General features: G+C 40.7%; 3 protein-coding genes and 1 long non-coding RNA gene across 12 annotated transcripts; 1 reads left to right on the forward strand and 3 right to left on the reverse strand.

Moving 5' to 3' along the window:
• Nucleotides 1-2,042: 2,042 nt before the first annotated feature.
• On the reverse strand, nt 2,043-130,427 carry ZZZ3 (zinc finger ZZ-type containing 3). Of its 9 annotated transcripts, XM_070405407.1 has the most exons (15): nt 130,233-130,427; nt 104,124-104,211; nt 82,399-82,531; nt 80,669-80,822; nt 73,478-75,030; nt 29,530-29,668; nt 25,867-26,014; nt 25,665-25,780; nt 25,158-25,229; nt 24,087-24,188; nt 19,652-19,747; nt 15,469-15,621; nt 6,605-6,739; nt 3,844-3,944; nt 2,043-3,326 (listed from the first exon to the last, which is right to left on the reverse strand). In XM_070405407.1, the coding sequence occupies exons 5-15, from the start codon at nt 74,977-74,979 to the stop codon at nt 3,182-3,184; spliced, it is 2,709 nt and encodes a 902-aa protein (XP_070261508.1). In that variant the 5' UTR covers nt 74,980-75,030; nt 80,669-80,822; nt 82,399-82,531; nt 104,124-104,211; nt 130,233-130,427; the 3' UTR covers nt 2,043-3,181. The 9 variants fall into 9 exon arrangements, with proteins under 9 accessions (XP_070261508.1, XP_070261506.1, XP_070261510.1 ...); XM_070405405.1 differs by lacking the exon at nt 104,124-104,211; XM_070405409.1 differs by lacking the exons at nt 104,124-104,211; nt 130,233-130,427 and adding an exon at nt 129,591-129,657 and having other exon boundaries at nt 25,665-25,777.
• Nucleotides 130,036-136,616, forward strand: LOC139003485 (uncharacterized). The gene is made up of 3 exons (XR_011470250.1): nt 130,036-130,367; nt 132,277-132,483; nt 136,472-136,616. It is a non-coding gene; the product is annotated as an uncharacterized lncRNA (long non-coding RNA).
• A 5,985-nt stretch (nt 136,617-142,601) lies between these two features.
• Nucleotides 142,602-143,735, reverse strand: LOC139002417 (zinc finger and SCAN domain-containing protein 4-like). Its single transcript, XM_070403716.1, has one exon. The coding sequence runs from the start codon at nt 143,733-143,735 to the stop codon at nt 142,602-142,604; it is 1,134 nt and encodes a 377-aa protein (XP_070259817.1).
• Nucleotides 143,736-159,602: 15,867 nt separating this feature from the next.
• Nucleotides 159,603-226,575, reverse strand: USP33 (ubiquitin specific peptidase 33). The gene is made up of 24 exons (XM_070405413.1): nt 226,391-226,575; nt 206,309-206,440; nt 206,068-206,121; nt 205,410-205,472; nt 204,176-204,328; nt 201,215-201,317; nt 195,318-195,387; nt 193,155-193,268; nt 189,031-189,109; nt 186,657-187,074; nt 184,609-184,755; nt 181,313-181,434; nt 179,965-180,137; nt 179,768-179,862; nt 179,103-179,136; nt 175,943-175,988; nt 175,342-175,522; nt 174,589-174,715; nt 173,202-173,371; nt 171,524-171,605; nt 170,421-170,529; nt 163,037-163,139; nt 161,378-161,446; nt 159,603-160,768 (listed from the first exon to the last, which is right to left on the reverse strand). Exons 1-24 carry the CDS (start codon nt 226,427-226,429, stop codon nt 160,611-160,613), a joined length of 2,841 nt encoding a protein of 946 aa, XP_070261514.1. The 5' UTR covers nt 226,430-226,575; the 3' UTR covers nt 159,603-160,610.
• Between the last annotated feature and the right edge of the window lie 6,670 nt (nt 226,576-233,245).

The following is a 233,245-nucleotide window of genomic DNA, read 5'->3' on the forward strand; positions in this document are numbered from 1 at the left end:
CATCTCATCTCAGTGCTTCTGCCTCATCCACAGATAATGCTTCTACAATCTGTGCTATAAACCTAGATACGTGCTCAGGTTTGTACTGTACTCTAGGAACCATGACACACCAGGAAAAAGACTGAAAAGCAACCCCTGCACATCTCCACCTCCACCACCTCAGTGGCAAACAAAGCAATGAGGCAGACGCTGACTCTGGAGCAATCTGTTTATGTTAAAATCCAACCACCTCACTTTACTCACTGTATGATCTTGGGCAAATTATTTAAGCTCACTGGCTAGATTTCCTCATATGAAAACAGAATAAATGAACCTGCTTCATAAGGTTGTGAAAATTAAAACCGTTACTATATGCTTGCTTGGCACATAGTAAGCACTGTATCAGTGTTTGCTATTATTATTAGTGCACATCACACCAACCAAAACCTCCTCTGCCTAAACCATAATGCACTGGTTTTGGGTGTCACTAAAAGTTCCTTCTGTTCTTATCAAATACTTGAGCACATTATTTCAGGAAACACTACATCTAACCTACTGATTACTACTTAATAAGCAATGCTTTAACTAGTAGGTCTCTGTTGCCTCTTATAGCCAACACTTCTTTGTAGGAGACGGAAGGCCTATTTGCAAATATGACAGCTCTGCCCATTCTTGCAGTCCTCAAATTAAAGCAGTAACAGCACATTACCACTCCTACTACTGTTCCGGGCCTTTTAAAGCTAAGAGGACTATTTGCTTGGAGCTGAAAAAAATGCAAAACTAATACATCTTTGCTCAAGCAGAAAATAATCCTCTTTGTACTCAAAATTCTCAAAAATATTTCCCCTTGAAAAATACATTTAAGTAGCTTTTATTTGTCTACTAGAGGCCCGGTGCACAGGATTTGTGCACTGGTGGGGGGCATGGCCTGCAGGGATCAGCTCATTGTGGGAGCACTGCTCATCCCAGTCAGCTGAGCGGCTATGGACCCACCCTTTGAGCGGCTGCTCCCACTGTGGTAGCAGCTGCTCATCTCGGTCAGCTGAGCAGTGCTCCCACTGTGGGAGCGCACTGACCACCAGGGGGCAGCTCCTGCATTGAGCATCTGCCCCCTGGTGGTCAGTGCATATCATAGCAACTGGTCGACCAGTAGCTGGGCTTTTATTATATAGGATCTGTTGTTTATTCTGTGTACATAACAACTATACCATTCATAGCCCTCTTCCAAAGCATACTTCATACTTTATGGGATTTTTGAATGGTTCTCCAGAACTAATTGGCATTATTTCTATACAAATACAGAATTTACAGAGGTCACCACCCAGGGGTACTGTCTTGCTACAGGTTGATGATAGATCTTCTGGCATATTCACTTAACATCTAGTATCAAAATGCCGAGGAATCTAATGATCCCCCTTTTCTTCTCCCAACTAGTAATTCCAGGGTGAATGTTAAGCTCAACTCCATTTCCTCTCCAATACAATATATTTTATCAACATCATCAGTAATCTTTAATTAATATATTATGTTAAAATTCTCATATTTTTATATTTAAAATTATATTACTTTTCTGAATTAAAAACATTCAGGGTATGGTTTTAGTACCCTACAATGTGTTAAAAGAGGCCTAGTAAATAATGTTCCCTTGATTTAAAATTAGAAAAAACAGGAGACTCTCACAATTGGGTCAATATAATTCTTAATCTTAGAATATATATACTGTCTTTTCTAACAATCAATAATAATTTCCATGGAATACAGGGTTTTTCAAAAGCCACCTATTTAAATTAAATACATGGGGGCTTATTTTCATCAAAAAGAATGAGTAAAATTTTCCACCTGTTTAGTTTTCATATCTAAATAAAACTGCCTTTTTCCTTAGCCATAGTATGTGTTCTTTTGTACCTAGTTTATTATTTAGTGCTTCGGCACCATCTTTTACAGAGCTTCTCAAGTTCACTTTTGTTTCCATAATAAAGTCCTTACTCTTTTGAAAGGACAGGTAAAGCAAACTCTTGAGGAAAAAAAATCCAAAATCTAACCAAAGGAAGTCACAACAAGCATTCTATAATATAAACAGACAGCATCCACATAGTTTATTTCTCACAGTTCTCCTGACAAGTGAACATTATTCAAGAACATACTGTATACACAGATAAGAAGAAACATACAAAATGTCGTAAATGATGCACAACAAAATCCAGCAGTATAAAAGAATGCATGTGAACCCTTGCTCACTGCGCAGACTAAATTTAATCACTTGTTTAAATAGTAATAAAAATACAATCTTTTATGGATCTTGTGCAGACTACAAAAGAGGGAATTATTACCATATATATGATCTTTATATTAGGCAGTTTTCTTTGATGAGTTGTACTGACAACTCCAAATACAGAGGCAGAGGCTGTGTATTTTAAAGGAATTAATGTTGTGAATTAAAGACTTTACACAGTTACTACCACTGGCACTTTTCACCATAGTTTGTACACATCACATGATCATCTTATATAACATTACATTTAAAAAATATATCTGAGTGACCATTTTATAACATTCACACACCATGAGCTGGTTAAGGAAGCGATGTGGCAGCTGCCTCCTGTAGTGCTTCGTGTTGGTAAGGACAGTTCATTGTGGTTAAAAGAAATTAGACATCAATATGGTTAAGCAGCTCCAATTTACTAACGGCCGTCAGGGGCCACCACTGGGGCGGGGAGTTCTTTTAAAGTGTATATTCTAGAAGCAAACACCTTCATTGGTTAAAACTTTGTCTACAGAAGTCAGTTTCTGTGCTGAAGACTATTTTCACAAAACTGAAAGCTACTAAACTGTTTTAATATAAATACTTCGTCTTCTCATTACCGTATTTATGACCAAGTTCTTCGAAACCTTTGGAATTGACTCACGTTTTAATGTGTGCTCTCATTTCCATCTCACCTATTTAAGTGCCACCTCAGAGACTGGAAGGTGGGGGTGAGAGACTCACCAAGGAAACCCTTTGCTCACCAGGAATGTTCAGCTGCTGAGCAGCCATCTGGAGCCACACGGTGCAGAGCTGGACTGGACGAGAACACTCAGGAAGCTGTCATGCTGTGAGTGTCATTCAGGGAAAGCAGAGAACCTTTCCAAACTGTGCACATAACTCACAATGAGACCATTGCTATGTGTTGAAGAGGACTAGTATACGGTGTTCTCTCCCATGTCATCTGTTGGCTGGAAAGTAGTTTGGGTCAAGGTAATTATAACTGGTGCCCTGGGACACACAGTAGTCTCTGTCTAAAAATGTCTCTGACCTATACACAGGTTCTAACTGGTGATCTTCTTTGTGAATATCTGTTTCATGTAGGCTGTAAAGAAAAACACACACGCACACACATTATTACATGGCAGTGAATGCATTTTAATCTAGATATTACAGAACTTCCTCACAGCTTGACAGGGTTAAACCCATTAATCTATCCAAATCTCTAACGGAAAGTTATACTTGAGAAATATAATAATTAAGGGAAACTTCTTTATTGCCTTAGAACAATAAAATTTCATCCACCAGATGTGGTGACTTTCTAAGTCAGCGGTTCTCAACCTGTGGGTCGCGACCCCTTTGGTGGTTGAACAACCCTTTCACAGGGGTCGCCTAAGACCATCCTGCATATCAGATATTTACATTACGATTCATAACAGTAGCAACATTACAGTTATGAAGTAGCAACGAAAATAATTTTATGGTTGGGTCACAACATGAGGAACTGTATTTAAAAGGCCAGAAGGTTGAGAACCACTGTTCTAAGTAGTCTGGAAAGCAAATTCACTAGTTGCTGAAAGCTCTTGTCAAAATTGAAGATGTACAATGTAGAAAACACTTACCAGTCTGAACAAGAATCACAGAAATCCAAAGACATTTCTGAAGGACAATCCTGGCAATGCCACCGAACACCCTGGATAGGCTCTATGCCACAGTTATCACACTGTCAGAGATTCAGAGAGAAAAGGCATTAAACTACATTGTTCCAAAACCTTTTCTCTGCTGGAAAAACACATGGTATGCACACAGACATCTTCTCCCCTCTCCCCACGCACTGGACAGCGGTACAATTTCTAGCACTAACTGAAACCCCACCCATTTAAGACCAAGTATAGGTGGACAAGAGGAACATTATAAGAAACTAACTTTAATATGTTTTAATTTATTTTTTAAATTTTTAAGTAAACTACCTACAAACTTGGCTGTGTGATTAGTAATTATTCATCACCAGGGTACAATGACTGTGATCACGAACCACTCCCTTAACCATGCGGTTAAACTTTACAAATATGTTACAGAACTATTTAACACACTATCGGACCTAAATTACCAGGCAAACTCAAAATCCTCTCCGACTCTTATTTTACTGAATTCCTCTCCAAGCCCGAAGGCTTCTATGACCAATAACCATCTGAAGGGAAGGAAGACCAGGCTCCTTCTCCATGTGGTGCACATGGAAGCCCTCAGTGAGATATCAAAGTAAATCTCATTTCTACTTTCTTTGATCATCAGGCCACCCAGAATGGCTGACAGCCAACAAGCCACAACTGGGTCTTGCAGCAAAATTATGAGAAGTGAAAAGTTCTCTCTGAAAGGTTAGAACTGTCAATTTGGAAAATCCCTAAAAGAAAAAGCAGGGTCACTGAAGGATCAAGAGGAAAAGTCTTTTTACACAGCCTGGCTAATGGCCAGGCCAGAAACCCAGAGGTATAAAAATTTTGTTTTAAATTTCAGTGTGTCAGTCACAGCATACATCAGTATTTTCATGTAGACCACTACAGCAAGTCAATAGTTCATGGTCTCATCACTTCCTCCAATCCCATCAAGTACAGTCAATTCTAATGCCTCAAGTGTTCTCAAATCTGTCAATCTCTATTCCACAGCCACCAGGCAAATTCAAGAAATTCTCATCTTTTTTTTTTTTTTTTTTTTTTAATATATTTTATTGATTTTTCACAGAGAGGAAGGGAAAGGGATAGAGAGTTAGAAACATTGATGAGAGAGAAACATCGATCAGCTGCCTCCTGCACATCCCCCACTGGGGATGTGCCCGCAACCCAGGCACATGCCCTTGACCGGAATCGAACCTGGGACCCTTCAGTCCGCAGGCCGACGCTCTATCCACTGAGCCAAACCGGTCTCGGCGTGAAATTCTCATCTTTTGTCTAAATTACCAAAAGAAAAATCCCCAACCCAGTCCCCCTGCCTCCAGCCTTCCTTTCTTCATACCCATTCTCCATACTAAGAACAGAATGATCTTTTTCTCCTTCACTTAATTTTTTCCAATTACATAAATAGCATAGATAAATACATTATTGTTAAAAAATTAACAACATAGTATTCAGAAATTAAGAGTTATCCACTCTAAACCCGCCTTTGTAAAGATGATCAATACCAATGGTTTAAGAATGACCTTTCTGAAATGCAAATTTCATATTACTTTCTGCTGAAAATGCTTCAGTGGTTCCACAATCCTTTTGGACAATTTAAATTCCTTACCAAGATTTCCAAGGCACCTCAATAGCCTCTCACTGTTCTCCAATATACAACCTAGTCATACTCGACCATTTTACTTTTTTAACTTCTCTAAATTCCTCGAGATGAAAACAGAGTAAGGACAGAAACTGAGTCTATCTTATTTACTGTTGAATCTCCAGCACTTAGCCTAGTGCCTGAAACATAATTGGGTATTTCAAAATTCTGTGGAATGCTAAATGTATTTCTACTAGCTTCTGAAAAAATAGCAAAGATAATTAAATGTGAAAGAAAACAAATTTCTGATTCATGAACAGCAGCAAAAAAAGAGAAACAGTTCCATGGGTGCATGGATAAAGAAAACGTCACACACACACACACACACACACACACACTCACTCACTCACACTCACACACACACACACACACACACACACACTCTCACACATACACACACACACACACACACACACTGGAGTATTGTTCAGTCATAACGCAGAAGAAAATTCTGTCATTTGTGACAACATGGATTAAACATTATGCATACTGAAATAAGCCAGACAGTGAAAGACAAATGCTGTATGATCTCAATGATAGGTGGAAACTTAAAACAGTCAAACTCAGAGAAGAAGAGAGTAGAACAGGGATGGGGGATGGGAATAGGAAAAATGGTACAATGTTGGTGAAAGGGCACAAACTTTCAATTATAAGACAAGTAAGTTCTGAAAAGCTAATGTACAGCCTTGTGACTATAGTTAATAATTTTAAAATATGCAGTACTCAAAATTGCTAAGAGATTATATCTTGTGTGTCATCACCACACACAAAAAATGGTAACTGTGTGAGATGATATGACTTTCATTTATCAATTATATCTCAGTAAAACTGGAAGGTAAAAAAGAGAAATAGGTAGACAAAAACTTATTTCACATTTTACCTCAAAGTACAGAAACCTGTATGTTTGCCTTTGGCACACTACTTTGTGTAAATGAACAGGTTGAGAACTAAACTTACTAACTTTTACCTGTATGCTTGGAATTTGTGGCGTTTAAAACTCCGAAACCATCTTAAATATCTCTTATCACCCTTTCAAAAATTAAACAAATAGTAAGATTAAGTAGAATTTACCTTGAAGCCCAAGTGTTGTACAAATCCACTTTCGGCTTGCATTTGCTGAAGTTTCTGCTTCTTTAACTTTTTAAACTGTAATAGTTCCTTATATTCAGGTAAATTCCTATACATAATAGGAATACTTTCCTCATCCTATTGAAATCACAAAACATAAAACAAAAAAATGTTAGTCTGATAATTAAAATAATTGTAAGAAATAGTGATATATTTTCTATCAAGATTTTTCACTTTTAGGATACCTTTCCTTTTAGAAAACTAGCAGTACAGAAAATAGTGTTGCTATTAGCAATATTTCAGACTAAAACTTTCGGAGGGCTCCTTAATGCATACTACTGAACTGTAGTGTGCCGCCTCATATGTAGGTACCAGGGGAGCAGGGCATGACTACTACCCATCACACACTAATGCAGGCGCCACATCCCGACACATTGGTGGCTACTTGACAGCCCAGATAATCTACCTCTCCCTGATCAGCGGAAGCTCCTCTTCTTCAATCTAACAGATTTTAAGCTTCCTCTGGTAAATATGACATTTTCTTAACAGCAAGCAAACCAATCTCTGCTTTGCTTTCTGCTCTCTACTCCCAATGATCAAGGCAGCACATTCATCTCTTACTCAAGGGGATGAAATAAGGTACAAAGATGATTACTTAAAATAGAGTATAAAAGAAATGAGTAATAAAAACTATATAAAATATGAAGTTGAAGTTGATAAGTGAGTCAGTGCTTCTTATCTTCCCAATTTATTTGGGCTCTGTCACCCAGAGCCCATTTCTTTCCTTTGCTACCTCATGACTGATCCATGGTCACTAATTTCCACACGTGCCTAAAAGCATACCCAATTCACCAATACCCGCCATGTTTCATCAATTCCCGGTCCTGGACCAGGCAACCCTTGTCCCTCTCTTCTCTCCTTCTCTTCATGTTAGGAGGTATTATTAAACTACAATGTGTATTTTACAACAAGGAAATTGGCTTTTATAGAAATTATAACAGTAGCCCATGATCAAATAGCTTTGCAGAGTCTGATGAATTTGAACACGATTTGTCTGATTCTTTAATTCCCTACATATTCAGCAGCCAAAGCCTACATAAAAGAGTTACCCTTAATTTTTCACTGTCTCATATCTAATCTAACAAATCTTGTCACTACTTAACACTTTCTAATCTCTCTCTCAAATTGGTCCTCTATAGTACCCACTCCCTCCTCTATCCCCACCATTACTTAACATCTCTGAAATGGCTTCCTGACTGTCTACAGCATCAGGTCCAAAGTATGTAGCTGGATAAAAGATTCTCTACAGTCCCACACTTCATCTACCTTATCTCCCACTATCTTTCATTCATTTCAAATTCTTGTCAAAGATATTAAAATACCTACTGCCTTCCTATGTCACCACTAAGACAACAGAAGTAATCTACTAAATAAGTAACACTAATAAATATGATATGACCTAAATAATGTAGTGAGAAATTTTATGACAAAATTTATTGAATGCAGATGTTTTAAACAAATACAAAGAGTACAAACTCTGCTAAATATACGTGAGGGGGTGTGTGTGTGTTCGTGTGCATTATGGAATATTATTCAGCCTTAAAAAAGAAAATTATGACACATTAAAAGATAAATGAACCTTGAAGACATTATGCTAAGTGATATAAGATCTCCACCTGTGAAACTGTTCAATTTATGAATTAAACTTTATCACAGGTATGCACATACAAACAAACAGTGTTTATAGGGTTTGGAGCTATCCGTGGTTTCAGGCACCCACTGGGGGAAGAAGGGATGTCTTAGAATACAGTGGGGCCTTGACTTACGAGTGTCCCGACTAACGAGTTTTTCGAGATACGAGCCATCTCTCGGCCGATTTTTTGCTTTGAGTTGCAAGCTAAAATTCGGGTTACGAGCCAGCTTCAGATACCCCACCGCTAGTTGGCGCAGCGAACGTCATAGTGAACGCCACAACATCAGACCAGCATCATATGTCTCACTCATTCACTTTTTGATTTGACATACGAGTAATTTGAGTTACGATCTCTGTCACGGAACGAATTAAACTCGTAAGTCAAGGCACCACTGTATATCCTCTGAGGATAAGAGGGGACAGGGGATGCCTATTTTAAAATAATCAGGATGATTTGAACTGGTGCTCATATAAAAATAAATAAAATCAACCAAACAAAAGTTAAGCCTACTATAAAAATTTGTGCACTGGGGGAGGGGGGGGGGGCGAGGGGGGGCAGCAGCCCTCAGCCGGCCTGTGCCCTCTCACAGTCTGGGACCCCTCGGGAGATGACCACCTGCTGGCTTAGGCCCGCTCCCCGGGGGATTGGGCCTAAGCTGGCAATCAGACATCCCTCTGGCAGCCCGGCAGCCCTTGGGGGATGTCCACTTGCCTGCGGGGAGCAGGCCTAGCTGCAGTCGGACATCCTTAGCACTGCTGAGGAGGCGGGAAAGGCTCCCACCACCACCACTGTACTAGCAGCCGTCAGCCTGACTTGTGACTGAGCAGAGCTCCCCATGTGAGAGCACCCTGACCACCAGAGGGCAGCTCCTGCATTGAGCATCTGCCCCCTGGTGGTCAGTGTGTGTCATAGTGACCAGTCATTCCCAGTTGTTCTGCTGTTAGGGTCAGTTTGCATATTACCCTTTTATTATATAGGACAGAGGCCTGGTGCATGGGTGGGGGCCGGCTGGTTTGCTCTGAAGGGTGTCCCAGATCAGGGTGGGGGTCCCGCTGGGGTGCCTGGCCAGCCTGGGTGAAGGGCTGATGGCTGTTTGTAGGCTGGTCAAGCCCCCCCAGTGGAGACCCTCACCCCATGGAGGTTTGGCCAGCCTGGGTGAGGGGCTGATGGCTGTTTTTAGGCTGGCCACACCCCCTTTAGGGTGGGGGGTCTCCACTGGGTTGCCTGGCCAGTCTGGGTGAGGGGCTGAGGGCCGTTTTCAGGCTGGCCAAGCCCCCCTGACAACGGAAGCTCCCAGACTCTCCTTTTTTTTCTTTCTTTTTTTATTCTGGCATTTATTTACCTTCTATAATTGAAACTTTGTAGCCTTGAGAGGAGCTCAGAGCTGGCCAGGGCAGGCGGGAGGGAAGCTTGGCTTCCTCCATCGCCAGGGGCAACCCAAGCCTCCTGCTCGCTCCAGCTCCGTGGCCACGGCTGGCTGAAAGCAGGTATCTGGGGTTTATTTACCTTCTATAATTGAAACTTTGTTGCTTTGAGTGGAGTTCAGAGCCGGCTGCGGCAGGCGGGAAGCTTGGCTTCCTCCATCATTGGGGCAACTAAGCCTCCTGCTTGCTCCAGTTCCGTGGCTGCCGGCCACCATCTTGGTTGGGTTAATTTGCATATAGTCGCTCTGATTGGCTGGTGGGTGTGGCTTAAAGCATAGCGAAGGTACAGTCAATCTGCATGTTTGTCTTTTATTAGTGTCGATTTTGCCAATGTTCTCAAAATGTAATTCTTTTAAATATCCTGCCACTTCTCCTGGCCTAAATTTTATTCATCCTTCAACTGCCAGCTTGACTGTCACTTTCTTCCGTCTCCCACTTAAACTCCCAATCTAAATTAAGAACCTCTTAAATAATTATGCTAAGCAGCTATTTTTGAAGCAATTTTTAAAACTTGTAATTTATTGATGTGATTATACATTTATCTCCTCTCACAAAACTAAAGTTTATAAGAGCAAAGATCATAGATATTTTGTTTACAACTATTTAACTGAGCTTAGCAGAGCCTAACATATATTAAGTGTGAATAGTTATTTCTCAAATAAATAATTCTACTATTCACAAAGTACAAAATTACATACACCTTCCTCAAGATCTGGAACTAATAGCCCCAACCCCAACTGGGCCCAGCCAGGAGGGGCCTTGCCCACGTCCACACTACAGGCCAGGAGCTTTGGGACTGAGGCACCTGAGCCTCCCTTCCCTGGCCTTAGGGCAGGGGTGGGCAAACTTTTTGACTCGAGGGCCACAATGGGTTCTTAAACTGGACCGGAGGGCCGGAACAAAAGCATGGATGGAGTGTTTGTGTGAACTAATATAAATTCGAAGTAAACATCATTACATAAAAAGGTACGGTCTTTTTTTTTTTTTTTAGTTTTATTCATTTCAAACGGGCCGGATCCGGCCCTCGGGCCCTAGTTTGCCCACGGCTGCCTTAGGGTCTTGGGTCCCTGCTCCCCTACCCAGGTTTGGTTATTCTCAGGGGCCCCACTGTGGAAATAAAAATGGGAATAGAATGGGGGAAGAGGGCAGAAAACCTTCCTTCTTTAGCTGCCCTGAGGTCAGGGCCTCCTCCCCCTGGAGAGTCAGGGGTAGGAGGTAGGAACTCCAGGGGCTGGCTTTTTTAAAACTGGTTTTACTTTCATTTTTATTATAGTTTCAGATTTTCCATAAAGGAACCAATTCCATTTTAAATATTACAAATGGCATATCTTAAGATATGGCAGATATTAGCTGTTTTCAAAGGATAAGTTTAAAAAACATTTTGAAGAATAGGCATTTTGCCCAGCCAGTGTGGCTTAGTGGTTAAGTGTGGACCCATGAACCAAGAGGTCATTGGTTAGATTCCTGGTCAGGGTACATGCCTGGGTTTCGGGCTCAATCCCCAGTACAGGGTGTTCAGAAGGCAGCCGATTGATGTTTCTCTCATCATTGTTTTTATCTCTCTATCCCTCTCCTTTACTCTCTCTCTAAAAATCAATAAAAACATATTTTTTTAAAAAAAGAATAGGGCCCTAGCCGGTTTGGCTCAGTGGCTAGAGTGTCAGCCTACAGACTGAAGGGTCCCGGGTTTGATTCCGGTCAAGGGCACAAGCTCAGGTTTCGGGCTCGATCCCCAATAGGCGGCATGCAGGAGGCAGCTTATCGATGATTATCTTTTTATCATTGATGTTTCTATCTCTCCCTCTCTGAAATCAATAAAAATATATTTTTTAAAAATAGGCATTTTGTAATAGTTTGATACCAAAGTATACAATTGGTACTTAATCTAGAAACAGACCATATGGAGACTTACTTTTATTTGATGATTTTCATAAAATTATCCTTTTCCAATTATTACATATAATCAGAGTATTAAGAAAGATATAAGGTAATCTCTATGTCCTTTAGGCAAGAATTCAGAATCATGTTAATTACTCAGAAAATGAATTTCAGGATAATAAAATAAAAACAATTAATAGCAATAAAAGGGAATAGCTATGAATAGGAAGTGAAATGAAATGAATTAACCAAATTAGCATACAGATGATGAAACAGAGAGGAATTATTCCAAGAGGATTTTAAAAATGTAATTTGGCCCTGGCCAGCATTGTTTAGTGGTTAGAGCATCGGTCTGCAAATGGAAGGGTGGCAGGTTCGATTACTGGTCAAGGGCACTTAAAATCAATCAATCAATCAATTAACTTTTTAAAAAGTGTAATTTGACTTTACTTCTGTAGTAGGGTATATGCTGAGGCAAAAAAGGACTGAAAGAAAAAGATCTGTTTTCAGTAATCATATTATTAACTAGTGACCCGGTGCACGGATTCATGCACATTGAAATAAAATTAATTAGAAGGTGGCCAGCGGGGCAGGACTGGGCGAGATGGGCCGGACACGCCCTGAAGCCAACCTCCCAAGGTCCCTCCCTGGCACCTGTGGAGTGAACGGGGTCCCTCTGGCAGGTGGGGTCCTTCGGCCTGGCCTGCCAGGATTGAGCTGAAACCAGCTCTCCGACATCCCCCGAGGGGTCCCGGAGTACAAAAGGGCACTCTGCAAAGTTGCTGTCGCACAGGGTGTGGAACGCAAACATAAGCGTCCAGTAAACCAGATTCGGGGCGACAGTGCCCCAGCAACAACATAACCCACGGCTGAAGGTGGAATTGTGCGGCCCCGCAAAGAATCGGGCTCCCTCCTCTCTGGTTTTGGGGTGCGTCACACATGAACCGCTGCTGTCCGGCACAATTCACCATAGCTAAGACTTGGAAACAGCCTAAGTGCCCATCAACAGATGAGTGAATTAAAAAACTGTGGTACATCTACACAATGTAATACTACGCTGCGGTAATAAAGAAGGAATTCTTACCATTTGCAACAGCATGGATGGAACTGGAGAGCATTATGCTAAGTTAAATAAGCCAGTCAGAGAAAGATAAATATCACATGATCTCAATTATTTATGGAATATAATGAACAACATAAACTGATGAACAAAAACAGATCCACAGACAGAGAAGCATCAATTAAACCATCAAACCTCAGAGGGAAGGTAGGAGAGGGTGAGGGTAAGGGGGAGAGATCAACCAAAGGACTCGTATGCATGCATATAAGCCTAACCAATGGACACAGACACCAGGGGGGTGAGGGCATGAGTGGAGGAATGGGTGGGGGGGCCATGGGGGGATAAGGACACATATGTAATACCTTAATCAATAAAGAAATTTAAAAACAGAAACAAAAACTGCTGCTGCCAAGTCACTGCAGCTCAGCAGCTCTTGCATTGAGCGTCTTCCCCCTGGTGGTCAGTGCATGTCATAGCGACTGGTCGGATGGTCGGACACTTAGCATATTAGCTATATATATACTAGTTGCCTGGTGCATGAAATTCATGCATGGTGGTGGTGGGGGGGGGGGGGTGTACCTCAGCCTGTCCTGCACCCTCTCCAATCTGGGATCCCTCTCGCAATCCAGAACCACTGGCTCCTAAGCACTCCCCTGCCAGCCTGATGGCCCTAACTGCTCTCCCCTCCTGGCCTGATCCCCCTAACTGCCTATCTGCACTCCCCTCCTGGCCTAAAGCCCCTAACTGCTCATGTGCTCTCCCTTCCTCTCCATGCCTTCAGACCCCAGCACAGGAGTGCTGCGAGCTCTCCGCCGAGGCCCCGCCCCCGTCCTGACGCCCCCCTCTGGACTGGGTGGCGCTGTGGGCACGCGCTTCCACGGGGGGCGGCTGCCAGAGCCTGTCCTGATGCCCCCCTTTGGGCCGGGCGGCACCACGGGCCTGTGCGCACTTCCGCCGGGGGTGCCGCCCCCAACAGCAGCCTCATGTCCTGGTGGCACAAGTTCCAGCCCCTGTCTCCCCCCCCCCGCCCCCCGTTCCTGTGCTTGCACACCTTTGACTGGTCGTGACTTGGACACCGTTAGGACCAATTAGCATATTCCCTCTTTATTATATAGGATATAGATGGTAGTGTTAGTATTATATTCTGAGACTGTTGTAAGCAGTGTAAGACAAAGAAAGTGAATATTATTATGTTGATGTTACTGGTAAATGGGGTCTTCAAAACGGGAGAAAGAAGATATATATTAAGATTAACGAGGGAAAGTAAAATTCCCATAGTGAAGTTGTATTTGAAATAAAAATATAAACTTATGATGTGTTTTATCTTTGAACAAAAATATACTTCCCAGCTCTTGCCACTGAACAGGCCTAGAAACAATGATCAACCAAGTAGCAAATAACATTTCTGGAGTCAGGATATAGTTTACTAATACTATTTCCCAATAAAAGAAAGCAGGACTGATGCTAGGCCTGAGGTAGGAAATATACAAAAAGAGCCCAGAACTTCCTTATCATACCAGACAGTAAGGAAGCTATCAAAGACTACTGGAGTCTTGTCAAAAAGAATTCAAAATCCAACTTGAATAGGTTACAACTGTCAATGGACTAAAACATATTAAATATATTTAAATCCAACAGTTTTTAAGAATATAAACTTTTAAAATCTCATTCATTTTTGGAAGATAGTAGAGAATAAACTCAGTATTTTAAAAACAAAATAAAGGGAAGAACTAAGCAGTGGTCTGTGTTGTTCTAAAATTATCAAGTGTTCATGGTGGTGGCCAGGACTAGATTTATTTCAAAGTGGTTTTTTTTTTTTCAAATTGCTAAAGTAGTAAGTGCTCACTGTAATAAGCAAAGAGTAAAGGTATCCATACATTTTTTTTTTTTAAATTAACAATGCTCCTTCTAACCTACTCCCCTGCCCTCAAATAACCAGTGTGAACAGTTTTATTGTGTCTCTTTCTACTTCCTCTACTCTCCCTCAGCAGCTATACTGCCTTTTCCTGTATGTAGGGTAATCAAACAAATAAAGAAAAAAGAAAGAATATCACTATTTTGTAACATTTAATGAATTAATGGATCTAGGCAAAAAGCAATGGCTATGTCAAAAAGAAAAAAAGAGAGATGATCAAACAGATGAAAGTACAAATGAAATAGTCCTCCCCACCTTAACAAATTTTAGTCTGATCAACTAGCTAGACCTATAAATATACTGGAAATTCAGGGAACAGAGAAACAGGTTAAATGATACCAGGATGATGCAAACAATAATATCCACACAATGGTAAATTCTACAAGACAAATGACCCAGTTTTTCACTACCAACAACAACAACAAAAAAAGTAAGAGAGAAAAAAGAAGGGGAGAGGGGAGAACCTATTGCAATTTATGATTGGGGAAATGTGAACTGAATGTATATTTGATCATATAAAGAATTACCTTTACAAACATAATGAAACTGTGTAATGTCTAGGACTTTCTCTGAAATAATTTGTGACAAAGTTGGGATAGGTAGGAAATATAGATAAAAACAAGACTGCCATAGATTGATAATTGTTAAAGTTAGATGATGGGTGAATATGGATTTATTATCCTCTTCTATTTCAATTACTTAAAAAAATTAAACACAGTAATAAAAGACCCATAAATTTGACTTGTTAATTAAAAAAAGTCATTCATCACACTCCTATGCAGCTGCTTTACCTCCAAAGAGTAGGAATAATGAGAAAATCCTGGTGTGCTTATTTGGGCCCTAATGTGTACAATGCATAGACAAATATACATCTGTAGTAAAAACAGTTAACTTACTGATGCCTCCTCGATAGCAGTGCTCATGTGGCTATGAAAACAAGATCGGTCATCATCTTCATCCATATACACTGGTGGTTCGTGGGAAGTCATAAAAGTGGAAGGTTTAAAGAGATGCTTATTAAGAGGGTGCTGTCGTCTGCTTGTTGAAGACTAAATGAGAAAACAAATTTTTAATTGGAACAGTGGAAAATCATTAAAATAATCAAGACAATAAAAATATAAATGTTACTTCCTACAAGTCTATTAGAAGGATTTTACTTCTACTATTTTTTTTACTGTTGTTGTTAATCCTCACCTGAGGATGTTTTTCCACTGATTTTTAGAGAGAGTGGAAGGGAGAGGGAGAAACAGACAGAAAGAAACATCGATTGGTTGCCTCCCGCTGGTGCCTGGTCCAGGGCCAGGGATACAGCCTGCAACTGAGGTATGTGCCCTTGACTGGAATTGAACCTGGGACCCATCAGTCTGAGGGCCAATGCTCTATCCACTGAGCCAAACCAGCTAGGGCTCACTTCTATCATTCATCACACTCCTATGCAGCTGCTTTACCTACATTAACTGGATTTTTAAAGCACAATTAACCTTTAAAAAACAAAAAAAAGAGAGATGGAGGGGGAGTACCCAAACAACAGGACCACATGCTCATTATCTAGCTTATATTTGTATCACCAGTATTCATCACACTCTTAACACTCAAATGCTGAACTGAACTCCTCTTACAATCCTCCTAGAAGATCAGGGAAGATGAAGTAGCCTTAGCCAGATATAAAACTATCAAGTAGCCAAAACCGATTTGGCTCAGTGGATAGAGCATCGGCCTGCGGACTGAAAGGTCCCAGGTTCGATTCCGGTCAAGGGCATGTAGCTGGGTCGCGGGCACATCCGCAGTGGGAGGTGTGCAGGAGGCAGCTGATCAATGTTTCTCTCTCATTGATGTTTCTAACTCTCTATCTCTCTCCCTTCCTCTCTGTAAAAAATCAATAAAATATATTTTAAAAAAAAAACAAAAACTATCAAGTAAAAGGAAAATTTCCACAACATGGTGAATGTCTGAAAATGGAACCTAACACTGACTGACTGCTTACTCTATGCCAACCTCATTTAATCCTTACCTCAGTCCTATAAAGCCGTTATTACCACCTCTAATTTAAGATCAAGAAATGGAGGCACAAAGAGGTTAAGCTGCTGTGCAAGGTGTTGCAGGAGATAGTGGTAGAACCATTATCACAAACTAGGCCTGTGGGAGGCCAGAGCCCTCACTCTAAGCCACTACACAGAATGCCTCTTCACTGGTCACAAAGAATAATAGCCTCAGCTACACAGAGAACCATTATTTTATTTTTGAAAATTCAAAGTCTAATCATGGCAAGGAATCATTGTGTCTATGGCTGGGCTAGATCTCTACAGTAAAAATGTCTGATAACTTAAAATTCTTTGCACTCAGAGGAAGGAACACATTTAGGTTTCTCTAGTACTTCTTTTGTTATCACCATCTAGTCTTAGATGTGGGAAAAAAAGGTACAGAACACATCTAAGATTAACTTAGAAACTAGCCATAAAAATTAGAGCTGTTAATTTGAACGTTGGTTATCAAGGTTCCAACGCTCCAAAGTTATAGGGTAAATTCTACATATCTAATATAGGTAATGCTAATATTTAGGGGAAAACAAAACCCAGAATATTTTAAACAACTGATAAATTAAAATAAGCTTCCAAAACTTGGTAAAAAGAATAAAAACAAAACGTATAGCTTCAATAAAAAAAGAGCAACAGCATTAATATGCTCTTAGCTTCTCTTTATATGAAGAATGGCAGTAGTGGAGGAGAAGTACCAGGATGATTTACTAAGGAAATGAAATTAGGCCATTAGGTGCTTTATTTTTTGTAATTAAAGCAAAACAACAACCCTGGCTACAATCTGATGCAATGTGCTATGTAGGAAAGGGACAGTAGCTTTTTCACTGTGGAGACAACTAGAGAACAACAGTGGAAATGACTTGAGATCAGAATCAGAGGATCAGTGGTTCCCAGATTTAATAGTAATGTGAGTAGACAACCTACCCAACATATTGTAAGGCCTACTTGTCTCATCTATAAAAAGATTGTACAACAGTACCTGGCCCGAAGCATTCAATCATTCATGAGAATAACAGCTAGCTACTAACATCATTACCAGTAAAGTGAAGGTGATATTACTTACACTTCTAGAATAACAGTGAGGATCAAATAAAATATCTTAAACATTTCTATTCTTGGATTTAAGTAGCATATCTAAAAACTGGAAACTGCCGAAACCGGTTTGGCTCAGTGGATAGAGCGTCGGCCTGCGGACTGAAGGGTCCCAGGTTCGATTCCGGTCAAGGGCATGTACCTTGGTTGCAGGCACATCCCCAGTGGGAGATGTGCAGGAGGCACCTGATTGATGTTTCTCTCTCATCGATGTTTCTAACTCTCTATCTCTCTCCCTTTCTCTCTGTTATATATCAATAAAATATATTTTAAAAAAATAAAATAAAATAAAATAAATAAAATAAAATAAAGTAAAAACTGGAAACTGATAGTGTTTATTAAAGTGTCAAAATCTTAAAAACTTTAACATCACAAAGGCCTGACACATTCAATCTACACTAATAAAAGAGAAACATGGTAATTAGCGTACGACCGCTACCCTTTTCATTGGCTAATCAGTGAGTATATGCAAATTAACCATCAGCCAAGATGGCGGCCGGCAGCCAGGCAGCTGGAAGCAAACATGAGGCTTGCTTGCTGCAGTGAAGGAGGACTCCAACGTTCCCCGCCTGCCTTGCCGGCCTCTGAGCCAGCAGTTTGAAACTTTGTAACAAATATAGAAGCTAAACAAACGGCCGGGATCTCAGAGCTGGAGTTATACATTGTTTCGATTATAGAACGCTCAGCAGCGGAAGCCTGAGAGCTAGAGCCAGAGCTAAAGCTGGCCCAGAATAAAATTTTAAAAAGAGAAAAAAAAAGGAGCGGTTGGGAGCTTCAGTCAACAACCACCAGCCTGAAAGCAGCCCTCAGCCCCTCACTCCGACTGGCCAGGCACCCCAGTGGGGACCCCCACCCTGATCCAGGACACCCTTCAGGGCAAACCAGCCGGCCCCCAGGCCTCTATCCTATATAGTAAAAGGGTAATATGCCTCCCAGCACTGGGATCAGCGGAGCCGCGAGGCCTCCTGGCACCGGATCAGCGGGACAGGGGGCAGCGCCCAAACCCCCTGATCGCCCTGCGGCTCTGTGTGTGACAGGGGATGGGGCCACAACCTCCCTATCCGCCCTGCTCTGTTCATGACAGGGGAAGGTGCCCCAACCCCCTGATCAGCCCTGCTCTGTGCCTGATAGGGGGGAGCTCCCCAATCCCCTGATCCGCCCTGCTCTGTGTGTGACAGGGTACGGAGCCCCAACCCCACTGATGGGCCCTGCTCTGTGAGTGACAGGGGGCAGCGCCCCAACCCCCTGATTGGCCTGCTCTGTGAGTGACAGGGGGCAGCGCCCCAACCCCCTGATCAGCCCTGCTCTGTGCGTGACAGAGGGTGGCGCCGCAACCTCCCCATCGACCCTGCCTTGAGTGTGACAGGGGGCGGTGCCCCAACCCCCCAATCGGCCCTACCCTGAGCGTGACTGAGGGTGGCATCGCAACCTCCCAATCCGCCCTGCTCTGTGCATGACGGGGTGGCGCCCCAACTCCCCAATCGGCCCTGCTCTGAGCCTGACCAGGGGCTGCACCTAGGGATTGGGCCTGCCCTCTGCCACCCGGGAGCAGGCCTAAGCCAGCAGGTCGTTATCTCCCGAGGGGTTCCAGACTACGAGAGAGCACAGGCCGGGCTGGGGGACCCGCCACCCCCCACGAGTGCACAAATTTTTATGCACCGGGCCTCTAGTATAAAATAAAATATTTCGAGCAGCACTCATTCACATTAGTTAACCTACTCCAAAGAAAATAATGAACAAACATCATTAAAGTTCTCTCAATTAAACTGAGTAGCAATCATGAAATCCTGCCCTGTGTTTATGCTCAATATAACAAAATGCTTAGAGTAAGTGAAATTTTAAAAATAAAACAAGTTCATTCTAATAAATGTATACACCTTTACATAGCAATTCTGACTTTGATGAGTTTAATCTCTGATCTAAGATTTATTTTCACATATTTTCTTCTTACCTTTTTGGAGTATATATATAAGTTTGGTGTTCTGCCTGGGACTGGAATGCCAGCTTTAGTTAGTTTTATGAAATACTTCTGCACTCGGCTGGCAACCTAAGAAAACATGACAATCCATTAAACATAATGCCAATACATGCTATACCTGAATAGTTTTTGAGTTTTTGGTCCAATTTCAAATGTATTCATCTAAGTGTATATGCTTTCCATAAAAATTGAAGTCTCTCAAAAGCATGTTCAAGAGGTCCTGAAGGACTGTCAAATTGGGATTCACTAACAAATGTTCAACAGTTATTCATTCTATTGTACACCAACATTTATTCCTTTTCTACTGGATCATTCCCATCAGCAGACAAGCATGTAATACCTGAATAGCTTTTAAAAATTAAAATGTATACGTGTATCTAAATGAATGCTAACAATTTTAAATTTATCATAAATCTAGAAATAATTTTAAACTGCCACCAAAGGGACTTAACATCCTAAAAATGTTTGATTCCAAAGCTAAATACATACTTTCAACTTGTGACTACTCATGCTTATAATATAAAAATACATCTAATATCAATGAGAATGTGAAGGAGAAAACTGCTGGTATTTTAGAGACAAGCAGGAAATACTAACTAAGGCCATGTCACAAATCTATTACCACAGTCTAATCAAAAAGTATATAGTTGGGTTACCAAAGAGATCAAAGAAGAAATTAAAAACATCCTGGAAACAAATGACAATGAAAACACAACAATCCAAAATCTATGGGACACAGTGAAAACAGTCCTGAGAGGGAAGTGCATAGCATTATAGGCCTACCTCCAAAAACAAGAAACACTGGTAATAAATTATCTAACTCTTCAACTTAAAATACGAAATTAGAAAGAGAGCAACAAGAAAAGCCCAGAGTGAGCAGAAGGAAGGAAGGAGATAATAAAGATCAGAGCAGAAATAAATGACAGAAACCAAGAAAAAAATACAAAAAGATCAATAAAACCAAGAGCTGGTTCTCTGAAAGAATAACCAAGATTGATGAACCTCTAGCCAGGCTCACCAAGAAGCAAAGACAGAGGACCCAAATAAACAAAATCAGAAATGAAAGAGGCAAAATAACAACAGACCCCACAGAAATACAAAGGATTGTCAAAAAATAAATAAAAATACTATGAACAACTCTATTCCAACAAACTGGACAACCTAGAAGAAGTGGACATATTCCTAGAAAATATAACATTCCAAAACTCAATCAGGAAGAATAAAAAAACCTGAATAGGTTGATAACTAAAACTTCCAGCAAACAAAAGTCCTAGGCCAGATGTCTTCACAGGGGAGTTTTACCAAACATTCAAAGAACTAAAACCTATCCTACTCAGACTATTCCAAAAAATTCAAGAGGAAGGCACACTTCTAAGCTCTTTCTATGAAGCCAGCATTACCCTAATCCCAAAACCAGATAAAGACACTACAAAGAAAGAATTACAGGCCAACTCCCTGATGAACATAGATGCTAAAATCCTCAACAAAATTCTAGGAAATCAGATCCAGCATTACAGAAAGATCATACACCATGACAAAATGGGATTTATTCCGGGGAAGCAAGGATGGAACAATATCCGCAAATCAATAAACCTGATACACCACATAAAAATATTGAGAGATAAAAATCATAATCATATCAATTGATGCAGAAAAAGCATTTTACAATATCCAACACCCTTTCTTGATAGAAACCCTCAGCGAAGAGATAGAGGATAACACCTCAACATAATAATAACCTTACATGACAAACCTATAGCCAACATCATACTCAATGTGTAAAAACTAAAACCATTTCACCTAAGTACAGGAACAAGACAGGGATACCAACTCTTACCACTCCTGTTCAACATAGTACTGAAGTGCTAGCCATAGCAACTAGACAAGAAGAAAAAAATAAAAGGCGTCCAAATTGGAAAAGAAGTATAACTGTCATTATTCGCAGATGACATGATATTGTACATAGAAAACCCTAAAGACTCCACCAATAAACTACTAGACTTAATAAATGAATCCAGCAATTTAGCAGGATACAAAATTAACACCCACAAATCTAACACTTTTATATACACCAATAATGAATTACAGAAAGAGAAATTAAAAAAACAATCCCATCTACCATTGCAACAAAAATATTAAGATACCTAGGAATAAACTTAACTAAGGAGGTAAAAGACCTGTACTCAGAAAACTACAGGACATTGAAAAAAGAGATAGAGGAAGACATAAACAAATGGAAGCCTATGCCGTGTTCATGGACTGGTAGAATCAACATCATTAAAATGTCCATATTATACAAAGCAATCTATAGATTCAATGCAATCCCCATTAAAATACCAATGGCATATTTCACAGACCTAGAACAAACTCTCCAAAAATTCATATGGAATGAAAAAGACCCCGAATAGCTACAGCATTCCTGAGAAAGAACAAAGTAGGAGGGATCTCAATACCAGACATCAAGCTGTATTACAAAGCCACTGTTCTCCAAATTGCCTGTACTGGCACAAGAACAGACATATAGACCAATGGAACCAAATAGAGAACCCAGAAATCGACCCAAGCAATTATGCTCAATTAATATTTGACAGCGGAGGCAACAGCATACAATGGAATCAAGACAGTCTCTTCAATAAATGGTGCTGGGAAAATTGGACAGATACATGCAAAAATATGAAATTAGACCACCAGCTTACACCATACACAAAAATAAACTCAAAATGGATAAAGGACTTAAACATATGATGGGAAACCATAAAAATCTTAAGAGGAATCCATACGCAGCAAAATATCAGACATATATCATAGCAATATCTTTACCGATACAGCTCCTAGGAAAGTGATGGTGAACCTATGACACGTGTGTCAGAAGTAACATGCGAACTCATTTTTTTGGTTGATTTTTCTTTGTTAAATGGCATTTAAATATATAAAATAAATATCAAAAATATAAGTCTTTGTTTTACTATGGTTGCAAATATCAAAAAATTTCTATATGTGACACGGCACCAGAGTTAAGTTAGGGTTTTTCAAAATGCTGACACACCATGCTCAAAAGGTTCACCATCACTGTCCTAGGACAATGAAAACTAAGGAGAAAATAAATAAATGTGACTACATCAAAATAAAAAGCTTCTGCACAGCAAAAGAAACCATCAACAAAACAACAAGAAAGCCCACTGCATGGGAGAACATATTTGCCAATGTTATCTCCGATAACGGTTTAACCTCCAAAATTTACAGGGAACTCATACAACTTAACAAAAGGAAGATAAACAATCCAATCAAAAAATGGGCAAAGGACCTAAACAAACACTTTTCGAAAGAGGACATACAGAAGGCTGAGAGACATATGAAAACATGTTCAAAGTCACTAATCATCTGAGAGATGCAAATCAAAACAACGAGATACCACCTCACACCTGTCAGAATGGCTATCATCAACAAATCAACAAATGACAAGTGCTGGAGAGGATGCGGAGAAAAAGGAACTCTCATGCACTGCTGGTGGGAATGCAGACTGGTGCAGCCACGGTAGAAAACAGTATGGAGTTTCCTCAAAAAATTAAAAGTGGAACTCCCATTTGACCCAGTAATCCCACTTCTAGGAATATATCCCAAGAAATCAGAAACAACAATCAGAAAAGATATATGCACCCCTATGTTCATAGCAGCACAACTTACAATAGCTAAGATTTGGAAACAGCCTAAGTGCCCATCAGCAGATGAGTGGATTAAAAAACTGTGGTACATCTACACAATGGAATACCCACTGCTGTAAAAAAGATGGAAGTCTTACCATTCACAACAGCATGGATAGACATGGAGAGCATTATGCTAAGTGAAATAAGCCAGTCAGAGAAAGATAAGTATCACATGATCTCACTCATTTGTGGAATATAATGAACAACATAAACTGATAAACAAAAATAGATCCAGAGACAGAAAAGCATCGAACAGACTGTCAAACCTCAGAAGGAAGGCAGGGGAGGAGGGTAAGAGATTAACCAAAGGACTTGTATGCATGCATATACACAAAACCAATGAACACAGACACTAGGGGGTTGAGGGCATGTGCTGGGGCATCGGAGTGGTCGGGGAGAGGTCAAAGGGAAAAAAGAGACATATGTAATACTTTAATCAATAAAGAATTTTTTTTAAAGTATATCACTGGTGCATCATCAAGCATGCAACAAACACTAAGTCCATTACATTTTTATTTTTTAGTATTATCACAAGTTTTCTCTGAAAGCAACACAAAAATATACAATGCTAATTTTTAAATCCTACGTATCATTGTACTCTGTAGCTAAAATGATGCTGCAGTCTGCTGATGTCAGTGACACTATCCTTCATAAAATAAACTATCAAAAACATACCAACAATATGGGACTGTCTCCTCAATTACCTGTTTTGCTGTCCTATTGCCCAGCTCATCTGCTATCTTCTGCCAGCGTCGAGATTCCACTTCTTCAGGAGGGTATTTCAGGAGTAGCTGTTCAAGCTTTTTCTAAGCCAAATCCAAGATCACATTTAAGAAAGTTTAATACTGAACTTCTAAATAAATACAACCACATTTTCATTTCAAATTATAATATTCCCTCCTCAACTTTGGGGGTTAGGCACTAGAAATCATCATGATAAAAAAAGTTCCCATAAACAACTTAAAGAATTCACGGGGAAAACGAAATTAGAGAATAAACCTATAGAAGCCCTTATAAAGATTTTCTGTTCACTTCAGTAAAAAGATAGCATGCAAAAATTAATTAATTGATATTTTACACATCTTCGTGATTTCCATTGACCATCTTTTTTTGTAGACTACATTTAGGTTCACCCTTATACATTTGACATAAACATATAAATTCATTTGGATTTGGACAGAAAAAGAGACGTTCCTTCCTTTGTGTGGTCCTCCATTCAAAGATTTGATTTTAATATTCTGACCTATTCCTAAGTTCTCCCATAGTAATAAATAATAAAGATGCAGAATAATCTCAATGCTTGAAGTCAAGATTCTTAAGCTTTTAATAAACTGTGAAGTTAATCCTCTTATGAGACAGAAATGTGACTCCAACCTTACCCACAAACAGTCCTAGCTGCATGCCAAAATGAAACAGAACCCTCTCTGACTGGCTTCGTCAGCTCCCCTCCACAACAAAACAAGAGCTCAGAGGCACACTTGAGTTGGCCCCAAGTTTTTCTCTCCCAAAACTGCACTACAAAAGCTTTATTCCATCCATTTCACTACCTTTTTCACTCTTCCTCCCCAAACCCAGGTTCCTTCTTTAAAAATCATCCCCAAACAGAATTTCATGTTTTCTCAAAATCCAAAATTCTTGAAGATTGCAGAAAAGTACAGAAATAAGTTTAAATATGTTAAATTCACTGTGAAGAGAGATTATAAACAATAATAAACACTTTATTCATATCTAATTTTAACTCCTTTTAACCTACCCAATTTAGAAATATCTATTACCTGTTCTTCAACAGTCCACAACTGGTTAAAGGTTTCAGGTTTGGTGTCATCACACAGACGTCCTCTTATCATCTGCATATAAAACAAGGCCTTTGTCAAGCAGAAAATAACAAAGACCACCCTCTGATATAGCCAAATAACAAATTATGGAACTTTTTTATTAATTCCAAATGTTTTAGTAAATTTATTTTTTAAACATATATAATGTAATATTACACATATTACTCATTTAATCCTCACAACAACTCTAGAACATAGGCAATATTAATAATGTTCTATATAAATGGAAACTGCAGCTTGGAGACCTTAATAAATGACATCTGAAGTCCCACAGCTAGTAAGTGTTAGAGTTGGGTATGCAATCCAGGTTTCTCTTAACTTCAAGTTCATGTCTCTGCTATCTTCAGTGAAAAGACTGCTTGAATTTTTAGAATACAAATCAGCAAAATGTCAGAATATTTTGTCTACAATTCAAATTTTCCTACTCCAATACTGTGTAGTGCTTACTTGAGGACGACTGCTTGAGCCTTCTGGGCCATCACTCAAAGGCAACATAGAGTATGAAAGGGACTCTCCATCCTTCTTAGGATCTGAAGGACTTTTTGGTCTAGCAGGTAAACCTACTAAATAAAAGACCATGTATAGGATTATTAAAGCAAGAATTTGCCAGGTATTTCTCTACTCAAAATCTTATCATGTCATTTCTTACCTTTATCAAAAACTAGCTTAACTCTCCTAGTATGTCTTTTACGATTTTTAAATTCTCTTTCAAAGTTCCCAAGACTATTGGTATATTGGTCCCATACAATCTCGGGCAATTGAACAACTCTCTGTGGATATGGAAGCCCTATATCAGCCTGGAAAAAAATAAAATAAAACAGTCTAAATTTAATTCAAGAAATTATCAACTATAGCCAAACTTCAGATGACACCAAATCCAAATAATCATCAACTGGGCATTTCCAGTCACTGTTGAAATCCAATAGCCAATGAAGTTAAGATAATGCAGTCTAAACATTGAATGGTAAAGATGATAACAAGGAAAGGACGAATCAATTTAACAAAACATAAGCACTATTTTTAGAGCTCTAAAGCTGAACTCTATAGACATATTGTACATTATCACTAACAGACTTTAAACATAAACAGCAAAGCAAAAATAAGTTGTTTATTTTAAATGCAGTCCATGTTCACCACTTATCCATAAAACAATGAATTATTTTCACAATATATACTCTTACAACATGTAAGAAAATTATGGTATCTTGAGAATCAAAATTATACCTTTAATTTACTTGAAATTCAGTTACTTTACCAACCACCTTTCGAGAAGTCATTTGTTGTTATAATTACTATAATCAGGTGACTATGATCAATGTCTTTTAAGGGGTTTGGGACAAACATAGGTCGATGCATTTGTTGAACTCATAGAATGCTACAATTAGGAAATTTTAAATTTCATTGTATGAAAAATTCACCTTTAAAAAAGTCTAAGAATTCTAGTTAATAATATGCATTTGAAGTGTTTTGGTAAGTTACTATATGTCTACAACCTTGAAATGCATCAAAAGCATTCTATCTTATAATAATAAGATGGAATGATGGATGGAAGACTGATAGATATGTGATAAAGCAAAAGTAGTAAAATGATAATTGGATATGAGTGTGTTACTTATACAATACCTTCAACGTTTAAAACGATGAGGAAAACAATCAGGTCATAAATTATAAAACTGGAAGGGCAAAATCCACTTTGTGACACAGAATTCTTAATTTTTATTTTGCTTATGACATATTACATTGTCATAAATGTACCTATAAGTCTAAGATTCAACTTTTTGCAAAATTAGAGCATCTTTTAAAGTAATAATGGTAATATTAAAGAAAGCTAACAGCCATAAATGTTCCCTGCATTCTATATATTAATACATACTACAAATTTCCTAATTTCAATGAGGAATTTCTAGATGTCCACTAAAACAAACAGATCACATGTCAACAGCTTAATGCGGTAAACCTAAAGAGAATAGGCAAATTAAGTATACATGAGTAAACACAGAAAAACAAAAGTCAAACACCTAAAGTAAATCCAGTATAAACATTTCTCTCCAAGGAACATACATTTTCCATGATTATTATAGTATCTGGATTTACTATACACCTGTACATTAAAATTGGTCTATATCACACCTGTTTCTGAGATAAAATGAAAAGAAATTCAGTTCTAAACTAAACCTGAAAATGGAGAACCAGCAAATACTCAGCTGCATACAACTTTAATAAATGTGCCTAACTCTATGTTCTGTCCACCTGGAAACATGAATAAAATAAAATTAAGGTTAACAAATGTTTTATCAATATTTACAACACCATCTATTTTAGCTGGATCCATTTTAAGTAATCGTTGTAAGTACTATATCTTCTTGCAACAGCAAATCCTATATAATAAAAGCTTAATAATTGTGCTAAGAGTCCTACCATTCGTTCGACCGTTCAATCAGTTCCTATGACGTGCACTGACCACCAGAGGGCAGACACTCCAACCAGTAGGTTAGCTTGCTGCTGGGATCCGGCTGATTGGGACTGGGAGAGAAGGGCCAGATACACCCTGGAGCCCTCCCGCAATCTCTCCCCGGCCCTGATGGTGCACCAGTGGGGTCCTTCGGCCTGGCCTGCGCCCTCTCACAATCTGGGACCTCTCAGGGGAGGTTGGGGAGCTGATTTCGGCCCAATCCCCGCAGGCCAGGCCGAGGGACCCACTGGTGCACAGATTGTACCGGGTCTCTAGTTGTTTAAGTGCAGAATCAATAGACATCTAAGTGGACACGCTATAACAGGGAGAATGCAATAGGGTTCTAGAAAATTTAAAAGTTCTAACAAATCAATATATAGATTCCATATCCATTAAGATATTCAGTGTTCTTAAAGCACATAAAGAAATGTTTGTCAAGTAAATATTACAGCTGGAAAAATCAAAATAATAAATTAATACATCTAAATGAAACAAAGTCCTCAGGGCCATTCCCTTAATACTTGGTAGATCACTTTTGTGATTCAATAAAAACGGGGAACTAATAACTACACTAAAATTGTCATACTCGTTTGGCTCAGTGGATAGAGCATCGGCCGGCAGACTTAAGGGTTGAAGGTTCGATTCTGGCCAAGGGCACATGCCCAGGTTGCAGGCTTGATCCCCAGTAGGGGGCGTGCAGGAGGCAGCCAATCAATTATTCTCTTTCATCATTGATGTTTCTATCTTTCTCCCCCTCTCCTTTCCTCTCTGAAATCAATAAAGAAATATATTTAAACCAAGAGTAGTTCAAAACTTTGGAAAACATAAAAAAATATTGTCATACTATACCTACACAAGCTAGGTTTTTGTTTAAGGTGAAGAAGCAGATTCTTTTTGATAGTTTTTCAGTTTTAATCTTGTCACACAATGCTAATTAATATTATTGAACAATTACTGATCCCTAATTTAAGACACATACTATGTCATAAACGCACATCTAGATTATCTCCACATTTTTATATTATAGCCCTGGTCAGTGCTGCTCAGTAGTTAAGAGTGTTTATCCACACACCAAAGCATCATGGGTTCGATTTCCGGTCAAAGGCAGTACCTGGGTTGCAGGTTCACTCCCCAGGACCTGCTCAGGGGCAACCAATCGATGTGTCTCTCTCACTTCAATGTTTCTCCCCACCCACTTCCACCCTCTCTAAAATTCAACAGAAAAACTATCCTCCGATAAGGATTAAAATAATAATAATAAAATAAAAATTAAAAGGTTATTATAAAAATTTGAATCACTTTCATATGGTTAACTGTTAAATACGAAAGTTCAGTTTTAAGGAAAACAGAAAATTATAAAAAATTCTATACTAAAATAAAGGACACTTCAAAATTAAGTAAAATTTATACCTCTACTTCACTGACTTGGCAATCATAATATTAAAGACATTTAAAAGAGAGTTTTTGTTTTTATCACCATTGTTTTCTATCTCACTATCTTGAGTTACAAAAGTAAACTGAAACTAAAGGCATTAATAAATCCTGAAGGTTTTTTAGTGTTTTGGTTTTTTTGGTGTTGTTGTTTTTTTAGCTAATCCTGAAATCAGGAAAGCAGAAGAAGGAAAACACTCTAAATGGGGAAAGTAACAGGAAAAGATTATAAAACTGGCTAGGGTACAGGACAACAAGTTCCTATATGAACATTATAATAAAGTTCCTAGCTATTTTCAGAAAGGCAATGCCCTGCCTTCTAGTATAGTTAATTACAGAAAGAGAAATAATTAAACATTTTTAAAGTATATACCGTATAAAAAACACAAGCTTTTACCAAATAAATCTTAAAAAGTGCTCAATATATACCTTCTTCTGGAGTTTCTCCACAAATCCAATGGGATTTTTTAGTGCTTCTTTCTGGTGTCTGCTTAAACTTTCAAGATCCTGGACTGCTTGAGAACGCTGAGCCTCGAGTACAGCAATCGTCTGCAATAGTCTCTGATAACTATAGAGACAAAGAAAAATACCTCACTAAAACTTTCTAATAACAACAATAAACAAAAACTGAGTTCAAGCCATAATCTACTATTAAGTCACAGTCTTTTTAAAGTTACCTGAAAGAGTTTAGTAAAACATATTACTGGGAATAAATGAGGTCTTCCTGAGTTACGAAGTACCTAGTCAGAAAATATCAGAGAAAGCAAAGCCTTATTCCTCCCTTAAAAAACGTATTTGATTGATTTTGAGAGAGAGAGCGAGGGAGAGAGGAAAGGAGGAGAGACAGACATCCATTTGCTGTTCCACATATCCATGCATTCACTGGTTGATTCTTGTACGTGCCCTGACCGGGGATTGAACCTGTAACTTTGGCCTTTGGTGTATGAGAACATGCTCTAACAGAGCTACCGGCTGGGGTCTCCCCCATGTTTTAATTCTTGAAGCTGAACAAGTACAGACAATAAGAAAGTATCTTGACTTTCCAACAATCAAAGTCATCAAGAAACTGCTAAACTAAAAAAAATTAAAACCATAAAATTTCAGCATTAGGAAGGATCACCAAATTTAGCCCCTCTGTTGTACTCTGTTGGAATAAGGAATCTGAGGTACACTTTCTTGCTCAAAATTACAGAAAACTATCACATAATTCAACATGATCTTGTGTGTCATGCTTCTCATTTGCTCTACTACACTGTTCTACAGGAAGTTAACTTTAATCTCGATTTTTAAGTACTGAATATTTTTAAAGAAAGTAGGCCATTAAGATTTTTTTTTACTTCCCTGCCTACAAAAGTCCATTTAGCACAGCTAACAAATGTACCCACACAAATCTACTTACTACCTGTCATTATCCTGAAATCTCACTATGGTACATGTATACTAATTAATTTCCTCCCTCCCCCTCTCTCTCCCTCTAGTTCAAATTGTCTTGCTTTTCTGATTAAGGTCTAATTTCACATATAAATACACATATGTAAACATTTTGACCCAAAAACCTGAATACTCAAATACATTTTGCAAAAAGAATCAAGAACGGGGGGGTAGAGGAGGCCGGGGGAAGGTCAATTGGGGGGAAGGGTGAAGGAGACATATGTACTACTATCTGTAATACTTTAAACAATAAAATAAAATTTAAGAAAATAAACATCAACTCTGTAGAGCTTGCAGAGGTTTTGATTAAAAAAAAAAAAAAAAAAGAATCAAGAACAAGTCACTCTAAGTTTGCTTCAAAATAAGTGGTTAAGACCTAGCTGGTTTGGCTCAGTGGATAGAGCGACGGCCTTCAGACTGACCGTCCCGGGTTCGATTAGGGTCAAGGGCACATGCGCGAGTTGCAGGCTCAAGGCAGTAGGGGGCATGCAGGAGGCAGCCGATCAATTATTCTCTATCATTGATGTTTCTATCTCTCTCTCTCTCTCCCTTCCTCTCTGAAATCAATAAAAATATATTTAAAAAATAATAAGTGGTTAAGTCCTTAAAGCATTAATGACGCACAATTTTTTAAATTAAATCTTTATTGTTCAGATTATTACAGTTGTTCCTCTTTTTTCCCCCATAGCTCCTCTTCACCCAGTTCCCGCCCCACCCTCTGCCCTTACCCCCCTCAATGTCCTCATCCATAGGTGTACGATTTTTGTCCAGTCTCTTCCTGCACCCCCCACAACCCTTTCCCCCCGAGAATTGTCAGTCCACTCCCTTTCTATGCCCCTGATTCTATTATATTCACCAGTTTATTCTGTTCATCAGATTTATTCACTTGATTTTTAGATTCACTTGTTGATTGATATGTACTTGTTGTTCATAATTTTTATCTTTACCTTTTTCTTCTTCTTCCTCTTCTTAAAGAATACCTTTCAGCATTTCATATAATACTGGTTTGGTGGTGATGAACTCCTTTAGCTTTTTCTTATCTGTGAAGCTCTTTATCTGACCTTCAATTTTGAATGATAGCTTTGCTGGGTAAAGTAATCTTGGTTGTAGGTTCTTGCTATTCATCACTTTGAATATTTCTTGCCACTCCCTTCTGGCCTGCATAGTTTCTGTTGAGAAATCAGCTGACAATTGTATGGGTACTCCCTTGTAGGTAACTGACTTTTTTTCCTCTTGCTGCTTTTAAGATTCTATCTTTGTCTTTTGCTCTTGGCATTTTAATTATGATGTGTCTTGGTGTGGTCCTCTTTGGATTCCTTTTGTTTGGGGTTCTCTGCACTTCCTGGACTTTAAGTCTATTTCTTTCACCAGGTAAGGCAAGTTTTCTGTCACTATTTCTTCAAATAGGTTTTCAATATCTTGCTCTCTCTCTTCTTCTGGGACCCCTATAATTTGGATATTGGTTCCCTTAAAGTTGTCCCAGAGGCTGCTTACACTATCTTCATATTTTTGGATTTTTTCTTTTTTCTTTTCCGATTGGGTGTTTTCTACTTCTTCGTATTTTAAATCTTGACTTGATTCTTGCAATCCTCTGGTCTGCTGTTGGATCTCTGCATAATATCCTTTATTTCAGTCAGCGTATGCTTAATTTCTCTTTGGTCCTTTTTCATATCCTTGAGGGTCTCACTAGATTTATTGAGGGTCTCACTAAATTATCGGCAGTTTCTAGAAAATTCTTGAAAGACCTTATAGCCATGGTATTGTACTCTATATCCATTAGTTTGCTTTCCTCCATTTCTGTCATTTGTGACCTGTTTCTTTGTCTCTGCATTTTTTATGCTTCCCTGTGTTGATACAGTGGCTTTCTGTGCTAGGTGTCCTATAGGGTCCAGTAGCTCAGCCTCCCCAATTACCTGAGGTGGACACTCTTGGTGCACCCCTTTGTGGGCTGTGTGCACAGTCTTGTAGTAGTTAAGCCTTGATTGTAGTTGGTATCACTGGGAGGAATTGACCTCCTCCAGGCCAATTGGCTGTGAGAATCAGCTGTGCCTATGGTGGGAGAACTTCTGTGGTGGAGACACCCTTATGGGGCAAGACTTGCTTCAGTGGGGCTTTGGTGCTCACTAAGTCTGCCCCCTGAGTGTGTCCCTTATGGATCTGAGGAGTTGTAATCTGGATGGTCCCACTCTGACTACTGGTTACACTGGCACTTGGATCTCTAAAGAGGTGCTAATTTAGCCTCTGCCTGAGGCTACCCAGCAGGAGCTATGGAGAGATCTGCATATTCTTCTTCTTTGTTTGGAGTTTGGAGGTGCACACAAGAGGCCCAGATGTGAAGCAATGCAAACTGCTGTGGGGCCTTGGGCCTTTTTTTGGATGTTCTGGGTCTCTCTGACCCAGCTGCAGTTTGTTAGGTAATTTTAGATTGCAAAGGGCCAGGCCATTCATATGCAAAAGCCTCTGCACACAGCTTGGGTGGGGCGGGGTCTCAGGGAATCAAAGGGTGGAGCAAGCAGCTAAGGTTGATCCTCAGCCCTGCCCTAAGCGGCCCCGGGTCTCAGTGTCCCTCAGTAATCGCTGCAAGCGCCTCTGAGAGAAAGCCACCCTCGAGTTCCGACCAATGCCACACAGTCCAGTTTCTCCTCGTATGAGTCTGGGTCCCCAGAGACTAGCCCGGAACTGGAGTTCAGAGCAGGAGCGTGTGTCTCCCTCCCGATTGAAAAAGACAGCCGCATCCTCAGTTGCCAGCCCTTTCCGCGTGCACCTCCATACCTCTGCACTTTACTTCCGCACCTCCTCTAAGTCTCAGTGTGCTTTTCTCTCTCCTTCTAGTTGTAGAATTTCCACTCAGCCAGCCTTCCTGTGGTTCTGGATGATGTCCGTTTTGTCCTTTAGTTGTATTTTTGAAGTGGTTGTGCAAGGCAGCAATTTCAGGTATTTACCTATGCCGCCATCTTGGTTTCTCAATGATGCACAATTTTTTATGGCCTCAACTAAATTTCATTCTGTTTCCCACTACTATAAACTTCATAATGGCAAACACATCTTAAAAGTCCACTAATTGTTAATCCAGTGTGCAGCACACTCCCCAGCATATAGATTTGCAATAAATGTTTTTTTAAACATTTCATGCACGAGGGGGTGGGGGTCCCTCAGCCTGGACTGAACCCTCTCCAATCAGGGACCCCTTGGGGGATGTCCACAGGGATCAGGCCTAAACCGACAATCAGACATCCCTCTCACAATCCGGGACCACTGGCTCCTAACCGCTCGCCTGCCTGCCTGCCTGCTCACCCCTAACCGCCTCTGCCTGCCAGCCTGATCACCCCCTACCTGCTACCCTGCTGGACTGATTGCCCCCAACTACCCTCCCCTGCCAGCCTGATCGCCCCTAACTGCCCTCCCCTGCCGGCCTGATCACCCTTAACCACCTCTGCCTCAGCCCCTGCCACTGTGGCTTTGTCTTGAAGGACGTCTGGAAGATGTCCAGTATAATTAGCATATCACCCTTTTATTAGTATAGATCTGTGGTCGGCAAATTGTGGCTCATGAGCCACATGCGGCTCTTTGGCCCCTTGAGTGTGGCTCTTCCACAAAATACCACAAAATACCACATGCAGGCGTGAACGTACAGTGTGATTAAAACTTTGTGGCCCATGCGCAGAAGTCGGTATTTTGTGGAAGAGCCACACTCAAGGGGCCAAAGAGCCGCATGTGGCTAGCGAGCCGCAATTTGCCGAGCCACAGTTTGCCGACCACTGGTATATATATATACGAGAGGCCCAGTGCACAAAATTCATGCACTCACATGGGGGTCCCTCAGCCTGGATTGCTAGAGGGCACACGCCAGGCTGAGGGACCCCACTGGTGTAGGATTGGGGCCGGGGAGAGACGCAGGAGGTTGGACAGCCGGGGAAGGATCACAAGAGGGCTTCAGGGCATGTCTGGCCCAGCTCGCTTAGTCCTGATTGGCCAGACCCCAGCAGCAAGCTAACCTTCCAGTCAGAGGATCTGCCCCCTGATGGTCAGTGCACATCACAGCAAGCAGTTGAGTGGCCTTAGCATATCATTAGCATATTACGCTTTGATTTGTTGAATGGCCGAGCAGACACTTAGCATATTAGGTTTTTATTATATAAGCTTTTTAAATTGATTTCAGAGAGGAAGAGAGAGGGAGAGAGACAGAGAAACCTCAATGATGAGAGGGAATCATTGATCGGCTGCCTCCTGCATGCCCCCTACTGGGAATTGAATCCCCAACCTGGGCATATGCCTGGACTGGGAATGGAACTGTGACCTCCTGGTTCACGGGTCCATGCTCAGCCACTGAGCCGTACCAGGCAATATTTTTTGAATGAACAAATGAGTGAACAGACATTCAATGCAGGCAAAAATATACTGAATCTTTTAAGTTCTGAAGTCAGAAAACTAGCAAAAATTTCAAGGATTAAAAAAAAAAGAGGATGCAATTCACAAACATAGCACAATTGCAGTATTATATCAGAACTCTTTCTCAGCTCCCTGCCTAAAATATATCTTATTCTTGTTCTGAAGTCCCCTGTTAACTAATCCTTGGTGAAGTATTGAACAATTAAGGTTATAAATTGCTAGCACTGAAGGATAAGACTCCTCTCAAGCTAGAGATATTTCATTTAAAAGTTGGAAGTGAGTTGGCTGTACCAAGTCACTCCTAGGTAAGTTACAGAGGTTATCTAAACTCACTTTTCACTAAGTCTCTGTTTGCTTTGAGATGTGTGGAGCATACAAATCTGCCTGTGCTGGCTGTTTTGTTTCTACCAAGCAGGCTCACCCAGGCTCAATCTTAGGGTGACGATAGTGAGCTGAGTACGAGAACCGATCCTCTCCATCATATTCTTAACTGCCATATTTCACCTCTAGAATTCCCACCCTACTAGCTGAATAACCATAGACTTGTCATAGCATCTCTATAATATGACTCCTGTTTTACATAGGAGTTACACATTTCTGTATCATCAATATAAAAATGACTGTGACCGTGGGGGGGGGGGGGGGGACGGCAGGGGGGTAGGGGCTAGGTAGAGGGGATAAAGGGGGTGGGGATGGGAGACATCTGTAATACTCTCTACAATAAAAACATAAAATGATTGTAAGTGTATAAAATTTCAGCAACGGCTGAAAGCACAGTAACCATCAGTAAGGAATAAGAATAGAGTTACGGAAAAAATAAGTGGAGGCTTGAAAAAAGTGCTAGTCAGTTATTGACACTGGGAAGAAAGGCCTCTATCTGAATCAAATAAATTTTAACAATTTTAATTGTATGTAAATTATTGTAAAATAATTTTGACTTTAAAGAAATAATTCCAACCAAGATGAAAAAGAAAGTGTAACTTTTCAACTCTTATTTTGCTTCTCTTTAATCAAGATAAAATGATTATCAGGTTGAAAGGCCTAAGATAGACACTGGTAAAGACGTGAAGTCCAGAATAAGTAAGAAGACTAATAAAACAGTGAATTCAAGTCTTCTGGCCGAACTAATTTAATTACTTCCTAGAGGAATCAAGAGATTTTATCAGTAACATTACAGTGGGGCCTTAACTTACGAGTTTAATTCGTTCCGAGACCGAGCTCGTTAAGGAGCTCGTTAACTCAAATTACTCTATCAACTCAATGCAAAAAATCGGCCAAGAGACAGCTGGTATCTCAAAAAACTCATTAGTCAGGACACTCGTAAGTCAAGGCCCCACTGTACCATATACATCGCTATATAGAAATGGAAGGAATCATTAAAAACTGGGGTGACATCTAAAAAAAGTGATACAGCCCTAACCGGTTTGGCTCAATGGATAGAGTGTCAGCCTGTGGACTGAAGGGTCCCAGGTTCAATTCCGATCAAGGGCATGTACCTTGGTTGCGAGCACATCCCCAGTAGGGGGTGTGCAGAAGGCAGCTGATCAATGTTTCTCTCTTATAGATGTTTCTAACTCTCGATCCCTCTCCCTTCCTCTCTGTAAAAAATCAATAAAATATATATATATTTTTTTAAAAAGTGATACATACATCGCCAAAACCGGTTTGGCTCAGTGGATAGAGCGTCGGCCTGCGGACTGAAAGGTCCCGGGTTCGATTCCGGTCAAGGGCATGTACCTGGGTTGTGGGCACATCCCCCGTAGGAGATGTGCAGGAGGCAGCTGATCGATGTTTCTCTCTCATCAATGTTTCTAACTCTCTACCTCTCTCCTTTCCTCTCTGTAAAAAATCAATAAAATATAAAAAAAATAAAAAAATAAAAAGTGATACATACAAATGTATTTTTAATCCCACCCACTCACCCACTTTACCTCCTAAGCAAACTACTGGAAGCTGATCCAGGCATCAATGAAGACAAGATTAATTTATTCAATAATTATTTACCAAGAGAATAAGACAATATCCTAAAAGGTGTAGTTATTATCAAGGTAAAGGAGGCATAGAGCTTAGGTATAATGGGGAGCTACATTGAGAGGGAGAAAAGGAATCTAAACTGATAAAAGAGAAACATGCAAATTGACCGTACCTTCGCTATGCCCCAAGCCATGCCGACCAGCCAAACAGAGCGACTATATGCAAATTAACCCAACAAAGATGGCGGCCGGCAGCCACAAGGCTGGAGCAAGCAGGAAGCTTGGTTGCCCCGGCGATGGAGGAAGTCAAGCTTCCCGCCTGGGCTCTGGCCTTCGCTGAAGGCAACAAAGTTTCAATTATAGAAGATAAATAAATCCCAGACACCTGCTTCCAGACAGCCTCCACTGGGAGCTTGGGTGGCTGGGGGCTGTGGCCAGCCTGCAAACAGCCATCAGCTCCTCAGCCAGACTGGCCACACCCTCATGGGGTGAGGGTCCCCGCTGGGGGCTTGGCCAGCCTTGAAACAGCCACCAGCCCCTCACCCAGACTGGCCAGGGCCCCAGCAGGACCTCCCACCCTGAAGGGGCTGTGGCCAGCCTGAAAACGGCCCTCAGCCCCTCACCCAGGCTGGCCAGGCACACCAGTGGGGACCCCCACGCTGAAGGGGCTGTGGCCAGCCTGCAAACAGCCATCAGACATGCACCCAAGCTGGCCAGGCACCCCAGCGGGTACCCCCAACCTGAAGGGGCTGTTACCAGCCTGAAAACGGCCCTCAACCCCTCACCTAGGCTGGCTAGGCACCCCAGTGGGGACCCCCACGCTGAAGGGGCTGTGGCCAGCCTGCAAACAGCCATCATCCACTCACCCAGACTGGCCAGGCACCCCAGGAGAACCCCCCTTCCTGAAGGGGGTGTGGCCATCCTGAAAACGGCCATCAGCCCCTCACCGAGGCTGGCCAGGCACCCCAGAAGGACCCCCCTTCCTGAAGGGGGTGTGGCCAGTCTGAAAACGACCCACAACCCCTCACCCACGCTGGCCAGGCACCCCAGCGGGACTCCCACCCTGATCCGGGACACCCTTCAGAGCAAACCAGCCGGCCCGGACCTATGCTCCAGGCCTCTATCCTATATAATAAAACGGTAATATGCAAATTGACCCTAACAGCAGAACGACTGATCACTATGACACACACTGACCACCAGGGGGCTCACGCTCAATGCAGGAGCTGCCCCCGGGTGGTCAGTGCGCTCTCACAGGGGGAGCTCTGCTCAGTCACAAGCCAGGCTGACAGCTGCCAGTACAGCAATGGTGGTGGGAGCCTATCCCACACCCTCATCAGCACTAAGGATGTCCAACTGCAGCTTAGGCCTGCTCCCTGCTGGCAAGTGAGCATCCCCAAGGGCTGCCGGGCTGCCAGAGGGATGACTTTCTGCCAGCTTAGGCCCATTCCTCTGGGAAGCAGGCCTAAGCCAGCAGGTGGTCATCCCCCGAGGGGTCCCAGACTGCAAGAGGACACAGGCCAAGCTGAGGGACCCCGCCCCCAAGTGCACAAATTTTTGTGCACAGGACCTCTAATCTAATTTTTTTTAAAAAGCCAGAATTATGCAAATTAACTGTACCTCCGCTGCACTCACAAAGCCAATAAGGATCATATATGCAAATTAACCCAACTAAGATGGCGGAGTTCATGGAGCTGGAGCAAGCAGGAGGCTTGGGTTGCCCCGTGCAATAGAGGAAGACAAGCTTCCTGCCTGCCCTGCTGGCCCTGAGCTCCGCTCAAGGCTACAAAGTTTCAATTATAGAAGATAAATAAATCCCAGATACCTGCTTCCGGCCCATGGCTGTGGCCAGCCTGAAAATGGCCCTCAGCCCCTCACCCAGGCTGACCAGGCATCCCAGTGGGGACCCCCCAGCCTGAAGGAGCTGTGGCAAGCCTGCAAACACCCATCAGCCCCTCACCCAGGCTGGCCAGGCACCCCAGAGGGACCCCCACCCTGATCTGGGACACCCTTCAGGGCAAACCAGCCGGCCTCCACCCGTGCACCAGGCCTCTATCCTATATAATAAAAGGGTAATATGCAAATTGACCCTAACAGCAGAATGACTGGGAATGACTGGTCACTATGACACACACTGACCACCAGGGGGCAGATGCTCAATGCAGGAGCTACCCCCAGGTGGTCAGTGTACTCCCACAGGGGGAGCTCTGCTCAGCCAAAAGCCACGCTGACTGCTGCCAGCACAGCGGTGATGGTGGGAGCCTCTCCTGCCTCCTCAGCAGTGCTAAGGATGTCCAACTGCAGCTTAGGCCTGCTCCCCGCCGGCAAGTGGACATCGCCTGAGGGCTCCCGGATTGCCAGAGGGATGTCTGACTGCCAGCTTAGCCCAATCCCCTGGGGAGCGAGCCTAAGCCAGCAGGTGGACATCCCCTGAGGGGTCCCAGACTGTGAGAGGGCACAGGCCGGGCTGAGGGACTGCCCCCCCTGAGTGCACAGGCCTCTAGTTAGATAAAAGTGAATGGGACAGCATTGGCCATGCTGTTGGACTTGGAGGGTGGGTATGAAGAGTCCATCATAGTAGTCTGTCTATTTTATGTATAATATAAATTCTCCACAACAAATTAAAAAGATAACTCCAACTGTAGTCCATATTAATGGGTGATGTGCCCACTCTACTCTTCCTAAACTGGTCAGATCACACCTGCTACTATACACAGCTCTGCTTTAAGACAAACAGGTACAAGAACAGATAAGACAGATGAGAAACAATGTAATAAGAACAAACAATAGTGTCTAACACATTTATCAGATGTGTACCATACAGGGTGGGGCAAAGGTAGGTTTATAGTTGCTCATATGGAAAATTGTAATTAATAAATTTTTTTGCATACTTATAACTATATACCTACTTTTGCCCCACCCTGTATTCCAGACATTGTTGTATTTTAAGTGTAATAACTCAACCCTCACAAATTTATAAGGTACCATTTCCTTTATTTTACAGATAAGGAAACCAAAGCACACATTAAGTAACTTGTCAAAAATCAGACCAGCCATTTATTGTGCAGATGTGATGTGAGGAATGGTTAAAGTCTCTGAGAATATTTAGCCAAAAAATGAAAACCTCCAATAGAAAATTATTTCAATCTTTACTTAACATCCAGCGTTGTGGGTATAGAGGGTCAAACCAGAATCACATTGTGGTAACTGCACAATATTGGAAAAAGAGCTTGTCTCAGTCAAAACCAATAAAATTTGGCAGGATAGCACCCAATCATCCATACATATTTATACAGTCATTTAAAGGAACCTCAAAGACTAAAAATCCCAAAATTCTTTTTAATTATAGTATCATTTTTGACACTCATAGAACCAAGAAAATGAAATAATTATTTTAAATGTATACATTTTTACATGGATGCACGTATAGTTATAGTAAGCTTACCTGAGGCAGAGATTGTTCATTTTATTTTATTTCAAGTCTTAAAAATAAATTAAGACAAATTTAGCTTTTATATTATGGAATTATATTTGGCTAAAATATACTCAAATCTATGTCTGTTTTCACTACCTTTCATTATCCAAACCCTCTTGAATTCCTTATTCACTTCTATCAATATAAAAATATTTCTATGAAAAAGTATAGAAGAAAAAACCCTGATGTCTGGAAGAGAATTTTATTGTCCAATTTCTAGGCAGTATTACTACACACATGATGAGGGAGGGATAAGATTTGCCTTCCAACCCAACCAGAATCTTTTCAAGAGATGGGTTTAAACAACTCTTAAGTTTACACGGCATTGGTAATTTTTTTTTGTATATTTTTATTGATTTCAGAGAGGAAAAGAGGAGAGATAAAAACATCAATGATGAGAGAGAATCATTGATCAGCTGCCTCCTGCATGATACACTCTGGGGATTGAGCCCACAACCCGGGCATGTGCCCTGATTGGGCATCGAACTGGTGACCTCATGATTCATAGGTTGATATGCTCAACCACTGAGCAACACCAGCTGGGCACAGCATTGGTTCTTAAAAAAAATAATAATAAAGGAAACATTTTTAAAAATTCAGGCTGAGGGCCTTTCTGCCAAAAATTGGCCTGATTCTTCAAACAGTCATTAAATAGTGTCATTAAAGACAAAATAAAAAACAAAGCTCTTCTAGATAAGAGGTCTACAGCTTATGACTTGTCTATTTTTATAAATAAAGTTTTAATGAAATATACCACACTCATTTGTTTAATTACTGTCTATGGCTGTCTTTTAGCTACAATGAGTGACCAAAGTAGTTGCAAAGTGAAGTTGATCCCCAAAGCCTAAAGTATTACTCTCTGGCGCTTTAAGAAAAAAATATATTAGGCCCTGCTCCAGATGAAAGAATACTGAGACATAACAACCAAATGTAATGCATAATCTTGTACTACAGACCACAGGGGCAGAAGCAAACATTTTTGGGAATAAATGGAAAAATTCAGATTATGGATTATATCATTTTATTATATCAACTAGAGGCCCGGTGCACAAAAATTTGTGCACTGGGGGGGGGGGGGGGGTCCCTCAGCCCGGCCTATGCCCTCTTGCAGTCTGGGACCCCCCAGGGGATGTCCACCTGCTGGCTTAGGCCCGCTCCCTGGGAGATGGGCCCAAGCTGGCAGTCAGACATCCCTCTGGCAGCCCAGCAGCCCTCGGGGGATGTCCACTAGCCAGCGGGGAGCAGGCCTAAGCTGCAGTTGGACATTCTTAGCGCTGCTGAGGAGACAGGAGAGGCTCCCACCACCACTGCTGTACTGGCAACCATCAGCCTGGCTTGTGGCTGAGCAGAGCTCCCCCTGTGGGAGTGCACTGACCACCAGGGGGCAGCTCCTGCATTGAGCGTCTGCCCCCCGGGTGGTCAGTGTGTGTCATAGTGACCACTCATTCCCAGTCTTTCTGCTGTTAGGGTCAGTTTGCATACTACCCTTTTATTATATAGGATAGAGGCCTGGTGCACGGGTGGTGGCTGTCTGGTTTACCCTGAAGGGTGTCCCGGATCAGGGTGGGGTTTACCCTGAAGGGTGTACCAGATCAGGGTGCCTGGCCAGCCTGGGTGTGGAGCTGATGGGTGTTGGCAGGCTGGCCACAGCCCCTTTAGGGTGGGGGGTGGGTCCCCACTGGGGTGTCTGGCCAGTCTGGGTGAGGTGCAGAGGGCAGTTTTCAGGCTGGCCAAGCCCCCTGATGGTGGAAGCTCCCAGCCTCTCCTTTGTTTCTTTTTTTTTTTTTATTCTGGGATTTATTTACCTTCTATAATTGAAACTTTGTAGCCTTGAGAGGAGCTCAGACCTGGCCAGGGTGGGCGGGAGGGAAGCCTCCTGCTCGCTCCAACTCCGTGGCCACAGCTGGCTGAAAGCAGGTATCTGGGGTTTATTTATCTTCTATAATTGAAACTTTGTTGCTCTGAGTGGAGCTCAGAGCTGCCGCAGCAGGCGAGAAGCCTGGCTTCCTCCATCATTGGGGCAACCAAGCCTCCCGCTTGCTCCAGTTCCATGGCTGCCGGCCACCATCTTGGTTGGGTTAATTTGCATATAGTCACTCTGATTGGCTGGTGGGTGTGGCTTAAGGTGTAGCGAAGGTAGGGTCAATTTGCATGTTTGTCTTTTATTAATGTAGATGCCAAACTGGTGGGATAAAATAAGATATTTAAGGTTATGCAGGAGAATGTCCTTGTTTTTAGTAGATATAGATACTGAAGTATAAGGGTGATAAGTTTACAACATACTTTTAAATTATTCAACAAAACGTTTCAAAGTATATAAAGTGAGGAAGAGGATGAGGGAAAAGAAAATGAGAACAAATGTTGCAAAATGTTTAGCTGTTAACAATTGATGAATATAGCTGAAGGGCATATAAATACTTATCATGGTATTCTAGCTTTCCTAAAAACTGAGTAATGAAGAAGCTATTTACTACACTTTGCTACTGCAAATGAGCAGCTTGATTATCCTATAAATACTGATCTTGATTAAACACAGTGAAAAAACTAGAGGACATAAGGTAACATGAGCATAAATGTATTAGCTCAACTCCACTGTAAGAAAAGGGAAGTGAATATAGAAAAACTTACAATCATGTAGGTTAACCCATATGTTTTCACCTATGTGCATATGTGCACAAACGCATACATGTATGCAATGGTAAGCAGAAGCAAGAAAAAGAAAAACAAGACATACATTAGATTACATTTTCAGTAGGACAAAACTATGTAGTGAAATGGCTCCCAAGAATAACAATCAGGCCACAGATTTGTTTGTTATAACAAATTTCATCCTAGCAATTTACCAGTGTAAAATAATTTATGGACAAAATGCCTCAATCTAACTATGTCACCATAATCAAGTGTGATATTTCTCTTTTTTGCAAAATACTGAGTTCATTATATATACACTAGTTGCCCAGTACATGAAATTTGTGCACGAGGGGGTTGTCCCTCAGCCCGGCCTGCACCCTCTCCAATCTGGGACCCCATGGGGGATGTCCAACGGCTGGTTTAGACCCGATCCCTGTGGGAATGGGGCCTAAACCGGCAGTCGGACATCCCTCTCGCAATCTGGGACCACTGGCTCCTAAATGCTCACCTGCCTGCCTGCCTGATCGCCCCTAACCACTCTGCCTGCCGGCCTGCTCGCTCCCAACTGGCCCCCTGCCAGCCTGCTCGCCCCCAACTGTCCCTCCCCACTGGCCTGCTCAGCCCCAACTGCCCCCCCCCCCCAACCGGTCTGCTCGCCCCTAACCGCCTCTGCCTATCAGCCTGCTCACCCTCTACTGCCCCCCGCTGCCGGCCTGATTGCCCCCTACTGCCCCCGCACCCCCCCGCCGCCGGCCTGCTCACCCCCAACTGCCCCTCCCCCACTGGCCTGATCGCCTAACCGCCTCTGCCTCAGCCCTGCCTCCATGGCTTTGTCCAGAAGGATGTCTGGAGGGTCTCCCAGAAGGTCTCCCAGTCTAATTAGCATATTACCCTTTTATTAGTATAGATGATTGAACAATTTTGATGTGAGTAGCATACACATTTAAAAATGTATCTATTTGGTGAAATAGGAACTGTATAATTGATACTTTCTCTTTCTGCATGAAGGATTTCAAACACTGAAACTATGGGATCTATGAATTCAATAATTCACAAATGATTACTTGCTCTCTATGAAAATAAAGAACTCATTACAAGGTGATCAAAAAGCAGTTTATGATATTCTGTGTTAAGAGAAAAACTAGTATTTCAGCTTCTAATACTATGTCTTTCCAGGTATAAAGCTCAATGCTATTAAAAATAACTAAAAATGCTGAATTGAAAAAAAGGAAAAAAAAACATGTAGTTGTTCATTTTAAAAGTATGGAAGAACCAGTAGTAAACTAAGATATTTTGGGCATAAATTGGGATAGTCAAATGGAGCATAAAACGTTGGGCTTGAGGGCATGTACTGAACCATGCAAGCTTGAGCTCAACTGCCTGTATTTCACATGACCAGGGTACAGCAAAGAAAGCTACCAAGGTAGGTAGTCTAATAGGAGACCCTCTTCCATCAAGCTGCAACCCTACCTACTCTCACTTCCATCCATAGGAGAGCTGCTTTAGAACTGAGGAGAAAAGCAGATAAAAATTTAAACCATAAAAAGGCAGTCCTTGATGTATCTGCTGCCTAAATCTTATTATCTGGGTGGCCTAAAAATACTAAAGGTGGTCTAAAAAGACTAACGCCATGACTATTATAGTTTAAAGCAGTGCTTCTAGACTGGTTCAAACACTTCCATCCCCTGCCAAGACACTTACAGAAGGAAATGCAATTTTCTCTGGTCTTCCATTGTGTAGGCCTCAAAAATAACCCATAAATAATTTTCCAAAGAAAATGAACAGCTCACATTTTTAAATTACCAAAGCACACAAGAAAACAAGACACAAATAATAAAGAATAAAAATAAAAGACAAGCTTAAAAATAGCTATAGAGAATAAGAAGCAACAAAAACTGTAGGAAACTACAAAGAGTGAATATGTAGCCTTGAAAAGGAAGCAAATTCAAATTTTAAAAAGATAGTAATTAAAATGAAAAGCTCAATGGAAACAAATTTCCAGTTCCTAAAAATGGAGATGAGGTAAATTCTGAACAAAACCTTCATTGAAGACAAACTGAAAAAAAAAAAAAAAAAGATTTAAAAGCTCTTAAATGTATCAAGGAGCTAAGAGAATCATGAGGTATTACCAGGTCAAGAACCATGAGAAGATGATAACCAGAAAGTTAAAACACTTTTGGAGGCACTTTTGCCCTGGAGCAATTTACTGATCCAGAAGAGGTGGCTGAGAGGCTAGGGCCTAGGCCAGGGGTGGGCAAACTTTTTGACTCGAGGGCCACAATGGGTTCTTAAACTGGACCGGAGGGCCGGAACAAAAGCATGGATGGAGTGTTTGTGTGAACTAATATAAATTCAAAGTAAACATCATTACATAAAAGGGTATGGTCTTTTTTTTTTTTTTTTTTTTTTTTTAGTTTTATTCATTTCAAACGGGCCGGTCGTAGTTTGCCCACGGCTGGCCTAGGCAGTGCTTTAAATGGTAGAAGATCAAAGCTGGAGTCCAGGGCTAACCAAAGGTAGAGGCTCTGGGAAATCTGCCTATGCTTTGGCCTGGGATCCTGAAGAGCTACACCTGGGGAATAAAGTGAACAGGAAGTAAATAGCCCCCTTAGAGAAGACTAGGATACCTGTTTGTAATTAACTAAAAAAGGCTGAAGATGTCCATATGTAGACATCCCATACGTAGGTATGTAACCTCAAGAAACTCTTGAATATACACAACATACATTTTAATAGCCTCATTCATAAACCAAGCCCAGAAACAACCTAAATGTTGACCTAAGCAGAATGGATAAACTGTGGTATTTGTGCAGCAATGAAAATAAACAAACTACATCTATTTATATCAACACAGATGAATATGAAAAAAATAATGTATCACAACTGAGTACAAGCAGTATTGTGTAAAAACTGAACTAAAAACTTTATTTAAACACACACATAAGTGGTTTAACCACCTTATATTTATTTTATTTTTTTAATCCTCACCCGAGGATATTTTTTACATTGATTTCTAGGACAGCGGAAGGGAGGGTGGAAAGGGAGAGAGAGAAACATTGATGTGAGAGAGACACATCAATTGGCAGCCTCCAGCACATGCCCCCACCAGGCCAGGGTACCTGCAACCGTCTTACATGCCTTTCACCCACTGGAAGCGAATCCACAACCCTTTGGTTCCGGGGCGGATGCTCTAACCATTGCTCAATGAGAGCAAGCTAAGGAGGATTAACCTTATAAAATAGCAGAATAATTTTGAAACAGTAAGATAGTGGTTATCTTTGAGAAGAGGAAGAGGGAGTAACTGAGGAACTATTTACTAGGAACTTCTAGAGTGATGTCAGTATTTTATTTCATAACCTGGACTGTGGTTTAACAATTAAAAGCTATTTGATTTCATAATTACTCTATATCTGTATGTAAATATTTCATTACTGTCACATTCATAAGATATCACACAATTTTTTTAAGGGAAAAATTTTGAGGAAGTAAATACTACAGAGAGATCACTTCTACTCCTCTAGAACTTTATTTTAGTTTCACATAGAAGACCTGGCTCAAGCCTCAGCTCTACCAGTAACTATGGGACCTTATTCAAGTCATTAAACCTTGGGTCTTAGCTTTTTCAGCTTTAAAATGACAATGGACGAGATAAGTTACTGCCAAATGCTTTTTACCAGGTGAAACATTTTATTTTATTTATTTATTTTTTAAATCTATTTTATTGATTTTTTACAGAGAGGAAGGGAGAGGGATAGAGAGTCAGAAACATCGATCAGCTGCCTCCTGCACACCTCCCACTGGGGATGTGCCCGCAACCAAGGTACATGCCCCTGACCGGAATCGAACCTGGGACCTCTCAGTCCGCAGGCCCACGCTCCATCCACTGAGCCAAACCGGTCAGGGCAGGTGAAACATTTTAAAACTGTAAAACACTTGTTCAACCTTGGTCACTCACTATTATACATTCTTCCTGAGTTAAAAATGGATTCATCTTATATTATATACAGATATAAAGCATTAAATCACTGTTTTCTTTATATAGACTTATATCTAAGATCTGAGTTTATCAGCTCTGCCCATAGTGAGAATTATGCCAAGTAAATACTTTCAAGAGAGGAAAGTACTTAAAAAGATAGAAGGGATTAAGTCTCTCCTACTTTACGTCTACTCATGATACATTAGTGGCATTTCTCTCTGAGGTTACTACCAAAAAGAAATCACCTGGAATATAACAGCTGTGGTTATAGGGACTGGCTGTTCCCTAGTTCACTGAGTAGTATACTTCCTGAAAGCAGGAATTTTTAGGTACACCTAGCCCTCTAATTTTTAAAATGCATATCATTTATTGTTATTGCAATCTTTAAGAGGAAAGCCATTTTTCTACTTCTTTAATAGTGTCCCATAGCATATTAAGTTTCGAGACATAAAGTTAAAAACAAAAACTACAAAAGAAAATACGAGCTGAATAGTTATTTGGCTGGATGACTTTTCAGTGGTTAAGCAACTGTACATTGTTTTTGTTTTGTTTTCTTTATTGATTAAGGACAACTGTATACTGTTTTAATGGTATGGTTGTTCTTGTGAGTTCTTAGTTATGCTAAAGATACATATAGCCTCGATCTTTTTTTTTATATATTTTATTGATTTCTTACAGAGAGGAAGGGAGAGGGATAGAGAGTTAGTATATCTACATACTAGAGGCCCGGTGCACGAAATTTGTGCGGGGGGGGGGGGGGGCCCTCAGCCTGGCCTGCACCCTCTCCTACTGTCTAAACCGGCAGTCAGACATCCCTCTCATAATCCAGGACCACTGGCACCTAACCACTCACCTGCCTGCCTGCCTAATGAACCTAACTGTTCCCCTGCCTGCCTGATCACCCCTAACCACTTCTGCCTGCCTGCCTGGTCGCCCCTAACAGCCCTCCCCTGCTGGCCAGGTTGCCCCCAACGTGCATAAGGCTGGGGTCCCTCAGTCCGGAAGCCCCCAGGGGATGTCCTCAGGGGGGCAGGCCTAAGCCAACAGTCAGACATCCTTAGCTCTGCTACAGAGGCAGGAGAGGCTCCTGCCACCACTGCTGCGCTTACCAGCTGTGAGCCCAGCTCAGGGCTTCTGGTTGAGCGGCACTCCCCCTATGGGAGAGCACTGACCACCAGGGGGAAGCTCCTGCACTGAGCACCTGCCCCCTGGTGGTCAGTGTGTGTCATAGCGACTGATTGTTCTGCCATTTGATCAATTTGCTTATTCTCCTTTTATTATATAGGATGGGAGGTATTGACAGAGGTCAGAGGGGAGGAGGATGGACATAGACAAAAGTGTGGTGATGGCCAGAGGTGGGGGGCCTATGTGGAGGAGGGTAAAGGAGGGGGGGAAATGGGAGACATCTATAATAGTGTCAACAATAGAATAAAAACAATGATATACCACTACACTACGCACCTATTAGGGAAAAGATACATTATGAACTACGTATTTACTACTTTGATAAAATTAAAACAGAATTTTGTCCAGAAAGAAGTGTTGTTAAAATTTTTTTTTATTACTTTTTATTTTATGGTAAAGCTAAGGAAGCTTCAGAGGGCTGGATTTGTTCTGGGGGAGAGAGCAAGCAAGTTGCAAACAGCAGTATTTTGGATAACTTGCCTGAAATGATTTAAAAGAGAAAGGGACAGATTCCCCAAGCCTACAGTTATTTGTAATTTACTTTCGTATTCTAAATAAAGTTATTTTTGAACCTTATTAAACCACCACCCCCCTAAAATTAATCCTTCAGGTTCAGTAAATTTTAGGCCTCACAAACCTGTGTTAGTCCCTGATAGTTGGGCTCCCCAAAGCAGTTCAGATTCATTCATTATATTTATTTGCTCCTTTTAATTCTTGTGCTAGAGCAGTGATGGCAAACCTTTTTAGCTCGGCATGTCAGCATTTTGAAAAACCCTAACTTAACTCTGATGGCGTGTCACATATAGAAATTTTTTTATATGTGCAACCATAGTAAAACAAAGATTTACATTTTTGATATTTATTTTATATATTTAAATGCCGTTTAACAAAGAAAAATCAACCAAAAAAAATGAGTTCGCGTGTCACCTCTGACACGCGTGTCATAGATTCGAAATCACTGTTCTAGAGGGAGAGTGAGGACAGTTTTTACTCTGTAATTTTTATAACAAGAATTGTATTGGAACCTGCTCCTTCTTTGGCTATTTACAGGTTTACCTTACCGGGAACTCACAGAGACTTTAAGCCTTTTGAAGATAGGGACATAGCTGTATTGTGTTTCTATAATACAAGCACAAAGTTAATACAACTTTTATAAATATTTGTTGAAGAAATTGATAAATTTCACTGCCTTGAGGCATTACTTTCCCTTATGCTACATCTCTTTATTGAGACTTTTGTGCAAAGCATAAGGCAAAGGGGATGAGCAGGTACAGGGGAGTAAAGTTGCTTTTTCCAAACCCTAGATACCATACTTTGATTTTACACAGTAGATGCATTTCTGAATGACATTTTGAATTGGATATATTAGATTTTGCTAATATCAACTCCCTTTACTCACAGAGTTTATGTTTAATGCTGTTTAAACATTTCGTACTATGAGGTGCAAAATATTTTGCTTATTTCAAGAATCTTTGTGCATTCTTTCTATAATAAAGTGAATTATCAACATGGTAAGTCTATTCGGGGGACTGCTTAAAATGGGGCACACCAGTACTAAATTCAGTTCTAACAATGACTAATTCGCACATCACTGTGGAGTTAGATGGCTATTGGACATAACCATTTGGTTTTTGGTCCCTTTGCTCCCACAGCACTTGCATCAACCAGAGGCAGGGTCTTGACCCTACATGACCTCTTTGTCATGGCGACTGTGGGGCGTCTACTGCCTGAGGCCTTGGCAGTCAGCTGGGCGTTGACCTTCCCAAGTTGGTGGCAACCCAGACAAACGCGCATCAGGGGCCGGGTCCCGTTGGCAGAGGCAGGGCAGGGAGGCACACAGGGAAAGCTTTCTGGCAGGCCGGCTGAACCGGATAGAGTGGCATCAACATCTTCCCTCCTACTCTCCTCTCCTCCGTGGTGGGCTGATGGCTGAGGGGAGCGGCAGCCACTGGCAAGGGCGGGTGCGGGCTCGCGAGGGTGGGGAGCCTGAGGCGCCAGTCCCGGCAGGGCAGGCAGGCACTTCTTCCCAGGGTTTTGAAGGGTTTTGAAGGGTGTCGGGGGCTAGAAAGGAGGAAGGATGCCCACTCCCCCATTGCTGGGTGGGACGTTGCGAAGGAGGAGCGAGCCGCTGCCAAAAGCCACCCCGCCTCGCAGCTGGGTGCCGGGAGCTACGAGTTGCCCGACTTTTCAGAGCAGTACCTCCAGTCAGCACTGAGGTGAGGACATTGGGCAAGCTGGAGGAGGAACACATGATGATCGTTCTAGTGACAAAAACTGCCTAGCCCGGACCGCTTTTCCAGCTCCACATTTGTGTCACAAAAGCAGTTATTTTAAAATCTGATCCACTACCTCAGTCCTACCCCCTTGATTTCAATTTTCTTCGCTGGGAGACTGGAGCCGCGAGCCACCCCGCCCCCCGCCCCCAACGCTGGGGGCCACAAACCACCCCGCCCTGCCACTGGGAGCCACCCTGCCCTGCATTGCACCCCCCCCCCCACCCCGTGTGCGGGGGAGGGGGGGAAAACAACGACGACCAAGAAATACTCAATGCATGGTGACTGATCATCCTTCTGGTCATTAGGTACACTGGGCTTTTATAATGTAGACTAGAGGCCCGGTGCATGAAATTCGTGCACAGGGTGAGGGGTCCCTCAGCCCAACCTGCATCCTCTCCAACCTGGGATCCCTCTCACAATCCCGGACCTCTGGATCCTAACTGCTCACCTGCCTGCCTGCCCTAACCACTCCGCCTGCTGGCCTGATCACCCTAACTGCCCTCCCCTGCCAGCCTGGTCCCCCTATTAACTTTTTTTTAAAAATCTTATCCCCTTCACACACAATTGTATTTGACTTCCTTATTGGCTTCTCCCTCTCACACAATTTTTCTCTCTCCTTTATGTAACACTTTTTCCTACTGACTCATCATTTATGACAGTGGTTCTCAACCTTCCTAATGCCACGACCCTTTAATACAGTTCCTCATGTTGTGGTGACCCCCAACTATAAAATTATTTTTGTTGCTACTGTAATTTTGCTACTGTTATGAATTGTAATGTAAATATCTGATATGCAGGATGTATTTAGGCGACCCCTGTGAAAGGGTCGTTTGACCCCCCAAAGGGCTCTCGACCCCCAGATTGAGAACCGCTAATTTATAACTTTTCTTTCCTCCTTATTTCCTATTTCTGTTCCATCATCCTTCTTCCCATCTTTCTCCTACCCTCCCTCCCCACATTCCTTCTTTCCATTATCTTTACTACTGCCCTCCCTTCCCTTTTCCTTCAATCCCACCTTTTTTCCTCATTTCTTCCCTCGGACCTGCTTTGCTCCCTCCCCTATTTCTTCCCATTCTCCTTTTAAGCTCTACTGGCCCCCCTTTAAAACTTTTCTACCCTCCCTCTTTTTCTCTCATCCACATTCTTCTCTACTTAGTTCCACTGTTTAAATATCTACCTGCCTAATTATTCACTATCATTTATCTTTTTTCTTTTCTGACTCCTACTTTTAAAATCTGTCCCCAGTACACAACTATACTTGATTTTCATTATAGTTCCTACACATTCACTCACACATTATAATTCACTCACACATCCTCATTCCCTCTTTAACTCTGCTCTCTACTGAGTCCTTTATAAAGTTCTCCCCTCCCTCCTTTCCTTTTTAAAGCTTCCATGCGGGGGGGGGGGGCCTTAACCCCCAGTCCAGGGCTCAGCCCCGGCCAGGTGTTCACCACACCCCTTTTCCCAGCCTCCCCGCCACTGTCCTGCTCCCATTCCCTGCCTGGGATGCCCAGCCCAGCGAGGGTAGCCAAGGCCTATGCGGCCCAGGCACTGCTGCCGCAAAGCAGGAGCACCTTTGCCCAGAAGGCCTCAGACCATCCTCCACTCCATCCTGGACCAATGGGTGCCTCCCCACCAATGGCCGCCACCACCCTCCTCCCGCATCTGGGTGGGGCTCCCCGCTCTGCGCCGCCTGTGCCCAGCCCCTTGCCAGGCGCATCTGCTCTGCCCCACCACAGTTGCCACTTGCTTCAGCATGAAGTTTCCTTCTCTTTTCCATTCCTGCGTCTTTTTCTTGTTCCCTTTCTGTATTTCTGTTTCTCCTCTCGGCCTCTCTGCATATAAGCCTGCCTTCATCTCCCTCTCCTTTCTTATCCCCTCCTATTGTATCCTATCCTACCCCGGGCCTAGCAGCTGCCTGAGCAAAGGGCAGGGACTCAGCCTGATGATCTGGTCATGACGTGATGCTGCAACGGACAAATTTGCATATTCCTCTATTATTAGATTAGATAGACTAGAGGCTCAGTGCACAAAATTTGTGCGCTCAGGGGTGGTCCTTCAGCCCAGCCAGTGCACTCTCACAATCCAGGAGTATTCGGGGGATGTCCACCTGACAGGTCCATGGGGAGCAGGCCTAAGCCATCAGTTGGACATCCTTAGCACTGCCACGGAGGCGGGAGAGGCTCCTGCCACTGCTGCTGCACTGGCCAGCTGTGAGCCCAGCTTCTGGCTGAGTGGTGCTCCCCCTGTGGGAGTGCACTGACCACCAGGGGGCATCTCCTATATTGAGCATCAGAGCGACCGGTCGTTCAGCCATTCAGTCGATTTGCATATTACCCTTTTATTATATAGGATATTAGTTAATTAGGACATATATACCAGTTTATTAATTATAGTAAATGTATTAACATAAGATGGTAATAGAAAAAACTGGGTAGAGGGTATATGGAAATTCTCTGGACTCCTTAATTTTTCTGTAAACCTAAAAGTATATTAAAAAATAAAGTCCATTAAAAAAAAGTTTTATAATTTCTTCACTGGGGTAATGAAATTTTACTAACAAACCTTGAAGACTGATATGTGAAAACAATACGAATGATTTAAAATTCTTATAAGGAGTCAAGGATAGAAAATTCTGACCTGAGAGTCAGGACACATGGAACAAATGGCAACCCTGACATGAGCTTTGAAATCTTGAGCATACTCATCTTTTCTGGTCTGGGTTTTTACACCTATCAATTGAGAGGGATAAAAACAGCCTCCGAAACCATTATCTTAACATCAATTGTAAAGTGTCAGAATACATTACTTTAGTAGATCATAATAATTAACAAAAAAACTTTGCTGTACTGTCAATTTCTAAGAGAAAGATAAAAGTCAGGTTAAATTACATGGACAATTAGCAAAATAGCTCTGCCACTACTACTCCTAGGAGATGACTCCCACTATTGAACCCTAAATCTATCCTAGTAACCCATTAATTAAATGATTTTTTAACTACTGTATCTTTATCCTAAATTAGAAGCAGGTACCGCATTATGACAGGAAAGACTGGGAGGAAATGCCTTGGATGTGCCTGCCTTAAAGTTCCAAACCCCACACAATATTTACATTTATCCATTTTCAATTCAAAACATAATATCAGATTCTAACCATGGCCAAAGTTATAATCCACTTCTAGTATCAGCAAGTCAAATGTAAAAAGAATAGTAATTCTACAGAGCAGCATTAATGTACAGGATGACAGGAATGAAGACTACACAGCATGGCAGCAAAGGTAGAGCCAGCCACAGCCAGCATAGCCTCCATAGGTGCGTTCCCCAGTTGCTCCCTCTTCATTTTCTCTCTGCATTCACAACTGATGATCAGCAGACCAAATAACTCAAAGAAGCCTTCTTTCTAAGTTAACCAAAACACTGGCGATCCCACCACCACAGTAAATAAACTTGGAATAGTCAGGGGTCATTCAAAATTAAATAGATGCAGAACTGCACAATATAATTAGTGAGGATGGTCTATAAACAGTATGATTTCACACAATTTCTTACTATGATGATTAGAAAAATGAGACAGAGGAAAAAAATCCATAAAATATTCTGAATCTTTAAAAAGTTTGGCAATGATTAAATCAATGTGGAGAAATATATCATGTACAACAAACTTGGTACCTAGTTTCAAGAAATTCACAGCCAAAATAAAACTAAAGAAAGAAATTCAGAGCCTAGGAAAGAAGATGGCATGAGTTATTCTGAAAATTTTCAGAGCCAAGTTCATGAATCACATTTAGTTCGGGTTAGTAAAAGATGAAAGAACATCAGTTTCTTTACTTATAACTAGGGGCCCGGTGCACAAATTCGTGCACAGGTGTGGTCCCTAGGCCTGGCTGGTGATCAGAGCCGATCAGGGCCGTCTCACCCAGTCCGAGGAGAGGGACCGCAGGAGGTTGGCAGGCCGGGGGGAGAGACCGTGGGAGGTTGGCTGACCACAGGAGGTTGGCTCTGGGAGCACACTGACCACCTGGGGATCAGTGCGTGTCATAGCGACCGGTCATTCAGTCAACCGGTCTTAACGGTCACTTGGGCTTTTATATATGTAGATTTCATTTTTGACACAAAGAATATATATTTCTCCATGTCATATTTCTACACCAAACTTGATTAAGAATCTTTTTTGCTTTTGGCCAGACTGTGGAGAGAGAGAGGGTTGCCTCCCATACATCCCCCAACTGGGATTAAACCTGAAACCTGGGTATGTGCCAGGGCTTGATTAAGAATCTTAGTAAAAAAGCAAATATCCTTCAAAAGGAATTGTCACTGAGGATATTCTGCAAATTGTTAAAAAAAAAATTTGAGTTCCAAAACATTTTTAAGCAATGATAGTTGAGTCCAGCAAAGTGAGGATCTAATATTAGGTGAAAAAATTCTACTTCTTTTTGTTTTTAAAATAAAGCTTAGTAAATCAATATTCGAATGCTACCTAATATAAACACTATGCAATACCTGCATGTCACAGGCCCCCTCAAATAAACTATTTCTTCTTAATCACATTTTAAAAAATAACCATAATAATATGAAAGCTTCCCAAGGGCTTTAAAGTCTACATACATTATACACTCTCAATTCTTTTTTTATTTTACTAACATTTACCTCTTAGAGAATTCTCATTAATTGGCAGGCACACTTCCTATCCCTGACCTTGAAAAACATCTAATTCCTTTCCTCAAAAAAGCTGATTTCTCTTTAAATACCCAGTATTTGTATTTATTATCATTAGTACTATTGGCTTCACAGCTTCCCAGTATGAAGAATAGTCACAAGTCCCTAATTCCCAAGAACCCTTTGATGTTCTTAGGAATAGTAGTCGTACTTAAGATGTCCAATCATAACACCACACAATTTAGCTAATCCAAGCTAGTTTCAAGACTGCTAAGCGAATGCCAGCTGAGCACTACAGTTTCTCTAAATATATTATTAGGTTTTGATAACCTGTCCACTTCAAGAGATAATCTGGTAATATCTTTAAAAACTCCCTCTAAACACTGAGGCAAAAAAGTAATGACTGCTCAGTAATCAGTTTTTCCTTGTTAAAAACATCAACTTCCATTTTTTTTTGCACAAACTACCTTTGCTATTAAAAAAAAAAAAACAACTAAAAATTGTGGCATGTGCTTCTCTGATATGCATGCTTATTTAAAATTATGCTTTACTACACTTACTATATACATTATAAACATATACAAAGAACCCCAGAAATTCCTAAGAATGAGGAAGAATCATTAAATAGTATTTCTTCCTATCTCCCAGTGGATTATCTCAAGCATCTCTGGTATGCATATCCCTCACCCATACATTTTTTTTGGCATTCGTTTTACTGTATTAAAATTCATATACCATTTATCCATTTTAAAGCATAAAATTAAATTAAGCGATGTTTAGTACTCACAATGTATACAACCATCTGTCCCTGGCAGCCTTTAATCTTTCTGTCTCTATAAATTTGCTTATTCTGGATATCCTATATAATAAAAGCCTAATATGCAAATCAACCAAACGGCAGAATGACCGGTCACTGTGATGTTCACTGACCACTAGGGGGCAGACGCTCAATGCAGGAGCTGCCCCCTGGTGGTCAATGCGCTCCCACAGGAGGAGCGCTGCTCAGCCAGACGCTGGGCTCACGGCTGGTGAGAGCCCTGGACTGTGAGAGAGATGTCTGATTGCCAGCTTAGGCCCGATTCCCCTAAGCCAGCAGGCAGACATCCCCTACAGACTGTGAGAGCCCTGGACTGTGAGAGGGATGTCTGATTGCCAGCTTAAGCCCGATCCCCCTAATCCAGCAGGACATCCCCCAGGGGTGCCAGGCTGAGGGACCCCCTCCCTCCAGTGCATGAATCTCATGCACCAGGCCTCTGGTTTTATATAAATACCTGTCGTGTCTGGCATCTTTCACTTAGCATAATATTTCCAAGATTCATCTAAGTTGTAACATGTAGAAGTACTTCATTAGTTTTTACGGCTGAACTAGAGACCCAGTGCATGGATTCGACCAGGGCATGTCCAGCCTGTCTCACTCAGTCCCAATCGGCCGGACCCCAGCAGCAAGCTAATCTACCGGTTGGAGCGTCTGCTCCTTGGTGGTCAGTGAGTGTCACAGCTACCGGCCGAACAGTCGCTTAGACTTTTATTTATACAGACTAGAGGTCCAGTGCATGAAATTCGTGCACAGGGGTGGGGGAGTCCCTCAGCCCCGCCTGCACCCTCTGCAATTTGGGACCCCTACACCTTTTTCTTATCTAGCTAACCTCTTCACATTTAAAAAAATTAACAAATACCACCTACTCTAGGAAATCCTCTTTGAACAAATCTCTTTACAATCTGTATTAAGTATTTTCATAGTATATCATTCTTTTTCTTTAACAGCGACTTAGAGTGGATGCAGTGTGCTTCTCATTCTTGCATCTGAATTTTTTCTTCTTGCTCTTGTAATAGCAAAGCTTATCCAATTTAAATTTGCCCTTCAAGGGCTTATATTTGGTTCAGTTTCTAGTTGGCTCCCTGATTTTTTTTTTTAAGCAATAAATTTGGGTTGTGATAGCAAGCCTAACTTGTAATCAAGCCTGTAGGTCTCCCTATCTGAATATTTCTATAATACCTATCTACCACTTCAGCATACCAGAGATTGTGTTCATTTATAGAAAATAACAATAAATGTCACCTGATTATTTGCTCTTCTAGTAATATTTTATAGCAAGATGTATTATTCTAGTAATTTAACTATTACAAAACTGAGGAGTGCAGAAATAAATCACATTGAACAATAAAGAATGACTCAAATATCAAAGCATAGTACCCTTAGGGCCTCCCTTGTCCTGTGCCTCAGATATCATAGCATATTACACAGTTCACATGAAACTCAGTTTCCTTTAAAATAGGAAGGGATCCCATACTCATGAAGCAGCTACTTCCACACATATTTTTTTTATTTAATTCACAGCACATACTCTTTGTACTATTTGTTGGAAAATCATCCTAGCAATTTCTTCTGTTCCTCTCTGTATTATTGCCTTACATTCTGATGTCATTACTGCACTTTTATCAGCCACTTGCTCTAATAAGATTGTGAACTATTTAAGGGCAGAGATCATGACTTGAGCTTTTGTGTTCCCTGTCATGGTGCCTAGATAAATACTCAAATGCCATCCAGTCCAAATAACTATGATGAGAGCAGCCCAACGTTGCTGGAGACCTGATTTTTATTTAAGGGGCCTCACTTGTTCTGTGCCTTTACAGAGGGGTGAGTAGTGGCTGAGGGAATTTGAGGAAACCCAGACAGAATTCTCCTCCTAAAAGATTTTGCTAAGCTGGCGCCCGGGACCACCGGACCTTTGTTCAATTAAAACCTGGACACACAGCAATAACGAAGGCACTGGTCTCCTACTGCTAATGCCTAGGGATCAAACCCCCGCCTGCAGGAACTCACCCCAGCAATCAGGACCCTGCGCTGGGTGGACTGGGCTGGCTCTCCTAACTCTGGAAAGAGGGAGACTTCCCGTGGCTGCAGGCTAGAGGCCCCGGAATCTGCGCCACCCACCCAAACAGGTCCATAGCGCAGGCTGGTCAGCAGAACGGCTTCTTCGCCTGGGATCGCAGGGAGGCCTGTTCTGTTCGGTACACGATCGATACGGGGAGGCCTGGCCTGGCCTGTTCGCCCCCGTGATAGGTGCTGGGCTGGGGGGTGTGGATCCGGGCTGCCGCTTGGTGCCTGCACATGCACAAGCGGCCACAGGGCGTGAACATCTGCTTGGCGCCTGCGCCCATAGGCCCGGAGTGGCCGGGGTCGTTCTGGGACCCCAGATGCTCAGGGCCTATGCATGGGCCTACAGGCTAGGAACGGCCTGGGTCCCGAGGATGTTCCCGGGACCCAGGCCGCTCCCACCTACATGTGCAACCTAACCATCATCTTTGTTGGGTTAATTTGCATACTCTCCTGATTGGCTGGTTAGCGTAGCAAAGGTACAGTCAATTTACATGTTTGTCTATTATTAGGTAAGATAGTATTCCATTGTAACAATACTACCTCATTTATGAACATCTGAATTGTTCCTGCCTTTTGACTACTATGAAGAGGGCTACCAGGAACATGTGTGTGCAATTTTTTAGTTGAATACTTGTTTTTAATTCTCTTTAGTAGAACTGATGGATCATATGGTAATTTTATGTTTCACTCATCAAGGAACCAACAAATGAATTTCTACAATGGGTACACCATTTTATTTTACATTTCCACCAGCAATGTATAAGGGTTTCCGTTATCCATTTTATAGACAGGTGGTCAAGAATACAATTTGACCCAAAACACGAAATGGTCTGTAATGGGCATGTTTTGACAGTCCACCCATCTCTCGGGGAAGCCATCCTTGTGGAAAAAACATTCCAAGACAGACTTGACTTCTCCTCCCCTCCCCTCAACAACTCCACCTCTGACCATTTATAATTTTGCCGGGAAATGGAAACCTGATCCAGAGCGAGTCAATCCACAAAACAGCCAATAACTGGTTCACTTTACAGAATGTGAAGAGGCTCTGGAGAAGAAAGGTCATGTAGATTTGGGACCAGGATAAGCATAGTGGGAAGTCATTGCCAATTGCAAACTGAACTTAGGGAAAATGAAAAGTATGCAAAAAACATTAGTAAAAAGAGAAAAACCAGTCTACACTGCACAAAGAGAAGCTGAAGTAAGTGAACAGTGACAGATTGTTATCTTTTGAAGCCTGACTAGACTTTATTTCCTGACCTTGGATATTCATAAATTGTCTATTTAAAATAAATTTTAAAAAACATACTTTGAATGGGTTTCTAATTTCTGCAACCAACAAGCTCTTATTAAAACAAGCTCTGACTACCTCTATTTTATTTCCCTTGTAGGTTTTTAAAATAAACTAAAGAGGTTCCATACTAGTTTCTGGATTTTAACAGCTGTGTTTAAATTGAATACCTTTTGAAGTACCATACAAAGGCTTTCATAGCGAATTTTTTAAAGAATGTGTCAGTAATTTTTTTTAATCCATATTTCCTTCAAAAAATGGTTTGTTTTTCCAGATTTCTTGTGGTAATCAACCTTAAAAGATGACCTTTCAACTTTTTCCTAGTTTCTGTTTTTCTAAATCTATTCACAGACTTCTTGAGTTTTCCTTCATAAAAAAAGGAAGCTGAATGCAACTGCATTGTGGTTAATGTTATAAAAGTTAACAATCATCTAGAAAAAATCCTGACCACCAGTCAGCTCAAGAGTCACATATTTTCCCTACTCCAGAGTTTTAGATCACAAATTCTAAGAAACAATAACTGTAACATCTAAAAAGTTCACCTTCTATTCTGGAATTGCAAATACATAGAAGTTTAATATGGTAGAAACAAGCTAGTAATTTGTAGTTATAAACTAATACTCTAACAGACAACACACATCAAATATAGACAAGCTTCATATCTGTTAAGCTATCTGTATAATATGTAGTTTCAAAATAATTTCAAAGGCATAAGACATGTCTTATCATTTTTAAATTATTTCTAGCATCTATTCAAAAATATGTTTATACAGAGCAAGCTGAGCAATATCCTCTATTGAAAATCTTTAAATACTAGGACACACAAATAAATAAGGACACATATTTTCTTTCAAGCCTTGCAATTCAATAAAGACAATCTCAACCAAATTCTTATCATTCTGTTTGCTTTCTAAAGCATAACAGCAAAATTCTATATTGTAAAAATGTATTTGAAACCATATAAAAACATACTGATCATACCAAACTTGTACGCTTGTTTTTTTAATATAGTAACATTCTCTTTGGGATTTGATATTAACAACCAAGCTCTCATTTTATATCGCCAGTCAAAAACATCATTTTACTACCATTCCCGATCACGAAATACACTCTTCTATGCCCACCTCCATCCCCACTATAATCTCTCCCCAGTTCCTGAGTTTAGTGAACTATGTGAATGATGAGTATGTAGTTTATTCATTTCTTTCTCTTGAAAAACTAAAATCTAGAATTTTTTTTTAAAAGGAAATTACTAATACTCATTAAATCCAGAGTCTTAAAGTCAATCTAACGATATAAAAAATGTCTTCTATAAAAAGCATGCTAAATTTTTCTGACATTTTTAAAACATGATAAAAGCTTAACATTTCTCTGATTGTCTCAGCCACTGAGGTCCCCTTGAAGTTTGAGGTGTCCCAGCCCCACATCAGGCCCCCCAGATCAGGGTGCCAAGTGCCAAGAAGAGAAGTTCTCATAACTTCGGCTATGAAAACCAGCAGAGATTGTGGCTGAGTAAGACCAGCAGATCAGTGGAGTTCCAGGTGTTCCTCTTAAAGGGCCTGTGCACAGACTTACTCACTGACCAACTCACTATGAGCTCCAGCGCAGGGGTACCAGCTCAAAATGTAGCAAGGACATACAGTGAGAAACTAAATTGTAAGGCATCAGCAGCTTTATGTCAGACAGAAGTGGAGGCAGAAGCCATTGTTCCTTTGCTGGCCTCCCCACACAGCCAGCAAGTGAGTGCCATATCTGAGTCTCCATGCTAGTGATTCCCTGAGACCCCATCCCAGCCAACTTTTGGGCACATCCAAGCCATTTCCAGTGGCTTTTCCACACAGCCTGTCTTGGCTCATGCTTCAGGCTTTCCAAAAGTCTCTCAAAAAAGCAGCATTTGGTCTCAGTATGTCCCATACCTCTTGCTAAGTAACCCCAGGCCCAGCACTAGCGACAGCCAACCTTGGTTCACAGGTTGGCTTCCTTAAGCACCTTCAAATCCAGCACAAGCAGCAGCCATATGCAGATTGCTTTGTAGCTCATGCTAGGAGGCCCAGACAGGGCACAGGCAGCAACTGACTTTGGCCTGCACCTCCAAGAAGCCCCAAAGCCAGCACACCTGGTGGACAGCTTCACATGATGCTGCATGACCACCAACCCCCCTCTACAAGCAACACACTCAAGGAGTGGACTTAGCGGGCACCAGAGCCCCACTGAAGCAAGTCCTTCCCCATGGAGTCAGCCCATGTCATATCCTCCACAGTGGTCGCAGCCAGTGGTTGTAGCAGATCAGCCTGGAGGTAAATCCTTCCCACTGATATGCCAACAGCAATCAAGACTCAACTATATAACAGGAGGGTCCACACAGGGGGGACGAGGGGCACCCCTGGAGTGCCCACCTCGGGTGAACAAGGAAACCATGCCACTGGATTGCACAGGACACCTACTACAAAAGGCCACTCAAACAAGCCAGGAGATGTAGCAGCTCTAATAAATAGCAATAAACACAGGGAGGCTATCACAATGAGGAAACTAAGAAACATCTCCCAAATGAAAGAACAGAAGAAAACTCCAGGAAATGAACTAACAAAATGAACCAAGCAATCTACTAGATGTAGAGTTCAAAACACTGGTTGTAAGGATGTTCAATGAACTTAGGGGAAGAGTAGATAAACTTAGTGAGAACTTCAAAAAGGACATGAGAACCATAGAAAAGAACCAGTCAGAAATGAAGCATACACTAACTGAAATGAAGAACAATTTACAGGGAATCAACAGTTGAGTCAACGAAGCCAAGGACCAAACAGTGATTTGGAATACAAGGCAGCAAAAACATCCAATCAGAACAGCAAAAAAGAAAAAGAAAAAATTCCCCCCAAATGAGGCTTATACATCATAATTAAGACATCAAAGGTTAAATATAAAGAGAGAATCTTAAAAGCAGCAAGAGAAAAAGCAGTTAGCTACCTACAAGAGAGCTCCCAACTGTCAGCTGATTTCTCAACAGAAACTTTGCAGGCCAGAAAGGATTGACATGAAATATTCAGTGATAAAAAGCAAAGACCTACAACCAAGATCACTCTACCCAGCAAAGCTATCATTTAAAATATAAGGACAGATAAAGAGCTTCCCAGACAAGAAAAAGCTAAAGGAGTTCATTACCACCAAAGCAGTATTACAAGGTTAAAGGGTCTTCTTTAAGAAGAAGATAAAAAATGCAAATAATAGCCCAGCCAATGTGGCTCAATCATTGAGTGTCTATTCTTGCACCAGGAGGTCACTGGTTCAATTCCCAGTAATAGCACATACCCAGGTTTCGGGTTCCATCCCCAGTGTAGGGTATGCAGGAGGAGGCCAATCTATATTGATATTTTTCTCTCAATGATGTTTCTATCTCTCTCCTTCTCCCTTCCTCTTTAAAATCAATACAAGGGGGGGAGGGGAGGACAGCGGCAGGCTAAAGAGGGTCAATGGAGGAAAAAAAGGGGACATATGTAATACTTTCAACAATAAATAATTATTAAAAATAATAATAAATCAATAAAAATTTTAATTATGAATAAAATGGCAATAAACACTTATCAACAATCACTTTACATGCAAATAGGTTATATGCTCCAATCAAAAGACATACAGTGGCTGAAAGAATAACAAAACAAGACCCTTACATATGATATACATATGATATACATAAGAGACTCACTTCAGATAGACGCTCAGAGACTGAAAGTAAAGGACTGGAAAAAGTATTTCAAGAAAATAGGAAAAAAACAATACAAAAAAGCTAATAATACAGACATAAAACAAAGGCTATCACAAGTGACAAAGAAGGACAAAGCTATTCTACTTCTGGATATTTACCAAAAGGTACCCCAAAACTTGAAATTACAAAGACATATATACACCCATATGTTCACTGTAGCATTATTTACAAAAACCAAGATACGGAAGCAACCAAGGTGTCCATCAATAGATGAATGGATAAAGAAGAAGCAGTGCATATATACAATGGAATATGACTCAGCCATAAAAAAGAATAAAACCTTCCCTTCTGCAACAACATGGAGGGACCTAGAGGGCACTGTGCTGAATGAAATAAGTCAGAGAAAGACAAATGCCATATGATTTCATTTATATGTGGAATCTAAAAAAAAAAGAGAGAACACATAGCAGACCAGAAACAGACTCACAAATATTGTGAACATCTTTTAAAGATACATTTTTATTGATTTCAGAGAGAGAGGGAGGAGAGATACAAACATCAATGATGAGAATCATTGATCGCTGCCTCCTACATGGCTCACATGGGATTGAGCCCGCAACCCCGGCATGTGCCCTGACTGGGAATTGAACCATGACCTCCTAGTTCATAGGTCGACGCTCAACCACTGCACCACACCAGCTAGGCTAGGGATGACTTTTGTTTTGTTTTTTTGTTAATCCTCCTCCAAGGATATTTTTCCATTGATTTTTAGAGAGAGTGGAAGGGAGGGAGAGAGACAAAAAGAGAGAAACATTGATGTGAGAGCTATATCATCTGGCCGTCTCCCACACATGCCCTGACCAGAGCTGGAGATAGATCCTGCAACTGAGGTACATGCCCTTGACTGGAATTGAACCAGAGACCCTTCAGTCCATGGGCTGATGCTCTATACACTGAGCCATACCAGCTAGGCTGCTAGAGAAAATTTTGATAGTTGTCAGATGAGTGAAAAAGGTGAACAAATTTAGAAGTACAAATTGGTAGTTACAGAACAGTCGTGGGATGTAAAGTACAGCATTGAGACTATAGTCAATAATCTTCTATCTATACTAATAAAACGGTAATATGCTAATTAGACTGGACCTCTTCCGGGCGACCTTCTGGACAAAGCCATGGTGGCGGGGCCAAGGCAGAGGCAGTTAGGGGCAATCAGGCTGGCAGGGGAGAGAAGTTAGGGGGAATCAGGCCGGCAGGGGAGGGCAGTTGGGAGCAATCAGGCCAAAAGGGGAACAGTTAGGGGGTGATAAGGCCGGCAGGTAGAGGCAGTTAAGAGCAATCAGGCAGGCAGGCAGAGGTGGTTAGGGGCAATCAGGCAGGCAGGCAGGCAGGCAGGCAGGCAGGCAGGCAGGCAGGCAGGCGAGCGGTTAGGAGAGGGATGTGAGAGGGATGTCCAACTGCTGGGTTAGGCCCAATCCTGCAGGCAGTTGGACATCCCCCAAAGGGTCCCAGACTGGAGAGGGTGCAGGCCGGGCTGAGGGACATGACCCCCCACCCCCTTTGCATGAATTTCATGCACCAGGCCTCTAGTATTGTAATAACTAGGCATGGTGTCAGATAGGTACTAGATGTATCAGAGTGATCACTTTTGTATATAAATGTCTAATCTCTGGGTTATACACCTGAAACTAACAGAATATTGTGCATCAACTGTAATTGAAAAATTAAAAAGGAAAAATACAATAATTTCCATATTGTCAACCAGCAGACTGGAAATGAGTATGATACAGAAAACACACTTGATGCATATTAAAATCAAAATTAAAATCTTCCAGTCATGACACAATAACACCAAATACCCTCCTGTTATACACAACCAGAAAAGTGGAGAAAATAAAGAAACAATTATTATTAGACATTGCACAACAGGCAGTGCAAGGCTGTGATCTGTTAGAGGGGACAAACAAATAGGATATGCCCTATGATCACACTTACTTGCTACATGGAGGGTCCGTCCGTACTATGAAGCAGGTCTTGATGAGCAGAGATAGAAAAGAATTTGGTGAAGCTGAGATAGCTGGAGTCTGATGGGCAGAGCACCAAAGATAAAGCAGCAAACCAGAAAGAGACAGAAAACATAGAAATCTGCCTAGAGGTCCCCTTTGGTGAAAAACCTAGCAAAGAACAACTATCAAGTAGCTATACAAGGAACAACATCAATGTTCTCAGGAGGTCAGAGTCATTCAGGTTTCAACCAGGCAGAATGAAGACTTTTTTTAAAATATATTTTTATTGATTTGAGAGAGGAAGGAAGAGGGGGAGAGAGAAACATCAATGATGAGAGAGAATCATTGATTAGCTGCCTCCTGCACACCACCCATTAGGAATCAAGCCCGAAACCCGCATGTGCCCTTGACCAGAATCGAACCTGGGACCCTTCAGTCCGAGGCTGACGCTCTTTCCACCGAGAGAGTGCTAGGGCAGAATGAAGACCTTTTTAAATGAGGCACTAGAAAGGCCATGCTTGAGAAGTAAACTAAACTTAGAATACAGGCTACTCTGGACTTACCCCTAATACAGATAGAAGCAAAAGCCTTAAAAGGATCAAGCTTATTAGCATGTAAATTAACTACCTGTCAGAACAAATTTCAACACTTTTTAAAGAAAGAGAACAACAACAAAAAGAGAACTGAATGGTTAAAGTCAGTGGTGCATGAGCAGGGTAAATAGCGATCTCAGATGTTGATTTTTTAAAAATTGAATTTAAGGAAAAACGGGATGGGAGATGGGGATATTCAAAGGGAAGGGCTACACAGAGAAAAAAGAGCCTTGGAGACAGGTTCAGGGGGTCAGCCCGGGGTCCCTTAGAGGTTGGGGGGGGGGGGGGGGGGAGGGAATTTCAAGGGTGTGCTCCTTGGAGAGAGTGCACTGGGTACTTTGTCCTGAGCATATTTATCTCTTTCTTGCAGATGGAAATCTTAGGGGAGTTCTCAGGGGAGGGTCTTAATAGAATATTCATCATCTTTCCAGGTGTGCTCTTTCAGGGTCATGGTCTCCACTGATTGGTTGGTGTCAGGGCAGGGGATCATTAGTCAATGTAGCTCGTCTTGAGGCAGCCACATCACCCATCTGGTTTTGCTGCTTTTCTGGGAATGGAGTTGAAATACAACTGAGGCCTAGATGTTATCTTTAGGGAGGAAAAGATTCCAAAACCGCCTGACTAGAGAAATGAAAGATCAGGGGTCCAAATCACATGACCAGTGATTTGCTAGGGGAAAACAGGTTACCCTGGGGGTGAGGTTCTTATTTTCTCAGCTTTGCCCCTTGGTGAGTTTCTGTACCTGTCCCATCGTCCTTGCTCTGGGGATCTAACAAGAACAAAATCCAGATGTTCAACAATATATTTACAATATCCACCAGATAAATATTACTAGACATGTGAAAACTAAATCACAACACTACAGAGATTTCTGCCTCCCGAGAGAGCCCTGAACAAATTACTCTCTCTCCTCTCACTTTACAAATCTCCCTGTTAAAATCATAGATTAAAGAGACAAATAGGCCCTGGCCAATTTTGCTCAGTGGATAGAGCAATAGCCTTCAGACTGAAGGTCCCAGGTTCGATTCTGGTCCAGGGCATATGCCCGGATTGCAGGCTCGATCCCCAATAGGGGGCATGCAAGAGGGAGCCGATCAATGATTTTCTCTTATCATTGATGTTTCTCTCTCTCCTCCCTTCCTCTCCGAAATCAATAAATATACATTAAAATAAATAAATAAATAAAGAGCCCTACCTGGTTTGGCTCAGTGGATAGAGCGTCGTCGGCCTGCGGACTGAAAGGTCCCAGGTTTGATTCTGGTCAAAGGCATGTACCTGGGTTGCAGGCACATCCTCAATAGGGTGTGTGGGAGGCAGCTGATAGATGTTTCTCTCCCATTGATGTTTCTAACTCTCTATCCGTCTCCCTTCCGCTCTGTAAAAAATCAGTAAAATATATTTTTTTAAAATAAAAATTAAAAAATAAAGAGACAAATAGAAGCAGATAAAACAGGGATTAACAGACCCCCACAGGCAAGAGGGAGGGAAGGAGGAAAGGAAGAAATGAGGGAGGAAGGGAAGGAGGAGGGGAGGTAGGTAGGTAGGTAGGTAGGTCATGGTCTCCACTGATTGCTTGGTGTCAGGGCAGCGGGTCATTAGTCAATGTAGCTAGCTGGTCCTGACAACAGGGAGGGAAGGAGGGAGGGGTATAAAGGTCACAAGACAGATCTTCCCATTAATTACTATATATTAGATCTGATAACATGAATCATCACAGAAATAGTGGATGTGGTATACCGTCTGCTTCAGAAATGGGTAAAAATACATTTTGAGACTACTATAAAACTTATGAAATAAATTTCCTAATGCTAAAGCTTCCATTAAGTCTCAAATAAATGGTAATTGCTTTAGATGAGTTTTATTGTTAATGAATACTTATTATCTATCCTATATAATAAAAGGTTAATATGCAAATCGACCAAACGGCGGAACAACCAGTTGCTATGATGCGCACTGACCACCAGGAAGCAGAGACTCAATGCAGGAGCTGCCCCCTGGTGGTCAGTGCACTCCCAAAGGGGGAGCGCCGCTCAGCCAGAAGCTGGGCTCACGTCTAGCGATCGCAGCGGCAGTGGCAGGAGCCTCTCCCACCTCCGTGGCAGCACTAAAAATGTCCAACTGACAGCTTAGGCCCGCTCCCTGCAGTCAGACGTAACCCAAGAGTTCCAGACTGCGAGAGGACACAGGCCGGGCTGAGGGACGCCCCTCCCACCCCAAGTGCACAAATTCCATGCACCAGTCCTCTAGTCTATATATATAAAAGGCTAAGTGACCATCCGACCAGTAGCTATGATGTGCAATGGCCACCATGGGGCAGATGCTCTGACCGGTAGCTATGACATGTACTGACACCAGGGGGCAGACATTCAGTGCAGGAGCTGCCAAGCTGCAGTGACTTGGCAGTGGTGGTTCTCGGGTGACACACCCTGGAATCAGAGAGGAGGGAGCCCGATTCCAGAGTGCATCACCCAAGAACCACCCTCTCGCAATCCAGGACACCTTGGGGGATGTCAGAGAGCCTGTTTCGGCTCAATCCCCGCAGGCCAGGTCAAGGAACCCCACGTGCTGGAGGGACCCCGCTCACTCCACATGCACCCATCAAGCCACAGTGCCGCCTGAGGAGCGGCCAGGACGGGGAGGGACTGCAGGAGGTTGGCCCCAGGGCATGTCCAGCCCGTCTTACCCAGACCTGCCCCACCGGCCACCTTCTAATTAATTTCCTTTCAATGTGCACAAATCCATGCACCGGGGCATTAGTCATATATAAAGGAAAAGCTTTTATTTCTCTGTGGGGCACGGCTACAGTGTTTTGGCCTGGTTCAAGCCTCAGACTAATGAAAGGACAGGGTCCTCTCATTGCCACTGCAAGTCCCAGCTGGAGGGCAGGGCCCTCCCAGCACAATCATAGCCAACAGCTGTGGTTGTAAGCTTGAACCTATGGTCCAAACACGTGGCCCCACGTGCCTTGTGCTAGAGTTCAGGTGCATGTAGTTGAGTAGGGTTGGAACTCATGAGAATGCTGTAAACAACTTGATCACACCCCTACTTTGCCTCGTGGCATCTGCTATAAAATAAAGACACGGCTTGTGGGCGCTGGCGCTTTCTCCTAATCAGGGAGCAGCATCCCACCAAGACCCAGCTTTCATTCTCTTGTCTGTCTTTTCTCAATCCTTTCACCCCCCTACTCAGGATCACCTTGGGCCGTAACATTTCTCCATTCAGATTTAGATATCTGATAACTTATAGGAGACACAGCCTCCAAACCAGAAAGCAAGCGCACCCCCCCCCCCAAAAAAAGAGTCCTGGCCAGTTGCTCAATGGTTAGAGCACTGAAGGTTAGGGATTCAATTCCTGTTCAAGGATAGGTACCTAGGCAGCAGGTCTTGATCCCCGGCCCCAATTATCTCCCTCCTGGGGGAGATCTGGCTACAGGATTCCACAACTGTTAAGGGCCGTTAGAAAACACTCTGGCTTAATTTACCTCAGCTGAAATTCAGAGCTGAGGGCAAAGCAACGTCCTGAAGGCGGGACCAGTCAAGAGACTGGATGCCACTCAGTCTGACTCTCCCACCCAGTGTTAAAGGGATGGATCTCATGATGTCGAAGGCCCACCCAGATGTGATGTAACTTCCTATAATTCGAGGATATAATAAACAGCTTTCAGAGCTGGCTCTCTCTGTGCCTGTTCCTCCATCAGAAGGCAGGTTCTTTCTGTCCCTCAAGTCAGAGGGCAGAGACCACACCCAGCCCAAGCTTTTAATCTAATTTTATATCTGTCTTTCAATATTCTTAATCCCAAAAGCACCTCCTAACTTGCACAAACCGGTTCACATCTCCCCCTCCATGCGGGACACGGAGAAGAGACCACAGCCCCAGCGTGCCCGCCATACACAACTATTTCCAGTGAGTTGAAAAAGTACACCAAGCATAGTTTTTCCTAGTAATCTCTAACTTTAATACACCTAACCACACGCTACTCCACCCCCATGTATTTTTTGGAAATTACCCAAATCCTCTCTTTAAAGTCAAGCTTTCACTGTAGTTTTTATTCCCCAGTTTGTACATGCCAGTTATTCTTCACAGTCATACTAACAAAATGTTCTCTGCAATGAACATGAACGTATTTCATTCAATAAACAGAACAGATTACTTTTTTATAATGCTGCTTCTCTAACAGACAAAACCAGATAATCATGATGACAATTACAGTGTTTAAACTAGGGCTAAAGCATTTTGAAAACCCAATACCCAAGATCTGCTCCATGAGAGTTCTCAACCTAGAAAGCCAAAAGTCCATGGAATAAGTTCTTATTGGATGAGTTAACTACTTGTAGTTCAGACTATGAATTAGAAGCTCTAATCCCATTTCTACCAGCAACTTATCATGATTCTTTAAATAAACAACCTAAAAGCCTTAATCATGAGTTAGGAAATGTAAACTACACAATGCACCTATGTTGTCTACTTCTGAGTTGTTATGTCAAATACAAAAATGTTTTCTAAATTACAAAGCACAATACAAATGTAAAATTATTTTATCCAGGATGACTCCTTTAGTGCTTTGTAAGCAAAATCCATGCCTAGTCCTCGAGTTTTCTGGCTCCTTGACAGAATTTACTTTAACAAACATAGTCTCACAAGAAGTGAATCTGATGAGGACTTTCTCTATAGACTTCTGAAATTAATGAAGATATCAAATGATTCATCTTAAGCCTGGTTCACCCAAAAAACATAATTATTTAGTACATTAACATTTTCAGAGGACCAAACTTGAAACTACAATTCTTGTATATATTCTTTAATATGGCTTAAAAATAAGATCTTACCTGAAAACTATATGAATACCCTCAGATAAGCACTCTTACTCTTATACTTTCATTAAGTAGAAATTTAAAAATTGGTATAAACATTAGCAATGTTATCAATGAGTTAACCTTTTGCAAGACCTCAAGAATCTAGAAACCCTAAAGCTTTTTCACCCTCTATCTGGTTCATGAAAGGCTACAACATCATTAAATGAAGCTTTCCAAGGCCCTTCAAATATATATATTTAAAAATATTCTTGTGCCATGAGAATTCAGAGGCAACAGAGCAAATCACATTTTCATCTGAAAATTTCTTTTCCAGTGAGCATCTTCTGAATTGGAAGAAAAAACTCTGGATGTTAAAAACCAGGACCTATAAACTCTTCCACACCTGCTCTCCCTAGAGCCAGAACTTCAAACTTAAGAGATCAGTTTCAGTTCTTCTGATTCAAAAATCAGCAAGAACGTCAATTCCCAAACAGAAAGGGCAATCCACAGTCAGTCTGGCTATTTAGGCCCAGAAGGGAGTCACTAGGTATTATCTACCACTATAAGAGATTTCATCAACTTTGAGATCAAAGCGTTTGAGATAAAGTACATTTATTTTGATTCCCCATCCCTTAATCTTTGAGAAGGCACATCTGGTAAAATAATCTACAGCTGGACTCTTGCCAGAGAAAAAGATACTCATTAGTCCCTTGCTCACAGAGGAGTTTTCCATTTGGAAAAACAAATATATACAAGCACACTGTAGATTTATGTCCTGGAAAAGAGAAGAAACAGGGTACAATCACCTAAAACATTTGCAGATTAATTTCACTGGCCTATGGCCTAATTACCATGAATCCGGTCTAAGGATAAGATTCTACACACAGTATCTTTTCAATCATTTACAAGCGTTTAGATGACCCTATATGTGATATCCTTACAAACAAGATGGATAAATCTTAGCTAAATGCTAGAAGGTTGCTGATTAAATAGTCCATGTTAATTGAGAAGAGAGTTGCAACTGGAATAAAGAAGAGCTCTCTTCTGCTGGCTCCAGACAAAGAATTATGCCATGCTCATTGTTTTCTATTCATAACATATACATATTTTTTTAAACTGGCTACCAGGAAGTACTCATTCACTAGTGGTCGAGATATTTCTGTGTAGGCTGGGCAATGCCCATTTCCTAGTTTCAAAAGGCAATTATGTGCAGAAATTTTCCAGCATGAGAAGAAGAAAAATACTTGATAGGTGTATGTGCATCTGTGTGTACAGAACAGCAATCCATCTACCCAACTTGTCTTTTTTCCCCTTTACCTCAAGGGCCTTCTAACATTTTTAAACTGCCAGAAATATATTTGAGATTTAAAAGCACTTAAACGGGTAATATAATGCTATTTTTAACAATGACAATTTGGGTTAAAAAGAGCTAACATTATATCCAACCATCTCTTGGCTCTAGACAAAAAGCATAGAAATAGGGCTTTACTGAAACAGATTACATCTGACATGATCAAACACCTTCTCCCAATTTACCTTAAATTATCTCTAACCAAAATATTAATCAAGATGCTCCCTCTTCTCCCTTCTCATAATTTGTTTTCTTCGCAGGGGAGGGAGTTAAAAGTGAAATGTCAAAAGGTACTTTTTCAAAAGATTTGGAACAAGGCAAAAAAGCAAGAAGTGATTTCCTTTTGCCCAAAGTCACCCAATGAGGCATTAATTTGAGAACACTGTCCTAATAAAGCAACTGCTATGGAAATTCAAAGGACTTTGTATATCCTAAGGAACTCACGAAACTGTAACGCTGTCATTCTCAAGATTTAGGAATATGGAACATCAGTTTTTTAACAACTGTTGGATAGGAACATCATCCTTCAGACTCATCATGAGGGGAGATCTTACCAAAAAGTAACATTAATGAATTCATGGGAAAATATGTTTCATCATCAATAACCAGCTAAGCCTTAAAGAGAGTATCTCTTTTGCCAAAGGACCAATAAAAAGGAAAGAATAGAAATAACAGAATATTATTTTGTAAAAACGCACATTTCTTGAGTTTTGGTATTTCCTCAAAACACATGCTCTGCTTTCTTGCACTTGTAGTTAAACAACTCTACTTTTATGAGCTGTTTTTCTTTCTCAAATTGGACTTCAAACATTTCAAATATATGACAATGCTAAAGCATTCCACAAAATAATGAATAAGATGCTCAGATACAATGTTTCTATTAAACCCAATATTAAGATATTACTTACAAAAAAAAACAGAAAAAAATTTCAGAAGGGAGACCTATGCTAAAAGGACACCAAATTACCATATACAAATATGAATTATTTATAATGCATGGCAAAAAGATTATTATGTTCCACAAGCAAGATTTAATACTTTGGTCTGTTACATACCATGATCTGGCAACTGTCATAACAAAAAACATTACAAAGATTCCTCATATCAGTATTTTTGCGTAGCTTATATAATCTGATTGTGATATTAATTCAAAAGCCTACACTGTAAAAGTAAAGATGATTAACAAATATATGTCTTTTACTATTGCTGATCTATGATAAACACTGTTAATAGTTCCTTTCAGGATTATTAGCTCCAATTCTTCAAAGGAAATTTAAGAAAACTGTGATAAATTTGAACTCTGAATTCTTTATTTTAAAAAGTACCTTCATCACAAAAGTTAAGAATATTATTTTAAGATACAGTCTCCCCTTATAACTTAGAATTAGGAAAAAGCAATCTCAAATGCTCTATGTCAATTATTGAGCAGATTCTTTTCCCATTTTATAAATTAAGTCAAATGACATAAAACTTATTAAAAACAAAAACATCATCAACCAAGTTTCTACATGTCACTTCTAATTGAGACATGTTGAAATACCAAAACTAGAAAACCATATGGCCATTGAGAAAATATAAGCTGAGTTTTAAAGTCTTTCTTGTTTTGGCAGATTTTTTTTTTAATGAGATGAGAAAATTATGTTAAACTTAAAACTTCAGCTAAAGCATTAGTTTTTAGCTGTAATAAAAATGCTAAGAATAGACATTTACGAATACTGAAAACTTGGGGAATAATAAACAAAGCAGAATTCATGGTTACCATATTTACACATACTCTTTGTTGTGTTTCAGTGCCACATGATCTGATTCAAAGTAATAAACATCAGGATCATCATCTTCCTCTTCTGTAATGTGCGGATTGGCACTCTCTTTGGCAGATGGCAAATTTCCAATATTGAGTCTTGCCTCCAAGGGTGGCTTACTTTGTCCTTCACTCCCATAATTTTCAGAGTCACAACATATCCCTTTATCATTCTGAGAAACTTCATCAGGATTTGTGGGAGACTCACTTATATTATCACTAACAGTTACATCTGTTTCATTGGGACTCAGATTATTCTCCTCCAATTGTCCATTTTCTCTGCAAGGAGAACTGTTTTTCGTGGGACTACTTCTGGTAGGGGCCGCCCTTCGTGGTGAAGTTCTCAGAGTATATCGGTGTTCTTGAGGTTCTGATACAGACATCGTTTGAGCTGACACACAGTCTAGAACAGAAGATGGTTCCAGTTCTCCGGAGTCTGGCATACTCTCAAGTCTTGTGTCCAGGGCGTTGTTGGTATTTTCATTACACTGCTCTTTTGAGGCACTGCTATCTCCCACCACATCTACTTCCTCCTCAGAATCCCTTAAAGACGACTGAATTTCAGGAAATGGGCCTGTAGCTGGCTCAGTCGTCAGCTGATTAACACGCTCCACAGGCAGGCAGGCAGTTCCTCTTTTGTGGTCCTCCAACTTGACCTGCACTTCTGAATTCGTGCAAGGCACGTTATGGTCTATATAACTGTCCTCCTTCCTACTGTCAAGAAACACTGAAGTGTGGGTGTCCGAATCCCCATTTTCAGCTACTGATTTTTCCTGCAACGGGTAGGAACCAGTGCTGTTTTGTTTAGTGTTCCCATCAGGCTGACAGTCATCAGAGTTTACACCAGCTGAATCACTGTCATCAACACCATTGACAGCCAAATAGCCTGTGATTTCTTCAACTACTGCAGAATTAAGTGGGCCCTCCTCACTGACATTCACCTTTTTAATTTCCCTTTTCTCACAATCATCCAGTATAAGACATCGACAAGCTCGTTTAGTCCCTTGAAAATCTGCATCATTGTCCACTACTGTACTTCTCTGTTCTGCTGACTCCTTGTCTGATTTTACAGGTGAATCTTCTTCTGAACTGTTTGGTGCTTCAGATCTAAGACAACGCTTAATTCTTTTTAAAACTGGTGAAACAGGTTCTGTTTGCCTTTTCTCACAATTTTCTACAGACTGCCTTTCTATATTATCTTTTTCTGAAGAAAGTCTTCTTTTCCTAGGGCTTACCCATGACTCTCGAGTACTTTGCTGTTTTAAATCAGTAGTTCTCCCACTATTATTTCCCTTCTGAATTTGCACAGGCTCTGGTCTCTTCTTTGGTGATCTTGATCGTACTTGAGAATGAGAAGAGATTTCTTCAGGGTGAGCAATGCTACGATTTCTTAAAGTTCTACCACAAAAAGATTCATCCAAGCCGTTTAACCCCACTGTTGATCTTGTAACACGAGTAGATCGGGAAGCAGCCATACTATGGCAAGTCCCTACAATACGGTCATCATGATCCACTCATTGGGAAACCTTCAAAAATGTAAACAAAATAATGAGAAAAAGGTAATAGTTAATATACCTAAAACAAAGGTATAAAGCCACAATTTTTAATCCAAGTATTGCCAATATTAACAAATTACTTGACATAATTTATTAACATTTCCAAAAAATGCTGTTAATAATAACCATTCATTATATGACAGTTAATATGTTCCAGGAATCATTCTATATGCTCTTTATACATTAACTCACTTAAATCTCATAACAACTAGAATAGGTGCTATTATCATCCCTACTTTACAAATGAAGGGATTGAGCCACACACATTTTAATTTATCATCCAAAGCCACCCAGCTAAGTGGCAGGGCAGGGCAGGGCTCTAGAGACGAAGCTCTTAACCTGCCTCACTGTGTATCTGCCTCTCAGGCTTGGGCACAAAGGGCCCAGAAAGACCTCTCTCAAAGACAGGATTTCATCTTGGTTATTAAAATAATAACCTTGAATTTATGTAGAAGCTACCAAAAAACTATCCCAATCATTTCTTATTTTTTCTCAAAATATTTCTGGGAGGTAAAAAGGTAGAAACTGCTCTTTTTAATTCATTCTTACTACAAGGAGTTTCAGGTCAAATCCTTTGATAACAAACTATATGGCATCCAAAAAATTTTGATTGCAGTAGAATGTTTTTGTAAAGCAGACTGATAGAAATCACAATCCTAGCTTGCAGTGGGCTAAGGGCAAAACATAGAAAAGCCAAGCCTCCCTAGTTCCTAGAAGTAGAGCCATAATTAGCAAGTAAAACAAAGTATTCTAAAGAGGATTAGAAGACAAAGGAAAGAAGCCCCTGAAGCAAATACTGAAGAAATCAGGAGTATACTTATAACCCCATCCTTTCCTTCTTTGAACTCCTATATATGTGAGTATGCCACAGTTTTAAAGCTTATTGGGGAGATAAGCATTTTCTGGTGTGAATGCTTGGTATTCCTAAAATAAATATGTAAGGAAAACTGAAAAAACTTTAAGGGATTTAGTGGTTATTTCCCAAAGGCTCTCTCATGGAGCAGAATAAAGGAGCTGTTAACATTTTAAGTCTCCATTCTTCTGCTCCTCTGTTTAGTTTTCATAAGATACTTTGCCACTTCACTGTCTAACTTCTAACTGGGGTGCAGCATAGACAGAAAAAGAAGTAAAAAATGGCTGTGGTACAAAGTTTCTCAGCGTCTCTCTCCCCTCTCCCTCTTCCTTTCTGCCATCCTTCAGCCTTCCTCTAACCCCCCAAATGCCATTCTGCCCCTACCACCGCAAATCAAATACAATTTGTTCTTTGTCTCAATTGGAAGTATGTAACAGGAAAGGTTATGAAGGACCATAGAATACACAGTAACTTGTTATCACAAACAGAAAGAGAAACATTAAAAGCAACTGTCTTACTGTTCCTGCCTGTTGGCAAATGAACTGAGTGAGAAAGTACGCAGTAACATATTGAATGTAAGTTGGTTGAATGTAGTTTTGTTTCAGAGTATGGAATACTTTTAAATTTCTAATTAATTTTTAAAAATTTTACAACAATCATAAAACCAGTTCTGGGATTAAAGCATGAAAATTTGTTCTAGAGAATTTCATAGCAATCACATGAATAAGTGTGAGATGCCAATCAGAACTTAGAAATACATTCCTCACAGTAAACTTTTACTGTTTTGGGATTCATTAGAGGAACCTGACATGTAATTCTCTTTTGTTAAAATCATATTAAGATTACATTCTCTTATTTTTATTCACATGTAATAAACACTTATGACCCATAAATATCCACTTTTAATTACAAAAAATTTTAATTTTGAATGTTTCAAAAAAGCACAAACTAAAAAATTTAATATAATTTATTTTTCTCATATACCCAAACTTGGACCTCTCAATCTTAAAGGTGACTGATTTTTAAATATTAAATACCTATATAAATATGCAAAGAAAACAAATGAATTATAAAATCAAATGCAAATATCATTGATGCAAATTTGATTATACTCATGATTTATGGCTCAAATATAATATTGAAAATAGTAACATTTAACAAACACACAGAAAAAAACCTGGTAATCTTTACTTTTTAAAATGTGATGCCAAGTAAGGGCATATAAATCACAAATGATTCCAATGAACATTCTATGTTAACCTGAATAAGAGCAAAATCTCTGCATTGTCCTTATTAATAAAATAAGCATATTAGTAGTAGTAGTACCCAGAAGTACTATAAATATATATATATATAATTATAAAACACCACAGGTTAGGGCAGTGATGGCGAACCTATGACACGTGTGTCAGAGGTGACACTCGAACTCATTTTTTTGGTTGATTTTTCTTTGTTAAATGGCATTTAAATATATAAAATAAATATCAAAAATATAAATCTTTGTTTTACTATGGTTGCAAATATCAAAAAATTTCTATATGTGACACGGCACCAGAGTTAAGTTAGGGTTTTTCAAAATGCTGACACGCTGAGCTCAAAAGGTTCGCCATCACTGGGTTAGGGCCTATTTTATTTCCCCACCATCCAGTGATCAAAACACTGATTAATAGGAAAGATTAAACTTTTTTGTTTCTTTTACTAAAAATGTTTTTATTCCATTCAATAATTACAATGAAGTCCAAGTTTTACAGTTCTCAAATCCTGTGCTATTGGGCCATATTTAAAGTGAAACTGGTTTATAACAAGACCTTTTGGTATCTCAAATTTTTGCAATTCAAAGTGGAGCCTGAGGACCAGCATCATGGGCATCTCCTGCAAGCTTATTAGAAATGCATAATATCAGGCCCTGCCCCAGATTTACCAATTAATCAGATTCCCAGGTAATTTATATATCTCTAAGGGTTTGAGAAGCAGTGCCTTAAGACTACTACATCCAGACAGTATTATATTAAAATGACAGTGTCATCAAGTTTCAAACTAAATTAGACTTATTTATAATATATCCTCTGATTCCTTATTTGATACCAATAATAAAAAAAAATTTATAAAGCCATAATCTCTTTGGCAAAGGAAGCACCAAATAGAGGATTGTAAAAATCTCTTGCCTGAAATTAACATAAGGTAATAAATTGCTTAAAATTCTGAGGACTAGAGTTAAACAATAACTTTAATATTTTTATTTTATTTATTTTTAAAGATTTTTTAAAACATTTATTTTTAGAGAGAGAGGAAGGGAGAAGAAGAGTGAGAGAAGCATCAATGTGAGAGCAAAACATCAATTGGCTGCCTCCTGCACGTACCTCACTGGGGATTAAGCCCAAAACACAGGCATGTCCCCTGACTGGGAATTGAACCCGTGACCTTTGAATGCACAGGACAATACCCAACCGAGCCACACTGGCCAGTGCAAGTTAAATGATGTTATAATATTCTTCCCTCTCATGATCTTTCTTCTGTTCTACCTTTTTTCTTTACCTTTTTTACTTTGGACAGGCATTCATAAAGGCATACAATTTCTGTAGTTACCTGATAAACTGAGTACAAAATTCAGTGACAAGAAAGGGACAAAAGAAAGTCCTGATTCTCTCAACCAAACCTCAACATGATTTTGCCATGGTTAGCAAAGTATTATAGACTAAAGCAATTGTTTCCTTCATTTTAGCTGCATAATACAGTTACTGAAGAAATTCAGAGAATTTTTTTGGAGCACAAAATTGTATTTCTGACAAAATTTAAGTTGCTAAAGGAACAGAAAGAAACTCAGTTATAAAACAGTATCTCAGAAAAGACTCTTTGCTAGGTAATGAAATAGGAGGCACGAGATGAAATCCTTAGCCAGCACCCTACTGGAACTGAAAATTCAATCACTTTAGTTTTAGAATTAAAGGAAACAGTTAACATATTCATCTGAGCAAAACCCAATCTAGCAACTAGAACAAAGTTTTCCCTATATGTTATCCACCACTAATGAATATGATGACACTTTCTAGAATACAGAGAAAAGAATGTAATGAATCATTAGAATTAAATTGACTCCCTTCCTCTCTTTTGTACCATCATAAAGTTTTCAACCTATTGGAGGGGCTTATGTGAAAAGGGCAGCTATCAACCAAATTTCAGCCTCTCCTTTCATATTAAGCCCTAAATCCTACCCCAAATTCCACATATCTCACTCATTTATTTTCTGTTGGAACTACTCTTCCCCCAATTTGAATATACTTTTATCTAAAATTTAATAGGGTTCTAAAACAGTATTAGCTATGTTTCAGATCATAAATTTCTAGCCCCTGTGAACACCTCAGAAGTACATCAATAAGAACTGAAAGGAATAATAAAGATTAAACTAAAATGGTCCACCTAATGCAACACTACTCCAGCTATCACCTTTACTTAAGAAAAAGAAACCTCAAGATGATATTTCAAAGACACTGCCTGTAACTTTTTGTTCCTACTATAATTATCAAAGTAGAACAGTTCATTTTGGGGATTGAGGGACTGGTAATCAATTCTCCATTAATAACAATGTTCTAGCTGATATTTATTACAATAGTATTTAGTTTTTTGAATGAATAATGTTTAAGAAACTGGTCATGATACCAGGTAGACAAACCAAAGTGAAAATCAAAAAAGAGCAACTGAAAAATGTAATGAATATGGTTATTTTTCTTTCTGTCTTGAATAGCGATTTCCAGACAGACAGTTCTTAGGGGAGGAAAGGGGGTCAAGGGGGTAGAGAGAGTGAGAAAAAAAAAGAAAGAACTCATGGAGAGGGACAATTGTGCGGTGATTGCAGGAGGGAGGGATGGATGAAGGTGGAAAAGGGAGTGGAGGGGATAAATGGTGATGAAAAAATAAAATAAAGGAATTTTTAAAACACTCAAACCTGACTATTTAGTTAGGGGCACTGACCTCTTTAGATTGTCAAACTAAAAAATGAAAACAGCCAACAGGACAATAGCTGTTCATTATAGATGAATCAAAATTACACCTATTTTTTTGTCAGACTGCAAAAAAAAAAATAGTTTTTGGTATGCCACAGAATTTTAGTAATTAGTTTATGTGTGCCATGGGGTGAAAAGGGTTAAAAATCGCTGGTTTACAACATAAGAATGAACTGTTTAATAACAGTTCAGACTATCCTTGTCACACAATTCTTTTAAGACACATTTCTTCAGCCAAGCAATTACCACTATTTCTATCAGGTTAAAAGTATCTATAAGGTAAAAAGTAGGAGAGTGAAACCTGGGAACCACCTATGCAATTCAACTTATTCTTAATATTCACCTCCCTGAAGCTTGGTAACTCTGTTATGGATTGCCTTGCATAAAAGATCTCCTCTTTCCCATTAAGAGAAACAGATATATGATTGATAGATGATAGACGGATAGAGCTGAATGAATACCCACTTAAAGTGACAACAGGGAACAAAGAGAAGTAAAGAAATTTCATAATGCCCTTGAATCAAAAATACGTAGGGTGTCAAATATGCTCTAGAGATTGCAATGTATTCGTCACTTCATTTATGCTCCTGTTGGAAAAAAGAGTGAGAAAATATTTCATCCCCCATCCCATTCCCTATAGCTCCACATTCCTATGAACTGTATAATTTTCCATGCAGAGTACAAATAAGCTCCCCCCTCAAAAAAAAAAATCAATCTGTAGATATCTTCACTACTGCAAAACTAAATAACTTACCTGTACAACCAAAGATCTATCATTGTGGAAATATTATCTCTTTTCCTTATATCCTGAAGGAGTTGGAGCTATGATCTAGAATAGAGCTTAAGCATCAGGATTTCAGACTCTCAGCTTCAGCCATGGAGAATACTAGAACCTCCTAAATTCCTTTCTTTAAAATAAAATAATGAAAAAAATTAAAGAAGCAAATTAACTTATGCTAATAGATATACTCCTTCTACAATAAGAGGAAATAGCAAGTAACAGAATATCTGTTCACAGTAATATTGTTGGTACTTCTTGGTGACTTTGTAGCCTCAGAGATACTAAGAAACTAGAAAAAATCTTTAGGAACCAACAACAAAAACAGAAAAGCTTAACATATACTAAATCCTTGCAACAAATTTTGACTCAGTTCTTTTTCTGAGTCTCAGGCAGTATTTTTTGGAGATGACCTAAAGACTGCCCATGATACAAGTCCTCATACAGAATCTATAAACTCTTATTCTAAGAGCCTTTCCCAAATTTTAGCCTTCATATACAAAACTGGGAATTGAACAAGAAAAATAATTTAGGTTATGCACACCAACTAATCAACCAAGTCTTCTATATCTACATGATAACCTTGATGATTATTAAAGTTATACAAGACTATTATAAAAGGAAATTTCTATTATTTTGGCATATGGATTTTCAACAAGGACAAAACCAATAAGGATTTTCTGGTTTTAGTACCCAGTTGGCCAGATATTTTAATTACCTTAATTAAATTCCATTTCTTGGTCAGTTTGGCTAATTACAGTTTTATTTTATAATGATGTATTATGATATCTTTTTCAGAGAATCTGACTAAAATGAATTATTATGAATGTCCATTTGGAAACAAGGAGAAAGACCAGGAAAAAGACTAGTGATGTTTATGATGGAAATTGTCACTTTATTATAAACATAAAACTAAACATTCTAAAAGTTCCACTATTTTCGGTGAAGGTTTACTTTTTAAAACTAATGCAATTTATCAAGCTTTGTAAACCAGAGTCACTGCTTAGTAAAATTAGATAATGTTTTAGTCAGCTAGGAAGTGAACAGGGTTGATATCTAATTATCAGTAGACACAACCTCTCCCAAATATGCCTTGTAAATTATTAAAAAGTAAAAGGTAGGAAAATTAACTAAGTAAAATAACTTAATACTACATTTAAATAAAATGTTTGAAATTAACATGAGGAAGGTTAACCGTGAAATTAACAGTAAAAACATGGTCCTATAAAAAGTAACCCTTAACATGAAAATTCACTCTTCTTAAAGCAAAGATTCCAACTGCCAACTCCTTTGTACCCAACCCTGAAAACCTTTCACAAACATGGCAAAACATTACATTCTATAGTGCATGGTGGTGATGGCAATCATAAGAGACAAAGAGGATTCACAATATAAGATGTGTCTTAAGTATACACTGATACACCAAATCTAGCATTCTATCAAGTACTAGTCAGCCAGGTTACTACCTTTTTGTATAGGATTTGCTATAGGAACATCATCCATTATGATATTTACCAGGCAAGGACATCTGCAACTGTTATTTTCACAGAAGAACTGATACTTACAGCTGAGTTCTACAAGTATTAAAATAGGATCGTGCAGATGTGTTTCTAAATAGTCTCATACAATGAAAAACAAACTTTAGTCAATTACTTCTACTAATTCTACAGCCTGCTTAGCCTTAATTAAGATTACATTTTTCTTACCTTTTTGAAAGTGTTTCGCCTAGTATGTGATTCCCAAGCGTCTGCATTTATCTGTCATCACTGTTAATGTCCATGTTACATTTAGACTTCAGGTATTAATTATTTATATGGTTGTACTAGCACAACTTGGTATCTGTGAAGGAAAACCACAATATAGTCACTATGGATGTGTTACTGTTTACAGATTTGGGGATAAAACTGATAATTCTAAGCACAGAGCACAATGCATTTTCTAATAAATTACAAAAAATAATTCCTTATATTTAGCTACAAAATGTGTTATATTCAATGATAGATGATTTGCTAATAAAGGTCTTACAAATGCTTCTCAGAGTACCAACATAAAATACTTCAAAATTTAACTTGAAATTAAAATTCTTACAAATTTGAAAGCTCCTTAGATTCCTTTTGACTACCAACATAAATATACATCATTTTCCAGAAGTCTGTAACTTCTCAAACATTACTAGAAAAGTATTACTTTTTTGTTTTATAATAATATTAGGGAATAAACTTATAATACTTATTAATGAAGTAAAAAGGATCCCTTAAATGTGACTTTAATACTGTCAATGCCTTTTAAAGTAATATTTTTGCTTTCGTTAGATTATTCCTGTGACGAATTTGTCAACATTATTTTGAAAGTAAATAGAAAATAAATGTGACCAAATAAATTAAGAAGTAAACCAAGATGTAACTGTACAAAAAAAAAAATTCTTTAAAAGTAAGCTTCTTAAAAATACAGACTTGATTCTAGATCACAAGTCTGAAAAACACATTGATGTGCTTACAATGAAGAAAAGCATTATAAACTTATTCATCTATATCAAAGAGAGAAACCTATGAATGGCATTCTGGAATGATTCACTATGGTGTGCCATTCCAAAATTTTGTCTAATAAAAACAAAAAGTAAAAATCTACCAAGAAAATTCAGATAGCCTTAGGCTGTTTCGTGGATAAAATGTGTTACTGGAGTTGTCAAACTGCCAAAGTTTTCATTAACCATAGAGTAGAAACCAATATAATCCTATATAATAAAAGCCTAATATGCTTGCTAAGTGTCTGATTGACCGGTTGGCCATTCAACCATTCAAAGTGTCATATGCTAATGATACGCTAAGGCCATCAACCGCTCGCTATGATGTGCACTGACTACCAGGGGACAGACAGGTACCGGTCAACCAGTTGCTATGATGTGCACTGACCATCAGGGGGGCAGATGCTCTGACCGATGGGGTTAGCTTGCTGCTGGGGTCTGGCCAATCGGGACTGAGGGAGACGGGCTGGACACGCCCTGGGGCCCTCCCGCGGTCTCTCCCCAGCCCTGATCATGCACCAGTGGGGTCCCTCAGCCTGGCCTGTGCCCTCTCGCAATCCAGGACCCCTCAGGGGATGTCAGAGAGCCAGTTCTGGCCTGATCCCGCAGGCCAGGCTGAGGGACACCCACTAGTGCATGAATTCGTGCACCGGGCCTCTAGTATGTCAAATATAACTGGCTTTTTTTAAATCAGAGGAAGAAAACAGTAGAGAGTGATTAAGAAACACTGACATCTAATCCTCAAACATTTAAAACAATGCTCTATTTACTTTTTTCAAATGTTAAAAAAAGACTAAATAATACTATAAAAAATTAACAGAGTTTTAAGTATTCCTAAATTTGAAAGTTGCTATAAATTTTCTTTTAACAAGCAAGGAAGTTAAACTAGTCAAAACTCCTATATTCCCTACATTGTACTCTTCATTTCATTCACTTCACATTTCAAATATAAGCATTCTGCACAAATGCCATATGCTTTCTGGAGCAAATAAACTACTTTGAATTGTGAGAACCTACAACAATATTTATTTGAAATGTTTAACTATAGTAATACTTCCAAAGTTTTAAAAAAATTAACTATTTTGTGTTTTAAAAAGCATACAAAATGGGAAGCGAACCATTTAAATCCAATTCCTAAGGCCTCTTATTTATTCCTTGCCACAGAGCTTTGCTTGTTACCATGTACTAATAAAATTCATTGACTATTCAAGAATTCCAAAAGCAAATCCAAAAACCAATCTTGACTGAAAAGAATTACTTTTCCTACTGTTTGCAAGCTAAAACAAGTACTACTGCATCAAATAGATTACAGGACCTCAGATTCATGGCACGTATGAAATTACTTTAAAAGACTACAGAAAATCTCACTAGAAAATATTACCAGTTCTAGTGATATAGTAGTTGTAAGCCACACAATTTACTATAAAAATAAAACTGAAGTCTTAGTTAAATGCAACCTAAATTATAAAACACTGAAATTGTATTTAGTTTAATAAGACCTTAGAAAAAACTCAAAAGATTATACTGTACACTCATATTTGGTGCCCAATTCTTCAGTTGTTAAAAGTGAAAATATCAAATATGTGTATTACAATATGTCTTTAAATAATTTTAAAAGAACAAGAGAGGGATATTCAAAGTCAGTTGTAAAAAGTATTTAGGGTATTAGTCAAAGACAGAAACATTCTTCCCAGTTAAGCTTATCACCGTTACTTGCTACAGAGAGCTAAAACAAATACTTTTTAAGGAACTAGGAAAAAAATTTTTACTAAGGCAAGAGGACGCAAGCAATATAAAAATCAAAAATATATTTGGCATTAATTGGCTTTTTTTTTCCTCTTGTCAAATGGGGGTGGGATTTGACTTGCACATTTTCTAAGGGTCCAATCTGCTCATGAAACCCTTACACAAGGGGAAGGTGTGCGGGAGAGATTCCTTACCCAACCCATTGGGAGAACTCCTATAAGGGCAGAAGTAACTGCTCTGTGCTGCCTACCTCCTTCCCTTTTGCTTCACGTGTACTACAACATAGTCACTGCACTCAATGGTGAAGAACACTTGACTTGGGGTGGTGAACACACAATACAAAATACAGATGATTTATTTATGTATTATAGGATTGTGCACCTGAAACCTATATAATTTTATTAGCCAATGTCAGACCAATAAATGCACTAAGAAACTTCAAAAAAAAAAAAAGAACGTTTACAACTAAAAAAAAAAAAAATCTAATTTAAAACCAGGCAACAGGCTTGAACAGATATTTCTGTCAAGAAGATGTTCAAATAGCCCCCAAAAAAGCACATGAAAAGATGCTCAACATTATTAGCTATCAAGGAAATACAAATTAAAACCACAAAGAGATATCAATTCATACTCAGAAGGATGAATACAATAAAAAGATAAGCAGTAAGTGTTGGCAAGGATATGAAAAAATTCGTATCTTCATACATTGCAAGTGGAAATATAAAACAGTGTAGCTGCTATGGAAAAGTTTGGCAGTTCCTCAATAAGTGAAACATAGAATTACCATATGATCCAGGAATACCACTCCTAGATCTATACAGGCATACCTCATCTTATTGTGTATCTCTTTATTGTGCTTCACAGATGCTGCATTTTTTATAAATTAAAGGCAAGACCCTCCACCAGCAAAAAGATTATGACTTGCTTTATGTGATCCTTACTTTATTGCAATATATCTCCCTGGTATGCCTGTACCCAAGAAAAAGGAAATGTATTCACATGGAAACTTGTTCACAAATATTCATAGCAACATTATTCATAATAGGCAAAATGTGGAAACCCAAATGTCTATAAACTGCTGAATGGATAAACAAAATGTGATTTATAGTGGAATATTATTCAGCCATAAAAAGATGTTCATACATGCTACAACATGGATGAACCTTAAAAACGTTATGCTAAGTTAAAGTATCTACTCACAAAAGGTCACATGATTCCATATATATGAAATGTCCAGAACAACCAAATTCAGAGACAAAAAAATAGATTAGTGGTTGAAGAGATAAGAGCGGGAAGAGGACAGAAATTGATTGCTAATAGGTATGGGGTCTCTTTTCAGAGTGATAAAAGTATTCTGCAATTAAATACTGTTGATGGTTGCACAATGTTGTGAACATATGAAAAAAAGTGATTTTATGAAATCTCAATGTTTTATATTACATCTCAATTTTAAAAGATAAGAGAATATAAGTCACTTCAAATCAATAAATCAAATAATTTAGATGAAAGGACAAATATTCCTTGAAAGATCACTAACTCCAAAGCTCACCCAAGAAGAAATGGATACATAAAATATCTCTACAGAAATTAAAATTATAGTTAAAAAGTTACTAACAAATAAAAATCCCGGCCCAGGGAACTTCACTGGTGAATTCTAACTATACTAAGTATTATACATTCACCAATCTACTGAAACTTTTCCAGAATAGTGAAGAGGAATACTTCTCAACCATTCCAGCATTACTCTGATACCAATATACCTGACAAAGACATTACAAGAAAACAAAACAGGGATTAAAAATGTCAGAAGATTAAGTGGGTGCTGCACGGACATGCTCCCAGGAACAAACTGGAATTACAACTAAAATACAGAAAAAGTTCCTGAATAATCAACGAAAAACTCGCAGGAGAGAACCCTGATACCAGAGGACTGAAAGTGGAGGCTGCATAGAGATTGGTAGGAGAGGCGGAAGCACAAAAGGGCTGGGCGGGTGCCCATAGACAGCAACTGAAGACCCAGAGAGATATCTCAGCTGTGGTGGGTTTCCACTGAGAACTCTGGGATCTAACCCCAAAGCTGGGCTCCCCAGCAGAGAACACCAAACTGAGGAGGGTACCCATATAACATCTAGCTATTAAAAGCAGCGGGGTTCTGTCTGCCAGGGAATAACAGCCGAAAATTCAGGCATCCTATTAAATAGCCAACACACAAAATTAACTGTGGAGCCGCCCTCTGTGGAGTTGTGCTCCCTCAGAGGGAGGATGAAGTAGACTGGAGCTGTGAGAGCAGAAGCCAGGACAGGGGACACCGGGGATAAAGCTCAGAAAGCAGACACCCCAAGTATCCTGAGCTCAGTCATTCCCTCTCGCAACAGAGGACATCTTTCCCACATAGACATTTGCCTTGCCTGGGGGGAAGACAGTCTACACACCCTACTGGAAAACACCTTGCCCTGAGGCCACTTAAAATAACAATTAGCCTCCAGGCAGAAGCAACTGCCCTACTCTTAGAAAAAAACTCTTACCATGCCTGAGGATGACTGCCTGGGGGGCAATTCAAGTCGGAATCCTATCAGTCTGTAGGCAGAGACAGTCTCTGGAGGCTTTGAGTCTTTGACTGCTCTAATTAGTCAGAAACAGCCTTAAACACTATCCTGCACTAGAGATTGAGAGGTGTAGAGGATCTATGTAATATATAGCCACAAACCCAAAAAGCCAAAATGAGGAGACAAAAAAATAACCCCCAAATGAAACTAGAGAATCTCCAATAGAAGAGATAAATGAAGCAGAGATAAGAAATTTATCTGAAACAGAGTTCAGAGTAATGATGGTAAATATGCTCAACAGCATGAAAAAAGACATAGTAACTATGAAAAAAGGAACAGTCTGAGATAAAGAATGACATAACACACATAAAGAAAACATTGGAAAGAACACACAGCAGATTAGGGGAAGCTGAGGATCAAATCAGTGAATTAGAAGTCAAAGTTGAAAATATCAATCAGAGAATGAAAAAGAAAAAACAATTAAAAAACAGGAGGACAGCTTAGCAGAGTTGTGGAACAATGTGAAAAGTAATAATATTAGAATAGCAGGTGTGCTAGAAGAGGCAGAAAGGAAGAAAGGAACAGAGAAGTGTTTGAAGAAATAATGGCAGAAAACTTCCCTAGCCTGGTAAAGAAAAAAGTTATACAAGTTCAGGAGTCACAGAGACCCCCAAGCAAGAAGAACCCAAAGAGGCCCATACCCAGACACATCATAATTAAAATGCCGAAGATTAAAGACAAAGAGAGAATCTTAAAGGCAGTAAGAGAAAAGAAAACTGTTACCTACAAAGAAGTCCTCATAAGGCTGACACCTGACTTTTCATCAGAAACTCTACAAGCCAGAAAGACATGGCATGACGTACTTAAGGTAATGGAAAGCAAGGATCTGAGACCAAGATTACTATATCCAGCAAAGCTATTATTCAAAATAGATGGTCAAATAAAGAGCTTCCCATACAAAAAAACAGGCTAAAGGAGTTCATCATCACCAAGCCAGCATTACAAAGAAATGCTAATGGGACTGCTGTAATAATAAGAAAGAGAGAAAGAAACCTAGCCATATATAGTTAAAATGGCAATAAATAAGTACCTATTAGTCCATCCTAAATGTAAATCAGTGGTTCCCAAACTTATTTGGCCTACCGCCCCCTTTCCAGAAAAAATATTACTCAGCCCCTGGAAATTAATTTTTTTTAAATTTTAATAGCAGTTACTCATCACCCCCAAATGCACCTGTGGCCATCACCGCCTCCCTGGATCGCTGCAGCGCCCACCGGGGGGCAGTAGCACCCACTTTGGGAATCACTGATGTAAATGGATCAAATGCTCCAATCAAAAGGCCTAGGGAAGCTGTTGGGGTCCAACCCCAGTAAGTCCAGGGATTCCCAAAGGTGGGACAGAGTCGGCGAAGAAGGAATGACACGAGGCAGCGTTCAGTTGATTAGCAGCCTAGTCAGGTTCGCTAGCCAGGACCTCTAGCCAAGTTCTGTGTTTTATTGTCTTGTTACATCTGTATTTATACCAATTGATTTTAATCCTGTCAATTTCTATTCCAAAGGTTAGGGCGTTTCTTATCTCCATTCCAGAGAGTAAAGATTATGTAGCTTAAGAGTGATTGTTTGTAGTTAAAGTGATTAACTACCCACCTAGCACTTAGTTAAGGGGTTTTATTCCCTCCCTAACTTCAGGGAAAAATCTTCACCTGGGGAAACAACCTTTCTCGGGGAGGTGGTCCTGTTTAAAACACATAGCGTTAAGAGGGGGAGCAAACATATGCCATATACGCCAGGTCCCTTGAAACATAAGCTGTGCAGATGTTTCTTCCCTGCAGCAACTGTGTCAAGCATCAAGGATAGACTGGCTTCCGACACAAAAGGCCTAGGGTAGCTAAATGGATACAAAAGCATGACCCAACTATATGTTGTCTACAAGAGTCCCACCTCAAAACAAAACACACACAGAAGATGAGAGTGCAGAGATGGAAAAAAAATTTTCCATGTAAATGGAAAAGAAAAAAAAGCTGGAGTAGCAATACTCATATCCGACAAAACAGACTTTAAAATGAAAGCCATCACAAGAGACAACAAAGGTCACTACATAATACTAAAGGTATTGATCCAACAAGAGGATATAACCCTGGTAAACATATATGCACCCAATATAGCAGCACCTAAATATATAAGAAAATTTCTAGAGGACTTTAATGGAGAGATCGACAACAATACAGTCATAGTAGGGGTCTTTAACACCCCTCTGACTTCACTGGATAGATCTTCCAGACAAAAAATTAACAGAGAAACAGAAACTCTAAAGGACACACTGGATCAGATGCATTTAATTGACATTTATAGAACACTAGAGGCCTGGTGCATGAAATTCATACGGGGGGGGGGGGGGGTCCCTCAACCCGGCCTGCACCCTCTCCAATCTGGAACCCCTCAGGAAATGTCTGACTGCCGGTTTAGGCCCCTGCGGGATCGGGCCTAAACTGGCAGTCGGACATCCCTCTCGCAATCTGGGACCTCTGATTCCTAATCAATCACCTGCCTGCCTGATCACCCCTAACCACTCTGCCTGCCAACCTGATGCCCCTAACTGTTCCCGTTCCTGCCTGATCGCCCCTAACCTCTCTGCCTGCCTGCCTGCCTGGTCGCCCCTAACTGCACCCCCTTCCGGCCTGGTTGCCCCTAACTGCCCCCCTGCCAGCCGGGTCAACCCTAACTGCCCTCCCCTGGAGGCCTGGTTGCCCTTAACGGCCCTCCCCTGCCAGCCTGGTCACCCCTAACTGCCCTCCCCTGCCGGCCTGGTAACCCCTAACTGCCTTCCCCTGCCAACCTGGTCCCTCTAACTGCTCTCCCCTGCCGGCCCGATCACCCCTAACTGCATTAGCCTGGACCCCGCTACCATGGCTTTGTCCGGAAGGACATCCATAATGAGGTCCAGAAGATGTCTGTCTAATTAGCATATTACCCTTTTATTAGTATAGAAGATTTCACCACAACACAGCAGAATATACATTCTTCTCAAGTGCACATGGATCATTCACAAAGATAGACCACATGTTAGGATACAAAACAAGTTCAAGAAAATTTAAATCATAACAAGCATTTTCTCAGATCACAGTGGAATGAAATTAGAAATCAACTCCAGCCCTAACCGGTTTTGCTCAGTGAAGAGAGCATCGGCCTGCAGACTGAAGGGTCCCAGGTTCAATTCTGGTCAAGGGCATGTACCTTGGTTGCGGGCATATCCCCAGTAGGGGGTATGCAGGAGGCAGCTGTTCAATGTTTCTCTCTCATTGATGTTTCTAACTCTCTATCCCTCTCCCTTCCTCTCTGTAAAAAATCAATAAAATTTATATTTTTAAAAAATCAACTCCAGTAAAAACACCCAAAAAACATTCAAACACATGGAGGCTAAATAGCATGTTATTAAACAATGACTGGGTTACCAACAAGATCAAGAAAGAAATAAAAAACTTCCTGGAAACAAATGAAAATGAACACACAACATTCCAAACTCTCTGGGACACAGCAAAAGCAGTCCTGAGAGGGAAATTCATAGCACTACAGGTATACCGCAAAAAAAAAAAAAAAGACACACCAAGGAAAATCAGCAATAAACTATTTAACCCTACCACTTAAAGAACTAGAAAGAGAACAAGAAAAGCCCAGAATAAGTAGAAGGAAGGAAATAATGAAGATTAGAGCAGAAATAAATAACATACAGACTAAAAAAAGTACAAAAAAAAAAATCATCAATGAAACCAAGAGCTGGTTCTTTGAAAAGATAAACAAAATTGATAAACCGTTAGCCAGACTCATCAAGAAACAGAGGACAGGACCCAAATAAACAAAATCAGAAATGACAGAGGCGAAAAAAAAAAAAAAAGAAACAGAGGACACAAATAAATAAAATCAGAAACAAAAGTGGAGAAGTAACTACTGTAACCACAAAAATACAAAGGATTGTAAGAAAATACTATGAACAACTATATGCCAACAACCTGGACAATGTGGATGAAATAGACAAATTCCTAGAATAATATAATACCCCAAAACTGAGTCAGGAGGAATCAGAAAACTTGAATAGGCCAATAACAACTGATGAAATATAAGTAATAAAAACTCCCACCAAACAAAAGCCCAGGAGCAGACAGCTTCACAGGGGAGTTTTACCAAATATTCAAAGAAGAACATGTTAACACCTATACTCCTCAAACTATTTCAGGAAACCCAAGAAGAAGGAACACTTCCAAATTCTTTTTATGAGGCTAGCATTATCCTAATTTCCAAACTAGATAAAGACACTACAAAGAAAGAGAATTACAGGGCAAATCCCTGATGAACACAGATGCTAAAATCCTCAACAAAATTCTAGCAAATCGCATCCAGCAATATATTAAAAAGATCATACACATTGATCAAGTGGGATTTATTCCAGGGATGCAAGACTGGTACAATATTTACAAATCAATAAAGGTGACATGGCCCTAGCTGGTTTGGCTCAGTGGATAGAGCGTCAGCCTGTGGGTCCAGGTTTGATTCCGGGCAAGGGCACATGCCCCGGTTGCAGGCTCAATCCCCAGTAGGGGGCGTGGAGGAGGCAGCTGATCAATGATACTCTCTCATCATTGTTGTTTCCATCTCTCCCTCTCCCTTCCTCTCTGAAATCAATAAAAATATATTTTAAAAAATAAAATAAAATAAAAATAAACATGACACATCACATAAACAAATTGAAAGACAAAAATCACATGATCATATCAATAGACGCAGAAAAAGTATTCAACAAAATCCAACACCCATTTTTGATAAAAAAGTTCAGCAAATGGGAATAGAGGAAGCAAATCTCAACATGATAAAGGCCACCTACAGACAACATCATACTCAATGGGCAAAAACTAAAACCATTTCACCTAAGAACAGGAACAAGACAGGGATGCCCACTTTCACCACTCCTGTTTGACAAAGTACTGGAAGTGATAACAATAGTGATCAGACAAGAAGATGAAATTAAAGGCATCCAAATTGGAAAAGAAGAAATAAAACTGTAATTATTCACAGATGACATGATATTGTACATAGAAAACCCTAAAGACTCCAAAAACTACTAGACTTAATAAATGAATTCATCAATGTAGCAGGATACAAAATTAACACCCAGGAATCTATGGCTTTTTTATACACCAATAATTAACTCACAGAAAGAGAAACAACAACAAAAAATCCCATTTACCATTACAGCAAAATTAAGATACCTAGGAATAAATTTAACTAAGGAGGTAAAAAACCTGTACTCAGAAAACTACAGGACTTTGAAAAAAGAGATAGAGGAAGACATAAATAAATGGAAGAATATACCGTGTTCATGGATTGGTAGACTAAACATCATTAAAATGCCCATACTACCTAAAGCAATCTATAGATTCAATGCAATCCCCATTAAAATACCAATGGCATATTTCACAGACCTAGAACAAACTCTCCAAAAATTCATATGAAATAAAAAAGACCCAGAATAGCTGCAGCAACCCTGAGAAAGAAGAACAAAGTAGGAGGGATCTCAATACCAGATATCAAGCTATATTACAAAGCCACTGTTCTCAAAACTGCCTGTACTGGCACAAGAACAGACATACAGACCAATGGAACCACATAGAGAACCCAGAAATCGACCCAAGCCATTATGCTCAATTAATATTTGACAGAGAAGGCAAGAGCATTCAATGGAGTCAAGACAGTCTCTTCAATAAATGGTGTTGGGAAAACTGGAAAAGTACATGCAAAAAAATGAAACTAGACCACCAACTTACACCATACATAAAAATAAATTCAAAGTGGATAAAGGCTTAAACGTCAGATGGGGAAACCATAAAAATCTTAGAAGAATCCACAGGCACCAAATATCAAACATATGTCATAGCAATATCTTTACTGATACAGTTCCTGGGACAATGGAAACTAAGGAGAAAATAAACAAATGGGACTACATCAAAATAAAAAAAGCTTCTGCACAGCAAAATAAACCATCAACAAAACAAAAAGAAAGTCCACTGCATGGGAGAACATATTTGCCAATGTTATTTCCGATAAAGGTTTAATCTCCAAAATTTACAGGGAACTCATACAACTTAAAAGATAAACAATCCAATCAAAAAATGGGCAAAGAACCTAAATAGACACTCTCGAAAGAGGACATACAGAAGGCCCAGAGATATGAAAAAATGCTCAAAGTCACTAATCATCTGTGAGATGCAAATCAAAATGACAAACTATCATCTCACACTCATTTTCAGAATGGCTATCATCAACAAATCAACAAACAGCAAGTGCTGGAGAGGATGCGGAGAAAAAGAAACCCTCGTGCATGGCTGGTGGGAATGCAGACTGGTGCAGCCACTGTGGAAAACAGTATGGAGTTTCCTCAAAAAATTAAAAATGGAACTCCCATTTGACCCAGTAATCCCACATCTAGGAATATTAGTATATCCCAAGAAACTAGAAACACCAATCAGAAAGGATATATGCTCCCCTATGTTCATAGCAGCACAATTTACAATAGCTAAGATTTGGAAACAGTCTACATGCCCATCAGCAGAGGAGTGGATTAAGAAACTGTGGTACATTTACACAATGGAATACTACATTGCTGTAAAAAAGAAGGAACTCTTACCATTTGCAATAGCATGTATGCACCTGAAGAGCATTATGCTATGCGAAATAAACCAGTCAGAGAAAGATAAATATCACACCTGTGGTATATAATGAACAACATAAACTGATGAATAAAAAATAGAGCCAGAGAAAAAAAAATTTTAATATAATAAAAGTAATCCTGTTATTTGCAGATTTTTAATATCCCCTACAAGTTTTGTGATATTATACTGTTAGGGCAGTTCTGGTAATATTATATTTAAAATCGTTCTCTTCTTGAAATATTAGTTTATTGCATGTAATCTACACTAATAAAAGAGAAACATGGTAATTGGCGTACGACCGCTACCCTTCCCATTGGCTAATCAGCATATCCTTATGCAAATTAACTGTCAGCCAAGATGGCGGCCGGCAGCCATGCACTGAAGCGAGCAGGGAGGCTTGCTTCCTCCAGGAACTGCAGACTCCAACGTTCCCCGCCTCACTTGCCGGCCTCTCAACTGCAACTCTAAGCAACTATTACTATGTTGCAAATAAGAACCTAAACAAAACGGGCTTTCAGTCAGCCCCGGACCGCAACATTGTATCCATGTTTTCAGCAGCGAGGCCTCAGAGCTAAAGCTGGCCCAGAATAAAAAAAAAAAAGAAAAAAAAGAAAAGAAAACAAGGAGCGGTTGGGAGCTTTTAGTCACTCACCAGCAGGAAAACAGCCCACAGCCCCTCAGCCAGCCTGGCCAGGCACCCCAGTGGGGACCCCCACCCTGATCCAGGACACCCTTCAGGGCAAACCAGCCAGCCCCCAGCCGTGCACCAGGCCTCTATTCTATATAGTGAAAGGGTAATATGCCTCCCGGCACCGGGATCAGCGGAGCAGCGAGGCTCCCAGCATCGGGATCAGCGTGACAGGGGGCAGCGCCCAAACCCCCTGATCAGCCCTGAGCTGTGCCTGATAGGGGGGGAGCTCCCCAATCCCCCGATTGCCCTGCAGTTCTGTGTGTGACAGGGTGCAGCGCACCAACCCCCTGATCGGCCCTGCTCTGTGTGTGACAGGGTGAGGCGCCCCAACCCCCCGCCCCCACGGGCCCTGCTCTGTGTGTGACAGGGTAGAACCATAACCTCTCCATCGGCCCTGCCCTGAGTGTGACAGGGGGTGGTGCCCCAGCTCCCCTATCGGCCCTGCTCTGTGAGTGACAGGGAGCAGCGCCCCAACCCCCTGATCAGCCCTGCTCTGTGGGTGACAGGGGGTGGTGCCGAAACCTCCCCATTGACCCTGCCTTGAGTGTGACACGGGGTGGCGCCCCAACTCCCCAATCGGCCCTGCTCTGAGCCTGACCAGGGGCTGCACCTAGGAATTGGGCCTGCCCTCTGCCACCCGGGAGCAGGCCTAAGCCAGCAGGTCATTATCTCCCGAGGGGTCCCAGACTGTGAGAGGGCACAGGCCGGGCTGAGGGACACCCCCCCGAGTGCACAAATTTTTGTGCACCAGGCCTCTAGTCCTATGTAATAAAAGCCTAATATGCAAATCGACCAAACGGCAGAACGACTGTTGGGATAACCAGCCGCTATGACATGTACTGACCACCAGGGAACAGACACTCAACGCAGGAGCTGCCTCCAGGCCAGCCAAGGCGGGTGCCAGCGGCGGCCCCCCCGGGTTGCCCCGCCTGTCGCCCCGCAGAGGGAGGCGACCAGCAATGGGGGGACGGGACCGGCGAGCAGGCAGTGCCAGGCTGGCTAAAGTGGGTGCCAGCAGGTGCCCCCAGTCGCCTCACCAGTTACCTCACAAATCAGCCCTGATTGCGGCCAGGCCCAGGGACTCTACCCATGAACAAATTTTGTGCACCGGGCCTCTAGTATTATTATATTTAAACTTGTTTTTCTTGAAATATTAATGTTTCTTGTATATAAATAGCTACTTATTTTGTATATACAATCTGGTAATAGATTTATTTTGTCTATTGTAAAAAAAAACCACACAAAACAAAACACAGTCATTCTTTATGAACTTACAGGTGCAAAATTCTAAGTAAGTCAATTCCAACAATATATCGATAATACATCATGATCAAATGTTTTATCTCCAAAATGTAAAACCGCTTTATATGTACATACACATATTCCAATGCAATTTACCCTCTATTAAAAAACTAAAAAATAAAAACTTAAGGTTATCTGTACAAACACAGAAAAGACACTCAATGGCAATCCACATCCCCATCTATAGCGACCAAAAGGAGATCAGTGGTTGCCAGAGTTTGAGGGAGAAGGGAGCAATGGTAAGAAGAGATTACAAAAAGGCATGAAGAAACTTTGAGGGGTGATGAATATGTTCATTAACTTGATTGTAGTGAGTGATGTGTATATAAAGTATATAAACATCAAATTATATACTTTAAATTATTGTACAATGAAATATTCCTCAATAATATTCCAAAATAAACCCAAAAACAAAACACCCTTCCAGTTATTTTTAACTTTCTGTTAAAGTATACATACAGAGAAGTTCAAATTATTAGTGTACAGGTTGATGAATTATCACAAAGCATAAAGGTGTGTATCTTTTTTTTAATATATCTTATTTATTTCAGAGAGGAAGGGAGAGGGAGAGAGACAGAAACATCAATGATGAGAGAGAATCATTGATTGGCTGCAATGATGAGAGAGAATCATTGATCGGCTGCCTCCTGCATGCCCCCTACTGGGGATCGAGCCAAAACTCAGGCATGTGCCCTTGACCAAAATTGAACGCGGGACCCTACAGTCCGCAGGCTGACACTCTATCCACTGAGCCAAACCAGGTAGGGCAGGTGTATATCTTTTATGAGTTCCAAGGATGATTCTGATAAAGAGCCAAGAATTAAAACTATTATCTCTGCTACACTCATCTATAACTTACTTCCTTTGCTCAGCTAACATTTATCTTGCCCAAGTCATAGATCAGATGCATCTACCTCCTTCCTCCTAGAAGCCACCTCTTTTCAGGGAACTTCATACATAGATCTTATCATACTGCTGAGCACATGCGGTGTTTTTAAAACTATTTTTAAGGCAAGAACTCTTAAATTATATGCTGGAGAAACAGATGAAAGTGAAGCTACTCTACTTAAAGGCAAGGGTAAAGTAACTGCACTACAGTAAGCTAGCCCACCAACCCTCAAACTAACCCCCAGCAGTTAGAAAATTATTGCTTCCTATACTCATCTATTCATTCACTTATCTGTGTCATCCACCAAATTATTTTATAGCAAGGTCTCTCTCTCTCTATTTTTTTAACTGATTTTAGAGACGGGGGTATAGAGGGCAAAAGAGAGAGAATCATCGATTTGCTGTTCCACTTATTTATGCATGCATTGGTTGCTTCTGGTCAGGTATGTGTCCTGACCAGGGATCAAACCTGCAACCTTGGCATATAAGGAAAACGCTCTAACCAACTGAACTACCCAGCCAGGGCAGCAAGACCGCTCTTATTCTTCATTTCCCTGGTACCTAGAAAACATTCATTAAACATTATTATTGGGACAATATTAAAAGTAAATATGGAAGATAAACCCTTAAGGGAAAAAAAGTTTGAGAAAAAGAACAGTATCTATAAAAGCACTTAAATAGAAAAAGACTTGGCATATCAGAAGCTGAATGAAGCCAGTGAGGCTGGACCTTAGTAAGCAAAGGAGAAAACATCATGAAATAAGCTTTAAAGCAGACAGCTGCCAGGCCATGAGGGCTGTATAAGTTATAATAGGAATTTGACCTTTGTTTTGTTTTTATTTGCTTTTTAAATTTAAATTGGATTATTTGTTGTATTGAAGAATTTTAAAGAGAGGAATGGCACAATCTAATATACATTTTTTTGTTTCAATATAATTTTATAAACTATTTTATCAAAACTCACATTTACAGGATCCAAGGAAAATTCTAAAGAATGTCATAAGATTTTAACAATAAGACAGAACATATTCTCATTACAGCACAGTCCTTAAAAATGATATAGATTTTTTAAAGATCATTCTGAGTACTGTGTGAAATGTGAACTCAAAAGCATAATCAGGAAGGAATGCTCTAATGACCTAAGATGTAAATAGCAATTATATAGGACCTGGTAAGCCACAGTAACAACTTGGGATTTTTCTGGGTAAGATGAAAGCCATTTGAGAATTCTGATCAAGGGAGTAAACATGTACTTGACATTTATTTAAAAGGATCATCCCTCTAGAGACAGCTATGTACAGAACAGTCTGTAGATAGCAAAAGAGTAGAAACATGGAGGATGGTTTCAGAGGCTATTATTCCTCTAGAAGAAATAATAGTGCAGTATCAGTGAAAGGGGTAAGAAATTATCCACTTCAACATAGATTTTTGGAGACAGGCCCAACAGAATTCACTAATACACTGAATGTGGGGCTTTAAGAGAAAATAAAATAAAATCAAAATTTCTTAATCTACTCTCTCCTCTGCTTAGGGGTGGGTATTCCTCAAGGTTATGTCAAAGTCCCCATTCTATTACCACCTTCTTTTACTCCTGTATAACAAGCATGTCAAACTCAAAGGCCAGCCAAATAAACAAGGTTTAAGTTTATGTGGGTTGCAAAAAAACAAAAGCTTCAATTTTCATAGAAACGTAGGTTTATTTCGATAGAGACATGCTGAACACAAAGGGCTGAAATAAATGAGTAATTATTAACATAAAATAATAGAACATTTTAATAAAAATTAATATTTTTCATGAACATTAACTTACCAGACACTGAATAACTGCACAAATAAGCAAAATGCAAATAAACCTATTTTTCTTGTTCTCTGAAAGCAAAATATTTCCTGTTGTGCACACCAAACAAGTCAGTCCAAGACTAATGACATGGCAATCAGTTGCTAAAATATTCACTGCTAGTATTAATGGAGAGAAATAGTGCACCTGCGCGTAAGGCGCATAAGGGAAATGAATGCAACACGATTATAGTAATCAGTCACTAGCGAACGTTGTAGTTTGCTATTAATAATTATGTATGACAGGATATTGTAAAAATTAAGTTCCGAAATTTTTATTAAAACGTTTCTTACATACAATTATATTGGCTGGGCCACAAAAATATTTGTTGTGGGCCGCAAGTTTGACATGCTTGCTATACAATAACTTCAAATATTGAGCTTTGTCAGCTTCTACATTTCCCCTCGAGCTTCAGTTCCATAGGTCCAACTGCCTGCTGGATGCTACAAAAACTTCAAATTCTACTTTTTCAAAACTGAATTCCTCTTCCCTTTAGCCCCAATACCAATAACTGGTTCCTCTGTCAGAATTACTTCATCTAAATAAATGACACTATAAAATACCCTATTGTCCACAGAAAGAATATATGCATCCCTATGTTCATTGCAGCATTATTTACAATAGCTAAGATCTGGAAACAGCTCAAGTGCCCATCAGTAGTTGAATGGAAAAAACTGTGGTATATTTACACAATGGAATACTCTGCAGTTGAGAAAAGGATCTCTTAACCTTTGAGATAGAATGTAGGGACCTGGAGGGTTTTATGCTAAGCAAAGTAAGCCAGCCAGAGAAAGACAAGTATCACATGATCTCACTCATATGTAGAATCTAATAAACTGATAGACAAAATAGATTCAGAGACATGGAACAGACTGATCTTAGTAGGGAGGGAAGAGGGGGGAGGGGAGAAAAGGAAGAGATTAACCAAAGAACTGACATGCATATATGCATAACCCATGGACACAGACAATAGTGTATTGGTTTGGGGGAGGGCAGGGGTAGAAAGGGTCAGAGGGGGAGAAAAAGGAGACATGTAATATTTTGAATAATAAAATTGGAAAAAATACCCTATTGTCCAAAACAAAACCTCAAGAGTAATAAACTTTTAATTTTTTTCCCGTTATCATCCAAGTCACCCATCCACGCACATATTCAATCATTCATCATATCCTATATAATAAAAGCATAATATGCTAAGTGTCCAGATGACCATTCAACCAATCAAAGTGTAATATGCTGATGATATGCCCTAACCGGTTGGCTCAGTGGATAGAGCGTCAGCCTGCGGACTCAAGGGTCCAAGGTTTGATTCCGGTCAAGGGCATGTACCTTGGTTGCGGGCACATCCCCAGTAGGGTGTGTGCAGGAGGCAGCTGATCGATGTTTCTAATTCTCTATCCCTCTCCCTTCCTCTCTGTAAAAAAATCAATAAAATGCATTTAAAAAAATAAAAATCATCATTCTCAAAAAAAAAAATATATATGCTGATGATATGCTAAGGCCACTCAACCGCTTGCTATAATGAGCACTAACCACCAGGAAGCAGACAGTTGACCGGTTGACCAGTTGCTATGACGTGCACTGACCACCAGGGGGCAGATGCTCTGACCAGTGAATTAGCTTGCTGCTGGGGTCTGGCCGATCGAGACTGAGGGAGATGGGCCAGACACGCCCTGGAGCCCTCCTGCAGTCCCTGCCCAGCTGGCCAACCTCCCACGTCTGCCCCCAGCCCTGATTGTGCACCAGTGGGGTCCCTCAGACTGGCCTGCACCCTCTCACAAACCAGGACCCCTCGGGGGATTTTGGAGAGCCGGTTTCAGCCTGATCCCACAGGTCAGGCCGAGGGACCCCACTGGTGCACGATTTCGTGCATCAAGCCTCTAGCATATACATATATTCTTGGTACATAATTTCCTTTTTTTTGTTGTTGCTGTTAATCCTCACCTGAGGATACTTTTTCCATTGATTTTTAGAAAGAATGGGAGGGAGAGAGAGAAAAACATCAATGTGAGACACACTGATTGGTTGCCTCCTGCATGCGCCTGATCAAGCCTGCAACTGAGGTCTGAGCCCCTGACCAGAATGGAAGCCATGATGGGCTGACACTCTAACCACTGAGTAACGGGCTAGGGTTGCACCTTAATAATGTCACAGCACAATGGTAAGGAAGATCATTTAATTTGCTTTCTCTGACTTACAGGTAAGAAGGTGAGTAGTATGTAAATTAATGCTCTAATATTGGTTCAAAGAAAAATCTAAGAGAGTAAAATCTTCAACATAAGATTGTATTGCTCCGTTTACGAAGTAGAAAATCTCAGGCTAATTCCCAAAACATGAAAGGTCCACATGCATAATTTATGAATCAGAGCTTCAACTGTGAAAGCAAATTAACTCAACCAAGACAAATGAGAATAGAAGAGATTTTGGACAGAAACTCTAAAGCAGTGGTTCTCAACCTGTGGGTCGCGACCCTTTCACAGGGGTCGCCTAAATACATCCTGCAAATCAGATATTTACATTACCATTCATAACAGTAGCAAAATTACAGTTATGAAGTAGCAACGAAAATAATTTTATGGTTGGGGGTCACCACAACATGAGTATCTGTATTAAAGGGTCGCGGCATTAGGAAGGTTGAGAACCACTGCTCTAAAGGTACCATGTACTAGCGTAGGAAAAAAGAGACAACTCTAGAAACTGACAAAAATCATCAGAGAAGGCACAAAAAACTGAAAAGAGTAACATAATCAAACTATGCTTAGGCTATTGGGTCCCAAAAACTGGTCTTCAGTGAGGTGAGTAAAATACCAAAAAAATACTTCATTTTCCATAAGGCTAGATTTACTCAATAAGTGCAATATGACATTTCTGCAAATCTTCTACTTGTTTTTTAACAAAATTAAAAGTTGGCAACCCCACACTAATCCCAAAAGTTTTTTTGAAAATTATACTGAACTGGTATATACATTTTTATAATTTTTTGTTAATTAAATACAATAATTTGGAACCACTAAAGTTGTAATAAAACTAATATTATCTCATATACAAAATTAAGTATTAAAAAATAAAAACTATGAGGCTGTCGTTTCTAAATATTATTTAATAATTCCAATTCATATTAGCTGATCAAAGGGGTACTGAACAAAATGAAAACATAAAACAAGTAAATGTAAAGAGATAAGAGTTTTAAAAACCTATTTGGGAGCCATTTTTCTGTAAGTTACAGAATCATTAACCAAGAGACCAAGTCCTATGAACTTCATAATTATATGCTGATTTATATGCAATAATTCCATTAAATCCTTCTCAAATTTTATTATTCATTCCTATGCTGGCAATTTCAAGTAGTAAAATAATGAACTTTTATTTAGGTAGTGTTTACTTTCAGAAGTATTAAAAAAAAGGGTAACTAGTGCATCGAACCAATGATTTCATCAAAATTTTTTAAACTGATGCCAGGCAGGAAAGAGTTTAGTCAAAGAACAGTCTAAAGTAAAAAATTATACAGATTATATTCAGATACAGTAAAAATATAATTGTGAGAAGTAAAATTTGAGTAACAGTGTAATAATGACCTGCAAACACACAACAAATTATCTTTCATAAACACCTATATGTAATTCCACATAGAAGACAAATTCCAAGTTGATAAAATTCATAAATACTATTTTAGTATTTTTTTAATATATTTTATTGATTTTTTACAGAGAGGAAGGGAGAGGGTTAGAGAGTTAGAAACATCAATGAGAGAGAAACATTGATCACCTGCCTCCTGCACACCCCCCTACTGGGGATGTGCCCGCAACCAAGGTACATGCCCTTGACCGGAATCGAACCGGGGACCCTTCAGTCCGCAGGCCGATGCTCTCTATCCACTAAGCCAAACCGGTTAGGGCTTTAGTATTTTTTTAAAATATATTTTTATTAACTTCAGAAAGGAAGAGAGAGAGAGGGAGAGAAAGCAACATCCATGATAAAAGAGAATCATTGAGCCACACTGCCTCCTGCATGCCCCCTACTGGGAATCGAACCTACAACCTAGGCATGTACCCTTTATCGGAATCGAACCCAGGACCCTTCAGTCCGCAGGCCAATGCTATATCCACTGAGCCAAACCACCTAGGGCCATAAATACTATGTTATTTTTCCAATGACTTACAAATTCAACTTCACAGATGAACAGTCAACAGAAAATCTTCTAGTGCCAAATATACAAACCTTTCCACAATAACGATCTTTTTAAAATAAATTTTAAATAAATATATAGTGTCAAGTGAAGGAGTTTGCTTAACTATTGTCCATTTCACAGCAATGGAGTGAAATGGCAAAAGCCATCACATGTAGGAGGTACTTTGACTAAGAATACTTTAAAGGTATCCATTAGTTTTCCAAATTCAAAAAATGGACTGCATCATAAGGGTGGGGGAAGCCTCAATATAGTTATCCAAATTTCCTTTTAGTACAATAGCCATTTCTGTTTTCCCCGATTCAGCATTAAAAAACTTTACCCAGACCTGCTGCTGTTGCTCAGTGGTTGGGCATCGACCCATGAAACAGGAGACCATCCATGGTTTGATTCCTCTTCAAGGCACATGCCCAGGTTGCAGGCTCAATCTCCAGTAGGAGGCATGTAGGAGGCAGCCAATCAATGATTCTCTCTAATCATTGATGTTTCTATCCCTCTCTCCTTCTCCTTTCCTCTCTCTGGAATCAAAAAACATATTGTTCACTTGTGGGTCTTTTGACCTTTTCCTCTGAGTATAAAGTCATTACAGTTTTGTACTTTAACTTCAAGTAAGCTCCTTACAAATAGAGAATAAAATCAAAGAGTACTTTTCCCTTTCCAGAGGTGAAATCTAAAGTTACTCTTTAATATAGCTAACTCAGCCAGACTCAAGAAATCTAGTGGTTTGTAAACAAACCATTAACTGCTCTTAATTATATATTAACAAAGCATGTTTATTTCTGTAGTAGAAGCTCTGACCTTCTGAACAAATTAAAGAAAACTAGGGATGTCAGAAGATATTTGAAAACCATGGAAATACACAAAGTTCAGTCTTTGAATAATTCTGTAAACATACCAATCAAAGGTGATTTGTCTACATGTTATAAACACAACTACAGCATAAATTTTAAAGTCATCTGAGTATAATGGGAGGGAAAAGTTTTAGGTTCCAATCCAAACTAAACCACTTACTAGTTGTGTGACCTTGATCAATTGACTTCTGACACTAATTCCTCATTTGTGAATTGGGGGAAAAGACTTCATACCACATAGAATTATCCTGTGAATTAAATGAAAGAATTTAAGTATCCCCAGTACATAATATATAATCAATAGATGCATGTAATGTTGATTGTTAACACTTATTATGTTAATATGACAGGCACCGTACTTTGCACATATTATCTCATTTAAAACTCTCAGAAAAACTATGGAAGTAGGTATTATTCCCATTTTACACACGAGGCTTAAAAGTTAAATACTTTATTCAATACACAGCAAATTAAGTGGCACTCTTCTGATATTATGTGCTTTATTACAACAAAGAATTTTCTCATACCTTCACAATAATCTCAAAAATGGGCTAGGCATCGTCTTCATTTCCAGTATGTGGCAACAACTCAAGAAATGCCTATGATCATACAACTAATAGAACCAGAACTTAAACCTAGGTCTCCTGCCTAAACCAGAGTTCAATCCATAAGACTCTGGTTTTCTACATTATGCTAATCCTATCTAATAAAAGACAAAAAGGGTAATTAACCGTACCTCCACTACACTTCCCATAGGCAAATCAGCACCATGTGCAAATTAACCGCGATCCAAGATGGCGGCTAATTTGCATACTGCAGGCAGGGCTGGCCAGCACCAGATGCCATCCAGGCCGGGTGTGGGCCTGCTCCTGGGATGCCATGGCGATCCCAGAGCAGGAAAGTTCCCCACAGGCAGCACCGAGCAGGGCCTGCCCCCGGTCTCTGAAGTGATCCGGTGATCCATGAGCAGGAAAGTGCAGCCCACCCTGGCCACAGCTCAAGGGAGAGAAAAACACACAGTGGAGGTCAGGAGCCTGAGAGATCAACACAGAGGGGCGCCTGCTCCAAGCCTCCATGGTGTGGCTGGTGGCAGGCCCCCAGCAGACACACACACTCACACACAGTGCCTGCTCTGAGCCTCCAATGCGGCTGGGGGCAGGCCCCCAGCGGACACATACATACACACACACATATACACACACACACACAGGACGCCTGCTCTGAGCCTCTGCTGCTAGACTGTGGCCATTAGTAGGACATCCACTGAGGGCTCCCGAACTGTGAGAAGGGCAGGCTGGGTTGAGAGAACTCCACCCCCCAGTGCACGAATTTCGTGCACTGGGCCTCTAGTCTTATCTAATAATAGACAAAAAGGGTAATTAACCATACCTCCGACACGCTTCCCATTGACTAATCAGTGCCATATGCAAATTAACTGCCATCCAAGATGGCGGCTAATTTGCATACTGCAGGCAGGGCGGGACAGTGTGAGCCGCCATTGCCAGCCACCATCCAGGCCCCCATGTGCAGCCGCAGAAGCCGCCTGCCAACGCCTGTGTACAGCCAAAGAAGCCTCCTGCCCGCCGCCCGTGACCCGATCCGGTCCCGGGTTGCAGGCCGGCACCCGTGTGTTCCCGCAGAAGCCGCCTGCTCGCACCCGTGTGCGCCCACAGAAGCCGCCTGCCCGTGCCCGTGTGCAGCCGCTGAAGCCACCTGCCCACAGCGTGTGCAGCCACAGAAGCCGCCTGCTCACGCCTGTGTACAGCCACAGAAGCCACCTGCCCGCGCCCGTGTGCAGCCGCTGAAGCAGCCTGCCCACAGCGTGTGCAGCCACAGAAGCCGCCTGCTCACGCCTGTGTACAGCCACAGAAGCCACCTGCCCGCGCCCGTGTGCAGCCGCAGAAGCTGCCTGTCTGCCGCATCCCACTATGATCCACTGAGTTATGAGGCCAGAGAGCAAGGAGAACTTCCACCCGAGTCAAAGTGGGGAGCGGAGGACAGGGCCTCCCCTCCTAAAGTCGCCAAAGGACAGGACCTAACCTAAGCCACATCCTCCGAAACAGCCCGGCAGGCACCACTGACCCTCTCTGCAGGCCGGGCCCCCCTCCCCCTTCCCCTGTCCCTGCACAGCTCCCATAGCTCCCCACTGGCTGAGTCAGGCACAACAGGTTTGCAGCCACAGCAGCGATTTAGCAGCTAATGAAAAATGCAAGAACGAACAAATGAAGCAGCTACTGCAGTGGGGAAAAGATGTTCATCAAATTCGTTGTCTCTGAGAAACTGAGGCAGCCAGCACAGGCCCCTGCACAGGATGAGGCTTCTGCCTTTCCCCTCTTGGAGCTCTCGGAGGAGTCTGTGCTCCCCCTCCTGGTATTCTTAACACCCAGAGACCCCTCCCCAATCCAGGCAGGAATGTTCCACGCTGACCGCCTCCAGAAAGCAGAGAACAAAGAGGCACTTCTTGACTTCAAGCCTCTAAACCAGTGGTTCTCAACCTTGGCTGCACATTAGAATCACCTGGGAATCTTTTTAAAATCCTGATTTCTGGGCCTCATCCTCCAGAAATTCTGTTTCTTTGTTATGGGGTGGGGCCACAACATTAATAACAAAGAAACAGAATTTCTGGAGGATGAGGCCCAGAAATCAGGATTTTAAAAAGATTCCCAGGTGATTCTAATGTGCAGCCAAGGTTGAGAACCACTGCTCTAAACAGACTTGACCACTGCGGGCAAAGACCTGCAGCTGAGAGGGGACAGGTTCTGGGTGTCCTGAGGTCCAGAGCGTGGAAGACCTCCTGGGGGAGCAGTGGATCTGGAAGCCTGTGTGCTGGGTCAGAAACACACCTGCCTCCCACCCTCCCCTGCCCTGCACATAGATGTGCCTGGACTGGGGTGAGGAGGAGAAGGAGAACTAGAGGGAAGGAACACTGAGTGTTTGTTGGCGGCCATGTAAAAGGACTGTGACCCTCCCCTCCCACTGAGTCACTCCCTAAGGCAGCAGGAGACGGAGGGTCTGAGAGCAGCCACACAGCTTTGTGGCCGTGACCCAGGCACCCAGATGGTGTCCATGCAATGGGGCTGAGGAGGTGTCAGAGGACCTCACCCCAGAAAACCCAATAGCTCTTTGTGTGAGAGAGAGAACGTGGCAGGGAGGGAGGGAGAGAGCAAATTGGACTCAAGAAGCCTCAAGGCCCAGATAAGGAGAATATACCAGGGATCAGCATGGACTTGAGCTCTGAGGTGAGGGTCAAGGGCAGCTGGGTGGGGGCCAGCCCAGACAGAAGACTGAGGTCCACATGTTCTTGACCCTGCTCGGTTCTTTGGCACCTCTGCCTGAGATATAAACTGTCTGACATGGAAGTACAACTCCAGAGAAAGGGGTGGGGAACCTAAGTTAAATAATATTTTGTTTTTGTTTTTTCACTTGGCAGAATGGGGGCTGAAGTTGAAGTTAGGTATGGTTACTAAACAATAAAGAAAGCAACATTTCTTGCACACCCGACTGTGTGGTCTGAGTTTGCTGCTGCCTATAAACCGAGAAAAAGTTGTAAAATGAAGTACTAATCTCTAGGGTTTAGGTCAGACCGAGGAGTAGTGCCACTCAGCCAGAAGCTGGCTCATGGCTGGCCAGTGCAGAGGTGGTGACAGGACCCTCTCCCACCTCAGTGGCAGCACTAAGAATGTCCAACTAATAGTTTAGGCCTTATCCCTTGGGGGCCTAAGCCTTTAGTCGGACATCCCCCGAGGGCTCCCTGGCTGCCAGAAGGATGTCTGACTGCAAGCTTAAGCCTGATCCCCCAGGGAGTGGGCCTAAGTCAACAGGTGGACATCCCCCAAGGGGTCCTGGACTGCAAATGGGCGCAGGCCGGGCTGAGGGACGCACCCCCCCCCCCCCCCGCCCAGTGCACAAATTTTGTGCACCGGGCCTCTAGTCCTATATAATAAAAGAGAAACATGCAAATTAACTGTCCCTCTGCTACGCTCAAGCCACGCCTATAAGCCAATCAGAGTGACTATGCAAATTAACCCAACAAAGATGAAAGTTAATTTGCATATGCAGGTGTCAAGCGCCCCAGGAGGCGACGGCGTGGGCCAAAGGCGGCCACGGCTGCGGGCTCCTGGGACCATTGCTGGCCCTGGAGGCACGGCCAGGCGTGCCTAGCCACGCCCACGGGCTCCCGGGACCTTGCCAGCGGAGAGCAGAGTGGGAGAGGAGCAGGCAGAGAGCAGAGGTTTGGAGGACTTGGCAGAGCAGGAGACTGCTGGACATAGAGCAGAGCGAGAGAGAGGGGCGGCTTGGAGGGCGCGGCTCCCTCTGTCACCCCAGCTTCCTCATCACAGCTGTGGAAACTGACAGCAGGGAGGAGGAAGTCCCACCCCACAGAATCAGCCAGAATCAGCCTTTGGTCAGACAGCTCTCAACAGCCTGACAGCCACGACTCTCATTCACCTGCATCTCAGACCGTGACAGTAGAGAGGTGGGACTATGTCTAAAGAACAACTGTTGATACAATGTAGCTCTGCAGCTGAAAGATGCCAGCGTTATCGACAAAAAGTGTCTGCAGAGCAGTGTGCATCTGATCTTGAAAGAAGGCGGCGCCTGCAACAGGATGTATCTGAACACCAGCTACTGAAAAACGTCGCTCTGATGCCGAAAAACACTGGCGTTATCGACAGAAAATGTCTAAAGACCAACGTGCCTTTGAAGTTGAAGGAAGGCGGTGGTGACAACAGAGTATGTCGAGAGAACAGTCATCAACAAGTACTACCAATACTGGTAGGAACTGCCTTCTCAGCGAAAATGGAGTACATGAGGAGGCAATTCTCGAACACAGTTGTGGTGGAATGACTGTTTGATGTGAATTTTGCCTATCACTAAATTTCTCTGATGAAAAACCATCCAATGGGAAATTTACTCAATGTTGTAGCAAAGGGAAAGTCTGTCCAAATGATATACATTCTCCAGATTACCCAGCATATTTAAAAAGATTAATGACAAACCAAGATTCTGACAGTAAAAATATCATGGAAAATATTTGTTCCATAAATAGTTATTTTGCTTTTGCTTCCATGGGTGCAAATATTGCATCACCATCAGGATATGGGCCATACTGTTTCAGAATACACGGAAAGTTTATCACCGTACTGAAACTTTACATCCTTTGGATGGTGTTTCTCGGAAGTTTGCTCAACTCTATATTTTGGATACAGCTGAAGCTACAAGTAAAGGATTAGCAATGCCAGAAAACCAGGGCTGCTCAGAAAGACTCATGATCAACATCAACAACCTCATGCATGAAATAAATGAATTAACAAAATCGTACAAAATGCTACAGGAGGTAGAAAAGGAAGCCCAATCTGAAGCAGCAGCAAAAGGTATTGCTCCCACGGAGGTAACAATGGCGATTAAATACGATCGTAACAGTGACCCAGGTAGATATAATTCTCCCCGTGTAACCGAGGTTGCTGTCATATTCAGAAACGAAGATGGAGAACCTCCTTTTGAAAGGGACTTGCTCATTCATTGTAAACCAGATCCCAATAATCCAAATGCCACTAAAATGAAACAAATCAGTATCCTGTTTCCTACATTAGATGCAATGACATATCCTATTCTTTTTCTACATGGTGAAAAAGGCTGGGGAACAAATATTGCATTAAGATTCAGAGACAACAGTGTAATCGACAATAATACTAGACAAAATGTAAGGACACAAGTCACACAAATACAGTATTATGGATTTCATCTCTGTGCGGGACACGTTTAATCCTATTTTAAATTATTTTTTAAAATATATTTTATTGATTTTTTTACAGAGAAGAAGGGAGAGGGATAGAGAAGAAACATCTATGTGAGAGAAACATTGATCAGCTGCCTCCTGCACACCTCCCACTGGGGATGTGCCTGCAACCAAGGTACATGCCCCCTTGACCGGAATCGAACCTGGGACCTTTCAGTCCGCAGGCCGACGCTCTATCCACTGAGCCAAACTGGCCAGGGCTTAATCCTGTTTTAAATGCAGGAAAATTAACTCAACAGTTTATCGTGGATTCATATTCAAAAATGGAGGCAAATCAGATAAATTTCATCAAAGCAAACCAATCTAAGTTGAGAGTTGAAAAATATAGTGGTTTGATGGATTATCTCAAATCTAGATCTGAAAATGACAATGTGCCGAATGGTAAAATGATAATACTTCCATCATCTTCTGAGGGTAGTCCCAGAAATATGCAGCAGCAATAACAGGATGCTATGGCAATTGTAACGAAGTATGGCAAGCCTGATTTATTCATAACCATGACATGCAACCCCAAATGGGCAGATATTGCAAACAATTTACAAGGCTGGCAAAAAGTTGAAAACAGACCTGACTTGGTAGCCAGAGTTTTTAATATTAAGCTGAATGCTCTTTTAAATGATATCTGTAAATTCCATTTATTTGGCAAACTAATAGCTAAAATTCATGTCATTGAATTTCAGAAACGCGGACTGCCTCACACTCACATATTATTGATATTAGATAGTGAGTCCAAATTACGTTCCTCTAATTAATTCCCTTTCAATGTGCACAAATTTTGTGCACCGGGCTACTAGTAATTCTATAAACACTTGTGAATGAAGAAATTTCTAGCCCTAGCCACTTTGGCTCAGTGGATAGAAGGTCAGCCTGCAGACCAAAGAGTCCCAGGTTCAATTCCAGTCAAGAGCACATGCCCAGGTTGTGGGCTCAATCCCCAGTAAGGGGCGTGCAGAAGACAGTCAATCAACGATTCTCTCTCATCATTGATGTTTCTATTTCTTTCTCATTCTCCCTTCCTCTCTGAAATAAATAAAAAATAAATTAAAAAATATTTTAGCCCTAACCGGTTTGGTTCAGTGGATAGAGCGTCAGCCTGCAGACTGAAAGGTCCCAGGTTTGATTCCGGTCAAGGGCCTGTACCTTGATTGCAGCCACATCCCCAATAGGAGGTGTGTAGGAGGCAGCTGATCGATGTTTCTCTCTCATCGATGTTTCTAACTCTCTATCCCTCTCCCTTCTTCTCTGTAAAAAAAAAAAAAAAAAAAAAAATCAAAATATATTTTTTTAAAAAATATTTTAAAAATATAAAAAAATAAAAACAGAACTCCTTCCAGGAGAAAATAAGATAGGTTGTGTATGAAAAAAATAGATTGATACATGATCTATATTAGTTAATGCTTCTTCCCAATGGCTGTCAACATTCAAGTTGGACAGAACATGAAATACATATTTACTTGAGAATGTCACCAACTTTATACTTACACAAAATCTGTAAGAATAAAAAATAGCCCAGTGTTTATTAAAGGATAAGATATTTTGACAGTACTATTATTGTTTTCTGTAATATGTTTCTTGCATCACTGAACCGAACTATAGAAGTTTTATATTTCTTTGTAAGTCAGTGTTTCTCCTGCAAAGTCATTCCCTCTCTTTGTTCATAAAGAGGGAAAGGATATCCATCTATGGAGAGATATGAATCTATCTATGGAGAAATGTGAGACCCAAACACAAGGCAGTGCATAAGGCCTGATACCAAAAGTGCACATCATTTTATTTTTATTTGTCTTCTTTTTACCTCCTAGAACAGAAAACTTAAGAGAATCAAGCCAATTAAATAGTTAATACTGATACATGATTAAACAGGATTTTCATTATCAAAATTACAATTTTTTCATCTAGAATTACTTTTACTTTGGGTTTTAGTCTTGACAATATTTTTTAATATTTACAAGAAACAACTAGCCCAGGCAGTGTGACTCAGTAGTTGAGTGCTGACCCATGAACCAGGAGGTCACAATTCAATTCCCACTCAAGGCACATGCCTGGATTGCAGGATCAATCCCCGGTAGAGGGCTGCGGGAAGCAACCGATCAATGATTCTCTCTCATCATTGATGTTTCTATTTCTTTCCCTTCCTCTCTGAAATCAATAAAAAATATATTTTTAAAAATAAAAAATAAATCAATTTAAAAAAAAGGAATAACTACTTTTTTGTCCTGGCTGGTGTGACTCCGTTGGTTGGGCATTGTTCCGTGCACTGAAGGATTGCTGGTTTGATTCCCATCATGGCATATGGTCATGGCATATACTCGGGTGCAGGCTTGATCCCTGTTTGGGGGCATGCAGGAGGTAACTGAATCAATGCTCTCATATCAATGTTCCTCTCTCTCCCCCTCTTCCTTCCTCTCTAAAAAAATCAATGAAAATATTTTTTAAAATAATAATAAAAGGAACAACTACTTTTTTTAAACCAAAAGGTCACCTGATTTTTGTCAAAGATGAAACTACAGGAGAATAAAAAAGAAAGTTTCAATTTATTATGCTGGATTAACTAGATACCCACATGAATGTGTTTTAGACTACTATCAAATGTCATACACAAAAATCAATTCCGACAGACAATGGATCTGTATGTTAAGGGTAAAAAATAATGTTTTTTAGAAATGAAAAAAAATAGGAGAGCATCTCCATGATCTTGGAGTAGGCAAAGATTTCCTTATAAAACAATTCACATAAAACAGTTTTTTAAAAAATGGATCAGTTGGATTGTATTATAGTTTAAAACTTCCATCGAAGCAAAAAAACATCAACACTTAAGAAAATAAATATTAACCCACAGAGTGGAAGAAAATATTTGCAACTCATGCCTAAAATACATTTACTTCAAAAATTCATATAAACCATAATAACAAGACAGAGAACCCAATATTTTTTATCGCTTTTTTGTTGTTATTAATACTCACACGAGGATATTTTTCCATTGATTTTTAGAGAGTGGAAGAGAGAGAGAAAGACAGAGAGAAACATCAATGTGAGAGAAACATGTTGACTGGTTGCCTCCTGCACTTGCCCCGACTAGGGCCCAGGCCAGGGAGGAGCCTGCAACTGAGGTACGTGCCCTTGACCTCAATCAAACCCGGGACCTTTCAGTCAGCAGGCCGACACTATTCACTAAGCCAAACTGGCTAAGGCCCAATATTGTTTAAATGGGCAAAGACCAGGCATTTCATACACAATAGAGATACAATTAGCTAATAACATGAATTGATGATCTACTTCATCAGTCATCAAAGAAACAAAAACCAACAATAAGATTGTTTTTAAAAAGGCAAAACCAAATATTAACAAAAATGCAGAGCACCAGAACTCTGATATGCTACTGGCAGGAGTGTAAATTGATACAACCACTTTGAAAAACTATTTGGCATATCTACAGTTCAATAAATACACTCTGTCTGACCCAACCATTTCAATCCTAGGTATATACCCAATTTCTATTTCATGCATACATATGAAAAAAAAAAGGAAGTATATGTACATCTAAAGACATGTAGAGCAATGCTCATAGCAGCACTATTTGTGACTACCTAAATGCCCATCAACAAGATATATAACTTGCTGATTAGTCACACAATGAAATAGTATACAGCAATGAAAATAAGTTAAAAGTTCATGCAACAATATAAAACTCACAAGCATACTGTTTAGCCAAAAAAGACACAAAGGAGAGCCTACTGTATGTCTCTGTTTATGTAAAATTCAAGAACAGGTAAAACTAACATGTGGTGATACAGTTCATTTACTAGTAAGCATGGCTGACCCCATCTACATGTACACATGTATATGTATGCACGCATGCATGCACGTGTGCACACACACATACACAGCATACAATGAAAGCAGGACCAATCATAGTCCTTCCATGAGATGTTATATGACTAATGAGGCAGCCTAACACACAATTCTCTCTAGAAAGCAAAAAATAAGGCTGAAACTTCGTCAGTGACCAAGCCAACAGAAGGAGACAGTCCTAAAAGAATATCATTTAAACACTTAGGTTTAGTTTTATCTGAAGCCAGATAAACAATCCGAACTTTTCAATTTCATAAGTAAAAAAAATTTCCTTAGTTGACTGATGACTTATAGGAAATGAGATGAGGAAGCATCTGTGTATCATTCATAGGTCCAAACTAGCTTGGTTATTCCTGGAATAGAAGACTGATTCATTTCAAGATACATTAATTAAGCATGTTTTGTACTATGCACTTACCATAATTAAGATATCTCAGCTCTGCACAACCATTTATCTTTAATGGACAGTTGCAAGTTAAATATTAATAATTCAGCAAGGCCTATGTGAAATGTCTGATATAAAGATCCCTCTAGTATCTTCAATTTTTATAAATGTTTTCCTTTTATCAATTTGCAGTTTTCCTCACCAAAGCTATTTTTCAAAGCTGCCTAACCACAATACAGCATTTTTTAAGTATTTACAAAAAATTACAATTCTTTATTTTTTTCTTCAAAGAGGAAGGGAGAGGGAGAGAGATATATAGAAACATCAGTGATGAGAGAGAATCATTGATCAGCTGCCTTCTGCACACCCCACACTGGGGATCGAGCCCGCAACACAGGCATGTGCCCTGACCAGGGAATAGAACCATGACCACATGGTTCATAAATACAGAAATTAAGTATATCTAACCCATGATATTAATATTTCCATGTTAAGTTTAAAACTATACATATTCTTTCTTGAAGTTCTTGTAATATTTAAGAAAATTTTAATATTACAGAATCTGATAGCCTCATGATTTTAAATTTAAGGTAGTAACTGATCAGACTTGTATGTTTAAAGCTATAAGAGTATTTGGTTTGCCCTAGCTGGTTTAGCTCAATGGATAGAGCATCGGCCTGTGAACCAAAGGATCCCGGGTTCGATTCTGGGTTTGATTCCAGTCAAGGGCACATACCTCAGTTGCAGGCTCCTCCCAAGCCTAAGCCCTGGCCCTGGTCAGGGTTCATCCAGGAGGCAACCAATCGATGTGCTTCTCTTACATTGATATTTCTCTTTCCCTCTCTCATCCACTCTCTAAAAAACAAAGGAAAGCCCAGCCAGCGTGGTTCAGTGGTTGAGCATCAAACTATGAATTAGGAAGTCATGGTTCGATTCCCAGTCAAGGCACATGCCTGGGTTGCAGGCTCAATCCCCAGTAGAGGGCATGTAGGAGGCAGCGGGTCAATGATTCTCTCTCATCATTGATGTTTCCATCTCTCCCTCTCCCTTCCTCTCTGAAATCAATAAAAATATATAATAAAAAACTATGGAAAAATATCCTCAAGGGTGAAGATTAAAAAAAAAAAGAAATGGCTTACGTTAAAGTCATAATAATTCCTTTAGATGACTCATACATTTTTCTGCCCTCAATGGAAATCTTTGTAATTATAATGACAGGTTTCATTTTTAAGAGCCTTCTATCAATATTGATTGTTTATACCATCTGTGGTCATTACCAATCTTTCCTACTAAGTTTCTGAAACTGGCTTCTCTATGAGTTCCTACCTAATATGAACTCCAGGGTGACACATTCACTATCCTTTGATTCCCATGACTTCCATTTCTATCTGGGAAGCAAAGAATAGTGTTTTGGAAAAGCATGAGCTTTGAAATCAGGTATTTGTCACTAAGAGTGTTAACAAACTTCTCTAAGCCTCCATTTCTACATCAATAAAATAACAAATAGCATTTACTGAGCACCTATTTTATATCAAGTACCTTATATGTCCTATATGTGAGTAGAAAGTACTATCTATAATAATAAAAGCATAATAGGTTAATTAGACCAGACAGTGGAACAACCTTCCGGACATCCTTCTAGACGAAGCTGGGGCTGCAAGGGCCGAGGCAAGCCGCCACTGCTGCAAGGGATGAGCCCCTTGCACAAATTTCATACATCGGGTCTCTAGTATCCTATATAATAAAAGGTTAATATGCAAATTGACTGAATGGCAGAATGACCAGTCGCTATGACACTCACTGACCATCAGGGGGCAGACGCTCAAAGCAGGTGGTCAGTGTGCTCCCACAGGGGGAGCGCCGCTCAGCCAGAAGCTGGACTCATGGCTGGCGAGTGCAGTGGCGGTGATGGGAGCCTTTCCCGCCTCCACTGCAGTCGGACACACCACCGAGGGCTCCTGGACGGCAAGAAGGCGCAGGCTGGGCTGAGGGCTCCCCCACCTCCACCCCCAGTGCACAAATTTTGTGCACCAGGCCTCTAGTCATTTATAATAAGAAAAACAAGGCTTAGAGATAAATAACTTGCTTAGTTACAGAGCTCACAAATGCTAGAGCTAGGATTTATTAAATTCAGATCTGATTCCAAGCTCACATTCTTTTTTACCACACCACAAAGCAGTAACTATAAAATGAGTCTGTTTGCCCAAAAGAGATGTTCAGTAATGGTTATTTCCATATGCCCCTCACTGTTGTTCCATGTTGGTCAGAATCAATTTTACACCAGCAATTCTCTTCAACTTTTAGATTAAACTGCCAGCAAAGCATTTACCAAAAGATCTGATAGCCCTAGCCGGGTTTGCTCAGTGGATAGAGCAATGGCCTGCAGACCAAAGGGTCCCAGGTTCAAGGTCAAAAGCAAGTACCTTGGTTGCAGGCTCCTCCCCAGCCCAGGCCCTGCTTGGGTCTCGCACAGGATGCAACCAATCGATGTGTTTCTCTCACACTGACGTTGCTCTCTGTCTTTCCTCCTCTTCCACTCTCTCTAAAAATCAATGGAAAAATATCCTCAAGTGAGGATTTTTAAAAAAAGTGCTGATAATCTTTATTAGTGGATTATTTAATTAATCCACTAATTACAACCATATCACATTATGCCAAACATACTCAGGATTTTTTGTTGTTGTTAAAAGAGCCTACATACAATAAAAGCCCATGGTTAGAAAAACATAAAAAGTTAGGAAACCCAACTATCTTATTCAGCATACTGTGCTATTTATCCTCATAATTCTTTAAACACACCATGTGAAGAAAAGGCTTTTTTTAAAAAAAAGTCATTTGGGCTGGGAGGAGGGAGACACAGGGAAAGGGGATGGAGGACATCTGTAATACTGTCAACAATTTTTTTTAAAAAGTCATTCTGTGAGTTATTCAGATCAAGACAACAGGAATACTTACAAAGCAATCACCAAGCAGACAAGAACCCTACAGTTGTCAGTATCATCTGGAACTATAAATAGCAAGTTTCTCTTCATTATATTCTCATTTTCTTCATACATTAGATTGTGAGTAGCCAAGTAAGTGAAAGAATGTCTCCTAGGCCTAAACACTACCACTGATATCACTTTAGAGCCTACAAATCAGGTGTATTGATCTGAATTGACAGAAATAGCTAGAATAAAAATATATATTTCCAGTTTCTTAAAAGCAAAAAAAAAAAAGGATTGGTTTATAAGTAGGTTTCTACTGCTAACCTGTAGCATGTTACTATTCTGAAGAGCTTCTAAACACACCAGCTGATTTTTGGTTTTAACCTACAATAGGCTGAGGTGAAAATGGCTTAAAATAGGAAAAATAAATCTTTTTGGATTGATAAAAATGTTCTAAAACTGGACTGTGGGAATAGTTGCACAACACTGTAAATTCACTAAAAATCACTGAATTATACACTCAAAAAGAAATCCTCCCTCAAAAATTTCTAATTAATATGGTGACCAGAATGCTCAGCTCCTTCCTTACACTGCCTTGACAATAACACCAGTATTTAGATCTATTATGCAAATCTGCATGTGTTACTTGAATTGAACTCCAAATCCAGTAATTTTAGCATATTGGGGCCTCCTGGTACTGAATTACATTATAGTCCTCTTTACTAAACAAAAGTAGTTTGTTTATTTGACACCACAGTACACAACTTTATCTAAAACACTTTAAGAAATGCCCAGCACTGGTCGGTGTGGCTTAATTGGTTGGAGTGTGGTCCAATACTCTAAAAGGTGTCAGGTTCAGGGCACATACACAGGGTTCCATCCCCCATCAGGGCACATGCAGAAAGCAACAATCACAGAGATGTTTCTCTCTGTCTCCCTTTCTCTCTCTAAAATCAGTAAATAAAATAAAATAAAATAAAAGCCTTACTAAAATTACATGCAAAAACAAGATGTATAAAGCAGCATAAAAGTTTGGCTAAATAACACAATGAATAAACTTAAAAGCATTCTATTTTTAAAGATCAAAGTATTCAAATCATAGCTACTCCAGTTCTGATTATTTTTATGTTTAAAACAGTCCCTGAACAATAGATCTGGAAGAAAATTCAAGTATCACTGTAAAATGTGATAAAAGAAGTTCATTAAAATTGAATATATATACTACGGTGCTGGAACAAGGAAAGACAAATGTACATAAATGGCCATAACACCTCAAACTCCAAAAACAAAATCTGAATGCTTAGGTTCATATCCCAAACCCAGAATTGGGAACCTGTATAGCACTGAGCAAGATACTTAACCTCTCTGCTTCAACTTGCTCATATGCAGAAAAAGGGTAACAGTAGCCATCCTTAAAAGGTTGTTGTGAGAACTAATAATGAATACAGTATTTCTATATATGTAGCACACAGAAAACTTTCAATAAATTTTATTAGTATTATTTTAAAAAATTATCTAGAGCAACCCTAGCTGATTTGGCTTAGTGGATAGAGCATTGGGCTATGGACTGGAAGGTCCAGGATCGATTACAGTCAAGGGCACATGCTCAAGTTGCAGGCTCAATCCCCGGTAGGGGGTGTGCAGGATGCAGCCGATAAATGATACTTGTTCATCATTGATGTTTCTATCTCTCCCTCTCCCTTCCTCTCTGAAATCAATAAAAATATGTTTTTAAAAAAAATTATCCAGAGCAGTCCTTCACAATCTTCAATATACATTCAAACTGCCTGGGAAATTAGTTAAAATGAGATTCTGTTATTCGGGAAGATTTGGGTAGGTCCTAAAAGTTGCATTTTTTTGTTTTTGTTAACCCTCACCTGAGGATATTTTTCATTGATTTTTAGAGAGAGTGGAAGGGAGGAGGAGAGACACAGAGAGAGAGACATCAATGTAAGAGACACACATTGATTGGTGGCCTCCCAATCTGGAGCCCTGACCAGAGCCAGGGGTCAGGGATCAAGCCTGCAATGGAGGTACGAGGTATGTGCCCTTGACAAGAACTGAACCCAGGACCCTTCAGTCCACCAGCTGATGCTCTGTCCACTGTGCCAAACCACCTAGGGCTGAGATTTGCATTGCTAGTAAATGCCCAGAGAGTTACCAGGAAGGGCACTTTTGAGTTACGAGATGGTTCTCAAACTTCAGCACACGTCAGAATCATTTAGAGGACTAGTTTAAAACATAGATTTCTGGGTTCCAGCTGAGTTGGAGAGAATTTGTATTTGTAACAAGTTCCCAAGTAATGCTATGCTGCTGTTCCCAGGCTCATTTTATAAATATTTATGTGTTTTTTTTAATATATTTTATTGATCTTTCACAGAGAGGAGGGGAGAGAGATAGAGAGTTAGAAACATTGATGAGAGAGAAACATCGATCAGGTGCCTCTTGCACACCCCCTACTGGGGATGTGCCCGCAACCCAGGCACATGCCCTTGACCGGAATCGAACCCGGGACCCTTCAGTCCGCAGGCCGACGCTCTATCCACTGAGCCAAACTGGCTTCGGCTATTTATGTATTTTTTAAAATATTTTTCATTGATTTTAGAGAGGAAGAGATAGAAACATCAATGATGAGAGAGAATCATTGATTGAGCTCCCTCCTGCATGCCCCACACTGGGGATCGAGCCCGCAACCTGGGCATGTGCCCAGACTGGGAATCAACTGGTGACCTCCTGGTTCATAGGTTGACGCTCAACCACTGAGCTAAAGTTGGCTGGACCCAGGCTCATTTTTTTTAAAGATTTTTAAAATTGATTTTTAGAGAGAGAGGGAGAGGAAGAGAAACATTTATTCAAGAGTGGAACATCAATCAGATGCTTCCTGCATGCCCCCCACTAGGGATGGAGACTGAAATCCTGGCATGTGCCCTGACCAGGAATGGAACTGGCAACCTTTCAGGCCAGAACCCATATTTTGAGAACTACTGCTCTTAAGTTCTCAGTTAGGATGTACATCAGAATCAGTTCTGAGGTGTTTGTGTTTCTTCGATTAAATATAGGTGCCCTGACTATACCCTAGTATTAGTTCTCAAAGTGTGGTCTTATAACCTACTAGATCTGAAACTCTAGGGGTGGCGCCCAGCCATCCATTATTTTTAAGAAACAGAAACAAATAAACCTTCCACGTGATTATGATGCATGTTAAAGTTTGAGAACCAATGCTGTATAGTTACATATAAATCAGAATTTCCTTGGTGAAATTTTGCTAACTACAGAAAGAAAAGTATCTACCTATATATATGTGGCTTAGGTCCACCTGGAAAATATCTTGACTCATTAGCGAAGTAAAAACAGCATTTATTCAAATCTAGTGGAAACTCCATAACCATTACCTAAGTCAGTGGTCGGCAAACTCTTTAGTCAACAGAGCCAAATATCAACAGTACGACTGAAATTTCCTTTGAGAGCCAAATTTTTTAAACTTAAACTATATAGGTAGGTACATTGTTATTAACTTAATTAGGGTACTCCTAAGCTGGCCTTTGCTAAAAACGCCCTCAGTCTGATTGAGGTACGTTTGCTGAGGTCGACCCCTTCCAACTCTCCCATCCACACTCGTCTTATATACTTGTTTTGTCTCCTTTCCGAAAACCGACTTCTGCGCATGGGCCACGAAGTTTCAATCGCACTCTACGTGAGTGCCCACACGTGGTATTTTGTGGAAGAGCCATACTCAAGGGGCCAAAGAGCCGCATGTGGCTCCTGAGCCAAGGTTTGCCGACCACTGACCTAAGTCAATTATTCTTTACCTCATTCTTCATGAGATAATGTTCTCCTATAACACGGTGTCCCTCCCAAAGTCAGACATTTAAAAATCTCCAAACCAAAAAAAACCCCATAACTTCTTAAAGAAATGTTAGTCAAAACATTTGCCTAACATTTCCACAAAAGCTCAGCAAATACAAGATCACTAGAGTCTGAAATGTAGGTAGGTGTTAATCTTAAATTATTCTGAAACAAAATAGCTAATTCCAACAACTATAAGCTATTTATAATATTCTGGCTCTAAAGTAACAACTGACAGTAATCAAAATTTATTTATGAGGGAAATTAAGTCTATCTTCCAAGCTAATCATGAGACTTACCTGAAAGAAAAATTATGTGCATGAACATAGTAATAAATCTTTTACTATGCCTTTCTTTAAAATTAAGAAAGTAAAATGGGAGGCATAGAAAAGAAAATACAAAGGGAGGATTTCTGATAAGAAAATTGCACTTACACATGAAATCAGTCTGAAAGGAAATACTAAGTAAAGTCTCTCAGCTGATTCTCAACTTTTTAGTTAGCCTACAATTTGATTTTATAATCTGCATGCCACAATTTTGTCCTGATCATAAATATAAAATAAGTATTTTAAAAGTAAAATGGATGTAATAATCTGAACAATAAAGATTTAATTATTTAAAAAAAAGAAGAAGAAAAACAATAAAAGTAAAATGGCTTAAACTTAAACTGGGGTTTTTTTTCTTGGGGATAAATAATACAGGATATACCAGAGGGTTTCTGTCAAATTAGAATGGAAATGAGTAATTGCTTGAAAGGAATTCAAAGAATGAAAAGAAAGCTGCCAAGTCATAGGATAAAAGTCCAAAAAGCCATTAGCTCATCAGGAATGCTGTACCAAAGTATTCAAAACAAAAAATTTAAGTGGAAAAATAAAATAAAAGCTGAGGGGCTGTTGTAGGCCATCAATGACATTAACACACAAACAGGTCTACCACACAATCTGAAAGCAAAGACTTTTCTTTGGTGACCAATCCCTTCCCTTCCAGAGAGTTCTTGAAAACTGAATGCCAGGAGAAAAAAGTCTAACTCGAAGTGCTGAAATCTCCAGGTATAAATATTGAGTTCTAGGATTTCTCAGGTTACTCATGTCAAAACAGAATAAAGAAGCAGTAATGTTTATAAAAAAATTAAAGTTCAAAAGCACACAAAATTATTCTATGGTACCAGACATTAAAATAGTGGTTTCTCATGGGGGAAAGGGGAGTTTTCATGAACAGAATAGGGCTCAAGACAGTTTCTGGGCTTTGTATAATGTTCAACTCCTTACAGGTGTGTTCACATAGTGAAAATTCACTGAACTGTAGACTTATGGGAACTTTCTGTGTGTATTATGTTTTAATCACTTTTTTTTTTTTTAAGCAGGGAGGGGGGAAAAGGAAATTTCTCCCTCAGGAAATAAAACATTACTGCAAAAACATTTTAAAATTCTATTCAGTGGAGAGAGTTAAGATTAAGAATTAGAGGTCTAGGAGGGCAGTAGAGAGTTAATATAGAGAAGTATTCAAGTTCCTCAAAGGCCATCAGTAGATAAATCTCACAAACACACACACCTTTTTCAGGAGGAAGATACCTCTATAATACAGCCAAGCCAAATAGAGCATTATCTCACTTTTCTTATGAAATACATTAATCTGCATACTAATGGGAAATGTATTTTTAAAAATGCTGATCTGTTTCCCTTAAACTTCTGAACAATTAAAAAAACAAAAACTAGTAAAGAGGATAAATAAGAGCCAGAAGTTAGCACCTGCTATTTCCTAGACCATTTCTGTGCCATTTCACAAATCAACTCATCCCTTTATGGGGTAGCTGAATTCCAGTAGAAATAAAAGGTATAGATTATGTTCCAATCCCTTTAAGTCTCATGCCAAACCAAAGTGGAAGGAAATTTCATCACATCAAGCTCTTCACCTGCAATTCTCTTTATGTGACCCCAAACACAAGACACACATCTTTTCCCCAATATTTACTATGGTTTCTCACTTAAATTTAATCTGATTTTTCTCCCTAGCATTAATGCAATCACACTAATCTGTAAACAGTCGAAAATGTTAAAACAGCAGCTTTGGAGCCTTCAGTTTTAAAATGTAAATAAATACATCTTTTCAGAATGATTATCTTAAGATCTTGAATAATTTTTTCATAAAAGAAAAAAAAGACCACTCCTTTCTAAACAATAAGTACTTTCAATATTAAAAATGTCCTCCTTGACATGAATGTCCTCACTGATAGTCATCTGAAATTCTATTATTCATTAAATTACAGTAAATGCACCACACTGTTCCTAACAGCTGAAGAAAGATACTGTGATTCTATAACTTGAGTCCTAGAACTACCAATTAGCACTTTGTCATTAAATATATTAGAAGCATATGATGTCAACTTGTCTATTACTGTATTTAGTAAAGGAAATACCTTAAGCACACATCCTAAATTGCTGATCTTAGCATTTTATTTCTCTAATTCTACAAAATTCTACCAAAGTAGTTTTTCTCTTTATAGCCTCTAGTACTGAACTCTTAAAGTAGTTTCATATTTTGTCTGTTCAAGAAAGGAGAAACTGTTTCACTGAATTCTACTTAATTCTGGAGTATGGAAAAAGAATTATTTTAAAAATTTTGGCTAATAAGAAAAGAAATTATAAAACATTGTTTTGTACAGAATGAGCTTTATTATCCTCAATTATAAAGTGCTCTTAAAAATCAATCAGAAAGAAAACAATAAAGAGACCAGAGCAAATTATATTAAACATGTCAAATAATCATCTAAAAAACACTGTTAATATTTTTATAGTTTCAAATAAAAACAAACAGTATTAAATATAAGCGTTTAAAATGTAAAAATTAAACATGAAGCAATGAAAACATAAAGGATTATTTAATAGAGTTAAGACAATTATCAATTTGGAGGAAAAACATTCAGATTCTCACTTCACACCAATGCCAAATGAGGTTAAAAACTTAAATTTATTTAAATCTAACTTAGAAAAACTAAAGAAACAGCATTAAATCATTTTTTATTACATTTCTGGAGGAGGAATTTCATAAGTTAGTAGTAGTACAAAATTAGGTCAAAAGGTATGTTTACATTAATTTTTAAATTATTTATCTTAAAAATTCACAAAATGAATACATCTATTAACCATCAAGTAATGTTTCACCTCAGTAGTAACCTAAGAAAAAAAGTGGTATGACTTACACCCTATTAAGTTTTTATAAATAATATTTATTGTTGGGTACAGAGCAACAGCCACTTTACTATAAACATAAATTGATACTTTTTATAAATATTACAATTAGTTGTAAGAGTCTTTAAAATGTGAGCTAAAAATCATTTCTGGCAATACACTAGACAGGAATACTTATGTAGAAAACATGTATAAACATCCTTCACAGTGTTATTTATATATGCAAAATGTTAGAACAGGAGAAATGATTCATCTACATGGAACATCATACAGCCATTTATTATAATTATGAAGACTCATTGTGAAAATGGGAAAATGTTACCCAACATTAGGTTAAAAAACTGGGCATGAAATTAAATGTTTTATCTATAATAATTTAAGACATATATATTTGAAATACTGGAAGAAGCCTATCAAAATGTTAATATAGTTGTATCATTTCCCAAGCTTTAAAATTCTCAAACCAGCTATTAAAATCATTAAAACACACACCCTTTATAGCTAAATCAAACACTACCTACCATCATTCTACCAATGAGGTGGTTTAACTTAACATTTTAAAGAAACTAAGAAGGTAAGCCAGCGGTTCTCAACCTGTGTGTCGAGACCCCTTTGGGGGTCGAACGACCCTTTCACAAGGCCGCCTAAGACCATCAGAAAACACATATACAATTACATATTGTTTTTGTGATTAATCACTATGCTTTAATTATGTTCAATTTGTAACAATGAAAATACATCCTGCATATCAGATATTTACATTACGATTCATAACAGTAGCAAAATTACAGTTATGAAGTAACAACGAAAATAGTTTTATGGTTGGGGGTCACCACAACATGAGGAACTGTATTAAAGGGTCACAGCATTAGGAAGGCTGAGAAACACTGAGGTAAGCAAAGTAACAATATGAAACATTTCTCATCTTGGGACACTCAGTATGCTGAGGATAAAGACTCAATATCTGGGCTCAAAACTATGTAACTGAATAATGCAGAAAGGACATTTACTAATTCTAATCATCTTTTTTGAAAATTCCTTCAACAAATGTTTTATAGAACAAATGTTCTTTAGACAATTGGTTAATTACTATTAGTATCAAATATTAAATACAATAGAACCTTATTTGAAAGATAATCCCTTGAAATATTAACTAAGGAAATAAGTAGACAAAGGCAATAAAATTAAACAAAGAAAATTCCATACACAACAGCACCATTTTTATTTGGTATCATCAGATGAGTTCTGTAAATGAATTTCCTAGGAAACTGAAATGCATTAACAAAGCTCTGAAAAAGGTTACTCTTATAACAATCTTTTTAAAAGACACCAATTTCTTATTTCCTTAAACACAGTACATGGAATAAAGGTTTATTTACGATTGATGTCATCACTATGACACATCACGTACTATATACATCTCCACAATATAAGATTCGTTAAGAAATTAATGATTTTAAGACTGTCTCCAGGTAATGGCCTTAAAATACTATTAACTTCTATAGTTCCATCTTCTTTTTAATAGCTCTTCTTCCTTCTCCCTTGAAATGAGATGACAGGCAGTTCAGCTTGTCAGTGTGCCTAACTCCAATGGCCAATTCTGTGGATAACCTGTGAGCTAAAAAAATCAGATAACCAACCCTGTTAGGGCTGCAAACTTTAAAGTCATTTACTGCATTAGTAGTTTCTGAATAAAGTCCATAGGTTTATTTTACTTGGTTAGTTATTTTGAAGGCTCAAGATCCCTGTTTATAGTAGCTGGTATCACTAGCACCCAAAATGTCCTTAAATTACTAACAAATAAATATACTGGAATTCCAAAAAAGTGATAAATAATAAAATACACAGTTTAAGTCACCTCAGGGAAAGTTACTCAACTCACTTGTCTCGGACAAGGCAAAATTACCTACATAAATTAGAAAGAACAGCTAAAAAGAAAAACAGAAAGAGGTGAGAAGAATAAGTTTGAATAAAATAGCAAAGTCCATATTGCATGGTTTTAGAAGTAGAGGCTTAGGAATTTGAGAAATTTGAGTATTTACTGATACTGTTTTTTAAAGTATAATTACAGTGCTTATCAAGGTATTAACTACAGAAATTTGCACCACAATGTGTAACACATCTAGATTAAATGCTACTATAAAAGTCAAAAATTCTAGCAAATATTCTTTGTAGCTTAATACAGACTGAATTTTCATATGAAATTAGATAGATTTTTTAAAGCACCTACCTGCAAGGTACTTTTTTAAAAATGTTTTTATTTTGATCTTAACTCAAATAAACTCTTATAAAAATTCAAAAAAAGTTTTTATTTTTATTGATTTTAAAGAGATCAAAGGAGAGGGAGAGAGAAAAGAGAGAAATAGCAATGAGAAAGAGAGAGAGAGAGAGAGAGAGAGAGAGAGAGAGAGAGAGAGAGAGAGATTTGATTGCCTCCCTTAAACACTCTAACAGGAAATAAACCCACAACCTGGGCAAGTGCCCTGACAGGAATCCAACCCGCAACCCTTTGGTGCACAGGACAACACTCAACCAACTGAGCACACCAGCCAGGGCTGCAATGTACTTTTATTGAAGTTTCTGGTCAATATGTAATCTCTCTTGAACACTGAAATCTCTCGTGGACACTGATTCAAAAGGTAAGAAATAAAACTTATAGTCTTGGTATAATTACTAGGTAACATAGGCATTACAAGGTATAGTTTACAATGTTACAGGTCTATAGAAATTAACATTGTGTTAGACCTTAGGGAAAAAACCCAAGTGAGGACAAATCAGTATTATATTATCAGTTATCCATTTTCTCTAATACTGAAGCTCATTAGCTGTCATTGATCACTTCTATAGCAGTAATAATTGACAAAAAGGAAAATAAAATGTCTTGGTTAAGTTTTACTCAAGCACATTCAAATCATTTAAGTTACATTTCTCCTGCTCCTTGGATTTTCTCAGCATATTTCTTCCCAGTACTAGATAATTTAGTCTGTACCAGTCTGGAAGACTGGTAATTCCCAACACCCACTACAAAAAGCAGTTTATAAAACAAAGTTGTTGGCATAAGGAACATACATTATTGTGAAGATCGGATGCACAGGAGAACTACCAAAGACCCAATTACTAAGCAAAACTTTGTAGATGCCTTTGCAAAGGCCATTATAGTTGTGACCTTTGAATCCATTGTAATTTTCACAATTTCCTACTTTTATTTTTGTATTGATTTTTAGAGAGAAAGAGGAAGGGGGAGGAGGATAGAGGGAAAATGTGGGGAAGGGAAAGGAGAGAGGAAGGGAGGGAACTCCCGGGAGGGAAGATGGGAAGGGAGGTAGGGAGGGAAACAGATTTATCGCTCCACTTATGTATGCATTCATTGGTTATTCTTGCATGTGGCCTGACCAGAGATCGAACCCACAACACTGGGAGTATGGCAGGCCGCTCTAACTAACTGAGCAACCTGGCCAAGGGCAACAATTTCCTTTTAAAAATAATAAAATTTATTCAACAAGTGTTATTTAACAAGAGGGCTATACACCTAAGTATAACTTCAATTAAATATCAACCTCAGTTGCTGACTTTTTATGACAGGTGATAGCTATCAAGCAATTTGGGGGGAGGATTGAAAATTGTCTTCAAAATTATTTAAGAGAAAAAAATTACCTCAAATACTGATTCCAAATTCTGGTCAATCCAGCTTGCCCTGCAACAACCGACATGAGCCTGTCTATTCTTGGACCATGGCTGTCAACCTTCTACCATCCTCTTTACTCTGCAACTTCTCCAATTCCATTTCAGTATCAACCTATATAATCCCATATCTCCTTTTCCTTTTTCCCACATCACATCTCTCTCAAATATAATTTTTATTAACTATAACCAATATTCCTGAATTATGACAATTGAAAAACCACACTACCCAAGAACAAGACTTTTCTTTTTATGTGACAGGTCTAATAAATAATAATGCTGGTAAATTTGGGAGGAAAAATACAAAAAAACAATGGCAAAATGCTGCTTAGCAACTTTTAATTATATGTATATTTACACTACCTACTGATATATCAACCATTCTTCTGTTAAGCTCACTATATTTCATTGTCAGAACAATTACTTTGAGCTGATAACTTCTACTAGTAAAACTTCTAGAAAACTATACACTTACTTTTCTTATAGTTTAGAATATATAAGTATTATAAAATACAAGCATGTGCATGTAAGGGTAAGTATATAATTCAAATATTAAGTATAAAAATATAGATCCCAAATCATAAAATATTTTTCCTTAATTCCTATTTTACATAAACTTTATTTTTACAAAGCTCCTAGGATACTAAATCTTTAGCACAAAAAATAATGCTATCATTCAAGATACTTTCACAAAATTACACCACCCAAAAATCTGTACAAACAAAAGATGTATTTTTTAAAGCAAGAATGCATGAGTCAAGACAATAGGCATATATCACTAAATAAAAGCTGAGGAAAAATTGTACTGATTGCTAATGTTGTAATAGTGTATCTTAAAACAACACCCCTCCGTTCCCTTAAGAAAACAAACTAATACATGGAAAATAGCTGAAATAATGGCCCAACTATCGCTAAGAGTGGTCACAGATTTAGGACTGGGGAAGGCAATTTGGTAGAGTGTAACAGGGAGTCTTTTCTGTATGAAGTGTAGACGCAAATAACACTTTTGTAGCTTAAAAAATATATACGAATGGATTACCTAGTTATCTGGTTCGTTTTGTAATTAACTCCCCACTGAGAATACTAAATAAATCCAAAGAATGCGCAAGAATATGAAAAAAGCCTACTGTAATTCATTTTTGATAAGCCATTCGAGTTGGGAGAAAAATTAATTTGATGACTAACTCATTGAAGAAAAATTGAACTCAAACTCTGATAACCAAGTTTATGAAAAGGAGTTAATTAAAAACTTGACTTAAAACATTCCACTATTACTTTAAATATGTAACCTAAAACAACCATCCCTGAACATCAAAGATGGCAACCTCGTAACACAGTAATCAAAATGTTATCGGTAATGATGAGTCAATAGGCAGGTACGTACAAAAGAAGAAAAGAACAATTTTATTCTGATATCAGGCATTGTCAGAGACATAAAGGGTCTCTCCATAAACTGCCAAAAGTTACCGTAAACACAAAAGTAAGAATGATCAATGCCCAAATAAACAGGAGTAAGTGATGCCCAGAAGGAAGAAATGAAAGGCGCTGTTTTTAGCGCCTGAGAACGGCCCGTGGAGAAAGGTACCGCAGCAGGAACGAGCAACAGAATGGTTAACAGGACTGGAATTCTTTAGAAAATGGCAACAAGGAGCAAAACTAACAAGAACGTTTTGAAAGTAAGAGTAACAGTATCCAATGGAATCATCATGTCTGCACGAGCACGGCTCCAGACTTCCAGCGAGTTGGGACGGGGGTGGAACTATGCGCGGGGCAGAGGGTGCCCGGGTGCGGGACGCACAGTGCAGGTGGCAGAGCGCCCGCAGGGGGATGAGAAGACCGTCCCGCCTCAATGGGGTCAAGGTATTCCCTGCCAGACTAGAGGAAGCTGACACAGCACGTCTCCCAACACCAAGAGGCACTCGCTCCCGGCCCCTCCCTAACAACTTGCCTTGTAGAAAGAGTTGCAGGTCCCAGGCCCCGGGAACCCAGGGCTCCGCCATCCAGGGCAACTGCTCTGCCAACAAGGTCCCGCGAGAATCGAGAGATCTCGCGATACAAACCCACTAGCATCTCGCGAGTTTCCAAGAACATGGCGGTATAGGAAAATCTGTAGTTCGACAGTTAAAAAGTGTTTCCTGAACGGACTGAAGAATGTTGTGTACAACAGAGAAAGGGCAGGAAGTCTTATCCGCCTTACATTTCTCACCCTACTACCTCTAGTATAAAAGGTAAGTAGCAAACAACCCTAAAATCCTTGGATGACCAGTTATACTACAGACACAGCATCCCTCCACCTCACCCCCGCCTGTCACGTGGAAGCCGATTCTCAGCGTGCCCGTCACGTGGGCCGCTAAGGAGCGCGCGCGCGCGCCCGCCGCCCTCCCCGGCTCCCTTTCGCCCGCGCACACGTGCGCGCGCACCCCCGCCCCACGTGGGGGCTTCGCCGCCGCCGCCGCCGCCAGGCCACCCCCTCCCGGCACTCTACTCCAAATCCGGGTCCCGGAGCCGAATGTACCCCGGGTTCCCTCTTCCTCTCCCATTTCCCCTCCCCCGCGTCTGGCCCTCACCACGTGCCCCGAGCGCCTCTCACCTTCCTCGCGGAGCAGGTCTCCGCGGGCCACTCGGGGAGGTGCCGCCGCCGTGGCCGCTCTCCACCCCCGCCACAGCACTTGCTCCGGTGGCCGCCGCCGCAGGAAGCTCGACAGCGGGGCCGCGGCGCTTCCAGGTGGGTCCCCGCCTCCCGCTCTTGCCACTTCCCGCAGTACCAGCGGCTCCTTCCGGTCCCCTCCTCTCTCCTCGTCGCTGGGACGGGCTGGCGGCGGTGGCTGCAGGCGCGCTCACTACACCGCCTGCTGGTAACTGCAGCCGATGCAGCGCCCGCGGGCGGGGGGCCGCCGAGGCCCACCCCCGCGATCCGCCCCTGCCCCTGCCTCGGGGCGAGGGCTGGTCTGAGGGCAGGACCCAGTCCATGCCTCGCGCTAGTCTCCCGTGGCCCTACCCTGGTAGGTAGCTCCACTGTTGGAAATCGGCTTCATCCGGCCCCCGTGTGGCCTGGAGAGAGTTGCACACCTTAGCTCCCGTAGAGGTGGTCTCAGGCTAGCAAATACCGATGTATATTGCACGTGCTCCTGCCTAGCTCATGCCCACCCCAGATCAGTCCCCTCACCCTCCCCTCTGGCTCTCCGCCTGTTCCTACAACACGCAGGCTCAGTCCACTTCAGGACTCAGCGCTTGCCGTTCCCTCGGGCAAGAACATGTCCTCCAGCTTTCCTTTCACTCCTGGATGTTCAATACACAGTTCTAGTCCCTTCTCAAGGGTCAACATCTGAGACTTCCCGGACCGCAAGAGCACACTTGTGCCATTTCTTCGTGAGTTATAACTTGGAGACCTTATGAGTCCATGACCTGCTACCAAGAAAGTGAGAGGTCCTTCCAGCCAAGGACTTTTAACTTTTGCTCATTGCTTTATCCCAGACCTGTGTGTGTCACAAAACAATGCTCAATAATCAATCTATTAAAACTGTGGACGAAAGGGGCCACATGCTGACCTGACGAGCTCAGGGAGGCCTGCATGGCAGTCTTCCAAACTCAGAGACCTAAAATCACCACAAAGGATGGTCTGAAATTAAACTTTAAAAGCAGTTATGTCCTAGGCCAGTATGTTCACTGACAAGGTCAACCTTTACCTTAACTGAGCCTATTTGTCTTTTTGCATCTATGATGACATACCCTTGAAATGTCTAGACTAGTGGTCGGCAAACTCATTAGTCAACAGAGCCAAATATCAACAGTACAACGATTGAAATTTCTTTTGAGAGCCAAATTTTTTAAACTTAAACTATATAGGTAGGTACATTGTTATTAACTTAATTCGGGTACTCCTAAGGCTTAGGAAGAGCCACACTCAAGGGGCTAAAGAGCCACAGTTTGCTGACCACAGGTCTAGATAACTTGTAATTTCCTTTTCTGGAGCCCCTGGGGCACAACCAAATGTGCTGGGCGCCAGGACAGATACCACAAATTCCTTCATTATCATGTTAATTGATCCTGCACCCACCTAAGTATGTGTCCATCATTTTACTTTTTATCCAGTCCCAGGGGTTTCCCCTGTTTTGCTTTATCCCACCTCCTTAATCTATCACCAATGGATTTCATGTAACCCACCTACGTCTTTGATTGCAATGTATAAATACAAATGTAACCCGCCATTCTCCGGAGCATTATCTCAATTCGTTGAGGTTCTGCTTCCCGGGATATGTCAACAGTTTGGCTCAAATAAACTCACAAAAATTCTTTTCAGGTTTCAATGGTTTTTTACGTTAACTTACTTTGACAAAACAAAAAGCTATGTTGAGCATACAAGAAAATAAAGCCCAACACACCCTGTTGGAGGTAAGTACTTTGGGTTGATAGTTCCATTGACAACCTTACCATTTATGAGCTGTGAAAAAGCTGAGCTAAATCTCCTTCCCTGTCTGTGGTTTGAAGATTATATTGCAAAAATATAGAATCCAGTGGTGGAAGCCATTTTAACTGAAGCTCTTCTGATATTGTCAAGAAATGATGCATTGCTTTTGATTTTGGAACTTTTTTTCCAGGCAAGTAGATATATATACCTCTTTTTATTTTGCTAGAAAAAGTTATTAGCGGAGAGACCAAGATGGCGGCATAGGTAAACACCGGAGATTGCTGCCGCAAACAACCACTTCAAAAATACAACTAAAAGACGGAACAGACATCACCCAGAACCACAGGAAGGCTGGCCGAGGACAGACTCTTCAACTAGAAGGAAAGACAACAGCATACCGAGGCTCAGAAAAGGCGCAGTGGAAAATACAAAGGTGAGGAGGTGCGCGCGAAAAGCGGGCTGGTGGCTGAGTGTGCGGTTGTCGTTTTCAATCAGGAGGGAGTCTCAGACTCTGAGCTCCAGATCCGGGCGAGTCTCTAGGGACTCAGACTCAAACGGGAGAAACGGGATTGTCTAGCATCAGTTGGAATGTGAGGGCAGCTTTCTCTCTGAGGTTTGCAGCGGTTGCTGGGGTTCTGAGAAGCAGAGCCTCTGGGAACAGGACTGAGAGCAGCCATAACTGCTCCCTCCACCTGCCCTGTGGATCCCGCCCTGCCCAAGCCCTGCGCAGAGCCATTTGCCGGATCGCCTCAGGCAAAGGCTAGATTAGCACCTCCCCAGAGGACAGAAGTTTTCCACACAGCTGATTCTCACAGCCAGTCAGCCTGGTGGTCAAATCCCTCTAGTATTAACTAGAACAATCAAGGCTTAACTAAAACAAGACTGCGCACAAAGACCACAAGGGGGTGCACCAAAAAGCATAAAAGATGCGGAGACAAAAAAACATGACAGAAATGGAGGATATGGAGCTAAAAAACGCAATTTTGAGGGCTTGCAATAATGTGCTAGAAGCAGCCAATAAACTTGATGAGAGACTCACGAAAACTAATGAGACCCTCGATGCTATGATAAAGAACCAACTAGAAATTAAGCATACACAGACTGAAATAAAGAATATTATACAGACACCCAATAGCAGACCAGAGGAGCGCAAGAATCAAGTCAAAGATTTGAAATGCGAAGAAGCAAAAAACACCCAACCAGAAAAGCAAAATGAAAAAAAGAATCCGAAAATACGAAGATAGTGTAAGGAGCCTCTGGGACAGCTTCAAGCGTACAAACATCAGAATAATAGGGGTGCCAGAAGATGAGAGACAGCAAGATATTGAAAACCTATTTGAAGAAATAATGGCAGAAAACTTCCCCCACCTGGTGAAAGAAATGGACTTACAGGTCCAAGAAGCGCAGAGAACCCCAAACAAAAGGAATCCAAAGAGGACCACACCAAGACACATCATAATTAAAATGCCAAGATCGAAAGACAAAGAATCTTAAAAGCAGCAAGAGAAAGAGACTCAATTACCTACAAGGGAATACCCATACGACTGTCAGCTGATTTCTCAACAGAAACTTTGCAGGCCAGAAGGGAATGGCAAGAAATATTCAAAGTGCTGAATATCAAGAACCTACAACCAAGATTACTTTATCCAGCAAAGCTATCATTCAGAATTGAAGGTCAGATAAAGAGCTTCACAGATAAGGAAAAGCTAAAGGAGTTCATCACCACTAAACCAGTATTATACGAAATGCTGAAAGGTATCCTTTAAGAAGAGGAAGAAGAAAAAGGTAAAGATACAAAATGTGAACAACAAACATGCATCTATCAACAAGTGAATCTAAGAATCAAGTGAATAAATAATCTGATGTACAGAATGAACTGGTGATTATAATGAATCAGGGACATAGAAAGGGAATGGACTGACTATTCTTGGGGGGGGAAAGGGAATGGGAGATGCGGGAAGAGACTGGACAAAAATCGTGCACCTATGGATGAGGACAGTGGGTGGGGAGTGAGGGCGGAGGGTGGGGCGGGAACTGGGAGGAGGGGAGTTATGGGGGGGAAAAAAAAGAGGAACAAATGTAATCTGAACAATAAAAATTTAATAAAAAAAAAAATGATTTCCCCAAAAAAAATAAAATAAAATAAAATAAATAAAAAAAGTTATTAAATGGTGGAAATGGGTTTTTGTATTTGTTTTGAGAGTTCAACCCAAACATCTCTTTTATGACAAAGTGTGACAGTTATATTTTTATATTAACACATTAATGAGGCTTTATTAAACCTAATTGGTTCCAGGCCCTAGTAGACACAAATATAAACAAAACAAGGCTTTTCCACCTTGCTCTATATCAGTGGTTCTCAACCTTCCTAATGCCGCGACCCTTTAATACAGTTCTTCATCTTGTGGTGACCCCCAACCATAAAATTATTTTCGTTGCTACTTCATAACTGTAATTTTGCTACTGTTATGAATCGTAATGTAAATATCTGATATGCAGGATGTATTTTCATTGTTACAAATTGAACATAATTAAAGCACAGTGATTAATCACAAAAACAATATGTAATTATATATGTTTTTCCGATGGTCTTAGGCAACCCCTGTGAAAGGGTCGTTCGATCCCCAAAGGGGTCGCAACCCACAGGTTGAGAACTGCTGCTCTATATGATGATAGAGCCAAGTCCTATTTATAAGAATCATAACAACTTGAGTCCCATGTCCGGCAATATGCTATGTACTTTTTTTTTTTTTAATATATTTTATTGATTTTTTACAGAGAGGAAGGGAGAGAGATAGATAGTTAGAAACATCGATGGGAGAGAAACATCGACCAGCTGCCTCCTGCACATCTCCCACGGGGGATGTGCCCGCAACCCAGGTACATGCCCTTGACCGGAATCGAACCCGGGACCTTTCAGTCCGCAGGCCTACGCTCTATCCACTGAGCCAAACCGGTTTTGGCATGCTATGTACTTTTTATACCTTACTAGAGGCCTGGTGCACAAAAATCATGCATGGGGGGGGAGTCTCTCAGCCCGGCCTGCATCCTCTCCAATCTGGGACCCCTCGGGGGATGTCCGACTGCCAGTTTAGGCCCAATCCCACAGTCTGACACCCTCTTGCAATCTGGGACCACTGGCTCCTAACCACTCACCTGCCTGCCTGCCTAATTGCCCATAACCACTCTGCCTGCTGGCCTGATCACCCCTAACCGCCCTCCCCTACCGGCCTGATCGTTCCTAATTGCTCTCCCCTAACTGCTCTCCCCTGCTGGCCTGATCGCCCCTAACTGCTCCCCTGCTGGCCTGATCACCCCTAACCGCCTCTGCCTAGGCCCCTGCCACAGTGGCTTTGTCCAGGAGGAGGACTGGATGACCAAAAGATACCTGGTCTATCCAGTCTAATTAGCATATTACCCTTTTATTAGCATAGATCATATTTTAGACTTGCAACAGTCCTGAGATAGATACCATTAGTGGTGGGCACTGAAATGTACTTCTTAGATCCCCTTCAGGAATGAAGGGCTTGTTACCCCTCAGCAGCCAAGAGTGTTGCCCACAGCCATCAGCTGTCAGCCCCCTTCTGGTATTGCATAGTCACCCTCTCCCAAAGGGGCCACATCCAATGACTAATCAACTCAGGGCTACAAATAGTATCTATCTCAGGATTGTTGGAAGGCCCAGCCTTCTCATCCCAACTTGAGACAATTCTTATGGATCATCCCATCTCCAGAACAACCTGTAACAGCTAAAGTATACCATTAAGACTGCATCCCAGCTCAACTTCTCCCTCTGCCCGATTCTTCCCTTCCTCACCAGTGATGACCCCAAGAGCCTTTCCTAATAAATCTGCACACTAATCAAGTCTGCTTCCTGGGGAACCTAATCTGTGACATTATTCACATTTTTCTGATGAGAAAATAGCCTTAGAGAGGTTAAGATATTTGCCTGAGTCTGAACTGCAGAAAGTTCTATATAGAGAAGTATAAATAAGTATGATGGGAACAGGAAGGCTTGGGAAAGGCTTTTTATAAGGGTTGACATTTGAGTTGCAGCATAACTTTGAAAAGCAGAGAAAAAAGACCATTCTCAGCTGAGGGAATGAGAGTGTGTGGGAAGATGAGAGGACTACAAGTACCCCAAGTGACTGGGCCTAGGGTCTTTGCAGCAAGCCCTAAAGGGGTAAGGGGAAAAGACCAGTTCATTGATGGTAAAGAAGGTAGTCAAGGAGATAAAACTATAGGCCTGGGCGTAGGTCCCTAATGAATAGAAGGGGATAAGAGACCCCGAGATCTTCAGTTATCTAAGAGAGGGAAAGAGGAGCTTCCTTGTTCTTGGCAAAATGAACCACTGCCAATCTAGTGAAGGCCAGTCTCAAAGTATAATATATCCTTATGTGGCCTTTCTTATTTTCATCTAGGTTCACAGAATATTGAAGATGGACAAGACTTAAAATCATCAAATTCCGGGGTTTGTATGATATTTTCTGAAGCACTGGTATTCTGTTTACAGATGCAATCTTATACCAGAATCCAATACGTAACCCAAATAAAAAATGACGTGGAATTGGGCAACTACTGATACTTCCATCAGTTCCTTACCATGGCACATAAGGCATTGCCTCAAAACATGTTTAGAAAACCACTGATGTGGTTCATTCATTTATTTTTTCAATAAATAATGCCAGAAACTATAGTAGGGGCTGGAGATACAGTAGTGAACAAAGAAAGCATAGGCCCTATAATCTTACAGAGCCTGTAGTGTAGGGAGGGAGGCTGACTGACATTCAAGAAATAACACAGATACATAGATTCAAACTGATAAGTACCATGAATGAGAAGTACAAGTTACTATGAGAATATGTCCATTATATTCAGAAGTACATGTCTAAGGTTTCTAGATAGAAGGAAAAGGGAGGCCTTCCTGAGGAGATAATATTTAGGCAAAGGGTGGGAAAAACATTCCACAGACAGCCCTGGCCAGGTAGCTCAGTTGCATTGTGATACGCCAAGTTTGTGGGTTTGATTCCTGGTCAGGGCACATGCAAGAAGCAATTAAGAATGCATAAAAAAGTGGAACAACAAATTGATGTTTCTCTCTTTCTCCCCCCTCCCTTCCTATCTCTAAACTCAATCAATCAATAAATAAAACTTAAAAACATTCCACAGGCAGAGGAGTTGATGCAAAGCCCCTATGAAGATGAAACTTACTAATTTACTAATAAGTTACTAACACTAACAATACAACTACCAGAAAGAAGCCCCCACTTTTTCTATCAATATATAAAATCTGATGAAACAATGTATACTATTTCTCTCATAAGATATTTTCCATGTCATTAGTTTTTAAAAACTCCAAGAGATACTTATGTATCTTTACTGATCCATTTTTCTATTTGGGCTAGTCCACTTTCATGCTATTATGAATGATTGGTTTGCTGAATGTCCTTGTGTCTAAATATGTGTCCAAATATTTTGGGGCTTGAATCTCTAAATCAATCAAGGTAGCTGATTGAATTTGTGGATAAATTAAGAGTCTAGGATTCCTGGAGTCTAGGAGTCCCAGGAGATGGAGGTATCTTTGGTGACCACATGAAATAGTAAAGTCGGAGCAGATTGCAGGGGGGGGCGGGGGGAGTGAGTTTGGTTAGGCCCGTGGTCGGCAAACTGCGGCTCGCGAGCCACATGAGGCTTTTTGGCCCCTTGAGTGTGGCTCTTCCACAAAATACCACATGCGGGCGCACGTACAGTGCAATTGAAACTTCGTGGCCCATGCACAGAAGTCGGTTTTCAGCCTGGGCGAGCCTATTTTGAAGAAGTACTGTTGATATTTGGCTCTGTTGACTAATGAATTTGCCAACCACTGGTAGGCTATGCTGTAAGAAGTTAATTCATACATCCAAATGAAGCCCAGGACTCATTTGAATATATATGTCTGGGATGCAGGCTCTAGGGCTAAGCTGGAGGTACAGGTTTGTGAGTTTTTAACATACAAGTAATAATTGGAACCTGGGTTTAGATTAGGTTATCCAGGGATGCACAGAGTGAAAAGAGCTGAAAATGAACAAAACCCTGAGACACTGAAATTTGGAGGCAAGGAAAAAAGTGACAACTATAGAGAAACAAGAGGCTACAATAGTAAAAGAAAAACTGGGATAGAATTGTACTAACAAAAACCAGGGATGAGAAAATTTGAAAGAGGAAGTCATCAACATTAATTTATTGGACAAACTTACCAGATACCTATTTTGTGCCACACACCATGTTAAGCATTGGGGTGAACAAGACAAATCCTTTTGGAGCTTACTGTCTGGTGGGGAAGACATTGTTGTTCACTACTGAAAAGGTCAATATACTTGGCATATTTTAAAAATTATACCTTGTTTATTTCTAAAACACTTATGTGGCTTAGGGAAAAAATAGTATAATAGGGTAAATGAAATTTAAAATAATTAAAATGGGAAAATTCAGGCAAAAGGAAAATAGAAGCAAGAAAAATAATGCACAATAATACATGTTCTAAGGTCCTGAACACTTGCTTAAAGCTTTCTGGCAGATGTAACAAGGAAAAACAAGATCAGTTATGACAGGCTGAGTATACTTGGGATAACAAACCAGTTGCTCAGAGGAGGCATTACTGTTCCTGGTGCTAAAACCACATACATTTTCCCAATGATTTCTCAAAATGAGATCATGAATATAATGAATAGTGTTCTCAACAGCATCCTTATAGTAGGTCTGACAATTTTATGGGACTTTATTATATCTTGCATTCTAGACTCAAGGAAGTTCTCTAGGCTTGGAAGAGGTGAAAAGCATAGCCCAGGTAAGAAACTCTCTTATAAGCCTAATTTAGTACAAGAAAAGATTTACATTTAAAATGATGAATAAATTATACGTTCTTCAGATGATCCTCCATTCTTTCATGATACTCCATTCATTTAGTTGATACAGTCGCTCACTGATCTCAACCCTCAGGGGCATCAAGTTAGTACTGGTTTCAACATTTACCACATCACAAGTCCAAAACCATTTTCCTCTTTTTCCACAATTCATTCACAGCAGGGGTGGGAAATCTTTTTTTTTCTGCCAAGGGCCATTTGGATATTTAGAACATCATTTACAGGCCATACAAAATTATCAACTTAAAAATTAGCCTGCTATATTTGGTCAAACATTTAGTTAACTCACCTCTAATGCCTTGGCAGGGCCAGACAAAATTATTTCGCAGCCATATACAGCCCATGGGCTAGACATTCCCCACCCCTGCTTTACAGGGTAAAGAACATTTTGAAAAAGTCCCTCAAAATGAATGCTAGAATTAGAAAATCACCATTTTGCAACCTGTAATGAAATAATTGATTTAGGCAATAATCATCAGTAGATAAAACTATTAGTTGAAAAAATCAGTAACTTTATAATGGAAGAATTAGGCCCTCACCATCTGAACCCATTAATCAATCTTTGTGTCATTAAAAGTAAGGCAACCAGATACTGTGTGGCACTCTCCTGCTTCCTTCCGTGTGCTTTCCCAGGCTACTTAAATGTAGTTGGTTATATAGGTGTCTCCCAGTGAACTATTCCTTCTCGTATTCCAGCCCTCGTGTAGTTCCCTCCCAATAAAAGAAGGCAGAAATGACACTGTACAAGTTTCAGTCCTAACACTTTAAAAGCCTGCAGCATTTTCTTTCAAACTTTTGGAACCCAGCTGCATACAGTAAGGAAGGTCAGGCTATCCTAGAGAGAGAAAGAACTGGGAGAGGCCCTGAAGGATGAGACCTTGTAGAGAGAGAGTCATGAATGGTGATATATGTAGTGCCTCAGCCAATAGTCAGCACCAAGCCAGTTATGTTAAAAAAAACTTCCTGGACATTCCAGCACAGCCTAAGGGCCAGTTCAGTGCAACCTCATGAGTGACTCTAGACAACACAACATGAAGCAGAAGAACCATCCAGACAACCCACAAAATTATGAAAATAAATTGTTTTAAACCAGTAAGTTTTTAAAAAATTTTACTGATTTTGGAGAGAGAGGAAGGGAGAGGGAGGTAAACATTGATAGGCACAGAGACACATTGACCAGGGCTATCAGTAAGTTGGGAGGTGCTTTGGTATGCTACAAAATATAGTCCTCAGTAGCATCATGACTTTACAGTTAGATAAGTGCACCTGCTCCCATACTCATGAACAATCTCACTTCAATGTCCATAGGTCCTGTAGCAGAAGTTCACCTTGGTGAGAGACAGAGAACTGAAGGAACTTAAACCCAAAAGCGCTCATCTGATAAACCTATACCTGTATAGTTGCTCTCATAAGTAACTATGCCTCCATAATTTTGCCAAACATAATTTTTCAGACATGAATTATTGAAGTCATGATCTACTTAGCACTTTAAGCCATATAGGGGGATGGACTGATATCCTGGTATCCATTGGTGACATGTAAAGCACTGTAGGACTATGCATCTGGCCGGGCACATTATCTGCACCAAAAATTGGGGAATAGTGATACTGTACATTTACTATGTACTTTGTATCTTTAAAGTATTTGGTTTCAGAACAATTCAAGGAGGGGCTCATTATGCAGATGAAGAAACTGAGGTCAGAGAACTTGCCAAGGTCACACAGATAGTGAGTGGCAGAGCCAGTATTCAAATGTAAGCAATTTTTTTTTTTTGGTTAGGTAAGCTCTTTAATTACTTTAAAAGTAAATGTAATTAAGCTTTATAAATTATAGTTGGAAAAGATGGAGCATAATTCAATGGTTCTAGGTGCACTGACACTGGCTCCTCTCATTCAATTCAGCTGGCTTCCACAGGGTTCTGGGAGGAGTGGCTCTGTAAGACATGCTGGTTGGCTCACTTGATCCAGGCAAAGTATGTTTTCCTTTCAGATTTCCTGGTGCCTCCAGGGCAGTACCAGGAAGATGACAGTCCAGAGGGAGATGAAACATCAGATAGGCGCCTGCTAGTCACACTTTCTGCCTATGGCATCCAAATTGGAAAGGAGAAAGTAAAACTCATTATTCACAGATCACATAATATTATACATAGAAAATCCTAAAGATTCCTCCAAAAACTCCTAGATCTAATAAATGAATTCTGCAAGGTAGCAGGATATAAAATTTAATAATCAGAAATTGGTGGAATTTTTATACACCAATAATGAACTGTCAGAATGAGAAATTAAGAAAAGAATTCCATTTGCTATTACAATGAGAAAATAAGGTACCTAGGAATAAATTTAAAGAGGTATAAAACCTGTACTTGGAAAATTATAGAATGCTGAAGAAAGAAATTGAGGAAGATACAAAAAAAGTGGAAAGCATATGCTGCGTTCATGGATTGAGGAATTAACATTATTAAAATGTCCATACTGCCGAAACCGGTTTAGCTCAGTGGATGGAGCGTCGGCCTGCGGACTGAAGGGTCCCAGGTTCGATTCCGGTCAAGGGCATGTACCTTGGTTCCCCAGTGGGAGATGTGCAGGAGGCAGCTGATCGATGTTTCTCTCTCATCGATGTTTCTAACTCTCTCTCCCCCTTCCTCTCTGTAAAAAATCAATAAAATATATTTTAAAAAAAATAAAAATAAAATGTCCGTACTACTCAGAGCAATATATAAATTAAATACAGTTCCTACTAAAATACCAATGGCATATTTCACAGATCTAGAACAAATACTTCAAAAACTTATATGAAACCTAAAAGACCCTGAGTAGCTGCAGCAATCTTGAGAAAGGACAAAGCTGGAGGGATCACAAAACCTGATATCCAACTATACTACACGTCCATTGTAATCAAAACAGCCTGGGACTGGCATAAGAACATATCGATCAGAGGAACAGAGCAGAGAGCCCAGAAATCAACCCATGCCCTTATGATCAGTTAACATTTGACAGGAGGCAAGAGCATACAATGGAGTAAAGACAGTCTCTTCAATAAATGCTGTTGGGAAAATTGGACACGTGCAAGAAAAAAAAAAAAGAAAGAAACTACACTACCAACTAACACCTATACATAAGAATAAACTAAAAATGAATAAAAGAATTAAATGTAAGTCTATGAGTCTATCATCTTTGCATCTACCTCAAATGTCAAAGCAGTCCCCTCATTGTGCCTGATGGTAGCTCAATAGGTTACTCCAGTTAGGATTTTTCTCTAAGCCCTTTTAGCCTCACTTTAAAAACTCTTATTAATGAAACTGGCACACCGGTCCTGAGCTGTTCAGAGCCTCCCTCGCTAAGATCAAAAGGGCTTTCCGGTCGAGACTCCACCTTAGTCTCCCGGGTCCCCAGACTTGCAGGTGACAGAACCGAGTCCCGGGGGTTATGAACTGGCCACAGTCTCAGCATGGTCAGTGGGGAGAAGACGCCATTCAGGTCTAGATTCAGGCTGTCTTCTCGGCCAGCCCGGGAACCGGTCTCAGCGGCCCGTTCCCCTCCCTCGGAAGCTCTTTTTTTTTTTTTGGAAATTTTTATTTAAATATCTTATGTTCCCTTTTAACCAACACCAAAAAGAGAAAACGTTTTTTTTGCCGTTCCAAACAGGAGAGTCACTTCAGAGAGGAGCTGGCCCCAGATTCGGAGGCCTTCCTCTGGTGCATCCGCAGGTGGCGGTGGTAGGTGGAGGACTGGCGGTAGGTCCTCCCGCACTGAGCGCACGCGTAGGGCTTGGCGCCCGTGTGGATGCGCTCGTGGGCCCGCAGGTTGGTCTGGTGGCTGAAGGCGCGGTCGCACCAGCTGCAGCGGAAGGGCTTCTCCTCCGCGTGGATCAGCGCGTGCACGCGCAGGTCCGAGGCCTGGAAGAAGCCTTTGCCGCACGTGGCGCAAACGAAGGGCCGCTCGTTGTTGTGCCTCCTCTGGTGCAGCTGGAACCGACAGAGGTACTCGAAGACCTGGGGACACCGGTCGCACCGGTACAGCTTCCGGGCGCCCCCCGCCTCCCGGGGGGCCTCCTCTCGGGGAGGCTCTTCCTGCGCAGTGGGGGCGCCCGGACTTGCTGAACTGGAGCTGCGTGGACTCTCCCCGGACACCTTGCCCTCTGCGGGCCTCTGAGGACTCTCTTCCTCCAGGATGAGCCTAAAGGGGGGTTGGCGGTCTGGACTGGAAAGGTTGTCGCCATCTGCATCTGCATCGCCTGGTGCTGCTGGTCGGGGTGTCTCTGAGGGAGTCGGGGAGGGTGTCCCCGGGGTGAGCGCCGTGGCGGCTGCTGCTGAGCGCTGCTCCTGAAGATGGGCCAGGATCTGTCCCGCGGGCATGTTCTCCGAGAACAGGGCTTCCTGCTCCCCCATGCTGACATGGACCAAGCTGGGGGGCCTCAGGTCCTCATCCCCCAGGTGCTCCATGAACGCCTCCAGGTCTCTGCCACTCGACTCCCACTTCTCCCGCCATGCGGCCCTCTCGCTGCTGGGCCTGTTGAGCAGGAACTGCTCCACTGACAGTTGGACAATCATCTGCTGCTTACTGTGCGTGTCTGGCTGCAGCCACGAGCGGAAAGACCGCAAGATGCCCTGCAGCTCCGCCTTCCCAAGCCTGCAGCTGCCCTTGTTCAATGAGGTGAGTCCAGGGCTGGGGAAGCCGACTTTCTCCGCCTCCTCTCCTTCCTGGTTTATGGGTCCTCCGCGAGATCTAAGCTTGAAGTTTTCTGCCCGGGGACGGTTCCTGGCTGGTTCGTCTTGTGATGCCATTCTCCTCACGGACACGGACGTTCACGCTAGATGATCCTGGCCCAATGCTGAGCTGCTGTGGGGCTTGGCTGTCAGCGATGTGCTCTGATGTGCTTCCAAGGCTCCTCCTTTTATAGGTCCGGTGTGGGCAATGAGATTAAAGCCTCCTCACGGACACAGACGTTCACGCTGGGTGATCCTGGTCCAACGCTGAGCTGCTGTGTGGCTTGGCTGTCAGCGCTGGTGGCGCTGATGTGCTTCCCTGTTGGGGTCCAGCCCCAGCAGGTCCAGGGGTTCCCAAAGGTGTGGACGGAGTCGGTGAAGAAGGAATGACACAAAGACAGCGTTCAGTTGATCGGCAGCCTAGTCAGGTTCTCTAGCCAGGTTCTAGCCAGTTTCTCCAGCCAGGTTCTGTGTCCAGATGCAAGCAATTTAACTGTAGTAGATTGATTGCATTAATGGCCTTAATTGTTCACATTTTTGTACCCACAATTTCTGCCATGTGACTTGCACTCTTCTCATTAAAAGCAGAATCTAGCCCAGCCTAGTGTGGCTCAGTTGGTTGAGGGTTCTCCCATGCACCAAGAGGTCACCTCGATTCCCCATCAGGGCACATGCCTGGGTTGCTTGCTCGATTCCCAGTAGGGGGCATGCAGGAGGAAGCCAATGGATAATTTTCTCTCACTGATGTTTCTATCCCTCTCATCCTCTCCCTTCCTCTTTCTATGAAATCAATAAAAACCTTTCTTTTAAAATGTGGAGTCTAAAGGCCCCCTCCCCCCTTTCTGAGTTCCACCTTATGTAACTTGCTTTGGCCAGTGAAAATTAGCAGATAGAACACATGCAGATGTGAAAACTTGCTCCTCTTCCATGACCAAGAGAACATGCCTGGATTAGCCTGCTGAAGAACACAAGAAAGAGTTGATTTGTTCCAGTCATCTCAGAAGAAGTTAGCCTAGATCAGCTCAACCCAAGACAAAGGGTGAGCCCAGCCAAAGTCAGAAGACCTGCCTAGCCAACCCACAACTGATTGCATATAAGTCCAGGAGATCAGCCATGGCCTGAATAGCAAAACTCCACAGACTTGTAAAATAAATAAATGCCCTTGTATACCCATGAGGGGGGTATTTCGGTTTTTACATGGTCTAATTATAGCAAAAGTAACTGATATACTGGTTCTGGAGTCCATACTCCTCATAACTATATTGCTTTTAAAGGGTTGTGACTAGATATATTCAGCAGAGTTAGGAATTTGAGACTATAGTTTGGAAGAGACCTTATGGGTAGTGAAATATCCTTGAGAATCATTTTAAAAGAAGTGACAGTTGAGCCGTAACCGTTTTGGCTCAGTGGATAGAGCGTCGGCCTGCGGACTGACGGGTCCCAGGTTCGATTCCAGTCAAGGGCATGTACCTTGGTTGCGGGCACATCCCCAGTAGGGGGTGTGAAGGAGGCAGCTGATTGATGTTTCTAACTCTCTATCCCTCTTCCTTCCTCTCTGTAAAAAAATCAATAAAATATATTTTAAAAAAGAAAAGAAAAGAAGTGACAGTTGAAAGAAAGGCAGTGAAGGAGCTCCCTAATTGAGACTATGTACAGGGGAGGGCAAAAGCAGGTTTACAGTTGTGAATACATGGAATATATAGTTTATTCTCTTATTATTATTTATTATTGTATTACAGTGGAACCCTGTTTCTCACACTTAATTCATTCTGGAAGGCTGTTTGAGAAGCAATTTGTTAAAAAAAAATGAATCATTTTTTCCCCAAAAGAAATAATGTAAATTGAATTAATCCATTCCAGATCCCCAATAATTCTGTTTTAACCTTTCTTATATACAATTTATGTGTAATGTACTGTTTAATTTATAAATACTTTTCTTACATTTATCAAACCACCCCCTACTGCCTTATACGAATTTTTCATGTATCACTGCCTCAGAAATGCTATAACTGCTTTTCATTTATCCCAGTGGTTCTCAACCTTGGCTGCACATTAGAATCACCTGGGAATCTTTTTAAAATCCTGACTTCTGGGCCTCATCCTCCGGAAATTCTGTTTCTTTGTTATGGGGTGGGGCCACAACATTAGTAACAAAGAAACAGAATTTCCGGAGGATGAGGCAGAAACGAGGATTTTAAAAAGATTCCCAGGTGATTCTAATGTGCGGCCAAGGTTGAGAACCACTGATTTATCCAATCAAGTTTTTCTACATATTCAATTGCCTGTGATTGTTTTGTAAGCACTTTCACACCCTTAGCAATATTAGCACTCCATGGCCTCTTCAGTTTTTTGTTTTTTTTGTTTTTTGTTTTTTTTTAATTAAATCTTTATTGTTCAGATTATTACATTTGTTCCTCTTTTTTCCCCCCATAACTCCCCTCCTTCCAGCTCCCACCCCACCCTCCACCCTCACTCCCCACCCACTGTGTTCATCCATAGGTGCATGATTTTTGTCCAGTCACTTCCCGCATCTCCCACACCCCTTTTTCCCCCAAGAATAGTCAGTCTATTCCCTTTCTATGTCCCTGATTCTATTATAATCACCAGTTCATTCTGTACATCAGGTTATTTATTCACTTGATTCTTAGATTCATTTGTTGATAGATGCATGTTTGTTGTTCATAATTTGTATCTTTACCTTTTTCTTCTTCTTCCTCTTCTTAAAGGATACCTTTCAGCATTTCATATAATACTGGTTTGGCGGTGATGAACTCCTTTAGCTTTTCCTTATCTGTGAAGCTCTTTATCTGACCTTCAATTCTGAATGATAGCTTTGCTGGATAAAGTAATCTTGGTTGTAGGTTCTTGGTATTCAGCACTTTGAATATTTCTTGCCATTCCCTTCTGGCCTGCAAAGTTTCTGTTGAGAAATCAGCTGACAGTCGTATGGGTATTCCCTTGTAGGTAATTAAGCCTCTTTCTCTTGCTGCTTTTAAGATTTTCTCTTTGTCTTTTGCTCTTGGCATTTTAATGATGATGTGTCTTGGTGTGGTCCTCTTTGGATTCCTTTTGTTTGGGGTTCTCTGCGCTTCTTGGACCTGTAAGTCCATTTCTTTCTCCAGGTGGGGGAAGTTTTCTGCCATTATTTCTTGAAATAGGTTTTCAATATCTTGCTGTCTCTCATCTTCTGGCACTCCAATGACTCTGATATTAGACCGCTTAAAGCTGTCCCAGAGGCTCCTTACACTATCTTCACACTTTCGGATTCTTTTTTCATTTTGCTTTTCCAATTGGGTGTTTTTTGTCGAATCTTTGGTTTGATTATTGTACTCCTCTGGTCTGCTATTGGGTATAATATTCTTTATTTCAGTCCGTGTATGCTTACTTTCTAATTTCTTTATCGTAGCATCGAGGGTCTCATTAGTTTTCGTGAGGCTCTGCACAAATTTATGGCAAGCCCTCAAAATTGCGATTCTTAGCTCCATATCCTCCATTTCTGTCATGTTTCTTTGTCTCCGCATCTTTTATGCTTTCTTGGTGCACCCCCTTGTGGTCTCTGTGCGCAGTCTTGTTCTAGCCAAGCCTTAATTGTTGTAGTTAACACTAGAGGGATTTGACCCCCAGGCCGGCTGGCTGTAGGAATCAGCTGTATGGAAAACGTCTGCCTTCTGGGGAGGCGCTAATCCAGCCTTTGCCTGAGGCGATCGGCAAATGGCTGTGCGCAGGCTTTGGGCGGGGCGGGCTCAACAGGGCGGGCGGAGGGAGCAGTTATGGCCACGCTCAGTCCTGTTCCCAGAGGCTCTGCTTCTCAGAACCCCGGCAGCCACTGCAAACCTCGGAGAGAAAGCTGCCCTCAGGTTCCAACTGATGCCGGATAATCCCGCTTCTCCCGTTTGAGTCTGGGTCCCTAGAGACTCGCCCGGATCTGGAGCCCAGAGTCTGAGACTCACTCCCGACAGAAAACGACAACTGCGCCCTCAGCCACCAGCCCGCTTTGCGCGCGCGCCTCGGTACCTTTGTATTTTCCACACTGCGCCGCCTCTGAGCCTTGATTTGCTGTTCTCTTTCCTTCTAGTTGTAGAGTCTCTCTTCAGCCAGCCTACCTGTGGTTCTGGGTGATGTCCGTTCAGTCTTTTAGTTGTATTTTTGAAATGGTTGTTTGCGGCAGCGGTCTCCGGTGTTTACCTACGCCGCCATCTTGGTCTCCCCCTTCAGTTTTAAAATTGTACTAACCCTCGATTTTACCAGCAACAAAAGCGTTCTCTCCTTTCTTTGTTGCCTGAGACCCTTTTTTGTCTTGGTGAGGTATCAGCAAGAAAGGGTTGTCAGGTTGAAAACTGAAGTTTTGGTCGAAAACCAAGACTATTTTTTCTGTGAACAACTTGGTCGAGAACAACTTGGTTGAGATGAGACACACTTGAGAACCGAGGTTTATTTGTATCATAACTGTAATCTACTTTGCTCACCCCTGTATTTACAAACGTAGAGTGATAGGCCTGGCCAGCGTGACTCAGTGGTTGAGCATCGACCTGTGAACCAGGAGGTCATAGTTAGGTTCTCGGCCAGGGCACATGCCTGGGTTGTGGGCTCAATCCCTAGTGTAGGTTGTGTGGGAGGCAGCCGATCGGTGATTCTCATGTTTCTCTCTCCCTCTCTTTCCTCTCTGGTAAATATGTTAAGAAAAAAAAGTAGCGTGTTGGGATTTATCAGTCAACATCCAGAATAAGAGGTAAAAAGAGAAGACACAGCCCTAAATTGTTTGGCTAAATGGATAGAGCGTCTGCCTGCGGACTGAAGGGTCCCAGTTTCGATTCCGGTCAAGGGCATATACCTTGGTTGCAGGCACATCCCCAGTAGGGAGTGTGCAGGAGGCAGCTAAATTGATGTTTCTTTCTCATCAATGTTTCTAACTCTCTATCCCTCTCCCTTTCTCTCTGTAAAAAATCAATAAAATATATTTGTTTTTTTTAAAAAAGAGAAGACACAGTAGGCAGATATGCAGGGAGGGAGCGTGGTCAGGGGTGAGGGAGTTGATAAAATGCAGCACCATGCCAGTTTAGAAAGGAAGATTCAGGATATAGTTATCACTGAGAAACATGGGCTTTGGAATTAGACACACCTAGATCTGACTTTTGACACTTAATGTACTTACACATTAATCTGTAAACATGTTTAGGCTAGTGCCTGACAGTTGCTAAGAACTTAACATTAGCCCTGGCCAGTATGGCTTGGTTGGTGTCATTACATGCACCAAAAGGTTGCTGATTTGGGTTTGATTTCTAGTCAGGGGAAATGCTCAGGTTGCAGGTTTGATCCCCAGTTGGTGGTGTGCAATAGACAGCTGATGGATGTTATGATATCATATCGATATCTCTCTCTCTCTCCCTCTCCCCCCTTCCTCTCTCTCTAAAATTTAATTTTAAAAAATCTTTTTTTTTTTTTTTTTTTTTATAATTTTTATTTCTTAAAGTATTACAAAGAGTATTACATATGTCTCCTTTTTCCCCCCCATGACATTCCCCCGGCCCCTACCCCCCGCCCCCCCCCGCCCCGTGTCTTGTGTCCATTGGTTAATCTTATATGCATGCATATAAGTCCTTCAGTTGGTCTCTTAATCCCCCCCCCCCAACCCTCCCCAGGCTCCCCATTGTAGTTTAACATTCTGTTCAATGTTGCTCTGCTTCTGTATCTACACCTGTTCATCAGTCCATACTGGTCCCCTTTATTTGTCCCAACCTCACTGGAGTAGTCTCAACCTCACCAGGGCCGTCTGAGCCTCACCAGGGCCATTTCAACCTCACCGGGGTCGTCCCTACCTCACGGGGGCCGTTTCAACCTCACCGGGGTCGTCCCTACCACACCAGGGCCGTTTCAACCTGACTGGGGTTGTCTCTACCACACCGGGGCTGTTTCAACCTGACCGGGGTTGTCCCTACCACACCGGGGCCGTTTCGACCTGACTGGGGTCGTCCCTACCTCACGGGGGCCGTTTCAACCTGACCGGGGTTGTCCCTACCACGCCGGGGCCGTTTCGACCTGACTGGGGTCGTCCCTACCTCACGGGGGCCGTTTCAACCTGACCCGGGTTGTCCCTACCACGCCGGGGCCGTTTCGACCTCACCGGGGTCTTCCCTACCTCACGGGGGCCGTTTCAACCTGACCGGGGTTGTCCCTACCACGCCGGGGCCGTTTCGACCTGACTGGGGTCGTCCCTACCTCACGGGGGCTGTTTCAACCTCACCGGGGTCGTCCCTACCTCACGGGGGCCGTTCTCTCTCCCTCTCCCCCCTTCCTCTCTCTCTAAAATTTAATTTTAAAAAATCTTTTTTTAAAAAAATATATTTTATTGATTTTTTACAGAGAGGAAGGGAGAGGGGTAGAGAGCCAGAAACATCGATGAGAGAGCAACCCAGGTACATGCCCTTGACGGGAATCAAACATGGGACCTTTTAGTCCGCAGGCCGACGCTCTACCCACTGAGCCAAACCGGTTTCGGCGTTTTTAAAAAATCTTAAAATGCCAAAACCGGTTTGGCTCAGTGGATAGAGCGTCGGCCTGCGGACTGAAGGGTCCCGGGTTCGATTTCGGTCAAGGGCATGTACCTTGGTTGCAGGCACGTCCCCAGTGGGGGGTGTGCAGGAGGCAGCTGATTGATGTTTCTCTCTCATCGACATTTCTGACTATCTCTCTCCCTTCCTCTCTGTAAAAAATCAATAAAATATATTTTTTTAAAAAAATCTTAAAAACACCTAACAAAAAGAGAAAAACTCAACATAAGTAGTGAATAGCAGTGGTTGTGTTATTACAACAGTTTTGAACAATAACCTATTTTCCCCCTAGAGAAATATTTCTAATTCCCTCACCACAGTCCTTCAAAATGGTAACAAGTATATTCAAACTAATCACTTTCCTTTAAGAGTTAGAGGAGTAGTTTTGAAACCCAAGGAAATTGCCTCTTTCTGATATAACCTATATATACATAAAAGCCTAATATGCAAAGTGTTCCCTCTGGAGTTTGACCAACCAGGCGTTTGATTGCTCACTATGACGTGCACTGGCCACTAGGGGGCGGTGCAGGACAAAGGAAGGCTGCAACCAGCAGCTGGCAGCCAGGGAAGGGAGGCCCCAGCCAGCAGCCAGCAGCCAACAGCCGCTAGGGACCCTACCCACGCAGGAATTTCATGCACTGGGCCTCTAGTTAACTATACATAATATTCCAAAGTTTGTTATGAAAATAGTAATGTGTGCTAATAAGCCATATAAATGTTTTTTAGCACGGTGGCAATAGAAACCAGATAGTGGATTTGAAAAGGAAAGAAGGTAAATACTGAAGTGGAAGCAAGTAGTTGTAGACCAATCAAATAAGTTTGTCAATAGAAGAAGTCAATAAACAGGTGTGGCAGATTAGTCTAGGTAATGTTCCTTTCCCTCAGCTCCTCCTTTCCAGGAAGGGAGGGTTTAGATTTAGCACATTTGAAGGAAAGGAACGGTGCTAGTGAAGAGGGAAAGTTTGAGATGTATGGTGTGGGCACTTGATTTCAAAATGTACAGAAGCACACACTCTCTCTCTATGGAGCACACAGCACACCTGCACCTTTCCCCAGGAAGAGCTCTTTCTCTCTGGACCACACCTATGCCTTCCTTTTTCCTAAGCTCTAAGGGCCCTTCTTTTGCCTCTGTAACTTGTCTCCTGAGCCCACATGGTCCATCTGGCTCACTTCCTCTGCCTCTGTAATTTCTTTTTTTTTTTTTTTTTTTTTTTTAAATATATTTTATTGATTTTTTACAGAGAGGAAGGGAGAGGGATAGAGAGTTAGAAACATCGATGAGAGAGAAACATCGATCAGCTGCCTCCTGCACACCCCCTACTGGGGACGTGCCTGCAACCAAGGTACATGCCCTTGACCGGAATCGAACCTGGGACCCTTGAGTCCGCAGGCCGACGCTCTATCCACTGAGCCAAACCGGTTAGGGCTGTAATTTCTAAATTAACTTTTGCTTGTAAAAAACTGTACAGAGGGAAGTGAGAGGGCATGAAAAGTACACCGAATGAATAAAATAATGGGGGAAGAGAGGAAATTAGAGGCAAAGAGAAGGGCTTCTTTCTCTAATCTAGAAAGAAAAAAGTTACCAAATATTAAGAGGTGGCAACAAAAGGAAGACAAAGGAGCTTATGCCTCCTCAATCTTAGCAAGAGAGGGGTGAGGTTATCTGCTGCAGTCAGGTTAACACATTGCGTACCGCATAGAAATCTCTAAGACATACGCCAGGGACCGCACGTTTTTGGGCAAACTGCACGTTATTTAAATCATCATAATGCACTTTAGGTGTTGTTTTTCAATAATTATAACATTTTTATTTACAAAAACAATTGAACAATTAAAGTTCCTAGTACTTTTTTAACATGGTACTGCGTAAAACATTTTCCTCTATGAAGAGGGACCAAACAAAATTTAAATAAGTATCTAGATTCACTCCTTTTTCCATGAGTGTGAAAAACGAGAACACGCGTGAGCGGTCCTTAACAGCACGCGAAACACGAGAAAACTCCTGAGTGGTACGAAATGTGTTAAGAGCAAGGTTTGGAAGAGCTGACATGGCAGTATGCTATCCCAAGTGTTAGGGTCGCTGAAGGAGGAATGCACGAGGCCAAAAGAGGTAAAGAATTATGAATTTATTAGTGGCCCGGTACATGGATTCGTGCACATTGAAAGGAAATTAACTAGAAGAAATATTTTAATATCACTATTCGCCCTTTCTCTATAATAGAAGTGTCAACCAAATTCATGAATGACAATGACAGATCGATACACACGCACGGGATTGGGACCAGCGAGAGCTTTATATGTATCATGCATTCACGAGTCATTTATTTTTAAATTACTAGCGTGCATCATATGTACTGGTACCGGCTGGTCAGACAGATGGTTGGATGGACATACAGTGGGTCACTTAGCCTTTTATATATATAGACTAGACGCCCAGTGCACAATACACGTGCATGGGTAGGGTCCCTAGGCCTGGCCAGCAATCAGGGCCGATCTGTGGGGCAACCAGAGGGCAATTGGGGGGTCCCCGCTGGCACCTACCTTGGCCAGCCTGGCACCGCCTGTTCGCCAGCCCCGCCCCCCACCACCGGTTGCCTCCCTCTGCAGGGCCATTGGGGGTGGGGGGACGACCCACTGGCACCTGCCTTGGCTGGCCTGGGGCCTGCAGGCTGGGGGCAGCTCCTGCATTGAGAGTCTTCCCCTGGTGGTCAGTGCGCGTCATAGCGACCAGTCATTCTGCCGGTGTTCCACCATTTGGTCGATTTGCATGTTAGGCTTTTATTATTTAGGATTGCCAGTGCACGTCATATGTACTGGCCAGTCAGATGGATGGACGGTTGGTCACTCAGCCTTTTATATATAGAGATTAGGTGATCTGGATACCAGATGGAGTGAGCCCCAAAATGGCACCAGCACCTAGGGACAGGGAGTCAGAGATTTTTAAATAATTCTAGGTGGGCTTTTTCTGGGTGGCTCCAAAGGGGAAAGAGAATGGTCTTAGCAAGTGGAATGTGGTCTCAGCAAGTGGAATGTGATCTAAGCAAAAGGGAATGCTGATTGTGAAGTGGTCTAAAGGTCAGTTCCCAGGGGAAGGGTGTTGCTTTAATTATTTGACCAGACCTAACACCAAGGAATTGACATATTTTGTATATGGTAATATATACTGTATTCTTACAATAAAATAAACTAGAGAAAACATTACTTAAAAATCATAAGGAAAACACATTCACAGTATCTCCTGAAAAAAAATCCATGTATAAGTAGACCCACAAAGCTCAAAACAATGTTGCTCAAGGATCAACTGTATAAGCAAACTGACTTCCGTATCCAAAAACTAATCACGAGAGAACACCAAGATGGCGGCATAGGTAAACACCGGAGACTGCTGCCACAAACAACCACTTCAAAAATACAACTAAAAGACGGAACGGACATCACCCAGAACCACAGGAAGGCTGGCTGAGGAGAGACTCTTCAACTAGAAGGAAAGACAACAGCATACCGAGGCTCAGAGGAGGCGCAGTGTGGAAAATTTAAAGGTGTGGAGGTGCGCGCATAAAGCGGGCTGGTGGCTGAGTGCGCAGTTGTCGTTTTCAATCAGGAGGGAGTCTCAGACTCTGAGCTCCAGATCCAGGAGAGTCTCTAGGGACTCAGACTCAAACGGGAGAAGCAGGATTGTCTAGCATCAGTTGGAACGTGAGGGCAGCTTTCTCCCCGGGGTTTGCAGCGGTTGCTGGGGTTCTGAGAAGCAGAGCCTCTGGGAAGGGGACTGAGAGCAGCCATAACCGCTCCCTCCGCCCGCCCCGTTGATCCCGCCCCGCCCAAGCCCTGCGCAGAGCCATTTGCCGGATCACCTCAGGCAAAGGCTAGATTAGCACCTCCCCAGAGGACAGAAGTTTTCCAGGCAGTCACAGCTGATTCTTACAGCCAGTCGGCCTGGTGGTCAAATCCCTCTAGTATTAACTACAATAATCAAGGCTTAACTAGAACAAGACTGCGCACAAAGACCACAAGAGGGTGCACCAAGAAAGCATAAAAAATGCGAAGACAAAAAAACATGACAGAAATGGAGGATATGGAGCTAAAAAACGCAATTTTGAGGGCTTGCAATAAACTTGAGGAGAGCCTCACGAAAACTAATGAGACCCTCGATGCTATGATAAAGAACCAACTAGAAATTAAGCATACACGGACTGAAATAAAGAATATTATACCCAATAGCAGACCAGAGGAGCGCAAGAGTCAAGTCAAAGATTTGAAATGCGAAGAAGCAAAAAACAACCGGAAAAGCAAAATGAAAAAAGAATCCGAAAATACAAAGATAGTGTGGGGAGCCTCTGGGACAGCTTCAAGCTCACTAATATCAGAATTATAGGGGTGCCAGAAGATGAGAGACAGCAAGATATTGAAAACCTATTTGAAGAAATTGAAAGGGCGAGGGCTAGGCCCTCCACCTTGCCCCAGGGTAAGGGCTACACCCTCCACCTTGCCCCAGGGTAAGGGCTACGCCCTCCACCTTGCCCCAGGGTAAGGGCTACACCCTCCACCTTGCCCCAGGGTAAGGGCTACGCCCTCCACCTTGCCCCAGGGTAAGGGCTACGCCCTCCATCTTGCCCCAGGGTAAGTGCTCCATCTTACCTTGGCCACATGCTTGGCAAGGAGCTTCTTCCCGGAAGTCTAAGCCTCTGCTAGCCACACCCAGGAACAAGACACCGACTTGTGCCTGGCCAATCGGCAGAGCACAGTCCTTTCTCCTCCCCTTACTCCAACTCCCCCTATATTACCCGTCTCCACATAGAGTTATCTCTCTCTGCTTCCTGCTGCTGTGTCAGCAAGGTGGGGGAGCCGAGCTAGCTCGAATAAAGACTCTTATGCTTTTGCATCGGACATGGCTGGCTCCCTGATGTGGTTTCTTGGGGATCCTGAAATCTGGGCATAACAGAAATAATGGCAGAAAACTTCCCCCACCTGGTGAAAGAAATGGACTTACGGGTCCAAGAAGCGCAGAGAACCCCAAACAAAAGGAATCCAAAGAGGACCACACCAAGACACATCATAATTAAAATGCCAAGAGCAAAAGACAAAGAGAGAATCTTAAAAGCAGCAAGAAAAAGAGACTCAATTACCTACAAGGGAATACCCATACGACTATCAGCTGATTTCTCAACAGAAACTTTGCAGGCCAGAAGGGAATGGCAAGAAATATTCAAAGTGCTGAATACCAAGAACCTACAACCAAGATTACTTTATCCAACAAAGCTATCATTCAGAATTGAAGGTCAGATAAAGAGCTTCACAGATAAGGAAAAGCTAAAGGAGTTCATCACCACTAAACCAGTATTATACGAAATGCTGAAAGGTATCCTTTAAGAAGAGGAAGAAGAAAAAGGTAAAGATACAAATTGTGAACAACAAACATGCATCTATCAACAAGTGAATCTAAGAATCAAGTGAATAAATAATCTGATGTACGGAATGAACTGGTGATTACAATGAATTAGGGACATAGAAAGGGAATTGACTGACTACTCTTGGCGGGGAAAGGGGAATGGGAGATGCGGGAAGAGACTGGACAGAAATCGTGCACCTATGGATGAGGACAGTGGGTGGGGAGTGAGGGCGGAGGGTGGGATGGGAACTGGGAGGAGGGGAGTTATTGGGGGGGGGCGGGGAAAGAGGAACAAATGTAATCTAAACAATAAAGATTAAAAAAAAAACTAATCACTTTCATTTTATAAATCTAGGTACTCAACACATGTAAGCTCTTACTATCTTGACAGCAATGTTCCTATTTCTCAGCTTAAGTATTCCCAAGAAAATCATCCTTAGATAAATCTTTTCTTTTATTCCACACCTGTCAACATATACACCAACCTTTAGCTGAGAGTCTGGGACTGCTACCATTTTGCTTACTGTATAGTTAATGTATTTTGAGGATTAAAATGTAAAATCCTATATAATTAAAGCCTAATATGCAAACTGTCACCTTGACTGGGAGTTCTGCTAGTTAAACCACTTGCTATGATGGGCGCTGACCACAAGGGGGCGGCGTGGAACATGGCGGACATTGGCAACATGATGCTGGCAGCAGGCAGCAGTGGAGATGCTGCAGGCCCTCGTGAGAGCAGGACCAGGGTGAGATGGTGGAGCAAGTGAGTGGGCGGCGCCAGGCCAAGGCAGATGCAAGCCACTGGTCACCGGGAGGGGCCAAGAGCCCCACCAATTCGACTGCCCAGCTGCCACCGGGCTCCCAGGTGCTAAGGGAGCCGGGTGGGGGCCCGATGCCCTGCCGATCTGATCGCAGGGCAACCGGCAGCGGCAGCGGGGGCAGGGCCATTGTCCTGCTGGGAGCTGGGCGGTGGTGGCGGGGGGGTGGCAGCGCAATCAGCGGGGCGACTGGGCCCCCCGAGGCGGTGACCAGTGGCAGCAGTGGGGGTGTGGGGCCGCCACCAGGCTCTCAGCACCTAGGAGCTGGGTGGCGGTGGGGCGATCGGCCCCTGCAGGTGGCAACCAGCGGCAGCAGTGTGGGGCAGGTGGCCAGGGGAAGGGAAGGAGTACCCAGCCGGCAGCCGCTAGGGACTCTACCAGTGCCCGAATTTCATGCACTGGGCCTCTAGTAAAATTATATAAGCTCTTAGAGACCAGTATTTTTTTTTTTTTTTTTATTATATAAATCTTTATTGTTCAGATTATTACATTTGTTCCTCTTTTTTCCCCCCATAACTCCCCTCCTTCCAGCTCCCACCCCACCCTCCACCCTCACTCCCCACCCACTGAGTTCATCCATAGGTGCATGATTTTTGTCCAGTCTCTTCCCGAATCTGCCATTCCCCTTTCCCCCCCAAGAATAGTCAGTCCATTCCCTTTCTATGTCCCTGATTCATTATAGTCACCAGTTCATTCTGTACATCAGGTTATTTATTCACTTGATTCTTAGATTCATTTGTTGATAGATGCATATTTGTTGTTCATAATTTGTATCTTTACCTTTTTCTTCTTCTTCCTCTTCTTAAAGGATACCTTTCAGCATTTCATATAATACTGGTTTGGCGGTGATGAACTCCTTTAGCTTTTCCTTATCTGTGAAGCTCTTTATCTGACCTTCAATTCTGAATGATAGCTTTGCTGGATAAAGTAATCTTGGTTGTAGGTTCTTGGTATTCAGCACTTTGAATATTTCTTGCCATTCCCTTCTGGCCTGCAAAGTTTCTGTTGAGAAATCAGCTGACAGTCGTATGGGTATTCCCTTGTAGGTAATTGAGCCTCTTTCTCTTGCTGCTTTTAAGATTTTCTCTTTGTCTTTTGCTCTTGGCATTTTAATGATGATGTGTCTTGGTGTGGTCCTCTTTGGATTCCTTTTGTTTGGGGTTCTCTGCGCTTCTTGGACCTGTAAGTCCATTTCTTTCTCCAGATGGGGGAAGTTTTCTGCCATTATTTCTTGAAATAGGTTTTCAATATCTTGCTGTCTCTCATCTTCTGGCACTCCAATGACTCTGATATTAGTCCGCTTAAAGCTGTCCCAGAGGCTCCTTACACTATCTTCACACTTTCGGATTCTTTTTTCATTTTGCTTTTCCAATTGGGTGTTTTTTGTCGAATCTTTGGTTTGATTCTTGTGCTCCTCTGGTATGCTATTGGGTATAATATTCTTTATTTCAGTCCGTGTATGCTTACTTTCTAATTTCTTTATCGTAGCATCGAGGGTCTCATTAGTTTTCGTGAGGCTCTGCACAAATTTATGGCAAGCCCTCAAAATTGCGATTCTTAGCTCCATATCCTCCATTTCTGTCATGTTTTTTTGTCTCCGCATCTTTTATGCTTTCTTGGTGCACCCCCTTGTGGTCTCTGTGCGCTGTCTTGTTCTAGCCAAGCCTTAATTGTTGTAGTTAACACTAGAGGGATTTGACCACCAGGCCGACTGGCGGTGGAAATCAGCTGTGGGAAAACTTCAGTCCTCAGGGGAGGCGCTAGTCCAGCCCTTGCCTGAGGCGATCGGCAAATGGCTCTGCGCAGGGTTTGGGCGGGGCGGGCTCAACAGGGCGGGGGGGAGGGAGCAGCTATGGCCGCTCTCAGTCCGTCCCCAGGGGCTCTGCCTCTCTGTCCCAGCAATCGCTGCAAACCTCGGAGGGGCCGTAGCCAGACAGTCCCGCTTCTCCCGTTTGAGTCTGGGTCCCTAGAGACTCGCCCGGATCTGTAGCCCAGAGTCTGAGACTCGCTCCTGAGTGAAAACGACAATCGCGCCCTCAGCCGCCAGCCCTCTTTGCGCGGGCACCCTCACCACCGCACCGCCGTACCTTTAAATTTTCCACACTGCGCCTCCACTGAGCGTCGGAATGCTGTTGTTTTTGCTTCTAGTTGAAGAGACTCTCCTCAGCCAGCCTTCCCGTGGTTCTGGTTGATGTCCGCTCCGACTTTTAGTTGTATTTTTGAAGTGGTTGTCCACGGCGGCAGTCTCCGGTGTTTACCTATGCCGCCATCTTCGATTCTCCTCGCCGAGACCAGTATTCTTAATCATATTATATATCCCAATGACAGATGCTATTAATGAATATGACTAATACTATAACCTGTTTTCAAAAGAATTCATTGGAAGATAATATATCATGGTACATAAGAGCACTGATGAACTTACATTGACTTGAGCTGGAGTCTCACATCTGCCTTTCTTTGCTGTATGACTTAGGGCAAGCCACTTTACCTAAATCATAGGGTGTAATGGCTGAAATGTCATAAATATTCAGTGAAGGGCAAGCACTATTAAAAATACTTTTTTGATTATCTCCTAAGTGACAGGAGTTTCACTAAACTGGTGATTCAGAAAAGATCAATAACATCATGCAGTCTTTGAAGAGGATCATAGTATAATTATAAAGAAGAAAACTAAAGACAATATACATTTTAAAAAATTCAAATAGACTTAATGGCTAATAAGCTCATCATTTCATTAAACATCAGAACTTTACAATGAATGACTTATTTTGCATACTTCTGATTAAGAAATAATAAAAAGACATTAATATTAACACTTCAGAGCCTTCGCTATTAATGCCTATTGAAAGGGCGAGGGCTAGGTCCTCCATCTTGCCCCAGGGTAGGGGCTACATCCTACTCTGCTAGCCACACCCAGGCAGCAGAGCACAGTCCTTTCTCCTCCCCTTACTCCAACCCCCGCTATAAAATCCCCGTCTCTACGCGGGGTTTGGTCTCTCGGCCACTTGGCTTGCCATTGTGTCGGCAAGTCTGGTGGACGGGGAGCTCAAGCTAGCTTGAAATACAGATTCTTATGCTTTTGCATCGGACTGGCTGGCTCCCCGATGTTGGTTTCTTGGGGATCTTGAAATCTGGGCATAACACCTATCAAATAATCTCAACATGCAAGTTATCCATTTTAAAATCATTTTTATTGAACTAATTTAAACAACACAGTTTTAGTTGGTGGCAGATGCCCCCAACCAAAACAAAGCCATCATGAATGCTATTCACCATATTAAAGTAATCCAGTTTGTTTCTGCAGTTGGAATATAGTTAAACTTTTGACATCACATAATCAAGCAAATAGCAGTGCATACTGTATTAATCAATGACTTTATGCATTTCATTTAAAAAATCATTTTGCAAGTGGCTTCAGCTTTATAAACAATCTCATTGACACATTCCATACTCATGCTCTCAAAATAAAGTGCCCTAAAAACTAAGCTTTTTACTGATAATAATGAATTCTATCGAGGGTTATAGAAAGGAATTGAACTTTAATATTTTACAGTATAAGAGGCAATAAGTTACTGATATCTCCTGACACAAATTCCACTCAAACTAAATACATCCTTGATACATTCAAAAAGACATTTTTAATATTAATATGCTAGTTTATGTGCTGCAGTGCAAAAGAAGTGACACCCTAACGTTTCCTGAGCTTTAGGAAATTAACGTTTTTCCGACTACAACTCTCAATTTAAAATAGGCTTTATATTATACGAAGCCATGTCAAAATTACACAATTAAATTAAGTTTTTAGAAAACTGAAAAGATTGGTCAGAGTTATAATGGTTTAGGGTAATGAAAAAGTTTTCAAAGCAAAATTATTTACAAAACTATAAAGGATACTGTGGATCTGCACGTAGTATAAAGATCAAAGATAATCTACTGATTACCAAATGATCATAATTATTCCTCTCTTTTCAAAAATATTACACTAAAAGACTATGGTAAGTTAAAGCATTTAACATACCAACCTGTAGTATATTAAACATTTTAACAACTTTTTCCATAATGCCCAGTAAAAATGAATAAGAGATAATATATTAAAAATCAAGAAAATAAACATGCTTTTAGGAATGTTTCTGCATGTATATATGACAGGGGAAGTGAAAATGATTTCTCATTAGAACACTCTATATCCTCAAAATTACAAAGACCGAGTTTCTACTTCAATTTTTTCTTCTGCTTGTATTATATCCGGATCAACATGAACAACTGGAGGTCGTAGGATAACTTCAGGGCCTCCACCATATATAGACTGTAGAAAATTCCACGTTTCTTCAGAAATTTGACCAGAATCTGCTCCTAAAATTAATTGTACAGTGAAAGAATAATATTTACAAATTCATATTGCAAAGGCTTTCAAAATGTAACACACATACACACCTGCCCCAAAAGCATGAATATTGAGAACTTTGGGAACATGACTCTTCAAACTACCAGCCCATATTGTTGTAAGCTGCAACTTTATGGTCTGTCTTAAAAAGTTGGAGATCCTTTTTTTCTAGCTCCTATCAACAGCCGTAAAACCCTTCCTCAGAAAAATTAAAGACTGGGAGTTTTTCCACTATTTGTCCTACTTCATGAATGAATTATATCATTAAGCTGGGTTAAAAAGTGGCATAGAAGGCTAGTGACTCTATGTTCTTTTTTTTTTTTTTTTTTGTAAATATATTTTATTGATTTTTTACAAAGAAGAAGGGAGAGGGATAGAGAGTTAGAAACATCAACCAGGTGCCTCCTGCACGCTCCCCAGTGGGGATGTGCCCGCAACCAAGGTACATGCCCTTGACCGGAATCGAACCTGGGACCCTTGAGTCCGCAGGCCGATGCTCTATCCACTGAGCCAAACCGGTTCGGCTCTATGTTCTTAACAGTAACAAATACCAACAAGTAAATGTTAGTTGAACTTACCTTGCCTGAGCATCACACTGCCACATTTAGTGACTGCAATTTTAGTGTTATCAATAGGACCTGGAGGATCTAAGTTAAAAAGAAAAAGAAATGATGACGATGCATACTTTTCGTATAAATGCATCAAAGAATTACATATTTCTGTGTCTGAAATAACTGAAGGACATAACTGTATAATCAGATTGATTTTTTTTAGTCAAATTATTATAGACAATTCTTAACTATCTTCTGAACTTATTTTTTTGTGTGTCTTAGCCTCCCCAAAACAGATTCAGGAAAGAGAGAGGGGCTCTCTCACCACCATCCAAAATCTAATAGAAATGATTTCTTAGCTATTGATTGCACTTTTGTTGTTGTTGTTTTTAAAATATAACATTTATTGCTTAGACCAGCAGTTCTCAACCTGTGGGTCGCAACCCCTTTGGGGGTCAAACGACCCTTTCACAGGGGTCGCCTAAGACCATCGGAACACACATATATAATTACATGTTTTTTTTGTGATTAATCACTATGCTTTAATTATGTTTAATTTGTAACAATGAAATTGGGGTCACCACAACATGAAGAACTGTATTAAAGGGTCGCGGCATTAGGAAGGTTGAGAACCACTGGCTTAGATGGATCCCTTGCACTTTTAATGCTATAAAAGAACAATTCCTTTGTAATTAAAAAAGAAATGATACATTCTTAATTTGTTTCAGATTACCATTACTTAAACTATAACCAATAAGAGCTTTATAAAATAAAATGTTGGAATGCATCTTTTTAAATTGAATTTATTGGGGTGACATTGGTTAAAAAACCCCTACAGGTTTCAAGTGTACAACTCAATAAATCATCTGCACACTACATTGTATACCCATCACCCAAAGTCTCCTTCTGTTCCCATTTATCCCATTTGTCCTCCCACCTCCTCCAACACCCTTCCCTCAGGCTATCACTATACTGTTGTCTGTGTGTTATGTGAATATATATTTTTCTTTTTTTGCTTAATCTCTTTACCTTTTTTTCACCCCGCCAAAATTTACCCTTTTTTAATTTTAAGAAAACACCTTATTTGTTTTCCTCTTGAATACAAAAGTACAGTGCATGGTCATTATCAAAAGCTGGAAAAAAAGGTACAAGGAAGACAGTAGACTGTAATCCTGCTATACGAAGATAGGCAAACTGTTTTAGTATCTGTGTCGTCTTTTGCCTTTGCATATGTTTGCCTATTTTTTAATACAAAAGGTTCAAACTATGCATACTGTATTGCAATTTTTTTATGTATCAGTAACACCTTTATTTTTAAATTACTAAATACTGTCACAAAAATTATTTGTAAAGTCCATATAGTATCCCATTATAATGCACAAACCATAATTTAACCAACCTTATTTATTGTTGGTGGATTTTTTTTTAACTTCAATATTAAGATCATATCACAGATTAATTTTGTTTACTTCCTTTATTCTTGCTATGAGTCTGTTATAATTGATGAAACAGATTTAAAAATTCCCAGAACCAGAATATAAACTAGAATATAAGATTCCCCGAGGGCTAGAATCTTTGTCCATCTTGTTTACTGATGTAATCTCAAGTGTATATAGATATCCAAAAAATATTTGTTAAATAAACAAAAAATCTGCAAAGAATTTCATTTTTCAGTTAACCACTTACCTCCATCTTTACCCTTCACAAAACTTTCCCATTCTCTAAACCACTGCATACTGATGCAATAAAAAGTAGCTGGAGAGTCTTCCTCTTGGAATGCTCTGTTGAGCTATATGTAGGGAGGAAAAAATCAGTCACCTAATATTCAGAACTTGCTTTAAAGCAGAACAATACAATCATCCTACTTCAGTCTCTGATAAAGCCAGTTTCTCATACACGAAGAATGTGTACACTGACGCTGTTATTTTAGTACTAGCATACATGATAACATCTATTAAAAAAACAATTCTAGCCCAGCAGGTGTAGCTTAGAGGTTGAGCGTCAACCTATGAACCAGGAGGTCCCTGGTTCGATTCCCAGTCAGGGCACATGCCCAGGTTGTGGGCTGGGACATGCAGGAGGCAGCCATCATTGATGTTTCTTTCTCTCTCTCTCTCTCTCTGAAATTAATAATATATATATATATATTTTTTTTAAAAAACGCAATTATAGGTTATGTCTTAAATTTTAGCAAGTACAAACTGAAGGGACATAAAAGATTGGATAGGTGAAAACATTCAAGGCAAAGTCTTCAAAACAATAACTACTCTACATATATATTAAAAATATGATGGCCCTAGCTGGTTTGGCTCAGTGGATTGAGCATCAGCCCATGGACTACAGAGTCTTGGGTTCGATTTCTGTCAAGGGCATGATCCCCAGATGGTCCCAGTAGGGGTGCAATGTGGGAGGCAACCAATCGATGTCTCTCTCACATCGATGTTTCTCTCTGTCTCTTCCCCTCTCTTCCATTTTCAAAAAATCAGTGGAAAAATATCCTCGGGTGAGGATTAACAAAAGAGAAAAAAAAAATCTGATAATAAATTTTATTTAAACATACAATAGCCACTGTCTATGTATTACTTGTGTTCACTTAAGATACTGGTGGACATGTTGCAATTACAAACACAATGCTGCAATGAATGATCTTATCTAAGTCATTTTACAGGCAATATACATATATGTATAGGATAAATTCTCAAAAGTGGTGGTACAGACCCCAAAGATGTTCCACTCCTTCCTCTAGTCCTAAGACCTAAGGAATGGGTATGTGACTCAATCAAGGCAAAACTCTCTTAGAAATGGAAATCTTCAGAGAAGTGACCTAATGGTTAGAAGGGGGTCATTCTAATGCCAATTTTGTTAGCTGTATACTAGGAATACCTTGGTTCCTGAATTTCTGGAGGTGTGGCTATTCAATTTTTCTTTTCAATAATTTTTGTTTTGTTTTGTGTTTTTTTTTTTGCTTAAGTTAGCCATTTCTGCTTTCAACTAAAGAAAGCAGTTGACAGAAAAACTGGTACAGTAAGAGAGGTGGAGGCAACAGTGCCTGAGGAAAATGAAGAATATTTGGAATTTATCTAATTGTAATAGTGTGAAAAGATAGTGAGATGCCTAAAAATATTTCATGATGTGTAACTAAATGCCCACAGTACATACTATTGGTGGATGAAGACATCAAGTTCAGATCATGTCTCTCCTATAATCAAATCTAGTCAAAACCCTACAGTGCCGGGAGAAACCAAAATGGCGGCTTAGGTAAACACCGGAAATTGCTGCCTCGCACAACCACTTTAAAAAATACAAATAAGAGACAAAACGGACATCATCCAGAACCACAGGAAGTGCTGGCTGAGTGGAAATTCTACAACTAGAAGGAAAGAGAAAAGCACACTGAGACTCAGAGGAGGTGCGGTGTGGAAGTAAAGAGCAGAGGTACGAAAGCGCATGCCGAAAGGGCTGGCAACTGAGGACGCAGCACACGTGGAGAGGGCTGGCAGCTGAGGACACGGCGCACTTGGAGAGGGCTGGAAACTGAGGACGCGGTTGACTTTTTCAATCAGGAGGGAGTGTCAAGCTCCCGACTGCTCTGAACTCCAGTTCTGGGTGAGTCTCTGGGGACCCAGACTCATATGAGGAGAAACTGGACTGTCTGGCATCAGGCAGAACTCGAGGGTGGCTTTCTCTCAGAGGTGCTTGCAGCGATTACCAGGACACGAAACTCGGGGCCTCTTAAGGGTAGGACTGGGAAGCAGCCATAGCTGCTTGCTCCACCCTGCTGATCCCCTGAGGACCCGCCCCACCCAAGCTTTGTGCAGATTCATTTGCATATGAAAGGCCTTGCCCTTTGAAAGCTGAAAATTACCTAACAAATTGCAGCTGGATTAGAGAGACCCAGAACTTCCAAAAGAAGGTCCAAGGCCTCACAGCGGCTTCCATTGCATCACAGCTGGGCCTCATCTGGGCACCTCAAAACACCAAACAAAGAAAAGGAACTCACCATAGCTCCTGCTGGGTAGCCTCAGGCAGAGGCTAAAATAGCACCTCCTTAGAGATTCCAGAGCCAGTGTACCCAATGGTCAGAGTGGGACCATCCAGATTACAACTCCTCAGATCCATAAGGGACACACTCAGGGGGCAGACTCAGTGAGCACCAAAGCCCCACTGAAGCAAATCCTGCCCCATAAGGGTGTCTCCAGCTCAGAAGTTCTTCCACTGCAGACATAGCTGATTCTCACAGCCAATTGGCCTGGAGGTCAATTCCTCCCAGTGATACCTACAACAATCAAGGCTTAACTACAACAAGACTGAGCACAAAGCCCACAGAGGGGTGCACCAAGAGTATCCACCTCAGGTAATTGGGTAGCTGAGCCACTGGGCCCTATAGGACACCTAACACAGAAAGCCACTGTATCAACACAGGGAAGCATAAAAAATGTGGAGACAAAGAAACAGGTCACAAATGACAGAAATGGAGGAAAGCAAACTACTGGATATAGAGTTCAAAACCACACTTCTAAGGTTTTTCAAGAATTTTCTAGAAACCACCGATAAATTTAGTGAGACTCTCAAGAAATGTAGTGAGACCCTCGAGGTTATGATAAAGGACCAACTAGAAATTAAGCATACACTGACTGAAATAAAGGATATTATACAGACACCCAACAGCAGACCAGAGGAGCCCAAGAATCAAGTCAAAGATTTGAAATACGAAAAAGCAAAAATCACCCAACCGGAAAAACAAAAAGAAAAAAGAATCCAAAAATATGAAGACAGTGTAAGGAGCCTCTGGGACAACTTCAAGCGTACCAACATCTGAATTATGGGGGTGCCAGAAGAGGAGAGAGAGCAAGATACTGAAAACCTATTTGAAGAAATAATGACAGAAAACTTCCCCTACCTGGTGAAAGAAATAGACTTACAAGTCCAGGAAGCACAGAGAACCCCAAACAAAAGGAATCCAAAGAGGACCACACCAAGTCACATCATAATTAAAATGCCAAGAGCAGCCGAGGCCGGTTTGGCTCAGTGGATAGAGCGTCGGCCTGCGGACTGAGGGGTCCCGGGTTCGATTCCGGTCAAGGGCATGTGCCTGGGTTGCGGGCACATCCCCGGTGGGAGATGTGCAGGAGGCAGCTGGTCGATGTTCCTCTCTCATCGATGTTTCTGGCTCTCTGTCTCTCTCCCTTCCTCTCTGTAAAAAATCAATAAAATATATTTAAAAATAATAATAATAATAAAAAAATAAATAAAATGCCAAGAGCAAAAGACAAAGAGAGAATCTTAAAAGCAGCAAGAGAAAAACAATCAGTTACCTACAAGGGCGTACCCATACGACTGTCAGCTGATTTCTCAACAGAAACTCTGCAGGCCAGAAGGGAGTGGCAAGAAATATTCAAAGTGATGAATAGCAAGGACCTACAACCTAGATTACTTTACCCAGGAAAGCTATCATTCAGAATTGAAGGTCAGATAAAGAGGTTCACAGACAAGAACAAGCTAAAGGAGTTCATCACCACCAAACCAGTATTATATGAAATGCTGAAAGGTATCCTTTAAGAAGAGGAAGAAGAAAAAGGTAAAGATACAAATTATGAACAACAAATACACATCTATCAACAAGTGAATCTAAAAATCAAGTGAATAAATAATCTGATGAACAGAATAAACTGGTGAATATAATAGAATCAGGGGCATAGAAAGGGAGTGAACTAACTATTCTCGGGGGGGGGGGAAGGGGTGTGGGGTGTGGGAAGAGACTGGACAAAAATGGTACACCTATGGATGAGTACAGTGGGTGGAGGGAGTAAGGGCAGAGAGTGGGGTGGGAACCAGGTGGAGGGGAGCTATGGGGGGAAAAAAGAGGAACAACTGTAATAATCTGAACAATAAAGATTTTAATAAAAAAATAAAAAAAAGAAAGAAAACAAATAAACAAACAAACAAAAAAACCCTACACTGCCCCCAAAGATCCTTATAATCAATTGTCCAGAAGTACCTCCATGATCTGGCCCCATAATTTGACTTCAGCTTCTAATACTCTCTTCCTCACTTATTCACTGTGGTCACATGGACCTTTGTTATTCCCAGAACCAAGCAGACAACATTCCTACCACTCAAAGCTTTTACATGAATATCCCTTCCTTTTGCAAATATCTAAATATCTCCCTCACCTCCTACAAGTCTTTGCTTAAATGTCACCTTTTCGATGAGGCCTATCTTTATCATCCTATTTATAATTGCACCTCACTCTACCCCTCATCACTGTACTCCTGATCTCTCTTATCCTTTTAGGTATTTTCTATTTCCATAGAACTCATCACCTTTTTTTTTTTTTTTTAAATATATTTTATTGATTTTTCACAGAGAGGAAGGGAGAGGTATAGAGAGTTAGAAACTTGATGAGAGAGAAACATCGACCAGCTGCCTCCTACACACCCCCTACTGGGGATGTGCCCGCAACCAAGGTACAGGCCCTTGACCGGAATCGAACCTGGGACCCTTCAGTCCGCAGGCCGACGCTCTATCTACTGAGCCAAACTGGTTAGGGCTCATCACCTTTTAATATATAATGTACTACTTATTTATTAAATGTAAGTTCTTTGCGGTCAAGGATCTTTCTGGAACATGAAGTGCCTGCTTCCATAGAACAACGAAAGGCAATGAAAAATGTGGCTGTCCCTGATGGTTAACAAAGAAATCAAAGCATGTTTGTCTCAAGGTATAACATTAAAGTTAGGATTTTCTGTGATGTACAACTTATCCCTACAGAACTGAGATTTCTGAAATGTAATGTCAGACTAATTCTGCCAGACAAATCTATTTAATTCATAGCATTACCAGGTTTGGACACTTTCACGACTTTGTCTCTGGCATTAGGATGTTTCTTCCTTAGGTGTCCAGGTGGGGACATTTGAATTTTAGTTAAGTACAATCACTCCATTAATTAATTAACTAATTAATTAATTTTTAAATGATTTTTTTCAAAGACTGGCTTTATTTATTTATTTGTTTTTATTTCTCACCAGAGAATATTTTTCCATTGATTTTTAGAGAGAGTAGGGTGGGGGGAGAGAGAGAGAGAGAGAGAGAAACATCAATGTGAGAGAGACACATGGATTGGCTGCCTCCTGCAACCGAGGTATGTGCCCTGGACCAGAATCGAAGCCAGGACACTTTAGTCTGCAAGCCAACACTCTATCCACTGAAGAAACTGGTTAGGGCCACTCCATTAATTTAAAAGCATTTGTTTACCTCCAGTCCTGAGAAATTTCTCTAAAATGTTGCTCTAAAAGTAGTTCCTGCTCAATATTCCCTCCTAAAATTCCTATTAAAAAAAACATTGGATTCTATATCAATACAACATGTGGAAACTTTTGTTTTCCATCTGTTTATCCTTGTACTCCATCTTAGGAGAAACCCTTTGCTAGATCTTTCAGGACACCAATTCGCTCTCCAGCAGTATTTATTCTGCCATTCAATCAAACTGTCTATAGAGTTTTGTTTTCAGGATACAGCATCCTTATGTATCTCCCTGAGGATCAATTATTTATTTTAGCCCTAGCCAGTTTAGCTCAGTGCATAGAATGTGGACCTGCACATTGAAGGGTTCCAGATTCAATTCTAGTCAAGGGCACATACCTCAGTTGAAGGCTTGATCCCCAGCCCTGGTCGGGGAGTGTGCAGGAGGCAACCAATCAATGTGCCTCTCTCACATTAATGTTTCTCTCTCTCTCTGTCTCGCTCCTTCTTTCCACTCTCTCTCTCTAAAAAAAAAAAAAAAAAAGGAAAAATATCCTCAAATGAGAACAAAGAAAATTTTATTTTATGCATAATTTAGAAAATCATAATTCTTTCTAGGTATAACAAGCTATCTAAGAGAATGCCCTCTCTAACTGACCCAAGTGTCCACATTCACTGCTCTATCCAAGCAGACACCGTTATGTTTGCTGCCTTATATGGTGCAGGGAGAGAATGTTGAAGTCCTTATTTATTTTATTTTTTTTTAAATATGGTGATTTTTAAGGTAACAGCTATTTATTTATTTATTTTTTTACATTTTATTGATTTTTTACAGAGAGGAAGGGAGAGAGATAGTTAGAAACATCGATGAGAGAGAGACATCGATCAGCTGCCTCCAGCACACCTCCTACTGGGGATGTGCCCGCAACCAAGGTACATGCCCTTGACCGGAATTGAACCCGGGACCCTTCAGTCCGCAGGCCAACGCTTTATCCACTGAGCCAAACCGGTCAGGGTGAAGTCCTTATTTGTATCTGCCACTTCCAAGCCTAAAGCCTATGTGGTCATTTCATGTGGCCTTTGGTTTACTTCTTCAATTTGATCCTATCTGCTTTTATAATTTTTCAGAAACTCCACTTAACCTCCAGTCCATCAAAGGCACTTATTTTTGTACTCGTGTTATTTTTTATGCCAACACATTGTTTAAAAAAGGGGGGGGGGGTGTAATAAGATGAATTTGGACCATAAGTGAAAAGCTGGAGCTGTGTTATTGACAGCAGCATTTTGAGGAGACTTACTTCTTATAACCTAGATAAATGGAACTGGACTAGTCCTGGTCCACAAAACCTGGCTGTTCAGCTCTCCCTGATGATTCTGTGACCAGACTTTCTGTTGCTTACAATCAGGGAACACATCATACTAAACTCACTTTGTGGAAACTAGGTATATTTTATAAGTATAGAGAGTCCCACAAAATAGTATTATATTTCACAAAGGGATGGAAGTAGAGAATGCGGTCTGGGAAAATAGTTACAGAAAAACACTAACTTAAGGAAATCTATAATTTACGACCTCAACAAGGAGATTTCTTACCAGTGCCAATCCATAAAACAAAATTCATTACCAATCCATGAAAACAAAAACCCACAAAAAGAGAACTTAACTCACTACATTGTTGTGACTTGCACTGTTAAATAATCAGAGCACTTAAAATCTATTGCAACTTTCATCCAATCATTTCATTAACATAATACAATTCTGTTAATTGTCAGTTCTTTATCTTTACCCTAAAGCATATTTTTAATTTGAAAAGTACCACTTTATTTACCCGAATAAAAATTTCCAATTCAGTTTTTCTTCTTTTTTCAATTTTCTCTGCCTCAATTTGGCAAGTGTGACAAATGTACAGATGGTTGACAGCTGGTCCTCCTCCATACCTAAAGCATAAAAATTTTGTAATTATGACAATCTTGAAAAAAGCTGATGCTCTAGCAAATTTGTCTCCAATTTTTAGTCAATGGTTAAGTACCTAGTAAACAAATCCTCACAGGAAAATTCTCAGTCATATTTAAACTAATGTAAAAATCAAATAATCCTAATGGTTTGACGTTATGTTTATCAGGGTCAATGATTATATCAGTTTATTAACTAATAACCTGCTTTACCTGTATTTTAACTTTCCCTTATAATTACTTCTGCTACAAAAATATGTTTGAAGCCACAACAAAACCAAGTAAAAGAGGTAGTTTTCAAAATTAGCATACAACATATAAATCTTACTTATATAGCCATAGTTTTCATCAACTTTTAATCAGAAAGAGGCTTCCCCTGACCTCTCAACTAAGAATTTATGGAATAAATTATTTTCAATATTTCACTAAGGAAAACATAATAAGGAAATTACAGGTGAATGCTTTAAAATAAAATTTAAAACTTTAAAATTTAAGAGTTATATATCACAGAATACTTTTATAGATTCAGATAACCAGCACGTAAGAATTAGAATTAATTATCTAGGCTATAAAATCTAGTGACTCGCCGAACCGGTTTGGCTCAGTGGATAGAGCGTCGGCCTGTGGACTCAAGGGTCCCGGGTTCGATTCCGGTCAAGGGCATGTACCCTGGTTGCGGGCACATCCCCAGTGGGGGGCGTGCAGGAGGCAGCTGATCGATCTTCTCATCAGTGTTTCTAACTCTCTGTCCCTCTCCCTTCTTCTCTGTAAAAAATCAATAAAATATATTAAAAAAATAAAATAAAATAAAATAAAATAAAATCTAGTGACTCACACTCTGAATAAATGAAGGAAAAAGGGAATATTCTACCTAAGCAACATAAAACACAAAAAGCGTATATAAAATAATCCAATTTTAATGAGTTCCACAACAAACTGATTTTTGCGATACCATATTGTTTGATTTAAAAAAACAAACCTGCTATATAGGTTATCCCAAATGTTCTGAGGCAGCATCAAAACCAGGTCTTCAATATAACTAGCTTTTCGTGGAGGAATACCTAAAAAAATATTTACATGGGTCTATTTCATTCTTAAATTGCTTTATATTACTCTCAAAGGTTAAACTCATTTTTTAACTGATTAATCATTGGCATTTTTCAATCATTATTCTTGAAACCCCTCCAAAAAAGTTAAAAATTAGTAAGTATAAGCATTTTTGGTGATTATGCTCCTAGAGCTAATTGTATTTCTTGAAATAGAGAAATATCAGTCAACCAAGATCTTCAAGTATTTAAGCTACGTATACTTTACTAAGCCTTGATTATGTTTTGGGGGGAAATCAAAGATAAATAAGAAATAATCTTTCCTTCATGGAGCTTACAAGGTAGCAGAAAAAAAATGAGGCACTTATAGAAATCAATGTAATAAAAGCCAGGCACAGACAAATGGCATGAAAGATTCACAGGGAGATTTAGAACAGAAGGAGCCTTATGTTAGTAGTTCAAGTTTGAAAATGAGACAAAAATTCACATAATGATATATTTTCAAGGTTTAGGTTTCTAAATCCAATACAGGATATCCCTACTATCTCTTCATTTCACTGAAAAAATAATTAATGAGAATATCAATTCTTCAATCATGAAATATAATCAAGGTGCCACACTAAAGTGTCATTTTTCATGGGAACAAACATTAACATAGCCAATCACAAAGGCATAAATTATATTTAGCAAATAACTATAAGAGGTTTTTTGTTAAATTTTAAGTACATTTTTATACTCAGGAGAAGAGAGAGCCTTTCATTTAGACAAAAGGGATAGGAGCCACAGATACAGTTGGTAGCTGGGTGCCTCCTGGGTGAGAAAAATTATCTATATATATAAAAACGTAAGCAACCATTACGAACAAACTACCAGAACGACCAGTCGCTATGATGCGCACTGACCACCAGGGGGCAGACGCTCAATGCAGGATCTGCCCCCTGGTGGTCAGTGCACTCCCACAGCCAACCTCCAGCAATTTCCCCTGCCCCGCCGGCAGGCCCCGATTGCCTGATCGGGGCCAAGCCCTGGGCTGGAATGGGGAATTGGGGGTGGGTGGCTGGGAGTGGGTGGCGGCGGACATGGCCCCTTTCCCAGGGGGTCCGAGGGTCGGCTCCCTCCTGGGGCCAGTGGCCAACCTCCCATGATCCCTCCCCCCACCTCTGTCCCTACTCCCCTGCTGGCAGGCCCCGATCGGCCCTGATCACTGGCCAAGCCTAGGGACCCCACCCGTGCACGAATTTCATGCACTGGGCCTCTAGTGTGTAATATAAGCGATCACTGTGTATCTTAACTGGTTGTTAATGTATCTGTCTCTACTATGAAATCAAGAGCTTTGAGAACAGAAGTAGTGTCTTTGCTATTCTCAGGTTCTAGCACAGGGTTTGGAACAGGTACTCAATACTTATCTGTTCTATGAAGAAGCTACAGATTGCCTATAATTAGAAGAAAAAGCCCAATTTCTGAAACCATAGTGAATGAAACACATTTAAGTTGGACTGCAGATGGGAAAATCAGAAATAAATGGAAGAAGAAAATTCCTGGGTCTTTCCTAATATGTCAATTATTTAACAGTAAATTCTTACCACTACTTTCCATTACAGAATTTCTTACCTCCATGAATACAGAGAAAATCATTATTTGAAATAGGGCCAGGTTCAGTAAAGGTCTTAAATTTATTTAGCCACTGTCGAGAAATATAAAACTGAAGGAGACTTGGTTCCATTATGTTCAACAAATTTGATATCCTTCGTCTCTCTTTTTGTGCCTCTTCACTGCTCTTCCTATTAAGAACAATGATTCTTTAAATTCAATGTGCATTTTATTCCATTAGACTAGTAAGTGAATCTTTTCTCTTCATTACTAAACTTTACACATTAATACTGTGAATCTTATTGGCTCTTGGGAATTATTCAAGAGAAATATACTGTCTATCAACCTCCAACACTACATTATACAACTCTAGGGGCAATACTGTATCTTAACTACTGGTAACCACATAAACGTTTATTAACAAATGTTTGTTAATAAAATCAATCTAAATAGTTATTCTGTTTGCTGTTTCAGTAGCTAGCATTTACTTTTATAAAATTGATATTTTTTAGTATAAGATTTATTGTTATAGTAATATCTTATTCGCTATTTCAGAAGAAAATTTTGTACTTAATTCCTACCATCAAGTGCCTAATTATTTTTATTAAAACCAATATTCCTAAAAAAAAATACAGTTGACCACTGAACAACACAGGGGATTAAGGCACCCAACACCACCCCCTCCCACTACTGTGCATTCAGAAATCCATGTATAACTTCGGACTTCACAAAAATTTAGTTGTCCCTTGGTACCCACAAAGTATTGATTCCAGCCTCCCTCCTTACCCCCCACCCGCAGATAACAAAATCTGTGAATGCTCAAGTTCCCTACATAAAGTAGCATAACTCTCCCTAACTGGTTTGGCTCAGTGGATAGAGTGTCAGCCTGCAGAATGAAAGGTCCCAGGTTCAATTCCGGTCAAGGGCATGTACCTTGGTTGCGGGCACATCCCCAGTAGGGGGTGTGCAGGAGGCAGCTGATCTATGTTTCTAACTATCCCTCTCCCTTCCTCTCTGTAAAAAATCAGTAAAATATATTTTAAAAAATAAAGAAGCATAGCTCAATGCACAGTCAGCCCTCCACATCCATAACTCCCAACCTCAGATTGAAAAAAATATACTATTGAAAACAATCCATGTATAAGGAGACCCACAAAGTTCAAACCCATGTTGTTCAAGGGTCAACTGTACCTTTCTTTGCCATTCAAATAAATGATTTAACATTTTCTTAAAGGATCATTCTGCATGCAACCTTTCACTTTATTTTACTCAGATACTCAAATGAGAGTAAAACAATTTCTAATTTTTACGCAGCAATCCATTTTGAAAGTCTTAGAAGTCACTGATAACCCCAAAGTGAGATATTTCTTATTTATTAAAGTAGCCTATCTGTGAGTTACTTCCTTACCTATAAAAAAGAACATAAGCTTCTGCATTTTGTACAGTAGATTCTGAAACTTCAGTGACACTCTGATCGTCAAATTCATACCAGAGATTATTTAAATTGTTTCGGCAGTAGGCAATATAGTGTCCACCTGAATTTAAGAGAAAATTTTTTTTAATCATTTCAGTAATACCAATTAATACAAAAATGGAAAACAAACTACTTTTATATTCCAAGTTCTTAGTAGAGACTGAGATACAGCAAGACCTATAATTTTTTCCCAGTATGTATATATCCTCACCACCATCACTTGAGGAAACACAAATAAGGATAGCAAATGTAACCTTAAAAAACCCAGAGTAAAAATGATCACGTTAAAGTACTTATTATTTAATTGTATACAAAATATAGTTTTCCAGTATTTTCAACTTCAGAGTAAAATTATTCAATTTCCTAAATTTTTTGACTTTTTGTTTTATTTTAATCCTCACCCAAGGATATTTTTCCCATTGATTTCTAGAGAGAGTTGAAGGGAGGAATGGGAGGGAGAGGAGAGAAAGAGAGAGAAACATCACATCGATTGGTTGCCTCCCGCCACTGAGCAACCGACCACAGCTTAACATGTTTTTAATAAACAAAATAAAATAAAAATAAATTTTTAAAAATCTACTTTTACAATGTTTTCTTTGGTTCAATCAGGTCTTACTTAAAAGATCAACTCAGATGTTTACTATTTTTAATATAATATAAGAACATATGTCAAGCCTGTATACTTACTACTTGCAGTTCCATGATGACAAATGACTGACAGAAGGTCATAGGTAACAATTTGAGCTGGACTATCTTTAGCAAGAAATGGCTGAAGATCCAGGCCTTCCAGTGGAAATGAAACATGGGTACTGATTTTGGTGGAAAACATCAGTTCATGTCTGAATCTTTTGAGATGGATGCATAAAATCTAAAAGAGAAAGACAACATTAAGATTCTATTGCTTTATATGCTAGATAAAGGAGTCTATTAAATATATGTATTGAATTAAGTGTCAAGGTTAAACATTGTTCTGCAATTATGATAACCTCATTCAGAGGTGTTAAAATGTGGAAATAGTGAAACATGGTACTTACTAAATTTACAGCTACTGGGTTTTCTAATTTTACGCTTTCTACCTGCAAGAGCCTACAATGTCTGGTTAAGCTGTGCTCAACATCGTTTCACTGGTAAGGGCACTTAGTTGCTATGTAACTCAGTATTTTAAAAATGGATACCCCTAATAGGACATAAATAGCAACTGGTCAACAGAAACAGTCTAAAAAAATTTACTACTAATTCATTGTGTTTCTACCAGAAAAAATAAATTGAATTATAATAAAGCCCATACCTCAGGAAACTTTTGTACTTTACAAAACTTTACTCCATTCCTCAACCTAAGGTGAGAAGAGAAAAACAATTAAAATAAACCCATTTCCCATAGGAATGGAAAAAAGCTTTAGTATTTTCAAATATTCAATAAAGTTTTTAGAAAATGCAGAGATAAAAGACCTCAGACTAAAAATGCTCACTAATGAATTATATGCTATACATGAAAAAATATACACTAATAAAACACTGGAGTCCCTTATTGTAAAAAATGATTTAAACTAAGCTATCAGTAATAAAAATGTAGGGAGTTGTGTGATTCTTTGATAAAATTTAATTTTTTGTAAACAAGCAATCAAAACATAAACAAACTCATAGATACAGGGAACAAAATGATGCTTGCCAGATGGGAGGGGAGTTAAGGGGTTGGGTGAAAAAGGTGAAGGGGCCAGTTCTGCTCAATGGTTAGAGTGTCAGCCCTAGGACTGAAGGGTCTCAGGTTTGATTTCAGTCAAGGGCATGTATCTCAGTTGCAAGCTCTATCCCAGCAGGGACACATACAGTAGGGATACAACCAATTGATGTATCTCTCTCACATCAATGTTTCTCCCTCTTTCTCACACTCCCTTCCCCTCTCTCTAAAAATCAATGGAAAAATATCCTTGGGTGAGGATTAAAAAAAAAAAAAGTACAACTAGAAGTTACAAAATAGTCACGGGGATGTAAAGTGTAGCATAGGGAATGTGGTCAATAATATTGTAATAACAATATATGAAATCATACAGATAATGATTTATCAGGGCGATCACTATCTAACCACTAGGCTGTACACCTGAAACTAATATAATATTGAATGTCAACTATAATTTTTTTAAAAAAATTAAATTAATAAATAAAAGTCCTACTATCCATGACCTGCTTACACTTTTATTACCATCCAGCTTATCACCCTAGCTGGTTTGGCTCAGTGGATAGAGCGCTGGCCTGTGGACTGAAGGGTCCCGGGTTCAATTCCAGTCAAGGGCACATGCCCGGGTTGCGGGCTCAATCCCCATTGGGAGCATGCAGGAGGCAGCCGGTCAATGATTCTCTCTCATTATTGATGTTTCTATCTCTCTCTCCCTCTCCCTTCCTCTCTGAAATCAATAAAAATATATTAAACACACATACACACACACATAAAAAATCCAGATTATCAAGTAAAACTGGGTAAAATAAAATCCCAATTTCGCCCTAACCAGTTTGGCTCAGCGGATAGAGCGTCGGCCTGCGGACTGAAGGGCCCCAGGTTTGATTCCGGTCAAGGGCATGTACCTTGGTTGCGGGCACATCCCCAGTAGGAGGTGTGCAGGAGGCAGCTGATCGATGTTTCTCTCTCATTGATGTTTCTAACTCTCTATCCTTCTCCCTTCCTTTCTGTAAAAAATCAATAAAATATATATATTTTTAAAAATCCCAATTTCATGGAATTGGTTGGTCAGGTCAACATATTTATTATACATTTCTTTTTAAAAAAATTAAATTTATTGGGGTAGCACTGGACAATAACGACGTAAGTTTCAAGTGTACAGTTCTATAAAACATCATGTGCTCACCACCCAAAGTCTGGTCTCCTTCTATCACCATATATTTGACCCCTTTTTCCCTCTTCACCCTCCCCACCCCCTGAAGCCCCTTTCCCCTCTGGTAACCACCATACTATTGTCTGTGTCTATAAGTTTGTTTGTTGGTTTTGTTTGCACATTTTTGCTGTTTTGTATACCACATGAGTGAAAAATTATATGGTTCTTGTCCTTTTCCATCTGACTTATTTTGCTTCGCATGATACTCTCAAGACCCATCTATGTGCCACAAATATAACCTTTATTCTTAAAAGTGGAAACAATTTGAGATATAGGCTGATTATTAGTAATAATCTATATTAATATACAATTGACAGATTTCTACCTTGGATTTGGGGGTTGATGCAAGGTTCTTTTCCATCTCCACTAGTATTATCTCGTACTAGTTGGCGAGTTTTTCTCAAACCAGGTTCCCCCCTGTAGGCCAACACCCTCTTCAGCAAGATATGGCTTCAAGGACAAACCAATAATACTTTCCAATTTTCTAGAAGTATAATCTTTTCTAGAAAGTACAAGGCAGCCTTTCATCCTTATTGACCAAATATGCCATTCCTTTTTGTCATGAAGAAGACTAATTGCTGCAGATCAACATTTCTCTGTGATTATTGCCAACAGACAGAAGTTGGTATTATAAATATTCTATATCTTATTAGGAGACCATTATTTTTCTATTACAGAGATTTAAAAAATATTTACCAGTTCACTCTATCTCAAACATATTTGCCTTCAATTCACCAATTACTTTTCTAACTTACCACCAAGAAGCCTTAAAAGCCTGAATTTATTACAACACAGAACAAGGTAACTACTACTAAATATAAAGAAACAAAATCCATCCTGACTGGCATGGCTCCGTGGTTGAGCATCAACCTATGAACCAGGAAGTCATGGTTCAACTCCTGATCAGGGCATATGCCCAAGTTGTGGGCTCGGAGTGCAGGAGGCAGCTGATCAATGATTCTCATTATTGATGTTTCTCTCTCTCTCTCCCTCTCCCTCTCCCTTCCCCTCGGAAATCAATAAAAATATATTTTTTAAAAAAGAAAGAAAATCCATACTTTGTTTAACTGTATTTCTATTCTGCCATCATACAGCAGGTAACATCAAGGTTGGTATAAACCTTCTGAATTTTACGTAGATTTGAAACTGCATAATTTACAGCCACTCTCACTTTTTTGAATTCAGTCTGTTAACATGGTAATCCAGAAGAGAATATTCCTTATTTATGATGACAAAACTTAATATAATGAAAATGTATGTTATATATCTCAATATATCTTTTATAATGTATGTGGAAAGTTTTATGCAAAATTATATACTTATTTTAAATCTCGAAATACACTCTTACATCTTAGATAAGTGTATTAAATTTGTTACATTTTTGCTTCCAATTTGTTTTATAGAACAACCAGCCTCTTTGTTTTTATTAGGACAAAGTTCACTAGCCTTTATTTTTCTAAATAAAGTGGAATTTTAACTCAATTCAAGTAACCACCACCACAACAAAATACCATTTAAAATACAGAACATGTTATTAAAAGCACTAGCAATAAGACTTACTTTTTGCATTTTTCACAACTGTACATATTGTCACCTGAAAATAGAACAAATCTGGTCACTCCTCTCAAATGAAAAGCAAGGTATTTTCTTTTGGTTCTGCAATTCTGTTGAGTCTGCCACATGCTCACCTTGCAGCACAGTAACACAAGGCTCACATTTTTTAGTCTCTGAGCAGGAGTCAGCTCACAATGTATACCTTGCCTAAAGCACCCTGACCTCCCTCTCTTTTCAACCTTGAAAGCCTATCTTAAAGAACATCCTTTCCATTCACCCACTCAACCAAATTTACTGACTGCCCATTACATGACTGCCCACACAAAGTGCTGCACATATAAAAATACTGAAGGATCTTAAATATTATGAAGGGATTCACAGACTAGTCCAGATATATAAGACTGCCATATTGGTTGAATTTTCCCTTTGAATTCCTGAGAAGTTTTAAGACACCTCACATGTCATCTTATCTAGTACTATAGGAACTAGTATAAATTATTTCAAGATATGATTTGTGGTATTTATAGTTATATCACCACGGTAGATAATGGCACTGTGGCAATATGGGCAAGTACTACTTAAGCTCCTTAAAACTTAGCTTTTATAAACATTTTATGTTCAGTCCTACTAGTATTTTAGATTACCCACAACAATTTAGCCATATTTCTTACCTTTTAATTCATCTCTAGCGAAGAAGGCAGCAAGACAATCTTGCAAGGTTACTATTGGACCCCAAAACCAGGTAGGGACACATGAGACAACAAACCTGAAACATTATCAATAGAAAAAAAAAAAGGAAGTGTTCTGCCAGTACAGCAGAAACAGCAGTTTTAACAATCAATCAATTTTTTAAAAAATGCATACATACCTCTTCACATATTCCATGAAAAAAGCTATCCACCCTTGTGGAGCATACGCTTCACCACATGATCCTGCTTTGACTATGGAAGTTGGATGACTCGATGAATGCAGCTTAGCAAGGTCTTCCTTGCCAGGAATTGGCAAGGATAGATCTTGGAAGGTCTCCAGGGTTACAGACACCTAAAATTGTTTTGTGTTTTAAGAATGGGATGAAAATAATCCAGTTCAAACATTTATGAGAACAGATTTTAGACTGCAAAGATCAAATCAAGTTATGATAAACAAAAACATCAAATTGCTTTATTGTAATAACAACAGCAAAACACTTTCTCTGTACCAAGTGCTGTTCTAAATGTAATCTTCACATAAACCTTCTGAGATAACTACTAACATCACATTACTCGAGGACACTGCAGCATAGAGAAGTACCTCACATCCAGTCACTGTAGTGGGAGGTACAAACTCTTATGCACTACTGTATTTACATTTGGAAATGACCTCTTCATAATAGTTTTTAAATGTTGTTTTTTAAAAAGTTGTAAAACCTAGCATGTGATTTTTTAAAAAATAGCTGAAAACATGTCAGGACAAGTCCATTTAAATATTTGGTACCAAATCAGCATACATTAAAATTACCCTATTGGAAGTCCTTAGGTTTTACTTAAGATTTTAACACAATAATTGAAAACTTACTTCTGCATTGTTGTTGTTTTATGGGGGGTTTGGAGGGGAGTGTCATTTTAATTTCAGTAGTTACATTCATTCCTACACTGAAGTAAAACTGCTCTTAAGAAAAGCTCAAAGAAACTCAGGGATTTAGAGGTATTATTAAAGAACTCATGATAATTTTAATATATGTTCTTATATATGAATCTGATACTACCTTTATTGTCTGAGCCCCAATCTTAACAAAGGAAAATATTTACAGGCCATATAACCAAATGCAGAAGATACAATCACAGTTCAGTGCCTGTGAGCAGCAACAGTTTCCCAGCATATTAATTTCATCAGCCTTATGAGAATGTGGGTGCTACCAGTTCTTGCTGCTGAGCAACAAATTACCTTTATATGTGACCAGAGATGAAGAAAAGAGTTAATCTTCCTGTGATTCATGCCTGTCCAATGATGGGTCAAGACTCAATCTTTAAGAACTATGTTGCTATTACTCCCAAAAAACAATTCTATGTCTAGAATCAATTACACTAACGTAAACACAAGAAACACATGTGTAATCAGCAGCAGCTCCTTGCTACTGATGAGGAGTTACAGTAAACTTCTCATACCATTTTGCCAGTTTTTTTTAAAACTAGCATTTGACAAAAAATTCCTGTGTATTATAATTCCTTCATACTCACCCTGTCACAAGTGAGACACTGCACTGAACTAATGATTGTTCCATCAAAAACGTCTGAAATAACACTTCGGTATTTCTTGTGCTGTTTTTTTCTCTTTGGGGATGATGCAGATTGAGCTAGGACTGAGAAATAAGGGTTGAAATATTTTTTTAAAATCAAAGTAGCTCCTTTCTTTAAGCATTTTTCTCTGGAATCTTTAACAATAAAATTTACTATGCTGACGAAATTTGTCAAAATACTATTGAAGAGCCTTGCTTTAAAAAAAGGAGAGAGAAACCAAATGAAATAAGAGGGATTCAGTCTCCCCATCTTGATTTCAATCAGAACAGTTTTGCTTTTACTTGTTTGCTTTTACTCTAAGTAAAGTTATATTTGAAGAAATGATTCTATAATTAAGCTGAGAGTTCTTTATATATTCTCGATACAAGTGCTTTGTCAGTTATGTGATTTGCAAATATTGTTTCTCCACCTTATCTTTTTTTCATTCTCTTAATAGTGTCTTCTGTTGTTTTTTGTTGTTTTTTTTCCTTTATGGATCATGCTTTTGATGTCTTTGTCTAACACAACATCATTAAGGTTTTTTCCTATGTTTTTTCTAAAAGTTTGCTAGTTTTACATTTTATAATACTGGAACTCTCATTCATAGCTGGTAGGAATGCAAATGATACAGCCGCTCTTGAAAACAACTTCATATGACTTAAAGCATAAAACTAACATAAAACCTTATAATCCCACTTCTAGGTGTTTACTCTGGACAAATGAAAACTTATGTTCATAGAGAAACCTATACACAAATGTTTATAGCATTATTCATAATTGCTAAAAACAGGAAGCAATTCAAATGTCGTTCAATGAGTGAATGAATAAAGAGCAGTATAGTTATACAATGAGTAGTAAAAAGCAACTATTCAGACATGCAACGTAACTATTATCTCAAATGCATTATACTGAGTGAAAAAAAATCTATTTCAAAAGACTACATACTGTATGATTCCATTTATATGATATTCTGGAAAAGGCAAAACAATAAGAATAGAGGACAGAGCAACAGAACTAGTGATTAGAAAGGGGTTAGGGGTAGGAGAGTCTGATTACAAGCAGTAGTATAAGGGAATTCTTTGGGATGTTGGAACTGTTCTATATTCTGTTTGTGGTAGTGATAACAAGAATCTATTCATTCGAGGAACCAAGATGGCGGCATAGGTAAACACCGGAGATTGCTGCCGCAAACAACCTCTTCAAAAATACAACTAAAAGACGGAACGGACATCACCCAGAACCACAGGAAAGCTGGCTGAGGAGAGATTCTTCAACTAGAAGGAGAGAGAACAGCATACCGAGGCTCAGAGGAGGCGCAGTGTGGAAAATATAAAGGTGCGGAGGTGCGCGCGCAGAGTGGGCTGGTGGCTGAGTGCGCAGTTGTCGTTTTCAATCAGGAGGGAGTCTCAGACTCTGAGCTCCAGATCCGGGCGAGTCTCTAGGGACTCAAACTCAAACGGGAGAAGCGGGATTGTCTGGCATCAGTCGGAACGTGGTTTCTCTCCGAGGTTTGCAGCAGTGGCTGGGGTTCTGAGAAGCAGAGCCTCTGGGAACGAGACTGAGAGCAGCCATAACTGCTCCCTCCACCCGCCCTGTTGATCCCCTGCGCCCCGCCCCGCCCAAGCCCTGCGCAGAGCCATTTGCCCGATAGCCTCAGGCAAAGGCTAGATTAGCACCTCTCCAGAGAACAGACGTTTTCCCACAGCTGATTCTCACAGCCAGTCGGCCTGGTGGTCAAATCCCTCTAGTATTAACTACAACAATCAAGGCTCAACTAGAACAAGACTGCGCACAAAGACCACTAGGGGGTGCACCAAGAAAGCATAAAAAATGCGGAGACAAAAAAACATGACAGAAATGGAGGATATGGAGCTAAAAAACGCAATTTTGAGGGCTTGCAATAATGTGCTAGAAGCTGCCAATAAACTTGATGAGAGCCTCACGAAAACTAATGAGACTCTCGATGTTGTGATAAAGAACCAACTAGAAATTAAGCATTCACTGACTGAAATAAAGAATATTATACAGACACCCAACAGCAGACCAGAGGAGCGCAAGAATCAAGTCAAAGATTTGAAATGCGAAGAAGCAAAAAACACCCAACCGGAAAAGCAAAATGAAAAAAGAATCCAAAAATACGAAGATAGTGTAAGGAGCCTCTGGGACAGCTTCAAGCGCACTAATATCAGAATTATAGGAGTGCCAGAAGATGAGAGACAGCAAGATATTGAAAACCTATTTGAAGAAATAATAACAGAAAACTTCCCCCACCTGGTGAAAGAAATGGACTTACAGGTCCAAGAAGCGCAGAGAACCCCAAACAAAAGGAATCCAAAGAGGACCACACCAAGACACATCATAATTAAAATGCCAAGAGCAAAAGACAAAGAGAGACTCTTAAAAGCAGCAAGAGAAAGAAACTCAGTTACCTACAAGGGAGTACCCATACGACTGTCAGCTGATTTCTCAACAGAAACGTTGCAGGCCAGAAGGGAATGGCAAGAAATATTCAAAGTGATGAATGCCAAGAACCTACAACCAAGATTACTTTATCCAGCAAAGCTATCATTCAGAATTGAAGGTCAGATAAAGAGCTTCACAGATAAGGAAAAGCTAAAGGAGTTCATCACCACTAAACCAGTATTATATGAAATGCTGAAAGGTATCCTTTAAGAAGAGGAAGAAGAAGAAAAAGGTAAAGATACAAATTATGAACAACAAACATGCATCTATCAACAAGTGAATCTAAGAATCAAGTGAATAAATAATCTGATGTACAGAATGAACTGGTGATTATAATGAATCAGGGACATAGAAAGGGAAGGGACTGACTATTCTTGGGGGGGAAAGGGGAGTGGGAGATGCGGGAAGAGACTGGACAAAAATCGTGCACCTATGGATGAGGACAGTGGGTGGGGAGTAAGGGCGGAGGGGGGGCGGGAACTGGGAGGAGGGGAGTTATGGGGGGGGGAAGGAACAAATATAATCTGAATAAAGATTTAATTTAAAAAAAAAAAAAAGAATCTATTCATGTATTAAGAACTATGTTGCTATTATTCCCAAAATATTATTATTCCCAAAAGGACTCTATACCAAGAGTGAATTCTATTGTATATAAATTTGTGCCACACATACAAAAAAAATTTAAATCATGGTTGTGTAAAATTATGCTGTCAACTTTAAAGGACTGATTAATATTTCATAATTAATACTTTAAATGTTCAAAACAAAGTAGCCTGAGTAACTGAAACATCTACCTCTTTTTTGTGTGGATGCCAATCCTGGCCACAAATTGCCTGATTTTGATTTTGGAGGGCTTGCTGATAAACGTGGATTAACACCTTCATTTGATGGAAGGATCTGTGGTGTAGACAGGTCATTCAAATGGACATCGGTAATATATTCTGTAATATTAAAAATTTGTGTTATAACTTTAAATAGTAAAATTATTCTACCTGTCAAATAATGTTAATTATGTTAAAGGTTTCTTCATTTGAGATTTTGAACACAATTCACATTAATAAATGTAGAGTGAAATACTTGATAGACAAAGTGCTAAGGGAAGTAACAGTGATTTCCTCCCTAGGAATACAATTAATGCTTTTAACACATTACTATTGTAGACATTCAGGAAGTGAACCGTGGAAATATAAAGCCAAAGAGAATCATATTTGTCCTAATTTGTTTTTTAAAAAAAGATATTTGTCAGTTTTTAAAAAAATAGCTTTTAAAACAGTGTTGGGAAAAAAGATTATCTCTCCAAACTAACATAGTAATCAAAATCTAGTAAGAAATTTAGGCATAAAATCATTATAAATTATTTTATTCTTACTGTGATAAAATAAAATTGACCCCTTTGGCAGGAAAGGACCTTTTTTGGAATTAAACTATAAATCAAGAAAAAATAAGCTCCATGAGCACTATGTCAATAGTTGCTGTTGGAGTCTCAATACATAACATGCATTCGAGTAAGAAACTGTGCTCAATAAGTATTTACCTAAGAAAAGAGAATTGTTCCTAAGAGACCCTGAAACAGAACAACTTCAGGGATTTTTCTGAATAATGCAAAATAAATTCCTTGCACATAAGCATTTCTCATTATGTCCAGCATGACTAAAAGCAGACTGCATAAATTTGGAGGGAAAGAAGCGAAGAGACTCACTCCTTTCTGAAAGGAATAAAGCTACTATGATCTAGATCAAGAATTGGCAAATGTTTCCTTAAAAGGGTCAGAGAGTAAGTATTTTAGGTTTTGTGTGCCACATATGGTCTTTGTCACATTTTAAATCATGTCTTTAAAAAAGGTAAAAGCTCATATCCCTATTCTAGGTCACCAATTAGTTACTATGTATAAGAACAGCAATAAAGAATGAGTATGTTCCTTAACCAGACTTTTTACAAGGGCTGGACAACATCTAAGCTAAGTCTTCCAATGTATTAACTATTCAACTTCTAAACATAAGGGCAGTATAATTAAGGAGTCTAATAAGTTTTCCTGACTAGAAGGCATATATGCACTATACAGAGGTGAACCACTTAAGAAGGAATTTTGGGTTCTTTCAAATACCTAAATAAGTTGTATAGTGGTTCTCACTCTTCAGTAATTACAGAATAAATTATTTTTGTTACTTGTCTGCCACTTATTTTTAGATCAGAAAAAATTTGAACCTCTGATGGTTTAATTTTATGTGCTTTGGAGAACTAAATACCACATTAAGCCAAGATAAGTTAACTACTGAAGAAATAAATGTAAAATACAAAGAGATCTAGCTCAACATCTTTCATTTGACCCTTGGCTCTTTCTCAAAGGAACACTGACTAGTATTAGAATGTATCACACAAGGCTCATTATAGTTAAAGTCCTACACTAACAACACATATAGAAAATATTTCGGAGCTGATGAGATTCCAATAACAGCAACCTAAATGTAACAGTGTGTATGTTTACAAAACTGCAACTGGATTACTTTGCTTTTTCCCAGGATCTTAACAGAATCTGCTTAAAATGACATAAACTTAATACTCACATACATGCATATACTGCTAAATTCTACTACTTAAAAAGTCCAAACATAACTATTTAATTCCCCTTTTCTGCAAGTTAGTATGGTTGAACTATGTCATATACTACACACAAAATATTAAGCTAAAATTATTAATCATCCTATTTCATTCTTACTTTGCTAAATATAAACTGTGAACATTAATATGTAAATAAGTATTTTGATTTTAGTCACATGCCATGCTAATTTTCCCTCAGTGTACCAATGAAACACTACTATTTTCAAATTATTAAAATTGTCACCTGAAGCTCTGCCGTGTATTTGCACTTTAACCGTTTCCTGGTTGTTCAAATCGTCTGTTTCAGACACAGAGTCTTTATCTTTATCTAATTCTCCTTCAGAATTTACTTTATTAATCTTATTACACATCTTCTCTTTTTGCCAATCTTTTGACATTTCTGAATTGTTCTCATCATCCTGAATTAACATTGTTGTCTCATTATTATCTTCAGAAAAGCCTCTAGAGCCACTATCATTTTCAGCTTTATCACTGCCGCTACAAGATTCACAGGACTGAAAATCTACATCTGACTGGCTCTTGTCTTCTTCCATGGTCTCCTCAGTCATTATCGTCTGAGGATCTTCTTCTACTTCCATGACCTGTTCTTTCAGTTCTTCATGAAGCAGATCCATTAAACATCGAAGGAATTCTTGAGCATCCTAATGTAAAAGCAAAATAGATATTACCGCTTCATGAAAAATATGTGTATGCATGTAGAAACTTAAGGAAAAATATACAGAATGTGGTTGTCAACTGTTATCAACTAAATGTGTAGCATTATACTGAGGAAATACAACTTCATAGAACATAAGGCATTGGAGGGATGGGAAGCACCAAATCGTAAAAAGTTATGTAAATGAAACAAAAGTAATTATAAAACTGAAGATGATCTGGTGGTCAGCTTTTAGTAGTGCTGCTATTTTTAAAAAGTGGAGGAGTAAGGTATAAAGAAAACCTGGATTTGCTTCGTGTGACTATTCAGAGAGATGTCCTAAATTCAAATACTTTAACTTAAAATTAAAGCTTTATCCAATTTTGTACTATATCTTAAAGAGAAATCTTTAATCAACCTGAAATGCTTATTAAAAATACAAATTTGTAAGCCCCAAATCATATCTACAAAATCACAGTCTCTGGTGATCCAGGAATTTGCACAAGAAAAACTTAACAGGGAATAGGTATTGTTTTGAAAAAGAAAAATGTTAGGGTCAGGTATGAATACTAGAAGATATTATATAAAACAACAATAATTGAAACTACCATTAGTACTAATACAAAAAAATATAGGTAAATGAAACAGAGTAGGAAGCCCAGAAACAGATCCTATTTTATATATTAATGTAAGCACAAAAAACAAGAGATTTTTTAAATCATATTTTATAAGTCTTAAATTTACAGTTTGGTACCTTGTTAGCTATTTGTAAAAAATAATATTTGGATCATATTGTAATATGAAATAAATAATATGTATTGAAAAATTACATTTTTCGCCGAAACCGGTTTGGCTCAGTGGATAGAGTGTCAGCCTGCGGACTGAAAGGTCCCAGGTTCGATTCCGGTCAAGGGCATGTGCCTGGGTTGCGGGCACATCCCCAGTGGGGGATGTGCAGGAGGCAGCTGATCGATGTTTCTCTTCAATGTTTCTAACTCTCTATCTCTCTCCCTTCCTCTCTGTAAAAAATCAATAAAATATATTTTTTTAAAAAAATTACATTTTTCAAAAATGAAAGCATAAAATATAAAAAGCATAGATGAAAATTTATCTCTGATGTAGAACATTTCAAAGTTAAAAGCACTAGAATTATTGACATTAGTGGCCCAGTGTACGGATTCATGCACATTGAAAGGAAATTAATTAGAAATATTTTAATATCGCTATTTGCCCTTTCTCTATAATAGAAGTGTCAGAGATGAAAATTAGTAAAATGTATATGAAAATAATATATAAATTGATTAAAAACAATAATAATATAACAAAGACATGATATAAAAATAAAAACATGATATAAACAATGACTGATAAATTGATTAAACTTATTCTAATATCTCACTGTATACCACATTAAGAGTAAAAACACATTCATAGTGCTTGACTAATTCCCTTTGTTGTGATGAAGTATTTATAACTTTAACGTCACATGCTCTTTGAACTCGAGAGAAAGCAACATATAACTGACCATGTCTGAAAACAAGCTCAGGTAGGAATATTCCTACTCTGTCTGGTGCCAGCAAGAGCTTTATATGTATCGTGCATGCGTGAGTCAACATTTATTTTTAAATTGCCAGTCGCGTCATATGTATTGGCTGGTCAGTCAGTCAGATGGATGGATGGATGGTCAGTCACTTAGCCTTTTATATATATAGGTTTACCCACCCCAAAACTCAAAATTTCTAGGAATATAGAAAATTAAGATAAGGATAGAAAAATGTAAGAAGAAAATAAGATAAAAGATTATTCTTGTTAAATAAAGACATGAGAGAAAAGTAATAAAAAAATAAATGAACAAATAAATTATATAGGAAGAAATACAAATGACCACATAATAGCATAATACATAATGGCATGTTGCAAATTTATTAAAGATGAATATTATGAAAAAACAATGAAGACATACCTGCTGAGAATACCCCCGAAAAGTTGGATTTACAGTTTTAATTCCTTGAAACAGATTAGTAGGCACAACAGAACCTGGCCTAAGGAACAAAACATTTTTAATGAGAAATTTGTGATGTTTTGTTTATTTAGAATTTAGCAATCAAGAATTGAAGGTATTAAATTGAAAAGTGTTTGTGTTTCAAAAAAATCATTCAAAATTGCCCAGTATTATGTTTCATAGGCTTGTCAGACAGCTCATTACTGATATTTAGGCTATATTTTATTGTTCTCTTCCCTAACGAAATTATCATACTCTATTATATAATGTTTCAAAAATACTGAATTATTTAAAATAAAAATTTATTTACTTAAAATTTCTGGGGTAATTAAGGTAAGTGTACCTAGTATACTATCTAAAAATTTAAAACCGGACATTAAATAACCATGAAAACAAATGAAAAGTAAACCAATATATGAGAGAGAAACATCAATCAGCTGCCAACGCTCTATCCACTGAGCCAAACCGGTTAGGGCAAAGAGACAATCTTGATTCCATTATATGGTCTTGCCTCCTTTGTCAAATATTAATTGACCATATTGGTATGGGTAAATTTCTGGAGTCTCTGTTCTATTCCATTGGTCTATATGCCTGTTCCTGTGCCAGTAATAGACTATTTTGATTACAATAGCTTTATAGTATAGTTTGACATCTGGTATTGTGATTCTTTCAACTTTGTTCTTCTTTCTCAAGATTGCTGACGATATTCATGGTCTTTTTTGGTTCCATGTAAATTTCTGGGATATTGCTTTAAATCTGTGAAATATGCCATTGGTCCTTTAATAGGGATTGCGTTGAATCTGTAGATTCCTCTGGGTAGTAGGGACATTTTAATGATGTTAATTCTTTCTATCCATGTACAGTGGGGCCTTGACTTACGAGTGTCCCGACTAACTAGTTTTTCAAGATACGAGCCATCTCTCAGCCGATTTTTTAAAATTCGGGTTATGAGCCAGCTTCAGATACCCCACCGCTAGTTGGCGCAGCGAACGTCACAGTGAACACCACAACATCAGCCCAGCATCACGTGCCTCACTCATTCACTTTAAGATTTGACATACGAGTAATTTGAGTTACAAGCTCCGTCACGGAACGAATTAAACTCGTAAGTCAAGGCCCCACTGTACATGGTATATGTTTCCACTTGTTTGTATCTTCCTCAATTCCATTTTTCTATTTTTTTCTTTTTTTCAAAAATAAGTCATTATTGTTCAGATTATTACAGTTGTTCATTTTTTCTCCCCATAGCTCCCCTCCACCTCGTTCCCACCCCACCCGATACCTGTACGTCCCCCCACTGTCCTCGTCCATAGGTGTTCAATTTTTGGCCAATCTCTTCCTGCACCCTCCACACCCTCTTCCCCCCGAGAATTGTCAGTCCACTCCCTTTCTATGCCCCTGATTCTATTATATTCACCCATTTATTCTGTTCATTATATTTTTTTCTTCACTTGATTTTTAGATTCACTTGTTGATAGATATGTATTTGTTGTCACTTTGTTGTTCATAATTTTTATCTTTACCTTTTTCTTCTTCCTCTTCTTAAAGAATACCCTTCAGCATTTCATATAATACTGTTTTGGTGGTGATGAACTCCTTTAGCTTGTTCTTATCTGTGAAGCTCTTTATCTGACATTCAATTATAAATGATAGCTTTGCAGGGTAATCTTGGTTGTAGGTCCGTGCTATTCATCACTTTGAATATTTCTTACCACTCCCTTCTGGCCTGCAGAGTTTCTGTTGAGAAATCAGCTGACAGTCGTAAGGGTACTCCCTTGTAGGTAACTGATTGTTTTTCTCTTGCTGCTTTTAAGATTCTCTCTCTGTCTTTTGCCCTTGGCATTTTAATTATGATGTGACTTGGTGTGGTCCTCTTTGGATTCCTTTTGTTTGGGGTTCTCTGTGCTTCCTGGACTTGTAAGTCTATTTCTTTCACCAGGTAGGGGAAGTTTTCTGTCATTATTTCTTCAAATAGGTTTTCAATATCTTGCTCTCTCTCCTCTTCTGGCACCCCCATAATTCAGATGTTGGTATGCTTGAAGTTGTCCCAGAGGCTCCTTACACTATCTTCGTATTTTTGGATTCTTTTTTCATTTTACTTTTCTGGTTGGGTGATTTTTGCTTCTTCATATTTCAAATCTTTGACTTGATTCTTGGGACCCTCTAGTTTGCTGTTGGATCTCTGTATATTATTCTTTACTTCAGTCAGTGTATGCTTAATTTCTAATTGGTCCTTTTTCATATCCTTGAGGGTCTCACTAAATTTCTCGGAGGTTTCTAGAAGATTCTTGAGTAACCTTATAACTGTGGTTTTGAACTCTATATCCAGTAGTTTGCTTTCCTCCATTTCTTTCATTTGTGACATGTTTCTTTGTCTCCACATTTTGGCTGCTTCCCTGTGTTGATAGAGTGGCTTTGTGTGCTAGGTGTCCTATAGGGCCCAGTGGCTCGGCCTCCCCAGTCACCTGAGGTGGACGCTCTTGGTGCACCCCTTTGTGGGCTGTGTGCACAGTCTTGTTGTAGTTAAGCCTTGATTGCTGTTGGTATCACTGGGAGGAATTGACCTCCAGAACAACTGGCTGTGAGAACCAGTTGTGTCTACAATGGGAGAACTGCAGTGCTGGAAACACCCTTATGGGGCAGGATTTGCTTCAGTGGGGCTTTGGTACTCACTGAGTCTGCCCCGAGTGTGTCTCTTATGGATCTGAAGAGTTGTAATCTGGTGTGGTCTCACTTTAACCACTGGGTACACTGGCTCTTGGATCTCCAAGGAGGTACAAAGTCAGCCACTGCCTGAGACCACCCAGCAGGAGCTACAGAAAGATCTGCAGATTCCTCCTCTTTGTGTGGGGTTTGGAGGTGCCCAGATGAGGTGCAGCTGTGAAGCAATGCTGGCTGCTGATGAGCCTTAGGCCTTCTTTTGGAAGCTCTGGGGTTCTTTGACTCAGCTTCAGTTTGTTAGGTTAGGTTGCAAAATGCCAGGCCATTCATATGCAAAAGCTTCTGCGCATAGCTTGGGTGGGGTTGTAAATTGGGTGGGGCGTGGTCTCAGGGAATCACAGGGCAGTGTAAACAGCAATGGTTGCCTGTCAGCCCTGCCCCATAGGTCTCTGGGTCTCTGTATCCCATGGCCCCATGCAGGAACAATGAACGCTGCAAGCACCTCTGAGAGTAAGCCACCCTTGTGTTCCAGCCTTATGCCAGACAGTCCAGTTTCTCCCCATATGAGTCTGGGTCTCCAGAGTCTCGCAAGAAACTGTATTTCAGAGCAGTCAGAAGCTTGTATCTCCCTCCTGATTGAAAAAGACCACAGCATACCCAGTTGCCAGCCCGTTTCGCACACCTCCATACCTCCACTCTTCTGCACCTCTGCACCTCCTACCAGTCTAAATGCGCTTTTCTCTTTCCCTCTAGTTGTCGGACTTCCACTCAGCCAGCCTTCCCGTGGTTCTGGATGATATCCATTTTGTCTTTTAGTTGTAGTTTTGATGTGGTTTTGGGAGGCAGCAAGTATAGGCGTTTACCTATGCTGCATCTTGGTTCTCTCCCTCAATTTCATTTCTCAACGTCCTATAGTTTTTTGAGTACAGGTCTTTTTCCTCCTTGGTCAAGTTTATTCCTAAGTATCTTATTTTTTTGTTGTTGCAATGGTAAATGGGATTGTTTTTTCAGTTTCTCTTTCTGAGAGTTCATTATTGGTGTATAAAAATGCCATCATTGATTGATTCTTGCATGTGCCCTGACCGGAAATTGAATCTGCAACCTTGGCATATTGGGATCATGCTCTAACCAACAGAGCATGATATTCATTTAAAACAATAAAGAGCCCTACCTGGTATGGCTCAGTGGATAGAGCGTCGGCCTGCAAACTGAAGGATCTTGGTCAAGGGCACATGCCCAATTGCAGGTTTAATCCCCAGTAGGGGGCATGCAGGAGGCAGCCAATCAATGATTCTCTCTCATCATTGATGTTTCTATCTCTCTCTCCCTCACGCTTCCTCTCTGAAATCAATAAAAATATATTTAAAAAATAATATTTTTTAAAAATAAAAACAATAAAGAAAAGAAATATATTAATTACATACCTGCTTTTATGCCACAGTTCCGTCATCAGTTTGAGATAACTTTTACAAATGGCTGGTTTCTTATCTGTTCGAACTAGTCCTCCACAATCAAGAAAAAACTGTGTCAAAGGTGGGCTGATTTAAAGAAAATGAAATATATGTTAGAGGATAATCAAGCTTAATACTGATCACTTTCTCGCCAGTCAATTAACTGACAGTACACAAAGCCCTCTATCTATTATTTCCTTGTTCTCTTTTATAGCTTCACATTCATTTCTTCATATTCTTGCTCAAACCAGATTTGATTCCACCATATCAGAGTCTTCAAAGCTGTCAGATCCAGTTAATACCTTTCACTTTCCTTTCAGTAGCATGTTACAGGTGACTTACCCACCTTATTCTTGAGCAACCCTTCTCTTGACCAACGTAATGTACCTTTCTTCTTTACCTCTCTGACAGTTCTTTTTCCTCTTTATTGTTCTTTCTGCTCTTACTAGATACCTAAATGTCAGGGTTCCTCAGGACTTGATCCTATAACTTTTTCTCTCTTCCCTACATACACTTTCCCTGGGTAATCTTAAATTATCACACATATGCAATGACAGTCAAATTTATAAAAATGAAACATCTAAACTCCAGAGTTACAACAAATACCCAAAGATATGGCTGTCTTGGGCATCCCAAATTTAACATGCTCAAAATTTAACTTTTAAGTTAATTAGTTTCTTCTAAGTTTCTACAGCCCAGTAAGTGGTACTGCATCCAATGGCTCAAGTTACCAATTTATAAGGCAATGAACTTGATTAATTTGAGGGAACCTCCAAAAATCTATTCACTTACAGTAAACTGTCCGGGCAAAGGACCAAATCCTGGCCTGCAATAAATGAGCTACCATAAAAAGATATTCCAGCCCTAGCCGGTTTGGCTCAGTGGATAGAGGATCAGCCTGCGGACCAAAGGGTCCCGGGTTCAATTCCGGTCAAGGGCATGTACCTTGGTTGCAGGCTCCTCCCTGGACCGGAGCCCTAGTCAGGGCTCCTGCAGGAGGCAACCAATTGATGTGTTTCTCTCATCGATGTTTCTCTCTGTCTCTCCTTCTCTCTTCCATTCTCTCTAAAAATCAATGGAAAAATATCCTTGGGTGAGGATTAACAAAAACAAACAAACAAGAAATAAATAAATAAAATGTTTAAATGTTAAAAAAAAAAAGTTATTCCATGTAAGTGGAACCAAAAGAAAACCTGGGTAACTATACTTATATTAGACAAAGTAGATTTTATCTCAAAAACTGTAACCAGAAATAAAGAAGGTCGTTCTGTAATGATAAAGGTGTCAATCGCCGTAACCGGTTTGGCTCAGTGGATAGAGCGTCGGCCTGCGGACTGAAGGGTCCCAGGTTCGATTCCGGTCAGGGGCATGTACCTTGGTTGCGGGCACATCCCCATTGCAGGGTGTGCAGGAGGCGGCTGGTCGATGTTTCTCTCTCATCGATGTTTCTGACTCTCTATATCCCTCTCCCTTCCTCTCTGTAAAAAATCAATAAAATATATTAAAAAAAAAAAAAAAAGGTGTCAATTCATCAAGAGGGTATCATTTGTAAATATGTATGTACCCAATATAGGAGCATCTAAATATATAAAGCAAATAGTAACAGATCTGAAGGAAGAAATAGACAACAGCAGAATAATAATAGAGGACTTCAATACTCCCATTTTCAACAACGGACAGGTCATCCAGTAAGAAAAATCAACAAGGAAACATTGGACGTAATCTACACATAACACCAGATGGCCCTAACAGACACATACAGGACATTCCATCCAACCCAGTTTCTTGCTTACTCTATCTTGACAGTTACCAACAAAAAAAAGAAAATAACTTTTTAGGACTATTAAGATATTTCATTTTATTTAATTCATGTAACTTTCTAAATGGGGCATTTCAGAAAATGGGAGAAAAATAAACTATGTTTTGAGGGGAGCAAGAAAAGAAGTACAGGCAGGGATTTATACAATTCTGTTGGCTAGGGGAAATCAATAGAATTGTTAACTCTTTCCCATATTACTATTAATGTGTATCTATTTTTAACCCCCCCTTTTTTTCATACTACAGAAGCATGGTTTTCTGCTCAGATTAACTTTAAAAAGCTATACAAACAACAAAAAAATCAATTTCTCTACTTACCAATTAGAAAGAGCCTGCAAAGCTGCATTCATATAACAAGTATTGCCAATATTTTTCAAACCTGTAAGACCTAGTAAGACAAAGTATAAGCTATGTATCATTCAATGACGCAATGACTCGATAATTTTATGTGTTTACTGAATATGTAACTATGTATGATAGTTATTATGGATCCCAAACTACATTGAGAAAATACAAAATACATTATGGAAATACAAACTAACAGTCTGAACAACTCAGAGAGATCAGACTTATACCAAAGTGTTAATTTTCAGATAGTTATTTAAATATACACTTACGTAAAGGATTAAAATTCCCTTATATCAATTACAAAACAAAATTTTTTGCTAATTATATATAGTTTAGACTAAAACCTGTGGGCTTTGGTAAAGTGATGCCAGAGAAATCAAGCATCACTTGAAGTTGTCAGTTTGCTTTTTGCAAATACAATTTTAATAGGCCAAATTTCAAAATATTTTTATTTTTTAATTTTATCTTTATTGTTGAAAGTAATACAGATGTCCCTTTTCTCCCACTGACCCTCTCCACACTGTTCCCACACTTTCCGCAGGCCTTCAACCCCTATTGTCTGTGTCCATGGGAGTTATGCATATATGCATATAAATTCTTTGATTAATCTCTTCCCACCCCACCCTCTTTTCCTTCCCTCTGAAATATATCAGATTGTTAAATGCTTCAATATCTCTGGTTCTATTTTGTTTGTAAGTTAATTTTGTTCAGTAGATTCCACATATAGGTAAGATCATGTAATACTTGTCTTTCTCTGTCTGGCTTATTTCACTTAGCATAATACTCTCCAGGTCCCTACATGCTGTCTGAAAATGTAATAATTTTTTTTACACCTGCATAGTATTCCACTGTGTGCAGTAAACCAGATTCGGGGCCGACAGTGCCCCAGCAACAACATAACCCACAGTCGAAGGTGGAATTGCGCAGCCCCATGAGGAATCGGGCTTCCTCCTCTTTGGTTTCGAGGTGCGTCACCCAAGAACTGCCACTGCCAAGTCACTGCAGTTCATTAGCTCCTGCATTGAGAGTCTGCCCCCGGTGGTCAGTGCACATTATAGCGACCAGTTGGACAGTAGGAAGGATACTTAGCATATTAGCCTTTTATATATATACTAGAAGCCCGGTGCACAAAAATTTGTGCACTCGGGGGGGTCACTCAGCCTGGCCTGTGCCCTCTTGCAGTCTGGGACCCCTCGGGAGATAACGACCTGCTGGCTTAGGCCTGCTTCCGGGTGGCAGAGGGCACGCCCAATCCCTAGGTGCAGCCCCTGGTCGGGCTCAGAGCAGGGCCGATTGGGGAGTTGGGGCGCCGCCCCCTGTCATGCACAGAGCAGGGCGGATTGGGAGGTTGCGATGCCACCCTCAGTCACGCTCAGGGTAGGGCCGATTGGGAGGTTGGGGCACCGCCCCCTGTCACACTCAAGGCAGGGTCGATGGGGAGGTTGCGGCGCCACCCCGTCACGCACAGAGCAGGGTCGATCAGGGGGTTGGGGAGCTCCCCCCTGTCACGCACAGAGCAGGGTCGATCAGGGGGTTGGGGAGCTCCCCCCTGTCACGCACAGAGCAGGGCCGATCAGGGGGTTGGGGAGCTCCCCCCTGTTACGCACAGAGTAGGGCCGATAGGGGAGTTGGGGCACCGCCCCCTGTCACACACAGAGCAGGGCCGATCAGGGGGTTGGGGCACCGCCACTGTCACACTCAGGGCAGGGCCGATGGGGAGGTTATGGCTCTACCCTGTCACACACAGAGCAGGGCCCGTGGGGGGTGGTGGTTGGGGCGCCGCACCCTGTCACACAGAGCCGCAGAGCGATCAGGGGGGTGGGGAGCTCCCCCCTATCAGGCACAGAGCAGGGCGATCAGGGGGTTTGGGCGCTACCCCGTCACGCTGATCCCGGTGCCAGGAGGCCTCACGGCTCCGCTGATCCTAGTGCTGGGAGGCATATTACCCTTTTACTGTATAGGATAGAGGCCTGGTGCATGGGTAGGGGCCGGCTGGTTTGCCCTGAAGGGTGTCCTGGATCAGGGTGGGGGTCCCCACTGGGGTGCCTGGCCAGCCTGGATGAGGGGATGATGGCTGTTTGCAGCTGGTCACACACTCTCCAGGGTGGGGGTCCCCACTGGGGTGCCTGGCCAGTCTGGGTGAGGGGCTGAGGGCTGTTTTCAGGCTGGTGGGTGACTGAAGCTCCCAACTCCTCCTTTTTTTCTTTTTTGTTTTTTATTCTGGGCCAAGGCCTCTGCTGCTGAAAGCAGGTATCTGGTTTGTTTCGGTTCTATAATCGAAACACTCTGAGATCCCGGCCGGCTGAAAGCTGGTTTCTGGGGTTTTGTTTAGCTTCTATATTTGTTACAATGTTTCAAAGTGCCAGCTCAGAGGCCGGCAAGGCAGGTGGGGAACGTTGGAGTCCTCCTTCACTGAAGCAAGCAAGCCTCCTGTTAGCTTCCAGCTGCCTGGCTGCTGGCTGCCATCTTGGCTGGCAGTTAATCTGCATATCACCCTGATTAGCCAATGGGAAGGGTAGCAGTCGTATGCTAATTACCATGTTTTTCTTTTATTAGATAGGATAGATGCTCAAAGTCACTAATCATGCGAGAGATGCAAATCAAAATGACAATGAGGCACCATCTTACACCTGTCAGAATGGTTATCATCAACAAATCAACAAATGACAAGTGCTGGCGAGGATGTGGAGAAAAGGGTACCCCTGTGCACTGCTGGTAGGAATACAGACTGGTGCAGCCACCGTGGTGTTTCCTCAAAAAATTAAAAATGAAATTTCCATTTGACCCAGTAATCCCACTTCTAGGAATATATCCCAAGAAATCAGAAATACCAATCAGAAAGGATATATGCACCCCTATATTCATAGCAGCACAATAGCTAAGATTTCAAAACAGCCTAAGTGTCCATCAGCAGATGAATGGATTAAAAAACTGTGGTATATCTACACAATGGAATACTATGCTGCCATAAAAAAGAAAGAACTCTAACCATTCACAACAGCATGGATGGATCTGGAGAGCATTACACTAACTGAAATAAGCCAGTTGAAGAAAGATAAGTATCACATGATCTCACTCATCCTATCTAATAAAAGATTAGTATGTAAATTAACTGTCACTCTGCAACAAAGATGGTGGGGCCCATAGTGGCCGGGGTGGGATGCTGGCAGCGCTGCCCTGGCAATGCGAGCCCAGCGCCTACACCCCGGACGCGCGGAGGGAGGGGAGGGGCCTCAGGCCAGAGGGACCTCAGCATGTTTCTGAGCGTGCTGAGCCCGCCACCCAGGCACCCAACACTGCTCCCACTCCCCGAAGCCAACCTCCAGAGCCTCACGTCAGACTCCTACAGCCAATGCAGGCAAAGGCACGCCCCTAGCTGTCTCCCCCTACCCCGCCCCAACTCCCCACACCTAGCTGAGAGGCTCTGGGGAGTCCGCTGCAGATCTCCCAGCCAGCGCCTCCTGGGCGCCTGCCAGTCCCTGTAAGTGCACCCCTTTCTGCACCAGCCAGTTCCAGCGTCCCGTTTCCCCAAGCTCCCTACGGCGTCTGGCTCTCACCCACATCCCTGCTGGCTCCTGAGACCCCCACTCTCTCCTGCACTCCGCTCCTTTCTGCGCTTCTTTTGCCTCCTGAATTTAGCTCCCTCCTGCGCCCCCGCTCCCCTGGCTCCCCGTCTACCTCCAGTGCCCAGATTTCCAGCCTGGCGAGCCCGCGCTGCCTTTCGCAGAGAGGGAACCTTGACATCCTCTAAGCACCCGAGAGCTTGGGACAGCCTGTCCAGAGGGTTGGAGGAGTTTAGCTGAGAGATTGTTCCTCAGGTCGGGCAGCCTAGCGGAGTGAGTGTAAAACCCTTTCCCCTTCTAGCGGGGACCCAGTCAGCCTGCGCCCTGCCAGCTCCGGGGATTGAAAGAGGGTGTTCGTGGTTAAAGGAAACTTTCCAGCAGAGCGCCTGGCTAAAGCAAACCACGCATCTGTCAGGAATGCTCTCTGGGCGCTGTCTTTCCAGGAGCTTGCGTTCCACTACGGGAGATGCAGCCAGGAAGCAATGATTAGTGCATCTGACAGCTAACGCTGAGGACCAGTAGGAAAAACACACACTCCTCAGTCCTAGCTAGCGAATCTGAGTATGATGCAACCATGTGTGCCTGTACGACAAAGAGAGAGGCTTAAGGAAACATAAACATTTAAGAGTAGAGTAAATGACACTGCCACCAAGAAAGAGCACACTTAATTACACTTTGGACTTTTCACAGTCAGTAAGGACACCTGTATTTTGTGCTTTATGATTCACATGATCTGATCATTTGAGTTGGGCCAATACAAACAAAAAGGCACTGTTGGTTTTGGTAATGAACTGAGATTTCAGATTTCTTGGTTGTTTTCTCCTTTGCCCAAGTTCCCAAATTCTCAAAACTCTAGGATTAGTTTTGGGAGGGATGAGAGAAGAAAATATGTAAATACTCAGGAGGATTAAAATCACATAGCAGTTGAGATGATAGCCATGGTTTTTGAGCTGGCAAATGAATCGGTTTGAAATTCGTGAACCTGGCCTCTGGCTAGGCCGGGCGCAGAACACTTGTGTCGTTGCAGGCCGGACTGAGGGAGCCCCCTCCCATGCACGAATTTCGTGCACCGGGCCTCTAGTTTGTGGAATATAATGAACAACATAAACTGATGAACAAAAGCAGATTCAGAGACAGAGAAGCATCAAACAGACCATCCAACCTCAAAGGAAAGATGGGGGGTTGGGGGGGTGGTTAAGGGGTATCCACCAAAGGGCTGTATGCATGCATATAAGCATAACTCTTGGACACAGATAGTAGGGAGGTGAGGGCATGTGCTGGAGGGTGTCAACGGCCAGGGAGAGGTCAATGGGGGAAAAAGGAGACATATGTAATATTTTAAGCAATAAAAAATTTAAATAATAAAATACAAAAAAAAAGAAAGAAAATAATGATAATTTTACTTCCTCCTTTTCAATTTGGATGCCTTTTATTTTTTCTTCTTGCCTGACTGCTGTGGCTAAGACTTTCAGTACTATGTTGAGTAAGAGTAGACATCCCTATCATGTTCCTGTTCTTAGGGGAAATGCTTTTAGTTTTTGCCCACTGAGTATGATGTTAGCTGTAGATTTATGACAGAGGGTTTTTATTATGTTGAGGAATGATCCCTCTATTCCCACTTTGCTGAGAGTTTTTATCAAAAATGGATATTGGGCCCAGCCTGTATAACTCAGTGGTTAAAGCGTGAATCCATGTCACAGTTCAATTCGGTTAGGGCACATGCCGAGGTTTCAGGCTTTATCTCCAGTAGGGGGCTTGCAGGAGGCAGCTGATCGATGTTTCTCTCTCATCAATGTTTCTATCTCTCCCTTCCTCTCTTTCTAAAATCAATAAAAATAATTTTTAAAAACTGTTGGATTTTCCTGAAAGTTTTTTCTGCATCTATTGATATGATCATGTGGTTTTTTGTCTTTCAATTTGTTTATGTGATGTATCGCATTTTTATTTTTTGTTATTATCATCTGCAGAGTTCTTGTCACAACTGTATAATGTGAAATTTTGAAGTTTTCACGGATTCGTGCACCTGTGGAGTCCCTTGGCCTGGCCTGCACCCTCTCACAACCTGGGAACCCACGGGTGCATGATCGGGGCCGGGAAAGGCTCCAGGGCGTGTCTGGCCCATCTCTCCCAGTCCCAATCAGCCAGACCCCAGCAGCAAGTTAACCTACCAGTCAGAGCATCTGCCCCCTGGTGGCCAGTCTGTGTCATAGCTACTGGTCGAATGGTTGACCAGTTGCTTAGGCTTTTAAATATGTAGATGGGCAATACCATACAAAGGAGGGTTACACAGAAGAATTATTTTACCTCTTGCCTTAAGTTCATCTTCTTCTTCCACTTCTATGTCCAGATCATCAAACACAGCAACCAGAGGAGTTTTTAATGTCGTGTTACTGGGTATTTTAAAATCCTTGATAACAGAACAGATAGTGGACTTAAATCCTTAGGTTAAAATTTTTTAGATTTTATCTCATATATACCACTACAGTCTAAAATTTAGGAAATGTTATTTTTAAGTAAGAATTCACATTATTGCCCTAGCTGGTTTGGCTCAGTGGATAGAGCATCAGCCTGTTAACTGAAAGGTCCCAGGTTCGATTCCGGTCAAGGGCACATGCCCGGGTTGTGGGCTCGATCCCCAGTGGGGGACTTGCAGGAAGCAGCCGATCCATGATTCTCTCTCATCATGGATGTTTCTATCTCTCTCTCCCTCTTCCTTCCTCTCTGAAATCAATAAAAATAGATTATATTAAAAAGTATCATTTAAAAAAATTCACATTATCAACTAGAACAAAATTTACGTTTATATTTTGAAAGTAATAAGGATCTCTATCTAGAATAGCATGTCACTCTACCTTTATTAACATATGTACTTGAATAACAAAATCACCTGTGACTTTTCTGAACTTGAACACAATTCACTCCAATTCAGTAAGGCCACATTACAGTTTAAAAGACCTAAGTGCACATATCCTACATTGTCTTTTCAGATTTTTCATGTTTTTTACAAGAAGCTTTTCCATCATAACAGCCTAACTTATCTCTAGACTTCTACAATCTTTCCTGATAATTATTATACTTATTTATCCTTTTCTGCATATGAAATAATTCATTTGTTTTAAATAGAAATAAAATACTCCAATACTAATTCCCAAGAATTGGCTTAACTCAGAGGTTGCATTTGGTGACCTGTAATGTCAAATGCTGGCCCACACTATTTAACAACAACAACAAAAAAGCAAAATTTGAGCTAATATTTTAAAAATTGGGAGAGCTCACATAAAAATCTGATTTGGCAAGTTCTCTTATAATAACAGAATATCAAAGTATATTCAGTTGCAGAAGGAGACTGAATAGTAGCATGCACTCAGCATGTGCTCTGGTTCTCCAATGTATAGCTTTATTCCATCTCTATGATGCATGCATATTTCCTTACACTGACCCACTTTATCTTTCTGGCATCTGTAGGTACTGAACATTTGAGTAGGCCCCATATTCTCATTTTGTTATATTTAAATACAGAGAAATGCAGTCTTTAAATAAACCATTCAACATTTTACCGCCTAGAAAAAATTTCTATTTGAAAAATCTTAATGATATTTCAATGGTTTCCAATACTGTTATTTTATAACTAATGCTCTATTCACACAGCCTTTAAATTTTATACCTCTAAAAAATTTGTACAAATAACTTTTTTCCCCTTCTAGTAATTTTTTCAATAATGAATCATCAGTAAGTTGCATGAAATTAAAGTAATGTCTTTTATGTACTCTACATATAACTCATCAGAGAATTATTTATAAGTCATCAGAAAAGTATCAGTACATTTATTCAACCAGATTCAACATTCACTAAGAGTATGTAATCTCTTCTAGCAGAAATGGCAACTGATAGCTGTTTTAACTTACTTTTCTTTAGTCAGTGATGATCATTTTCTCAATGTGTTTATTTGTACTTCTTTGTGAACTATCTGCACTTATTCTTTCAGGCACCTTTTGAGTACTGCCCTTGTAAAAACTGTTAGCAGTTCCTTATGTGATTAAACTTTTAGTTGTCAAACTTTTGTTAAAAACATAAGAGTGTTCAAGAAAATTTATTCTCCAACTACCAGAACACTTCAGAGAAGGCAAAACCACATTTCTGAGTGATAAATAGGTATCAATGGGAGAAATAGTAATAGTGGTGACTTATTAATGAGAGCCATTCAAAACTATGAATCTAGAAATGCAACAAGTATACCTTGTCCAAAACCTAATCATCTTAATTTATAAGTGTGAGGCAAGCAAATTTATTGTCATACATGTCTACAATCAGAATGTGATACAAAGATACAACAAAAAAAATCTAAAAGAGTTGGTATCAAGGACAAGTATAGAAATCTAAGAGAGTTGGTATCAAGGACAATAACACATGTGTGGAAAAAACTCACTAATGTGTTAATTAAACCATATAGAGCAAATGATGACTAGAGCAGCCGTGGGCAAACTACGGCCCGCGGGCCAGATCCAGCCCGTTTGAAATGAATAAAACTAAAAAAAAAAAAGACCGTACCCTTTTATGTAATGATGTTTACTTTGAATTTATATTAGTTCACACAAACACTCCATCCATGCTTTTGTTCCGGCCCTCCGGTCCAGTTTAAGAACCCATTGTGGCCCTCGAGTCAAAAAGTTTGCCCACCCCTGGACTAGAGTAAGTTAGAAGCCAACTATTTTAATTTTCCATTTCCCTTTTCCTATATTTTTATGACTAGAAAATTCTCAAAATTAAGTGGTCAATCTTTGCAAGTCTATATATATTTTGTAACCAAAGATTGATGCTAAGCTTTAATATATTCTATCTGGTTTTCAATTAATTGTAAATGTTGAGAGTAATACAAATGGGGATGAAAAGGGGAAGTAAATGAGGAAAAGGGAACTGAATTAATATTTGTTATTCCCTATCAAAGAAGGCCTACCACCTCTCCAAGAATCAGACTTGCTAGAAAAAGATAACCCTATTTAAACCAGATTTTTGGTTATTTTAAGTTTTTAAAACACATCGGTTGCTTTCCATCTCCAGAGAGATAGGCTTCAGTCTCACCCTAACCAGGCATTCTACAAAAGAACAAAGGCCAGCCTCAGTATTTGAACTGAGAAAAAGTGTCACATTGCAGATATTTTTCACAGTACAGGTTTGTTGGGGTTCTTTTAAATTTCAACTACATGACAAATTCTGAAATTATCTGAAAATATTTGATATTATAATTAAATGGATTTAGATTATTACCTGGACATTGTTTTCTTGTGTTTGGTGAACCGGTCTTATGTGAGACAATGAAGGCTGAGTTCCTAATTTCCTATCCAAAAATACTTCTTTGCTGCAAGCATAACACCATACTCGAAGAGTGGTAAGGTTCACAGTTAAATAATGCTTTGTTTCCTGTATAATTTCACGGGGACAAAGAAGAGGAACCAGAATTAGGTATAGTTGAAAACATTTCAAAAAAGCATAGAAGATAAGCTGCTGGACTTTGATCAGTAACAACATACTCCAAAGAGAAGAGTTAAAGGCAAACACCAAAAAGCATTCTTTCGATAAACTGCTGAAGTATTCTGAATAGTAATATTATTATAGTAATAATATTATAGTAATAATATCTAAGTCTACTCTAGAAGTTATTCTATTGTCATTTTTCAGCACCATTCATTATAAAATCACTACACATTATAAAAATAAAATACTGAGTATAAGACTCTGCTTTGCAGTTAGCATGTAAGCATAATACAAGAAAATAATTGACAATAACACAGTATTTATTCTACGAGATCAGAATGGCAAAAGAATAAACATGACATTAGTTAAAGCACAAAACAGCTCAAGTAATAGTGAATATATGAACTTAGTCTTCCTCAACTGGGTTTCTGTAAGAGAATTATGCCCTATAGAAAATGATTTGAGCAACTATTTTCTCATTTCTACCAAGATTGGTACACAACACTAACACTCTAGATCAGTGGTTCTCAACCTTCCTAATGCTGCGACCCTTTAATACAGTTCCTCATCTTGTGGTGACCCCCAATTTCATTGTTACACATTGAACATAATTAAAGCATAGTGATTAATCACAAAAACAGTATGTAATTATATATGTGTTTTCCGATGGTCTTAGGCGACCCCTGTGAAAGAAAGGGTCGTTTGACCCCCAAAGGGGTCGCGACCCACAGGTTGAGAACTGCTGCTCTAGATGCACAGAAGAAAAGTAAATTAATTAAGTACAATGATGTCTGAGGGTCTCGGGGTATTAGGGCTTAATTGACTGAGTTGAGGAACCCTAGTTAAGAACAGCTGATGCAGTAGAGATATCAATGTGAAAAAAGACGGTTCATTCTCAAGAAACTTACAGTTTAGAATGGGAGCAAATTTTCAAATTATAACTTCAATAAATAATGTTATATTTGCTTTCCCTCTCCTTCAGGTTTTCTTTAAAAATGCCTCGCATTAAAATTTTCTATATACATACCTGAGAATGTATGGTGCTGTGATCTACTTGTGATTCACCACAGCCAACATATGAACATCTATTCTATAAATAATTATACAAAAAGGAAAATAAAGTATTTTAGAATAAGTGTCACATTACAATAACAGCATTGCAATTACATTTACAATTAAATTTTGATCATTTTTATCATGTTTTTTAACTTAATCAACTGACTTTCCATAGTTATTAAAACCAGAATATTTCTAAGCTCAAAGTTGTCACCCCTAATAAAAAACAAGCATAAAATATTTTAGTAATTTACTAAAACTCTGTGAAAAAGGTGTAAATTAAAACCCAAAGTCTGAAGTTTAATTTTTGTCAACAATAATTTCATTTGCTCTGGCCAGGGGCTCAGTTGGTTGGAGCATTGTCCTGTGCACCAAAGAGTTGCAGGTTCCATCCCCAGTCATATGGGAGGCAACTGATCAAAGTATGTATGTATAATTCTTTCATTTATTCATTTCTTTTCCCCTCCCTCTAAAATCAATAAAAACATACCCTCAGATGGGGGGGGGGGCTGGATTAAAAAAATATGTTCATTTATGAAATATTTTAAGTGTCAAAAATACCTTCTAGTTATCCTTATCCAGATATAAAATTTTATAGTATCAAACATTGAGAAGAAACATATATATACCTCCAGGCACGCCCAAAGATTTGGTCCTCTGACTTTACAATCCTGACAAGTACTCTATGAAACAAAAATCACATGGACAACATTATCATTAACATAGACAAACACATATAATTCACTAAAAATATCTTATGTAAAAAATCTGGACTCCTAAACACAAGAGTATTATAGTAACTTACAAAAAACACATTAAGGAGAAAGTGAATATGATTTTTTAAGGAAGGGAAAAAAATAATTTTCTTACATGAGATTTTTGTATTAACTCTTCTTTCGTTATTTCACCAACTGAGTCCAAATGTGAACAATGATTTCGAAAACCTGGCATTTTGTTATAAATTTTCTCCTGTTTCCCGGGGCTTTCCAAATGAGGTAATACCTATGGAAAAAATAACCAAAAGTTAATTTTAAAATGCTAAGATATTAAAATAAAAGATAAAATAAGAAACGCACAAGAGTATATTTTCAAATATACCTGGATTACTTTCATAAAGTTAATTTAAACACTGAAAATGTCTCTACTAAATATTTTATTAAAATTGATATTCATGGATTCATGTTGTTTGTTTCTCCGTTACTTTTACAGCTTTTTCCCCTTTCTCCCTCTCATTTTACTTTTTACAAATAAATGAAAGGGAAATTTTCAAGTTATTCAATTTAATATTTTTATCCTTTAAAAAAAATGAACACTTATACTGAAATAGAAACTGAAAAGAAAGAAAATTCAAATGGAGATCTTTATTTTCAAACTAGCAGTAGCCCCTTCTGAAAATATATTAGTAAATGAAATTGTCTAATATCCTAGCAATCTACGAGGATAGTCACTTTATATCAAAGTTTCTCAACCTTAGCACCATTGACACTTTGGACCAGACAATTATTTGTTGTGGGTGCTGTCCTGATGTTTAGCAAGATTTCTGCCAGAACACTCTCACCACCACTCTAAACTTTGATAACCAGTATCACTACACAGTGTAAAATTATGTCCTGTAGGAGGCAAAATCGCCCCAAGTTAGAACCACATTATAATATGACCCTTTCAACAACTGTGAGTGAGGTAGGTACCATTATCTTCATTTGCATCTAAGGCAAAAGAGGCAAACCTGACTGAGTTCACCCTGTTAACACTTAGTGAAGCTAGGACTTGAGTTCACCTGTATATCTTATGGGTAAAAGCAAGGACTCTGAAGTCAAACCTGAGAATAACAGTAAGAGCAGAATGGCATACCTAACTTATGGGGTTACTGTAAGGATTTAATGAGGTAGTATATGTCATGTGTGAGTGTATGTGGGTATGTGTGTGTATACACAGTACTGCACATACATCCTAAATAATAAAAGGCAAGTGACCATAACGGCATAATGACTGGAATGACAGATCGACCAGTCGCTATGAGGTGCATTGACCACCTCTCGGTCCCTCCCCCCAACCCACAGGCTCTGATCGCTGGATGGCCAGTGGGGAACCACAGGGAACTGGGGTGGGTAGTGGTGGGGCAGGACTGGGGGCTGGTGAGCTGGCTGAACGCCTACCTGTCCCTCCCCCAGCCTGCAGGCTCAGATTGATCGCCCAGCCAATGGAGAACCAGGGTGGGTGGAGGCGGTGGGGCGGGACTGGGGACGGGCGAGAGGATGGAAGATGGCCCTGACTGCAGGCTAGGCCTAGGGACCCTAGCCACACACGATTTCGTGCGCTGGGTCTCTAGTATATTCATAAAATTTTATTGGGCTCTCTGCATCACCTCTTTATACAGTGTTTCTTTAATATGACCAATAAGGTCTGATACTTCTCTCCCCATGAGACCACCAGTTTAAGACTGAGATAGTTTCCCCAATTAATTATAATTTTCCCAATATTTTTCAAAAGTTTCCTCAATTTCATTAAAATGAACAGAAGGCAAAGTGTTCTGCAATACCAATCCACTTAATTTCTCCAAGACATCATAATAACTTATAGAAAAGAATGATCAGAATACTGGAAGGTCACTAAATTTTATCAATCTCCACTACAAATTTTATAAATTACTAGAGGCCTGGTGCGCAAAAATTTGTGCTCTGGGGGGGGTGGGGGGGAGGGAGGTTCCCCAGCTTGTGCCCTCTCGCAGTCTGGGACCCCTCGGGAGATAACGACCTGCTGGCTTAGGCCTGCTTCCGGGTGGCAGAGGGCAGGTCCAATCCCTAGGTGCAGCCCCTGGTCAGGCTCAGAGCAGGGCCGATTGAGGAGTTGGGGCGCCGTCCCGTCATGCACAGAGCAGGGCGGATCGGGAGGTTGCGATGCCACCCTCAGTCACGCTCAGGGTAGACTGATTGAGGGGTTGGGGCACCGCCTCCTGTTAAACTCAAGGCAGGGTTAATGGGGAGGTTGCCCTGTCACGCACAGAGCAGGGCCAATCAGGAGGTTGGGGCGCTGCCCCCTGTCACTCACAGAGTAGGGCCAATCAGGGGGTTGGGGCGCTGCCCCCTGTCACTCACAGAGTAGGGCCAATCAGGGGGTTGGGGTGCTGCTCCCTGTCACTCACAGAGCAGGGCTGATCAGGTGGCTGGGGCGCTGCCCCCTGTCACTCACAGAGCAGGGTCCATCAGGGGGGTTGGGGCGCTGCCCCCTGTCACTCACAGAGTAGGGCCGATAGGGGAGCTGGGGCACTGCCCCCTGTCACACACAGAGCAGGGTGGATCAGGGGTTGGGGCACTGCACCCTGTCACACTCAGGGTAGAGCCAAAGGGGAGGTTATGGCTCTACCCTGTCACACACAGAGCAAGGCCTGTGGAGGAGGGTTGGGGCGCCACCCTCTATTACCCACAGAACAGGGCCAATCAGGGGGTTGGGGCGCCGCCACTGTCACACTCAGGGTAGAGCCAAAGGGGAGGTTATGGTTCACCCTGTCACACACAGAGCAGGGCCCGTGGGGGCGGGGGGTTGGGGCGCCGCACCCTGTCACACACAGAGCAGGGCCGATCAAGGGGTTGGTGCGCTGCACCCTGTCACACACAGAGCCGCAGGGCAATCGGGGGATTGGGGAGCTCCCCCCCATCAGGCACAGAGCAGGGCTGATCAGGGGGTTTGGGCGCTGCCCCCTGTCACGCTGATCCCAGTGCCGGGAGCCTCGCTGCTCCGCTGATCCCGATGCCGGGAGGCATATTACCCTTTTACTATATAGAATAGAGGCCTGGTGCACGAGTGGGGGCCGGCTGGTTTGCCCTGAAGGGTGTTCTGGATCAGGGTGGGGATCCCCACTGGGGTGCCTGGCCAGGCTGGCTGAGGGGCTGAGGGCTGTTTTCCCGCTGGCAGTTGACTAAAAGCTCCCAACCGCTCCTTGTTTTCTTTTTTTTTTTTTTTTATTCTGGGCCAGCTTTAGCTCTGAGGCCTCGCTGCTGAAAACATGGATACAATGTTGCGGTCCGGGGCTGACTGAAAGCCGGTTTTGTTTAGCTTCTTATTTGCAACATAGTAATAGTTGCTTAGAGTTGCAGTTGAGAGGCCGGCAAGTGAGGCGGGGAACGTTGGGAGTTCGCCGTCACTGGAGCAAGCAAACCTCCCTGCTCGCTTCAGTGCATGGCTGCCGGCCGCCATCTTGGCTGACAGTTAATTTGCATAAGGATACGCTGATTAGCCAATGGGAAGGGTAGCGGTCGTACGCCAATTACCATGTTTCTCTTTTATTAGTGTAGACTAGTAGCCCATCGCATGATATCGCACACAGTAGGCTGCCCGCCGCTTTCGCGGGAGCCGGCAGGAACCGCAGTGCACCGCCGGGAGCCACACTGCTTCCACGGGAGCCATGCAGCTTCCGCGGGAGGCAGAAGCAAGTGCCAGCACCCACGGGAGCCGGGAGGGCGCCATGTGCTGATTCCGCAGGAGGTGGGCCCACCGTCTCCTCTCCAGGCCTGAGCTTGGCTGCAGAGACTGCGGGCCAGCCCCTGTGTTCCTGTCCATGTTCGCTCCGGCTCTGGGGGACCTGCTCAAGCCGGGGCACCGCAGCTAACTGGCCCATCTCTGTCTCTGTCTCCATTCCAGGCCTCACCTGCGTGTGCAACCTCCCACTGTCCAGTTGTGACCCATTATGGCATCCTGGCCTAATCTGCATACTTCCTTTATATATATATATATATATATTAGAGGCTCGGTGCACAAAAATTTGTGCACTCGAGAGGGGAGGTCCCTCAGCCCAGCCTGTGCCCTCTCACAGTCTGGGACCCCTTGGGGGATGACCACCTGTTAGCTTAGGCCTGCTCCCCAGGGGATTGGGCCTAAGCTGGTAATCAGACATCACTCTGGCAGCCCGGGAGCCCTTGGGGGATGTCCACTTGTCAGCGGGGAGCAGACCTAAGCTGCAGTCGGACATCCTTAGCACTGCTGAGGAGGCAGGAGAGGCTCCCACCACCACCACTGTACTGGCAGCCATCAGCCTGGCTTGTGGCTGAGCAGAGCTCCTCCATGTGGGAGCACACTGACCACCAGAGGGCAGATCCTGCATTGAGCGTCTGCCCCCTGGTGGTCAGTGTGTGTCATAGTGACCAGTCATTCCCAGGCGTTCTGCTGTTAGGGTCAGTTTGCATATTACCCTTTTACTATATAGCATAGAGGCCTGGTGCACGGGAGGGGGCCGGCTGGTTTGCCCTGAAGGGTGTCCCGGATCAGGGTGGGGGTCCCGCTTGGGTGCCTGGCCAGATTGGGTGAGGGGCTGATGGCTGTTTGCAGCTGGTCACACCCCCTTCAGGGTGGGGGTCCCCACTGGGGTGCCTAGCCAGCCTGGATGAGGGGCTGATGGCTATTTTCAGGCTGCCCACACCCCCTTTAGGGTGGGAGTCCCCACTGGGGTGCCTGGCCAGTCTGGATGAGGGGCTGAGGGCTGTTTTCAGGCTGGCCAAGCCGGCGACTGAAGCTCCCAGCCTCTCCTTTTTTTTTTTTTTTTTAATTCTGGGATTTATTTACCTTCTATAATTGAAACTTTGTTGCTTCTCCAGCTCCCAGGACATGGCCTGCTGAAAGCAGGCATCTGGGGTTCGTTTAGTTTCTATAATTGCAACTTTGTTGCTTAGAGTGGAGCTCAGAGACCGGCAGCAGCAGGGAGGAAGTTTGGCTTCCTCCATCACTGGAGCAAGCAAGCCTCCTGCTCACTTCAGCTGCATGGCTGCCGGCCACCATCTTGGTTGGGTTAATTTGCATATTTTGCTGATTAGCCAATGGGAAGCGTAGCAGAGGTATGGTCAATTACCATGTTTGTCTATTATTAGATTAGATAGATATATAGATATTATATATACTATTTTGACATGTAATTTTTCCTGTAACGTAAATACTGCAAGAGTCTTTCTTCTAATTAATTTCCTTTCAATGTGCACAAATCAGTGCACCAGGCCACTAGTCATCATATAATCTACACTAATAAAAGACAAAGATGCTAACTGACCATACCTTCGCTACGCCCATCAGCCAATCAGAAGAGTATGCAAATTAACCCAACAAAGATGGCCGTTAATTTGCATACTGCAGGCAGGGTGGGACAGTGCCATCTGCCGCCGCCTGCCCCACCACCATCCGTGGCTCCCGTGTGCAACCCGGGGCAGCCGGGCAGGACAGCAGCGATCCGCCGCCCGCCCGCCCGCCCGCCCGCCATCCGGCCCTCCCATGTGAGACCTGGGGCTGCCGGGCGGGACAGCAGTGGAGATGGGAGGGAGCGAGGCGGTGGAGACGGGATGGTAATTCTTAGTCCTGGATGGTTTGTCTCAGTGGTTTTCTTTTTATTAAAAAATAAAATATATTTTTAAAATATATTTTTGTTGATTTCAGAGGGAAGAGAGAAACATCAATGATGAGAGAGAATCATTGATTCGCTGCCTCTTACACACCCCCTACTGGGGATTGAGCCACAAACGAGGCATGTTCCTTGACTGGAATCAAACCGTGACCTCCTGGTTCATGGGTCAATGCTCAACCCTTCTCCACTGCTTCGCTCAGGCCTCAGGAAGCCCTATTCTTGCAGGAATCTTCCTGCAACGGGCCTCTAGTATTAAATAAGCCATGAACCAAACATTTAGAGCATGAAGTTAAACTTAAAATAACTACTAATATTTTTCATTTCTTAATGTTTGGGGGGAGGGTTTGGCAACCTTTCCCACCCACCTCTCACTTCCTTTTGTGGTTAGGTATCTCTTACCTCTTAGATAATTAATTCCACTGCCAGCCATGATGGAGTAACAAGGAGCAGATTTACTTTCTCACATTAAATAACTAAAAAGCCAGACAAGATACATAAAACAATGGTTTTCAGGTATTGCACTATAATAGGCAGTGTAGGACAATGATCCCTTAGATGATAAAAACAAGGTGACTGTCCCAGCTTACTGGTTGGAGAAAATTTCTAGGCCACAGTATAGGTACAGAAGTTGAAAATTCAGTGAGGCCAATGTTGCTAAAAATCACAGCCAAGTAACAGAGAGGAAAGATCTAAACAGAGAGTGAGTGAACTCACAAGATTTATAGAGAGATACCATTGTCTTCATCTGAGTAGATGAGCATGTGCATGTGATTAAACTGCCCTAAGCAGGAGAAAGAACTACTAGAAAGGAATAGGTAGAACAATTCTCAAAGCCAACACAATTTTGTGTTCCCATTAGCCAGAGTTGAAAGACTTCATAACATACAGTAAATAAAACAGAGCACTTAGAAAGCTCTGCCTTAAAAAGGCTCAAAGCAAGTATTATAGTATCAAACTGTTTCTAAGAAACATAACTGTTTCCAAAACAATGCTGAAAGATATTTAAGGGAATGAAAAAACCTAGCACCTGAATAGGTAAAAATGACAATGTCTGACATCCAATCAAAAATTCTAAGACATACAAAGAAGGAAAAACTGACCCACAGTGAGGAGTGGAAAAAGAAACCCAGAAATAACAGATGACAGAATAAAGGAAGCACATGCTAAGGAAAGACATGGAAGATTATTTTTTAAAAGCCCAAATCAAGTTTCTAGATGTTTAAAAAGAAACAGTGTCTGAGGTGAAAATCATGTGGATGAGATTAATAGCAGATTAGACAATGCAAAGAATAATGAACTTGACATAGCAAACGAAACTATTCAAATTGAAACAGAAAGACTGAGAAAATAAGATCATTAGCTGGATGGAAAAGTCCAAATTTGATGAAAATTAAAAATGTACAGATTGATACAACACAACAAACTTGAAGCATAAAACATGAATATATTGTACCATGGAACATCAAAAACAAGTTGCTTAAAACCAGTTATAAAAACTACATCTTCAAAGCAGCCAAGACAGACCCATAATGTATATTAGAAACAATGCAAACCAGAAGACAATGGAGCAACAGAACTGAAAAAACACTGTCAACTTATTTAATTTCCATATCTAGGAAACATCTTTCAAAATCAAAGACAAAATAAAGACTTCTTTAGACATACAAAACCGACAGAATTTAATACCAACATATCTGCACTATAAAATCTGTATGTTGCTTCAATATTTTTCCATTCTTGTAAAATCATATACAAATAAATGTACAGAGATATATATGGCCTTTTGGTCAATACTACTTTGACATCCATCTATGTCAACTTTTTCACAATGAACCTTCATTTTGTTTCCATATCTTCCATTAAAAACATTCCTGTAGTCCTGGATGGTTTGTCTCAATGGTTGGAGCATCAGCCCACGAATTGTAATTTCATTTTTTTTTAAATATATTTTTATTGATTTCAGAGAGGAAAGGAGGAGAGATAAAAACATCAATGATGAGAGAGAATCATCAATTGGTTGCCTCCTGCATGCCCACCACTGGGGACTGAGCCCACAACCCGGGCATGTGACCTAATGGAGAACTGAACCATGACCTCCTGGTTCATAGGTCGACACTCAGCCACACCGGTAGGGCGGTAATTCCATTTTTAATTTTTTGAGGAATCGTCATACTATACATGTACATACATACTGCTAGCCATACAGCTGCACCATTTCACATTCCCACTTCAGTATATAAGGGTTCCAATTACTTAGCATCTTCACCAACACTTATTTTTGTGTTATTTTTTTGGTTTCCTGATAAGAGTCATCCTAATGGGTATAAGGTGGTATCTCACTGTGGTTTCAATTTTCTTTTTCCTAATGATCAATACTGAACATCTTTTCATGTGTTTGTTAGCCATTTATTTAAATACCTTCTTTTAAGAAATGAATATCCAAGTCCTTGCTGTCTTTTAATGGGACTGTTTGCATTTTTATTGTTGAGTTGTAGAAGTCCTTTATATATTCTGTATATTTAATTCCTTATCGTACATGATTTGCAAATATTTTCTCCCATTCCATAGGTTGCTTTTCATTCCATTGATTGTGTTCTTTCATAAAGAATTGTTTTTAATTTGATATAGTCCAATTTATCTATTTAGTTTTCTATGCTTTTGGTGTTATATCCAAGAAATCACTATCAAATATCAATGTCATAAACTTTTCACCATATATTTTCTTCTAAGAGTTTTAGTTCTTACAGTTAGGCCTTTGACTCACTGAGTCAATTTTTTTATTTGGTGTAAGGTAAGGGTCCAACTTTATATTTTTGCATGTGGCTATACAGTTTGCCCAATACCCTTTGTTGAAAAGACTGCCCCTTCCCTTTAAATGGTCTTGGCACTCCTATCAAAAAATATTTGACTATATACAGGGTGGGGCAAAAGTAGGTTTATAGTTGTTTGTATGGAATATAATAATTAATAAATAATAATACAAAAATAAACTCTGTGCTTCATGTACTCAAAACTGTAAACCTACTTTAGCCCCACCTTATGCAGGGGTTATTTCTGGGCTCTCTATGCTATTCCATTAGTCTATATGTCTGTTTTAGTGCCAATACTGCTATTAACTTTCTTACAGTGTCCTTTATCATTAAATGTTTTCATTTTTATAAAATCAAACACATCTCTTATTTTATAATGGCTCTGAATTTCTAATCTTTTATTTAGCTAAAGCTGTAGAATAAACTTACTTTTTTACAAGGCTTTAATCCATCTGGAGTTTGTCTTAAGACAGAAACCCAATTTTCTTCCAGATGGGCAGACAATTGTACCAGCACCACTTATTACATAATCTACTCATTTCCCAATGAACGATACTACTATCTTTACCCTTTATTAAATTTGAACATAATATATTCCTGTATGCTCCATTTTGCTCTACTAATCTATGACAATACCATATTGATCTGATTATAAAGTTTATATAGAATTTTTTATAACCATAAAATCTTCACTATTCCTTTTCACAGTTCCCTTGGCTATTTTCTGAATATATGAAAAACATGATCATTTTACCTCCTATTCTCTAATATTAATAACAATCATACTGTTTTAATGCATTTCCTAGAACTTCTAAAGCTATTTTCAATATAAAAGTGGTCAAAAGCATCCATGTTTGGGTCTTTGTTTTAGTAATTTTGCCATTAAGGACATCTGCTATAATTTTCTTCTATTCCATATATAGGTATATGGAATATATCTATTTGTATTGATTTCAGAGAGGAAGGGAGAAAGATCAATGATGAGAAAGAATCACTGATCACCTACTGGGGGTTGAGCCCACAACCTGGGCATGTGCCCTTACTGGGAATCAAACTGTGACCTCCAGGTTCATAGATAGATGCTCAACCACTGAGCCATGCCAGCTGAGCATTTCCTTCTATTCTTAATTTACCTAGTTTTTTAAATTAGAAATTATCTTAACGAACTTTACCAAATGTCTACTCAGCAGCTACAAATGGCTTACTATTATTCCTTGCTTCATTTGTTGACATAATCTATTGTATTAACAGATTTTATACTAATGATCCTTGCACTGGTATAATATTGGGTCAAACGTACTATTAGTCTAATGCTTCATATCTAGATTCTATTGCCTAATACTACATTTAGAAATATTGTATTTCTATACATAAGTGGGATTAACCTTTTTGAAAAACCCTTTTATCAGGGATAAAAATATGTATGCTCGACAGAATGTACTGAGTAGCTCTGCATATTCTATACCACAGAATAGGGTTTTTTTCTACATTACATTATCCTATATAATAAAAGAATAATATGCTAAGTGTCCGACCGTTTGACCAATCACTATGATGTGCACTGACCACCAAGGGGCAGATGCTCTGACCAGTAGGTTAGCTTGCTGGTGGGGTCTGGCCGATCAGGACTGGACGAGACGGGCCGGATGCGTCCTGCAGCCCTCCTGTGATCCCTCCCCTGCCCCGATCGTGCACCAGTGGGGTCCCTTGGCCTGGCCTGTGCCCTCTTGCAATCCAGGACCCCTCAGGAGATGTTGGAGAGCCAGTTTTGGCCCAATCCCTGCAGGCCAGGCTGAGGGACCTCACTGGTGCACGAATCTGTGTAGCAGGCCTTTACTGTTCTTTATAAATTAAATGAAACAGCTGTGAAACCATCTGCTCAGCTGCCTCTTTCAAGAACAGATCGTCATGGATGGGCCTGGAGAGCATTATGCTAAGCAAAATAAATCAGTTGGAGAAAGATAAATATCAAATGATCTCACTCATTTGTGGAATATAATGAACAACAGAAACTGATGAACAAAAACAGATCCAGAGATAGAGAAGCATTGATCAGACCATCAAACCTCAGAGGGAAGGCAGGAGAGGGTGGGGGTAGGGAAGAGAGATCAACCAAAAGACTCGTATGCATGCATATAAGCATAACCAATATACACAGACACCAGCGAGGACATGAGGGGGGAGGAGGTGGGTAATGGGGGGGATAAGGGCACATATGTAATACCGTAATCAATAAAGAAAAAAAAAAGAACAGATCTTCAATCATCCCTTTGATCCTTTAGTAGGAATAAGTTGGTTCAAGTTTTTCACTTATTGGGTCAATTCCACTAATTTATATTTTGCTATAAAATCATCTTCCCTCTTTTCAATTTTGGCATCATAGCATTGCATGTAATATTCTCAACAAGATTTGCATAAAAATCCTATTAATCACTCATATCTAGGTGTTTACTTTCTCATTCCTAAACTTGTATATTTTTACTCCAATTTTTTTTTTCTCTTCTCTTAGAGGTTTATCTAATTCATTGTTCTTTGCCAAGAACCAGCTTTGGGATTTATCCTTTCCACTATTTTTGTTTTGTTTCCAATTTCATTAATTATAGTTTTATCTTTAATCTACATGTCCTACTTGGTTTTGATTTTATTTTCTTAATCCCTAAACATGAGTTCTGAATTTTCTTATTTTTTATTTGCTTAAAATAAAAGTATTTAAACTATACATTTTCCTTTAAATACTAATGTTAGCCAATGAAATGGAAATATTCTCCTCTTTGCTTTCTATATACACTGACAACAGTATATAAATAAAATACTTAGTATAAAAAAAGAGGTTCAAAGCCGAAACCGGTTTGGCTCAGTAGATGGAGCGTTGGCCTGCGGACTGAAAGGTTCCAGGTTCGATTCCAGTCAAGGGCATGTCCCTTGGTTGCGGGCACATCCCCAGTGGGAGATGTGCAGGAGGCAGCTGATCAATGTTTCTCTCTCATCGATGTTTCTGACTCTCTATCTCTCTCCCTTCCTTTCTGTAAAAAAATCAATAAAATATATTTAAAAAAAAAAAAAAAAAAGAGGTTCAAGCAATTGTGAGAAAAAAATTGTCAGGAGAAATGGTAGCTAATTTAATAGTTACGTGAAGATTAGTATGAATTAAGAATGATGCCTGTACTTACAAGTGGCAAAAATGTTCAATATTTTTAAAATATATTTTTGTTGATTTCAGAGGGAAGAGAGAAACATCAATGGTAAGAGAGAATCATTGATTAGCTGCCTCTTACACACCCCCTACTGGGGATTGAGCCACAAACGAGGCATGTGCCTTGATTGGAATCAAACCGTGACCTCCTGGTTCATAGGTCAATGCTCAACATTGAGCCACATCAGCCAAACCTGTTCAAGATTTTTAACAAAAATCTAGATAAAGAAACAGAATGCAGGCTAGTGAAATCTAATTAAAAAATTATTTAAAAAATAAGTCTTTAAAAAATAAACTAGTAAACTGAGCTAAAATTAACAAGGATGAATGTAATCCGTTATATTGGGGTTCAAAGCATCTACTGTCTGAAGGTGAGGCCAAGAATAAGGGTTTCAGGTAGACTCTAGACCAGGGGTGGGCAAACTTTTTGACTCGAGGGCCACAATGGGTTCTTAAACTGGACCGGAGGGCCGGAACAAAAGCATGGATGGAGTGTTTGTGTGAACTAATATAAATTCAAAGTAAACATCATTACATAAAAGGGTACGGCCTTTTTTTTTTTTTTAGTTTTATTCATTTCAAACGGGCCGGATTCGGCCCGCGGGCCATAGTTTGCCCAGGGCTGCTCTAGACACTAGAAAACTCTAACAGTGCAACTCTTAGTCAATTTTTCAAGAGAACAGTATGTTACAGAATTTAAAAGTAGCCAGTCTTATTGTACTCATAAGTAGATTATCTGAAATATTTTATTTATGAAGAATACTAAAAGAATAAGAATGCCTTCCATATAAAGTCTTAAAATAAATAGTTTGAAAGCTACATCAAACAACACTGTGGCTAAGGGTAAAGTTTCTAAAGCAAGGATACTGGCATTCAAAGCCAAGCTCCACTATAACAGGTTTGTGACGAGGTTTAAGTTACTTCTCAGAGTCTCAATTTCCTCATCTATAAAACTATGAGAAAATTACAAACATCTATCTCATGGAGTTTTTTTGGAGGGTGGGGGGAATCTATCTATCTATATTATATCTAATAAAGTGGGAATATGCTAATTGACCCTCACAGCATCACAAAGATGGCAGTGCCCACAGCCAATAAGGAGTGAATATGCTAACTGACTGCCACTCCCTCAAAGATGGCAGTGCCCAAGGCCACAAGATAGCGGCACCCAGTCTCCTCAGCCCTGTCACGCGCCTGCCTCCGGAGTCTCCCAGTCCCCTCAGACCCCCAGCCGCAAAGGTCCGGCCCGAGGCATAGGCAAGCCTCGGATGGTGGCGGCCCAGCTGACCAGGGCCGGCCCGAGGCGCAGGCAAGCGTTGGATAGCAGCTGCCCAGCCGCCTAGGGTCAGCCTGAGGCTCAGGTAACCAGGGCCAGCTGAGGCTTGCGCTGCCAGCAGTGGCAGAAGTAGAGGTGTGATGGGGCGTCGCCTTCCCCTGATCGCCAGGTCACCTCCCACCCCTGAGGGCTCCCGGACTGTGAGAGGGGGCAGGCCAGGCTGAGGGACTCCCCCTTCAGTGCATGAATTTTCATGCACCTGGCCTCTAGTATATATATAAAAAGCCAGCAACCGTAACACCATAACAACTGGTCGCTATGACGCCCACTGTAGCCAGCGAACCAGCCTATCAGGGGGTGGAGCCAGCAGGCCACCCTCACAACCCCTCCCCCTGCTGGCCCTACCCCTTATCACACCCTCCACCCAATAGGGGATGGGGCCAGCCAGCCAACCACCCATGGTCCCTCCCCCAGGCCACTGGCCTCCAATAGGGGGTGGCCCCTCCCCCAGCCGGCCCAGCCCTGATTGAGCCCTGATCAGGGCAGGCTGGCCAGCCAACCTCCTGCCACCTCCTCCTCCTGACAGGCCCAGCCCTGATCTGCCCCAATTGGGGCCAGGCTGACCAGACCCCACCCATGCACAAATTCATGCACTGGGCCTCTAGTATGTGTATGTTTGTGTGTTTGTGTGTGTGTGTGTGTGTGTGTGTGTGTATACTATTATGAGGAATAATTTAAAGTATGGATGCTTAGACAGCAATTAATTGGGAGAATTTGATGCCAATTATTTGGACATAATGACCAAAGTAAGAGGGATCCCTTCTTTTTTACTTAACTTAAAAAAGTTAGAAATAACAAATCCAATCAATGATGAAGATTTTCAATAATTAAGAGCTATACAAAAATGAAAGGTTAAGCCTTGGGAAGTGGGATGTTCCTCATCACTTTAACACACAGAGATTAGATAACCAACTGTCAGAGGCAGTATTTCAAAGGACAGCCTTTTGGACTAAAATGTCAATTCTAAGATTCTCATTACTACAGAAAAACTAATTTGTCTATCAGTAGTTTCAACCACTACTGTTCCATCACTATAACTAATGTGGCTCATCCAAAAGTACTGTTTTAAATATTAGGCTGTAGAATTATTTTAATTGCAAAAAGTCAATACTACTAGTATAAAAAGCTTATGGCTAATGTTTTTCTTTTATCATAGAAGAATTTGCTACCCAAAATAGCAAGCCCAAAAGAATGACCAAAATCAGTAAAAAGAGCACAATAATAAGCAGAAAAGTTTATTTCATTTTATATTTTTAAATATATTTTTATTGATTTCAGAGAGGAAGGGAGAGGGAAACAGAAACATCAATGATGAGAGAAAATCATTGATCAGCTGTCTCCTGCACAGCCCTAGTAGGCCTGGGCATGTCAATGCTTAATTACTGAGCACCGCAAAGTTTATTTCATTCTAAATCAAACCATAGTACTGTTCATGAAGACTTTTAATCTACGAAATCTACTGATGATCACTTAAAAAACTGTTTGTTTTTTTTGGTTTTGTTTTTTTTAATATATTTTCTTGATTTTTTACAGAGAGGAAGGGAGATGGATAGAGAGTTAGAAACATCGATGAGAGAGAAACATCGATCAGCTGCCTCCTGCACACTCCCTACTGGGGATGTGCCCGCAATCAAGGTACATGCCCTTGCCCGGAATCGAACCTGGGACCCTTGAGTCCGCAGTCTGACGCTCTATCCACTGAGCCAAACCGGTTAGGGCTGTTTCTTGTTTTTTATTTGTTAATCCACACCTGAGGATATTTTTTTCCCATGGATTTTTTTAGAAAAAGTGGATAGAGGGAAAGAGAAGGGGGATGAAGGAAGGGGAAAGAGGGAAGAAGGGAGAAGGACGAGGAACGGGGAGGAGAAATATTGATGTGAGAGATATATATCGATTGATTGCCTCCTGCACAGGCCCCAACCAGGACCGGGGATCAACCTGCCACCCAGGTACATGCCCTTGATCAGGCATCAAATACCAAGACCCTTCTGTGGGCCCTATGCTCTATCCACTGACCCATACTGGCCAGGGCTGTTTCTTGCTCATTAAACAAATATTCTGGCAAACAAACTCCTTCAAATCTCCACATTGATCTAGAGTTCTATAAATCTTCCCCTAATCATTCTTAATTTTCATTCAAACCATAACACAGAAATAGAAATTTAGTACTAATCTTCTTCTTCTTAGAAACATATCTCTTTAAAAAAATATTTTTAAATATATCTTTATTGCCCTAACCGGTTTGGCTCAGCGGATAGAGTGTCGGCCTGTGGACTGAAGGGTCCCAGGTTCGATTCCGGTCAAGGGCACGTACCTTGGTTGCAGGCACATCCCCAGTGGGGGGTGTGCAGGAGGCAGCTGATCGATGTTTCTCTCCCATCGATGTTTCTAACTCTCTGTCCCTCTCCCTTCCTCTCTGTAAAAAATCAATAAAATGTATTTAAAAATATATATATATATATATATCTTTATTGACTTGGGGGGGGGGGGGTAAGAAACATAAATGATGAGAGAGAATCATTGATCACTTGCCTCCTGCATGCCCCCTACTGGGGATGGAGCCTGCAACCCGAGAAGGGAGCATATGCCCAGATAGGGAATCAAACTGTGACCTCCTGGTTCACAGGTTGACACTCAACCCTGAACCACACCAGCTGGGTGGAACATGTCTCTTTGACCCTTAACAGTCTAATTAATGAGAGAGCCTTAGTAAGTCTATTAAGAGAACAATATAATCTCCTGATTTTTCTACTGGCAATCTATGGTTAACACTGCCACACAACTCATCCAAAATAATAACTCTAATGTGGCAACCCTCTAAGTAAAATCCTTTGAGATCTGTGAACATTAATTAGCATATACAATAAAGGACAAAAAAAAAGTCCAATAATGGCAAAGTAGTCAACTGTAACCTTATATAGGTGAAGTAATTGTGACAAATACTAGGTAGGGGAAGAAAAGGAGAAAGATGAGAGGGAAAGAAAGGAATAAAAAGGAAAAACAAGAATATATGAAAGTAACAGTTCTAAATGAGGCTCAAACCAGTTGATGGTAATTCTAAGTCACTTCTGAGAAAGATGAAGGGGTGATTAAATAACAGTACACTAGCATTTATGGGACAATCATTAAAATACTTATGCAGATCATGTAGAAACATGAAAAAACAAATGCAATCAGCATATTCAAATGAGAGCCACTCTAAGAATTTTTATCAATTTTTTATCAGACTATTGGTGATTAATTTCTAAAAAAGAAGAAGAAAAATGTATTCGTTTAAATAATGCTTGTATTAAAAATATTAGAAATTCCTACTTTGGAATTTTATAAATCATTAAAAACTATTTTAAAATGGTCTTATTTTATGTCACATTCAGTCCCATATTTTCATCATATTACCATATTTCAAGTGCTAGACCCTGGAAATACAGAGACTAATTTAACAGAACAAAGGCTTACAATAAAGGATGGGCCAGACTTCATATATTTAGTGGGGGTGGCAGCATTGTGCAAATCTCCACTTTACTTTTCCCTTTTAAATGACTGGTGATCTACATTCTATCAACATTCTTCAACACTCTGCAGCTCATTTTGCATTCATGTGGATGGATCATATACCTTTTCTGATCAAACACCTATAATGAAGTCTTTCATAATTTGTTTTTTTCATCTTCTATTACTAACTTACACAAACCATACCATTATTAGTCAAAATGTTCTACTGAGCCCTAGCCAGTTCGGCTCAGTGGATAGAGAGCCGGCCTGCAGACTGAAGGGTCCTGGGTTTGATTCCAGTCAAGGGCACATGCCCAGGTTGCGGGCTTGATTCCCAGTAGGGAGCGTGCAGGAGGCAGCTTATCAATGATTCTCTCTCATCACTGATATTTCAATCTCTCTTTCCCTCTCACCTCCTCTCTGAAATCTATAAAAATACACATTTTTAAAAAATGTTCTAATGATACTTTTCAGATGCAACTTGTAATTTTCCAGGAACCCAATAATCTATTCATTTTAGAAATGTCCTACAGTATTCACCTGTGGAACCTTTCAAAGCTCACTAATCTCAAATAGTATCTCTACCAAGAACCAATCACAAGTAATGTCTCCCTCACCTAAATTCCTGATTATAATCAAGACACTTACCATAGTTGTGTTAAAACAAACAAAATAATCTACTGGACTGTAAGATCTTTGAGGCTAGAAACCATGTTTCATTCTTTTTATTTTCCAGAGGGAGAGAAAGAGAGAGAGAGAGAGAGAGAGAGAGACATCGAATCGGTTGCCTGCTATACACACCCAACCAGAATCAAACCCACAATTTGGTATATGTGCCCTGACCGGAAATCTGATACCTTTTGGTGTATAGGACAACACTAACCAACTGAGCCACACCAGCCAGGGCTATATATGCATTGATTCTTAAATATTGGTTATCTTAATAAATATGCTATTTTGTTCAAAATTCATGCTTTTTAAAAAATATATTTTTATTAATTTCAGAGAGGGAGAGAGATAGAAACATCGATGAGAGAGAATCATTGATCGGCTGCCTCCTGCACACCCCCCACTGGGGATCGAGCCCGCAACACGGGCATATGCACTTGATCAGAATCGAACCCGGGATCCTACAGTCCGCAGGGCGATGCTCTATCCACTGAACCAAACCAGCTAGGGCTCATGCTCCTTTTAATAGACAAACCATTGCACTCATCTTGGACTCTTTGTAAGTATCTTATTTATCAAAATGCTCCTGCAATCACATGTAGACTTTTTTTTAAGTTTAAAAACTACACTAGCCCTAGCCGGTTTGGTTCATGGATAGAGCATTGGCCTGTAGACTGAAGGTTCCCAGGTTAGATTCCAGCCAAGGACACATGCCCAGGTTGTGGGCTCAATCCCCAGTCAATCCCCAGTCAGGGGGCGTGCAGGAGGTAGCTGATCAATGATTCTCTCTCGTCATTGATGTTTCTATCTCTCTCTCCCTCTCCCTTCCTCTCTGAAATCAATAAAAATATATCTTAAAAAATAAATAAAAATAAAAACTACACTAAAAAAGGCTGTTAGTCCTTTTTCAGAATCAAATTTCTCACCAAAAATCTTTCACCAATTTTGTACTTCATTATCTTGCAAAAAGTCCAGTCTGTCATCTGCTATAATTCCCAGTGCTCTGATATATGTCTGAATTCCAATTTATGTCAAATGTTAATTCAGCAAGATTATTTCAGGTTTTAAGGAAATTCTGATCCTTACACAACCTCAAAGTGCTTTTGTCATGGGAAAAGACTTTACATTTTGGCATTCCTAACTCAGAAGATTGTCATAAGGATCAAATAAGATTGTGTACTTGAAAGATCAATAAAAATTCTACAGCAAAACAAGAATTATCTCAACCCAGAATTTCAAATATTTTTTTAAATATTTACTACAATATAATGCCATTAAACTTAACTATTATGTTATTTAGTTATTTGTAGTTTATAAAGAGCTCAAAAGGGCAAAAAGAAGTGGAAACTGGCAATAAACCAGATCAAAACTAAAAAGCAATCTTAAGTAGACTATTCCTCTTGCAGAAAATCAAATATTTTATTCCTAGAATATTCTTTGTACTGTCCTTTTTTTTTTTTCCCCCAACCCTGCCAAAGTAAATGAAAGAATATAAAGTTCCTGGCATGGTTACTACAACTTTTTCTTAAAATTGCCACTGGCTTTCAGTAAGAGTCCTACTTTCCCCCCTTATTTATATTACTATTAATAGTATGAATTCACTAACAATATTTGTTTGTATAGGTTCAAAGCCAAAAGCCAATTATCTGATTTGGTCAGACCTTTCCAGATGATATAATTGTCTCCATCAGAAATGAAAGTAGGGCCCTAACTGATTTGACTCAGTGGATAGAGCTTCAGCCCGGAGGCCCAAGGGTCCCAAGTTCGATTCCGGTCAAGGGGACATGCCCAGGTTGCGGGCTGGATCCCTAGTGGGGGGGCAAGCAGGAGGCAGCCGATCAGTAATTCTCTCTCATCATTGATGTTTCCGTCTCCTTCTCCCTCTTCATCTCTGAAATCAATAAAAATATTTTTTAAAAAAATGAAGTAGAGAACTCAGTATTTCTTGAAGAAAAATAATGATTAAAGTAAAAAATTCTATACATCTATTAAGCAAGTTTAGAGATCCTTGTGGTAAAATTCATCCTCAGTTTAGAGACGCAGTGGTTCTCAACCTTCCTAATGCCGCGATCCTTTAATACAGTTCCTCATGTTGCAGTGACCCCCAATTTCATTGTTACAAGTTGAACATAATTAAAGCATAGTGATTAATCATAAAAACAACATGTAACTATATATGTGTTTTCCGATGGTCTTAGGCGACCCCCAAAGGGGTCGCGACCCACAAGTTGAGAACCGCAGGTTTAGAGCCTATGCGCCTGCCTGGATGTTCACTGCAGGCCCAATTTTCCAGCCTAATACCGACTCTATGAAAATGTAAACCTAAACATACTTAAGTTGAATGTAAAACACCGAGAAGAATCTCATCCAACAGCTCAACTTGCACCCTTTAAATAGCCAAAGAGCGTTTTGTAGCTGGTAATAAGAGTAAAGGACTGGGAAACAACACTGAACATTTAACCCAAACAAAATCTGCAGATGGACAGGCCGTAAGGAATAACCTCTGAAACAGTATGGCTCAAATACTAGTGGAAGAAAAATTCCAGGGACAACGACACCTAGATTTTCCGATTCACGACAATGAATAACGGGGGGCCTGGGGGCTGCACGAATGGGCCCCAGCACCCCAACTGCGCCGCAAAGGTGAAGCCGGCACCAGGAGCCAGCGCGCCGCCGGCTTTCAGCTGCCTGCGCCCACAGCGAGGGCTGCACGGCCGAATGGGGAGACCTCCAAGAAAGGAGCTGAGCCCCCTCTTAGGGACTCGCCTCACCCCTCCCTCCTCCCGCTTCCCAGGGGGGCGCCCCCTGGGGACCCTTCCTCAAATGCACCACTGACTCCCGTCCTCCGCTGACCCCTCACTGGAGCGGCCCCCCACCGGGGCGGCCCCCAGGTCACCCCTGCAACGCACCAAGCTCTGAGAACCGCCGAGGCCTCTCCGCGCCCGCGCGCCCTCCACCCTCCCGCACCAGAAACAGGCCGCTGCAGCGGCCCAGCCCCGGGCGCCCAGCAGCCAGCGCTGAGACCAGGCGCCCGAAGGCCCCGCGCCCCTCCCGGCAGCGACGCCCTCACCTCCAAGGCCTTCACTACGGGCCCCGCCAGCGCGGCCATCGGTGGCCTGCGGCCGCCCCGCCACAGCCCCTTCCTAAGTCCCCTGGCCTCGGAGAGGGGCGGTGTCGAGTCGACCAGGCCGGAAAACCGCTCAGCACCGCAATCCTCGGGATCCCCGCCTCCTGTACTGGCCACTTCCCGCAGCCGCCCGGGCTCCTTCCGGTGGCTCCGCGGCCGCCGCAGGCGTCTCGGGTGGCGCGGGAGGGCGGGGAGGGGCGGGGCTTCGAGGACTGCCAGCCCCGCCCCGGGGGCGTGGCCACGGCGCCTGGGGCCCAGGTGAGGAGACTCAAGCCGCTCTCACCTCCACCTTTGATAGCGGGACACGGACAGTGAACCTGCAGAGCACTGCGACCATTAGCAGGTCTTGCTTGGTGCATCACAGAGTCTGCGTTAAGGGTAGCCCCTGAAGAGCCCTCAGGTTTCTGACCTTGTGCAAAGAAATCTTAGACAACTCAACTCAATACTGTTTTCCCTCTTCTCCCAACTTCTCAGGACCTCGATTATCTGAAAGTAATTGTATTTCCTTTTCCACATCTGCATAGTAGAACTTCATCTCTCTCATTTTCCCTTAGGCCAAAATCAAGATAATCAAATAAAATATTTATTGAAACCTTAGTATCTGCTTAGTGCCTAGAGCATTGGAAGAGACCTGCCTTCTAAATTTATGTAACTGTTGAAATTCATTCAATTGATTGATAAGCAAACAATAGAAATTGTTAAATTATTGTTAAATTGTTAAATCAAAATTATTGTTAAAATTTCCAGTTTCAGTCTGTTTGTTACCTCTTTTTTAGTCTCCAAAATGAGAGCATTGTAGGCAAGAGTTGTGCAAAATGCTCAATCCCCATCAAAAACAAGTAGGTTCATTTTGTTTATGAAAAATATGTATTGTTAGTACTTTTTAAATTTATATATTTTTATTGATTTCAGAGAGGAAAGGAGAAGGAGAGAGAGAAACATCAAATAAGAGGGAATCATTGATTGGCTGCCTCCTGCACACCTCCTATTGGGGGTCGAGCCTATAACCCTGGCATGTGCCCTTGACTGAGAATCGAACCTGGGACCCTTCAATCCACAGGCCGAAGCTCTATCCACTGAGCCAAACCAGTTAGGGCTTGTTAGTACTTTTTAAAAATAATTTTTTATGTTTCAATTACACCTGACATACAATATTACATTAGTTTCAGGTGTATACCCTAGTGATTAGACATTATATAACTTACTAAATGATCATCTCCATAAATCTCATACCTATCTGACACCATATATAGTTATTAGAATATTAGAGGCCCGGTGCACAAATTCATGCATGAGTGGGGTCCCTTGGGGTGGCCTGTGGGGATCAGGCCCCAGCTCGCGCCCCCAGCCTCACAGCCCCACAGCCCCGCCTTGCACCCCACCTTGGCCTGGTGCTGCCTCTTCACCTGCTCCACCATCCCGCCACAGTCCTGCCCTCATAAGGGCCCATCCGGGCCGGCAGCACCTCCACTGACACCCACCATGTTCCACACCACCCCCTGGTGGTCAGCACTCATCATAGCGAGCGGTCGAACTCCCAGTCTCCCAGTTCGACCTTCCCCCTGCCTCCTCTACCCCCCCGGGCACATATCCTCACCGCCCCCCACCCCCCACCCCAGTGTCTTGCGTCCATTGGTTATGCTTATATGCATGCATACAAATCCTTTGGTTGATTTCTTAATCTAATCTTCCCCCATAATCTGGACCAGGGGTCCTCAAACTTTTTAAACAGGGGGCCAGTTCACTGTCCCTCAGACTGTTGGAGGGCTGGACTATAGTTTAAAAAAAAAAACTATGAACAAATTCCTATGCACACTGCACATATTTTGAAGTAAAAAAACAAAACGGGAACAAATACAATATTTGTATTTGCATGTGACCCGCAGGCCGTAGTTTGAGGACCCCTGATCTGGACCCTTGTTGTATCTGACCTGCCTATTCTTAGCACTGATGCTGAACTCTGAACCAAACCAGACCCTTGTCCCCAGCCGACACCATGGTACTCATATTACCAGGTTTTTACTTGTTCTTGGAAGCCCACTTCAAAACCATTATATCCGTATTGATTCCTTCCTCCAAGGAATTCCTGTATTTCTTACCTGAGACCATAGGTTAAGGGTACACATTAAAAAATTTTTGTAGTATATTGATGAGAGCCACTTGTTATCACTGCAAAGATCAGAAAATCAAAAACACTTGACTTTTTTAAAAAAAAATAAAACTCTAAGTAAGGCAGTACTTTGCCACAAGACATCAGGGAAGAAGTGATTTTCCTGATCATTCTCTTATCTCTTTACACATACACACACATACACACATGTAGACACACACATACACAGACAGATTCAGCTCATCTGCAGTTCTCGGCCTCAGTACCACTCCACTGAGCCGCCCGGGACTGCTGCAGATCGGACTGCTCAGGGTCCTCTAAGTGCCAAAGGGCCGATGGTAAATGCGTTAGGCCTTGAGGACCAGATGCTCTCCATCCCAACGACTCAAGTCTGCCCTTAGTCCAGTGCAGCTCAGGCAGGGACAATACATAACGTCACGGCTGTGCTCCAATGAAACTTTAGTTACAAAGACTGGCTTCACTGGGCAAGAATGGAAGTTTCACAATTTGGAGGGTATACATGTGCTACCACTCCTTCCTTTATTTTCAACATATTTCAAAATATTGCAGTTTTTATGTTGCAGGATGTCAGCGATGTAATTAATTTTTATTTTTTTAAAAAAACCTAATATCTAAATATTTTGAACTGTAAGCTTAGTGAAAGCTGTGCCAGGCCAGCACAGCCAAGGGTTCAGTGAGCGGCGAAGGATTAAAGAAAAGACAGACAGAGAATAAGCTGGCTCTAGGTGGATCTCCTGTGCCTGGCTGAGGTCACAGAGAGAGACCCAGACAGCAAGCTGATGCTTTACTTTATAGTCAGAGGTAAACAAGATAGTGGTCACCATAGTTACAATGTTCTTGTGAGTTTCACTTGTTTTGCCAGCACTTGCTGCACCTCCCACAGCCCATTAGCTACCTAGATAGGATCTAGGGAGCCCATGAGGTCAAACTTAATTATGCTAAGAGTGCTGTGCCTTCTAAACTGGGACTTGTTTGTGGCTTTGCCAACAGTCAGTACGAGGCTTAACCCTATAGCGCTTGCTACAGAGAGCACTGACTAATTCTGTCTTATTCACAATATTCTCCAGCCCAGCATTGAAGGGCTCGAGTATCTGTTGCTTCCCAACTAGGGGTGGCGAATATTTGCCCCATGGTAGACATTTAGCAATATACCTGAGGACTGGAGAAAGATTCATTCACATGTTCTTTGCATTAACATGACAGGATAGTCCAAAACGTCTTTAGTGTCACTGTTGAGAAACCCTAATTTAAACTGAGGCTTTATAATATGTTTTTGGTTATAAGTGACAGAAAATTAAAGTATTGTTCCTAATTTGATGAATAAGCTGGGTTTTGTAGGGGACAAGCATAAAACAATTTTATTCTTTTCATTATTGTCTCTGAAAAATCTCTGAGATTTTTGTCCTAGGACAAAATCTTACGCAAAGCCTTTGGCTTTTCCAGTCATTGTCAAGTAATTAAAAAGTCCTGCAGTCATTTTCTAGTAATAAACAAATCTCCTTCTTTTCCCTAACACCCCAATATTAAAAAAATCTGTCTAGTTCAATGTCAAAAATCCCACAATATACAGTTCAAAAATTCTCTGCCATTCCCTCCCTATTGCCCCCACCCCCACACCTTGCCTTGTTCTACCTTCTCCCTGGCTAGCTTTTCACTTGGCTTGAGATGAAGGACAAGCATCTACCTCCGCACCCCCATTGTGATACCTTGATTTGGATGTGGAGGTATTTGGCACTGAATTTGGGGGCCTCTGCCAAGAATCTCAGTTATCATCTGCTGACTCTCAGGTTAGAGTAAGAGTTTGGATTATTCTAGCTCAGGGTTCTAAAAAATGACACTACTGACATTTCGGTCTGAATAATTCTTTGTTGTGGGTTAGGGTTACTGTGCATAGCCTTTATCCACTACATGCCAATAGCATCTCCTCTCAGTGGAGACCAACAAAAGTGTCTTCATACCTTAGCAAATGTCCCCCTGTGGGTAAAGCCCCCCTCCCCCCTGTTGAAAGTCACTGCTTTAGTTTAGGCTGGTGCTTCTCAAACTTTTTCAGATTATCAGATCAGATCATTCAGAAAATGATAATATACTAGGAATAACAAACAAGAATGCTTGCAATTAGAAGTTTTCAGTAGGGATCACTATCTGGGCATATCCGAAAACCCATCCCTGAAGCACATCATTGAGCTGAGACAAACTAGTTAAAAGACTATTGGGGCCGGGGACGGGGGGAGATAAAGGAGATTTATTGTCTTGTGGACTCCAAGGAAGGATAGCTAGAACCAGGGACTTAAACATTACTAGGATTCCCTTATGATTGCTTCATTGCTCATTTCTTGAAATTGCCATCTTACAGTTTTCTCCAAGAGCAGAGTTCCTAATTTAAAAACCCTCAAACAATGCATTTATTGTCTTTACCAGGGCCATTCAGCAGGAGGATCAGGTCATGGAGGAACAGAGAAGCTCCAATGACAATTACGTGGATGGAAGAAATGGAAGTTTCCAAGAGAGAAAATAGACGCCAGGTCAACCTAATATCATAAAAAATTGATACTGGCTTAAAGGCTGCATAAAAAGATTTCTGCTAGACCAGAGGAGGAAAGATTTTTGAAGCAGATGAAACAACATAGGTAAAGGCACCTCCGCAGAGATAACATGCCAACTCTGGAAACCTGTAAGGTTTCAGTATTACAAGAGCAGAGATTGAGGGCAGGGCATCAGGGACAGGCTAGACAGAGAAGGCAGATCATGAGTGATCTTGTCTGCTAAGTAAACTTTTTCCTCTAGAGACCCAAAAAGAATTTTGAGAAAGGAAGCAACATTATAAGATTTATACTAGTGGCCTGGTGCATGAAATCGTGCACATTAAAAGGGGATTAATTAGAGGAAATATTTTAATATTGCTATTTGCCCTTTCTCTATAATAGATGTATAAGAGGTGAAAGAAAATTAGTAAAATGTATATGAAAATCTTCCTCCTGTCAGAGTCTGGGGCACACCACGGAACCCAGAGTCAAGTCCTCGCCCACCCATGTGCTCCTCAAAATCGTGCAAGATCCAGACCTGGCTGGCCTGGTGCCGGGAGGGGGGCACAGCCTCAGGTCCCCCATCAAGCCCCACTGGGTGGGGGGCATGGCCTGAGGTCCCCAGTCAAGCCCTATGTGGGTGGGTGGGGGGGCACAGCCTCAGGTCCCTGCTGATTGCTCATTAAGGCTTATTACAGGAACTTGGCCTACACTGTGGGCGCAGCCATCTTTGTGGCAGACTGATGGTCAATTTGCATATTCTCTCTGTATTATATAGGATGTTATTTGGAGAGCAAAAACTGGTGCGAATTATAAGCAGACTATTGCAGAATTCAGACAAGAGAAGGTAAGCGCCTAGCAGTGGAGATAGCTCTGAGAGCTACTTAAGAGATAAAGTCAGTAGACTGTCAACTGACTACATAGAGGATGGAAACTAGGAAGTTTCCTTTGTACCGTTCCTCTTTATTCTTACTTGGATATGTGTGTGTGTGCATAGTTCCCTAGCATGTCTTTCCAACTCTAGTCTCAGTTGATTGTAGTCCAATGCTATGCTTCTAAATACAACTTGTTCTAAAGCCCACATTCAATCTTGCAACTCTTCAATGACTCCTTGTTCCCCAGAGTGTTTAGTGTTTTTTGTTTTTTTTCTTTTTCTCACCAGGGGCCTAAGATGAGACAAACAGGTTGCCTAGTGAGCAATATCTAAGGATCTTGCACTTGCCTGAACCAGAGAGCACCTCTTCAAATTGTGCACCCTAGGCACCTGCTTGCTTCATCCTAGTTCCTCAGAGCCTCAGTTTGACCCAAATTCACTCCTCCTACCTCATCTTTTGTTATGCCCAATCAAATACCTTGTCCTTAAATTATTCTAATCTACAACCCATTTTCCTGAAAGGGAAACCATTTGCTCTCCTATTTAATGCTGCTTTCCCTAATCCTAATTCTAACCTTAAGGTTAGAATGCCCTTTTGAAAAAAAAGATTAAAAAAAAAAGAATAATTGCAGCTTGGTTTGAAATTTATAATGTTTCTATCATTAATAAAGTTATGGCTTCTTGTGGGGTGAAAAAAATAATAAATTATACATTGTGATGTCATACTGTTGACCTTTGAAAAATATAGGGATTAAGGTTCCCAACCCCCATGCAGTTTAAAATTCAGGTATGACTTTTGATTCCCCAAGAACTTAACTACAGTCATTTCTCAACATCTGAGAGGGATTGGTTCCAGGACCTCCCCCCAGACCGAACATCTGTGGGAATAGGGAACCCGCAGATGCTCAAGTCCTTATAAAAATGCATAAAACAATGCATACAGACATGTCTCCACATTCATGATATCTCAATTGTGGATTGAAAATACTGTTGGTTGAATCCAGGGGTGCAAAACCTGAGGACAAGGTGGACCAACTGCATTGAAAAACATCCACGTCTAAGTGTAAACTTGCAGTTCAAACTCATGTTGTTCAAGGATCAACTGCATTATACATTGCAATAATTTGTTCACGTTTCCATTCTTCTTACCCATCCTAGTATCCCAGTATTCAGCGTATGGCACAATGTAGGGAATGGACAAATCAATAAACCTGCTATTAAAAATATAAATGAATGTGAAAATATGAAAGAAATATAGAATATATTTTCTA

This window comes from Myotis yumanensis, unplaced genomic scaffold, assembly GCF_028538775.1.
Source record: "Myotis yumanensis isolate MYYU_CA2020_CCGP unplaced genomic scaffold, mMyoYum1.0.hap1 SCAF_2, whole genome shotgun sequence".
Classification (NCBI taxonomy): Eukaryota; Metazoa; Chordata; class Mammalia; order Chiroptera; family Vespertilionidae; genus Myotis; species Myotis yumanensis.

Coding starts and splice junctions, on each gene's coding strand:
- ZZZ3 (XM_070405405.1), bottom strand. CDS start 74,979: ATGGCTGCTTCCCGATCTACTCGTGTTACAAGATCAACAGTGGGGTTA. Junction 19,748..24,086: donor GCAATAGGACAGCAAAACAG/GTAATTGAGGAG, acceptor ATGTTTTCTTAG/GTTGCCAGCCGAGTGCAGAA. Junction 6,740..15,468: donor CTGCTATCGAGGAGGCATCA/GTAAGTTAACTG, acceptor TGATTTCAATAG/GATGAGGAAAGTATTCCTAT.
- LOC139002417 (XM_070403716.1), bottom strand. CDS start 143,735: ATGGCATCACAAGACGAACCAGCCAGGAACCGTCCCCGGGCAGAAAAC.
- USP33 (XM_070405413.1), bottom strand. CDS start 226,429: ATGGCCGCGCTGGCGGGGCCCGTAGTGAAGGCCTTGGAG. Junction 206,441..226,390: donor CCGTAGTGAAGGCCTTGGAG/GTGAGGGCGTCG, acceptor TTTTTTCCATAG/GTATTACCTCATTTGGAAAG. Junction 170,530..171,523: donor TGGGATAACCTATATAGCAG/GTTTGTTTTTTT, acceptor TTTATGCTTTAG/GTATGGAGGAGGACCAGCTG.